General features: G+C 45.4%; 1 protein-coding gene across 1 annotated transcript; it reads left to right on the plus strand.

Annotated features, from left to right (window-relative positions):
• Window positions 1-2,800: 2,800 nt before the first annotated feature.
• Window positions 2,801-200,637, plus strand: LOC144752653 (uncharacterized). Its single transcript, XM_078640528.1, has 11 exons — window positions 2,801-3,002; window positions 14,909-15,034; window positions 16,714-16,757; window positions 45,501-45,600; window positions 74,000-74,107; window positions 91,047-91,158; window positions 110,361-110,498; window positions 150,503-150,618; window positions 186,781-186,948; window positions 188,888-189,428; window positions 199,848-200,637. The coding sequence occupies exons 1-11, from the start codon at window positions 2,801-2,803 to the stop codon at window positions 200,344-200,346; spliced, it is 2,154 nt and encodes a 717-aa protein (XP_078496654.1). The 3' UTR covers window positions 200,347-200,637.
• Window positions 200,638-288,358: the final 87,721 nt, after the last annotated feature.

The raw sequence follows: 288,358 nt of genomic DNA on the forward strand, positions 1-288,358 counted from the left end.
TGTTGGCTGGGGTACTGAGGGGCCTGCAGATTCTCATTGCACCGGCATATGAAAACCCCAACCCGGATATGCTACGTGAGTGGGCAGAGAAAAGTGCAGAGTCGTCTAGACCAGTGTTTCCCAAACTGTGGTCCGGGGACCCCCAGGGGTCCATGACACATTCCCAGGGGGTCCGCAGACAGCAGTTTTAGAAGCACTTGAAAGTATCTTGTATAATTAGCAGTTTTAAAACAACAATAAAAGTGTCAAGATAATACCAGTGATTAATGCTCCTGCTGGGGAGAGATGAGAGTTTTGTCCAGTGGCAGCTTTGAATGATCTAATATAGCACAGAGGGTTAACATGCCTACTGCAAAGAACATGTATAATGTATATTAAAAAACTGAGATTTTTTTGGTACTGTGCAGTGACAATCGTAATCTAGCACAGTGACATATAAACTGTCATCAAAGAGCTCCTTGCAAACTGCAGGGTACAAGTTAGTGACATGTTTTTCTCAGTCTTTCATTATCCTGATACCGCTAAGAAGGTTTATTTGGGTGGAAATACATGTTTATTGTTAAAGTCAATGCTGACCACTGTGTTATGTTCTGAATTCTGAGTTTGTGCTTTTTCAGACCAATCACTATTTAAAAATGCCTACCAGTATGAATGACGTGAATTCTACACCTTGTAGTCCCCTTTGCCTTATGTGACATTTTCTATACACTGATTTACATGTATAATTCACTGTCTCTATATGTGTGTGATGTAAAGTGCTCTCTCATACAATGATATGAGAGATGCTATAAATGTAATACATGTGACAGAGGGGCTATGGAGTGATGAGAGATACTGTTGGAGGCTGATAGTGGGGGAATCATTTAAGAACCCCAAAAAAGATTGTCGTATTCTAGTGCATAGTAAGGACATACCCCCAGATTCATCAAGAACACATTCCTTAATAGCGAAAAATACCGATTTGCTATTAAGGAATAGCAAAATGCTATGCATCAAGAAATCACTAAAAAAATAGCGATTTCTAATAATTCCTTAATTGCGACTCGCAAATTGCGAGTCGCAAGTAAGCAATATCTCCCCATTCATTTCTACGGGCCTAGAGGCCCATAGGAATGAATGGGGAGACAATCTCAATTTGCTAATCGCAATTAGCGAATCGCAAATTGAGATTGCGATTACAAGGGTGCAGAGGTGTCCAAAGGACACCCTGTTGCACCCCTGAAATTGATGTGTGCACATATGTTGCGCACACACATGCCCTTAGGGCATGTGTGTGCGCAACATGAAACTTTGAAAAATGCACTTTAGTGAATTTTTCAAAGTTTTTGCAAATTACCATGAAGTTGTACTTCATGGTAATTTGCGTGCCCTAATAGCGAATTCGCAATTTTTTTCACTTTCATGCATTGCATTTAAGTAACCTCAATTTGAGATTCCTTAAATGCAAAGAATCGCAATTTAGCGAATTCTTCTTTTGCGACCGGTATTTTTGCATTTGGGATGATACATCCCAAATGCAAAAATACCGGTCGCAAAGGGGCAGATTCTGAGAATCTGCCCCTTTGCGAACGGATTTAAGCTTGATGAATCTAGCTCTTAATTCACTACTCTTTAAAAGCTAATACAATTCAATAAGTATTGATAACTGTGTTGTAGACTGCACCATTGTTTCCTAAATATTTTTTGGGGGGAGCATCCCAAAGCTCTCTTTGTAGTGGTCAGGCTCACTCACTGCACTTGGTGTGCACCCTATGGGGACTGGTCTGAAAACATTTGCCAGGGCTGCTTTGGGTTTCCAGTCTGGCCCTGGCAGGAGCAGGAGCCCCGTACAGCAAAATAAAAACCAATCATTTAAAAGAGATGCAGCACCAACCTTCCCGTTAATTTCCTTATTTTTTTCCAAATTCTTTCAATATAAAATACAACAGAAGTGGCAGAGAGAGTTGTTAGCCTCTTTGGCTTAACAACACTCTCCGCCACTTCAGAAACGCAGGACTGCACCTATATTTACAAGAATATGATACAGCCCTGTGTTTCCCCTATGCTCACGCTAAACTTAACTTTGTGGCGCCAACGAAAGGCACCCTTGTACCATAGTGCAAGGGTGTCTGCATGCAGGGGAAGATTGTGTATGCACAGTAAGGTCGCCCTTCCTGCACATAAACAATTTTGAAATGCAGTTTTTCCACTTCTATATGTGCTGCTTAAAAGATTGTTTATTTGCAGGAAGGGTCATCTTCCTGAACATAAACAATAGAAGGCGTTTCGCAAAAACAAGGAGAATTAAAACATTTCTCCTTGTTTCGCCAAGTTGAGACCAGGTTTTCCCTGGACTTAATTTTGGCGTTGCCTCCCATTTACGCTGCCCTTTGTTAATAGGGGCAAGTGTCAAAATCAATGGGTGTTGCGGTGGAACGCCCACCGCAACACCCACTGCCCACCCCTTTCACGCTAAGCATTGGGTGAAAGGGGGTGTAATTTACAAGCCAGTGTTAAGCCATGTTAAGTGGCTTAACACTGCCTTGTAAGTACAGCGAAGCCCCTATCGCCATGGGAACGTCACAAAAAGTGACATTCTCATGGTGATAGTGGCTTGTAAATATGCCCCTAAAATAATTACTAATGCGAATATTTGTTTTGTGTGCACATATGTGTTTATTTTTTTCGAATTACTGTTTTAATGTTTGAATTTTAAATCCTACAAATTGCGTGGAGGTCCCCAGTTTCCAGTGGTGACTCAATGGGGGTCCGCAGGAGTCAAAAGTTTGGGAACCACTGGTCTAGACGTATGCTGGCCATAATGATCAAATATGCCGACATCGATCGTCAAGCTCCTTTGAAAGAGATTGAGGTTTTGAAAGAACAACTAAGCAAGCTGTCAGAACAGGAGTTGATCAACAAATTTGAACTTGAGATGCAGGGGTGCTTAACTAAATATGAACAAACCATTAAAGATCGAAAAGCAACAAAGTTCAGAAGAGAAAAGCTAGATTGTCAAAGGGGTAATCTTCACTTTCTCCAGATGTATTGATAATTTACGGTGCCAATAATTACTGCAAAGTGTTCAGAGTAGTGGTTAGAAAAAGAAAGAGGAAACAAACTTAGAATTAGGCTAAAAAATATAAACTAATAATGAGGACAATCGACAAAGTGTGCCAATACCATCTGTGGAGGACGAGTTGCTTTTTTTACGCTGGGACCACAATCTCAACCTCAGACCTCTGCCAAGCCATGACAGAAATTTTCACGGAGGCAGCAAAGGAAAAGGAAGAAAAGGAGATATGCGTGAAAGAAGCAGCAAGAAAAGCACTGTCCAGAAGGAGAAATGAGTGATAGCAGTACAATCAATGTCATCAATTGGAAGAAAGTAAACTCTTATCTCTGGGACTCTCATATTGTGCCCCAATAAATCTGAACTATGTCCAAACAAGAATTGATTGTTTTAAATTCATGAGAAAACTGAGATTATGCAAACAAAATTAACAACAGAAGGGCAGATCTGCCAGATGACTCTCGGGATAAGGTGGATTTAGGTATCTTGCCATTTCAGATTTAAACTTACTGAGAGATATGGATAGCTTATCCAGAGGAGAAGCAAGTGAGGTCACTGATGACAGGCTTATTCAGGAGCAGGGGCTTAACCCCTTCGATGCTCATGACGGAGCGGTTCCGTCATGAGCGTCGGTTGAGCTGTGCTCATGACGGAACCGTTCCGTCATGAGCCCATAGGCTCATTAGAACGTTCAGCACAGCGCAGGAATCTGCGCCGCGCTGAAGGTGTTAATGTTTTTGAGAGTCCAACCACTCCATTCAAACCAAAGTCCATCTTTTCACCCATGGTTCTACGTGATTCCATAGACATGTTTTGCAGATTTGTTTCAAACTCAATACAATCGCCTAGTACGTAGATTACGCCAAATAACCAATATAGTAGTGAGAGAAGCCGATAAGTGTGGCAATATTGTATTATGGCCACTATCCATGTACCTAGAAAAAGCCATGGGGCAGTGGGGGGGGGGGGGGGGGATGGCCAGTGCTACTGTAAAATTGACAAGAAGGAGGCTCTTAATATTAAGGTTGCATATCATTCTGAATTATCTAAGTAGAGGTCATCAGGGCTTATTACCCAGGGAGAATTTCTATTTCTTAAAGAAGAATCACTGATTTTACCCATCCTCTACCTTATTCCAAAGGTGCATAAGAATTTGATCACATCACCAGGCTGTCCAATTATTTCTGCAATTTTCGGTCTTTTTGAAAATGCGTGCATTTATATTGATTACTTTCTCCAGCAACCTGTCGGTAATTTATTGTCCTATTTACAAGACAACAAGGATATTTTGAAAAAAGTGTATGATGTTAAATGGGAAGATGAGTACATTTTGATGACTTTGGACGTGTCTTCCTTGTATACCAGAATTTCCCATGATGATGGGATTAGATCAGTGGATATTTCCTCAGCTCTAGACCATTGAAACTTTACAGACATGCTGAGATGTTGCTCAATAATGAACACTGGTGCCTACACAAAAACATCTATCTGTTTGGATCAGATCTATATCGGCAGATAAAAGAGGGAAGCCATGGGCACCTGCTTCACCGCCAGTTATGGCACCTTTCATATGGGTTGGTGGGAGGAGCAGGTGCTGGCCCAAGATTATGCCCAATAGATGACATTTAATGTGATTTTATGGTCGTGTTATATAGATGATTTATTTATCATATGGCACAGTACTGAGGGCACGGCAAAGAAATTTGTGAAGAGAATCAATACCAATGAGCTGAATTTACTTTTCACTTTCCATATCAGTGCACAGGGTGTCCAGTTTTTAGATCTTACTGTGTACATAGATCAAGATAAGCTGCACACAAAAACGTCTTAGTAAGACCACTGCGGGCAATACAGTTTTATATGCTAGTAGTTTTCATCCTAAAAAGCTAGACTACAGCATCCCATAGATGGAGAATCTCCACATGTGGAAGAACTGCAGCAGTACTGTACAACTTGATTTAGCCCAGCAAGAACTCAGTGACAGGTTTGCTGTCCAGGGTTATAATGATAATGTACTTGAGAGTGCTAAAATTAGAGCCAATTCTAAAACAAGAGAATTGTTGTTCTCAGATAAAAATACAAGTTTAGAGAGCCAGAAAGCCATACAACTGATTACAGGCTTTAGCATCCAGCACTAGAATGTGCAGCATATCCTACAACAACACTGGCATCTGCTTCGTAATGATCCTTCCATTGGTCCAATGGTACACAGTAGGCCACTAATTGCAATCCACAGAGCAAGATCAATGAGAGATGATTTTGTAGTTGTAGTCCAGAAATGCAACAATGAAGCACGTGGCTAATGGGGAGTTGTGGCTTTGAAAAGTGCCACAAATTTAAGCCTGCAAGCATGGGGTCAATATCTCACAATTGACCTTAGCTTTCTCTAATGGAGTTTGGAGAAGTAAGAAAACATTACACTGCAAGAGCAAGTTTTCTGTCTCTGTGCTGAAGTGTTCTTGTTTCACGTTATACATAGACAGCACAATTCTGAAGGTCCATCAACGAATTTTGCAACATGTCAGAGCTACTAAACATAAAGATGAGTCATAACCTGTAGCTGTACGCTTTGAAACAGTGCACAAGGGTAGAGTACAGGATTTTAGTTATTTTGGGCAACTGAACTGGAGTCTAGAAATATCCTCAGGATCAAAACAGAAGTCCCAGCAAGTTTGAATATTGAAGACGATCTATATATCCATCTATAGATAAGTGAGTACTGATTTAGAATTAATTGATACATTTGAGCCAATTCGAGTAAGATATTCAATGTACATATTTTTGTCCATGAGTTTTGTGTTTTTTTATGCACAGGGCACTTTATTTAATTTTTAATTGACTGTGTTAGAATATGGAGTCATTACAACAGATTTTATTAGTACGTGTGGATTAGGACTGGAGCAGAACAATATCATAGCATGAAACATATTCTTCGAATGACATAAGGTTCTTCTTGCGGATTTGTATATTTTCTGTGTAGAAGGTTTACATAACATTGACATTTTGCACATAAATGCCAGTTTGCACAAATGCACTTTGCACTTTTGGGAAAAGGGCACTGGCCCACATTTGTCTTTGTTTTTGAGTTGATTGGTTGCTCTCTGATGGAATGAAGTCTCCTTTGCATTGGATAAGAAATGTGGCATTAAGAAGGGAAGAATTGTACACCTTCTTGCACAACATTCTTTTTTATTTTTTTATTTTATTGAGTTTCATGACAGCAAGCGGACATCATAAAAAAGAAAACTGATTCTTACAGAGCAGCAGGCTTTCGAGCAGCATCGTTTAGCGACATTTGTAGCTTAATACAGTAGATCTGCAGTAAACCAGAGCAGGTCTTCTTTCCAAATCAGTACGAATTGCATAAAATATGAAATATAAAATTAAGTAAGCCCCAGCAATAACATAATGTACCCATCTTCATTAAGAGCCTATCCAATTAGTTATTGGAGACCATAACTTATACCCAAAGGTTTTCTTCCTCCTGCCCTTAATTTTGTATAATGCATACTCCAGATGATAAATGGATAGTAATTTTGTTTGCCACTTAATAAAATCTGGTGGTTCCACATCTAGCCATTGAGACATAATACATGAGCGATACACAGACATACATATAAAGATGAAATCTTCCTCTGCAGCTGGGGCCCGATAATCCATACTCTCTTCACACCCAAAAATAACCATAGGTGCCGTTAACTTTACATGAATGCCCAAACTGTTCATTAAAAAAAACTCTACGTCTAAGATAAGCTGAGACAGCTTAGGGCAGAGAAAAAACATGTGAGCTGCATCAGCTGCGTACAAACCACATCGGTTACAAGTAGTCCCCCGCCCTGAGTTCCATTTGACCAGTTTACCAGGTGTATAATACAAGTCAAAGACCGACATAAAGTGTTGACTTAACAATGAACCATTCAGTAAAACATTAGTGGCTATTTTGATGCTTCTCGCCAGATCAACATGCTCAATGTTCAATTTATTTTGCCATTTGGTCTCACAGACCTCTAAATCATCATCAGCCTTCTCCAAAAGTAGTTGGTAAAGGGGCTCCATTTTTTTGCCTATCCTCAATCGCTTCAATTATTGCAATTTTCCCGACTTTAATCACATTTTTTGATAGCTTCTGATCACAAAAACTGCGTAATTGAAGATATTTAAAGAAGTCTGTGCATTACAACTTATAGCTCTCCCTTAAATGATCAAAGGAGGCAAAGTCATTTTCCTGAAACAAATCACCAATCTTACAAACCCCCAGATTATACCATTTTAACATCACCTTGTCATAAAATATATCTGGAAGAAGAGAACAGTTTAAGAGAGGAGTATATATATTAATGTTCAGACTTATACCTAATCTCTTTTTAACTGTCCTCCATGTGACATTAGCAGAATAAAGGGTCTTAAATTTAGTTTTTTTATAGTAACTTGGCTCGATAATCCAGTTTAAGCATTGCTTTGCCTCGGCCCCCAAAAGCATTTCATATATAGAAGGAGCAGAGAACTCCTCAGTCAGATCTACTGGTAATAAGAGAACACCCATATGCTGTAATATCGCTACCCAATGATACATCTGAAAGTTCGGAATCCCCCATCCTCCTCTCTCTCTGGGCAGCATTCATTTTTTAAATGCTCTCCGAGCCCTATGATACCCCCATAAAAAACGTGAGCATATTCTCTCCATTCGAGAAAAATAAGCGGTAGGTATAACAAATGGAATAGCCCGGAATAAGTACAGAAACTTAGGGAAGATAAGCATTTTTAACACATTGCTGCGCCCCAGGAGTGAGAACTTTAAATTGTTTATTCTATCTAATATTTTGTTAATGGACACAATGATGGGATTCATATTTATCGGAATAATATCTTCATTGTTAGCAGTAATCTTTATACCTAAGTATGTAGCCTCCTTTTCGACCTTAATATTCTCTGGACGGCCAGCCTCCGAATGAATGAGCTGTGTCTTTTCAACGTTTAATTTGTAGCCGGAGAGTTGGCCGAAGACCTCAGCTTCACTTATAATATTGGGTAATGCCATGTTTATATCTGATGTCAATACAGCGATATTGTCTGCATATGCACAAACTTTAAAGTCGTAATTGTTTAAATGCACGGGTCTAATTGCAGTGTTCCTCTCCAAGGTAACAATAAACGGGTCAATATATAGTGCAAACAGCAGGGGGGAGCAGGGACATCCCTGTCTCATCCCCCTTGCAATGGATATCTTCCCTGATGTTTTCCCTGAAATCCTGACAACGGCCGATGGATGGGCATACAGTGTCTGGATTGCCCTGACAAATTCCCCTGGAACCCCTTTTTTGACAAGAACTGACCACATAAATCTCCAAGAGACCCTGTCGAACGCTTTTTCAGGGTCCAACAGGGCCACACCAACAGGGGAACTAGTACACTGCGACCAATCCAGAAGGGATATGATCCGTCTCATGTGGTCTGTGGAGCCTGTATGTTGTATGAATCCATGTTGTCTTAACAAGACCAAGTCTGGCATCATATCATTTAACCTAGAGTAGATTTTACTCTCTGAGTTTAATAAAGATATGGGCCTATAAGACCCGATTTCCGTATCTTTTTTCCCTTTCTTTTTAAACACCACAATTGTGGCGTTGGACCATGATTGAGGAGCCTTTCCTAAGAAGGCCTGCTGACAAACCTCAACCAACTCTCTTTTCATCACATTCTTAAAAATCCTATACAATTCCAAGGGGATATTATCCGGACCCATGGCCTTACCCGAAGATAGGCCTTGTATCGATAATTCAATTTCCTCCCACTCTGGCGGTGCCATCAAGATCGTTCTTTGCACTTCCGATAGTATTACAGGAGTCACATCCTCAAAATATTCACCTGCTTCCACCCACCGAATCTCATCGCTATATAGTGCCTGGTAAAACTCTTGGAAAGAGGTCAGCACTCCTTCCTTCGTCTCTTGCAGAACCCCCTTAAGATCTTTAATTCTTGAAATATCGTTATAAACCGCTTTCTCTCTTGTTTTTTTTGCCAGCACTCTACCCACTTTTTCCCCAATCTCATATAAACTTTTTTATGCTGTACAAATTTTTCAGCAATTTGATCCGCAATGCTGGCGTGCGCACTAGCCCTTTTTATGGTGATGTCCCTTTGAGCTGCCGATATTACATCTAATTCTGCCCCTGATCTTATTACCTCTGCCAGATTTTTCTAGACATTAAAGACCTGCTCAAAGTCCTGCCGGTGTTTAAGCCAAACCCTTTTGCGTTTAAATGAGGAGAAACTAAGAGTTTCCCCGCGTACCACTGATTTAAACGTGTCCCACACTATCTCCTGTGCAGCCGACCCATTATTAATTGCAAAAAATTCCTGGATTATATTAGCCATAAACTGACAATATTCCTCATCCAAAAGTAGTTTTCTATCAAAAGACCACTGTGGAATCTCCATTTTTACATCCGAGTCTAAAACCAGTTCTAATATAAGCGGATTATGGTCCGATACTAGCTTAGGATGAATCTCAATTTTAGCGTTAACCAGGAAAGCCAGCATTAAAAAAAAAAAATCTAATCGAACAAATTTTGAGTGAGGAGGAGAAAAAAATGTGAAACCCGGCTCCCCAGAATGTTTTAGATTCCACACATCGTAGAGACCGTGATCCAAAATGAAGCCCGCAAGGCTTTAAAAAACAATTTTTTCCTTCCTGTATATAGATGATTAGAGCGGATATTTATTCCTGCTTCGATATTAATATTAAGGTCACTCACCACACATTAAAACTGGTGATGGCCACGGTGCTAGCTCTAAGTTCAAAAAGTTAAACAATTCCGCATCATCCAAGTTTGGTCCATAGATATTACGCAGAGTAAATTTACTTTGACCAACCTTGCACTCAGAGATAGCCCAGCGGCCCCATTTGTCGGCCTCTGACTCGAAACACTCACCTAACCCCCTTTTTTTTTTAGTATAGCTACCCCTCTTTTCACACCTGTTTGTTTGGAACAGACAACCATATCCATTCCCAAATCTTTTAGAAACCGTCTATTAGCCCATGCAACATGAGTTTCCTGCAGACAGAGTATATCGACGTGTAATAGTTGGACGATTTTAGCTAGCACTTGTTGTTTCTTGGCATCATTAAGGCCACACATATTTAATGTACAAATCCTTATTTTCCTATCCATGAGCAATATGAAAAAAATCCAATTCAACCTTGAGACTACACATTTTCTTAGCTACAAAAATCTTACACCGTAATCTATAATTGTTCTCTTCTACAATTTCCACTCTTGAATTATTTGCCTGCTTGCTCCCATTCCTGTCCGCTGCTGTCTTTTTTCCCCCCTTCCACCATAACCCCGTGCCCCACCCATTCCCCCCAGCCATCCCTCCCACCTTCACCCTCCCCACCCTTCCTACACTCCTTATGAGGCCCAAGGACCATTAGTCCCTGCAATATATGGAGTGTGTGCCCCACCCCCGTGGCTCCTGACAACCCTGGAGAAGAAAAACGATTATGACCATTTCAGGGAGAGGTTCAAGGAGGAGATCCCATATTTAAAAAAAAACAAGAAAAACAAAAAAGAGAACAAAGAGAGAGACAAAAACAAAACAAAGAAGGGGCTTCTCAATCGCCCAAAAAAACCTCCGAGATATAATTCTATACATCACCGTCCCTACTTTACCCAACTTCGCCCCTCTTCTTCCCCCCCTTTACCATATTATATCATATAGCTCCATCTCCCTATAAAGTGTCCAGATACTCTTTAGCCTAAATTTCCGACCAGAAAAATTTTGTTTGACCTTTAGCCGCCCCCTTAGGTTTAGCCGGATTCTGTAAGTAAACCCCAGCCCCCTTTTTCTGAAAGTCTGATATCAGTTGACGTAGATGCCACCGTTTTGAGACTGTGGCCTGACAAAAGTCCGGTCTCACAAAAAAAAGACAGTCCTTGGCGCGACAGTCTTATCTGGACGCGCCAGAGCATAGATATCTTCCCCAGCTAAAAAATTATTAAAACAAAACAAAATTGCTCTAGGAAGGGACTCTTCTCGTTGACGGGGTTTCCTTATCTTGAACGGGAAGCGATGTGCCCTTTGAATTTCTTTAGACCAATCCCAAGCGGTCAGTTTGGGAAAGGCTTCCTTCAACAGTTCTGCGATGAATTTACGTGTGTCCCAGCCCTCCTTCTCCTCCGGAATTCCCAGAAAATGCAGATTATTTCTACGGGCCTGATTTTGAAGCTCCGAAAGTTTATAGCTCAAATCATCTCGATGAGCCTTTACAGCTTCTAGCTCCGCCTTTTGTGTAGCAGTGTGATGCTCAAGAGCAGAGATTCGAGCCTCTGCTTCCGTGACTCTCGCTGCTGTTTCAACCCCTGTTTTTATAGCCCGCCGCACCGCATTTTTAACCTTGCTACATGTAGCTTGCATTATAGTATTCTCTGCCTTACATTCAGCTCTATGTTCCATCATTGTTTCATAGATAGTTGCCAAAGTAATCTCCTGCAGGGGCAGTTCCCTTGGCTGGTTTTCCCCATTTTCTCGGTCAGTTATATTTGGCCTTTTAGCTCCTTCTATATATTCACTAGGTGTCACAGTGCTTTCTGACGATGGTTGTTGTGATTGTCTCCTAACTATAGTGACGTTTGACTTTGGGGAGTTGCGCTCAGTCTTAGATCCTCTTCAAAACTGCTGCCTTCACTATAGACCATCCAGTCCTTGCTTGCATTCAAACCCTCATCAGAGGATGCCTCAGGTAATGAATACAAATTGTCAACAGATTCAGCTGCTCCTATCCCCCCTTGTGCCCCCTCACTTGCAGCGATTAGGTCTATTTCTGTCATAAGACAGTCCCAGTTACCACTAGTTAATCTTTCAGCATTTCCAAAGACTCTATCCCCCACAGTGGAGCTAGGGGCCCCAGTCTGTTCAATTTGTCGCTGACCCAGATTTAAGTCTCCTTCAAGGGGTGCTTCCACTTGATTTAATGTTTGTTGTAGGGGCAACTGACCACTATTACCATCCAGAGAATTGGCAGCGCAGTCTACTTCTATCTGTCCAAGGGTAGATTCCAGGTTACGTGCATTCTGCTTCTCAAACATATCAGGAAGAGTCTGTGTTCCTTGCTTGAGTGCGCGAAAACCCGACTTTCACCTCCTTTTTTAAAAAAGCGCTTTAATAATAGTGGGGGTGCTAGGAGTACAAGGGATATCAGGCAAACTCTCACCTTCTGAGCCGCCGGTTGCTGTCCCACCAGTCCTGCTCCTTGGTTTTCTCGCTGTGGGTAGTAACCTTTGCAGTTTCCTTTATGTTTGTAGGGGCTTTCGGTGGCATCCTTTTTTTTCGAGTGGCTCCACCTCGACCACGGACAGCGCCCAAACGATACCCCAACAGGCAAAGAGGAAATCGCCAACAGGGGGGTCTACGCCTAACAAGCAACCAATTGCACAACATCTGCAACAGTCCCGTCTTTCCCAGGCAGCCTCTGCAACTACTGCCCCTAGCAGCTATTTTATTTTAATTTGTTGCTCAGTTGCTCCTCTGTTCAGGCTCTATTCAAAATGTGCTCACCACATCACCCCACCACGGCCTCTCATCAGGGGTTTGCTTATCTGAATTGGCTACACGGGTATTTGCTCACCACGACACACCGAAACTGCCACAGCCGGCGTCCAAGCCTCTCCTGCTCAGGGGACCGACCGAAGGTGAGAAGAGCGAAGCAGGTTTGTTAGATCAGAGCCTCTGCACCGCCTTCAGCGTTTAGACTGCCGTCCGTTCACTTGCACAACATTCTGCAGCAGTTTTGATTTTTTTGGATACCATGCCAATTTGTACAATGCATATTGCACTGTAGAGAGAATGGACACTTGCCCATGATGTCTTTGTGCTGATCCAATGTTTCTGATTTAAAGAGGCAATCTGTCAGATTTTGATTTTAAGTGGGATCTGTTATCCAATGGTACAAGGCTTGCTTGTGTTATTGGTTCTCTGTGGCCCGGATCCTGTAATATTTGCAATGGACTCTCCACGAGTAGAAGTCATATTTTATGTTGTATATTGTTTCATTACACCTGTATCGTCACTTTTAACGTGATGCATTGGCACACGAATGGTACAGCTTCATATGGTGTATTTTGTTAATGTGCATGACATGGTTCTTTTAGAGCACTGTCACTTTCAGTCAAACCAAGGTTAAGCCCATGGGTGGATATATAAAAATATCAAAATGGTGACGTGCAGTTATTGTCAGAAAGACCACGTTGACGGCCGAAACGTGTCACCAGAGGCATAAATAGAGCCTGCTTGAATGAGAACCCAAGAATGTTGCAGCCTGTTGGCGGAGTGGGAACGATCGTGACGGTCGAGCGGCATAAAGCTGATTTGGATTTGTGCATTTCTCTGGTTGGAGAGAAGCCGTGATTGCCCCTGTCGAGGCTGAATATACTCTTAAAGCAGTGGTGGGAGTGAATCATGAGTCGAAGGACCCCTGTTGCAAAGCAAGGCCAGCAGTGAGTTTGGGCAATAGACAGGTGGAGAGGTGTGCTTTTTTTGCTAACGTGAGATAGTGAGACACACACGCTGGACATTTAAAAGAAATTTCTGACAGTTCACTAATATGTGCGAGTACACGCTGCGGGAGAGGGAAGCAGCAGACGGTGTGCTTTTTGGAAACCTACCTGACATCACTGACAATGGCTGACAGTCTGGGTCCTCAATTGTTGCTGCTGGCAATGATGTGCGATCACTTCTAAGGGTCCTGGATAAAAATCTGAAAAATGGATTAACTAAATGGTGGGAAAGGAATTCGCTCCAGAAATATCAAGAAGTTGGTCGAGTACCACACAGATAACGCATTATGCTAGCACCGAGTTTTGACAATCCCAAACCCTCAATGCTTAAGGAATGGGCAGAGAGAAACCTAGATGCCACTATGAGGTTGATCCAAATCCTGATAAAATATGCCGAAATAGATCGGGAAATAATTCTCAAAGAAATTGAATGAATTAACATAGAATTTGATAAGTCTGAACAAAAGGAATTGATATAAAAAAAATCGGAGTGAAATCATGGAGAGACTAAAAAAGCATGAGGAATGATTAAAGCAAGAAAAGTGTTTAAACTTGCGATAAATAAAACAGATTATTAAATAGGTCAAGTTTTCACTTTCTCAAGAAAATTTGATTCAATTAAAAGGCAATGTTTGACCAATTCTAACATGTCGATTCAGAATTACAACATCAATTATCAAGGAGTGGTGGCCACATCAGCGTCAGATCTCAGCCCAGTAGTAAGTGAAACAGAGTTGGATGATGGAAGTGTATCCTTCAACAGAAGAGGGGGGATTTGGGAAACTCGACACTTGCTGGAGAATTGGATTATTTTACAGTGGGATCACAGACAAACACTTTGACCGCGCAATCAAAAATATATACAAGGAAAAGAAGAAACCAAAGGAGACGGGAAAGGAGGAAAGGCAACCAATATAAAGAGCAAAAAGCAACAGGGCAACAAATGGAGACTGGGGTGAAAGAGATTGATAACACGGTTTTTAACATGTCTGATATTCAGGTAAACATAGCAGAGATGCAACTATTGTCACTCGGTCTTATGTTTTGCCCTGAGAGTAATTTCAACTACAGTCCGACACGGATTGATGTCTTTAAATTCATTTGGAAATTAAAACTTGCTAAATATTATAAAATCTAACAAGCCTCGAATCAGACCACTTGGGAAATGAAGTCTGTAAGAACTGCCTCACATAGTTTGCAAGTATCGGATACACCTACATTATGAACATTACAAGAGTTACACAAGGAAGAAAGTAGCAATGATATGAGAGTATTAACTTAAGGTGTATTGTGTGAGCAGGGCATCAATCCCTCAGGAACATCTGTGAATCTGTTCAAGACTGCATCAACCTTCATGCCCATGATGCCAAGAGATGCGTGGACGTTTTCAGTGAGCGAGTGCTGGAGGAAATTAAGGTGCTCAAAGGCAAGACCAAGAAAACTTTTAGGAAGTATAAATAGCAAGAGAGACAATACCACAATTTAATGTGCAAATTACTAAAAGACTCTGAAGTAATAATCAACAAATTTGATAAAGGAGGAAATGTGGTACGTTAACCAAGGACTGAATACCTCCAGGAGGCATATAAACACCTCAATGACCCTATATGTTACAAAAGAACGAGCATGCAACAAGTGAGAAAAATCAAAGGTGAACTCAAAGAAGATCTAAATAGGTGGAAGCATGAGAGTTTGTTTTCTAAGGATGAATATCAATTTCTTAATAATGAATTTCCAGTAATGCCAATGCTTTAATTTTTAAGCGAAAACCCATAAAGGCATATCTCCAGTACCCAGACGACCAATTATTTCTGCGAGGATTGGTCTATTTGAAAAGATGACACAATATGTAGACTATTTTCTCCAATAATTTGTTGTTCAGTTACCATCATATATTAAAGACACTGGCGACTTTTGATGAGACTATATGATATACCTTGGTCTGATGATTACATACTAATGACTATGGACCTATCCTCCCTTTACACTAGTATTGAACACAGGGATGGTATAAGGGCAGTTGAATATTATCTTAAAAAAAGACCTATTCAATTTTATAACCATAACATTATGTAAATGATCGATTAGTGTTTAAAGAATAATTTCTTCTTATTTGGCAATGAGGTATTCCAACAATTAAGGGGGGTTGCTATGGGTGCCTGCTTCTCTCCCAGCTATGCGTTTTTACATGTGGGCTGGTGGGAGGAGTGGGTGATCATGGAGGATTTCCGTATGGATTGGGATGAACATGTGATAAGCTGGATGCAATTCATTGATGACATGTTTGTAATCTGGAAAGGGGGTAAGGAAACTGCTGGTAAATTTGTGGAATGCATTAATAACAACGTATTGAATTTGGACTTTACCTCCCACATTGATGCATGATCCATAGAATTTTTCGATGTACAAATATATGTCCAGGGCACTAAATTGAATCTAGATTGCATCGTAAAGAGACGGCAGACAACTCCACTCTACAAGCATCCAGCTTTCACCCCAAACATCTGATTAACAGCATCCCATACAGAGAAATGCTGAGATTATGTAAAATCTGCAGCTCAGAAGGGGATTTGACTATATGTCAACAGGAGGCAAAAAAATCAATTCCTTGAGAGAGGTTATGCTGTGCATGTGATCAATCGAGCAATGTTAAAGGCCAATGAAAAATCTAGTCACTCTATTTTGTTTCCTACATCTAATGCTTCAGACTCAACAACATATTCTTGCCCTACTGATCAGGATGAAATTATTAACATCAGGCTTATCACTACATATAGTCGGCAAGAAAGGTCTATCAGATCTAACATCAATTGCTAGTGGCCAATAGTGGTTACTGATTCCACTTTGGGTAATTTCATCCAAACAAACCGAACTTAACATTTCAGCGGGCTCCATCAATGAGACAGGCATTTGTTAGAAGTAGTCCAGAAATAACCAGTAAAACCTATTGACTATCCTCTAAAAAAGGCTTTTTTAAATGCAGTTCCTGCAGGGCATGCAGCTTTGGTGTTAAATCTTCAAACTATATGTCGGTATATAGTTCAAAACTTGTTGATTTGGAAGGTTTGTACAATTGTATGACAGATTTTGTGGTATATGTTCTAGTATTCACCTGCGGGCTCCAAAATGTGGGTAGCACTAAGCTGCAGGTACATTTGAGGAGTTTGCCGCATTTAAGGGCTATTGTGAACTCGGACCCCACATACCCAGTGACATGCCACTTTAAACAAATAAATGCTAATAATTTGAACTGTTTAAAATATTTTGTTCTAAGCGCAGTTCCAGTATTGAAGAGAGGATGGAATTGAGAAAAGATGTTATGCCAGTTGGGGACTCGATTCATTTTAGAGTTAGATTCCAAAGTACCAAATGGGCTTAAGTGAAGAGCTGCACAATTTTCTGTGAATTCTTTCATGAGGGAAATAATCATAAAAATAACAATTCTTTCATCATGTTTTTATTAATCTTTTATGAATACAGTCTTGATTTTATGAATTTTTCATGAATTTAAAAACATTTTTACCTTTTACAACAAAGCCATCCTTACTTGAAATGTTGTTGACTAGTCAAGGACAATGTAATTTACATGACTACATGATAATATTAAGGCTGCCTCAGATCTTCCCTCTATTAAGACTTTTTTGCACTTTGCACTTTATTCAGTCAGCACTTTTCAATTTTAAGCACTTTAGTGAGCACTTGAGATTAGTGGCAACCATAATGCTAAGGGGCGAACTGTGCTGGGAAATCAGCAGTGTGTTCCCACCCTTTTCTGTTTCAAAAGGCTCCCTTGAGCCATGTAGCTTACGGGCTAGTGGAGATGCACTAGTGCGCCTGTGAGAGGTACTGAGACCTGTAAGAATTGTGGCAGCCTGCTCAGCAAACCCCAGAAGAAAATCGTGTTTGATCTCTACTGATGAAGGATAAAATCCAGAAACACATGTGTCTAGAGATGACAGCACTAATCTGCACCAACTTTGGTGGAACACTCCAGCAAAATACCAAGTAAGCGCGCACTGCAAACTACATTTACCATAATGCTAAGGGGCGAACTGTGCTTAGAGGTTAGCAGTGTGCTCCCACCCTTTCCTGTTTCAAAAGGCTCCCTTGAGCCATGTAGCTGACGAGCTAGTGGAGATGCACCTGTGCGCCTGTGAGAGGTACTGAGACCTGTAAGAATTGTGGGAGCCTGCTCAGCAAACCCCAGAAGAAAATCGTTTTTGATCTCTACTGATGTAGGATAACCTTTCCCATACATTAAATAGGCCGGGTTCTCCACACAGTAAAATCATTTAAAGAAATGTTTCATAGATATTCGTGCTAGACCGCTTTAGCTCTGTTTAAACAACACCCAACCTATGGGTACAGCCAGCAACTAAGAATTACCAAAAACACCGACAAGGATCTCCTTGTACATCCCCACCCAGATTTTAAGAGATTTAATCCGATATTGGGGACCAAATTTTGGCGCCCATTATTCTTTTCCTTCTCCCTTTACTTTTATACATAGATAATACAAAATTATACATGCCTAAAAGTCTAGATCGCCAGTTCAAGAAAGTGGGAGGATCAGAGCTTATCCACAGCATTGTTGACCGCCATCATGATAAATAGAAGAGCGGTTGAAGCTTCTGATCTTAAATTAACCATCCTATCACAACCAACACCAGTGATCACTAAATCTCCCGTAATTATTGTGTGGGATCCAAATATCAAGGGCCAGATGTAGGTAGCCAAAAACCGGTCGGTAATGGCCGAAAATCGGTATGTTCGGCCGTTACCGACCGGTATTTGAATATTGAGATGTAGGGGCCAAAAAAACGACTGAATCGGTAAATTTACCGAATCGGTAAATTTACAGAATCAGTAACTTTACCGAATCGGTAAATTTACCAAATCGGAAAAATTTCCGAATCGGTAAATTTACCGAATCGGTAAATATACCGAATCGGTACATTTACCGATTCGGTAAATAAGAAATGGAAAAAAAAGACTTTTGAGATGTAGGTGACCTCTAAAATACCGAATTTGCCTGAAATTCGGTATTTAAGAGTCGGTATTTACCATGGATTGAAAGCAGGTGGTAACCATGTGCAGGCTATAAAAAAGGGCCCAAAATGCAACAGTGTGACCAGAATGGAGGCATTCTACGTGATAGCAAGGCGGCTACGGCTACAGGCAGCAGGAGAGAGGGTCTGGAGAAGGGAGGAGCAGGTCTACAGGCAGAGGATCACACTATTCCAAATAACTGAGGCTGAAATCCTGCAAAGGTACAGGCTACACCCCCACACCATCCTGGACTTGATCAGGGACCTGCACCCACTTTGGAGCACCCAACCCCAAGGGTGCACGCCATCCCACCCCATGTGCAGGTGCTGTGTAGCCTACACCTGCTTGCCTCTGGGAGCTACCAGAATGTAATTGCTGCGATAGGTGGGTGTCCCAGAACTGCCTGTCCCGTTTCTTCAGGAAGTTCCTAGAGGCCATGATGCAGAGAATGCATCATTACATCAGCTTCCTTGAAACTCATGCGGAACTGCTCAAGACCAAGACTGACTTTTACCAAATTGCACATTTCCCACACGTCATCGGCTGTATTGATGGCACCCACATCCCAATATGCCCACCTGCTGCCACAGAGTACATTTACAGAAACAGGAAGTCAACCCACACAATAAATGTACAGGTAATCTGTGATGTCAAGTACATTATCATGGACATAGTGGCCAAGTTCCCAGGAAGTACCCACGACTCCTACATTTTTCAAAACAGTGGGATCTACACACGCCTGACAGCGGGGGAATTTGGCAAAGGATACCTGCTAGGTAAATTACTGTGTGACACTCCCTTGATAGATAATGCAGATGTATATGTATGTGTGCCTGTGAGTAATGGCTTTCTCATTTTCTAATAGGGGATAGTGCATATGCCGTCCGTTCTTTCATCCTGACACCCTACCTCAACCCTTCAACCCCCAGCCAGAGATGATACAATGTGGCATATAAATCAACCAGGAACATTGTAGACCGCACCTTTGGCCTGTTAAAGAGCAGGGTCCACTGCCTGCACAAAAGTGGAGGGGCACGGCAGTACTCACCAATCATCTGCTGTAAGATTATTGCAACTTGTGCAATGTTGCACAACCTTGCTACTAAGAAGGGCACCGAGGTGGAATTGAGCGACTATGAAGACCATGATGAAGAACATGCACTGCCTGAACCCAACACAGTAGGAGTTACAACACCAACAGATGGCAGACACAGACGGGCAGAAATCACACACAACTACTTTTAAGTAAGTAAAGAGACACAGCAAGGGGTTCAATCTTAAAGACGTAGTTTAATGGGCACTACAGTAAATTTCAAAAGACACATCTGTCAGGTCCGAAGTGTGCCTAACCTAACTGGGTGGACACGGGTTACCTCACCCTCACATGTCCACTGGAATGTTGGCAGCAGTACTGTCGGCGCCCACGTACAACACTGCGGGATGCCTGTGGTTGGGTTTGAACATTGTCTGTTGAGCCAGGGCCTGTACTTTGGCATCTGCTGCTCCTCCTAATGTCCGGTATAGGGGTGCTGCTCCTGCTAGTGGTGTCATCCGTGTCCCCTACACCTTCATCTCCTGCGTTGGCTGACTGGTTTGTCAGCAGCACTTCCATCACTGTTGTAACTCTCCCCATCCCCCTGGTAAGATCTGTGCAGCAGTGCACCAGCCCCTCCTGCATTGCAACAGAACGGCGACATAACAGTGAAGTTGCTGTTTCATGGCCTTTGTCTGCTGTTGCATGCACTGCCTCTCCCTGCGCGTCTGTGTGCGGTCTTCCTGCAGTTCGTCACAAAGTGACATCACGCACTGAGACATGTCCCTCACCCCATCTGCCATATCCCTCATGCTATCCGCCATTGAGGTGATCCCCCGGTTCATGTTCTCCATGTTGCTATTCAGGTGGCGCATTTGTTTTTGTACTGAAGTAATCGATTTTGCCTGCACGCGCTGCACCTTCACCATCGTGGTTTTCAGCCCACAGAAGACACCGTCACCATGGCCACTTGTGCTTCCCTCCCGGACCCTACGGCGTTTTGTGCCTCTGTGCATAGAAACAGGAGTGGACGGAAGACCAGCTATGTTTGCCTCCACTGGCTCATTTTGCATCTCACCCTCCCTTTCCACATCAGAGGATGTTTAAAATATTTGTAGCGTGGGAACATCATGCCTCCTGGGCCTGAAGATTTCCGACACCTCTGAGGGTGCTGTGGAGAGTCATGGAGCAAAGGCGATGATGGCTGTTGCATGGTGCCTGCCTCTGGTGTGGCAGCTGCATGTGTACTGGGTGCTGGAGGTCTTGCAGTGCTGGGCCCTGCATTCCTGGATCCTTCCTCACTGCTCTCCCTTTGGGTTGCCCTCTTCTCCCTCTCCTGCATAGTCTTGCGCGAAGTCTCTCCTGTGGACAGATATGGACAGTGGCTTAGTGGTGCTTTCACAGTGCATTTCTATATTAAATCACAATTCAGTCACACTATTTCATGGTCCTCAACTGCCTCTAATTGTAGTGTGTGGCATGCCTGACATTCTTTCATGATGACTGCACTGATGTAAGTTGAAATGACTACCACATCCATAATACATTGCTGGTGGATACTAAAGCCTGTACTGGAGTTTTGAAACACACAGCCACATTGGGGGATGGAGACAGGCAAGGGGGGAGGAATTATGGACTTGTCCCTTACCGTTCTTTGATGCAGCTCGGGCTTAGCTGTCAGCATCACCTATCTCAAATATGCTCTCTGGCTCCAGGGTGGACTCCACAAGCTGTTCCAGATCCGTAAGAGCAGGTGCCCTGTTCTTTCCTCCACCTGTAGCATTGGCCTCTTTGGAAAGCCAATTTCGTTTTAGTGATGATCCTGAGATCATACCATATTTTCTTTAAATCGTCCATTTCTCTGGCTGTCACCCCTATGGCGATAACCTTAGCCTGGATCCCCAGCCAGGTATTCCTCTTCGCAGCCTCTGCTACCAGCAGAGACTGTCTTCCAAACAGCTGGGTGTGGTGTTTTGCCACCTCCTCCACCAGCACCTGCAGTTCACCTGTGCTGAACTTTAGTTTTCTTTTCTTGTCAGCACCTTCCCTCCGGGAGTCTTGTGAATCCATCCTGCACTTCTGCACAGCTCAGTTCAGTACAGCCAGTCAGTGTATCACAGCTCTCCTGCATGTTCAGTTGGTCTGCACCTGCATGGGTGTGGCCACTTCCTGATTGTGGGTTGGGGTGGATACACAGGATTGGTTGGTTCCTCTGTTGCTTGGTTGTGGGGTGGGCTGGAGGCACAGGATTGGTTGGTTCCTCTGTTGCTTGGTTGAGGGGTGGGGTGGGGTGGAGGCACGTGATTGGTTCTTACTTAAATTGCTTGATTTTCGTATTACGGTAAATACCGATCCGGTAATTCCCATTCATCCCTATGGACCTGTATGCCCATAGGGATGAATGGGAATTACGGAATCGGTATTTACCGAATCGGTATTTACCGATTCGGTAAATACCGATTCAGAGATACCGAATTTTACCGATTCTGTATTTTTTACAGATTTTTTACCTACATACCATTTTCGATTTCTAAAATACAGAATCAGTAAAATTCGGTATTTTAGAGTCTGTAAAAATAATTTACCTACATCTGGCCCTAAGTGTTTAAGTATTTCTCAATTTCTGCAAAAAATTCCCCCAGTCTAGGACAAGAAAAATACATATGGGATGAATCGGCCCCAAATAACCGGCAACGATTACATTTGTCCCCTGCTGTTGCACCCCAACGAGCCACCATACTAGGAGAGTAATATAGATCATAGAGGGCCATATAATGCTGACTACATAATCTTCCCGTCATTAAAAGTCGATTAGCAAGCTCCAGCGATTTACTTATATTAATCTCCTCCACACCCAATTTGTTTTCCGATTTCATTTTACGTTCATCCAAATCATCCGGAAAGACTTCAACTAGCTGTTGATAATATTGACCTATTGATGTTTTCTTCGTCATTTTTTCAATTCGCGAGATTGTCACGAATTGTTGTCCTATATCTACGCCCGGCTTAGCAAGAAAGCTTCGCATTTGAAGATATTTAAAAAAATATTGCTTACCTAATCCATACTTCTCCTGTAGGTCTGAAAATGCTAGCAAGTGACCTTGATCAAACAGATCCCCTAAGCAACATATTCCTTTTAGACCCTATCTGATTGTTACTGAATCCAGAAAAAGAATGTAGAGCTCAATTTGTGATTTGTGATTTTATTTCTGTTGATGATTAGTTTTCTTTTCAATGCAAAGTACTGTAGTCTTTTTTCAGTTGCCGCTATCTATCTATTTGTTTGTGATAATCACGTGTACGGAATTATAAAATGGCTTAAAAAATGTTGCAGCGCATGTGTGATCAACGCCTCTTGTAGTGGGCGAAACAGGTCATGGACATAGTTAGTTGGACATTTGACTCACACAAAACCATTGAAATTCCCCCGTTATAGTTAGTTCAGCTAACTATAACTCCTGCGCACGCAATGCACTGCTGATGACGTCACATATTACGTCACTCATGACATGGTCAGTGACATCACTCATGACATCACTGATGACATCTCAAATGACATCACTGATGACATCATCAAGTGAATGTGTTTTTTTCTGAAAATTAAATATGTTTTTTATATGTATATCTCAAGGTCGATGGAAGAATAAATGGGTATATAAGTGTCTAAATGGATGATTTTTTTTGTAAAATTGATTGTATAACTGACTGATTAAGTGTATCTTAGTGAATACATGGGTTAGTGAGTAATGTTTAAATATGTAAATATGTGTATCAGTGTCTATATGGGTTATTAGTTGTTTTTTTGAGTATTAGTATGAGTGTCTGAGTGTCTGTATGGTTCGGTGGGGGGTATTACTTAGTGGATAGATGCATGAATGAGTGACTCACTGTTTGTATATGTCATAGACAGCATGTATGTAGGACTGTGTAGGGGGATGAGAGTGTGTATGGGTGTGTTAGTTAGTGAATGACTGTCTCAATAGTGTCTTTATGAGTAACTACATATGTTTTAAACTAGTGTATGTGAGTATTCTTGCATATAAGTGAGTATATGCGAGAGGGAGAGAGTAGAAGAGTTCCTGTAAAAATAAGTATGTGTTTCTATAAGTGATTCTCGTGCCTGAGGTCTTACTCTGTTGGGGCTACCTGCGTGTTGGAATAGAGACGGCTGTTACCCAGCCGTGGTGTGAGACCCACTGTCACCACGGGTCCGAGCTGACTTCTACGAAGCTGGCCTTTTTGGAAGACACGCAAGTGTTTGGCGCCTTGTGCAGGATGGTGCAACCTTGAAGTTTCACATTGGCGTCTGAAAGCGGTGCAGGCAACCTACTAGACGTGACATCAACCCACTGGGGAATCAATAATGTTTATTTTAATTCTGTGAACGAAAGCATGCCCACGGAGGAAATTCGAACTACACACTACAACTACCAAGATGCCGTGAGAGGGACACGCCCACTGGGGCAGGTACTTGAAATAATACGGGTGTGTGGTGAACTTTGCGTTCATTTATGGAATACACGCCATTGAGGAAGGGAGCAAGGACTCTCAAAACGCGTCTGGCGTCATGTATTTGGATGCCTCTTCTGTGTATGCAGCCTGCGTGCAACTCGCCAATGAATCAGTGAATAATCTACGTGCCTGAGGTCTTACTCTGTTGGGGCTACCTGCGTGCTGGCCAGCCGTGGTGTGAGACCCACTGTCACCACGGGTCCGAGCTGACTTCTACGAAGCTGGCCTTTTCGGAAGACACGCAAGTGTTTGGCGCCGTGTGCAGGATGGTGCCGCCTTGAAGTTTCACATTGGCGTCTGAAAGCGGTGCAGGCAACCTACCAGACGTGACATCAACCCACTGGGGAATCAATTATGCTTATTTCAATTCTGTGAACGAAAGCATGCCCACATAGGAAATTCAAACTACACACTACAACTACCAAGATGCCGTGAGAGGGACATGCCCACTGGGGCAGGTACTTGAAATAATACAGGTGTGTGGTGAACTTTGCTTTCATTTATGGATTACACGCCATTGAGGGAGGGAGCAAGGACTCTAGAAACGCGTCTGGCGTCATGTATTTGGATGCCTCTACGGTGTAATGCAGCCTGCGTGTAACTCGCCAATAAATCAGTGAATAATCTACGTGCCTGAGGTCTTACTCTGTTGGGGCTACCTGCGTGTTGGAATATATATATATAGTTGGACACTGAGGAATCAGTAATTTTCTTGACCGTCAAGAACGACAGGACATCGTGTGTGGACAGAGGTATTCTACTTTGAGGGGGCACACAGTCTCCCATTTGACCGCCCTCACACACGAACTCATCTGAAGGGACGGGCTGCTGCGGTTAAGGGGATTCAGGGAGGTTCCCGCTGTTTCATGGATCTACGTTCGACCCGCCTCACCTGGAGCTGGCTTTGACCTACAGTTATCCCACTTCCCCACGCCACCAGCCTCGCAGCGCCAGGACAGTGCCTGCTGGGACTTGGAGTCCATTGAATTTGACATGTGCTCCTATTGGTGTGATGACATCATTAGGGGGAGGGGACACAGCACCAGCAAGTATTTCACACAGGATGAGCGTCACAGGGTTGTACACATAACAGCACAGGGCACTGAAGAAGGCGAGTGTGCTGAAATGCATCTGCCGTTGCTGGGGTGTATGAAATAAAGGGTTCCTGCACTGCTTTCCCCTGTGGCCTCTGATCTTTTCTTCGTGAAGGGATGTTTCCAGACATATATATATATATATATATATATATATATATATATATATATATATATATATATATATATATATATATATATATATATATATATATATACATATATATATATATAAATATATATTTATATATATATATATAAATATGTATATGTTTATATATATATATTCACTGAAAAAACTATAGGTTTTAGGGAAAGTTATAGTTAGTTGGACATTTCACTCACACAAAACCATTGAAATTCCCCCGTTATAGTTAGTTCAGCTAACTATAACTAATGCGCACGCAATGCACTGCTGATGACGTCACATATTACATCACTCATGACATGGTCAGTGACATCACTCATGACATCACTGATGACATCTCAAATGACATCACTACATATGTTTTAAACTAGTATATGTGAGTATTGGTGCATATAGGTGAGTATATGTGAGAGGGAGAGAGTGGAAGAGTTCCTGTAGAAATAAGTAGGTGTTTCTATAAGTGATTGTTCAAGAGAGTAAGTATGTGTAAGTTTCTGTAGAAGTAAGTGTGGTAGTGTGTGTATAACTCTATATGCAAGTAAATGGATGTTTGATACTTTGCTTGCATGTGTGAGTATGTGTGTGAGTAGCTATATAGATGAGTGGTGGTGTGTAACAGGATGTATAGGTGTATGAGTACATATGATGAGTGAATACATGTATGAGTGACTGTATAGGACTGTTGGTGAATGAGTGGATGTGTCTCTAGATCTTGGAATTACTGAATAGGTGTGATGCAAGTGGTATTGGTATGTGCATTGTTTTGAAAATGCTAGTTTTTATTTTTGAGTGTGGGTATCAAAGGTTATATTAGGTGGAGAGGAGGTCTGCCACTCTATCACAAGGGTGACGTCATCAGTGATGTCATCAGTGATGTCATTTGAGATGTCATCAATGATGTCATGACTGATGTCACTGACCATGTCATGAGTGAAGTAATATGTGACGTCATCAGAAGTGTATTGAGAGTGTGCGAGTTATAGTTGGCTGAACTTACTATAATGGGGTGTTAGACCTGACATCATTGGCATGAGTCTCTCCTCCATTTTTTCTGTTTGCCTCCTCTGTTTACGATGTTTTTTGCTGGTATATTGCTTTGGGCACTGTGCCACTGCTGATCAGTGCCACAGTGCAAGTGCTCCCTATGTGAAATTACTGTATTGATTGAATTCCATGTTTGGCTTATTTGGTTTACTGTCAGTCCCTAGTAGAGTGCACCAGGAGTGCCAGGGCTTGTAAATACAAATGCTGCTATTGGGCTTGCAGCACGTGTTGTGCCACCCACAAGAGCGGCCTAGTAAAAGTATGTCTGAAGGTCTACCATTGCTAGACCACGTGCAGTCTGACTGTCACGAGGACTGCGCCAATACACCTACTTGCCAGTCCCTAAACCTTCCCTTAACTTCATGTTAGTCACCCCTTTGGTAGGCCCAAGGGCAGGGTGCATTGTAAGCATAAGGTAGGACAAGCCTGACAAGGTTGGCATGTCCTAATAGTGAATTACAGCCATATTCGTTTTTCACTATTGTAAGGTTACCTGCTCTCCATCAGTTAGAATGGGCTGCCAGGATTATTAATGCTATAATCCTAGCGGGCTCGGGGAGCATGGTGCAATGTCGAGTTTGGTATCCCTGAACTCAGGGTTTAATAACGCATCCGTTTGGGTGGATGGTTTTTGGACTCTGTGTTTGAAAATAGCCCTTTTAGAAAGTAGCTATTTTCTTGTCTAACTGTCTACCGGTCTCTGCTGGTTCTGGTGTGCGTGTGACAGGAGCTGGGTGGCTCCAGAGGTCTGAATGAGTCAGTGTGGGGTGAGTGGGGCATTTGCATTGAGAGTAGGGGAAGAGTAGCTCCTGATAGCCTGCCCTGCCTGATACAATGCTGGCTCCGCCCCCCTGCCAGGCGACTGATGACTCTGTGCCTGCCAGGGACTTTCCTGGCCCCACCTCCTGCCGGGCAACTGATGGCCCTGCCCCTGCCAGTGACAATGCTGGCTCCACTCCTGCTGGGCGGCTGAAGACTCTGCCCTGCACCGTGAATAGGCCAGGTGCCTAGGCCTGGCAACACCCACAACAAACCCGAGATGGGGGGAAATTCCCCTGCATGGACAAAGGGATCAAAGCCAAAAAGGGGTATAAGAGAAGGACCCCTGAACCAAGAATTTAGATCACTTCTGACAAGGAAACCTGAACCAAGGACAAGAAGCCTGCTGATCCAAGGACTGCTTACCCCTTCTGCCAGAGTGCTGTTTGTTGGGGGAATCCTGCAGTTGCTTCTTTATTTTTGCCAAGGAACCAGGAGAGAGGAACTGTGTGTGTACTCTCAAACTTTGCTAAGAAAATCTCCAACGGTTGAAAGAGTGCCAGCCTCCTGTTGAAGTCACAGGGCCAAAGGACTTCATTTGTTTGCTGAAAGTGCTTGTTGCTGGAACCTGAAATCCAGCACCTCTGAAGAATCCAGCAATCTCGACGCGACGGACGCCGCCGAATCCAGCTCGACATCGTGAGTAACGGCTCCAGTGTCCCGCACCTTCGACGCCGGCCGCCGGGCCCGATCGACGCCAGTAGTGACGCCAGTGAGTAGCGAGTTCGGCTCCAGCTCCAAGTGACCCTGTGTCGCCGCCGCCTCTGATCGCATCGACCTCGAGCCCTCTCAACACCGTGAGCGCTGCTCATTCTTGCAACATCAACATCGACGACGACGCCGCATCCTGCTTCATCTCGTGAGCGCTGCTCCTGCCTGACTTCGGTCGACGCCGCTGCAGATCGCCCCGACTCCGAGGCCCGATCGACGCCGAAGACGCGACGCTGGACATCTCGACGCCGCTGATCATCGAGTGCTTCACTTTTCCAAGGTACTGTGTTGTTGGGGTCTGTGCGACTCCGGGCTCGACGTAGCGCTCCTCACGGTCGACGCCGAACCTTTGGATTAACTTTGCCTCGACGTCGTGTGACTCCCGTGTGGGTTACATTGTTGCCAAGAACTGTGTTTTAAAGAAGAAGAGTTGCTTTTGTTACTAAAGACTTTGTGCTAAGAAGAAACCTTGCTTGAACTATTATTTTTCCTTCCAAGAGTATTTATTAAGATTGTGGTATATTTTTTCGTTATTTGGTCTTGTGCTAAGCCTTATATAAAAATCCTTATTTTTATAATACTACTGTGTCGTGTCCATTTGTAGTGTATTCACTTTATTACTGTATGTGGTCATAAATGCTTAACGCACTGCCTCTGAGATAAGCCTGTCTGCTTTGCCAAGCTACCAAGGGGGTGAGCAGGGGTTATCTAAGTGTGTGATCCCCTTGCCCTGACTAGAAAAGGTGTGTCCCTATTTGTCGGAAGTGTATACCTCTGCCAACTAGAGACAGCCGCTTCTAACATTGGTGGGTCAGCGGTGAGGATTTGAACTTTGCATTTATGACCCATGTGCAGTGATTAGTGTGCGCTACATAGTGAAAGCAGACCATAGCGCAGCCACAATCTGTTTTGGTTGGAAATCCTATTTTTGTTCTCCAAATTTCCTGAAGCTTGATTTTTGAAACTGCCAGTTTTGACCATGAGTGATGCCGGAGTCACTGCCCCTGTTGTTGTTGTGGAGGAATTTGATAGGAGTAAGATCAACGACTATCAGTTAAAGGATCTGAAATCCTTTTGCAAGCAATTTAAAGTTCCTACCACAGGCTGCAAAAACAAACCAGAATATCTCAAAGCATTGCAGGCCTGGGTAGAGGCCAGAGATTCCTCTGATCCGGTGGTGGTACCGACAGGGGAAGGGGAAGAGGAGGTGCCAGTGAATGGGCCCCCCTCCCCTCCTGGCAGCAGTGTTTCCTCCAAAGGTCTCTCTCCTGAAGAGAGAGAAGAAAGGGCGAAGGAGCGAGCATACAACATGGAAATGGCAAAACTTAATATAAATGGGCAGTTGGAGATAGAGAATGCAAGAGGCAGGAGAGAAGCTGATCTGGAGATCAAAAGGTTGGAATTTGAAAGAGAGAAGTTAGCTTTGGAGCGTGATAACAGGTTGAGGGAGTTGGAGCTCAAAGCTAAAGAATTAGAATTGAATCCCTCTGGTGGCAGCATCCCATCTGTGCCTGCAGAAAGTAGGTTTTATTTTCCCAAAGATGTGATCAAAGATTTTCAGAAGAATAAAGATATTGGTCAATGGTTTAAAGCATATGAGTTAGCATTGTTGGCCCACCGGGTCCCTGAGAAGGATTGGGGAGCGGGGTTGTGGGGTCGCTTTGTGAATGAGGGAAGAGATACCCTGTTAGACATGCCTGTTGAGGATAGGATGTCTTATACTCATATAAAAAGATGCTTTAATGTTAAGGTATGGCCTAACCCCAGAAAAGTACAGACAGGCCTTTAGAGAATGTAAGAAGTTGCCTGGTACTACGTGGGTGGAATATGTGTCATATTTTTGCAGAGCCATGGATGGTTGGGTAAAGGGCAGCAAAGTGGAAAGTTATGATGCTCTTTATGATTTGTTTGCTTGGGAGCACTTGTCTAATAACTGTTTTCCAGAGCTGCGCCAGCACCTTATTGATAGCAAGATATCTAACCCTAGAAAACTTGCTGAGGAGGCGGACCGCTGGGTCAGTACCAGGGTCCACAAGGGTCCAGTGGGAGACTCAGCCAAAGGTGGGCAGGGTCCCCAGCAGAAGAGTGGGGGGGACAAGGGTAAACAGAGGGAGTTCCAGAAAGGGCCCCAAAGTAATCCCCAAGGGAACCAAGGGAAGGGTTCCCAGCCTCCCCCTGTGAAGAAATCAGAGGCCCCGCCAGGTAAACCTGGTCATAGGGGCCCAATGACCTGCTTCGCTTGTAAGCAGGTGGGACACCGTTTTTATGATCCTCAGTGTCCCTTGAAGAACTTTAGTGCACCACCCAGTGCACCACCCCGTCAGTTGGCGAGCGTAGCCCTGGGAGGGGAGGAGATGGTTGCCCATGGTGGGGAGGGTCCCGCAGAGATGTCCCTGGTCTCTCTAGGAGACATGGAATTGGTCCCTCCACCCCCTCTGCCTAGTAACACTAAGAAATATAGGCAGTGGGTGACCATTAATGGCCATAGAGTGGAAGCTCTCAGAGACACCGGAGCGAGTGTGACAGCTGTCAAGTGTCACTTGGTGTCCAGAGAGCAGGTTGTTCCCCACGCATTCTACCCTGTGATAGCTGCTGACAACTCCCAGAGAGAGTGTAAGGTAGCTCAGGTTCCCTTTGAACGGGGGGGAGTTTCAGGTACTCTTCAAGTTGCTGTAAGGCCCGCCATGCCTGTTGATTGTCTCCTGGGCAATGATTTGGAAGACTCCCCTTGGGCTAAGGTGGAGAGGGAGACACATTTGAAAATGTTGGGTGTGCCAGAGTGGGTGTGTGCAACCACTCGATTCATGACAGCAAGTAAGGGTGTTGATGGGGTTCTGGAGCCTGAAAGTATGGCCCAGGACCCAGCTGTGAAGAGAAGAGGCAGGGGGCGCGGGAAACCGTCCCCCGTAGTTCCCGTGGTCCAGGAGGAGGCAGACCTTGAGGGGTATGCCCTGGAACCCACAGGTGAACAAGTTGCTGAACTGGGAGACCTGCCCGAGCTGACCCACTGGCAGCAGGATGGTGGTCCCTCCAGGGAAGAATTTTGTGCAGAACAGAAAGTGTGCCCTTCTCTTGTGGGTATGAGGCAGCAGGCCTCAACCCAGACAACAGGTGATCAGTCAGGGTCACATTTGGTCTACTGGGAGAACGATCTCCTGTATAGCGAGCCTAAGGCTGCTGAGCCTGGGTCAGCCCGTGTGCTGGTGGTACCCCAGCGCTTCAGAGCCTTCCTACTGGGTTTGGCTCATGACGTTCCGTTAGCTGGACATCTGGGGCAGGACAAGACCTATGACAGGCTTGTCACCCATTTTTATTGGCCTCAGATGAGAAGGGATACAGATATCCATTGCAAGACCTGTCAAACTTGCCAGGCAAGTGGGAAAAGCGGGCGGAAGCAGAAGGCTCCCCTCCAACCTTTTCCCGTGGTCAGTACCCCCTTTGACCGGGTGGGGATTGACATTGTTGGGCCCCTGGACCCCTGGACCCCAAGACAGCCATGGGCAACGGGTTCATCCTGGTCTTGGTGGATCATGCCACACGGTACCCGGAAGCCATCCCTCTCAGAATAGTGACGGCCCCTGTGGTGGGACGGGCACTGATGGGTGTTTTTTCCCGAATGGGGTTCCCCAGAGAGGTGGTGTCAGACCGGTGCACCAACTTCATTTCCAACTATATGAAGTCTCTGTGGAAGGAGTGTGGGGTAACCTACAAGTTCACCACTCCTTACCACCCTCAAGGTAATGGGTTGGTTGAGAGATTCAACCGTACCCTTAAAGGCATGATTATGGGTCTTGAAGAACCAATGAGGCGTAAATGGGACGTCCTCTTGCCATTCCTGTTGTTTGCTTACCGTGAGGTGCCACAGAAGTCTCTAGGGTTCAGCCCCTTTGAGCTTTTGTATGGACACCCGGTAAGAGGACCTTTGAGTCTGGTCAAAGAAGGCTGGGAGCAATCTCCCAGGAAACCTCCCCAGGATGTATACAGTTACATGCTGGCCTTTAGGAACCAGACTAGGCGCTTCAGAGATCTTGCTCAGGCAAATCTGAAGCCAGCCAGGAAGAGATGAAGCGGTGGTACGACCAGAAGGCCACTCTGGTAGAGCTTCAGCCTGGACAGAAAGTTTGGGTCATGTCCCCTGTGGAACCTTGTGCGCTCAAGGACAGGTGGACTGGACCATTTGAGGTTGTGGAGAAAAAGAGCGATGTCACCTACATGGTGGACTTAAAGTCTCCCAGGAACTCCTTGCGGGTCCTGCATGTCAACCGTTTGAAGCCCCACTTAGAAAGGTCCGAAGTGGGCATGCTCCTAGCTACAGATGCTGGAATGGAGGAGGAGAGTGAGCCTCTTCCTGACCTCCTGTATGCAAAAGAGCAAGATGGGTCAGTGGATGGTGTTGTCCTCTCTGACACACTGACCCCTGAACAGCAGCAGGATTGTCGCCAATTGTTGGGACAATTCCCTGATCTGTTTTCCTTGATTCCTGGTGTCACTCAGTGGTGTGTCCATGATGTGGACACCGGGGACAGCACTCCTGTGAAGCACAAGGCTTACAGAGTGACTGACAAGGTCAGAGCATACATCAAGGAGGAGGTCTCCAAAATGATTGCCTTAGGGGTGGTTGAGTCCTCTAGCAGTCCTTGGGCCAGCCCAGTGGTCTTGGTCCCAAAGGCTGCAGCGCATGGTGCCGCACCGGAACTTCGGTTCTGTGTGGATTACCGAGGACTCAATTCAGTCACCAAGACTGACGCGCACCCCATCCCCAGAGCTGATGAGCTCATAGATCGGTTAGGGGCTGCCCGGTACCTTAGTACGTTTGATCTAACGTCTGGGTACTGGCAGATCGCCTTGACTGATGGGGCAAAAGAGAGGTCAGCATTCTCCACACCAGATGGGCACTACCAGTTCCGGGTTATGCCCTTTGGGATGAAGAATGCCCCTGCCACCTTCCAGAGGTTGGTCAACCAGGTCTTGGCTGGACTGGAGGATTTCAGTGCCGCCTACCTGGACGACATCGCAGTGTTCAGCGCCAGCTGGGAGGAACACTTGCGCCACCTCCAGGAAGTGTTGTTGGCCCTGCGCAGAGCAGGCCTCACAATCAAAGCCAGTAAGTGCCAGATTGGGCAGGGTTCAGTGGTGTACTTGGGGCACCAAGTAGGGAGTGGCAAGGTGGCCCCCCTGCAACCCAAGATTGATACCATCCTGGCATGGGCACCGCCCAAAACCCAGACTCAGGTGAGAGCCTTCTTGGGTCTCACGGGCTATTACAGGAGGTTTGTCAAGGATTATGGTACCATTGTGCACCCCTTGACTTCGCTGACTTCCAGGAAGCAGCCAAGACTTGTGATCTGGACTGACGCCTGTCAGACGGCCTTTGACACCCTGAAAACTGCAATGTGCACAGCACCCATACTCCAGGCACCCGACTTTTCTAAAGAATTTGTTGTCCAGACGGACGCTTCAGAGCATGGCGTGGGGGCTGTTCTAGCTCAGGTGAATGAAGAGGGCCGAGACTTACCTGTAGCCTTCATCAGCAGGAGGTTACTTCCCAGGGAACAGAGGTGGAGTGCGATAGAGAGAGAAGCATTTGCTGTGGTCTGGGCACTGAAGAAGCTAAGACCCTACCGGTTTGGGACTCACTTCCGGGTTCAGACAGACCACAGGCCCCTCAGATGGTTGATGCAAATGAGGGGTGAGAATCCAAAGCTGTTGAGGTGGTCCATTTCCCTACAGGGGATGGACTTCACGGTGGAACACCGCCCTGGCACAGATCACGCCAATGCTGATGGTCTGTCCAGATTCTTCCGACCTTAGTGATGAGGACTCCCTAGGGTAAGGGTAGTTCTCCCCACATTTCAGCTGGAGGGGACACGTGTTAGACCTGACATCATTGGCATGAGTCTCTCCTCCATTTTTTCTGTTTGCCTCCTCTGTTTACGATGTTTTTTGCTGGTATATTGCTTTGGGCACTGTGCCACTGCTGATCAGTGCCACAGTGCAAGTGCTCCCTATGTGAAATTACTGTATTGATTGAATTCCATGTTTGGCTTATTTGGTTTACTGTCAGTCCCTAGTAGAGTGCACCAGGAGTGCCAGGGCTTGTAAATACAAATGCTGCTATTGGGCTTGCAGCACCTGTTGTGCCACCCACAAGAGCGGCCTAGTAAAAGTATGTCTGAAGGTCTACCATTGCTAGACCACGTGCAGTCTGACTGTCACGAGGACTGCGCCAGTACACCTACTTGCCAGTCCCTAAACCTTCCCTTAACTTCATGTTAGTCACCCCTATGGTAGGCCCAAGGGCAGGGTGCATTGTGAGCATAAGGTAGGACAAGCCTGACAAGGTTGGCATGTCCTAATAGTGAATTACAGCCATATTCGTTTTTCACTATTGTAAGGTTACCTGCTCTCCATCAGTTAGAATGGGCTGCCAGGATTATTAATGCTATAATCCTAGCAGGCTCGGGGAGCATGGTGCAATGTCGAGTTTGGTATCCCTGAACTCAGGGTTTAATAACGCATCCGTTTGGGTGGATGGTTTTTGGACTCTGTGTTTGAAAATAGCCCTTTTAGAAAGTAGCTATTTTCTTGTCTAACTGTCTACCGGTCTCTGCTGGTTCTGGTGTGCGTGTGACAGGAGCTGGGTGGCTCCAGAGGTCTGAATGAGTCAGTGTGGGGTGAGTGGGGCATTTGCATTGGGAGTAGGGGAAGAGTAGCTCCTGATAGCCTGCCCTGCCTGATACAATGCTGGCTCCGCCCCCCTGCCAGGCGACTGATGACTCTGTGCCTGCCAGGGACTTTCCTGGCCCCACCTCCTGCCGGGCAACTGATGGCCCTGCCCCTGCCAGTGACAATGCTGGCTCTGCTCCTGCTGGGCGGCTGAAGACTCTGCCCTGCACCGTGAATAGGCCAGGTGCCTAGGCCTGGCAACACCCACAACAAACCCGAGATGGGGGAAATTCCCCTGCATGGACAAAAGGATCAAAGCCAAAAAGGGGTATAAGAGAAGGACCCCTGAACCAAGAATTTAGATCACTTCTGACAAGGAAACCTGAACCAAGGACAAGAAGCCTGCTGATCCAAGGACTGCTTACCCCTTCTGCCAGAATTCTGTTTGTTGGGGGAATCCTGCAGTTGCTTCTTTATTTTTGCCAAGGAACCAGGAGAGAGGAACTGTGTGTGTACTCTCAAACTTTGCTAAGAAAATCTCCAAGGGTTGGAAGAGTGCCAGCCTCCTGTTGAAGTCACAGGGCCAAAGGACTTCATTTGTTTGCTGAAAGTGCTTGTTGCTGGAACCTGAAATCCAGCACCTCTGAAGAATCCAGCAATCTCGACGCCGACGGACGCCGCCGAATCCAGTTCGACATCGTGAGTAACGGCTCCAGTGTCCCGCACCTTTGACGCCGGCCGCCGGGCCCGATCGACGCCAGTAGCGACGCCAGTGAGTAGCGAGTTCGGCTCCAGCTCCAAGTGACCCTGTGTCGACGCCGCCTCTGATCGCATCGACCTCGAGCCCTCTCGACGCCGTGAGCGCTGCTCATTCTTGCAACATCAACATCGACGACGACGCCGCATCCTGCTTCATCTCGTGAGCGCTGCTCCTGTCTGACTTCGGTCGACGCCGCTGCAGATCGCCCCGACTCCGAGGCCCGATCGACACCGAAGACGCGACGCTGGACATCTCGACGCCGCTGATCATCGAGTGCTTCACTTTTCCAAGGTACTGTGTTGTTGGGGTCTGTGCGACTCCGGGCTTGACGTAGCGCTCCTCGCGGTCGACGCCGAACCTTTGGATTAACTTTGCCTCGACGTCGTGTGACTCCCGTGTGGGTTACATTGTTGCCAAGAACTGTGTTTTAAAGAAGAAGAGTTGCTTTTGTTACTAAAGACTTTGTGCTAAGAAGAAACCTTGCTTGAACTATTATTTTTCCTTCCAAGAGTATTTATTAAGATTGTGGTATATTTTTTCGTTATTTGGTCTTGTGCTAAGCCTTATATAAAAATCCTTATTTTTATAATACTACTGTGTCGTGTCCATTTGTAGTGTATTCACTTTATTACTGTATGTGGTCATAAATGCTTAACGCACTGCCTCTGAGATAAGCCTGTCTGCTTTGCCAAGCTACCAAGGGGGTGAGCAGGGGTTATCTAAGTGTGTGATCCCCTTGCCCTGACTAGAAAAGGTGTGTCCCTATTTGTCAGAAGTGTATACCTCTGCCAACTAGAGACAGCCGCTTCTAACATGGGGGAATTTCAATGGTTTTGTATGAGTGAAATGTCCAACTAACTATAACTGTCCCTAAAACCTATGGTTTTTTCAGTGAATTTCTAAGGTTTTTTAAATGCTAATTCCTAACTATAAAGTGCCTGAAACCTATGTTTTTTCAGTGAATTTCTAAGGTTTTTTAAATGCTAGTTTCTACCAATGCCTACAGAGATAGGACATGTGAAGAAAGGAGAAAAAAAGCACAGAAAGAAGCAAAAGAAATGCAGAAAATGCAATAGAAGTCATCAAAGATGAAGAAAAGTGCAGGAAGAAGCAAGACGTGCAAAAAGAACAAACAGAGGAGCATAAAGAAGCCTTGTTGCAAAATCATCCTGTACCCTCCACTTTTTCAGTCGGGTACTGAGGGGAACTGAGTCTGACTAACCAGTCTTAGAGCCAGTGCTATGTTAAAAGACCCTTAGAATACATTGAAAACACCTACATACACTAGGGGCCCCCCTGTGATTAGCATGACCTCCTCTGTAAGCCCCTAGTATATAATAGCGCAGGGGGAATAAAACTACCTCTTAAAATGCGCCACGGGTGCGTTTGCACACTGGCAAAGGGATGGGGAGAGCCTGAGGTGACATGTGTGCAAACACGCCCTGTGGGCCTTTTAGGTTGGGGGATAAAGTCCCCTTGAATCCTGAGGTCCCTGGTGTCCCACTAGCCCACTAGGTACCTCCAGTAAGCACCACAGAGCTGCGTTCCAGAGAGGTGTAAAAAGGGGCTCGGCCTAGGCCACCTCTCTGCAACGCAGCAAAGTGGCGCTTCCTGGAAGTACCTGGTGGGCTAGTTGACCCCCGGAGCCCTTAGGAACGAGCCACAGGACGTGTCTGCACACGTCACCACATGCCCAGTCCCCTCCCTTCACCACTGCGCAAACACGCTCTGTGGCCGTTTGAAGTTGGGAGATTAAGTCCCCTTGAATCCTGAGGGTCCCTAGGGTCCAACTAGCCCACTAGGTACCTCCAGTAAGCGCCACAGAGCTCCGTTGTAACCCCGGGGGTGGCAGTCCCCGGGGCTGAGGGGGCTGAGAGCCCCCCCACATATTCAAGAAAAGCCTCGGGGTGGCTGCCCCCAGGGCTGGGGGGACAGCTTCGGGTCCCCCATTACATTAAATATATTGCCCCAGGACTTGGCCCCCCAGGGGCTAAATACTAACGAAGGGCAGGAGTCGGCGCTTAGTTTAAAAAAAAAAAAAAATCGCAGCAGGATCCACTCACCCTGTGCTGATTTTGGTGATTTAAAAAAAAAATTGGGCCCTGGGGGTCCTTGTGGGACTCCCTAAGCAGGCCTAGGGGGTCAGGGTGTTTCTACCCTGCCCCCTTTTTGCGTTTTTCACCTTAGTTTTACTGATTTTTTGTGCCTTGGTTCTACCGAGGCACAAGATGGCTGCCAACACTTCCTGGTTTGGAGTGTTGACAGCCAATTAGCATGCAGTTCGTGATCAGGAGGGGGTACGGAGGGTGCGCGGATCCTCCGCGGCCATAGATATCACTATCTTTAATCCTTAATTTCTCAAAAACTACTGAATGGATTTACACCATTTTTAAGAAGGTCGCTTTCTGAGAAAAGCAGTACCTTTTTTTGCCAAATTTGGTGTAATTCCGTTCAGCAGTTTTTGCTATATCAGTGTCTAAAGTTTCCTATGGGAAAATGATTTTTTCACCACTTTTTTTTTAATTTCTCAGGAACTACTGAACGGATTTACACCATTTTAAAAAAAGGTTGCTTTCTGAACCAAGGGCTACCTTTTTGCAAAATGTAGTTTAATTCCGTTTGGGCTGTAGCCGTGTCGAAAATTTCCTATGGGAAATACCATGGGGAAAACACGTTTTGGGACCCCCCTTTTTTCTCTGCCCCCGCTTGATGAATCACCCCCAAACTTTCAGGATAGGAGTGGACCGGAGCGCCCCACAAGTTTTGAAAATTTCACGAAGATTCGGCAGTCGGCGCCAAAGATTTCAGGAATAGAATGTTGCAGATTTCCTATAGAAAATAGGTCCTAACTATAACTATCTACTGGCGACCGCCAGTAGGTAATGTATGTATATATCACTGAAAACTTGGTTAAAAACTAAGTTAAGGAGTTGTCCAGTGGTCGAAGATGCTGGGGCGTAAGTTGGAGGGAGTGATTGGCGTCATTTAGGTGTCTTTGCTCGTGACAACAGGGCAGACATGGGTGTTGGTGGTTGGCCAAGACTTGAACCTAGCCTGCTGTTGGACAGCATGGGGGAAAAGTACCTCTAGGAATATTTGGGACCTCATCAGGAGTCTAAAGCGAATGAAGATCCACCATTCCTTATCTTGGTAAGTTTCCTGTGTAAGGCAGAAGGTGGGGTAATGGCAGAAACTCGTCTGGCACCTGTGCTCTGCCTTCCCATGACCCCCAGTAATAGTCTGTTAGGGAATTATTTTCAAATCTTAGGTTAACCACAAAAGCCCCTTACACCAGACTGAATCTGTTGTTGCTTATTAAGTCCCCAAAACGACCAAAGCTAAACGCCAAACAAAATTAAAATGGCAAAAAAGGCCCAACCATACCTGCTCGTCCCTTATGTCACCTTCTTGACTACAGCCTATACCATATGTGGTAATATTAGTGAGGGGACTACCCTTGTTTCTCTAGGAAATCCCTTACAGACAAAATTGCTCAATAATTACCAGTAGAGGAGAAGCACTGAGGTTGCTGTACCATCTATATCATTCTATGGGTGACGTGGCCAGCAGCGATGTGTTCTTAATACTTCCCTTCAGGCACTGCCACTCAAATGAGCACTTGTGGGCATAACTCACCTAGTCTTTGAGAGCCCTTGTCAATTGGCAGCCATGGTCGAACTGGCAATCAAACAGTGCCCAGTGGGTTGAGCTGATAGGTCAGACTGTGTGGGCTATTTTTGGCTGTTTGTGGGCCTGTTTCATTGTCTAGTGGGCCAGTTTTTACTGTTAATTTCCTTGATAATAAAACATACATTGCCACCAGCAAGCTCAAATCCATGCAGTTTGCCATTCCCTATGAAACACTGGCATATTTTCCAATATATCATGTAGTGCAGCACAGCAAGTCAGAGAAAGGGCAGGGATGTGCTGTATTTAACATAATACGGCACATTCCTGCCTTTTCCCAACGCTGGTGCACAATGTGCTGCCTAGCTCCAATGAAGGCACTCTTGCACCATTCTGTAAGGGTGCCTGCGTTGTAAGCAGGATTGTTTTTGTAGATGAAGGGGCTCCTTCTTGCACAAAAGCAATCCCCTGAGGCCTTTTCCTCTTTCTATTTGTGCTTCAAAATGCAGCACACATAGAAAAAGAGGAAAAAGTAAGGTGAAACAAACATATTTCTCCTTTTTACTCCTCAGTTTTGGCAAATTCCCAGTTCTACCACGTGGTAAACCTGGGACTGTATTGAATTCCATTATTGTTGCATGGGACCACCGATGCAACACCCATGGAACACCTTCTTGGGGCAAAGAAACGAAACACAGCGATTTGCACCGTGTTTTCATTATTCTGTAATTATCAACTCACGCAAGGTGGCTTTGCGGGTCTTGATAAATCAGATTTACAGGTTGCGTCGATCATGCACCCCGATGCGTGGTACAAAAGCGATACAACCCTTTCATAAATATGGCCCTGTGTCTTTACAAGTTCAAAAATGCCCCAATTTGCATACATGGGTCAATTTCTTAGCTATCTAATTCTCTAATGAGAGCCACTTTTATTTCGGTGCCCAGGCCTATTTCATTTTCCAGTCCGACCCTGGACTGTCTGGCACTGTAAATTTACACGATCCTTCCGGGCTGCCTGTGCTAGAACTCAGCCTTTTCCCAGCACTAACACAATAAAGTCATGCATGCTCCCTAAGTAGCTCTTTAAGTAACATTTTTTGTAGAATAACTTAGACTTTGGTCAAAAACCAAAAAAACATGCAACCAACAATCATACCATGCAACACAATGCAATATATATCATCAAAATACATTTCTAATTCGTCATATACACATTTAAAACGGCACAATCCTGCCACAGACTTTTGCAATGAGTCTGCCGGGCAGGTCTCGGGGACCCCATCAGCTGAGAAGGTAAGGTAGCTCAATAGGTTAATGCATCTTCCAAACGTGTGGCAGTTACTCGGAGGGTTGCCGCTGGTTCTTAATCTCGTTTGAATAAGGGAGATCGGGTTGAATAGTAATAACATCTGGAATTAGCCCTAAGAGACAAGCGTTGGTTGTGCAAAGAGACGGGGTAGTCATCATGACCTTGTCCCATTATGTTTTATATTTCTCGGCTACCAGAGGTGATTAGGTGTCTGTCACGAACTTAGGCACCAAACTAGTCAGCCTCTAGGCAAATAGTGTAGACATATAATTGTTGTGACACTGGATCCGGTCAATCCATCATTCTGTCTCTGCACCGATGTCCACACCCTGTTCCCAAGAAGAGACACGAGATTAGAATCAAAGTGCCAAAACGGGAATTTCTGCATTTTGCCGCTTCAGCGTTCTCCATAAATAGGGCGCTGCAGCCGCTGATGCTGAGCTGAGAGCTGGTGCCCCTGCGTCCCTGAGTGCAGGTGCGGCTAGACTCTGCTCCATCCCCCATCACTGCACCTCAGCAGAGACAGCCGCACGTGGAGAGGTTCTACCAGATCTCCAGTGACAGGCGTGAGTATCCAGCAGAGGGATGTGCACTGGAGAGGGGACACTACCAGAGGGTTATGCTAAGGGTGATGGCCCAGTGGAGTCCAGGGAGGGCACACCAGGGGGACATTTTATGGGTGATGGTTGAGTGCAGACCAGAGAGGGCACACCAGGGGTACATTTTATGGGTGATGGTGAGTGCAGACCAGAGAGGGCACACCAGGGAGACATTGTACGGTCGAGTGTCTAGTGCAGACCAGAAAGAACATGCCCCTGGGGCATTCTATGGGTGTTGGTCCCATCAAGACTAGACAGGGTACACCAGCGAGGCATCATATGGGTGATGGTCCAGTGAAGACGAGATATGGCAACCTCGAGGGGCATGCATTCTAGGGGTGGTGATCGATAGTAGAGCATAGAAGACACACAGACGTGGCAATACTAGAAGGGATGCGCCAGTGCAGACCAGCACAGGCATTCCATAGGGACATTCAGTTGGTAATGGACCTGTGAGTTCCAACCAGGGCACGAAACGGACCTTCTAGGGGTGATAGTCCAGAGAGGGCGAGAGAGTACAGCAGAGGAGTATTCTGTGGGTGACTGTTGCATGCAGAAGAGAGAGGGTCACCTGAGGGGCAGACTTAATAATGGGTATTCTGGGATGATGTCTGAGGCTTACCACAGAGGACACACCAGGGCGACATTCTACGGGTGATGGGTAAGTGGGTATTCTAGGGGGATGATTGAGTGCAGAAAAGAGAAGGTAGCCCAAAGTGGCACTGTATGGGTGCGAGTCCAGTGCAGGTAAGAGATGGATATTAAAGGACCATTCTTGGAGAGATGACATTGGGCAGACCGGAGGGGCGCAGCACAGGAACATTCTATGGTTGATTTCCACTGCATACCAGAGAGGGAATACCAAAGGGTATTTGGTGAGTTGTGTTCCAGTGTATGATGAAGGGGATATACATTTACCAGATGGCAACTGTTAGAATAATGGACAACGCAGTCTTCATCCTCTTCCAATTCATGTTGGAGTGTGTTTTGAAAGTCTTAGAATTATTTGCAGTAAGCTGAAAATATTTCAGAGGGTTCTGATGTAAGAGTACCTGTTTTTAAGATACTTATTACCAAAACTGTGTGGCCAGTAATTTGATATTCAATCAGGTAAACTTGGACAGTCTGCAATAGACACACCTTCACAACTGTGCAGTAAGTCTCTTACAGCTAATGGTGACCGGTGATTCGTTTTGACGAAGTCTGTATTTCACTGTTTATCTCACCACTTAATTTCTAAAATTGGCATATCCTTGGTGGTGTTGTGGACATCTCGCTAATCACCACACATTCTTATTTAGCTTGTTAAATAGCCAATCACGGAAGCACATTAAAATACCTGGTTTGTGAATGTTAAGGAATCAAGACTCCCAGATTGTATTGCCTCTCCTCATCAGTTCCTTTAACTGCCACTTCTATGGACAGGCCATGTAGCTCTCAAGCGTGGATGTCATGTTGACCTACATATAAGCTAAAATCCACGTTGTGTTGCTTGTAACCACTGACCTACATCTGCTGTATTCACTCTCCCAGCACAAACTAGCTCTGGTCCCACCCAATCAAAGGTAAACAAAATGACCTGATGTTGTAAAATACAGCCCCACACAGTTTCCCCAATCAGTAATGATAAATTGTGCTTTACATCTTGAGCGCTTCCCCTTATAGCCCGGCCCTTAAAAGCAAGTAAACTCCGGATGCTGCTATTCCTCCTTAGCGCCCTCATTCTGTGCACCACTTCATGAATACCCATTCATAAACAAAAAAAGCTCTCCCAGGCCGGGCAGCCCAAAGAAAAAATCCCTGCTATCCTGTCATCCTTTCAATCAGATTTGAAAGAAAGTTATTGGCTGCAACATACTACTGCGGCATCTCCCTCATGCTGCCCCCACCCTAGCACAGATACAACGCTGGGTTGCTTTAATGCTCTTCTTTGCTTTTCATTGTGTCACATAAACATTTTCCCTGTGAATTTGTCAGCAGTGTTGGATTTATCACGTAAACAGATGTGTGCCAAAGTTAATACTGCTGTTATGTGATACAAAATGCCTGTAGACATTAAAAGTAATACTTAGGGCCAAATTACGAGTTTGGTGGTCCGATGGCCCAACTGCCGCGGCTGCAGTCTCTGGAAGACCACAGCACCGGCTGTCTCCCATCCGCCGTATTAAGAGGTCAACGGTAGTGTTCCTGGCAGCGGTCTATGGGCCTTATTTACGAAGGCCTTGCGCCGCCGGTGCGTCACTTTTTCCCATGTTAAAAATGACGCACCGGCGGCGCAAGGCCTTCATAAATCTGCCCCTATGTATTTCCATATTGATCGATGCATATGTGTACATTACAACTACTCGTCTCGAATGTACACATATGCACGATACATGTGTAACAATACCACCTACCCATTGCCGAAGTCTGGCCATACGTGGCCAGTCCAGTCAATGGGTATATGGTACAAACAGACTTACCTGTTTGTCGGGGCAAACAGGGTCGTGATATTTGGGATGAAGGTGCTGCTGTGAAGGGGGGACCTGGAGGAAGGGCCCACATTGGAGTCTGATGGGAAGAACAGGAATGGAGTGACTATACACCGCAAATCCTTCAGTTCTGCTGATTCAAAGCAGGCGGTCCGACCGCCATGGTCAGCCCTTCGAAAAGCCAACTTTTAATATGGATGGCTGCGTGGTCCTCTGTAGCACCCTATGACTGTTGCTTTCCTCCCACCGCTGCCGTGTCAGCTGTTTGCCTGCAGTCTTTCCGACAGCAATCTGAAAATCTCGTAATACGGCAGTCAGACCGCCGGGGTCGGGCGGTTGGACAACTACTTCAGCTACGATGGCCTCGCCAAACTTGTAATCAGGCCCTTAGCCAAGCTTGATCATTTTAATGGGTTTGGCTCCTATAAAAATGAAAGTACTTCTCCATTGCTTGGCAAGTGAGTGTGTGTCTGTATTCATGGGAATATATCTGAGTGAGAGAGCTTGAAAATGAATCAATGTGTATGTCAACTGCACCCAAACTGCACCCTGCAGTAGTACAGGAAAGTCCTGCAAGGTGTTAGTCCAAAGTGAGATGGATGAATTAGTAACTGAATAGGGCGAATAAATGGGTGAGTTTAGTACAAGCATTTTCTCACCCTCCAGCATGAAAACTGTGACAACATTTCCCCCTTTGCTCCCTTGCTAAAGACCTTTTCTCTCCCACAGATTAGTATGGGACATAAAAATATGTGGTGCCTGTCTCAGTCTGTCTTTACTTTCCAGAAGATTGGATAAGATGCAAACTGACAACGTCACACGCACTTTTCTGCTTTTTAGCCAGGGAGCTCTTTTAATCAGAGTTCCAAGGGACTGCTGAATGGAGCTCAATGGGCAGCTGTCTGGGTCTGCTAGATTATAGAGAGTTATTTTCTTTTATCGGCTTGATGCTAGGGGTCCTTAGGCTGTTGGGGAAGACGCCTGAAGTTAGGGAGTACGCCTGGAAAAATCATTTCTGTCATAGTTTTCCAGAAAGTGCCCGAAATGTATGGGTAATCCTATGGGAGCAAATGGCTAACTTTTCCCTCTTTGCCATTGTGACTGGGGACCTGAATCTTCCTTTGTCTTCCTCTCTGCCCCCCTAGTTCACTCTTTCTCTTTATGCCCGTCTGGAGCATTAACCGGCAATGAAATATCCTCGCATCTTTTACTTTTAAGCTAAATTGAAAATGTATCCTCCCAGAGCTAATATTAAAGGCCTCGTTTGGCTTGTGACTGTCAACGACAATGAATTAGTTAGGCCATTCCGTCCACTTTGAGGTGGTTGTTTCGTTAATTAGCTTTAGACAGATGCGCAAACTCTTTCACTCTGGGATTGGATTTATCCCTCTTGTCATTATTAAGAGGGACGGGTCCTGGCGGCCGAATAACTAGCCAGCGCAGAGGAAACTCTGCTTAATAGTGACGGGCCTGCAATAAAGGAGTAAAGGCAGAGCTAAAGAAGTACTTATCTCATCAAAAGGGCTAAGTTCACTTCACTTATATGTCTCTAAATCAAAAACAGGAAAGACCCCATGTGCATCAAGTGATATTGGTGTGAATTGCACAATCATTCAGAGTGTTTTTCTGAATATGTATATAAGATCTTGGTGAAGCAGCTTGTATTGGTTCTACTGTATAAAAACAAATAATCCCTTCCTTCAATACAACCCTTTTTCACACCTCTGCTTTTCCTTACCTCAGATATTCATTGCTTTTCGTCAATTCTGCCCTCCATACATTACCCCCTTTGTCGTCATGCTTTCATTCATATCCTCTCTCTTCCTGTTTTCTTCCACTCACCCTTCTCCACCCACACTTGCTTTACACCCTCCCCCCTTCCCCCTTCCTTCCTGTTCCCTAGGCCCTCATTTGCCCTGCTTCTCTTCACTCCTCAATCCTGGTCATTCCACGCCGAGCTGTCATTCTTTGATTTCATGAATCAGATACACTTTTCAGTTCCTTTTGTTCTTTAAAACTCCCCTTTAAATCCATTCCTTCTTTTCTAGACACATCTTCAGAGTAACCCGTTGGCCAGGATGGGGGGCTCCTCTGTGCTGCCACTGATGTTCCTCGGCATCCTTTGCATTCACTCAGCATCCAGCGCAGGTAAGATGTATGTATGTATGTGGTGTATATATAGCACAAACCGAACCTAAATACATCGGAGGGCTGTACAGGGTCAAAGGCAAACTTACTGTGAACAAGTGACAGTAAGTAGAGGCAGCTGGAGCCAGCAAGCAATTTTGCTGCACCGAGCTGCATCATTTAAGCCCTCCCACGCTGGTGGCAGAACCGCTCCGTCACGCCCCTTGGGTGGGTTGTGCTGGTGACGGAGCGGTTCCGTCATGGCCCGCTCGCCACACCTGCGCGCCGCGTTCTATTGAGCGGGCGGGGCTGTGTCGGAACCGCTCCGTCACAAGCACAGCCCGCCTGAGGGGCGTGACGGAGCGGTTCCGTCAGCAGCGTCGGAGCGCCGCGCGGCCCCCCCGCCCCTTAGCGCTGCGGCGGCATTGCCGCTGCAGCGAAAGGGTTAAAAAGAGCAGGGATGTGCTGTATTTACAAGAATACGGCTGCACCCCTGCGCTCTCCCTAGGGCTGGTGCTTAAACAGCAGCAGTGCACCAACTCAGACACTCATGCGCCATGGTGGTGTTTTGCTCCTTCTATTTGTGCCTCAGAATTCACCACACACAGGGGCTGTGTCGGAACCGCTCCGTCACAAGCACAGCCCGCCTGAGGGGCGTGACGGAGCGGTTTCGTCAGCAGCGTCGGAGCGCCGCGCGGCCCCCCCGCCCCTTAGCGCTGCGGCGGAATTGCCGCTGCAGCGAAAGGGTTAAAAAGAGCAGGGATGTGCTGTATTTACAAGAATACGGCTGCACCCCTGCGCTCTCCCTAGGGCTGGTGCTTAAACCGCAGCAGTGCACCAACTCAGACACTCATGCGCCATGGTGGTGTTTTGCTCCTTCTATTTGTGCCTCAGAATTCACCACACACAGACCGAGCAATAAACTCGGAGAAATAAAATTATTTCTCCTTGATGAACCACATTAATGCCTCCTTTTGAAAGGCGCTAAGCTTTTATCAAAAGCTTTATTTCGACAATGTTGTCATAAAAGCAAGTACAGCACGAAGTACAAATTTCATCAAAAGAGTTAATCTATCAAATTACTATATTCGGAAGGACATACAAAATTCTCATTTCATTAAAGTTTAAAAATCTAAAACCTTATCAATGATGGCACCAGTAAATCACATCGAATACACTATATACAATAATAACATCGTTTGCAATTTTTAGAAAGCCACAACTCAGAGGGTGGAAAACCTCGAGATACATAATTATCCATATTATTGCTGCAGGGGATCACATAAAATAAGTAAAATCAGGCATACAGTAAAAAACTGGTCGTTGGTAAAAAGTTAGAAAGTTAAAAAGTTGATAAAACATGTTTTAAAATGCAAACAGACAGGAACTCTATATAGTAGGATTTAAATAGCACCCAATAAAAAGATCAGATCGATGTTTCATTGGAGGAGAAACCAGCTTGCAAAGGAGCAAAATTGTTTTACATTTTTACAGATTTTGATCTGATGCACCACATCCACTTTAAGAATTTGGCTAGAGGAATAGCATAGCAAGGCAAGGGGTTCGGTCTTCAAGATTCTTAGATCTTCACTGCCTTGCCTGGTACCCAGGTTCTTACACATTGGCACTAACCAGGTGGAGAAGTGTGGGCTCAATGGTTAGAGCGGCAGACCCTGATGCAGAGGTCTAGCCCGGGACTAGGGTTCAATTCCCCGCCTCGGCGGATCTTGAGCTAAAAAATTCCACGGACCTGATAATTCTCGCCTCGGTGCCTATTCCAATCATGGAGTCCCACTTTGCAACTCTGGGCAATAGCTTGCTTAATCTCCACAATGGCCCCCACAACGCTAAGGATGCCTGGACTCCACCTTGGGGGTGCCCAGGAGTGGACACCTCACAGGGAAAGCCAGGATGGGTTCTGTTAAAATAAAGGTTTTGGGTCGGGGACAATCGATATTTGCCCGGCGGTATTGCCTCTGTGACCCTCGAATTATTTAATAAATGAAGAGGCAGGCGCTGGAGACTGGAAAGCAGTAAACAAGGTTTTTTTATTCTCTCCGGAGGAGAACACAGCAAAACGGACAGCAGGTATCGTTCTGAGGTGCTCTAACTTATGTTTGAGGCCTGGCCCCTTATATACAGTGTTTGCGGTTTTTATTACAGTTTACACACTCATGATAAAGCTTTGATGTACGGAAAGACATTCCCGGAAACCCCCCTCCGGGCCCGTTCCCACACATATTTACAGTAGAGGTCCCCATCCTGGTCACAACAGGTGATGAGTATCGCGCAGCTGGATATTCCGTCAATTCATGGAATGCGGGGTTCGATCGGATCTCATGGGGTGGGGGCTTTGATCAACCAGGGGATCCCTTGATGGGGGAAGCTTTCTATTGTACGGGGAGGGGCAAGGAACAGTATCGGCAGAGCTGGGTGTCGGCCTGGGAACGAGGAAGACAAACGGGCACACGGGGAAAAAGGGGGTTTGCATCTAAGGGCCGGGGATCATGAAAGGGAAGAAGGGAGGTGTCGCGCTGGGAACAGGATGAGGGCCTGGGGCAGAGCAGCGCTGAAGAGGGGTTTATGATTCAAGGCAGGTGCAAGCAGGGGGGTTGGTCAGCGTGCGGGCTTGGTGAGGGTGAAGGGCTATGTCAGGGGCCAGCGGCATGCAAGAGGGTTCGTTCTGATCAGGGCATCTTAAAATGGCGGGTGCGCACGACAAAAAGTGTGGCATCAGGGGAAGAGGCAAGATGGCGCAGATAATGTTCACCAAACCGTACTAGTTTTCAACAGTCCTCCCTTTAACATATTCAAGACATCTTGCTGGTTCATTTTCTACTCGGTTCTATTGTGGTGGGCATGAGAAAGAAAACGGTAGGAACCCTGGATGAAAGAGTTGTAAACAATACATTTTGAGATTTCTAGTTTTTAGGAGGCGGACCTATTTGATAAACTTTGATAATCTTGTTTAGCAGGAAAGTCATAGTAATGCAATGCAGAGCAGTGAGTACATTTCATAAGGCGAACTGATGGATTGTTACCTAATCAATACAATGTTGGCTGGGAGAGAAACGAGACGTGGCAGAAATGATCGGGAATGTTCGAGGTTTAGTAAGCTTTCAGCAATTCTTCGTCTTCCGTTGGCACTGTGGAGCACTGGCGGTGGAGCTACGAGTCCAGCTCTATTCTAAGTTCCGTGTTGCAGGGCACGACCCTTTCCTCGCGTTTCTGGTCAGAAAAAGGGTCTTTCTCGCCCGGTGTCCTTTGGGATCAATAGTCAAAAGTTCAGGTGGAAGAAGAGTGTACAACATAGTCCATAGGGTAGGTCGGAGAAAAAGGGGGATGGAGCAAGGCCAAATCAGGAACAAACTAGGGGAACGAGAGACTTCAGATAGGCGGGCTCATGACCGAGTCTAGAGAGCGGGGACCTTCCGGCACACATTCGAACATAGAGCGGGGGCATCAGGTTAGCCCTTTCTTCTCACTTTGTTGGAGGTAGTGCCTCGTCCTGTAGCTCTGTTCTGTCGCGGTCTCGCCTTGGCCCATGTCACAGACGTTCCACAGTCCGTAGTCAGGCCACGTGCTCCCACATCCGGTCCTTCTTTCCTCCAACAGCCGTACCCTTGAAGGAGTTTGAAAAGACAGTTTTTAGAGATTTGGTAGAGGAAAGTAACCACATAAGTCTATTTCTCTCCCAGCTCAAGGCAAATGAAGATAGGAACGTTCGCTATACATATAAATGATCGATGGTGGACCTGCTGGGTTTACTATGGCTTTCCTTCACAACTGTTTAATATAGTCACGACAGGTCATCTGATGGGGGCCCACCTCTGTAATGTAAGCCGGGCAATGCTAATAAAAAGTGGTGTGAGCTAACCGCATGGTACTAATAGGCTTCTCGCTGAGGGACGAACATAGGCTAAACCTTCAATGCCTTCTGCCCTTTAACTAAACATTTTCACTTTCGACAAGGCTCAGTGTAATGGTTTTCTTTGCTCCGGTCTAATCTTTAACTTTGCAAAACATCATTCTGGTCCCTATGCAGCCTCTCGCGGCCAGATTACTAAATTAGAGAAGACAGGGGTCTCATCGGAAGACACCTAGGTACATAGAAAACGTTGATGGGGGGGGGCAACTGAACGCAATACTGGGAGCGTCCTGAGAAGATGGGGGGTTTCGGTTACCTTTATGGTTTTGGGTATCGCGACAATTTGGGACGGGGAGGGGCGCGTTATCTGAGGCACTTTTATTCCATAGTAGTAGCCGTTGACATGTAGTTCCCTCATTTCGGGTCAGATTTAGGGAACCTCAGTCAGCTTACCTGTCCTTTCCTTTATGACCAATTCTCGATTTCATCAAAACATTTCCGGAAAGGAGAGGTGGTGACACAGTATTAGGGTGATTTTATTAAAGACAAGTTTTGAGCAAATACCGGCGGTATTTGAAGCCAATTGGGTGGTGTGCTAGGGGTGGCAGTCTGTCAATTTCGGGGCTAATCGCTCGGAAGAGTGGGAGTGTGAAAGAGAGAGAGAGAGAGAGAGAGAGTGAGAGAGAGAGAGAGAGAGAGAGAGAGAGAGAGAGAGAGAGAGAGAGAGAGAGAGAGAGAGAGTGCAACGGCAGGCTAAATAGTACACGTGCGACAGAGAGAGTGGCAGTGTATTTAAGGAAGGCTATTTAGTGCATTACACAGTAAAGGACATTCACGGGTCTGCGTTAGAATCTTGAAATCATGCAGTTTGAGCATTAGACAGGGTAGAGGGGACATGCTTCGAGAAAAAGGAAAAAAGAAAAGGGAAGTACCATTGTGTCGCACTTTCTTGCATTCTCGGTCCTTCGACCCGTTGAGTCAATGCTTCAGTCACACATGCACATTCTCTCATAGTTTTGATTCATCTGTGACATAGGTTCATTCGCGCAGCCTGGGTTAAGAGTGATCACTTTTCATCAGATCATACTAGTTCTACAGGTTTGTTTGCTACGTGAGTAGTTTGCAGGCGTGCTTAGGTGCCACCTTGCAGCGCTGGTCTGTTTCGTGTATTAGACATGGCAAGGCTTCAGATCTTCGCCATACCTTGGTTGCGGCCCCTGATGTACCCTGTAGAGGGAGGGAAAAAGAGGGGAGGGGAGGGGGACAACATTCGCGCACATCCAATACATGGATTCGAAAGTCCTTTACTTACCTCATACTCGTCTTTCCTCCTCGGGGTAGAATCCCCGGGGGTATCGTTTCTGGAGTCGGGGGGGGGGGGGGCAGTGTGTCCTTATAGGTCGTGTGCGGGGAAACGTGAAAAGGGAACCAGAGGTGTCTAGTGCGAGGTATCTAGTCGAAAGATGTATCTCACTATCGGGATCCTTAAACCTCCTTCAGCGCTGTGACGTTCTAAGGTTCTTCGGTTCTTGGGTCAGCTCTGTTCCCTAATACCTTTGAACGTCGTACTTTATAACATTTACATCGTTTTATTTTACCCTTCTTTTACATTCCCTCATTTATACCGTTCGTTTTACCCATCCTTGGAAGTCGAGGTCTTCCTCCATGCGAGAGTTCATGAGTCAGTCGCGTACTTTGAAGGCAGAGCGTCGTGTTGTCGATCCGATCCGTCCTCCAGGGCTGGGCAGCCATCTTCTTAATAACCTTAAAGAGAGAGCATAGTAGGGTGCACAGAAAAGAACTCTCCCGCCCATCCCACATTTTAAATAAAGCAAGCAATACCCGTTCATCATTTTGAAAAAAAGGACCTTTATTTTTGCGAGATCATAGTATGTGGATTCATAAGGGTGCAGTCGTATTTGGCCGGGCACGGCAATGGCTAAAGTGCGTACAGTGGGGGGTGTTGTTTGGCAGCAATAAAAACATCTGAAAGTTTTAGCAATTCATTTGTAGCAAACCAGAACGTCTATCAGTTGGCCGGGGGGTTCGGGGGCGTTTATTTCATAATTTAGAAGCATAGTCATACTAGTTGCAATCAGATTTCCTATATGCATACCGTGCGCGTGCATCATAAGCGAGGATATACATCGGCTATAAAAATATAATACATTGTACATTTATAATCATCATTTTTAACGCGATCCTTTTACATGTTCCTCGAGTGAGCTCTCCGTTCTTCTCGTCAAGTGTACAAAGGGTCATATATGTATCAGAACATTAAGTTTGTATAGTGAAAAGGGACACCACGAGGTGTTCGTAAGTTCCTATTGATACCGGCGCCATTTTGGGCAGGGCCGGGTTAGTCCGGAAGTAGCATCAGGGAAAAATGTTTCCTACAACCGGCAGTTGGACCAGAGTCCTTTTCGGCAGTTCTAGAATTCATGCTAACAGAAGGAGTGGCAATGTCATGTTTATTTCGTTGGCGATCAAGGCAGTTGCCCCTTACCGGAGGCCTGCAGTGGCCGAGGGCTCCTTCGGGGACCTTTGTAGAATCTTCAAGGCTGTGGAGATGTTGTCGGAGGTGGGGGCTCGTGCTCCGGTGGGCGAGCCACCGAGTTATATTGCTGGTCAAAGTTACTCTAGCGGCCGAGGCCCGCCTTCCAGTGGACCCAGACGCCATTTTGGGGCCCTACAGGGGCCACTTTCGTCGAGTTTGCAAGAGTGGAAGAGATCCTTCGGAGTGAAAGGAAGATGGCTCTGTTTTGTGAAAGCGGGACGTTCGGCTGGGGTGCAGCTGTGATGCCCCCGCCTGGGGGGCGAGGGAGACTCGTTCGCGCCGTCTCCTTCTTCCGGTGCACCCCATGCTGCTCTTTTTCATCGGCCCGCACGAAGGTCTCTCCCCATCCGGTGCTCCCCAAGTCGTGTGCTCAGTGCTGTGGGAGTATGGCCACCTGTGGCGCGCATTCGGCGCGGCACGAGTATCGGTGCAGTCATTGCAGGTTCGGTGTTCCGAAAATATGGGCACCATTGCACGTTCGGTGCTGCGCAAGTATTGGGGCACCATCGCCTGGTTGGGGGTGTTCGGCGTTGGGCCGGGGGCTGGGAGACCTCCTATCCGTGGAGGTGGGAGAGGCTCGTCCGCGTCGCCTCTCCCTCCCAGCCCAACTTGGACAAATTGTTGCGGAGGTACGTGCAGGACATCCCGCCGTCCAGAGCTGCTGCGGCTGTTACGGAAGGGAAAATAAAGAGGTGTCTCGTTCTTCTCGGGACATGTGGCGGGACTACCTGAGACTATCCAGGCCCGTTGCGGCTGGCCGAGGAGACATGTGGCGGGACTACCTGTAACTGCCCAGGCCGCTGGCCCCTTCCTCTCCTCCGGCTCCCCAATACGTTAAGATTTCCTGACCAAGAGTTGGCAGCAAGGCCCGCCTTATATGGGTTGCCGCCGGTTGGGCGTAGCCGTAACCCTACCCTGCTTTGGAAGGTTCCAGAAGGTGGGGGGGGACGAATGTTCTGTTGATTTTCAAGTTCTACAGTTTACCGTTCTTGTTTTTCTAGCGTTATTGTGTTTTTCTTTGCCTGTTATGTCAAAATAAAAGTTCGTGTTTATCAGTGGCTTACTGATTTTGTTTCCCATTTCTTTCTTTCCAGGTTGTTTTATGCTAAAATTTCTATTAACATAGTTTATGTAACATGGAAGCACGTGCAGGGGGATGACGCAGATTTACGTACACATAAACTCAGACGGGCGGGGGTAATAGAAAAGTATGACACACAAGATCCAAAGACAAACATAAAACAGTGATTATTTGGCCAAAATTATCTTTTTCCGTCTGTTAATTTAGAGCTAGGCTGGGTTCCCGTTTTTATATTGTCCGACCTAGGAAAACTCGAACATGTCGCTGAAATCGTTCTGGCGGAACCTGTGCCATCGGGCATAATCAAACGCGGTGGTTCTGTCTGGTCTGTCCGTGCAAGTCGGATTTTTCTTTGTCTCGCGCTTTTTCTCATTCTGCTGGCCTGTCATTCCTGTCGGCCCTTTGCCCTTACTCACGCTCAGTAGAGTCGGGCATTGGGCTTTCCAGTGTCCGACATATCTACAAAAAGCGCATTGGTCTTGCCCTAAGTCTGGCCGTCTTTTGCGTTGTGTCGGGGGATAACTTTTGGGTCGTGGTGTCCCGGGGTTGTCCTGTCGGTATATTTCTCTACCTGGTTTGTCCTCATCTTTTCTCTGTCGTTGCATAGCCTCTCTGCGCCACATACCGAGACTGTCGAGCATAATAGGCGTTGTCTTATTATTGCGAAGGGCTATTTCCAACGTTTCTATTTTATCAAGGTCAAAGGATCCTGCCAGTGGCCACTGTTTGTCTTGACTTTCTTTGGTATACCTGTGCCACAATTTATTATAGGCTATGGTAACTAATCCATAGTTTATGAACATGTCCTTATTAGGGGTGCCTTCTAATGGAGCTATATGGTCCACCTCTAATACACGGTCCGGGCTGAACCAATTATCAATCAGTGGGGAGAAGACAGACATGACGGCTCGTAACGAGGGACTAAAAAGTCAGCACTGCCTATCTTATCACTAGGTGCAAAGACTAGACAGAATATTCCTATTCTACGTTGTTTGCAGGCAGTGAATACCTCATGAACAAAAAGTAACAAATAACGAGGAACAATCAAACAATCAATAAATAAATAAGATAGAGTAAGATCAATGGGGAGAGTAAGTAGGGCGCAAAAGTCTGCGTCCTCTACCCTTTCACTATCCGCAAAGAGGAATCTGTTGTTTCCGGTTTGCAGACAGAGAATCTCCAGAAGACAATCTGCGAACAGTAGTTCGGGGTCAAAGAACCCAGTTAATCAGTGAGGGAGAGGGAGTCTCCCAAAAACCGTTAAGAAATAATAGAGTCAGTGGGGGGAAAAAAATAGGCGCGACGGTTACGTTACCTATCCTTCACTGTTTGCAAAAGAGAAGGAGCCTACTGTTTCTCCGTGTGCAGACAGTGAATCTCCAAATAGGTCAAACAAAGAGTAATACTAGTATATTTTTTTTTTTAAACAATCAAGCAATCAATTATTTTCGCAATCCGTCGTGTTTACACGACCTTACCCGGACCGTATGGACAGTTTCTTGTCTTCCGAATCCAGCGCCCGTTCGTCCTCTTTTTCTCGTATTTCTCACGGCACTCCTAATGGTCCCCAGTCAGGACCGTAGATCACTCGAGAGAGGTCTGTTCGGAACTAGTGAAGTTCGGATGATCGGCTGCCAGACGAGGGTCTATTGGGCAAGAGCTCTCCCGATCGTTGCAGTCATTCACTCTGTCGTCGGGACCTCTCCCACTGGATCCACGAGTCGCTGATGGGCCCCACGCTTGGGACGCCAATTGTTAAAATAAAGGTTTTGGGTCGGGGACAATCGATATTTGCCCGGCGGTATTGCCTCTGTGACCCTCGAATTATTTAATAAATGAAGAGGCAGGCGCTGGAGACTGGAAAGCAGGAAACAAGGTTTTTTTATTCTCTCCGGAGGAGAACACAGCAAAACGGACAGCAGGTATCGTTCTGAGGTGCTCTAACTTATGTTTGAGGCCTGGCCCCTTATATACAGTGTTTGCGGTTTTTATTACAGTTTACACACTCATGATAAAGCTTTGATGTACGGAAAGACATTCCCGGAAACCCCCCTCCGGGCCCGTTCCCACACATATTTACAGTAGAGGTCCCCATCCTGGTCACAACAGGTGATGAGTATCGCGCAGCTGGATATTCCGTCAATTCATGGAATGCGGGGTTCGATCGGATCTCATGGGGTGGGGGCTTTGATCAACCAGGGGATCCCTTGATGGGGGAAGCTTTCTATTGTACGGGGAGGGGCAAGGAACAGTATCGGCAGAGCTGGGTGTCGGCCTGGGAACGAGGAAGACAAACGGGCACACGGGGAAAAAGGGGGTTTGCATCTAAGGGCCGGGGATCATGAAAGGGAAGAAGGGAGGTGTCGCGCTGGGAACAGGATGAGGGCCTGGGGCAGAGCAGCGCTGAAGAGGGGTTTATGATTCAAGGCAGGTGCAAGCAGGGGGGTTGGTCAGCGTGCGGGCTTGGTGAGGGTGAAGGGCTATGTCAGGGGCCAGCGGCATGCAAGAGGGTTCGTTCTGATCAGGGCATCTTAAAATGGCGGGTGCGCACGACAAAAAGTGTGGCATCAGGGGAAGAGGCAAGATGGCGCAGATAATGTTCACCAAACCGTACTAGTTTTCAACAGGTTCCACAGCGGTATTCGTACAAGCGCCTTGAGACCCTTGCGGGTGAGTAGTGCGCTATACAAGTATCAGTATCTTTCGAGGAGTAACATAAGCAGGACACACAAAGAACATATGGGGGTATGTTTCTGCTTGTTCAGCACAGTGTAGGCACTTATTGTCTCCAAATGATGACCATTTTGCAGTGAAATATTTTAGGGGCAGGGTACCAGCTCTAAATTGGAAATAGAATTTGCAGTCAAGGGGTTTTGATATTATGTCCTAATAAGATACAAGATGGGGTCGAGGTTTAACCTGACAAAACTTCCCAGTCAACATGCTACCATTGCTCGTTCTATAGCTGTTTAGCCCTACCATTTCCCAATATCTTTTCTTCAATGCAACTTTAGGTAGAGACAGAAATTCAGATGCCTTTGGTTTCCTGACGACAACCAAAGGCGGCAGCCATTCTGCGCTCTCAATGGGCTCTATCACTCCATTGTCTTCCAAGTGTTGTAGCACTTGCTGCACTGCATCTCTACAATTGAAGGGAATGTTCCGTACTTCATGGCTCACCAGTTTGGCCCCCTCCTTGAGGCATATTTTGTGAGTAAACTTCGTCAATTTGCCGATGGTGCCTCCGAATACCGTCGGGAAGTCTGATTTCCATGCATTGCCGTCATAACCTGCCAAGCTCGTCTTCACGACTTGTGTGGTGCCCCCAGGGTTCAGTTGAATTCCTAATTCACCTTGATCCACCCATCCCAACACTGAGGGTCCTTTCTCAGCAACATGCAGCTTCCCTTCTGCTCTGTGGCCTTTGAATTCAAATAGCAGCGGACGGAATCCCACCATGGGAATGGGTTCCCCTGTGAAGGTGACTGGATGAATGTACGGGGGACGAAGGTGCATGCTTCTGATCTGCGCAAAGTCTCAGTCCCAAACACTACATTGTATGATGGTATTTGGGGAATCTGAGTCGGCCACCATGGAGACTTGAATCCCTCCAATGGATAGGTCACATAACAGTTTCCGTGATCGGGAGCAGTTTATACCTAAGACCTGGTCGTCAATGCACAACAGGCTGTCGTCTTCTTCTTCGCCTCCTCCTTCTTCTGTTTCCGAGTCCTGCGTCACGTACTTCACTGATGTTTTCCGGGGCTTGCGTCTACAAACTTTTTTAAAGTGTCCCATGATCCCGCAGTAAATGCACTTGGCTCTGAAGGCTGGGCATCGTTTGCATTGGCTGCGTGTGTCCTGCTGCCACACCTGTAACAACTGTTTTTGTCCTCCCCATGGGGTCTCAAATTTGCGGCCATTTTGGGGGCGTATTTCTTGGGCTGTCTATTATTCCCTGCGAACGACGGCTTCTGCTCCTGGGGGGTGGCATCTGTAATCTTACTCACTGTCGCTTTACTTGCATTTTTGGCAGCTTCTGCACATCGCTTTGAAAGTTCCGCCTTTTCGACCATGGCCACTATCTCTTTGAGTGGAGCATCGCCACTGACCCACAGCTTCTCTTGTATGGACGTGTTCACCGTGTGCATGATGATCTGGTCTCGTAGGAGGTCATCATGCAGTGCTCCGAATTTGCAGGTGACTGCCAGTCTCTTCAGTGCTGCCTCGTAATCGTGTACTGAGTCCCCTGTGATCTGTTTCCATTAAAAGAAGTTGAATTGATCTATTGCCGTGCATACCACAGGTTGATAATGGCTGTCCAGGTCCTTAATGGTGTGTTGTAATACGTTGTCTTCTTCTTCTTGTCTTTGTTTTTTTTTTACCAAGTTCATGTATACTCTGAGGCCTTCCGGGCCTAAGTTGTGCAGCAGGATCTTCTTTTTCCTTTTACTTGGAAAGACATGGTCCCCTTCATCCTCCAGCGCCGACAGATAGTTCAGGAAGTACTCCTTCTAATCTTCCAATTTCATGGCCGGTTCCCCTGGTTTGGGCAGGAAGGAGACCGGGTTCGTGAGGGAAAAGGTTTGGGCGCACATGGCTGCTTGCCTTCTAGGATGCGCTTCGTCCGTCATGGGTGGAGGGCTCCCCGGTGCACCCTGTTCGTGCTGGCTTGCAGTCTCCGCTTGAGACGTGAAGTCTTCGCCCTCGCAGTGTCGTTGTTGGTGCGCCAGGGTCAGATGTCCAGCAACTGCTTGGCTTGTTTGGGTTGCTGAAGCGAAGAGCACCTGATGCAATCACTACTAAAGGTTGGGTGACTCCGGCGTGCTGCCTGAGCACCTGTGAGGCTGGGACAATGTTGGGCACTAGTGCGGCCACCTAGTGCTCAGTCGTGGGTTATGGCAGGCCTAGGACGTGGCTGGTCATGGCAGTGGTCAACAGTGCCTCCTATGTGCGCACAAGGGATGTGGCCAGGTCCCCTCACTGAGCTGTTGCTCCCTTTGGGCGCTGGCCCTGGACTGCAAGGCTCCTTGTGTTGGCCTTCAGTATGTGGGTATGTGTGCACACACCGATGTTCATTCCCTATTGTCCAATTCCACAGTCTTGGGCAGTATCCCCCTCAGCCTTTGCAGCACTCTTCCGGCCTGTCCCTGTGCATGCAATGAGCCAGCAGTCTTGGGCCGTATTCTTCCAAGCCCCCACAACACTCTCCAGGCGTGTGTGTGCAGCTGCCTGATTAGCTCGTAATATTGCTCCCCCCCCCGGCGGGGTTTGCCGCCTCCGTGCTGATGCTGCTGGTCACAAGCAGGCCGGTGCACTGGGGGGGGTGGGGATGGGCAGTCGTGCAGCGTCGCTGTATCTCACCGCTTTTGCAGAGTTGCTCGGGGCTCCTGCGTTTCAAAGCCGCCAGGCCGCAGCTCTGCTGCCGCGCTCTCCCTCCTGATCCCAATGCCACTGACGCCGGTGAACAGCATGGCGCGTGACCGATGGTCGAGTGTCTGCCTCCCCAGCCTTGTCACCAATTTGTGGTGAGGCTTCTGGGGTTACAAAGAGGAGGACACTGTGGGCGGTTTGAAAACACTTTATTCTAAGGGAGAGCGCTGGGAAACATCCAGCCTGTAAAACGGCCGGCTACCAATTCGACGAAATGGCTGCCAGCGCTCCCAGCGTTCCCTGTTGTCATGTAATGACAGGAACACTAGAGCGCTACTCTACACTGGGTGCATTTGTACAGCTTTGTTATGTAAAAAATTCCTCTTTTTTATGTATATTGTACACTATTATGGTGGTATCGTTTTCCCAGTCTATCGAGCACACTTGACGATGAATTGTTTTACATACCCTGTTTTTCTTGGGAAGTGCGGAATATTTCTACACCACTGCTACTAATTTTCTCTGACAACATGCTCCCTGGTTTCTGGGAGCAGCAGTCTACTGTTAATGCTTTGAGGTGTGGTATTCTTTAAACATTGATGCACTCAGACTTGACATACCCAATAGTACCTTTCTAAACCTAAACTAACTAAAGTAAACTTTTGTGTTCACGCTGTAATGTGAGATGGCATTCTATTCTTTAAACAACTTATGTCACATTATTATTAAGAGTAGCAAATAGGGCACGATTTACTAAATGTAAAATATAAGGCATAAATGCCATCATGCAGACATGCTTCTTTCAGACATCACAGTGTACATTCACTACATCAATAGAACATTGGAAATGTACCCATTCACCAAGAAAACACAATACAGCTATCTGGCACATAGTTGGAGGCGGCTAGGTAAAGAGGGAATAAAGATGGAATAACAGAACATGTACACGAGACACTAAGCAAGCATTGGCAAAGCCAAAATGTCTTGCCTAGATCTATTGGCAATGTGTTTTAGCCATGATGTATACCAGTGTGACTGGTGGTCATACTGGCTAAAAGTTAGTGGGGTGGGGTAGATAGGAGTGTGGTAAGTTGGGGGAATGGATTAGAGTACATTGGGCTTGGGAGATGGGGACAGATTGTGGTGGGGTAGGTTAGAGTAGATTTGTGTGGGTAAAACTCGTGTGGAGTAGATTAGGGCAGGGTAGAGTTGAAGTAGGCAGACTGGGGTAGGGTATATTGGGGCAGACTGGGATAGATTGGGGCAGGGTTCATTGAGGTAGGGCAGATTTGGGGTCGATTGGAATGTGGTAGATTGGGATTGTATGGGTGGGGTAAATTGGGATGGATTGGAGTGCGGTAGAGTGGGGTGGGGTAGGTTGAGGTAGATTGGAGTGAGGTAAATTGGAGTGGGGTAGATTTGGGCAGGTAGAAGTAGATTGGAGTGGGGTAGGTTCGGCTAGGTAGGAGTAGATTGGAGTGGGGTAGATTGGGGTAGTTGAGTGGGGTAGATTGGGTGGGGTATATGGGATAGTTTTAGTAGATTGGGGTAGAATGAATGGGGGAGACAGATTTTGGTTATTGCTAGAGACATGGAAAACTATCTGATCCAGTTGTTTATCAGTCCGGTATTTTTTGACATGTCATAGAGCAGACCAATGGAGGTTGCTACTTGATTGAACCCCTCATAATAGACCAAGCCTAGTTAGAATAGAGCTGTTACTCTGGGTAGGACTAGATGACATGGTTGTGTCAGAGCCAGTTTGCCAACATTTCATGGAAGAACGAATTAGGATTAAGTCCTACTGAGTTTAATCAAGACCCATTTCATACTATTTGAGCAATGTTTGAAAGAAGCTGCACTTCTAGCCGAGACCTGGAAAGGGTATGAAAAGAAGTGTGTAGAAGAATAGAAGACAGGAAGCATAAATGAGGTGCCCAAGTGCCCAGAGCCCAGTGCGTGGGGCACAGAGCCCAACATGGCCACATATGTATTTATCCCAAAGACCAGCTCTATTCAGAAGAGAGGACCCCAGATTCATTCAAATATTAGGAGAATGTTATTTAGCTTAGGGATCAACCTTTAAAGAGATACCATCAACATCTATTAATGCAACCAGACAAAGGCGCTGATTACGATGGAGGATTTTCCGCATCCTCCGGGCCTGCGGAAGCCACCGCGGGCCCGGAGGATGCGGAAAATCCTCAGCGGACCCACCAAAGACCCACCGCCACATTAGGATGGCTGGTGGGTCCTGGTTTCAGTCCGCCGCTTTTCCGCTGCGGTTGGCTTAAAACCGCGGAGGAAAAGGCCTAACATGGTGGCGGTGTCTCTCAGACACCGCCAGACATATTAGGATGGTGTGGAATGTATGCTTTTCCGCGGTGGCTTTTCCGCCGTGGAAAAGCATACGGACCTTCACTTAGGGGACCCGTTGCGGGCCCCCTGGGTGAAGAAGGGGTGGGGGTGCACATGGGGGTTACCTATGGTACCCCCCTGCATTTGCGTGAACAAAGCAGCAGGCACCGCGCGGTGCCTGCCGCTTTGTGCGCGCAAATGCGGTGCATGCATCTTTAACATTGCGGCGGGTGCAGCTTGAAGCTGCACCCGCCGCAATGTTAAAGATAGAAGATGTGACCGCCACCCTGGCGGTCACATCCTAATCTGCACGCTGGGAACACCTACTTGAGTCCGTCCGCGATCCTAATGACCCCCATAATGTGTAGACAAAACAGCTGACTTCCACCTACAGATTTGACAGATTTTTGTTATTGCTAGAGACATGGAAAACTATCTGCTCCAGTTGTTCACCAGTCCGGTATTTTTTGACATGTCATAGAGCAGACCAATGGAGGTTGCGACTTGATTGAACCCCTCATAATAGACCAAACCTAGGGGCCTATTAGGATGGCGGACGGACATGCGTCCGTCCGCCACCCCCAAGGTGGAGGGACCGTCCACAGGGGCAGCGGCGGTCCCTCCAGTGCAATTAGGATGCTTGAAGCAGCACCCGCAGCAAGGTTAAAAATGCATGTTTAACATTTACATGCACAAAGCGGCAGGCACCGCGCGGTGCCTGCCGCTTTGTGCATGTAAATGCTGGGGGGTACCATAGGTACCCCCCATGTGCACCCCCACCCCCGAAACCCTGGGGGCCCGCAACGGGCCCCCAAACGCCAAAGACCACATGCTTTTCGACTGCGGAAAACCCGCCGTGGTAAAGCATGTTTCCCCATGCGTCCTAATATGGCTGGCGGTGTCTGATAGACACCGCCACCATATTAGAGCATTTCCGCGGCGGAAAAGCGGCGGTCGGTCTCCCTGTCCGCAGATGACCCCCCTGCCATCTTAATCTGGCGGGGGGTCTTTTCTCTCATCGCAGCGGTGAATCCGCATCCTCCGGGCCGGCCTTGGCTTCCGCCGGCCCGGAGGATGCGGATTCACCACAATCCTAGATTAAGGTATAAAATGATTCAGAAAGTCTCTCTTGTCAACAGGAGTGCAGCATGTCCTCTCTGGGTTTGAAGAATATTTTATTCATCAGGGTACTGCAGAGGAATTTGAGAGCCCCTTATGCTGGCCTCATAAGTTCAATTCAGCAAGAATTGGCGATACCGGTAGACCAAAACGAGACATACCAAGGTGGGTTCCTCAAGCAGTTTAAAGCTGAAGGTATCTCCATTGTTGTGAGCATGTGCAAACAGAATGGACTTTATTAAGTCTGAAGGGACCACAAAGCGGAAAGTCCTGGAGATGGTTAATGCCCTCAGCAATCTATAGCACCCAATGAAATTGGCAGCTGTCAATACTTTGCTCTAAAATTCTCCCATATGGAAGCCCCCAAATGGGGTATGACCTTCAAAATCCATGCCTCGTGGATGGCAGGTTAAAAACCATCTTCTTTGGCAAGACAACAAATGGCTTATTATTTGGGTTGGCTGGAACTTTGTGGAGTTTCACTCTGCGGAATTCTGCAGAGTTACATAAAAAAACAGTGCAAACGGAACCAGGTGTTGCACACAAGTGCTGCCATTCGAGTTGATTTTAGTGCCAATCGAGTAGAAAATTGACTCAAACTGCAGCAAATCTACATGAATGGCAACTCTCTGTCTGCAACCACTCACGACTACCCGCAACTGCCCACCACTGCCCGCATTAGAGAATCATGCTAGGGAAAGCCAAATCTGTCTTGAGTTCACTAGTTCGCATTTTCTGTAGCCTCTCAGGAAAAAAAAATGGAGCATGCAATGATTGGCAGAATTTGGCCAGAACTCTGCATTAAAGAGTAATGCCGAGTGACCAAAATTCCACTAATTACGGGGGCAGAACCAAACATCCCGTCCACCACTACTTATTATAGTCTTATCATATATGAGCACAATTGCTTGTGAAAGGGGAGATGATCTATGTGACTGGGAAAAATTCATAGTCAAGAGTCCTCATAAAGGCATTGGTATGACCTAAAAATTAAAGGGCCACATGTGTGAAACTCATAATTTGCAATTACCTATTATCAATTTCTACTGAATCGCAAATAGGTAATCGCTAAATGTGATGTAACAAAACATACTGGAAATAGCGATTCCCTAATAGCGATTTCTTAAAAATCGCAATTGCAAATCAGGAATTACTATTTGTAATTGCCACTCCATTCGGTCCTTTGTGCCTCAAGGTCCATATGTGCGAATGGTCTTGCATTACGTAAATTGCGATTACCTATTTGGTAAATCACAAATTAGGGAATGCAAAGGAAAGAGTGCACGGTGGCTTAAGCCCCCCCTGAAGTGCCCCCCGAATAAGGGTGCACATGTAAGGTACACACATGCCCTGTGGGCATGTGTGTCACACATGACATTTTGGAAAAGGCTTTTATTGCATTTTCCAAAATCCCACTTTTACCATTCAATAAAAGTGATGGTAATATTGATTCCTAAATGTACAGTTTACATTTAGGAAAGGCTTCTTACATGCGGTTTAAGGATTCACAAATTGCGATTCACTATTTGCATTCACAATTTAGGTAATCTCTAAAAATTGTGACTACCTAAACTGCAAATCCCAAAGCTTTTCATACATTCAGAAAGAGCATTTTGCATTCCATACGGGCACATTTAGTGATTCGCACTGTTTGGGAATGCAAACTACTTTGACACATATGGCCGGAAATCATTTGGTCTTCCTGAACACAAAGGGGCACAAGGCGCTCAAATTGTTCAGTGTGAATATTATTTAATTTTTAAAAAGCACACGAGGCCAAATGTACTAAGCATTTTAATGGCAACAAATGACCCAATTCGACATTTATGGCTGTTAGAATGCTTTTTGTATGTACTGATCCCATTTTAGGTATTGGAAAGATTTTCTGGAAAGGATCCTAATTCCGTATCTGGATGAGTGTTGTAAGCATCACTTCCAAATATGGAATTATTATCCTATCTTTCAATATTTTGAGAAAATCACTGACAGAATATCGACGACAAGAATATCGACAACAAAAATATCGGACCCGAAATCGATGTCCAGAATATCGAAGTCCTATCTACAGATAGGTAAGTACAAAAATATTGAGAAAAAAAATACTGCTAACAAATATATTGTTGTTAAAAAATCGTTTTTTAATGTTCAAAAAATAATGTAAAATTAAGTAAATAATACATATAATTAGAATAAACATAGTTAAAATGTATTTAAAATGTTTAAAATTATAACTATAAGTTTAACTATATAACAGTAGAGAAACTATTGGATAGCGGAGGGGATAAAATTACTATTCCTACTCCAGAGAGTGCAAGAGTAGTGAAAGTGTTGGATAACGTTGAGGTAAAAATGACTATTCCCACTCCAGTGAGTGCAACAGTAGGAGTGTTGGATAGCGCAGGGGTAAAAATTACTATTTCCAATCTAGTGCAACAGTAGGAAAAGTGTTGGATAGCGTTGGGGTAAAAATTACCATGTTCACTCAAGAGAGTGCAATAGTAGGGAAAATGTTGGATAGCGAAGGGGTATAATTTACTATTCCCACTCCAGAGAGTGCAATAGTAGGGAAAGTGTCGGATAGCATAGGGGTAAAAATTACTATTCCCACTCCAGAGAGTGCAACAGTAGGGAAAGTGTTGGATAGCAGAGGGTTAAAATTAGCATACTTATCAATTAAATAACTATTTAAATAAAAAAAATATATTAATTAATAATACATTCTTTATAAATAAAAACAAATAAAAACGAATTACTTAATTATCATTAAATTACTGCCCACAGTATTCCCCTATAAACCCACAATGCACTCCTAAAAAAATAACACAATTAATATAATTATCAATTAATCAATTTATAAAAAAATATTACCAATTTATTAACAATAATTTAATTTTCAATACCAATAAAAACAAATTCTAATTACTTTATTAACATTAAATTAATTCCCACCCTATTCCCCATAAACCCACATCCTGCTCCTAAAAAACACACAAATAATATAATTATCAATTATTCAATTAATGAAAATTAATTAGCAATTAATAACTAATTAACAGTACATTAATTATCAATACGAATAAATAAAAATGAAGGATTACTTTATTATTATTATGAAATTTGTTAAGCGCGCGGCTACCCCCACCGGGGTTGTCCCGGCGCTATGGACAGCAGCGGTAGTGACCATGGAGGTTAGTAGCTGGAGAACAGCCATGTTTTCAATTTGGACCTAAACTGAGATTCTGATTTGATCAGTCTGAGGTTTAGCGGGAGGGAATTCCATAGCTTAACAGTGACCACTGCAAAAGCTCTGCCTCCCCTTCTCAATCAATGGAAACGGGGGGGAGCAAGAGACGGAGGTGGTTAGATCTGAGGGCACGAGATGAATGGACCTGCTTCAATCTGTTTCTGAGATAGCCTGGTCCCTTCCCATTCAGTGCCCTGAAAGTCAGAACCAGGGCTTTGAACTGGATACGGTGGGATATCTGAAGCCAGTGAAGATTCTTTAAGTATGGGGAGATAGAATGGCGATAGGGGACGTGGCATATCAATCTTGCCGCCGCGTTTTCGACAATCTGCAATCAATGGCGTAGGTATGCAGGAGCCCCCACATAGAGGCTATTAGAATAGTCCAGGTGGGATGTGATGAGGGCGTGCACGACAGTCCTCATCGAATCCCTGGACAGATAGGGGGAGATCTTTTTAATCATGTGTAATTTGCCAAAGCAGGCAGACGTAACTTTTTGGATTTGGGTTTTGCATGACGGTTCGTTGTCGATTTGAAAGCCTAGATTCCGAGCAGATTTGACGGGGAACGGGGGTGGGTTCAACTCGGGCGGCCACCACGTGGAAGGCAACAGTGGGGATTTCTGATTGAAGAATAACACCTCAGTTTTATCGGTGTTTACTTTTAGTGTATTCGACGTCATCCATGAAACAATGTCAGTGAGGCAAGATTTGAAATTGGCGAGTCCATTGTCAGAGTGGTCTCTAAATGAGAATATCAGCTGAGTGTCGTCAGCATATGCGACCACTCTGACTCAATAGGCCTCAACAACCCTCGCCAGAGGTGACAGGTAAACATTAAAAAAGAGAGGGCTGAGAGCCGACCCCTGAGGGACTCCACATCCAAGGGGTTTCTTGTCTTTGGACAGGTAGGGTCGACACCACACCTGTTGCGTTCTTTCAGATAGGAATGATTTTATCCATGCCAATGGAGTGTCTCGTATCCCCATATCATGGAGTCTATCCAGTAATATGGACTGAGAGACGGTGACGAAGGCCGCGGACAGATCGAGGAGCACTAACATGGCAACCTCGTCTCTGTCCACGCTCTCCCTTATAGTCTCTGTTACTTCCAAAAGAGCTCTCTCCGTACTATATCCGGATCTATATCCGGACTGTGTATCATGCAGGAGATTATTGGATTCCAGGATTCGAAATTTATCAAAATTAAATTACTTCCCACCCTATTCCCCTATGAACGCACAACACGCTCTTAAAAAAATAACACAATTAATCTCATTATCAATTAACCAATTAATAAAAATTAATTACAATTACTAATTAATTACCAATAAATTATCAAAACCAATAAATAAAAATTTATAATTACTTTATTATATTTAAATTACTTCCCACCCTATTCTCTTACAAACCCAATACCCGTAAAAAAACAACAATTTAGATATTTACCAATAAATAATTAATAAATAACAAACAATTAATAACGCATTAATAATAAATTACTTAATACAATTAACAATATCAAATATTAAATACATAAATATGAATCAATAAAATATATGAATTAATTAATTATAATTAATTTACTTCCCACCCTATTCCCCTACAAACCCACAACCCGCTACGGAACTAAAACGCAAAATTTACTTAAAAAATAATTAATAACTTCTAAAAATGTAATACATATATCAAAAAATAAATACAATACTTAAACAAAAATATTGAACACATACATTTAAAATACATACAAAAATAAGTAACACTAATATAAACATCAATATTATTAACAACGATATTTTTACAAACGATATTACTGTCTTCGATATTAAACAACTCAATATTTTTTACCTTACTGTCGATATTCTGGTCCTTGATATTATTCCTTTCAATATTTTTGTACCTCGATATTAAAAACTCGATATTACTATAGGATGGAAAAAAAAACTTGATATTATGTCTGTTTATCATTTTGAGACATAAAACCGGGCCCAAAACATTGACATTTTACAGACATCTCAAAGGAGGTGGTGATGCATTTGCAGAAGGAAAGAGGTCCCCCAAACAATATAAAAATGATCTCCAGTCATAGTGTCACAATTTGTGACCTACCTCAGTAATATTTATCAGGTATTATTATAATAATTAAAAACAATTATTTACTGGTCAGAAAAATACTGGTAGCAAATTGCAACCAGTGTTTTGCGACCAGTAACTAGTACATACTCTTTTGGTCTAATGTAACACAGGGAGCTGGGCAGGAGACTGCTGATAACACAAGGTACTACCATAGAGCATGCCCTGCTATTGAGCAGTTCAACAATGAGGTGGTCTTGTGAGGATCAAAAAGTGTGGTCCATTCTTCTTTTATGCTTGTGGGCTTTTAGCTAAGTATGCATGCTTGCCAACAATCGTCTCACATGGAGTCAAAACTTAGGACACGAATACCCTGCATGTGGAAGGACCAGTGTCCTTTCAACAATTAACTGTGCTTTCTAGTGCGGTAAGTCAGGCGCTGCTGGGTTGTGAGCCGTGGAAAAGCCAAACGGCTGCATTTTTTAGTTACTGGGTGCGAATATGGTGTACTTGATGAAGGACATATGGATGCACGTGAGCATTCATCTCACCGAAGAATCTAGCTCAGTGACACCAATGTGTTCTCTGGGAAAAGGCAAGAGACGGAAGAATCTGCTTGAGGGACTTAAGATGATTCTATCAGTCCTCACAGAAAACTGATATGTAAGGAATTAAAGTCAGTTTGATGTGATAGAAAACTCTTAATGTCTTTTGTATTACAGCTAGACCCCGAATAGTTCCAAGAGTGAAGGCCAGAAATTCTTATTCCAGAATTAACAATGAGAACAAAGGTTTTTGTTTTCGGTTTATCTTTAAGAAACTGTAACTGATCTGTCTGTAGTGTCCTCAATCAAGCCTTTGAAAGCACAGGTCGTTCAGAGATCTCATCTATAAATATTACAAAGGTTTAGGTATCAACAGCATAGTTGTAGAATTCTGATAATCACTGCAGGGTGTAGAATATGCAGAGCGAAAGAAACAGAATATCTTGATGCCACTGAATTACAGGTCCAGAGCATCATGGTTCTCTGAGGGTGGCTTTACTGGACACATTAAATTTGTTTTTTGAATAAGTAACTAGATATTTAAATGAAAGGACTGTGATTTGTGTGGTTGCCGAAGATGTGGGTGATGTGAGAGTTGCCACTAGACAGATTTACTATGGATTTACTAAGGAGGGCCGTTATGTTTATGTTGTAGTTGATGAAATGATATGGTTGTCAGAAAGCGTTACCTGCAGAACCAATAGTCTTCCTAAAATACATGTGCTTGAGGAGCCTATCTGCTGACTTCCACACCTCCCGCACATTCAAGTCATGAACTGATCTCCTGGCAGAGATCTTGAGTTTGAACGCAAAGCCATCTGACATTTATTTCATTTATTTATTTATTTATTTTGAAAGTTTTATAGAGCGCGAACAAGATCCTGGAGGATATCAGAGCGCTATACAGTCAGTGAATGTTACTTATGCAGCAAATAGGAGTGAATCAAAACACTTGTACAAAACATATTGTAAAAACAACATAGTAAGATGCAACATAAAGTCAACCTCGTAGCGTGAAACAGAAGGACGATATAATGACTAGGTTGCTTAGATGGTCCTTTATCAAAGTCAGGTTGGGAGCGCGTGTGCATGTCGTCTCGACATTTCTTTAGTCCATACTCATGTGAATTTGGCCATGAGAATGGCTTTGACTTCCTTTTTAAAAGAAGCAGTGGAGGGGTTACGTCTGGTTTCTGGGGGTAAGACATTCCAAATTCTAGGCGCCATCCCAGAGAAGGATCGGTTATAAGTTTTCTTCTTATTGAATTTTTGTGGTTTCAATAGTAGTTTTTCTGCATTTCTTGAGGGTCTGATCCCACCCGAGATCGTCAGTTTCTGTGCCAAGTAGCTGGGTGCATTGTGATGCATGGCTTTGTGAGTCATGCATGCTATTTTCGGATGAATTCTGGCTTCCAGAGGTAGCCAGTTCAAGGATTGTAGGTCCGGGGAGATGTGGGAACTTCGTTTAGAGCCAGTTATGAGTCTTGCTGCTGCATTGATTGAGGCTCTTAACGGTGCTGTTGATGCTTTGGGTAGGCCACTGAGAGAGAGACACATCTGTATTCCACTCTAGGTATAACTAGAGCTTGTACTGCTTGCTTGAAGTCATTGTGTGGTAGGAATGGTTTCAGTTTCCTCTGTGTGTTTATCTGGACGTTTGCTCCCTTTGTAGCACTGCTGATATGTTTTTGTATGTTGAGGTTACTGTCCAGTTATTCTTAGTGACTTCGCTGAGTCCACGATGGTAGGTTGAACATTGAATGCCGTAATATGTTTGATCCATTCTTGCATTTTGGGAATTTGGGGGGGTGGAGCTATTAGAAGGAATTCAGTTTTTGGAGCATTTAGTTTGAGATGATTTTCTGCCAGCCAGGTTTGGGTATTACTAAGCGTTGTATTAAGCGATTTGATATTGTCTAGGGTGTGGATCTTATGGTATAGTTGTGTGTCGTCTGCATACATGTGATATTGCACATTAGAAGCATGTAGAATTTCGGTGAGTGGTTCCATGAAAAGATTAATCAATGTCAGGGATAGTGAGGACCCTTGCAGGGCTCCCAAAGTTACTGGGGCGGGCTTGGTCAGGGAATTATTGACTTTGAATTGTTGTGACCGGTTTTGGAGAAATGAAGTAAACCAACTTAGCACTCTTCATGCACGTCATCATTTATGTGTGTCATGGCTGATTCAGTGCTATGGCCTGCACGGAAGCCTGATTGGTGTTTGTGAAGGAGGTCAAAGTGATCAATATGCTTTATTAGTTGTAGATAAACACATTTTTCCAGAAGCTTGGCCGAGGTAGTAATATTGGAAATAGGGCGATAGTTGTTTAGGTCCGTAGGGTCAGCCGTGGGCTTCTTCAGAATGGGTGATACCTGACCTACTTTGAGGGTATCTGGGATGCAATCTTGTTGAAGTGAACTGTTTATGATCTTGGACCAGAGAGGCAAAAGCAGTGGGGTTAGGTCTTAGACTGAATTTGCGGGAGCGGGTCAGTGAAGTGATTGGCAGGGTTCAGGGCACTGAGTATTTTGCCTATGGTTTCTTTATAGTAGGTGGTAGATGATGACCAGGCTGCATCGTTTTTTAAGTTTGGCTTTGATGGGAGTTGGCATGGCGCAATTGGGAGTGCTGGGGAGGGCTGCGAATGCTGTCTCGCGTGTAAGGTTAGATCATTTAAAAGGTCCTTCTTGATGGTGTCGGTCTTCAGAGTGAAGAAGGTGGAGAATTCTTCACAGTTTGTCTGCGGGCACGCTATGTCTTGTGGACTTTGAGGTGCCTCCTTAGATTGGGTTTTGATTAATTCAAAAGGTTTTTGGGGACGATTTCTTGCCTGGTCAAGTTGGAGGCTGAAAAAGTCAGCTTTGGTGCACTTGATCTTTCTGTAATATGCATTTCTCTTTGTCCTGAGAATCTTGAGGTGATTGGCGTATGGCACCGATCTCCAAGCACGTTCAGAAGTTCTGAGTTAACGTCTGTCCTCATTGAGTATACTGTTGTACCAAGGTTTAGAATCTTTTATAGATGCTCTTTTTAGTTGAAGAGGTGCAATCTCATTTATTATCAAGGTCATGGAAGAGAGGTAATGATTGGAGAGATCATGTACTTCAGAAGACCCTGCAGGGGGGGCAGAAGTAGGTTGTAACAGGAGGATGGCAAAGTGTTGGGGTTGATTTTTTTCAGGTCTCTTTTCCACACTTTTAGTCTTGTGGATTGAGCTGAGTTCAGTTTCACAATTTCCGTAATGGAGAAGGTAATAATGTGATGGTCTGACCAGTCGCAAGGTTGGATCGACTCTAGCTGAATGGAGTCTCTTTTAGAGGTTATTAAGTCCAGGATCGAACCTTTATCCTGTGTGGGGATGTTGCAGAATTGGGTTAGGTCTAGGTCATCTAGGACGTTCTTGAGACTGTTGACCACTGTATCATTGTGATCATCCCAATGGAGATTGAAGTCTCCAAGGAATATTTGGGTATTTTGTCGCCCAGTGTTCGTTGATACAATATCCATCAAGTGTTCGGTGAAGGCGAGGTTCTCGCCTGGTGGGTGATAGATAATGTGAAGAGAGCAAACAGGTTTGCCGTTACTGGTTATGTCAAGGCATAGGTATTCGCAAGACGGGAATGCTGGTGATATGTCTCTGTTTACTGAAATATTGCTACAGTGTAGGCAGGCGATACATCCACCCGACTTATCAGTTCTGTCTAGTCTGATGATGTTGTAGTTAGGTGGTACTAAAATGTCAATGATTGGTGTGGAAGATTCCTTTAACCAGGTTTCAGTTAGCATTCTCAGGTGTGGTTTTTGTGTGAGGATGAGGTCAGCTATGTCAGCTGCATGTCTAGAGGCGGATCTGCAGTTTAGGAGTATACATTTAAGTTTGGGCGTGATGATGGCTGAAGAAGGTTCCTGAGTGATTGAGACTCTTCTATGGTTGTTGTCTATGACGCCTCTAGTGTTTAGTTTAGTGGTCCTATGAGGGTTGGGGGAGATAGTAGGGATCATCGATGAGGCAGGAGTGAGTGGCTTCATGGGAGCCTGATCATACGAGTGCACCAGAGAGAGTAAATCACTCTCCGAGAGCAGGTTGGTGCTTCTGATTGGTCAGGATAAATTATTACATGAGGGGACTGAAGACCAGCTGGGACAATAGAGATTTGAGCTGTTTGTTATTTGGTTTCTAGGTCAGCTAGATTTGAGGTATCTTGTAGCTCTTGTTCCCCCGGTTGTCTCGAAATCCGATCATTGAGTGCTTGGAGTTCTTCTTTGATCTGATTTAAAAAGATCATGATCTCATCAAGTCTGGGGTTTTGTGCGGGTACGAGTGGGGTATGGGGCTGTGTTATGGGTGTAGATGCATGCAGTGAGATCTGGCCTCGTGTGTGGTTTGCGGCAGGTGTGAATGGGGTTGGGAGGGGTGCTGCGGGTGTGAGTGTGTGTGTTGGGTGGGCTGTGGGGGAAGGGGTGGATGGCTGCTTTGTGGACTTCAAGAAATTACAACTGCATCAACTGAAACCTCCGCAACTTGGAGTGCTCATAAAAAGACCTCTATCCCCCATTTTCAGTATTAATCTCACAGTTCTTCTGCATTATGTCATGCTTATGCATAGCTACCCCATTAGCACACAGTGATTAGAGCATGTCTCTAGTCTTCAAACATTTTATTCAGACCATCCAGGAGTTACCACACACATCAGAGTATATCACCCCACTCATAATGAGGGCCTACGTCTTTCCTCAATCTAACCCTGAACCTAAATGTATCTATAACCATTTCCCTCAGCCTTTAATCAAGTGGTAGCCTCGTAGCCTTTACCCTCATCCTACCATTCTTGCTTCTACCCTTCCACTAACCCTTCCTCCAAGGCTAACATTAAACCAAAAGCTGTCTCTTACCTTCAGCTCTTCTATGGCCTGTTCTCAGGAATGATTGTGCAGATCACTATGTTCGCAGCTCATATAAGTCAAGTAGAGCAGCTGCCAGCAACATTCGGCCCTATGTCCTGTCTTTTCTAAATACAATATAAAAAGTAAAAGGGCGGGCCCCCACTCTACAGGCATCTGACTTTGAGTAAATACAAATCTTGCAAAAGGTGATGAACCTATGGGTTAAAAACAATTTGCAATGCTCCAAACAAAAAGGCAGATTTCTAAACCCTTTGTTAGAGCACAAAATAGTAAAATGTTCACCTTTGCATTTTCATTTATCAACTTTCCAGTGACCATGCTCCATTGTTCGAACCTATCTGACAGAATAGCTAATTATCATTGTGAAGTCACAGCCTTTAGAAAAGTCCCTTTTGGCAATGTAGGAGGATGCTACTTGATAATGGTGATCATCCTGTGACCTTTTATTATAGTCACAGCAAAGGGGTAATTTTCACATCAGTTCCTAGCTTGGTGGACCACCACCGCATCATGAAACAGGTCAGTGATCTGTAATTGTGTTCTCATACAGTACATGAGGGAGGCATGGATCAATTCCGCCATACTATTCACTACTGAATTGCCCCTGGACGAGGTGGATGGTTACCTCTGTCCACAAGCTGGATCTGGAGAAACAAAATACACAAATGTTGAACCCTGCTGGGAAGGTTGGTTTACATTGTCATTGGATTCTCTCTTTCTCATTTCCTGACTGTGTCCACTGAATGTGACGGACAACCACTCCGGACAGCAGAATTTGAAACATTGCAGTCTTTTGTTAACACTGTTATGTTATGTTATGTTATGTTAATTATATTTTTATAGCGCACTGATGCCCCAGCAAAGGGGCGTCCAGGCGCTCAGACAGGTACTATAACATAACATGCAGAATAAAAGTACAGCTATTCAGAAGCAGAAAACAGGAACGTTTTAATAATACGCCTGAAGATAGACAAATCATTCAAAGCTCGGATGTGCACTGGAAGCGAGTTCCATAGTCCCGCGGCAAGCACCCGAAAAGAGCGACCACCCATTCTGCTGAGTTTAAACCGAGGGCAAGTCGCCAGATGCAGAGCCTCTGATCTTAAAGATCTCAGAGGTATATATGGAGTGAGTAGATTAACAAGAGCCGGCGGTGAGGAAAGTTTCAAGATTTTAAAAGCCAGACAGAGTGCTTTAAACTGTCTTGAACTCTTTAGGGAATGTGTGGATTGGTGGATGGAATCTATTTATTGAATCTCTTTCTGATAGATTCCTTTTTTGTCTTTATGATGCAGATAAACTGATCTATGCCTACACCACCCAATTTGAGGCGATCTGGAATGACAAAGATAGTGGTGCAAAGGATGACGTGTCCATTTGGAGACCAGTGCCCTTTCAAGCAGGTAAGAAAGATCCAGCTTAACAAGAGATATTTATACTTACTAGGTACAGCCGAGACTCAAGTGGGCAGAAAACTGTTTACATGGAAACTTTGATATCCCCTCCAAAGTGAATAAACGCTGGCATCGGCTGGCAAATTGTCTTCTTTCCAAGGTAAAAACTCAAATTTCTCTAGCCCAATCATCCAAAGCGCTTATTCCCCCAAATTTCCCCCCAGTTGTACATGAAGTGCATCAATTACTCCCTTTTAATTAGAGATCAACGAAACTGGCAACATCAGATAAAATCTAATTGGTGCATTTGGGTAAAATCTTATTGGAAATGTGTCACCCATTTAACTGCTAGCTATGTGCAAGGCCAGATTAACGGACAAAAACAGTTATTTAAATGACAGGGTAAGTGGCATAAATAAAACTAGCACAACTCTGAACTTAAATTTGATAAATTCTTCGAAAAAATACATTTTAGGTATGAAAATAGACTGAGGGCCTGGTTTAGAGTTTAGCAGATGAGTTACTTATCTATATAATATCATGGAATGGTACTAGGGTGGACGGGCTATCCGTCATGTTTGTGTCGAAGTAATACCGCCCCAAACTCTAAATAAGGGCAGAAGCTACCCTATAAAAGCTATGTATTGAGAAGTCCATAGACAATTTGTTCGGGTTCAGATTTGTAATACTGTTGGGACATTAGCAGACATATACATCAAAGTAAATACCAGTCGCAAATGGGCAGATTCCCAGAATCTGCCACTTTGCGACCGGTATTTTTGCATTTGGGATGCATCATCCCAAATGCAAAAATCGCAATTTAAGGAATCTCTAAATTGAGATTCCTTAAATTGCGATTGCATTTAAGGAATTCCAAATTGAGATTCCTTAAATGCAATGCATGAAAGTCAAAAAAAATAGCGAATTCGCTAATAGGAGTAGCCAATTACCATGAAGTTGAACTTCATGGTAATTTGCTAAAACTTTGAAAAAAGCACTTTTGTGCACTTTTCAAAGTTTCATGTTGCGCACACACACATGCCCTTAGGGCCTGTGTGTGTGCAACATATGTGCAGAGATCAATTTCAGGGGTGCAACAGGGAGTCATTTTGACACCCTTGCACCCTTGAAATTGGATGAGCAATTTGCGAGTACCTACTGGTACTCGCAAATTGCTCATGCAATCTCCAATTCATTCTTATGAGCCTGTAGGCATATAGGAATGAATGGCACAGCATTCCTTAATTGCACTAGCAATTTGCGAGCAGCAAATAAGGAATGTTTAGGAATCGCTATTTTAATAGTGTTTCCTACATGCATAGGCTTTTGCTATTCCTAAATAGTGTACCTTAAAAATCGCTATTTAGGAATAGCAAAAGGCTACGTTGATGCATCTGCCAGTAAATTTCTTCTTAGTATGGTATTTCTTATTGACATTGCAGAACAATGTTTTAATTGCATTTTTTTAGGGCATTCCCATCCATAGCCACCTAATGCTTAGCTTTTCCCAATGATGCATTGCGAATATGTATTCATAGGGATTTGCAATTTATATTAAGCATAGGGCCACATGGTTAAAAAAAAAAAGTTGCAAACGGGCCAATTTGGAAAATCGGCGCCTTTGCAACCAGTATTTTGCCATTTGGGATGCATCAACCCAAAAGCAATTTGCAAAATAGGTAATCGCTAGTTTTGTGATTACTTATTTTGCGAATGCAGTTAGGAAATCGCAAATAGCAATTCCCTAAATGTGATGAATTATGCATTCGCAAATTGCGTTTTCGCAATTTGGAATCGCAAATTACCATCAATTTCAAGTTGATGGTAATTTGAAAAATGCAAAAAAAAGCATTTTTCAAAGTGCATTCTGGTGCATACACATGCCCTTAGGGCATGTGTGTGCACTACATGTGCATACTACCTTTTTTGAGGGTGCATTAGGGTGGCCTTTTGGCCTCCTTGCACCCTTGAAATTACATGTGCAATTTGTGAGTACCTACTTCAGTCCTCTCCAAATAAACGTTCCTAGCTGCAGAGCTTGTGTGTGATGCCTGCCTACCAGGAGAATCCTGCAGTCAGGCATTGTACACATACATATCTTGTGGTGAAGATGCTTTGAAGTGCTCTATCAGTGGTCCAGGCGATGTATTTATCTTAAAGAGGCTTGCATTAGGAGATTGTACTACTAAATAAACCCCCAGAATATTGTGGTAGGAGAATATCTAGGACAGAACATGAAAGGAAAAAAATCAGAAGGTTAGTACATAGAGGGAAGTACAGATTTACCATTGCCAACTCCACATGTATGTACAGTAAAGATATACGTACAGTGTAGGTATATATATGTGGAGGTAAATATAGAAAACCTAGATTTACCAGTCAATATTTATTTTTATATTTTGTCCTCAACTTTGTGTCCCATCTGTATTCTTAGGTCAATATTGAAGGTGCACACCCTTTACTCTAAATACATTGCCCAGCTTCTCACAGTGCTTCAAAAAGCAACTGAGCCTTTTGTTCCACCCATAGAGCAGTGGATCAGCTCCAATCCTGCTCCATGGACAGAAAATGAACGGGTGAAATATCCAATGTTCCGTTCGCGGAATTTGCGGATTTTCTGCAATTTCGCGGTCCGCGAATCTTGCGAAATTGCAGAAAAATCTGCGAAATCGCGTTCGGGGCGGATTTTCAAAAACTGAAGTACATGAAGCACTTACAGGGTTACATCAGGTGCTCAAGTTGAAGCTAATTTCTTTGTAACCATTTACCAAATGGTTACAAAGAAATTAACTTTAACTTGGGCACCTGCTGTAACCCTGTAAGTGCTTCCTGAGCTGCGCCTCCAGAGTTGTTGCCTACTTGCAACTATTCTCTGACCCTGCTCTGACCCTCGAAGCAGGGTCAGAGAATAGTTACAAGTATGGCACAAGGTTCTAGGCTGTCACACAACTTAAACCACAACAGGAAGCACTTACAGATAAGGAAGCAGGTGCCGGACCTGAAGCTCAAATTCAGTAACACATTAACCAGCCCCCGGTTGAGGCTGGGCAGGTGTGCATTCTCCCCATAATCTACAGTGGTTAACCAGAGGGTGCTGTGATGAACCAGAAGGTGCAGTTGTGAACCAGAGGGTGCTGCGATGAACCAGAGGGTGGCAGTGGTGAACCAGAGGGTGGCAGTGGTGAACCAGAGGGTGGCAGTGGTGAACCAGAGGGGGTGGCAGTGATGAACCAGAGGGTGGCAGTGGTGAACCAGAGGGAGGCAGTGGTGAACCAGAGGGTGGCAGTGGTGAACCAGAGGGTGGCAGTGATGAACCAGAGGGGGGCAGTGATGAACCAGAGGGTGGCAGTGATGAACCAGAGGGTGGCAGTGGTGAACCAGAGGGTGGCAGTGATGAACCAGAGGGTGGCAGTGGTGAATCAGAGGCTGGCAGTGATGAACCAGAGGGTGGCAGTGGTGAACCAGAGGGTGACAGTGGTAAACCAGAGGGTGCTTTGATTAACCAGATGGTGGCAGAGCTGAACCAGAGGGTGTCAGTGGTGAACCAGACGGTGGCAGTGGTGAACTAGAGGGTGCTGTGATGTACCAGAGGGTGGCAGTGATGAACGAGAGGGTGGCAGTGGTGAACCGAGGGTGCTGTGATGAACCAGAGGGTGGCAGTGATGAACCAGAGGGTGGCAGTGATGAACCAGAGGGTGACAGTGATGAACCAGAGGGTGGCAGTGGTGAACCAGAGGGTGGCAGTGATGAACCAGAGGGTGACAGTGATGAACCAGAAGGTGGCAGTGGTGAAACAGAGGGTGGCAGTGATGAACCAGAGGGTGGCAGTGGTGAACCAGAGGGTGGCAGTGGTGAACCAGAGGGTGGCAGTGGTGAACCAGAGGGTGGCAGTGACGAACCAGAGGGTGGCAGTGGTGAACCAGAGGGTGGAAGTGATGAACCAGAGGGTGACAGCAAAGAACCAGAGGGTGGTAGTGGTGAACCAGAGGGTGGCAATGATGAACCAGAGGGTGGCAGTGATGAACCAGAGGGTGGCAGTGATGAACCAGAGGGTGGCAGTGGTGAACCAGAGGGTGGCAGTGATGAACCAGAGGGTGACAGTGGTGAACCAGAGGGTGGTAGTGGTGAACCAGAGGGTGGCAGTGATGAACCAGAGGGTGGCAGTGATGAACCAGAGGGTGACAGTGGTGAACCAGAGGGTGACAGTGGTGAACCAGAGGGTGGCAGTGGTGAACCAGAGGGTGGCAGTGACGAACCAGAGGGTGGCAGTGGTAAACCAGAGGGTGGCAGTGATGAACTAGACGGTGGCAGTGATGAACCAGAGGGTGGTGCTGCTAAACTGCCCAGGAGCCCTGTGGGTGTGAGCCCCTGTACTGCTGAGCTGCCCAGGGGTTGTGAGCCCACGCGCTACTGAACTGCCCAGGGCCCCAGTGAGTGTGAGCCCCCGTGCTGCTGAACTGCCCCGGAGCCCTCTCATTGTGAAAATCATTTGTGCTCAATTGCCTGAGAGCCCTCTGGGTGTGAGCACACATTGTGCTAAGTGTCCCCCTGCCCCCAGTACATATATACCCGTACCGCACAGCACCATTATGCTCTTGCACCATGAAATCTGGTGCCTGGATGCTCCTGATTCGTGTAGGTGGTACCACCGTCTGGTGCAGTCAAAATGTAAAGTCATAACTTGCTACACAGCACCAATAAACACGTGTCCCCCCTGGCACCGGTATGCGCATGCACCAGGCATGGAGCACCAGCATGCCACTGCACCCTACTGCCCAGCGCCAGCATATGCTTGTACGGGCAGTTTAGTATGAGATGGGACATTGTCCAGCAGCAGCAGCTGCATGCGCCTGAACCCACTGAGCAGGATCAGAATGGCTTTGTACCAACATGCGCAGCAGAGCTATCTTGGACATCTAAAGGATTCTGGGGTCCTGTGCCAAACGTATTTTTGCATCCATGAGTTTCCCGAGCACCATCCCCGTGTAGCTCCTGTGACCAGGAGGCTGCTTTCTCCTCATCTGCTGCTCTGCTCGGTCGCTGACCCTTTATAAACAAGATGCATGTGAACTTGCATAGAAGCCCCGCTCGTTTGGCCCCTTCCACCACACACTAGCGGTATGAAACGTCTTCCCGCCCGTCCCCACTATAATGGCCAGCTCACTCAAGGGACCTTGGCGTCTTTTGGCGCGCTGGCAAAGTTACAGGCACACGTGGTCACATATTTTTGCAAATGGCACAAAAATCTGCGAGTTCGCGGGAAAATTCGCGAACTCGCGGACTGTTTTTGCAATTTCGCAAGAATTCGCGGACCACGAATTCGCAAATTTCGCCCATACTTAGGCCGCACCTTGTTGTTTTCGTCTCCTGAATGAGTCACAGCGGTTAACAGTGTTGCGGCTGTGAGACTTAGGACCAGATGTAGGTAGCCCTTTACCAGTCGGAATCTGCCGAAAATACCGATTTTTGGCCGTTTCCGACCGGTAAAGGGCTATGGAGATGTAGGGGCACAAAAAACGGACATGTTCGGTAATTTTACCGAATCGGTAATTTTACCGAATCGTTAAAATTACAGAATTGATAAATTTACCGATTCGGTAAAATTACCATTCGGTAAAATTACCGAATATGTATTTCGAGATGTAGGTAGCACTTCTAACAGTGCTACAGGGCCTTAAGAATTCGGTATTTACCATGCAATACAATTGCATGGTAAATTACGAATTCTTGTGTACATGCACATCTGTGCATGTACACCTGTGCCATGTGACACACAGACATGCCCTAAGGGCATGTCTGTGTGCCACATGGAGCAAAAGCCAGTTACAGGGGTGCAACAGGGTGTCAAAGTGACACCCTGTCCCCCTTAGCAATTCGGTATTTTTACCGATTCGGTAAATACTGAATCGGTAAATACCGAATCTTACCGATTCCGTAAAAAATACTGAATTTTTACCTACATCTCATTTACAGATCCATAAATACCGAATCTGTAAAATTCGGTATTTATGAATCGGTAAATGAGATTTACCTACATCTGGCCCCTAGTCCCTTTGCCTGCCCTGAGCCCAAGAAGAGATCCATATAAATTAATAAATATAATATGTTGAAGGTAGGTTAGTTCAGTCAATGTTGCCACTTGCCGATGGGCAGGCCGCGGGACACACTGATTTGGGCTGTATTTTGGTTCTGCGGGGGTACGGGATGTGCAACTGCGTGCGCAGTGCAATTTTGGATAAATAGGCTTCCTAGGCCGAGGAATCAATCCCTATTTTAGTACTGTATAGGACCGAGAAAGTCTAAGAACGCATTACGAATCTCCGTCGTGGAGGTGAGTGTCTAAGTAGTGGAAGCGCGCAGCTCTGTGTTGTATGCTCTGCCATAAGAGGGCCATATCATCTGCACCGGTACCCTGCCGGGCCACTCACCCTCCCAATACCGCCGGGCAGACTGATTTTTGCCCAGATATAGTACCTCGCAGTCTGCAGCCTCGCGAAATTCAACAAGAAGGGCCAAACGTTTTCCCTCCGTATCCGAGTCTGACGTGTGGAGTGTTGTGGAGTCTAGGTCCGCGAGCTCCCGTTCTAGACTCGCTAGTGTGTTGCGAAGGTCTTTAAATACTCCGGCATGTTTGGAAATGCATACGGCCCTGATAACTGCCTTAAAGCCCTCCCCTAGAACTACCCACGTGTCCACTGAGCCGGTGTTAATGGAGAAATAGTCCTCAGTAGCTTCTTGGACCTCAGCGTTAAAGAGAGTATCATGGAGGGCGCAGCTTGGGAATCTCCACTGTCACTCATATCCCTCTGGACAAGGTACTCCAAGGTGCAGTCGTACCGGGGAATGGTCAGAATAGGTCCTTGGCAGCTTCACCAGCGACCGGAACCAGCCCGCGACACCGGGGGATACTAACCAAAAATCTATCCTGCTCCACAAGTTGTGTTGACCAGAATAATGAGTGTACTCCATATGTGCAGGATTACGTTGTCGCCAAATATCTAGCAGAGTGAGCTGCTTGCACAGATCAAGTCAAGCGTGTTGTGCTCTAGGTTTGGTGCCTGGAGAAGTGGCTGTGCTGTCCAGGCTAGGGTTAAGAAGTAGATTGAAGTCCCCCCCAATCAAGAGAAAGCAAGGTTCTAAACTCGTCGAGTGGGCAGATAGTGAATGAAAAAAACAAGGGGAGTCTGTGTTCGGCCATATACTCACACCAGCGCCGTGCAATGCCCCATGAGCATACCTGTGACAATGATGTATCTGCCCTCATCATCCTCAACCACAGAGCTGAGGCAAACAGGGATCCTCTTATCTATAAGGATGGCTGCGCCCCTTGCATAGCTGCAATAGTTGGCAAAATACCTATGTGTCCCCCAACAAGCAGCAAAGTGGGCCATGTCTGATTTGGGTAAGTGTGTTTCCTGCAAATATGCAATGTTAACGTTGTGTCTTAATAGATAGTGGACCACCTGTCTTAGTTTGCGGGTGTCATTTAAACCTCGAACATTCCAGGACATTAAGGACAGGCCAGAGGGACCTTCAACATTTCCTAGCTGGGTCATCTAGTGTACGTGTCGAACATAGTGTAGACAAGTAAGAGTGAATAACAGGGAACTGTGACAGTGACCCTGACTGATAAACCTCTTGAAACATTCAACGAATAGGAAATGACCCTCCCCCATGCCCCACCCAACCTCTCTAGACCCAAAGCAAGACAAAACCATAATGAAAATCAGAACATGAAGTACCAATTAACTTTACATTGAGATGAAACCCCAGAGAAGGGTACATCCTAGAAAACAAATACAAATTCCAGGTATACACCATGAGGGGTGCAACGCCACATCTGTTGACCACCTACCTGAAGCATAACAGTAGTATCAAGTACATTATCCCCGTTCATTTGCATATAAGTTATGTATGACCATCACTGCAAAGTTATCCAGTAGCAGAACTAGAGAAAAGTTTGACACTTGCATCTGAACCGCTGTGCGGCGGAGAAGGCACCCCCCAGCTCCGACCGATTATTATTTTGTTTATACATATGACAGAATTATTGGGCCTCAGTAGGAGTGTCAAATATGCGGGCTCTGTCCCCCACATCTACCTTCAACCTAGCAGGGTATAACATGCCATATTTCGAACCCGGGTTCCTGAGGGCTGCCTTCACCCCATTGTACTTCCAGCGGGCCACCTGCACCATTAGAGTGAAGGCTGCATAAAGAGATAGTTTAGAACCCTGCCACGTGTTGTCCCACGTTCCGTGGTGAGGCGCAATGCTGTGTCACAGTCTCTGAAGTTCATAACACAGGCAATGATGGGTCTGTGAGGGCATCCTGGATTGGGCCTGGCACCCAGGGACCGGTGCGCCCTTTCTATCACAAACCCCTGGGTGAAAGACTCACTTCCAAACAGGTCTGACAGCAGAGTCTCGACAAAAACATCCAGTCGGCCAGTGGTTGCGGACTCAGGGACTAACAAAATGCAAATGTTATTGCGCCTTCTGAACACCTCTAGGTCTTCCTTCTTCACTGCCACCTCTTTTAAAATGCGTTCCATGTGCTCCAGGCGCTTCGAGGACTGAGCGGTGCTATCTTCGATATCCGAGATGCACGCCTCCGCCACATCAAGGCGCCAGTCGTGGACTTGGATTTTGGTCCCCAAGTCTGCCAGACGCCTGTCCAATGCGTTGAACCGCCCATCTAGGGCCTTGAACAATCCCTCATCTCCTGAAGCATTGCCGCAGATAGTGCCAGGATTTCTTCTGTAGTCTCCGTACCCCGTGTCCCCTCCGCCATTCCAGAGCCTTTGTCAGAGGCCCTGTCTGCGATTTTCTCAAAAGACAGGGTCTTCTGTTTAGGATCCTTTTGGCCCATTCCGCGGGGCAGCAGAGCAGGCGAACCGTGGAGCAGTCCAGTACCGCTAGGCACTATGCATTTGTCGAATTGGGCTCTGGGAGAAATACCAGCAAGGAGCGCGGAAGCGCCGTAACCGAAGCCGCTCTCAGCGTGGTTGGTGGCAGCTCCCAAGCAGTGTGTGCAGGAGGGTGCAGGCCCCTCATTGTAGCCTGGGCGTCTCCCCAGATCACAGTGTCGTCGCCTGAGGTCAAGCAGTGGGAAGCCAGTAATCAGGAGGGCCCAGATCCCAAGTTTATGTTTCTGCCCTTGCAAATGGTAGGCCCACTTCCAGGGGCCAGGAGGCACTCTAATCTGGTGCTAGAGTAGGGAGGATGTGTGCCCTTGCAGGAGATGCGCAGGAGCCTAGCATCAGTAGGTGGGGCAGGTGCAGCCAGAGGGTAGGGCCCCAGTGGATGTATGCAACGTCACTGGTGCCAGAGTAGAAGGCGCGGGCGACTGCAGGCCCCGAACTACTCAGGGAGCCGGGGCGTCTCTGTGCCTGCTAGTTTGCAAGTGTCCTGGCTGTTAGGGGAAGAGGCTGTGTCGCATGGAGGTCGGTCGCGGCACTCGGTGGGCAGCTAGCAGTTAGGCGCCCCCCATCTCTCACGCTGTGCTGCCGCTGGATGGGTGTCTCGCAGGTTCACCGCGGGCCCTGTCCCCGCGAGGTCTCAGAGAGTGATGGGCGTTCACCTGTAGGCCTGCCGCGATGAGGCACGACCACACTCCGTTCAAATATCGTGCCGTAGCGGGCAGGGGAAATCTCCACTGCCGCTCTGCTATCCGCCTCCCCACCGCAGCAGCGGGCCTCAGCTCACCCCCGGCTCCTGATGTTCGGTTCCTCGTCCTGCGGCACTAATCAGCCTGAAGCGCTCAGGGTCCTGCATGCTTCCTCTCCGCTCCTCAGTTCGCCAGCGTCATATCTCTGCGGTGGATGCACTCCTCGGCCCCAGAGTCAGCACGCTGTGTTCCGATCAGCTTCAGCTCTCCGGCGCTGTCGAGTATGGGGCATTTGATGTATGCAGCTACGGGGATAAGGTCTACAAGCTGGTCCGGCAGACGGAGCTTCAGCAACAAGCAGCCATCTTGGTCGCTTGCGTGGCCACGCCTGACATTGATATGAATTAATAAATATAATATGTTGAAGGTGGCCGCGGCCCTTAGTTCAGTCAGTGTTGCCACTTGCCAGCAGGCGGGCCAGGGGACACACTGATTTGGGTTGGATTTTGGTTCTGCGGTGGTAGGGGCTGTGCGCAGATTTTTTTCAGATTGCCACGCCCCAGCATAACCACGAGTCTTCGTCTTTCAAGTCAGCCCAACCCGACGACGACGTGGAGGGCAGGCATCGATCAGCCATTACTGTGGTAGCAAGCAGCACCAGCCCTTATCAGGAATTAAGGGCAGTCTGCAGCCATAGGGGTCAGGACCCAGCCCTGTGGACAAGAGTGTTGCGAGAGAGCCCTGAATCAGGCTGGCTGTGGCCGTTTGAGTCTCCCCGGGACAAGAAGGGTTGAAGGAGAGCTGCGCAAGAGCTGTAGAGAGATTTAATCTACAAGAAGGCTGGGCAGAGCCCTCGAAACAAGAGGAGTACACCCGGAGCAGCTGCAGTTCTAGGCGAGAGCCCCCGGGGGACTGAGCGAGAGACCCTTGAAGCAGGAAGAGACCCTCAACCCAGGGGCTGGGAGAGAGGCAAGGACCTGGGCAGAGGGAGCCCAGGGACAAAAGAAGTGGACGCAACCGCGGGAGGGCTGAGCCCTAAAACCCTAAGGCTAGGATACCCTGACATCCCGCGGGCTCTTGATGCCCTGCTAACTAAGCATCCATAGACTTTTGGTTGAAGTGCGTGTCCCTACTGCACCACCAGGGCTGCAGGGACATGGCTACACCAGCCCCCATGCAATCAGACAACTTATTCATGTGGGCAGGGTATGATGATGCAGAGATGACCCTGCACGTGTTGCATGGCAAACAGCAGCTCCAACGGGGTTTTTACAGCAAACTCCTACAGGTAGCCTTTAAGCTGCCCCAAACATGCAATGTTGGATTCTAGGTACATATCCCACCACTCTTGACAATTTATGGAATAGTTAAACAATTCGCCTTCACCACAGAAGTGACTGGCGTGCCATTTCTCTTGATACCCACTCCTAGTTCTTTCTATAAGTGCACCCAAACATCTCCCTTTCCCACCTGATTTTTTTTTCTGAAGGTCATGCACAACTGCCGAAGTACCTCTTTGTAGCCTTCAGCATCTTCATTCCAGAACTGTTTCCATACACATTTCTACCAATCACCGATAACAGCACTCCTTCCTACTAGCGCACTGGATCTACACTCAGCTCGGGTAACAGAATACCTCAGACAGTCATGTTTACAGTGACCCTCTTCCCCACCCTACCCCCTCTAACTCAGTACTGGGTACACACACGGTGCTCGCAGACTCCTTTCACCGTTAAATTGCCACTGACGACCAAGCATTGCGCTCCAATGCACCTCAGTCTTTGCCCCAAAGCACTCTTTTCTAATCTGGAAGCTACACACAGACCTGCCGGTGCCCCCCACTTCTTGTCTGCTCTGCCTCATCATCTTAGTGTCCAAGCTTAGACCCACCAATTACCCAGAGACCCTGAGTGTATTCCATTACTAGATTCCACATACAGTGCTCTGCCTATTCGCCTTAACCGTGAATTCCTGGTGCCTTGCTCTGGATATTCCCGTCTTGAGTCCAAATGATAGCTCTGCCGATGCACCTCATTAACGCATTAGTAAGCTACTCATTTGTCTGGGTGGGGGAGGGACGGGTCTGATGTGAAACTTGGGATGGGGAAGTTATGGTTACTGTACTCTCGAGACAGTCTGCTTAATGTTCCGGTACGTTTCATTAGTGCTGTTGGTCCACAGTTGTTAGCATGTCCTTATTTCCTGTTTGTTGCACTTCACCCGATGCCTCTTAAGTTCAAGTTCAAGTTCAGGCATTTATAAAGCGCACTACTCACCCAGAGGGTCTCAAGGCGCTGGAGAGAGGGGTTCATTGTTTATCGAATAGCCAAGTTTTCAATTCTTTTCTGAAGGAGATGTGATTCTGAGTAAGGCGGAGGTGGGTGGGGAGTGAGTTCCAGGTCTTGGCAGCCAAGAAGGAGAAGGATCTGCCGCCATGGTGGTTTTTCGGATGCGCGGGACTGCGGCGAGGGCTTGAATGGATGATCTTAGTTGGCGGGTGGGATAGTAGAAGGACAGTCGGGAGTTGAGGCATTCTGGTCCTAGATTATAAAGGGCCTTGTGTGCGTGGGTAAGAAGGCGGAAAGTGATTCTTTTGTTGACGGGAAGCCAGTGGAGGTTTTTTAAGTGACCGGTGATGTGCTCTTGGCGCGGGATGTCTAATATGAGTCTCGCTGATGCGTTTTGGATGCGCTGGAGCTTTTTCTGCAATTTTGTTGTAATTCCGGCGTAGAGAGTGTTGCCATAGTCCAGTCGACTCGTGATCAGTGCATGGGTGACAGTCTTTCTTGTTTCGAGGGGGATCCAGCGGAAGATCTTTTTGAGAATGCGAAGGACGTTGAAGCAGGAGGACGATACGGCGTTGACTTGTCTGGACATTGAGAGAGAGGAGTCTAGAATGAAGCCAAGGTTACGTGCATGGTCAGTGGGTGTGGGCGCTGATCCCAAAGCGGAAGGCCACCACGAGTCGTCCCACGCTGAGGGGGAGGATCCCAGGATGAGCACCTCAGTTTTGTCTGAGTTGAGTTTTAGGCGGCTCTGTTTCATCCATTCGGCTACTTCTTTCATACCTTCGTGAAGGTTGTCCTTGGCGGTGTTGGGGTCTTTGGTGAGGGAAAGTATCAGCTGGGTGTCGTCGGCGTAGGAGATGATGTTGAGGTTGTGTCGCCGTGCGATGGGGGCGAGGGGACTCATGTAGACGTTGAAGAGGGTTGGACTGAGTGAGGAGCCTTGGGGTACGCCGCAGATGACTTTGGTGGGCTCTGAGTGGAAAGGGGGAAGTCGGACTCTCTGTGTTCTCCCGGCTAGGAACGAGATGATCCAGTCCAAGGCTTTTCCTTGTATGCCGATGTTGTTGAGGCGTTGTATGAGGGTGCTGTGACAGACAGTGTCGAAGGCGGCGGAGAGGTCGAGTAGAATGAGGGCCACTGTTTCACCGTTGTCCAGGAGTGCTCGGATGTCGTCGGTCGCCGCAATGAGGGCGGTCTCGGTGCTGTGTTTGGCTCGAAAGCCGTTCTGTGAGGGATCCAGGGAGTTGTTGGATTCAAGGAAGGCTGTGAGTTGGCTGTTGACGGCTTTCTCGATGACTTTGGCCGGGAAAGGGAGGAGGGAGATGGGTCGGTAGTTTTTCAGTTCTGAGGGGTCTGCTGTTGGTTTTTTCAGAAGGGCGCTGAGTTTGGCGTGTTTCCATATTTCTGGAAAGGTGGCTGAGTTGAAGGAGCAGTTGATGACATCGCGGAGTTGGGGAGCGATGATGGAGTCAGCTTTGTTGAAGATGTAGTGGGGACAGGGGTCAGAAGGTGAGCCAGAGTGGATTGAGTTCATGAGGCGAGTGGTATCTTCAATGGTGATTGGGTTCCAGGAACTGAGGTAGTTAGTTGGATGGGTGGGATCGGAGGGGGGTGGGGTGAGTTGGTCATTGGGAGTGTTCTTGAAGCTGTTGTGGATGTTGGCAATTTTGTTGTAGAAGAAGGAGGATAGCGCATTGCAGAGGTCTTGGGAGTTAGTGATGTCGTTGGATGCTGCGGGAGGGTTGGTGAATTCTTTGACGATATTGAAGAGTTCCTTGCTGTTATGAGAGTTGTTGTCGAGACGGTCCTTAAATGCTGATTTCTTGGCGGATCGAATCAGTTGGTGGTGTTTGCGGGTGGCTGTCTTGAGGGAGGTCATGTTGTCTGAGGTTGGTTCTTTTCTCCAATTCTTCTCCAGGGTGCGGCAAGTCTTCTTGGATTTTTTGAGGTCGTCATTGAACCAGAGAGCCTTTTTGCTGAATGATTTCAACTGGTGTTTTTTCAGGGGTGCTAGTTCGTCCGCACTGTGGGTAATCCATTGCCTGAGGTTTGTGGCCGCTTGGTCTGGGTCCGTTGTTAGGGTAGGAGTGTTTTGGCTGAGGGATGCGAGGAGTTGGTCGGTGGTGATTTTGTTCCAATTTCTTCGGGGAATGGGTTGTGGATGGTTGTGGGTCAGGGTTGTTTTGTAGCTGAAGTGAACACAACTGTGATCCGTCCAGTGGAGAGCTGTAGTGTGATCGAAGGAGATGTGCTTGCTGGAGGTGAAGATAGGGTCGAGCGTGTGTCCGGCTGTGTTAGTGGGGGTGTTAACAAGTTGTTTGAGTCCGAGATTGGACATGTTGTCCAGGAGGGTGGTGGTGTTGTTGTCGAGAATGTTGTCAAGGTGGTAGTTGAGGTCTCCTAGAAGAATGTAGTTCTCGGAGGCGAGGGCGTGCGGGCTGACGAAGTCAGTGATGTCGTCGCTGAATTGAGATCGGGTGCCTGGGGGCCTGTAGATGAGGGTTCCTCTGAGGGTGGTCCTGGGGTCGGTGTGGATCTGAAAGTGGAGGTGTTCGGCCGTTGCAAGATTGTCGTCAGAGCTGGTTGTAATTTTGATGGTGTTTCTATGGACGATGGCGATGCCTCCTCCAGTTTTTTTAATGGTGCGGTCTTTTCGAATGATCTTGTAAGTGTCCGGTATGGCTATGGCGATGTCAGGGGCAGAAGATGCGTTCATCCAAGTTTCGGTGAGGAAGGCGATGTCAGGTGACACAGTGTCGATTAGGTCCCAGAGTTCTGTTGCGTGTCTGTGGACCGAGCGGGTGTTCAGTAGGATGCATTTCAAGTCGTTGGGTTCGGAGCTGAGTGTGGAGGAAGTGTGTTTGGTGAGGGTCCTGAAGCAGTTGAACTTACAGGAGAGGCAGGAGAATGGGCCGTGGGTACGTCCTGGGGTAGCTGCGCAGCATAGTGGGGTGCGTCCTGCGTTGAGGGCGAGGAGAGTAGCGGCATCATAAGTTACTCTGGGGGGTTGGGAGCGGCATAGGGCAGGGGGACGGGCGCTGGGCGAGGGCCAGGCGCAGACGGGCGCAGACGGGCTTACCTTTGGTGCACCTTCGGCGCGACTGGGGCGCGATCGCTGCGCGTGAACGCTGCGCGCATTTGCATCTGTCATATATGGATGTCAGAAGGGGAGGGGCGAGGGAGGGTCAGCAGGGAGGCGGGGTGGTGATCAGGGGGGGATAGGAGCACAACAAACAAAATGGCAGCAAGCAGTCGATCTGCAACCAACACTGGGGCACAAACAAGGCGAACGCGATGTTAAGCAAGTACTGACAATAATAACTGTCGCAGGTACAATTACAGGCAGAGATGTACACAAATACAGTTTTAACAAGCGCACTGGAGTCGTCAAGCGTAACGATTCAGATGGACACTGTAAATATAAACAATGCTGCGCGGCGGGCGGGGCAATGTAGCGCTACGCTCTAGCTACAAAAAAGATGCAATGTGCAGGTTCTTAGGGGTAACGATACCGCTTCTAGAAGGCTGGGAGCAGCGTGTGGAGCGGCCACTTCTGCTGAGAGCAGGACGGTCACAGCGCGATCGAGGAGAGGCAGGTCAGTATCAGTGGGAGGGAGGGTCAGCAGGGAGGCGGGGTGGTGATCAGGGGGGGATAGAAGCACAACAAACAAAATGGCAGCAAGCAGTCGATCTGCAACCAACACTGGGGCACAAACAAGGCGAACGCGATGTTAAGCAAGTACAGACAATAATAACTGGCGCAGGTACAATTACAGGCAGAGATGTACACAAATACAGTTTTAACAAGCGCACTGAAGTCGTCAAGCGTAACGATTCAGATGGACTCTGTAAATATAAACAATGCTGCGCGGCGGGCGGGGCAATGTAGCGCTACGCTCTAGCTACAAAAAAGATGCAATGTGCAGGTTCTTAGGGGTAACGATACCGCTTCTAGAAGGCTGGGAGCAGCGTGTGGAGCGGCCGCTTCTGCTGAGAGCAGGACGGTCACTCTTAGTGTAATATTATATATTACTGCAGCAGCCCCTGCCCCTCTACTTAATGCATGTATATGCCTCGGCATCACACTCACTCCAGTGCACACAGGTTGTTTTTTTTTACGCTGTCATCGTTGCAATAGTCATGTTACTGTTTCCACCCTTTCCCTGAAATATTACTAAAAGGTGTTTTTTCCTCGTATTACATCTGACTTTTAGCGGTACCAGTTGAGGATGTGGGTAGAGCTAATAGAGTAAGTGGGTAGAGCCAGTGGAGGAAATGGGTGGAGCCGGAGAAAAGTAGGTGTGGCCTCCCCAAAAAATTTGAACACCTGCACTTTATATTTTACAAACTGGCACTGCATATCAGGCCAGTGACTCACTTGCCCTAGGGAAATTACAGCATCTTACTAATAAACGCTTATCTATGTGTTGTAGAACCCACACCCCCTTTGGCTTTACTTAAAGCTTACTTTATTACAGTCGTCCTCTCTTCACAGCCCTCCTCAACAGCATGCTCCTGCCTCAGAGAAAGACTCTCCAAATAGTCCCAGCCAATTGCTAGGATCACAGGGTGGATGGAAGATGAAAGGTTATTTTATCTGAATCTGTGGAAACTCGATTATGTGCAACGATTTATATGTGTATCCATCGATTTGTGTGGCTCCAGTGCTGCCCAATATGCATGTCACAGCTCACGTGGACCAAATGTCCCAGATATAGGTTTGAGCAAAGGAATAAAAACTGTAAATATAAATGCTCACAATATAAATAGTCAGATACAACCAAGAGGTGAGATACAAAACAGGTCTCGAGATTCAATAAATGCTGTAACATTTCCTAAAGAGAAGCATCCTCGTGTTTTTTGAAGATCTGTGATGCCCTTCTTTACTCAGTCAGAGAATGGCCTTCACAAGCTCTCGAATCCAGGGTATTCCTTATTTTACAAGCACAATGCTAATATAATAATTTTACCATACCTCGTTCTGAGCTTAAACTCAGCCTAGTATTTTTTGCTTCCGCTAACCATATCCCTCCTGTTTTTACCACGTTCTAGGTTTCTATCCAGTCGGTGACACTGCTGTGGACAACCATTCACCTCCTCCGAATGCTGCCGTCATAGTGAAGGATGTTGGGAATGGGATGGTCCAACCACCTTCCAGTTTCAGGTATTACCCCTTTTTTCCTTCAGAACAGCAAAAATTAGACTTTACATGCGGTGAGCTTTGGTCCCTAAAAAGCAAAGATGTTATCAAGTGTGCCCCCGCACTTAAGTTGTGAAACCAGAAATAATTGAGGTTCCAAAGCGCCATCAGCAGATGTTGCTTTACGAAAGCCAAGGTTGCTGAATACCAAGGCTGCTTGTCTTGAACCTGCCCCATGGCTCTTTCTTCCAGCGCCATTCACTTAATGCCTCTAATCCCACATTTTCACCCCTTTTTTCTCCAATTGCCAGTTTTCTTATCTTTCTCTTTCTCCTCATTCTTTACTCTCCTTCCCCTCTCAAGCTCTTGCTCAAATTCTGATGATGAACATGAAGCCCCGGTTTGAAAAAGTGTTCCAGTGTCCAATATCTGCAACCACCTGCATAAAGAGACAATGGCAAGCACGAAGAATGGTGACGTTTGTCTCTGCAGATCATTTACTTCATGGAAACATGCCATACTCCATCTTTCAACAAGTGGTGTTAGAAATTGGGGTGTAAGCCCTAACCAAGCAACAAACACAGTCCTAATCAGGGTACATGGCAGCCAAACCCTAAATTAACCTGTGCTCCTCCTCTGGTAGCTTGGCACAGAGCAGCCAAGCTTAACTTAGAGGCTGTGTGTAAAGTATTTGTGCAACACTTTAAACATTAAAACAGTAAAAACACCAGACAAAATAATTCCACACCAGGTTAGAAAAAAAGCTCAGATTTTATTTTATTAAACACAGTGGTGTCACTAGGGTTGGTGTCACCCGGTGCGGGTAACTCATGGTGTCACCCCCTCACGACTTACCGCATAGACCTCCTCCGCTCCGAGTCCGCCAGTGGACACAGATGGCAAATTCCCAGAGTACTGACATGACCACCACAGCATTTTCATGAAAAGTTACGGCTGGCCAATCAGAACGTCAATCACGGCAGTACCATACCAGGTTTTGCAGTACCCCATTGACTGACTGGAAAAAATGCTCCCTCAGCAAGTAATTTTTTATTTTTAGTGCATAACGGTCCAGATACCACTACCTTTTCTGAAAAATTTACCCCTTCATAAGCACACCAAGGACTTATTTCAACATATATTTTTTAAACCTGCTAAACAGATTTACCATAAGTAATAGCATTCCTTCTGAGTAAAATCCTAACTTCATCCAAGTTGTTTTTTTCAGTATCAGAGAACAGTTTCCAATGGGAATTAAAATGGAAAATCATTGTTTTTAGACTTCCCTTTTTTCTTGTACCAGTACCACATTTAACAGATCAGTGGGAAACCTTCTAAGAAAGAGCCAAAGCAAGAGAGCTTGTTTTTTTGGAACATTTCGTGCAGTCACACATAAATAATGTAGCGAACACCAGCTCTGAAATAAATCATGATTAGAGAGCGCTCCTTGACACGTCTCTTTAAAGCTGAAGCTCTCCTTTTTAATAGCACTGTGTGTGTGACTGTCTGTCTCTTCTTGGGCGGACCTTGGGGACTGTCTGGGGGGAAACAGCCATTACAACGCGGGCTTTACACCGCGTTACCATTACGACGCAGCTTTCACAGCGCAAGTCGTTACAACGACTTGCGCTGGATGGCGCTATATTCTAAGGAATAGATTGATTTACTGTCCCAACACCTTCCCTACTGTTACGTGGGCTGGAGTTGGAATAGTAAATCATACTATTCCTAAATCCAGCGCCTCCAGCGCAAGTCGTTGTAACGACTTGCGTTGTGAAAGCTGCGTCGTAATGGTAGCGCGGTGTAAAGCCCACATTGTAATGACATACATCCCTGTCTGGGAGTAATGTGATTGCCGCGATCTGAATCTGATTGTGTGCCTATCCGGACCCGGCGTGAAGGGTAGGCGCTGCAGGCTATGGCACAGGCATTTTGAACCCAAAGACTTTGGCTTCATGCCCGATGCCAGATCCGTTGGGTACTGTTGACACCCCTTAATCCTAACCTCGAGGTAGGAACAGTGTCAGACAGGTAGTACAACAAATGTGTCTTGAGTAAACTGATACTTGTGATTAAATCATGTTTTAGTAGATTGTAGATTTCTTTATATATAGGTCCTGAAGAATCGCAGTTAATAAACTAGATGCGAGAAACATGTTGACCACAAGTTTTGCACCTTTAGCCCTGGTTCATATTGGGAAACTTTTGTTCCCATGATTACCGGCTATCCCTATTTTTACTAGTGGCAGGGGACCACCAGAATAAAATTGTTTCCGGTACCCCGAGCCACTTTTTACTCTCACCCACACATTCTACTTATTTCTGGCCCCTCACCCGCACTTCACCATAGGGCAGTTGGATAAAAGATCTCCGATAAAGAGCCCCTCCTAGAGGTGAGCCCGTTGGGCATTGCACCGCCTGCCCGACGAGGAGCAACGCCGATGATGAAGCATGACACTCGCAAGGGTGTGTGAGGCCATTACATCCAACAAATTGGATACCCAGGGGTGTCTGTCCACCTGAGCACAAGCCTCCCACCCCCTCGTGACCGTCACGACCTTCCCCTCTCCCCTTCCCCCCCCCTTGATATTTTCTTTTCTTAATTCCTCTAGGAACAACCCAGTCACCTTCTTGTTGTCTCTACATTTAGGGCTGAGACTGCGGCTGGACCTTCCATTCCTTTCTTTGTGAATGGTAATTTCAGCCCAATTGGATCGCAACTGGTCCCATCTCCTCCCCTACTTGTTGCTACACTGTGTGCCTGCACTGCCACATTTATAACCAGGGCCGGCTTTAGCACTGGTGGCGCCCTGTGCGACAATGTTTGTTTGCGCCCCCCCAATGACCACCTTTACCACAGATTCCCTCACTTCCACCATTTGATAGTGCCCCTCAAGTCTCCATAACCACTATCTCTTAGATTCATTTCGTTTTATAGCACCACTCATGCCAGTTTAAGATGTCAACATTTTTTACATCACACATGCATTGCACAGGGACAATCATCGCTGTGAAAATCAGTATATAGGACATGTTACATAAGACAGAGACCTACAATGGGTAGGAGTCACATGTCATCTATACTGGTAGGCAGTATAGTTTAAGAGTCCTTGGACTGGAAAAGCACAAATTCAGAATTTATAATTTAACACCATTGTTAGGGGTTTTCATTAATAAAAAGTAGTGATTTTTACCCAAATGACACCCTTTTGCAATATTAGGACAACGAAAGTCTGGGCAAAAATGATATTGCTTTAATATTTTCCTTGCAGTTTGCATGCAGCTTGTGATGGCAGTTAATAGCTCACTGCTCTATAATAAGATTTTAACTTATAAACTGAAAGTAAGAAAAGGATCTCAGACCAAACTGGTAACCCATTGACCTATTTTTTTATTATATGCACTTTGTGATGTTAATGGGATACGCACTTTGCAGCAGCCATGTTAAACCTCTGCCCTACGATCTGTCAATACTTTCAGTAGAAAAGGCTCCAGACTCTCTCCAGGAAGAACATTAATCACTGGAGTTGTCATTTTTATTGCAGGGACAAAGTATGCGGCATCTGGTGCTTTTAAAGCGTTGAACATGGTGCCCCCACCCCAAGTCAGCGCCCGAGCCAGCCAGCATAACTAACCAGATTGGTGTCACCCCATGATGGGGTGACACGCGGTTCGGTCCGCAACCCCGCACCCTCCTTGTGACGCCACTGATTAAACAAAACAAGACCAAAATGCCAATAATCCAATTAGTAGAACCGATTTATGCTGATTTTTTACATTTATGGGTAAAAATAGCACCAAAAAGCACAAAGTGCTATTTGGGATATCTGGTTGCATCGGACTAGGACAAAGTCATATGTTCAGGCTGACTGCAATGCAGTGTGGGCTGGCCACAGAGACCCAGTAAGGCCAGCTGAACATAGTATCTTAAATTCTGGTTGCGGAGCTTGGCATGAGTCTGCGTCGAAGATGCGTCGTGCAACTGAGGCGATGCGTTGGTTCTGAAACGCAACAAGGCTGCAGTGCGAAGTCCGGCTGCCTTGATGGCAAGGATCATGTTGAGAGAGCTTGCAATGCAAAGTACGGTGTTGAGAATGCGAGAAGCAGCAGAGGTCATGCGTCGGTTCCAATGAGCGGTGAAGCTGCGATGCACGTTTTCAGCGTCATCGTCAAGGCTGCCATCAATGAGAGATGCAAGGAGCTTGCAGTGATGAAAGTGTTGCGCAGCAGTAGTTTCAAAGGCAATGTGTCGGTCCCAAGATGCAGGTGGTGGTAGCGATGCAAAGTCTTTTGCGAAGAGTCAATCCATGCAGCATCAGCGATGTATCGGTTCTGTTCAGGGATGTGACACTCAGCTGAGGAGATGCATCAGTTCTGCTCGGAGATGCGCAACTCAGCAGAGAAGATCCACCAGTTCCACTGGCAAGCACCTTAAGTGCACTTCCAAGGGTCCAGGACTTCTGGGGAGACACCACCTGGCAGGGTAGACTCACATCTGGCAGAGTCCGGTTTCAGATATTTGAAGCCTGTTGTGTCCCTGAGGCTTCTGATAAGGAGGCCAGCCAACTAGCCTTTGGAGCCCTTCTGGGTTCTTGGATCAAAAGATGCAGGTCCAGTACTTCCCACCCGGGCAAGAGGGTAGCAGGCACCAGATCAGTACAGCAAAGCAGGAGTCCAGCAGAGTACACTCCAGCAGAGTTGCAGTCTTTCCGCAATACAACAACTCTTCTTCCTGGCAGAGTTTCCACAGGTCCAGACGTGTTCTGAAGTGGTGGTGTCTGAGGTCCAGTACTTATAACAAGTGGTGCCCTTGAAATGGGGGAGGCTTTAAATACATACCTTTGAAGTGCACAGAGGTCCTCCCTTCCAGTCCTGGCTTACGACAGGGGGTATGCAACCCTTTGTGCGTGGACAGAACACAGCCTATTCCAGTGTAAGTGAGGCTGTGCCCAGATCCTACATCCCATCATGCCTGAGGTGGCCCATTGTGACACACATAAGCTCCAAATGTGTGTGGCTGTCTAGGAGGAATACACAAAGCCCAACTGCCAATTGCACTCAGTCATGTGAGCAGAGGCAGGCTACAGGCATCAAATGGCTAAATCGAGAAAATGCCAACTTTCTAGAAGGTATATAAACAAGCGTTAGGCCCTTCACTCGGCTAGAATGGACCGGTAACTACTAAACATACAAAGGTTTCTAGCCGGCTATTTCGAACGCTGCCACTAATTTAAGCAGACTCTGACCAAGCTATCTAATAAGATGGTCAACATCATTTATTAATGATTATTCTTAATTTTTTCATATTTTCATAAATATTTGAATGACAAAAAGCAACACACTTCACAAATAACATGACATCAAAGCAAATTATAAAGCCATAATCAATTTGCAATTAGTTATGCAGATTGTACCAGTCAATAGCAACAGACAGAAATAGAAAAGTTAGGATAAATGATGTTGACCATCTTATTAGTTAGCTTGGTCAGAGTCTGCTTAACCCCTTCGACGCTGATGACGAGCTGGGCTCGTCATGAGGTAGCCTCCTGGCACGCTGATGACGAGCCCAGCTCGTCACGTAACATGCGATTTGAAAAAACTCAGCGTACGGGCGGAATTCCGCCCGCACGCATGCGGTTAAATTAGTGGCAGCGTTCATAATAGCCGGCTAGAAATGTTCTAGAAGTGGTCTTTTCAGAATTATACTTTAAATTTGACTTCACCGTAAGTTTCGATTTTGGATTGTGATTTCAGGGACACCAGATGTGAATGATCTATCTTTTCCCAATTGGAAATAAAACTTGTAAAATGTGATCATGTTATCCTAATGTTATCATTTGAGAGATAGGCCTTACAGTTATGGTAAATGAATTTGAGGGTTTTCACCTACCAGGATATGTAAAACGTAAAAGTACATAGCCTGCCTTTTAAATACAGTGCACCCTGCCCTATCAGTTGTGCATGGCCTACTTTAGGGGTGACTTATATGTATAAGAAGGGAAGGTTTGGGCCTAGTCAAAGGTTTACTGTGCCTGGTAGAAGTGGAACTGGATAATGCACACACAGGCTCAGCAATGGCAGGCCCGAGACATGGTTCAAGTGTTATTTAAGTGGAGGGCATAAGCAGTGCTGCAGGCCCACATGTAGCATTTACTTTATAGTTCCTTGGCACATGTAGTGCACTTTACTAGGGATTTATAAGCATGGCTTAATTTGAGCAGGTGGTTTCCAGTGTTTGCCACCAGTGCTTTTAACTGTCTGCCACAAGGCGGCCCTTTTTGGCTAATTAAGAGATAACCACAACAACAGCGAATTATTAATTCAATATACATTAAAAATTACAATTACCTGCCATCAAAGCCATTCCTATAGCTTTGGGGTCTGAACTGTTACACTTGTAGGAGTGTGATGGTTAGCAGTTGTGTTGCTACTATCATTGGCAGCATGGCAGGGGCAGTATGTGGCACAAGCTGCAGGGTCCTCCTGGCTAGAGCCCTGGCACTTATGTTTTTTACAAATCAAGCACTGTTTCTAAGTATATTAAATATGCCAATTTGGTATGGGCCAATAATACCATGTTTAGGTGAGAAAGCACAAGCACTTGAGCACTGTTTATGAGTAGTAAAGTGCACAGAGTCTTAATACCAGCAAAACCAAAGTCAGAAAAGTGGAGGGGGAAAGCAAAAGGTTTGGGGGAAGACCATCCTAAGGCTTTCGGGTCTAACGCGGGGCTAGCAAGGTCAATATGTTGCTAGGTAGACCTCTGTGAAACAAACAGCTTGGAACTTTCAGTTTGCAAGCCAATGTTGTCTACTACCAAGTAGTTTAAAAACAGAACAAATCAGCTTTATACCACTGGCATCAGTGGGTAAGCAAATATTTTAGTATGTGGTTCTTGCCTTATTTTTAACATTATCTTCTTAATAATGGATTTCTTGCTCTATTTTATCAGTTACCACGATGCACACATGACTCTGAGATCTGTCTGAATTGTTTAGTTTGCATAAAAATGCTGAAATGCCACATTAATTTACTATGTCAAACTCAATATTGTTAGTTGCATTGTGAATTTACTCCTATACATCTAGAGGCCAATCTTTTATACTGGAATGCATGGCACATCACTATATGTCAGTTCTTCTATTGATCCTACCAATAGAATCTTGATGAGGTCACTCGGTCACGGGGATAACATACATATCCATGTGTCTGCTAGGGTCAATTTGCTCAGAAGTGCAATGGTTCCTTCAGATTTCTTCTTGTGCAAGTGTTTGATAATTCGTATGTTTGTGAAACATTAGTGTCCAGGCTCAGCTACAAAGGAAGCTAATCTGAAGTGTTATATGTCAATGTAGCGTGCAAAGGAAACACACTAGATATGTTACATGACAGTACGGTTGGACCAAAATCAACGTGTTCAGTTTATATACAATCTAGGATATTTTTTTACAGGGGGTAACATGCTACAGCAGAATGTGTACGGCAAGTGCGTTGCTCTCCAGCATAATGCCAACCACTAAATATATACTCAATATGAGAACAACATGAAAGTAACCCTGTTTGTGCTTTAGCAGTAAAAATAAATGTGTCCCAATTACACACTATTTGGAGCTACTGTACTAATAAATACACGTTCATACTTTTATTTGCAAAGTTCAAATTTGAGTTTATTACTACAGTACAGCAACATTGACATATTGGCAGGAGAAATCACTTTTTACCGCCTCACAGACTGCATGTAACAATTACTTTTCTTTCCTGAGTGCTTACACTCTGGAATGGTGATAAATAGATTACAGTCTGCGAATGTGCATGTATCCTGTATATTACAATCGTTTGGCTGTTATTTATTGAGGAAAACCTGCACCAGTTTCAGTAGATTGTATAGTCGACCACTGGATAGCACATTGCAAAATGCCAAACGTAAAAACACATGGTTAGAGTGAATACTTGGATTCTTCTTTAGTATAGGGGACGCGGTAATCATCATGCATCACCAGTGGTTTTGAACATTGATATGTTCATGTTGAAATGAACTCCAAAGAACTCCATGATATGAAGTTGGTAAGAAGATGTATTATCATAAACAGGTGTTACCAACAACTCAACTACACAGTATCAACTCCTCACAAGACTCACAACATTCTAACCTGCGCTCCCTTAGGTTCTAGAAGTTCCATGGGGCAGGGAACTGTGATACAAAGGTGGGGGGGGGGGAACAGCTGGTAAATATCAACTGCCAATTTACTGAAAAAAGCTAAATAAAGTAGTAATATATATATATATATATATATATATATATATATATATATATATATATATATATATATATATATATATATATTCACTGAAAAAACCATAGGTTATAGACCATATATAGTTAGGAATTAGCATTTAGAAAACCTTATTTTACTCACACAAAACCATTGAAATTCCATATATAGTTAGTTGCACTAACTATATATCGCGCATCCGCAATCCACTGCTGATGATGTCACATATTACATCATTCATGACATGGTCAGTGACATCACTGATGACATCACTGATGACATCTCAAATGACATCACTGATGACATCTCATTTGACATCAATGACCACATCACTGATGATATCATTCATGTGACAATACAATGCATCTCCTCACATTTTAATATAACCTCTGTTACAACCAGTGTTAAATACAGAGTATAATTTTTGAAACCATTGACACACCAATACTAGTTACTACATACGCACTCACTGATTCCTACGTCTACACACACATTCACTCATTCATCCATACAATCATTCATACATACAATCACTCATCTTTACAACACTATCATATGCACTCATACACCTATACAGACATTTACACTCTGTTGCTCATCCATGGAGTTACTCACACACCTAGTCAGTCATGCAAAGAATCAATCACACCTCCATTTTCTAATCTATACAGTTAAACATAGAGCACCTTACATTTTCAAACATATACTAACACATACTTACTCTCTTATACAATCACTGATACAAGTACACATTGATCTGCACAGAGTCACACACCTCCCAACCAGTCACACACACACTCAGTCTCCCATACAAATACTTGGCCAACCAATCAATAACCCATATAGCCACTCATATAGCTACTGATCAACACATGCAGCAGCTTGCACAACAACAGACATACTGATGCAAAGTTTCACACAGTTTAGTCACTAACCTATGCATTCAGTAGGACGCATTTAATCACTCACTCATACAGTCAACCACGCACCTACTAAAACCTTCATTCAGACACTTATACATCTACTCATTCTTCAATATGTAAAACATATTTTAACTTTACAGAAACATACAGTCACTGGATGTTGTCATCAGTGATGTCATTTGAGATGTCATCAGTGATGTCATCAGTGATGTCACTGACCATGTCATGAATGATGTAATATGTGACATCATCAGCAGTGGATTGCGGATGCGCGATATATAGTTAGTGCAACTAACTATATATGGAATTTCAATGGTTTTGTGTGAGTAAAATAAGGTTTTCTAAATGCTAATTCCTAACTATATATGGTCTATAACCTATGGTTTTTTCAGTGAATTTTCAAGGTTTTGTAAATGCTAATTCCTAACTATATATGGTCTATAACCTATGGTTTTTTCTGTGAATTTCATTGGTTTTTTAACAGCTAATATCTGTAGCTGTAAAATGTATTCTTCTTTAAATCCAAAAATATATTTTATATGTTTATGAATAATTTTTTTTTTTAATATTTTTTTTTCTTCGTTCCCGCTTCGCAAATCGGGAAGCTTCCCGTTAGCTGACCTTGATGCCGCGAAATAGACCGCGAGCCGGTAAACGTTTCTTTACCGCAAGTGCCGCGTTACAAAACAACATCGTGACGCCTCCCGTCCGCATGACGTTTCACGTTGTCGCGTGATACGTCATATGACGTACTACGTTAGCGAACTGGTACGCGAAGCGAGTCGCAAAGCGCAGGTTTCTGGAAGCAAACCGGGAGGCCCTGCAAAGCGCTTAACGTAAACACAGCAAGTCATGTGACTTGGTAATAACACTTTTCATTGGTTCATTTCACTTTTGGTTTCCTAATGATGTAAGACTAGGTCATATAATCTAAAATGAACACTTTTGATTGGTTGAGAACTCTTGTTTTTCCCAAATGATGAAAATCCCTCCTTCTTTCCTCACTCTGACTTTCATCATTGTGAGAGAAAGACCCTTTGTGATCACTGAGCAATGGCTTCTTTAGTAGCTTCAGCTGGTGCTTCCCCACCACCTCCACCACATCCAAGGAAGAGTGGACCACCTGCTCAAGTTATAATTCAACAAGAAGAAGAAGAAGAGGAACAGGAGGACGAGCACGAAGAGAGGCAGTTTTTGCCTGAGCAGCCCAGGACGTCTCACCGGAAAGAAAACTTCATTTGGCAATTTTTTAAAATTCCCAAAGGTCAGAAAAAAGTAAATGCAAGATACGTAACTTGCCTTATATGTCAAGATAGACTGTCCAGAGGGACCGACAAAAAATACAGTTTCGGAAACTACACAATGCATCGCCATATGACTAGGTGGCATCCTAACAACTACAGTGCTGCACAGTTTCGGAACGACCTAGATAATCTCCCTATTATGGCCAGAAGATCTGTTGTACCGGAAGTAACGGGACCAGAGGGCAGGGAGATGGTGCCAAATATACAAATGAGATTTGGTGATGTAAAACACATCTGCGCATTTTGCGATGGATTCATTTCCTACGGAGAAAAAAGCATCACTCTGATCAACAGAGCTATTGACTATCATATGCAAGTTTGTCCGAAACGCCCAAAATAATAAATACTTCTTTTTTTTGTTTTGTTGCTCCTGTTGAGCCCTTTACAATGAATCGTTTTCATTGCCCCCTCCAAGAAAAACCCAAAAAAATATAAAACTGTTCCGAAAAATTCAAAAACAGTAAAAAAATGTTCAGAAAAATAAAAAAAAAAGTTCTTTTCAGAACTACCTCCCCGTTATTAAAAAATTGGTACAATATTTGGAACTGTGCCAACCTCTATTTCTCTTAGTTCGCTCCCCGGTACGCGAACCGGAAGCGAACCAAAAACAGTAAGTATAAGGGAAGGAAACAGACACTTATGTTAAAAGAAAGACAGCTATAGGGGAGTAAACTAGAGATACTATTACCCGTAATCCACTGCTGATGATGTCACATATTACATCATTCATGACATGCTCAGTGACATCATCAGCAGAGGATTGCGGGTTTTTTGGCAACATGCCTTATCCACGGTTTAATAACGCTGCCTTTTGCTTTATATAAGTTTTCAAATTGTATGAAATATATACCAATAGGTCGTTATGAACCTTTAGGTAGTGCTTTTCTTCATGAGGTCTGGTCGCTTCCATACACATACAGATGTTTCAAAGATGATCAAGAAGTTTATCTGAATGGAGAGGAATGCATTGAGACGCCAGATCATTCACTAATGTGTAGGCACATACAGTTACACGGTTCATGCAACAAACACCGACCAAATATGGCTTGCGTGTTGCAAGGCACGCCAGTTCCTGCTATCATCCCCACGTTCAAGTTGTTGGAAAATGGTAGTTATTTGATGCTCAATAATGAAGATTGTTCTGAGTTAATTAAAAGTATTCCTTTTATCGTAACAGTAAGTGAACGGGTTATTTGCTGCAGAAATGTTCTATTTCCTCCCACACATGAACATAGGGAGTTTTCAATCTGGCCACAAATACCAACCTTGGGACACGTTTCAACGGCATGGCAAGAATAAGAGCTCTTTTGTCTCAGAGAGAGGTGGCCTTGAGTTCGGCCCGTGAAACTTTCGTACTTCACATAGCGAACAGCCGTACAGAGGTGCACACCCTTTTCAATTAAGATTTGCCTTTCAATTTCAGCAACATGTTTCCGACTATCTTTAACGCATCCTCCACAAAGTCCCTGGCGCACTTTTTTAAAGTTGTTACCAGTGGTCTTGTGACTTCATTTGAGAAAATCTTTGGAGTCATCCCTGCTTCCTTTCATTCTATTTTCTGCACTCTGGTTCGTGGATTGGCATTTTTACTTGCATTACCAGCGGACGCTCTTGTGCTTTTTTACATTTTTAAATATGGATGTCCCTCCTATGCAACCTCCCACCCTGCAGCTGCTGACACTGTTCCGCAATCGCATGCTAGAATATTATGGCACAATGCCGTTGGCGATATTAAGCACGGCATATGGATTATCTTTTCGATTCTCCTACTTCACCTGTGTCCAGCCTGTATTTCACTGCCTGACCTGTGATTTCGATTGGGCCATTGATTTGTGTCTCTGCGGACCGGTTTCTCCTGACGTCGACTTTAATCAGCTGATGACTCCTATCATTACTCACGAGTTGGTTTGTCCTGGCGAAAGGATTATGGCTGTGGCATTGATGCATGGACTACTTGGTCCCTGGAATTTACTGACGGCAGCACAGTCTTTCTTGGAACAGAGCTTTCTTGAAAACCCACCGAGCTGTCCTCTGATGGTGATAGAGGATCCGGTGCTGGGAGAGCACGTATGTTCTTTTCCGCTTTTAAATTGGATGGCTGAACTGTTTTCGGATGAAGACGGTGACTTCCTATTGGAGGCTGTTGCAGCTTATTTTGCATACACAGTTATGTCATAGACCTTTTTCATGTTTGATATGCTGAGTACTAGCATTTCATTGACAATTCATTGACTTATTTGTCAAGTTTTTATTATTTACCTTGCCTATTGGCTTAAGACTCGATAAAGTACTTGGCTGTTTTATTTTTCTTTAGCATTAAATTTTCCTAGTTTTTAATGCTTTACCTTGCGGACCGTCCACATATAAACTTGCAATCTGCTCTCATGAGATGGCACTTCTATTATCTTATTCAGTTCGTTTCCGGATCATGAGGAGGTGTCATCTAGGTCCTGGATATCTTTACACCGTGTTAAGTTAGCATGGGCTCATTACCGGTTTAAACGCCATTTTTCCTTTTTTGCAACTTCTGCACACGACACTTAGTTGTTGCTTTAGCTTTCCACCTAGTAGTTCATCGTGGTTTACATGAGAATAATATGTTATTGCTCTACTATCTGCTTTGCTTGTTAAACTATATCTGTACAGCGAGTGCTAAAGTTTCAAGAACAACACGATACAGAATTGTTATGAGGTCTGATCTCCACGACTTCATACTCATAACATAAGTGCAACTTCTGCCAATTCTGGGCATGAGGCGGGTTTTATATTGCTTTGCCGAACACACATACACAACAGTTGATGCGGTTCACATGAAGAGAGAGCTGGTGTATGCTGATGTGATTCCTTCAAATCTAAGACACTAAAGTATGGGCACGCCCTAAACCAACACAAAGAGACCTTCTTAGCAAATAATATAATATGTGTATTAGGGAGGGTGAGATATAAGCAGCCGCGGGCCGTGGAGGGAGTTACGATGGGGCAGGGAGGCGGGGAGGGGGAGAAGCAGGGTGGAGCCCTCTCTACCTTGCCCCTCCCCCTCCCCGCCTCCCTGCCCCACCGTAACTCCCTCCACGGCCCGCGGCTGCTTATAAGTGTTGCTAACTCTTATTCATTTACAGCATGTTAACATACTGTCACCATTCGCTTTTTATGTACTAGTAACTATGCTGGTAATTTTGCTACTGATAATATGTGTACTTGTATTCTCCACCCTGCTTCTCCCCCTCCCCGCCTCCCTGCCTCACCGTAACTCCCTCCACGGCCCGCGGCTGCTTATAAGTGTTGCTAACTCTTATTCATTTACAGCATGTTAACATACTGTCACCATTCGCTTTTTATGTACTAGTAACTATGCTGGTAATTTTGCTACTGATAATATGTGTACTTGTATTCTCCACCCTGCTTCTCCCCCTCCCCGCCTCCCTGCCTCACCGTAACTCCCTCCACGGCCCGCGGCTGCTTATAAGTGTTGCTAACTCTTATTCATTTACAGCATGTTAACATACTATCACCATTCACTTTTTATGTACTAGTAACTATGCTGGTAATTTTGCTACTGATAATATGTGTACTTTTATTATCTAAGGTACTACGCCTGAGAAGACGGCATTAGTAAATAAACATTTCAAATACACATCTGTTCTTCTTAACTCCATGTTCTGGTTTCTAAGAAATCTATAACGACCGACTGTTCATGAGTTCCACGTATCCTGAGGTACTATAAGTTCATATTCTGGATTGTCTAAACATTGAGAGTTTGTTATATCCAATGTGACACTGTACCTAGCTTGCTAAGGAGTTTTTGATTACTAACGTGAGTTTTGGGACACCCTAATTCGCCGAGGTTCCAATCCTCTGTCCACAGTTCTGTGTGAGAACAGAAACCCTGCGACAGGGGCACCCCCGACCCTTGCTGGAGCTTCATCACACTTGCGATACAACTCCAGCAATGCATTCGCCGAGGTTCCAATCCTCTGTCCACAGTTCTGTGTGAGAACAGAAACCCTGCGACAGGGGCACCCCCGACCCTTGCTGGAGCTTCATCACACTTGCGATACAACTCCAGCAATGCGCCACCTTTACGGCACAGATACATCACGCATCTGTGCTGTTTTTGCCCCATGATGCGCCGCATTGTAAATGCAGCACACCATAGGTGACGGAACAGCGGCACAGAATGACTAACACATCCCTGGTGATGCGCCAGTCATCATAAATGTATCCCTATGCTTCTTATCTTGTTAGAGATGAACCGCCATATGTATCATCAAAGTTTTTTGCATTTCCTAAATAGCGAACTTTAAGGAATAAATAGCGATTCTTTACCATTCCTAGTTTGCGATGAGCTATTTGCTAATTAGCCGAATGTAGCCCAATGAAGCCCAATGTAGCCCAATGTAGCCCAAAGATGGCCGCCAGACACACAAAAAAACAAATGTAGCCCAAATATCAGCCAGATGTAGCCCAACTATAGCCCAGTGACAGAATGACCAATCAGCTTCGCAAACCTCCGTTACGCGAAGCGGAGCGCTGTTACAGATATATATCTTTTTTTGAACGTTAATTTCTCAAAATCCACTGGAGCACATATATTGAGACCTAGCAAAGGCACATCGGGCTACCAGTCCCTAATATTTTGCCAAGTTTCGTGCAAATCCATTCAGCCGTTCGATTATTATTATTATTATTATTTTTTGCCCCGCGGGGCCCTTTTAAAACCTCCACATCAAACCTAGGGGGTCAGAGAGGATCTACTATGCCCCCTTATAGTTATTTCCCCCTTTGTTTTGACCTCCTCTTGTCTCTCGATCCTACCGAGAGACAAGATGGCGGCCGCTACGGACTGTTTGGAATGTTGACAGACGCCGGAGAACCAATCAGCTTCGCTTCACAAAGCTCCGTTGCGCGAAAAGTCCGCGAACCAGAGCGCTGCCCGGTCCGCTGTTACAGATATATATCTTTTTTTAAACGTTAATTTCTCAAAATCCACTGGAGCACATATATTGAGACCTACAAAAGGCACATCGGGCTACCAGTCCCTACAATTTTGCCAAGTTTCGTGCAAATCCATTCAGCCGTTCGGGCTAAAAGTGAGGCCAACCGCCCTATGGAAATTAACATGGGAAAAACGCGTTTTGGGACCCCCCTTTTTTCTCGGCCCCCCCTTGACGAACCCCCCCCAAATTTTCAGGGGCTGCTCAGAAACAAAGTGTGCCATATTCCTGAAAATTTCAGCCAATTCCGTCCACAAACGCCAAAGTTATTAGACATAGAATTTTCAAAAAACCCATAGAGAAAAAATCCTAACTATATATACCTACTGGCGACCGCCAGTAGGTAATATATATATATATATATATATATATATATATATATATAAATACAGAAATTACACAAGACTTTAGTCTGCCCCTTCTCCACCGTCATTCTCCCTCTACACCCACTGGCACCAAGTAGACCTGTTTCTTTCCGCAGCCTTCCCTCCTGACATGACTGTGCTTCTTGCATTGTCCTCAGTGACCAGAGTGTGCTTCCTGCATCCTCCAGACTGACAGAATCATTCTTCTGGGACATTTCCCAGAGCTGATGTGCTGAGTGGTGTTTTCTGAACTCTCTGTATGGGCAGGTCTTGGCCTGATGCACTTTTTTCGAATGCAGACCTGCACTTACTACATCCCCCATAAATGGATGATGCACCCTGATCTCGATGGAGATGTATTTTGCACCCCAAGGCAAAAGATATAACTCATGTCAACGAGTATTTATGTGCTGCATTTCTTTCCACACTCAGTGTGAGCTGTTCACACGCTGCAATGCACACATTGTGTAAAATCAGTGTATGCCGAGAGTGATGCTTTTAAATCCGAGCTCTTTTTTTCCAGTTTTGCAGATTTTTTTTATTTTTTTTTTGCACATGCTCGGTTGTGTAACCTTCCCTTGACACAAAGTATGGTTTGTTGTAAAGCACCTGACCATCAACTGGTGCACATTCAGTCCCCCTCAACCCTGATGCTTAGGAACAACTCACATGATACGCTGCACAAGAATCAAGCTGCTTGGAAAAATATATTGATAAGCACATCTAGGAAAATAAAATACTCTTAGGAAACAGGACTGGATATTCCATCTAACATGAAGTCAACGAGTAAAATGTAAATGCAACTGTATGGCTGACTTTTATTACTTTTAGAATTCTTGTACATACTGTTGAAAAAGAGTTTTTACTTCCAACATTAAGGAGATAAATATACTTGGTAGGCGCTTTACTGTTTTTAACTGGTACTACTGTCCCACATAAACCTTTGGCCTCAGCCGTTACACCCCCATGGACTGCTTGAAACCCAAGAAGCAATTAACGTTTGTAGCACCTAGGGCACAGGTGCAACAGAACTGCTTATTCCACCTCGTCTCCTACCCCCACACCTCCTCAAACATAGAATCGCTCCAAGCATCTCTAGAGGATGCACAACCAGGACGGTCCATTGTCGTTCTGTGCATAAGAGTGGCCAGTGCAGGCTGACAGCTTTCTAATGCTATGGCAGCTTTGGTTTTTATGAGGTGTTCTTGGCAGGTGGTTTTACAGACGAGGCACTGAGGGTAAAAACACTCCGACTAACTGCTGGGCCTCATCTACTGGCCCAATGCCCGACCCCCCAATCCGACCTTGTTTCCAAGGCCCATAAATCCCCGATATGTGCTACTGAACAATACAGAATATGTTGCCCCCGCTCTGCCACTCACAGACATCCCATTGCACTACTTAGGTGCACTGTTGCTTCTCACCTGTGCCACCATAACGTGTCCTCCTGCAGTGCCAGGCTGGTCCAGAGAGAGTCTTTAGCCAGGTTGTTGGGAAGTGGGTCACTCAAACTGCAGGTAGTAGTGCTGTTGACTGGCTGTGTCTGTGCTGCTGAGAGAGTTGGCTTGCCTCGTTGATGCACTGACACTCACTGCCACCACGCTAAGCTGCTCTCTCTGATTGTGTCCTTTTGATGGCCTTGGTCTGCTCGGACCTCATTCAGGAGTAATGGTGTACTGCTATGGGCAGGAGGCTGGAGTTTTCACCACGTGCCGATCTCTGGGGCCGCATTGGTAGAGGGCTGCTTTTACAATTCTGACTCAGCCGGACCGGGGTTGTTAAATACTTGCAGCGCCGAGAAATCCATAGGGGCGAGTCACACGCTATAATATTAAATTTAATTTACATTAATTAACATCACAGCGAGGGCAGGCTGGGCCCGGTACCAATTTCTGGTGGCCACGGCCACCTGGGGGCAGAGGGTGTTAGGGAAGCCTGCAGGGCTCGAGACACTGCAGGCAGAGTCTGGCCTGCCTAAAGCCCTGGAACAATAACATCCTGTAGCCTACGACCCGGTGGAACTCCTCACAGTGAGCGTGGATTATCCACATAACTACCAAGGTTTCAGATTGCTTTGTGTGACATCTTCATAACTTCAGTGTAATTATGAGTGACATTTCAACGACTATGAGTGACACGTTCTCGCATGCAAAATCAAGCAATGAAGACAAGGGAAACATAGAAATATCAAGAATTACACCCTCACGCTCATCTAAAGTAAATTAAATTAGTAACACAACTTTACAGACTGCAGACAGACTCGTGACTGCAGATCTTAGATAGCATGCCTCAGGTCTCTTCTCTCAGACTCTGCCTCCATGAGGATGGATGTTTGTGTGTAGCAAGCTTCAGTCTGCATACAGTGCGCCCAGGCCTCAAACTCTTCTAGCACACCTCAGATTTGGCATAATTAACCCCATGGCTCAGACTCTGCATGCGCAAGACTAACCCAGGGTGGAGTACGTATAGTGGCACTCCGCGTAGTTCCACGGAGTTAAAAAAAAAACTCAGTGGAACTTTCCTCCGCCCTCCCAATAAAAAATAGAAAATGCTCAGATAAATATTCTCTATTTTCCTAAACTTGTGTGAAGTCTTTTTGTGGTGTTTTCATTGTGTTACTGTGTGTGTGTTGGCAAATTCATTACACATTGCCTCTTAAGTTAAGCCTGCCTGCTCTGTGCCAAGCTACCAGAGGGTGAGCACAGGATAAGTTAAAGTGTGTATCTGACTTACCCTGAGTAGAGTGGTGGACCCTACTTGTAAAGCGTGAATAGCTCTGCACACTAGAGACCCCATATCTAACATTGCATATTGGAGAATAAGTCTGATGACTGGCTAACGTAGGCTGGAAGCCTTTTCGACTGGTTGTGCTTTTGGCAATAGGGATTGTCATGGGTTACTAGAAAGTGTGGTGTGTTATGGAGCTTGTCTTAGTGTATTTAATACCAGGGTCTGGATATCAAATGCTGTGATCTGTCACACTGACATTGAGGCTTAAATGTGAATGGCTGTAACGGGTGAGTACTGCTGACATGTGTCGTTGTGGCTCCCTGTACAGTACTGTTAATCCTTTTTTGCTGCCCTGGCTATGTCCTCACGGTTAGCTGTTGCCTGAGGCTTGCTTGCTTGTTTCCTTGTGTTAATGTAACAAAATGCAATAAAGATATTTACAACAAAATCATGAAGCCCCTGCCACTGAGCAGTCTCTATTTGGATTGTGTAAAATTTCCTTTAACCAAATTGATAAAATCTTGGAACTGAAATTCTATATCACAAACTCGTGTCTTATCTGTAAGTTCCACTTCTAAGCACGTCACTAAAAAAAGTTTGCAATTAATTTTCACGTTATTGCTTTTGCTTTTTTCAGAGCTATATGGAAAGATACAGGGAGTGGAGCAGCAAAAGATGTCACCATTTATCAGATGATACCACCCTCTGGATACGCCTGCTTGGGGAATGTAGCCGTTGGCAACTACAACCAACTGCCTAATGCCAATGCCTACAGGTAAGTCGATGTGAAGGGTGAAACCAATGTGCTGGCCTCCAGTATTCAGGCTTGATGTGGGACAAGAGCACAATGGATCATGGAAACCAAGCAATTCAGGTAAATAGCTCATCTTGTAAAATGGTGGAACTGAGATTCAAATTAGAGTTTGCGAGAGGATGGTTTACGAGAGTAAGGGGTGCCCCCACAAATGGACAAAGATCTGGGGGAGATGGAACGAGAGTAGGGGGATGCTCTGTCTGCCGGTAAGGAATACCTGCCTATCCGAAGATAAATGAGAGAGAACATACTAATACTATGTTGAGTCCTTGCGATTGTGGGAGGGGTTTGTTAAAGTAAGAAGTTACTTTGGTTTGTATATCACAAGTCGAAAAGTGAATGTCCTAAAATGTATACAACATGTCTTTTATAAGCTTATGCCGATGGTTGTCACTGTCTTTGGTTGCGTATTGTTTAAAAAAAAAATAGTTTTACATAAAAAAGAAGAAAATTAGAGAGTGTGTCCCTTGAATATCGATGCAAAGTGTCGATGGGACACAATATTGAGGAGAGAATATCGAAAGTAACATATTGACAGGTAAGTAAACCTAGATTTTCTATATCTAAATCAACATGTATATATCTTTGGTGCACTTGTTATTTCAAGGTACGTAGATGTGGAATTTGGAATGGTGAATCTATACTTGTCAACTATGCATTTACCTTTAATATTCTTGTACCACAATATTGTTGGTGTCAGTATTCAGTAGTACAACCGAAACTGGGTGGAATTGAGTTTGTAATTAAAGCTGTTGTTAGGGCTGTAATTCATTTTCCTGAGCTGAGAGTATGGGGGTTTGGCCACAAAGTAAATCTTTTGTTTAATTTGAGGGTAAGGGATCATGTCCTTGCCTTTCTTTTGGACATGTCACTCTTGTTCCTTACAGGATGACCTTCTGTATCTTGCTAAAAACCTAGAGGTGAGTACATAGGTCTCTTCTATGCTTTAAATCCTTTTTTGAAATCAAAATTAGACACATAAAACACTAAAGTACTCTTCTCTGTGAAGGGAAGGTGAAGCTGTGCAACAGGAGGTAAAATAAGACATGTAGCAGAAAGGTTAACAACTGCCTGTATTGCACGTTAGCCTATCATTATGCCTTTTGAAAAAAACATAGACCTCTTATTGGGATACCACAGTAGCTCATGTATGCTTACTAAGTCATCTTGCACTTGTGAAAGTAAGGGTTCCCTGACATTGCAGGCTAAATGGGTTTTACCACAGAGGAACAGTATACAGTTTCCCTACAAAGTCTACAACCCAAAACCATAACCTCCAGCCTTCAAGTAAAGATTTTGTCAGGGCCTGTGGGTTTTAACTTTATGCTGTTGGAAGGAGGTTAACATTGTGTAGAGCTTCAATATCCAGCAGTTGAGGGGTCTACTGGAGACAAAAATGTATAATCACTGAAGAGCATTGTCGTGTAGTTCCTATAAAAACTATATAAGATCTGCGCGTTTAGACAACAAACACAGTAGGATTGGTGCAAAACTGATTATAAGCACCCCTAACGGGTATGTTAGCCCGTATGCCACCTAGCTTACAGTGCCACTAGAAACTCCTCTTACCAAGGAGAGAATAGTTCTTAGCAACTATCAAGCATGACAAACCTGATCTCTCAAGACCATGGAAACAGTACAGAACTTTTCGCTCAGTCACTCGCGCTTACTCAGTTTTAGAGAGATACACAGAATAAACGATATGGGCGTTTTCAATAAACATTTATTGAACATTCGTCATTCTAGTGTAAAAAATAGGTGTGCTGAAACAACCATTAGACAGTAACAGATGTAAATGATTAGAAGCAATAGGAAAGCAAAAGGATGGTAGATTTCTACCATTAAGCTAAAATCATGAATACAGGCAGGTATATAAAATACATGTCAATAAAATGCGTACCCCTACGATGCAATCCTAACTAGTTGTACCTAAGTGTACCTGGCATGTGTGTAGGTGTTAAGCCAAGAATCCCTCTAGGACACAGTCAACCCCATCACCTGAAGTGAGAGACTGTGGGACCCCGTCTTGGTCTTGAATTCGACACCCGCAAGGGATTTTAGACCACAGCAAGCTGGAGTATCTGCATGCAGGAGCCTCAGTGTCTTACGTCAGTGTGTCAGCATTGAAGTCTTTGTTTCCCCTCTCCTTCTCTCAGCAAGATGTGAATTTTATATACCTGAAGGTCTACCCAGGGGTTCTACCTTGCTGTGCCAATTTTCAGACTTAGGATGACATCGGGAATGAACTTTATACATAGTTATTATGCAGCAGATGGTAGTCCTGCCGAGTTTCCAAGAATCCTCATCATAATGCACAGGCTTTACATGGAAAATCCTGCGTTCTGTGTGCAGTGTTGTATCTAAGCAAAAGTTCAGTCCCCAAGAACCGTTATGTGTGCAATGTAGGGGTGAGCATAGGTGAAAGGTTATGATGTTACCTGAGCCTATATTCGGGTACCTATATGGAATATAACAGCATTTCGAATGGAACTTATGCTACTAGTCACATGAGCAGGAAAAAATGCCAGATTAGACAGAAATGGAGAAATCACAAGAAGGGTAGGACAGGTATACTGTGCAATGAACCTTTAACCTCCTCAATCCCCTAATGTAACGCATTGACAAGGAATATGTGCAACTAAAAGACATCATTTTAATCAAGAGCAGATTAGACTTCAATGGAGTTGAAGGGTTTCAGTGATTGGATGCTGAACAGGGAAGTCTTCAGGATGATCAGCAACAGGTGTGGTCAGTTTATGGTAGACTTGTTTACCAACAGTGTGAATGCTCAAATACACAGAATCTATAGTTGGCGGCCGGATCCGAAGGCAGAAGCGGTGGATGAGTTAAGTTAATTTGCATGGTGTTAGACCTGGCATCTTCGGCGTGATTTCCCCTGCTTTTTTTGCTTTTGACCTTCTGTTTTTGACTGTGTGCTGCGTTTAGTTTTCACTGGTTTTATAACTCTGGGCACTTTACTACTGGTGATCAGTGCTAACTGCAAGTGCTCCCTGCGTATATTGTGATTGTGATTGGTTATCCATGATTGGTAGGTTTCATTTTATGGCAAGGCACAGAGGCCAAGGTTATGTATATCCTCTTATTGCCAACTCACGGGAAGCAACCTTTACAATGCAGTCATTACATCACACTACACTTACAATGCAGTCATAACATCGCAACATTCTTTACAATGCATGTCACTACAACGCAGGCATTATAACACATAACATTACAACGCATGACACTACATTGCATGTCACTACAACGCATGCATTACAATGCATAGTACCCCTACACTATCCAACACTTATCCTACTGTTGCACCCCCTGGAGATAGAATATTAATTGTATCCCACCACTATCCAACACTTACCGTGGGGTTGCACCCCTGGAGTTCGAATAGTAATTTTAACCCCTACACAATCCAACACTTACCCTACTGTTGCACACCCTGGAGTTAGAATAGTAATTTATACCCCTATACTATCCAATACTTACCTTAAATGGCATTCTTCATAATGGTATGCTTTGTAAAGGTAGTATGCGATGTAATGGAATGCATTGAAAAGGTAGTTTTTTAATATGCAATGTAGTGTCATGCGATGTAATAGAATGCGTTGTAGTGGATGTTGCGATATAAAAACTGTGTTGTAAGTGCATGCATTGTAAATGTATGCGTTGTAACTTTATACATTCCAACACACATCAGCAATTACAACAAACATTTAGAACTTAGAATAGGAATCCTCGAACATTCTATCCTTTAAATAACCCCCCTGGCAGACATCTTCCTTCTTTGTTGCTGCTCACAGCTAAGATAAGTACATGCTTTTTGAACTCTTCATTGATAATACGTTAAATGTGTGAGCAGAATGAGTTTTAATTGGATGATATGGTAGCAGAAAGTTTGGTTAGTATATCTTTGTACATCTTTAGAGTAGGAGAGTATTTATAAAAAATTTCATTTATTGAGGAAATTTAAATGTTAGCCTTTTGTGGTTTGATCGGCAAGTGGATTCCGTTTGGGAAAGTATTAAGGGTTTTTCGTTAACTAAATGCGGCTGTTGAGGCTGAGGTGGTTGTGGACACAAGACGAGAGAGCTTGCAGGCGCACAACTGGAAGAGCCCGGAGTGTGCATGCTGTGCTGCTCGCTGCACGCTTTTACAGGCTTGTTTATTCAGCATGGTCTAGAGGGAATGTATAGAAAAATGCTAATGTTTCATTTTGGGGGATTTATCTGGTATCTTGCGTTGTGGTTGTCCCTCGCGTGCTGGCTGCCCTTTAGTTCTTTGATTGTGCCAGGCAGGCTTATTGGACTCTATTGGCTGCCGTGAAAGCGACAAAGGATGCAGGCACCCATTTTGAGTTGGGTTCAGTACATTATCAGCGAAGTCAGTTGTGGCAGCTATATTTTGGGGTCATAATTATCCTTTTTTCCCAGTAAGATTTGACACCAGTAAGGTAATCAGAGGAATGCTGGTACTTGAGGTCCAGAGTTGTTGTAGTGAGCCCCTAACTTTCTCAAGTGTCACTTAGGTTATTTTCAGGGATATTGGAGGTTCTGGTCAGTTCTGATTGTCATAATGGTAAACAATGGTGTCACAAAAAGAAGTGTTGAAGACAAGGTCCAGGATTGTGTAAGTAAGGCTATGTCTGTCAGGGCGACACAATTAAGAAAGAAAATTGATGATTGCATGGAAACTTTGGAAACAGAATGGAGAATGAGCAGTATTGGTCTGTTGATGAGGTCGTAGGGAAGCCGACAGCAGGAAAGAGTAGTTGTATAGCGACTCAGAAAAGAAAACGTATTCAAAGAGAGAAGGGCTTGAAGGCAAATGGACAATACATTCCAAAAGACAGTCAGAGGGCAATTCGGCTGGAGCTGAGTGAGAAGACTATAAAGGCCAGTACAAGAGAAAACAGAGCAGTGGCCTGTGATGAATACTCCAGCAGTGGGGATATTGTGATTCCCTGTTCATCTGATATAGATGACACAGAGGTGGAGGAATTGGAGAAGAAAAGAGTTAAGAAGGAAAAAGGTAAAAGAGTAGAGGTGAAACAGCTTAAGGATCCCCTGAGGAATCATGTTTGACCCGCATACTATACAACATCCATATCTCCTCAGTGGGTCCAGGCAAGGCATGTGGCTAAATATATTGAGATGCCTGAAGAAGTCAGACCTCATTCTGAATGCCCAAGACCTTATTTAGCCAATAAGGTGGCATTTTCACCTGAGCTAGATTCAAAGATGCTAGCTTTTTTCAACAAATCAGGGAGAGATCCCAGAACTGGTCTGGAGAAGGGATTAAAGGGTGTCAAGACTGCCTTCTTGATGTGTTTGGGCCCTTAACAAAGATGTTTAACATGTGTGAGGAGGCATATTTGCAGGAGACAGCAGTAGATGGGTGCAGCGAGTGGTGTGTTTACTCTGTAACATAAATGCAGCTGTGTGCGCAGAGAGTATGAAGAGCCTTCTGATGAAAATAAATCTGAATTTATCGGAATTAGCATGCAAATAATCAGGGTCAAAAGGCTAAGGGCCTACAATTTGGAGATGAATTTGTTAAGGAGATGGCAAAATATGCTGGGGAGTTATATTCCTGTCAAAAGGTGCAGAGGTATAATAGGAAGGTTTTCGGTGAGCTGGGAGAATGTGGTGTTGATTCCCCAGCCGTGTTTTTGGAATCACACAAACTTCCATTTCAGGTGGCAGTAGACCCAGTGGAAATCAGTCATCAGGATACCAGACACCACGATTCTATGCCCAATGGCAGAGAGGAAGAGGAAGAGTTAGAGGAGACAAAAAGGCAAGGCACCAAGGTATGTTTGAAAAAAAGATCATTTGTGTATGCGCCAATTTTTGAGACAGGTGAAAAGAAGTAACAGCAGATCCATGAGTGTTGCAACTGGTGAGTGATTCTTGGATATATTTTGTTGAAAATCTGGTGCCAGAAATACTACCAAGGGCGCTAAGTTTTTCGAAGAGAGAATGGTAGATCAGGGCGTAAAGGTGTTGACAAGAAAGGGGGCCATAGATAGAGCAGGAGCCTTAACACCTGGTTTTCTAAGGAATCTGCTTCTAGTAGAGAAAAAGGAGAAGGGCATGAGACCTGTCATAAACTTGAAGGAGTTGTAAGACTATGTCCAATACAGTCTCTTCAAGATGGAAGGGATTCATATGTTGAGAGATCTCTTAAGGAAAGGTAACTAGTTAATGTGTCTAGATTTGAAACCTGCATATTTGACAGTTCCAGTTTCCCCAGATCAGAGAGATTTCATGAAGTTTCATTGGTAAGGGATAATGTGGAAATCTTCCATTTGGTTTGAAGATGGGTCCTTGGTGCTTCATAAAAGTGATAAGAACCAATGGTCATCTGCTTGTGGATAAGAGGAGTCCAATTAATAGTGTATTTAGATGACATCTTGATTATGTCACAAAGCAATGAGTTAGCACAGTAGCATAGAGTGTTTACAGTATGAGTGCTGCAGGAACTAGGTTTTGTGGTGAACAAGGGTACATCCTGTCTAGAACCAGCACAGGAGATGGTGTTGTAGGGAATTCAGATTTGGATGTTAGAACGTATATTGAGGACAAGGTGAAGAAGATTCACAAGGAGATACAGAGAATGCTGATGTGGAAATGGATAACTTTAGGGCAGATAGACAGGATGCAAGGCCTGTTGTCTGCGTCTATTTAGGCATTTTCTCCAGCCCCATTGCACTATCAAGCACTATAGAAGTTGAAGGCAAGGGTTCTGCACAGAGGGGTGAGGTATTCTCAAAAGGTACAGGTAGATCCAGAAACGAGAGGGGAGTTTCAATGGTGGTTGGAAGATTTGGAGGTAAGGCCATTTTTGGAGGTATATCAGAAGGGTTTATACCATTGGATGCCAGTCTGCAAGGCTGTGGAGCAAGTTGTGGCTCAATGACAATGGAGGAAAAAGGACAGTTCAGGAAAAGGAGTTGCACATCAATTATCTAGAGTTGTTGACAGGTTCCTTTGCAATCAAGAGTTTTGCCAGGACCCATGTGAAATGTTGTGTTCTATTAAAGATAGACAATATCTCTGCTGTATGTTATGCCATCAAGTTGGGGGTACTTCGGTCTACGGCTTTAGCGTAGTGAGCGAGGGACTTTTGGCATTTTTGTCTGAGCAAGGATATTATAATAAAAGCACAGTACATACCAGGAATAAGCAAGACAAGAGGAGATTAGAATTCAATGGAGTTGAAGGATTTCAGTGATTGGATGCTGAACAGGGAAGTCTTCAGGATGATCAGCAACAGGTGTGGTCAGTTTATGGTAGACTTGTTTACCAACAGGGTGAATTCTCAAATACACAGAATCTATAGTTGGAGGCCAGAACCGGAGGCAGAAGCGGTGGATGCGTTTCGCAAATATTGGGGAAATATTTGCGGCTATGTTTTTCCATTCTTTTGCTTTAATACAGAGATTATTGTTAAAAGTAAGAAGGCAGAATAAGTGTTGATAGCTCCATTTGGCTGTCCTAGGTAGTGTAGGTGGATGTCACGGAGATGTTGGTAGACAATCCAGTTCTTCTGCTAAATTTAGCAGACCTATTATTGAGTGCAGTGGGGGAGAGATATGAGTTAGAGTTGAAAGGTCAATTTAGGTTCATGGCATCGTTGATTTCGGGAGAGCCTCGCAGGTGTCAGGGTTATCATTGGAAGCTTCAAGACTCATCAAGGAGTCCTGGGCTCAAATACATCAAAGGCATACAGGTTGGCATTGAAAAGATGGGTTTGTTAGTGTGTTTCACAGAATTTGGATCCCATATCAGCACCTGTGGTAGAGGTGGTTCATTTCTTGACAGAGGTTTTCTTAAAGGTGTGATCATACAGTTCTGTGAATATTAGTAGAGCTGCCATTTCGGCAGGTCATGAATTGACGCATAGTTTACCAATGGGACAGCATTATGTATTTAAAAGGCTGTTGAGGAGTGTGCAGTTAAGGGTATCGCGGGTCAGATGTATTCTTCTTTGTGGGATGTGAATCTTGTTTTGAGAGAATTGGCAAACTGGATGGTAAATGCATTTTTGGATCGAAAAAGGCTGTCTTTTGAATTGGTCATGCTACTTTATCTGATCTCATTTATGAGGGTGGCAGTTGTTAAGGCGTTAGAAATAACAACACAAAGATACTTACCATTAGGGGTATGCTTTAATGTCAGAAGAACTATAACTATGTCTCAGGTCATTTTTTATCCAAATTTGGATTAAAATAGAACATTGGGTGTGGTGAGATGTTTGCATGAGTATGAAAGAAGAAGAGAACATTTGAGAAGTAGGGTTGAGACGCAATTAATAATTTCTTTTAGACATCCTTTTAAAGCTGTGTCAACACCCACTTTAGAAACTTGGGTTAAGGAAGTTTTGAATAAAGCAGGAATAGATCTTGCTGGATTTGGGGCACAATTAGTGAGGGATGCTATGGCATCCAACGCTTTCTTGACAGAAAGTGGTTTAACAAGTATTTTCGCTGCAGCAGAGCAGTCAACAGAGTTGGTGTTTATATTTTTCAGTACTTAAACAAGTGGATTGTGCTGTAAAGAAAATTATGGCAAGGCTTTAAACATGCATAACATTGACCTCCGTGCCTTGTCGTAAAATTAAGATTTTCCACAGTAGGGGTTGGGTAGAAAATCATGATTTTATTGAAGATACAGAGGCTAATATTATCCCGCCCTGTTTTGTAACCACCCTATAATTTGTTTTTATGTGATTTCAGGTTGAGGCGCTTATAGGAAATAAGTAACATAGTGGTAGAAGAACTGGAAGAATGCTGTTGCAGATTGGTGTGTTGTTCATATGTGAGATGTTCATGCATTAGATGGACTGAGGATCTTATGTTTGCAGCAAAAAGAAGCAAGAAGGCTGCCAGACAAGGGATTATATAAGGAATAGAATGATCAATGATTCCTATTCTAAGTTCTAAATGTTTCATGTATTTGCTGCTGTGAGTTGGCATAGTGAGGATATGCATAATATCATCTCAGTGTCTTTAATAAAATCATGATTTTTTTTATCCATCCCTGCTGTGGAAAATCTGAATTTACTGCTAAGTCCCTAGTAAAGTGCACTTTGTGTGCCCAGGGCCCGTAATTCAAATTCTACCAGTCTTTACCAGGTAGGGTATATCCTTCCTATTCTAATGTTTGCACCTTGCATTGGAGGTAATATTGTAATACTATGATTCACCTGTTTCAAACTTAAAAACTCAGAGTGTAGTATTTCCTTGCACAATTTTTGCCAGGTGTAATATGGCAATGTTTGTATGAATGAATGAATGTTTCATAAAGCGCATGTATGCTGAGGCGTCTTAGCACTAGGGCTGTATTTGTGATCAAGCAGTGGGACAAGCACAGGCTTAAGACTTAGGTACAAACAACCATGTTTTAAAGATTTTCTTAACAACTGTCTGTTGGTTTGGCTCCTCAGTATAAGAGGCAAAGTGTTCCAGAGTTTACAGGCCAGATGGAAAAAGCTTCTTCCCCCCATTTTACTGTCTTTACCCTAGGGATGACTAACAGGCAAGCGGTGGATGATGTAAGGTTGCGTTGTGAAACATACCAACTGAGGAATTTGCTGAAATAGGCAGGGCCGGTGCCATAGAGGGCCCTATGAACAATACACAGGGAGTTATATTGGACCCTCACCTGGACCAGCAGCCAATGCAAATACCAAGTACTTTGGGACACCAGACTACATTTAAGCAGTTAATGTGCTGCTGCATTTTGAAGTGACTGTAGCTTGTGTAGGGTCCTCTTTTTTGCTCCCAAGTAGAGGGCTTTATAATAATCTATCGTCGACAGTACCAGGGCTATGACCACTGTTTTCCATAAATCCATCGGGATAAAAGGTAAGACTTTTTTTATGATCTTCATAGTGTAGAAGCAGGATGATGTGATAGAATTGACCTGGTCAGATTAAGATAGCTGGTCGTCTAGAGTACCTCCCAGATTTTTTAACTTCCTTGCTGGGGATGGACCAGGTCCGGAAACCTCGGGCCACCAGGACTTGTTCCATAATGTAGTATTTTCACCAAATAGTAGCACCTCGGTTTTATCAGTATTTAGCTTTAAACAATTGTCCTGCATCCATCTGATGCTTTGGACCATACAGTTATTAAAATTCATTGCCACATCATCAGGCTTTGATAATAATGACACCCCTATTTGTGTGTCATCCATGTAGCAGATAGTGATAAGTCCTTGAGAGCAGATACATTTAGCCAGTGGGGTAACATAAACATTGAACAGAGTTGGGGATAACGAGGATCCCTGTGGCAACCCACATGGCAGAGCATAGGGATGGGATTTATGTCCTCTAATCATTACAGTTGGCTATCTATTTGCTAGGAATGATCTACTAGTGTTCGATGACCCACCTGTGATCCCCATTTCGGATATGTGCCAAATGAGTACTTAATGGTTTACCGTATCGAACATGGCTGAGAGGTCTAGCAAAATAAGTATTGCCTTTCCTCCCCCGTCTATCTGGATACGAATTTTCTCAGTGGCTGCAATTAGTCCTGACTCTGTGCAGTATAGAGGCCGAAATCCGTGTTGTGATAAGTCCATTTTGTCATTTGATTCGAGGAAGTGTACCAGAGCTTCGTTTAAGGCTTTTTCTAGGACTTTAGATGGAAATGAAAGACAGGAGATTGGTCGATCATTTTTAACCTCTGTAAGGTCTTGCAAGGTTTTTTTTAAAGATAGGGCGTACTAATGATTTTTTCCAGTTGCTTGGGAAAGACCCTGAGTCAAGAATATTATTTTGGATGGGTGCAAGATGGCATGCAATGGTTCTAGGAACCATGTGAAGGACCAACCCCGGAAAAGGGTCCAGTGGGGATCCAGGTTTGGTTGATAGTATAAGTCTCTCTACTCTTTCAGGCGTTAACTGATCAAACTTTTCTAAGCAAGCCTGTTTAGTATCATCATTATGATCCAGGCGAACCAGCTCATCTGGACTACAGACAATTCGGTAGCTTGAGAAATCGTTGTGTAAATTTTTTACTTTATTGTGAAAGAAATCTGACAGCTTTACCTCAGAAATCTGTATCAGGGGCTTTCAATTTCAAGTTATGCACAGATGTCCAAATTCAGCATGGAGATGTTTTCTAGACCTGGGCAGAGCTTGCAGAGTTTCCCATCTGCATAATTCTGCTGAGTTACCAGAAAACTCTGCCAAATTCCGCAGAGTTCTACGAGTTAGCGGAGTTACCGCCTCACGTTCTGGGATGGCCTCGCACCTGCATCTCTCAAGCTACCACCTTCCAGCTGAGAAACGGTTCACATTAAAGACATTTCAATAAACAATGGGTGTTGCGGATGCATGAATCGTGTCATGCAGAGAGCAATTTCTAAACACCCAGTGAAGGCACAGTGATTAGCAACAGGCAATCAGTGTCATGGTAGGACTGGAAATGCAGGGGCATGAGCACAATTCCTTTATGACGTTGGTGAAGCCTTGTACTTAAGGCTATAAGGGAGGTCACCAGAGGCTATCACTGCTATGGAAACTTGTTAGTAGAGCACACAAGGCACTGTACAGACTACTGAGTGTAGGAACGTGGCTTGTAAATGACTGCTGTCTGATAATCATGACATTCCTTAGTGGACACAAATCAATTCTGGAACCCCACCAGTTTACACCACAGCATGCTTAAAAAAAAATCAAAACTTAGCACCAGAAATAAGTGAATTAAAAGCAACAGGTCAAGAAGAAACTACAGACTGTGATGGTCCAGAGAACTGTGCCCTGAGTCCGTTTCCTTCCTTAAATGCCACCGTCTTTGAAATGGAAGCCGAGACGCCAGTGGAGCAAGACTGTGCCTACTGCTGGGATTAGTTTCCTCGCGTCCCCGACCCAGTGAAGTTGCTGGCAGACATTGACCCCGGCATGTTGAAAGCTTAGAAGTTGATAATATCTCCGACTTTGAGGAGATTTAGCATTGGGGCTGCTGGGATTTGTACTAGTATGCAAAAGACCATCTCTGTTTGCGCGTGAAAATATTATATTTAACCCTGTCCTGAAGAAGCCAAAGAAGATCTGGCTGAAACGTGGTCACGTCAACACATCATTCGAAGAATCTTGGAATAGCAGCAATTTTTTGTGATCTGTGATATGTTACACTTGAGTCAAGCGAATTGATTTACAGCCATTGAGTGTGACACCATGAAGATTTCCTCTAAGTGGTTCTCCTATAATTAGAGGGAGACAAGAGTGTATATATTTTTGTGGGGTTATCATTTGGATGTTTCATTCCTGTATTATTTTTCATGGTCTCAGGTCATATTGTTGAATATTGTATTGTAAAATATTAGGTAATTTTTGCTTTATGTTGCGCTTTGAATAGGCGTCTCTGCCCTGTATGTGCGAGAGATTGATTAGTTCTGAACAAATGAGTTTGTATTGAGGGGGTAATTAATAGTACTCTTCTCAAAAAGTGTTGAGTATTGTTTCCTTTGATATCAATTTTGAATGTATTATATTACGTCCCATACCCAGGTATTGAAGGGTTAATTGGGTATACCCTTGTTATTTATGCATGCATACAAGTGATCCATGCACGTTACATGTGCTGAAGTAAGACCCCCAACCGCATATCATAAATGCCAATATAAGCGCTCCATGAGCTGGGACTCACAGTGATGAGATGAAGGGTTTTTGCAGATATGCGCTACAAATGCGTTTACCAAGGTAGTTAGGAAAAAATTTGTGTGCAGCTCTGTAAATGCCGCCGAAGAGCGACCTTGCCAAGCAGAGCAGGTGCTCTCCACAAGGGGGCTGTACAGAAAATTCCTTTGTTTCCCCCAAAGGACGAAATAGCAGCTTTCTGGAATCGTGCTGACAGACAAAGAAGTGTCGGGTCAACGGACGTGGGTTTAAATACACGTACTGCCCAGAAGTCCAACCAGACCTGCTGCTACCTGGCAGTTGTGGCGAGGGATTGAGCGTGTGCTCCTCCTTAAATAATGCAAGTAATTAACAAATGTTTTGACACTCCCTTAGAGGTTCTGAGGTACTGAAGAAAACAGTTGGCTTGAGTTGTGTTTAGTAAGAATTGTATTAATTACATCCTGGTTGTTCCTGATTATTGTAATATTGTAGTTGGAATGAACAGCCGACGTGTTTCGCCCTGAAGTGGTCAATCGGACCAGGCCTTTCTCAAGGTTGTGAAAAACGCAATATAGTGGTTTAGGTCAAACTGGAATTAAGGGACCTAAAGGAAAACCACCAGTGGGTGCAAGGTGTGAAACATTCAAAGAGTGGCAGTGACTCACTTCCTATTTGGAGTGGTAAAGGCTGCATGGTTTTAAAAGGTAAGGTAGGAAGGTGGAGGTGGGGGAGTTCATAGCACACGACAGAAGTAAAGGTGTGGTGAACGAAAGAAAAGATAGTAAGGTAGTAAGACACTGATTTTATATAGTTGTAGTGTTATGTTAGAATTATTTTTTTATTTTAATTTAAGGTGCTGACAGGCAAAGAGGCTTGGTTAGGGCGTTACTATATGTTAGTCTGTGAACAAACATGCAATGCAATAACTAATACTTCACTAGGCCTTGGATACCCTTTCTGCCACAGCTCTTCCCTCTCCTTGCCAAGAGTACACGTAATATAAACTGGCACCTAATCCGTTTTTCAGTATTAATTCCAGAATTGCAAGTGGATGCTAATTGTCCTAGAGCAGTAACGTCCTCTTCTACTGATCCATCAGATCATTGGGATCGCACACCAAAGTATATCTCTCAAGTGAAACTTTAGGTAAAAAATGTTTATCAAGTTTCTTTATATATATGTCATAATCATTCAAGATAGACAACTGCATCTCCCTCTTTCTCATCCTATAAATCTGGGAGATGCTCAAAAAAGTCTTGTCCTTCTGATCCTAGACAATGAAGTAACAAGTTTCTGCCCACAACTTCTATCCACATACTTTAAATTCATTATTAAAAACCTTTTTCCATTTAGGCCATTTTAATAATGTCTCACCTGGTGCCAGCAAAAAGAAAGGGGGAGGAGAAATATTCTGCATGATTGTGCCTAATTGAGCAACACTGATAATGATAAAGCGAGTAACACTACACTTCATACTAACAAATGATAAAGAACAGATGACTACGCCAGTATCTGATACAATACTTTAGTTTGTATCTGGAAAACAAATTATTAAACAAAACCCTAAAATGGATGAAGATGAATAGTCATTAGGAAGAAAAGACCAGCAGGTAGCAATCTAACACTAGTAAAGTAACAGGCTGTCCTTTGATAACATGGAAAAGACGACCACAAGTTAATCATCAGCTCCCACACTTTCCGAAGAAAAGGAGAAGTCTTGTTACTTGCGGAGAGATTATCCTATGAAGAAGGAAAATGCATGCTGGCAACTAGGAAGAGTGGTAGGAGTTCGCAGTGCTATATCAATAACTAATAAAACAGTCTTAATGTGACAGACAATATTACATCAGCAAGTCTGGTTACATCATCTACATGGTTGAGCAATATCTTTGGTGGGTGGGTGCATGTATTGAAGGTGAGTGGTAAAAGAGGGCACTTCAGTGAAAGGAATACTGCATGAGCATCTACTTGCATCTCTGCAAAAGATGTTAAGTTCTCAGTAGCATGTCCCTTCCAGTCTGAGCCGGAAGTAAGTGGTTTCAAAGCACTCTACCCTTACAATTTTTTCCCCAATTTGCTATTACTAACCATAGTAGATTTGTATTTCTGGGTTAAGAGGAATATGTATTTTACGTTACATTAATTGCTCGAAGTATGTCCATCCATACTGTATCCCTATTCGACTCTTGAGGGTGTCAGTATAAGATAAGAAATACACTATCAGAAAATGAAAGCCCGAAGTGGTTTTATTTACCCTAAATAACGCAGAGGAGTAGAATTTGTGGGAACTTACCATCAACGAGGCCCAGCCATGGTTACCATTTCTAGACTACTCTGGGTATGAAGACCGTCCGGAGGTTTCTTCAACACTACTGCTGTCCAGTGTCTGAACCACAATTTTGTAGTACGCCAGGGCAGAGTTTGCGAAGTGACATAAAAACATTTGATATGCTACGTGGAGTTCCTCAAGCGTCGGAGTGCGTTACCTGAGTTCATACTGATTTTTAGCAACGGGTGTTTAACCCATGCTGTAAAATTAGCGTTAACAGCATCACACGCAGCGCAAGAGGGTGCTGCTTCTTTCTGCCACTCCAGTAGAAGTTCTACTCAGGCACCAGTTTCCTCAACACGAATGGAAGGTTTCTCAACGTGAGTGGTAGTGACCATATGCGACCATCCACATTGCAAAATCTCACTGGGAAGTAATCTAGTGTGGATTTTCCCTGCTCACTCTCGCCAACTTAACATTGGTAAGTGGGAGCGAGGAAAAATCCTGGAGTACAAAGTGCAAAAACTCCACAAACTCCATGAACGGAGCTGAGTTCACTGCCCAAACCTATTTTGTAGCCCCCCACAATGCCTCTGGAGATGAATTCAGATATGTTCTTGATTTGTTTTCATTTGGGGCCAGTCCTGAGGCTGCACAATACTTTGTCACATAGCTTTTTCTGTGACGACTCACCACTTCCAAGCACTGTCACTCTAAGCTTTAGGATAAATTACCTGGGCAAGTATGCAAAGGAATTTGACTAAGAACACACAGCATGTCTGTTCAGAAAAATGTGGCTTCTTGTTGCAATGGGAAAACATTTCCTAGCACTACTTTCCCTTTTTTCATGTTGTTGGTTGCCATTTTGTGATGCGATTGTAGTAACTTGTAAGTTGCAGATAAGTACTCTAGAAACAACAGGCATTTTACCTGTTGAACTTCACACCTCATCATCAAACAGATCGCTTACTAGCTAATACTTCTTCAGTCTTTAAGCATTTCTCCCAGCAGCTGTTTCTGCCAACTAGCAGCAGAGGAGGAGTGAATCAGGGCTGACTGGATGCCCCAAAGTACGCATGTCACTTTGGCTGGCGGTCTTGCACTCACTAACCAGCTATCTTAACAGCTTGCTGAAGACCAAGCAGAGGCCTAAAGGGCTTGAAGGAGCATTCAGCCATTATGCTCTATCCAATCCTGGCGCTGTTCTCATGTTGGTGAGAGTAGCACCATGATTGGTTAGCAGAATTTTCCTTGAGGCTGGAGCCCACGGAGCTTACAATCAATCAATCAATCAAATCATTTGTATAGCGCACTACTCACCCGGAGGGTCTCAAGGCGCTGGGGGGAGGGGGTCCGCTACTGCTCAAACAGCCAGGTCTTGAGCTGCTTCCTGAAGGCGAGGTGGTCTTGGGTCAGGCGGAGGTGGGTCGGAAGGGAGTTCCAAGTCTTGGCGGCCAGGTAGGAGAAGGACCTTCCTCCTGTGGTGGCTCTTCGGATGCGGGGGACGGCGGCGAGGGCGTGGCTGGTCGATCGAAGCTGGCGTTTGGGAGCGTAGAAGTTGAGGCGGCTGTTGAGGTATCCTGGGCCTTGGTTGTGTAGGGCTTTGTGTGTGTGGGTGAGGAGCCGGAAGGTGATTCTCTTGTTGACCGGGAGCCAGTGCAGGTCTCTCAGGTGTCCGGAGATGTGGCTGCGGCGGGGGATGTCCAGGATGAGTCGTGCTGAGGTGTTCTGGATCCGCTGGAGTCTCTTCTGGAGTTTGGCGGTGGTTCCGGCGTAGAGGGAGTTGCCATAGTCCAGACGGCTGGTGACGAGGGCTTGGGTGACCGTCTTCCTGGTCTCGGTGGGGATCCATCGGAAGATCTTACGTAGCATGCGCAGGATGTTGAAGCACGACGAGGAGACGGCGTTGACTTGTCTGGTCATGGAGAGGGAGGAGTCCAGGATGAAACCCAGGTTGGGTGCGTGGTCTGTGGGTTTGGGTGCGCTGCCCAGGGCGGGGGCCACCAGGAGTCGTCCCAGGCGGAGGGTGATGATCCCAGGATGAGGACTTCCATCTTGTCCGAGTTCAGTTTCAGGCGGCTGCTCGACATCCATTTGGCTAAGTCTGTCATCCCTTCGTGCAGGTTGGCTCTGGCGGTGGCGGGGTTGTTGGTGAGGGAGCGGATCAGCTGGGTGTCGTCGGTGTAGGAGATGATGTTGAGGTTGTGCTGGCTTGCGATGGCTGCGAGGGGGCTCATGTAGACGTAGAGTGTTGGGCTGAGCGAGGAGCCTTGAGGAACGCCGCAGATGACTTCGGTGGTCTCCGATCTGAACGGGGGGAGGCGGACTCTCTGTGTCCTTCCGGCGAGTAAGGAGATGATCCACTCCAGTGCCTTCTCCTGGATTCCGACGTTGCTGAGGCGCTGTACTAGGGTACGGTGGCAGACAGTGTCGAAGGCCGCGGAGAGGTCCAGGAGGATGAGGGCCGCTGTTTCTCCGTTGTCGAGCAGGGCTTGGATGTCATCGGTAGCTGCGATCAGGGCGGTCTCGGTGCTGTGGCTGGCCCGGAAGCCAGACTGCGAGAGGTCGAGGGAGCCGTTCGTCTCGAGGAAGGTGGCCAGTTGCTTGTTGACGGTCTTCTCGATGACTTTTGCCGGAAACGGGAGCAGCGAGATGGGGCGGTAGTTCTTGAGGTCGGTGGGGTCCGCTGATGGTTTCCTAAGTAGAGCGCTGAGTTCGGCGTGCTTCCAGCTCTCCGGGAAAGTGGCGGTGTCGAAGGAGGTGTTGATGATGTCCTGCAGGTGGGGTGCGATGACAGCGTCGGCCTTGTTGAAGACATGGTGAGGGCAGGGGTCTGTCGGAGATCCGGAGTGGATGGAGTTCATCGTGTGGACGGTGTCTTCGGTGCTGATCGGGGTCCAGGCGCGGAGGGTGGTTGTGGGGGGCGGCGGTTCAGTCGTGGCGTGCGTCTGTTGAGTGTTGAAGCTGTTGTGTATGTCCGCGATCTTGTTGTGGAAGTAGGAGGTGAGGGAGTTGCAGAGGTCTTGCGAAGGGGTGATGTCGTTGTTCCCGGTGTTGGGGTTGGAGAGCTCTTTCACGATGTTGAAGAGGGACCAAGGAGGAATTCGGACGTGCAGCAGGCAAGGTAAATTACTTTATTTTGTATTATTTGCCACTTGCTTTGCCTACATGCATGCATCCTCCCACTACCTATTTGCCCACCCCACTGATGCATAAACTTGCCAGCCGCCCTTGATTACTCTACCCTAAAGTTGCCCTCGAGATTCATTGAACTAGCCATTAGCCTCAGTAAATTTCCTCTCTGAGGTACATTTTGAGGTGGTGTGCGTGGTGTCTGTAAACTAAATAAAAACACAAATTCACTTACCTTGCTTGTGAGTTGCTGCATGACACGTATGATGTCCGCAGGCTTGTTTATTCAGCATGGTCTAGAGGGAATGTATAGAAAAATGCTAATGTTTCATTTTGGGGGATTTATCTGGTATCTTGCGTTGTGGTTGTCCCTCGCGTGCTGGCTGCCCTTTAGTTCTTTGATTGTGCCAGGCAGGCTTATTGGACTCTATTGGCTGCCGTGAAAGCGACAAAGGATGCAGGCACCCATTTTGAGTTGGGTTCAGTACATTATCAGCGAAGTCAGTTGTGGCAGCTATATTTTGGGGTCATAATTATCCTTTTTTCCCAGTAAGATTTGACACCAGTAAGGTAATCAGAGGAATGCTGGTACTTGAGGTCCAGAGTTGTTGTAGTGAGCCCCCAACTTTCTCAAGTGTCACTTAGGTTATTTTCAGGGATATTGGAGGTTCTGGTCAGTTCTGATTGTCATAATGGTAAACAATGGTGTCACAAAAAGAAGTGTTGAAGACAAGGTCCAGGATTGTGTAAGTAAGGCTATGTCTGTCAGGGCGACACAATTAAGAAAGAAAATTGATGATTGCATGGAAACTTTGGAAACAGAATGGAGAATGAGCAGTATTGGTCTGTTGATGAGGTCGTAGGGAAGCCGACAGCAGGAAAGAGTAGTTGTATAGCGACTCAGAAAAGAAAACGTATTCAAAGAGAGAAGGGCTTGAAGGCAAATGGACAATACATTCCAAAAGACAGTCAGAGGGCAATTCGGCTGGAGCTGAGTGAGAAGACTATAAAGGCCAGTACAAGAGAAAACAGAGCAGTGGCCTGTGATGAATACTCCAGCAGTGGGGATATTGTGATTCCCTGTTCATCTGATATAGATGACACAGAGGTGGAGGAATTGGAGAAGAAAAGAGTTAAGAAGGAAAAAGGTAAAAGAGTAGAGGTGAAACAGCTTAAGCATCCCCTGAGGAATCATGTTTGACCCGCATACTATACAACATCCATATCTCCTCAGTGGGTCCAGGCAAGGCATGTGGCTAAATATATTGAGATGCCTGAAGAAGTCAGACCTCATTCTGAATGCCCAAGACCTTATTTAGCCAATAAGGTGGCATTTTCACCTGAGCTAGATTCAAAGATGCTAGCTTTTTTCAACAAATCAGGGAGAGATCCCAGAACTGGTCTGGAGAAGGGATTAAAGGGTGTCAAGACTGCCTTCTTGATGTGTTTGGGCCCTTAACAAAGATGTTTAACATGTGTGAGGAGGCACATTTGCAGGAGACAGCAGTAGATGGGTGCAGCGAGTGGTGTGTTTACTCTGTAACATAAATGCAGCTGTGTGCGCAGAGAGTATGAAGAGCCTTCTGATGAAAAAAAATCTGAATTTATCGGAATTAGCATGAAAATAATCAGGGTCAAAAGGCTAAGGGCCTACAATTTGGAGATGAATTTGTTAAGGAGATGGCAAAATATGCTGGGGAGTTATATTCCTGTCAAAAGGTGCAGAGGTATAATAGGAAGGTTTTCGGTGAGCTGGGAGAATGTGGTGTTGATTCCCCAGCCGTGTTTTTGGAATCACACAAACTTCCATTTCAGGTGGCAGTAGACCCAGTGGAAATCAGTCATCAGGATACCAGACACCACGATTCTATGCCCAATGGCAGAGAGGAAGAGGAAGAGTTAGAGGAGACAAAAAGGCAAGGCACCAAGGTATGTTTGAAAAAAAGATCATTTGTGTATGCGCCAATTTTTGAGACAGGTGAAAAGAAGTAACAGCAGATCCATGAGTGTTGCAACTGGTGAGTGATTCTTGGATATATTTTGTTGAAAATCTGGTGCCAGAAATACTACCAAGGGCGCTAAGTTTTTCGAAGAGAGAATGGTAGATCAGGGCGTAAAGGTGTTGACAAGAAAGGGGGCCATAGATAGAGCAGGAGCCTTAACACCTGGTTTTCTAAGGAATCTGCTTCTAGTAGAGAAAAAGGAGAAGGGCATGAGACCTGTCATAAACTTGAAGGAGTTGTAAGACTATGTCCAATACAGTCTCTTCAAGATGGAAGGGATTCATATGTTGAGAGATCTCTTAAGGAAAGGTAACTAGTTAATGTGTCTAGATTTGAAACCTGCATATTTGACAGTTCCAGTTTCCCCAGATCAGAGAGATTTCATGAAGTTTCATTGGTAAGGGATAATGTGGAAATCTTCCATTTGGTTTGAAGATGGGTCCTTGGTGCTTCATAAAAGTGATAAGAACCAATGGTCATCTGCTTGTGGATAAGAGGAGTCCAATTAATAGTGTATTTAGATGACATCTTGATTATGTCACAAAGCAATGAGTTAGCACAGTAGCATAGAGTGTTTACAGTATGAGTGCTGCAGGAACTAGGTTTTGTGGTGAACAAGGGTACATCCTGTCTAGAACCAGCACAGGAGATGGTGTTGTAGGGAATTCAGATTTGGATGTTAGAACGTATATTGAGGACAAGGTGAAGAAGATTCACAAGGAGATACAGAGAATGCTGATGTGGAAATGGATAACTTTAGGGCAGATAGACAGGATGCAAGGCCTGTTGTCTGCGTCTATTTAGGCATTTTCTCCAGCCCCATTGCACTATCAAGCACTATAGAAGTTGAAGGCAAGGGTTCTGCACAGAGGGGTGAGGTATTCTCAAAAGGTACAGGTAGATCCAGAAACGAGAGGGGAGTTTCAATGGTGGTTGGAAGATTTGGAGGTAAGGCCATTTTTGGAGGTATATCAGAAGGGTTTATACCATTGGATGCCAGTCTGCAAGGCTGTGGAGCAAGTTGTGGCTCAATGACAATGGAGGAAAAAGGACAGTTCAGGAAAAGGAGTTGTACATCAATTATCTAGAGTTGTTGACAGGTTCCTTTGCAATCAAGAGTTTTGCCAGGACCCATGTGAAATGTTGTGTTCTATTAAAGATAGACAATATCTCTGCTGTATGTTATGCCATCAAGTTGGGGGTACTTCGGTCTACGGCTTTAGCGTAGTGAGCGAGGGACTTTTGGCATTTTTGTCTGAGCAAGGATATTATAATAAAAGCACAGTACATACCAGGAATAAGCAAGACAAGAGGAGATTAGAATTCAATGGAGTTGAAGGATTTCAGTGATTGGATGCTGAACAGGGAAGTCTTCAGGATGATCAGCAACAGGTGTGGTCAGTTTATGGTAGACTTGTTTACCAACAGGGTGAATTCTCAAATACACAGAATCTATAGTTGGAGGCCAGAACCGGAGGCAGAAGCGGTGGATGCGTTTCGCAAATATTGGGGAAATATTTGCGGCTATGTTTTTCCATTCTTTTGCTTTAATACAGAGATTATTGTTAAAAGTAAGAAGGCAGAATAAGTGTTGATAGCTCCATTTGGCTGTCCTAGGTAGTGTAGGTGGATGTCACGGAGATGTTGGTAGACAATCCAGTTCTTCTGCTAAATTTAGCAGACCTAATATTGAGTGCAGTGGGGGAGAGATATGAGTTAGAGTTGAAAGGTCAATTTAGGTTCATGGCATCGTTGATTTCGGGAGAGCCTCGCAGGTGTCAGGGTTATCATTGGAAGCTTCAAGACTCATCAAGGAGTCCTGGGCTCAAATACATCAAAGGCATACAGGTTGGCATTGAAAAGATGGGTTTGTTAGTGTGTTTCACAGAATTTGGATCCCATATCAGCACCTGTGGTAGAGGTGGTTCATTTCTTGACAGAGGTTTTCTTAAAGGTGTGATCATACAGTTCTGTGAATATTAGTAGAGCTGCCATTTCGGCAGGTCATGAATTGACGCATAGTTTACCAATGGGACAGCATTATGTATTTAAAAGGCTGTTGAGGAGTGTGCAGTTAAGGGTATCGCGGGTCAGATGTATTCTTCTTTGTGGGATGTGAATCTTGTTTTGAGAGAATTGGCAAACTGGATGGTAAATGCATTTTTGGATCGAAAAAGGCTGTCTTTTGAATTGGTCATGCTACTTTATCTGATCTCATTTATGAGGGTGGCAGTTGTTAAGGCGTTAGAAATAACAACACAAAGATACTTACCATTAGGGGTATGCTTTAATGTCAGAAGAACTATAACTATGTCTCAGGTCATTTTTTATCCAAATTTGGATTAAAATAGAACATTGGGTGTGGTGAGATGTTTGCATGAGTATGAAAGAAGAAGAGAACATTTGAGAAGTAGGGTTGAGACGCAATTAATAATTTCTTTTAGACATCCTTTTAAAGCTGTGTCAACACCCACTTTAGAAACTTGGGTTAAGGAAGTTTTGAATAAAGCAGGAATAGATCTTGCTGGATTTGGGGCACAATTAGTGAGGGATGCTATGGCATCCAACGCTTTCTTGACAGAAAGTGGTTTAACAAGTATTTTCGCTGCAGCAGAGCAGTCAACAGAGTTGGTGTTTATATTTTTCAGTACTTAAACAAGTGGATTGTGCTGTAAAGAAAATTATGGCAAGGCTTTAAACATGCATAACATTGGCCTCCGTGCCTTGTCGTAAAATTAAGATTTTCCACAGTAGGGGTTGGGTAGAAAATCATGATTTTATTGAAGATACAGAGGCTAATATTATCCCGCCCTGTTTTGTAACCACCCTATAATTTGTTTTTATGTGATTTCAGGTTGAGGCGCTTATAGGAAATAAGTAACATAGTGGTAGAAGAACTGGAAGAATGCTGTTGCAGATTGGTGTGTTGTTCATATGTGAGATGTTCATGCATTAGATGGACTGAGGATCTTATGTTTGCAGCAAAAAGAAGCAAGAAGGCTGCCAGACAAGGGATTATATAAGGAATAGAATGATCAATGATTCCTATTCTAAGTTCTAAATGTTTCATGTATTTGCTGCTGTGAGTTGGCATAGTGAGGATATGCATAATATCATCTCAGTGTCTTTAATAAAATCATGATTTTTTTTATCCATCCCTGCTGTGGAAAATCTGAATTTACTGCTAAGTCCCTAGTAAAGTGCACTTTGTGTGCCCAGGGCCCGTAATTCAAATTCTACCAGTCTTTACCAGGTAGGGTATATCCTTCCTATTCTAATGTTTGCACCTTGCATTGGAGGTAATATTGTAATACTATGATTCACCTGTTTCAAACTTAAAAACTCAGAGTGTAGTATTTCCGTGCACAATTTTTGCCAGGTGTAATATGGCAATGTTTGTATGAATGAATGAATGTTTCATAAAGCGCATGTATGCTGAGGCGTCTTAGCACTAGGGCTGTATTTGTGATCAAGCAGTGGGACAAGCACAGGCTTAAGACTTAGGTACAAACAACCATGTTTTAAAGATTTTCTTAACAACTGTCTGTTGGTTTGGCTCCTCAGTGTAAGAGGCAAAGTGTTCCAGAGTTTACAGGCCAGATGGAAAAAGCTTCTTCCCCCCATTTTACTGTCTTTACCCTAGGGATGACTAACAGGCAAGCGGTGGATGATGTAAGGTTGCGTTGTGAAACCTACCAACTGAGGAATTTGCTGAAATAGGCAGGGCCGGTGCCATAGAGGGCCCTATGAACAATACACAGGGAGTTATATTGGACCCTCACCTGGACCAGCAGCCAATGCAAATACCAAGTACTTTGGGACACCAGACTACATTTAAGCAGTTAATGTGCTGCTGCATTTTGAAGTGACTGTAGCTTGTGTAGGGTCCTCTTTTTTGCTCCCAAGTAGAGGGCTTTATAATAATCTATCGTCGACAGTACCAGGGCTATGACCACTGTTTTCCATAAATCCATCGGGATAAAAGGTAAGACTTTTTTTATGATCTTCATAGTGTAGAAGCAGGATGATGTGATAGAATTGACCTGGTCAGATTAAGATAGCTGGTCGTCTAGAGTACCTCCCAGATTTTTTAACTTCCTTGCTGGGGATGGACCAGGTCCGGAAACCTCGGGCCACCAGGACTTGTTCCATAATGTAGTATTTTCACCAAATAGTAGCACCTCGGTTTTATCAGTATTTAGCTTTAAACAATTGTCCTGCATCCATCTGATGCTTTGGACCATACAGTTATTAAAATTCATTGCCACATCATCAGGCTTTGATAATAATGACACCCCTATTTGTGTGTCATCCATGTAGCAGATAGCGATAAGTCCTTGAGAGCAGATACATTTAGCCAGTGGGGTAACATAAACATTGAACAGAGTTGGGGATAACGAGGATCCCTGTGGCAACCCACATGGCAGAGCATAGGGATGGGATTTATGTCCTCTAATCATTACAGTTGGCTATCTATTTGCTAGGAATGATCTACTAGTGTTCGATGACCCACCTGTGATCCCCATTTCGGATATGTGCCAAATGAGTACTTAATGGTTTACCGTATCGAACATGGCTGAGAGGTCTAGCAAAATAAGTATTGCCTTTCCTCCCCCGTCTATCTGGATACGAATTTTCTCAGTGGCTGCAATTAGTCCTGACTCTGTGCAGTATAGAGGCCGAAATCCGTGTTGTGATAAGTCCATTTTGTCATTTGATTCGAGGAAGTGTACCAGAGCTTCGTTTAAGGCTTTTTCTAGGACTTTAGATGGAAATGAAAGACAGGAGATTGGTCGATCATTTTTAACCTCTGTAAGGTCTTGCAAGGTTTTTTTTAAAGATAGGGCGTACTAATGATTTTTTCCAGTTGCTTGGGAAAGACCCTGAGTCAAGAATATTATTTTGGATGGGTGCAAGATGGCATGCAATGGTTCTAGGAACCATGTGAAGGACCAACCCCGGAAAAGGGTCCAGTGGGGATCCAGGTTTGGTTGATAGTATAAGTCTCTCTACTCTTTCAGGCGTTAACTGATCAAACTTTTCTAAGCAAGCCTGTTTAGTATCATCATTATGATCCAGGCGAACCAGCTCATCTGGACTACAGACAATTCGGTAGCTTGAGAAATCGTTGTGTAAATTTTTTACTTTATTGTGAAAGAAATCTGACAGCTTTACCTCAGAAATCTGTATCAGGGGCTTTCAATTTCAAGTTATGCACAGATGTCCAAATTCAACATGGAGATGTTTTCTAGACCTGGGCAGAGCTTGCAGAGTTTCCCATCTGCATAATTCTGCTGAGTTACCAGAAAACTCTGCCAAATTCCGCAGAGTTCTACGAGTTAGCGGAGTTACCGCCTCACGTTCTGGGATGGCCTCGCACCTGCATCTCTCAAGCTACCACCTTCCAGCTGAGAAACGGTTCACATTAAAGACATTTCAATAAACAATGGGTGTTGCGGATGCATGAATCGTGTCATGCAGAGAGCAATTTCTAAACACCCAGTGAAGGCACAGTGATTAGCAACAGGCAATCAGTGTCATGGTAGGACTGGAAATGCAGGGGCATGAGCACAATTCCTTTATGACGTTGGTGAAGCCTTGTACTTAAGGCTATAAGGGAGGTCACCAGAGGCTATCACTGCTATGGAAACTTGTTAGTAGAGCACACAAGGCACTGTACAGACTACTGAGTGTAGGAACGTGGCTTGTAAATGACTGCTGTCTGATAATCATGACATTCCTTAGTGGACACAAATCAATTCTGGAACCCCACCAGTTTACACCACAGCATGCTTAAAAAAAAATCAAAACTTAGCACCAGAAATAAGTGAATTAAAAGCAACAGGTCAAGAAGAAACTACAGACTGTGATGGTCCAGAGAACTGTGCCCTGAGTCCGTTTCCTTCCTTAAATGCCACCGTCTTTGAAATGGAAGCCGAGACGCCAGTGGAGCAAGACTGTGCCTACTGCTGGGATTAGTTTCCTCGCGTCCCCGACCCAGTGAAGTTGCTGGCAGACATTGACCCCGGCATGTTGAAAGCTTAGAAGTTGATAATATCTCCGACTTTGAGGAGATTTAGCATTGGGGCTGCTGGGATTTGTACTAGTATGCAAAAGACCATCTCTGTTTGCGCGTGAAAATATTATATTTAACCCTGTCCTGAAGAAGCCAAAGAAGATCTGGCTGAAACGTGGTCACGTCAACACATCATTCGAAGAATCTTGGAATAGCAGCAATTTTTTGTGATCTGTGATATGTTACACTTGAGTCAAGCGAATTGATTTACAGCCATTGAGTGTGACACCATGAAGATTTCCTCTAAGTGGTTCTCCTATAATTAGAGGGAGACAAGAGTGTATATATTTTTGTGGGGTTATCATTTGGATGTTTCATTCCTGTATTATTTTTCATGGTCTCAGGTCATATTGTTGAATATTGTATTGTAAAATATTAGGTAATTTTTGCTTTATGTTGCGCTTTGAATAGGCGTCTCTGCCCTGTATGTGCGAGAGATTGATTAGTTCTGAACAAATGAGTTTGTATTGAGGGGGTAATTAATAGTACTCTTCTCAAAAAGTGTTGAGTATTGTTTCCTTTGATATCAATTTTGAATGTATTATATTACGTCCCATACCCAGGTATTGAAGGGTTAATTGGGTATACCCTTGTTATTTATGCATGCATACAAGTGATCCATGCACGTTACATGTGCTGAAGTAAGACCCCCAACCGCATATCATAAATGCCAATATAAGCGCTCCATGAGCTGGGACTCACAGTGATGAGATGAAGGGTTTTTGCAGATATGCGCTACAAATGCGTTTACCAAGGTAGTTAGGAAAAAATTTGTGTGCAGCTCTGTAAATGCCGCCGAAGAGCGACCTTGCCAAGCAGAGCAGGTGCTCTCCACAAGGGGGCTGTACAGAAAATTCCTTTGTTTCCCCCAAAGGACGAAATAGCAGCTTTCTGGAATCGTGCTGACAGACAAAGAAGTGTCGGGTCAACGGACGTGGGTTTAAATACACGTACTGCCCAGAAGTCCAACCAGACCTGCTGCTACCTGGCAGTTGTGGCGAGGGATTGAGCGTGTGCTCCTCCTTAAATAATGCAAGTAATTAACAAATGTTTTGACACTCCCTTAGAGGTTCTGAGGTACTGAAGAAAACAGTTGGCTTGAGTTGTGTTTAGTAAGAATTGTATTAATTACATCCTGGTTGTTCCTGATTATTGTAATATTGTAGTTGGAATGAACAGCCGACGTGTTTCGCCCTGAAGTGGTCAATCGGACCAGGCCTTTCTCAAGGTTGTGAAAAACGCAATATAGTGGTTTAGGTCAAACTGGAATTAAGGGACCTAAAGGAAAACCACCAGTGGGTGCAAGGTGTGAAACATTCAAAGAGTGGCAGTGACTCACTTCCTATTTGGAGTGGTAAAGGCTGCATGGTTTTAAAAGGTAAGGTAGGAAGGTGGAGGTGGGGGAGTTCATAGCACACGACAGAAGTAAAGGTGTGGTGAACGAAAGAAAAGATAGTAAGGTAGTAAGACACTGATTTTATATAGTTGTAGTGTTATGTTAGAATTATTTTTTTATTTTAATTTAAGGTGCTGACAGGCAAAGAGGCTTGGTTAGGGCGTTACTATATGTTAGTCTGTGAACAAACATGCAATGCAATAACTAATACTTCACTAGGCCTTGGATACCCTTTCTGCCACAGCTCTTCCCTCTCCTTGCCAAGAGTACACGTAATATAAACTGGCACCTAATCCGTTTTTCAGTATTAATTCCAGAATTGCAAGTGGATGCTAATTGTCCTAGAGCAGTAACGTCCTCTTCTACTGATCCATCAGATCATTGGGATCGCACACCAAAGTATATCTCTCAAGTGAAACTTTAGGTAAAAAATGTTTATCAAGTTTCTTTATATATATGTCATAATCATTCAAGATAGACAACTGCATCTCCCTCTTTCTCATCCTATAAATCTGGGAGATGCTCAAAAAAGTCTTGTCCTTCTGATCCTAGACAATGAAGTAACAAGTTTCTGCCCACAACTTCTATCCACATACTTTAAATTCATTATTAAAAACCTTTTTCCATTTAGGCCATTTTAATAATGTCTCACCTGGTGCCAGCAAAAAGAAAGGGGGAGGAGAAATATTCTGCATGATTGTGCCTAATTGAGCAACACTGATAATGATAAAGCGAGTAACACTACACTTCATACTAACAAATGATAAAGAACAGATGACTACGCCAGTATCTGATACAATACTTTAGTTTGTATCTGGAAAACAAATTATTAAACAAAACCCTAAAATGGATGAAGATGAATAGTCATTAGGAAGAAAAGACCAGCAGGTAGCAATCTAACACTAGTAAAGTAACAGGCTGTCCTTTGATAACATGGAAAAGACGACCACAAGTTAATCATCAGCTCCCACACTTTCCGAAGAAAAGGAGAAGTCTTGTTACTTGCGGAGAGATTATCCTATGAAGAAGGAAAATGCATGCTGGCAACTAGGAAGAGTGGTAGGAGTTCGCAGTGCTATATCAATAACTAATAAAACAGTCTTAATGTGACAGACAATATTACATCAGCAAGTCTGGTTACATCATCTACATGGTTGAGCAATATCTTTGGTGGGTGGGTGCATGTATTGAAGGTGAGTGGTAAAAGAGGGCACTTCAGTGAAAGGAATACTGCATGAGCATCTACTTGCATCTCTGCAAAAGATGTTAAGTTCTCAGTAGCATGTCCCTTCCAGTCTGAGCCGGAAGTAAGTGGTTTCAAAGCACTCTACCCTTACAATTTTTTCCCCAATTTGCTATTACTAACCATAGTAGATTTGTATTTCTGGGTTAAGAGGAATATGTATTTTACGTTACATTAATTGCTCGAAGTATGTCCATCCATACTGTATCCCTATTCGACTCTTGAGGGTGTCAGTATAAGATAAGAAATACACTATCAGAAAATGAAAGCCCGAAGTGGTTTTATTTACCCTAAATAACGCAGAGGAGTAGAATTTGTGGGAACTTACCATCAACGAGGCCCAGCCATGGTTACCATTTCTAGACTACTCTGGGTATGAAGACCGTCCGGAGGTTTCTTCAACACTACTGCTGTCCAGTGTCTGAACCACAATTTTGTAGTACGCCAGGGCAGAGTTTGCGAAGTGACATAAAAACATTTGATATGCTACGTGGAGTTCCTCAAGCGTCGGAGTGCGTTACCTGAGTTCATACTGATTTTTAGCAACGGGTGTTTAACCCATGCTGTAAAATTAGCGTTAACAGCATCACACGCAGCGCAAGAGGGTGCTGCTTCTTTCTGCCACTCCAGTAGAAGTTCTACTCAGGCACCAGTTTCCTCAACACGAATGGAAGGTTTCTCAACGTGAGTGGTAGTGACCATATGCGACCATCCACATTGCAAAATCTCACTGGGAAGTAATCTAGTGTGGATTTTCCCTGCTCACTCTCGCCAACTTAACATTGGTAAGTGGGAGCGAGGAAAAATCCTGGAGTACAAAGTGCAAAAACTCCACAAACTCCATGAACGGAGCTGAGTTCACTGCCCAAACCTATTTTGTAGCCCCCCACAATGCCTCTGGAGATGAATTCAGATATGTTCTTGATTTGTTTTCATTTGGGGCCAGTCCTGAGGCTGCACAATACTTTGTCACATAGCTTTTTCTGTGACGACTCACCACTTCCAAGCACTGTCACTCTAAGCTTTAGGATAAATTACCTGGGCAAGTATGCAAAGGAATTTGACTAAGAACACACAGCATGTCTGTTCAGAAAAATGTGGCTTCTTGTTGCAATGGGAAAACATTTCCTAGCACTACTTTCCCTTTTTTCATGTTGTTGGTTGCCATTTTGTGATGCGATTGTAGTAACTTGTAAGTTGCAGATAAGTACTCTAGAAACAACAGGCATTTTACCTGTTGAACTTCACACCTCATCATCAAACAGATCGCTTACTAGCTAATACTTCTTCAGTCTTTAAGCATTTCTCCCAGCAGCTGTTTCTGCCAACTAGCAGCAGAGGAGGAGTGAATCAGGGCTGACTGGATGCCCCAAAGTACGCATGTCACTTTGGCTGGCGGTCTTGCACTCACTAACCAGCTATCTTAACAGCTTGCTGAAGACCAAGCAGAGGCCTAAAGGGCTTGAAGGAGCATTCAGCCATTATGCTCTATCCAATCCTGGCGCTGTTCTCATGTTGGTGAGAGTAGCACCATGATTGGTTAGCAGAATTTTCCTTGAGGCTGGAGCCCACGGAGCTTACAATCAATCAATCAATCAAATCATTTGTATAGCGCACTACTCACCCGGAGGGTCTCAAGGCGCTGGGGGGAGGGGGTCCGCTACTGCTCAAACAGCCAGGTCTTGAGCTGCTTCCTGAAGGCGAGGTGGTCTTGGGTCAGGCGGAGGTGGGTCGGAAGGGAGTTCCAAGTCTTGGCGGCCAGGTAGGAGAAGGACCTTCCTCCTGTGGTGGCTCTTCGGATGCGGGGGACGGCGGCGAGGGCGTGGCTGGTCGATCGAAGCTGGCGTTTGGGAGCGTAGAAGTTGAGGCGGCTGTTGAGGTATCCTGGGCCTTGGTTGTGTAGGGCTTTGTGTGTGTGGGTGAGGAGCCGGAAGGTGATTCTCTTGTTGACCGGGAGCCAGTGCAGGTCTCTCAGGTGTCCGGAGATGTGGCTGCGGCGGGGGATGTCCAGGATGAGTCGTGCTGAGGTGTTCTGGATCCGCTGGAGTCTCTTCTGGAGTTTGGCGGTGGTTCCGGCGTAGAGGGAGTTGCCATAGTCCAGACGGCTGGTGACGAGGGCTTGGGTGACCGTCTTCCTGGTCTCGGTGGGGATCCATCGGAAGATCTTACGTAGCATGCGCAGGATGTTGAAGCACGACGAGGAGACGGCGTTGACTTGTCTGGTCATGGAGAGGGAGGAGTCCAGGATGAAACCCAGGTTGGGTGCGTGGTCTGTGGGTTTGGGTGCGCTGCCCAGGGCGGGGGCCACCAGGAGTCGTCCCAGGCGGAGGGTGATGATCCCAGGATGAGGACTTCCATCTTGTCCGAGTTCAGTTTCAGGCGGCTGCTCGACATCCATTTGGCTAAGTCTGTCATCCCTTCGTGCAGGTTGGCTCTGGCGGTGGCGGGGTTGTTGGTGAGGGAGCGGATCAGCTGGGTGTCGTCGGTGTAGGAGATGATGTTGAGGTTGTGCTGGCTTGCGATGGCTGCGAGGGGGCTCATGTAGACGTAGAGTGTTGGGCTGAGCGAGGAGCCTTGAGGAACGCCGCAGATGACTTCGGTGGTCTCCGATCTGAACGGGGGGAGGCGGACTCTCTGTGTCCTTCCGGCGAGTAAGGAGATGATCCACTCCAGTGCCTTCTCCTGGATTCCGACGTTGCTGAGGCGCTGTACTAGGGTACGGTGGCAGACAGTGTCGAAGGCCGCGGAGAGGTCCAGGAGGATGAGGGCCGCTGTTTCTCCGTTGTCGAGCAGGGCTTGGATGTCATCGGTAGCTGCGATCAGGGCGGTCTCGGTGCTGTGGCTGGCCCGGAAGCCAGACTGCGAGAGGTCGAGGGAGCCGTTCGTCTCGAGGAAGGTGGCCAGTTGCTTGTTGACGGTCTTCTCGATGACTTTTGCCGGAAACGGGAGCAGCGAGATGGGGCGGTAGTTCTTGAGGTCGGTGGGGTCCGCTGATGGTTTCCTAAGTAGAGCGCTGAGTTCGGCGTGCTTCCAGCTCTCCGGGAAAGTGGCGGTGTCGAAGGAGGTGTTGATGATGTCCTGCAGGTGGGGTGCGATGACAGCGTCGGCCTTGTTGAAGACATGGTGAGGGCAGGGGTCTGTCGGAGATCCGGAGTGGATGGAGTTCATCGTGTGGACGGTGTCTTCGGTGCTGATCGGGGTCCAGGCGCGGAGGGTGGTTGTGGGGGGCGGCGGTTCAATCGTGGCGTGCGTCTGTTGAGTGTTGAAGCTGTTGTGTATGTCCGCGATCTTGTTGTGGAAGTAGGAGGTGAGGGAGTTGCAGAGGTCTTGCGAAGGGGTGATGTCGTTGTTCCCGGTGTTGGGGTTGGAGAGCTCTTTCACGATGTTGAAGAGGGACCAAGGAGGAATTCGGACGTGCAGCAGGCAAGGTAAATTACTTTATTTTGTATTATTTGCCACTTGCTTTGCCTACATGCATGCATCCTCCCACTACCTATTTGCCCACCCCACTGATGCATAAACTTGCCAGCCGCCCTTGATTACTCTACCCTAAAGTTGCCCTCGAGATTCATTGAACTAGCCATTAGCCTCAGTAAATTTCCTCTCTGAGGTACATTTTGAGGTGGTGTGCGTGGTGTCTGTAAACTAAATAAAAACACAAATTCACTTACCTTGCTTGTGAGTTGCTGCATGACACGTATGATGTCCGCCTCGCTCCCACCTGTGTTCTTCTTCTCTTCTCCAGCGCGAGCTCCAGACAACTCCCCTAACCAATCCTGGTGCTGCTGTCATGCTGGTAATCAGCATGAACCAAGCGTCAGGTTTGGAGGGAGCGGCCTCTCTCCGCGCTTTCAATTGCAGTGGAGGCCTGTGCTTTCTCTAACCCAGCTGTCTATGACAACTGGTCTACAAAGGTTTAAAATGCACATGTCTGGTTGGCCATCACAAGACAGCTGGCCAGAGAGACAAGCGCACTTTAAACCTAAGTGCACAGCCCACTACTCCTCCCTGCTGCGGTAATGGCCACCCACGACCAGACACTCAGTTTGGACTCGGATCGGTGAAAAATAAAATGGTAATAAATTAATATTATTACCATGTTATTTCTCATCTCTTGGGTTTTTTGGGGAGCATTTTTGGTAGTGGGGCTACACTTCTCCAGTCTAATGTAGGAGCCACTCCTGACAAAACCCTGGTGGAGAGCCAAAAAATCCAGCGTTCCACATGTTAACCAAAATGCAGACAAGAAGAGAGTGTGTTTACCCGTTATCATTAGAAGACGCTGGGAGCAGAGCATCCGAATGAAGAAACCCAAGCCTGAGAGCACAAGACATATGAACTTGGGTGCATCAGAGGCAGTGCGTGTAGTTATACTCAAAAGGAAGATGGTCTTGGCAAGGTAGGCGAGCACCGAAGCATGAGTGGAGCTCATGAAGCAGATAAGTTTGGATGCACATGATTGCCATCACCAGTGTACAACTGTAAACTTTTTCCTTTTTGCTATTTTTTTTTAAATCCCCCAAAAATATAATCCATGGGAAGGAAGAAGAATATCAGAGTCAACCTATAATTACTCCTCTTTGTGATGAGAGTAAATCTTAGGCAAGCAAAAAAAATTCACTCGACCCCACAGAGTATATTCCAAAATAATAGGAAATACAAGGAAAAATAAATCACTTCACAATAGAGAATATTGTGATGGAAGGCACAGCATACCTTTCTTCTAGAAGTTAATCATATAGTCCAACAATTAGTATGAAAAATAGAAACTGCTGGAGTTAGAGTCCAAAAGAACTAAAGAGTTCTCCCTTCATCGCCAATTTGTGGTGTGTTATTCCGGGAATAAGGGATCAAGTCTTCCTTGAAGTTGTGAGAGAAAGTGGATTTTATTCAAATGAATGGAATTCAGCCTCCAACAACCAATCTTTTCCTCGTCAGCTTCAGCCGTCAATACCATAAAACATGGAACCCAGAACATGAGCACAGTCATAGAACCTGGAGCATGAGCCATAGCCAGATACCACAAGATATGTGTAGGTATCACTGATATATCCTCCCAAAGACCACATCGGTCACATAGATACCATGACACACACACAAGATGTACCAGATTCACTTATATAATAAGAGAGGGTAAAAAGTAAAAGGAGTCTTTTCCCCGAACTAATGCTCTATACTGGAGGTCCTTCCTCAGCAAGAAAGGTGGTCCTCACCCATCAAAGTTGCATGTTTTACCCTAAGGCCCTGCCTCACTGTAGTTTCAAAGAGGTCACCAAGGAGAGGTCTCTCAGAGTTCTTCAGGGGGGTTCTAGAGAGTAAATGTTATTGCTATTGGTGTACTAATTGAGATCTATGCAGATTAAAAATGTGTGAGGGAGCCCTTTATTCATTAGCCTCCCTAAAGCATACATGAAAACAGTATACTGAAGTGCCTGTACAATACAAACCTTGGGGTCTATTACTAAGATGGTATGCTGTGTCTATGCAAAATCATTTTGAGCTATTTACCTTCCAGGGCTAAACGTGTTTAGTGCTGGAAAATCACTTGAAAGTAACACAAAGCAGTGCATGGTGCTGCTTCACATCACATAGAGCCAAGGGGGCGTACCATGGGTGGTGCATAGGCATTCACAAAAAAGTAGACAGGGTTTAGCATCAGAAAATAGCACAAATTTATTTTAGGGACTAAGAAAGAGAAATACTTTATTTCTCCTCTGTATAGGTGCTGCACTGTACAGCACACATATAAAGTGGGGAAAAGTTTAAAGTTAGTCTGAGCATAGTATTTTGAACTGGAAGGCTATCCTTCCAGTACAAAACCTATGCTAGACTCACGCAGACACCCTTGCACTATGGTGCAAAGGTGTGTGTGTGGCAAGCGGCAGCTAATTTCAGCACCGTCACTCTGGAGAGGGGAGGAGCGTGCCATATTTCTGTAAATATGGCACTCTCCTGCCCTCTTCTTCTCACGTAGCGTAGCACAGCTTATTTGCCTGCTGCACTACATGCATGGCAATTTGGTAAATAGACCTCCTTTTTGTCTATAGAAGATATGTTTCTGCCCTTTTGCTCCTTGCCTTATCTAGGCTCACAGCTTTCATCAGGATTGGTCCTACCCTCTGTCTAGCCTAACCTTACTCAATGATGTGTTGTTTCTCTAATTTAGTATGTGGTTGAGGAAGGGAAAGAAAAGAACTACATAAACAACTGTACCTGAAGTAAAATGCTTCAGCATCTGGTTTTGTGTCAGATCATAGATGCTTGAATCGCCTCCAAGCATAAACTCGCGTTCTAGTGTGCTGTTCGTCAGGCTTGTACCACCCTTATGGCACCAGTCTTCCACATTTTAAGAGAACAAATGGGATTTATATCGGTATTTTACAAGTGCACGCAGATACTACAGTATCTGTGTATTGCCTAAACTTACATTTCAGTGAAAATCATCTTGAATGAACTGATGAAGACCTTTCTACATATGCTGAAAGATTAATACACATATATAGCAAGAATAAGTCTTGATATATTAATGCTAATTTAATCCGAAATTCTAGGTGCGACATATGAACCACTTAAAATGAAAATGAAAAAATTCACCCTTTGAAACAACACTATTGAAGGATGTATGACGTTACAACGCATACTTTTACCACGCATACCTTTACAACGCGGTTTTTACATCGCAAACCTTTACAACGCATAGCGCTTAGAGGTGCTGGATAGTGGTAAGTATAATTTTCTATTCCAACTCCAGTCCCCGTGGACACTAGGGAAGGTGTTGGATAGAAAATTAAACTTATTCCCTATCCTAGAGCGCCCCCCAGCGCAATGCGTTGTAATGGTTTGCGTTGTAATGCCTGCGTTGTAATGGTAGTGCGTGGTAAAAGTTTTGTTGTAAACGTTGTTTACCTAAAACTATATATGTATATACAGATTGCACTCACTTGCGGTGAAAATAATGCAGTTCAAACATAGAATATTTTGGAAAAGCACAGGTTCTATTTCTGAGACTTCAACAAACTATACTGTTAATTTTCCTTGGCATCACATATCTGAGTTTTAAATAACTCAGTGTTAAGAATACACGTTTTCAGAAGGAGGATGGTTGTTCACCAGCTGAAACAATTAAGTTTTGCATACTTTTAAATATTATTTTGTAATCTTCAAAGTTTGACCTGAGACAAACGTTTTCAATGTTTCTTAGATTTAGGACCCGATTTAAATGTTGGCAGAGAGGGAACTCTGTAATAACAGCAAGGAAGTTCACCCTCCCTAACCATTAACGTCCTCCTGCCCAATTTAGAATTGGTAAGAATATAGATTTGTTGAACACACGGAATACCTCTGCCATAGTCAAACTCCTCTGATGGCCCGACGGAGTAAGGGCCATCGGAGGTTTGGCTGTATGATTGCACAAAAAGCTGTAAAAAGGGCACTACAAAATGCTCAATGTCCCCTTCACCTTGGGAGAAAACTCCCATGGCGAGGTGGGCATTGTTTTTAATTTTCAAAGAGAAAATCCCTTTGGTTTAGGCAAAAAAAACATTGTATTTTTCCCATACGGATGTGTAATGTTGAAGGAGAAGTCCCTCAAATTAACAATGCATTATAGCAACTGCCATGACAGTGGTTTCTGCCAATGCTAGAAATGTCCACTGGGCCAGCTGACATTTGTAAATGTGGTGGGAGGCATCTCAGTCAAGGCGATGGAGTAATTTACTCTATCGCCCTGGTGGAAAAACTGGCCAAATGCCAAGCATTACATTGGATCCTATGTATCACGGATTTATGATTAAAGAGTGCCTCAAGTTTGCCGGGAAGTAACTGCACTTTCACTTGACATCTAGCCAGTGATGGAACTTCATTATTCTAGGACACATTTCTAGGGCGAATGATGCTTAATACTGAGATATACCAAGAGTAAGGGAGCGTAGTTCATGGCGTTTTTAGCTTTTCATTTTTTTGGGCTTGAAGAACCGGGCTTTCAAGTACCCAGCGGCGTCAGGGACACGCCCGAAGTCCTCTAGGTTCCCTTGCCTTGGTATACAGAGACACGGAAACTTCTATGTGGCGTCAGAGATCAAATTTATTAGTTGCAGCCAGTAGCAGAAATCCCAGTAATACAACACGGTGTACAACTCAAGAAACTGCTCAATTTTACTAAGGCGAGACATCCCTATTTATACACAAAAAGGTACATTTAAAATGCACGCCCCTGCACCAAAATTCAACCAATACAAAATACATGACATCACACAGCATCACACAGTAAAGCTCATTTTACAGTGTCCCAACCGACAAGTTAATATTTAGGCATATCTAAATAATAATCTGGAAGGCCCGCACAAACCCTTAATTGAAAGCGTAACCCATGAAATGAAGTAACAGTCAAGAAAAGTAGTTTCAGATAATGTGCAAGATAACAGATACGTAAAGAAACTTAAAAGTTAACAAATGTCTTGGATGATGATTGGAAAAGTAAATAACGATCTTACAGGGAAATTGGCTTGGCAGGGTCAATTCCTAGGTGAAAGGCCAGCTTCTGAAATTAACTCCAATGCACGAAGGAATCCTTGGTTAATGTATATATATATATATGATTCACAATAGGTCAGACGACTTTGCTCACAGACTAACTTCTGAGGCCTACATAAAAAGTAACACCAGATGGCAGTCACGACACATGGCAAAAACCCATGTTTCAGAAAAGAAAGTTTTAAGGAAAGAAACCATTCAGATATTGTTTAAGATAAGATATGCGCAAGGAAATTAAAGGTTAACGAGGTCCTGAACAGTGATTGAAAAACTCAGACAACGATCAGCTAGTGAAACTGGTTTTGCAAAAGGTCAGTTTCAGGTGAAAAAGGTTACCCTCTCTGCAGTTCATTCAGAGTCAGAGAAACCCAAATTAATATATGCACAAACTCAGAAGGCAAGGCCACTTGTTTGTTGGGCCTACTTCACTGGCCTACGTGAGGGCAAAACTAAAATGCAGTCAGGTTTGAGAATTACAGAACCACAGGCTAAGGTTGACTTTGGCTTTCTCTGTTTACTCCTTTGCGGGCTTTGGATTTTTACACCTTTGAACTTCCAGGAATGCATCTTTTTCCTGCCTAATATCCCGGAGATTCTGATTCAAAATGGGCCGGAGTGTTGGCTTGGACCATGCAAAGAGGAGGCAGCTACTAAAAGGAGCATGTCTAATTGCTATCACTGCCATATACAATAGGTACCTATAGCCCCCGAATCTCCTCCTCAGGCTCCGCAAGTATAAGGTTAACATGGCAGTCAAATTGAGATCTGTCAGCCCGCCTCATCCAAAACGAACTTAGCTATCAATGAAGAAGGCAATGGTCTGGTGAGGTGTGCTTGATGCAGCTCTTCTCCGGAAATAATTTAAAATACCATGTCACCTTTCCCCGAAGTACAATCTCAAACATCTACTCATCAGTGGGGCCCATAACACTGCGAGTCGCTCATAAAACATTGCCACCCTACTTCATGGATCGGTGAAATTCAGAGGAAAAGCTGCTGTATCATAGTGGAGTATCTAAACTAAAACTGAATATTTATACTATTTACACCTGCAGTCTAGATAAGTTTACCATGGTTTTAATTTAATCGCAACATTTTATTTAGACACACCACCACTGAGATCAATGGATCTGCTAGTAAAAAAATTAGGCATAGGAAAACTCAAGACCAGCTTAATTCTTCATTTATCTAATTTTTATTAAGAGCAAATTCAGCATGTCCAAAGTTTATTCACTTTATTTCTTTATTTCAAAAACAACATTTTTTAGAATAAGGATTTTAATTCAAAACAGTAAAAATTATTTTATTTTAAGAAAAATCAGAAATAGATATTTTCATTTTATTTTATAATGCAAGTATTAGCAAAAGACAGATAGTTCCCAAATAATAATTTATTCTCCTAACTTCCCTAACTAAACCCTCAACTAAAGTGCATCTCCCTGTCAAAGGAAATAGAAAAATTATTCAGAGTCTTACATCTCAGGAAATCAGCATTCCGGCAGCATCTCTTGTAGAAATCGAAAAGAAGTTTTTTTCTTCAGTAAAATCTGCACTTTTTATACCTTTTTCACTAGCTCTATCTATCTAAAAGTGTAACTTTCAGCCTAAATTCGAGTTCTGATTTGACAATTTTGGGGTGGATGAGCATCATCTCGTCATCATAATATTATTTTTCCTTCCGTCTGCAAGTTTCTAATGGGTCCATTGTTTTGGCCCAAGTCCGGCCTAGTCCTCTTCTCCACTCGCAACTTTGCTGAATATTCTCACGCTCTGAACCATTGTGCTCATCATTTTGGAAGCCATCTATACTTCCAGGCCACCTTGTCCTTGAACCTCAGTCACTCCAGGCACAAGCAGCTCGCATTCGGACTCGGATTTTGCTTGTGTATGCGTACTTCTTTTGGCCACAATAATCGAGTGACTCCATTTTCTTTTAGGCCTCACGATTCAAAAATGGGAACTATCATAGAAACAAACACAAATGAACGTTAATTTAAGAATTTTAACCCTTCTGTTTACCTCCCCCTTACTAAGGTTTTCCCTATTAGTAATTACCTAGCAAACAGCCACACTTAAGCATAATATACTCACTTATCCTCGCGTTTTCCCACAAAATACGTAGACAAAAATCACATTTATGCTGCATTCCGTTATCTTAAACCTGCTCATTAGTTTAGGACATGACAAAATCACAAGAATAGTTTATTATGATTGCAACATAAGCATAATTAGTTTCCCACGTGTGTCTGTGTAGGTGCAACTTTTATTCTAAATTGGTTAATTTCATACGTCACTCAGTTAGTTCAAATTATGATTATGGAAGTATGATTTCACAAGGGTACACAAAATGGTGTTTCTCCACCTTGCTCCATCATGCTTATATTGTATTATTGAATTATAAGCTTGCAGAAATGAATGCTTTGATGTTGCACCTGATTTGTGAAATGGTTGCTGGTTGGGATGCATAGTTCTGTCGGTAAAACATTCCTTTACTGGGTTGAATTACCCTGTTTGCCACTATTGTATGTGAATTTAGCTTATTATTTATTCTCTCTTTTTTCTGGATATGTTTATTGGTTGGAATTATTTTTTGGGTCCTATGAATGTGAAACATTCCTTTAGAAAAACCATGTAGAATTGTAACTCCAACTTTCAATGTTTCATAGGTGTATCCGGTCAGATCTGGTTCAAACTGGTTTCTTTTTTCCTATCTGGAACAACAGAGGATCAGGCGCTGCTGCTAGTCTTTGGAGAATAGAGAATGATCCTGTCCAGCCTGGAGGTATTCATTTTTGTTTAAAAAGAAATTAAATAATCTAAAATTTTGTATAGCACATGATTTTTGTTGTCACAGGCCTCCATTGCGAGATACCAAGAGTTTGCACAAGGAGATATTGGGGCCGAAATTACCCATTCTGTCCAGTATCTTTCTCCAAACTCTGGACATAATGACTTGTTCGGCCTGAAAGGTGGAACAACATGTGGTCCCAGTATAACTGGTTCAATATCCACAGACATATCCCTTTTTCTGGCCAATAAAAGGCTCTTTTACATTTCCATTTCCCACTTACTTTAAGCAGATGGCAAATGGGAAGCGGGGGCCATGGTGGATCACAATGTGGCGATGTTGTCAGATGGCAGTGATTGCTCCTGCGAAGCTCGAGGAACGTTTCAAATTTAGTTTACCCCTTAGTATTGGTTGTGGGCCTGTGAAGAAGCAGGTGGGCACCAAAATGTGTTTTTCGAATCTGGTTTATTTAGTAAGATGCACAAACCCACATCCGTATAACCCTCATCCCGTGACTTCCAGCACCAGCTACCTGACAGAAGCCTTTGGAATCACAGTGTGAATGGATGACCGTGGGCCAAGAGATTAAGCATAAACAATTCAATACATGTTAAGTAATAACAGTTCTATTGCCTGCTTGTAAGTTGACAATTACGACAGGAAATGAACGTAGGACTAATATACATACGTACCCATAATTACATTTACTCCCGCTTAATAAAGAACAAAAACTAGGTACACATCAACATACCTAGTGAAGAACAAAGTCTTTATATTTAACAGGCATTGACACTTTGAGAGAACTTCTGGTTTTAGAGTTTATCTCATTTTGCATTGCATGTTCAAGAACTGGTACACATTCCACAAAAATCCCTTGTGACTCATTAGAATGTATCGTTTTCAAAGCTGTGTGGGAGTTAGAGGTACAAGAAAATGAGGACTCTTCACTAAGCATACCTGATCTAGCACTCCTCTATTTTATTTATTTATTTTATTTTTTGCACTTGTAATGCGCACAGATACCCACAAAGGGTTTCCCGGCGCCAGGGCTCTCAACAAGAGGAGGCCTTGATACATCACTGGTTGAGTTTGCTATAAAGTAATATGAGTTATAAAGTAATTCATTATCTTGTGCATTTTTGTATTGCATAATTCTTTGGGAAGAAGTTCCTTTTTTTTTAACTTTAACTGGGCTTTGGATCATTACCTAGTCTTCAATATTAAAGTCCTGGGGGCAAGGTGATATTGCCGCGTTAGCGGGACTTTTTCCCGCTAAAGCGGCGATATTTTTATCGCCCTATTAGCAAGCTGTCGCTAACAGCAGTTAGCGACAGCTTAAAGGCGATAGCTACAGGTTTGGGGCCTGCTGTGTATGTCAGCGATATTTATCGCTAATGACATGCAAAGTGGGCATACCCAACCTGTTAGCGACTGAAAGCAGTCCCTAACACGCCTATTAGCAAGGCAGGCGAAGCGCTTACAAAATTTGTGCTAAACGCGAATATCGACAGAACCATGACTTAACCTGTATATCCAATGGGAGGTGGATATTCAGGTTAGGTCCCCATTAGCGATAACGCCTGAATATCGCTGGATTTCCAGCGATATTCATGCATTGAGCCGCTATCGCCGGATATTTAGAGATAAACATTGCTAATAGGACATTATCTCTGCGATAAAAATAATAATAGGCGGCGATAAAAAAAAATGCGCGAAGCGCATTTTGCGATAATTATCGCAATTTGTTGCTAATATGCCCCCTGATAACTAACATCATGTGTGTTATCAAAATACCTCTTCTATAGAGACTGTTAATGTAATGTAGTGGCTACCAGTCTCGTTTTATCTTCACAGGCCCAACAATCAGTCCTAGAAATATATTGGACCTGGGGTCTTTTTTTCATAACAGGGTAAATAGAGAAATTCCTCTGGTTCTATAAGGTGGGATAAGGTATGAGCACAGTTTTAGTTTCAAAAACACTTCTACTGGAGTTTTTGTAGACAAGGCCGTCTGAATCCCTTCTTTCAAGAACTTGTTTATCCTTTCTACAAGAGCATTGGAAAATGTCATGAAAAATTGCTATTCTTAGATGTTTTCTGTGATGAGACAAAATCAAATCTTTCATTTGTGCAGACATGAAGTGTGTGCCATTGTTTGGTTTTACCCTCAAATTAAAAATGTTACTTAACATTTTTATGACCACCGTTGTAGAGGGTGCCGAAGTAAACTTAAAATTAACATATTTAGAATAGTAATCACCTAGTACAATGAGTTATTTTCAGTCAACCGGTGAGAATTCAAAAGATCCTACGAAATCTAAAGTCACCTTACACCAAGCATCAACTGGTATTTGTCCAACATGCAAAGGAGTCTGACTTGTCTTCCTATGTTTGTCGGAGGAAAGACAAGTGCTGCAGTTGTTCATCTATTTAGATACCTGACTGTCTATTAAAAGCCACAAAAACGTTATTTTAATTTTTCATAAGTTCCAGCCACTCCTAAATGACCTTCAGGAGAAGCTTTGATAAGCTTGTTGCGAAGAGATACTGGGGTATGAAAACATCAGCACGCATCACAATGCCTTCAACAAAGGACAGCTCATTGGCCACCAGGGCATATGATTAGAGAGGCATGGGTAAAGATCTATCCTTGGGCCAACCCTTTCTTACTAAATCCATGGCTGCCAGCAACACCTCATCTTTCTCCATGGCAGCTAACCATTCTCTATATTGCACAACACCAAATAATTGCATCATATCTTCCGCCATGGTTACCACACACTCCACATCATCAAATGCTTCATCCTGAGATTGTGTTTAAATAGGCAACCTTGATAGGCAATACGCTCTGATATTCCGTCCTCTTGAAATGCACTTAATGGTAATGTTAAATTCCTGCAATCTGGATAAAGGACTCACTAGCCTTTCTGAGGCCTTGCCAGTTTAATTGCTATTGAGTAGATGTAAAAGAGGTTTATGATTGGTAAAGCCCTCAAAATTGATCCCCCATAGGAAGGTCTCACATTTTTCTACAACCGAGGAACAGGAAGGGCTTCCCTTTCTATCATGCTGTAGTCATTTTATTTCATTTATAATCTTTATTTCGGCACAAAAGAGCCATAAAAGATGCATAAAAACAATCATTACATAGTACGGAGTCTGCATAGAAGAATACATGATTTTAGAGATAGCATGGATACAGTTAGGAAATCAGTACAATAAAATCTTTATAAATTAGTAAAAAAGGCCTCAATTTTATAAAAAGTACATAGAAACATTGCTTAAGTTATTCTCACCAGTTTCAAAATTGCTAATAGCTTTAGAATTTGTGAATATATATAGGCAGGTTAATGAGCACAAAATAGCAGCAGCATTAAGTTCAACTACAAAAAAGAGTTGACATCACAGTTCCATTTATAGGTTCAGGCCCAACTTATTGCGTACAAAGCTTATTGCAAATAAAAATCTACTAACACCAAAAATAATCAACTGCCTAGTGTCAGTCTTAATAATCCTGTTCGCTTCCTTGTATGAGCGCACTCCTAGGGTAAGGCAGAGAGGCTGGATCCATCTTTTTCTAGCCGCCTCATAAGCTGGGCAAAAAAAGAGGATGTGCGACTCATCTTCTTTTGTATTACTTTGGCACAAAGTACATAGCTCACTAGTCTTTGTTTTACAAGTGCTTGTCCACCTGGCTATGGTCGTTTTAGTTTTCAACATTCCATACCTGTATTTCATATATAAGGTTTTGGCCAGGGGTGGTTGAACCTCGTCTAAAAATTGTTCAAAACAAGGAATATCCTTAAAAACAAGAAAATTGCATATCAAGGTTCCACCTACTTGGTCATTTGACAAGCTATGAACCATATATACCCAAAAGGTCGTTTTCAGCAGTTTTTTCGAGTTTTGCGTCACGCTGAAAGGATCTTCCCAAAACTGTGGCGACCCAATTCTATTTGACCATGTGCGCACCTGTTTTAACCAGAAATTTAAATTATTCGAATCTAGTCTTATTATTTCTTGGAGTCCATTTCTGTAATCTACTAGCTCTGATGTACACCAGAGTCTCACCCATAGTGATAATGGTCTCAAGATGGCATAGTGATCTGTGCGCTTCATGTTTAAATCTAGCATTAAGGGTATTAATGGTGTACTTTTTGGCAACTTCAAGAGAGTCCTATAAAATTTGTTTTCACTATTCATGAAAACATTCCTACACATTGGCCCCCATATTTCTGCCCCACATAACGCTGCTGACTGGGCCTTGAACTTAAAAACTTCAAGTGCCGGGGAAACTGCCTTGCTAAGGCTCGCCCCGTGTTTTTTTACAATAGGCAGAGTATTCTGTTTAAGTACCATTTTACTTTTTTCTACTTGGGTTTTGCACGAAAGTTTTGAGTCTAATGAAACTCCCAAGTGAGTAAAATTCTGCACAGATTCTAGTTTTTGGTCATTTAGAAACAGATTCCCCCTAACAGTTTTGTGGGGGTTTATGGCCATATATTTAGTCTTATTAGTGTTAATCTCTAGGCCTTTCCAGTTGCAATATGTTTGAAATGAGTTTAAAAGGGATTATAGACCTCTGGATGTTTGAGAAATCAATATAGTATCTTCTGCGAATAAAAGGGCTGATACCCTTTCTCCATTCAATTTTGGTGAATCATTATTGCAGCCCTCTGAGTAAGATGGGATGTCATTGACAAACATTGAAAATAATGTGTGAGCCAGCACACATCCTTGGCGGACTCCTCACTTAATTGGAATGGCTTTTGTTAGTTCGCCATTCGGCCCCCATCTTACTCTAGCATAACTAATTTCATGCAACCTTATGATGTGTTGGAGAAGAAAGACCGGAAGCCCTTGAGAATATAAAGACTCCCATAAAAGATCATGTGAGACGAGGTCAAAGGCAGCCCTGAGGTCTACAAATGCAACATAAAGATGCCCTTTCCTTATGTGAACATATTTCCAACACAAACAACAAAATCTGAAAACTTGATCAATAGTACTCATTCTGGGCCTAAAGCCAGATTGGAACTTAGTAAGTACAGAACTTTCCTCCATCCATATATTCACATGTGTTAAAATATGCCTTGCATACATTTTTTGTAAAATGTCCATTAAAAAAATTGGGGCGATAGTTAGCTGTCTCATTCCTATCGCCCTTTTTAAAAATTAGAACGATTTCCGCACCCCTCCAGCTATCGGGAAAATCTGCACCTGCTGAAAAAGCATTGCACAAGGAAGTGATATAAGGCACCCAGACGGTTATTTCATGCTTGTATAAATCGCCCGGGATTTTATCCAATCCTGGTGCCTTTCCATTTTTAACTGCATTATTTGCTAGCACTGTTTCCTCCATTTCAAACTCTAATTTAGTTACACTGGTGCGGGACCATAATGTATCCTTTTGCAATACCCCAATGTGTTCAGGAGCCCTGTGTAACTGTGAGAAATGTTCGACCCTAGTCATTTCATCAAGAAACACGTCCTTAACCACTCTTCCTGTGTGATTCCCATTTGCCACCAATCTCCAAAACCCCACTTGGTCCTTAATCATGGCTGGCGTAAGTAAATCGGACCAACTTTTCTCATCCCAATTTGTTCTTGCCTTCTCTTGTATCTTCTTGTATTCTTTTCTGGCCTCCTTGATCTCCTCAGGAGACTTAATTTTTATTGCTTCTAGGAGTTTAGCCTTGCCATTACGGCAATCCTTGTCGTACCAGGGTTTCCTACTTCATATAATATTTATATTTTGATTTTTTTTGGGGGGCATTTTAGTTACCTATGATATTAATGATTTCAAAAACCCAATATGTAGGTCGACAAAAGTACTACCCTCTGGTGGTATACTTAAATATCTAGCAAACGTGTCAGCTAGTAATCTATAGATTTCTGCTAACACTTCTCCATGCTTCAATATATGGGCCCATTTTAGTGAACGACGATTATTACTAACGAGTATAACATCATTGGTTACATTTACTAAATTGGGTACTTCATTTTTTGTGGTTACACTGAGCAACAGACTGGGGGAAAATAGCAATTGGAGTGGACGATGGTCACTCTCAATCCTGGGCATGATCTCTGGATCAATTACATAAGGCCAAATATCAAGGGAAACCATGACATAATCAATTTTACTTTGGGAATTATTCCTTATAAAGGTTGGGGCCTTTAATGTGTCTGATGGAAGTCGGCCATTACACGCTCTCAATCCATATGCAGCTGTCAGCCTCATAATTTGGACTGCTAATACAGTACATTGGGCCGAATCAATATTATGTAATAAAGGAATATTTTTAGCCCTATCTCCTCATCAAAAATATCACCAAGACCTATAATTGGCTCGTAATTGCTGTTCAAATCACCACCTAATATTATGCTTGATTTCTCCTCCATACAGTTTAAGAAGGAGTCCAACTTTTCCAGTATCACTGACTCTTTGGATAAACGGCATGGTCTAGTATAAACATTAAATAAATGTAACACACTACCTTCTTTCGTGATTAATCTTAATCCAAGAATATCCATTGAGTTAATGTTTAATATTGTTATTCGGATCTCAATCGTTACTTTTACCCATATTAAAAGCCCCCCCGAGGGCCTGCCTCTAGCAGAGGGAACTGCATCAACGTTGTATGTTCTATATCCCACTCTATGCGGGGTATTTAGCGCCCAAGTTTCCTGCAGGAGACAGGTGTCACTTGTTTCAATGTAGCTACACCACTCTGGGTCGCTAACATTTTTCCTCATATATTCCATGAAATTAATTTTAAACTTGGGGAATTGCAGTCACTTCTAGCTAAAAGAGGACCATCTAACATAGTATCACTTGTGCATATATTTGCTCCAGGAAGACCTGCTTCTCCACCCGAGATCAGTGAGATTTTTGTTTCGCCGGGACCCCTTCGACCATATCTTCCTTTTCCGGCACCAAGACATATATCCATGGTACAGTGACTAATGGGACATTTGTGTCTTTTGTCTCTATTTCTATTGGTGCAACCACTATTCCTTTTCCTTTGGCTGTTACTGAATACAGTCAATCAACCGCTTCCAAGGGATATAAGTCTTGGAATCTAGTAAAAGTATGAAGAGGGAAAAAATTGTCAGAGTTCCTATGTATTTCGTCCCCATTCGGTCTATAAAAAATACCCCAAAGGGAGAGCGTAGATGTTAGTATTCTCTTTCGGGTCTCCTCACATGCTGTAGTCAACTCCAGCGTGTTTCAAACTTACTGATGCAAAAGCAATGAGATTTTCTTTACGAGATATCTATTTAGATAAAACCACATCCAAGCCGTACTGGCTAGCATCCAACGTGATAGGACACTTCTGAAGAGATGAAAAATGTGAAAGAGCAGGTGAATTAACAGTCAACTGCTTGACTTTTTTTGTGAAAGCTTTATTGGTGATGGTATCTCATTGAAATGTCATTCAATTTTTTTTAAAAATCGATGGTGGTTTAACTACTTAGGCATAACCAGAGATACATCTAAAGCAATACTCACTCATATCTAGAAATGATCTTAAGGCATCCTTGTCTTTAGGTGGTGTGACCTCAGAAATGGATTCTATAAGAAAAAATTTGTGTTTAATGCCCCAAGGTGGGACATTGACGCAAGTAATCAAGATTACTAGATAGGAGTTGACATGTATCATGTTTCATCATGTTTCTAACCTCTTTAAAAATATCCGAAACCTTCTTTAAGATTGTTTTGTGTCCAATCACTGATTTAGAAAATATCCAAATATCATCCTGGTAGACTTAAACACCACTAATTACTGCCAGCCTTGTGTTCATAAGTTTCTGGAATACGCTTGCCAAACCAACCGGTGATCTCAGAAATGTATGTGCCCCAAACGCTGTTGTGTAACTGGGGAGGGTGGGAAGGGGGGTTGCATTCCGCCCTGAGTGGCAATCTTTTTTGGGTCCATGGAGATGACCAAGTCCAACTCCCCCGCCAGAACAAATTTTGTCATCCGACCTCCCCCCATTACAAGTCACTTGTTGACCGGCAAATCCCCCCTACATTCCCCGAGAGCAAGTCATTTGCTGAACGTCCATACACGGCCCCGCTCTTACCTGCTCCCGGGTGGGAAAGTCATGGACCGTCCCGGGAATATGACTAGCTACGCCACTGCTCAAACTGTGTCACAAAGGTGGTGGGATCATCTGGGGCCAAAGGAATTTGGTGATAGGCTGAACTTAAGTCTAAAAGACTGACAATTTCTGCAGCTTCGATATTGGCTAGGAGGTCTTGTATTTTGGGGAGTGAATGGCAGTCAAAGAATATATTTCATCCCATAGGCAAATATCTTCCACTTTTTTCCAGAATATTACAATGGGGCTAATCCACTTTGAAAAATCTGTAGAGACAATTACCCCTTCTTCCGCTAATTTGTTCAGCAAATTCTTATGGTCATCTCTCACACTAAGTAGGATATGTCTAACTTTGTGTTCCACTGGGATGGCGGATTATTTGAGCTTAATTAAATGTTTGAACTTGTTAATATTTCCACTTTTGTGTTGAAAATCTCAGGATAACATTCTAAAATTGTGTCTAAACCATCATTATGTTCATCATTAATAAGAGCTAAATATGTCATTCAGCTGTACCAGATTGTCTGACCCAGGAACCAGTTATAAGCCTATCTTTGCAAGATCTTGCCATACTACTATATGTTTACGTTTCACAGCTTAGTTCTTACATGCCTATCAAAACAGATCACCTTCAAAAAAGGAATCCAGCATGACAATTTCTTGGTCCCCATATGCTTTGGGAGGAATATCAGTGGGTATAGAGGTGTTTCATTTGACCAATGCTGTGTATATAAGACATCCTAAATAATGATAACATGTGTACCAGAATCTGCCATCATGATCAGTGTTAAATTGCCAATCCTGACTTCACTAAATGGGCCTTTAACTTTTTTAGTAGTATAAGAATCTACTTCCACAGAAAGTATCATATTGTTGACCTCAGATATACAATCATGCACACAATCCTCATCTTCATGAACATTACTCACTTGTATCACATTCTTTCCACTACACACACTTTTAAAATGTCCTAATTTGCAACATTTAATACACCTTTTCCCAATTGCATGGCTTGTAGGACTATTGCTCAGGTGTGATCGGGAGCCGCACATGAGACATGCAGTGCTATTCTTGCTCTGAAAAGGCTTGGTAGACCTTTCTTTAACCCCTCCTCTGCTCATGACAAGGTCAGCTCGTCATGAGCCACGGTGCTTGTGTGCTCATGGCGAGCTGAGCTCGTCATGACCCTTGGAACGCTCGCACGCTGGTCTAATTCCCCTGCTGTGCGAGCGTTCTACACAAACGGGTGTGGTCTTGATGAGGTCATGAGCACAAGAGCACTGTGGCTCATGACGAGCTGACCTAGTCATGAGCATTGGGTTGCTGTGCGCGCCTCTCCCCCACCCCGAGCACAGTGGGGGAAACAGCCCAGCAGCCAAGGGGTTAAAAGAGACTGCATTGATGGACGCAGTATCCTGTAACAAATTAACTGAGGTGAGATTAAGTGTTTCACTAGCAAATCATTTGTTTGAAACAATAGCACGTTCAATGCCTTTTGCTATGTCCACTACTTTACTCCAAGATAGTTCTCTGCAGCTAAGAAACAGCTCTTGTATCTTTTTAGATGAGCAACTTTGGACAAATTGGTCTCTTGTGTCAATATCTGGGGCAAACCAAAATTGCAATTTGAAGACAAATTTACCAATGCCAAAATATACTCTTCCATAGTTTCCTCTTGGTTTTGTTTGCATCTGAAGAAATTGTACCTTTCCAGTAAATCACTGGTTTGCTCCATAACATTTTTACTCAACCTCTGGACAACATTCACAGATCAACTCCTGGTAAAACTGGACCTGATGTTTCCACAGCAAATGAATGCTCAACCTCTTGTAAAGCTGGTGCCCCACAGCGACCAGACTCCAGCTACCAATTTGGTCCTCAATCCTCCACCATAAAGGAAATAACCAGCACAAAAATGTATTTCATTGAAAGAATTTTAACTTGTCATGACACTTTGGTCTAGTGACTCAGGACCAAGTACACACACACTTTTCTTTCTCCTTAAATTCCATGACAGTTTCAATAGAGCGAGCAGAGTAATACAAAGGAATGTGAAAACTCTGCTAAATTCAGGCTTAAAAAATATAAAGGAAAGATTCTGGTTCCGATTCACAAAAGTAATCTGAGACAAAAGTCGAACTTTACAACTTTTGGTATTCACAGAGATTATTTGTGAGTCATATCTTTATGATCACAGTCAGGCCAGAAGCTCCGCACCTGGCCGTCCTCTCTGCACCCGGGCCGTATTCTTCGCACCCAGGCCGTACTCTCTGCACCGGGCCATTCTCTCCGGCTTGGGCCGTACTCTGTGGCTCAGGCCATACTCTCTGGCTCGGGCCAGATGAAGTGTAATCAATGGGCCAGAATGCAACTTTAACAAAAGGGAACATTAGGAATGTGTGATAAATAGTAGAGGAGGTCACGAAAATCAGTTTGGGCAAGGAAAATGGTGTGACCAGACGCTACAATATATCCCAGAAAGGTTTGCTCCTTTGTATCATGGTACATGTAGTGCACAATGTGCCTTCCTCCCAGTGATGCCTGTAGTGTCAAGCAGCAGGCGGGAGCTAAGTCCTTTACTGAAGACAACAGGTCTTGCAGACAGAGCATGAGCGCTGCCTAGGCTTGATCTAAAAAATACCAGGAGAGAAAGGGGGGCGTTATGGAGTCCCTTAGTCAGAAAGACATATTTGGCAGATGGAAAAGACACAAAGCTCATTTGGAAGGATGGAAGATGTGAGGCCAGAAAGATGTTAATGGCCTAGGAGATCAAATAGCTGGAGACTAGAGTAGAGTAGGAAATGGAATGTGATTTTGGTGGGAAATTGATTGGAAGCTTGGGGAGAACTGTGGTTCCTGGAGAGAGACCCATGACAGAGTGAGTGCAAATAGGGGTAATGCTGGCAGAGTAAGTAGAAGTCAGTGGGGTTTTACAGGGATGCAGAGAGTATGGTGCTTTTTGGCACAGAAACAAAGGATCACATAGCGTTGTGTGCAGATGAAGGGAAGCAGCCATGGGTCTGAGTTTCAAGCAGGGGTGAATGGAATGATGCAACTTTGAGGGACGGAGAGGCAAATATAAGTACATGGGAAGTGGGCTTCCTGGCCTCCAAAGAGTAACAGAGCAATCGTTGACAGCTTCGGAAAGACAAGCAAAGTAGGTACAGAAATAGGTGAAGCATGAAGGAGTGCAGGAGTTCCATACTTGGTGGTGCGGACACATTAGGAAGGCATCTTTTATTGAGCACCAAAGAAAATATTTGGGTAAATGAATACATTAACATATTCAAACTATTGCACAGAGAGACTGAGTGAAAGGAGGGTTCCAAAGTGAGAGTACAGGCCAAATGACCCAAGGTATCAGTGAATATTGATACTAGGACCGCGACCTTCACGATATGTGCCAGTATTGTCTATGAGGAATTTCCAGAGCGTGGCATAATGCTATGGAAATACATGGATGTGTTAAGGCCAGCCAGCATTATTTTTTATGTGTTTGCGTGGCTTCAAGGTGACAAGGAAAATCGCTCAAGGAAGTTTGCAACCCCTACAAAGTCTTTGTGGGACTTAGACAATGAACTGTGGCTACTCTCTATGACCCTGACTAGGCCTCTGTTGTCAGTATACATGCTGAGTGGTTTGCCCTTGCCATACTTGCCATTTCAAGGGTGTCCCTCCCTTGGGGTGATGGTGAGGTGGGAGATGCATCCAGTATTGGTTCAACGGGAGCCTGCTGGAATTTTAACAATGGGGCCTGTCACCAATTTCCATGCCGATTCCAGCATGATTGCGGGGGAATCAAGGAGAGCAGAATTTTGGCTGGGGCAAGAACAGGCGTGTGGTGGTAAAAATCAATTACACCGGTGACGCATGGGGCCATGAGGCCACGGCTGCTACTGTACCCTGACAGGGACGCAGGATGGTTTCTGTGGAAAGGGTTTACCCAGGCTTTCAGGATTCTTTACGAATGACCTAGGATGGGGACGAGGTCAGACTATTTAAAATCTTGTAAAGAAAAAAATCAAGTGGTTGCTGACAAAATGTTAAAGGAGGTGGTTAGTGGCAGTATGGCATGCCCATTTCTGGAGCCTTCAAAGGTGGATTTCGTTGTTTTGCCTCTTAGTGCTGAAGAAAGAGGCAGGCAGGTTCTGTGTGATTGTATTGCTACTGATTTGAAAACATTAAGACACAATTAAACTCAGCACTCTCAAGATGAGGCAAATGTACTGTTGAACCTTTCAATGACACACGTAGAAATGGAACTCAGCACTCTCAAGATGAGGCGAGGAAAAAGATTTAGGTGTATTTAAAATTAAACACTTACATTTATTAACTCAAGAAATATGTACCTAAAGTAAATAAAGAGAACACGTCACCAAGCGAGATGCACTCATCATTCTGGCCAGCTCAAAGGAGAAGCCCTTGACAGTCAGCCAGAAGTCTTGATCGGGAACTACCTCAGATGCCCTGTGACGATGCATTCACCCATGGGGAAGCTTCTGATTTAGTGCCCAAAATCGCCGTCTTTAATACCTTTTACTCAACCTGAGGAGAAGTTTCTAAAAACCTCTTGCCCTTTCTTCTGTTACAAAAACCATGCTGACGGTACCACTCTGTGTGAGGGTCAAGACAGAAGCTGGCAAGGCCCCTGTATTTTGACTCCGACACACTATTTACACAACATCTTCATGGCGGGCAGAACAGTTGCATGGGGTGATTGTGGAAGGTTAATGGAAACAGTGGAATGGGTGGCTGGCCAGTTTGGCATACTATTGCCTGTGGAGAAGAGCTAGGGCCCATGACCTTTTTGACATTGTTAGGGATTGAACCAGATTCAGTTGTAATGGTGTGAAGAATACCCGATGGCAAGTTGAGGCTATTGAGTAGGATGTTGCAGGAGGTGATTGGGAAAGACAAGTGTGAGCTGCTGAAAATGCAGCAGCTGCTCAGACATCTGAGTTTTTTGTGCAGAAGTGATAGCCCCTGGCAGAGTATTCTACAGACAGCTAGCCTTTGCCATGAAGGGTGAAACAAAAACACATCACAGTGTAAGAGTGACAGGAAGGGTAAGGCAACGTTTACAGAAGTGGTTAAGGTTCTTGGAACAGTCCCACAGCCTCACACTGCGGCTCCAGACTGACCCGGTGACTTGGACGAAGGAAATATTCATAATGCATAGTGTAGGAGGTATGATATGTATTGGAAGTGACAGTGGTGCGATTATCAAGCAAAGTGTCCATGGGAGGTGTACCTTGCACCTTGGTGAGAAGGATTTGGTTCAGTCTACACGGATGGAATTGATTAAAATGATGAAGACGGTTTGCTGTTTTCCAAACTAGAGGTGGATTGGTACAGAATATTGCTGGACACAGCTGTGATCTCAAAGTGTAGAGAGAGGCAAGGTAACATCTGCAATAGACAAAGCTATCAGAAGATTAACAGAGAAATGTCAGAGTTTTTAAAGGCGAAAGGGTTATCTGACATTGTGAGATTGTTTCCCGTTTTTGTTTCTCATGATGGAGTACATTTGTCACTGCTCAGCAGCTGCAGATTGAACCTTAAAAACTGATGGAGAAGACAGGGGAATGGATGGCAGGAAAGGAGTAGGTGTGGGAGAGACACAAAGAACACCTCTGGAGAGGGATTGTCTGGTTGTAGAGATGGCTCAAAGAATGGAGAGATTGCGAAGCAAGAAAAAGGGGAAGGAGGAAAAGAGGGAGGAAGAAACGAAAACAAAAGCGAAGGTCTAGTCCAAGAGATTGCAGGCTAGGCTATTGATAAATTAGCAGGCAATAGAAAGGAGAGCGCATGAGAAAGTTAAATCAAAAGGGGTGTTACAAGTGGGGGGCATGGCCAGCCAGCTGCCATGGCGGACGCGACTCTTTAGAGCCCTGGCCGACACCCCTAATTATCCGCCCTACTGATCCTGACACGGTGCCATCAACGCCCAAAATCAGCTGGACCGGAGCACAGTTCATGAAAGGCAGCTGATACAACCAGCAAAGCGCCAACTCACCAGGTAGAAGTGCGGCTGGTGTCCAGAGACGAAGTGCGGCCCACGACGGGCACGGGACCAGGCAGGAGCTGTGCAGAGGAGGCCACTGCAGGGCTGATACCGGGGAGCGGCCGGACTCGCTACGCCCTGCGGTCGCAGCTGGCGGTGAGTCCCTGCGGGGTTGAGGACTGCCTGCGGAGGTGCCGACGGGCCCCCGGGGGACGTAGGTGACACACTGACGCCCCGGGGCTGAATGAAGATGCCTGGGAGCTGGCTGGAGTGCAGAGCGTCGTTCGGTCCTGCCTGTCACGTAGCGGGGTGAGGAGCTCAACTGGTGAGAGCTGCGGCCCTGTGGCGGCCCCACGCCAAAATATGCGGTTACTGGTGTAATGCCCCACTGCTAGCAGAGAGGTGCTCATCCCGCCGAGACCCCGCTGCGGGAGGCAACCTCGGCGTGGCAGCCTGTGCATACGCTTGGAGAACTCTATATTGCGAAAATTCCGAGTGAGCGGGAGGCCCCTTAAGAAGAAGCGCGGCATCCCAGGTTCTGCACCGCGGGTTGAGCTAGAGGTGGCAGCTGAGGCCCGAGCAGCGTGGGAGCCTGACAGTGGAGGTCGTACCGAACTGGATGCCATTTTACAATCGGCGCCATTTCATGCAGGCTGCGGTCTGGCAATAGTGAGGTGCAGTGAGGAGCAGGCAGTGTGACCCTGTTGGGACCGGTGATCAGAAGCGTGGCCCTACGGCGATCATGTAGAGAGTGGGCACACAGTATAATGACAGAGTAAAGGCCCTCGGGACAGAGAAAAACCCCACCAACTTACAGTGAAAGCCGAGCGGCTAGGTGCTGTGGTGAGCGCAGAGCCCTTGTGGAGGAGACGGCTCCCCAATCAGGGATGTTAGGTGTTTGTTGGGTGATGTCAGTGAGGCACGACGGGGCCCCTAGGATGCAGCACAAGGCATTCCATGCCTGACACATTTGAGGAGGCGAAGGAAGCATGCCGGAACTGGCCAGTCACAGAGGCGCAGAAAGTTGTGCAGGCCTATGGGTGGAGAGTCGTGCTTTCTGGGATGAGAGGCCCGACGGAGACATTCTGCGACATGTGCACAGCCCCTACGGCTGAGGCCTGGGGAGCGCGGGGGTGATGCACTAACGAGGAAGGTGCCTAGCACAGAATGAGCAGTATTCGCGTCACCCTATCCGGTGTTGCTACGGACGGAGACACGGGCTGAGGCCCATACGTGGACGCATAGAACAGCATAGGCGGCGCTGACGTGCACGACCCACTGACCCTAGCACGGCGGTGACGGGGTATTTGCGAGGAAAGACCCAGCAAAGGCACCTGGTCACTGACAGGAGTTGCGAGCTGCTGCCCTGCTGCAAGCCCTGACGCCTGGCTCTATGAGGCAAACCCAGACACATACAGACTTGCGAACCCGCCACCCAAGAGAACAGTTGACCGTTGATAGCACGACTGGCGCTGGAAGACATACGTTACAAGTCCCCTGTGAATGCCCACGGTGCACAAATTAGTGATGGGCCAAATGCGCGCCAAACTGCAGCAAGGATCTCAACGTGCAAGTAGCCTGGACCCTGTGCACACAGTAGAGGATGAGATGGAGCCCGCGACCACAACCCTGGCAGCCAAGATGGACTCAGTGCTCTCTGTGGTGAAGTAAATAGGCGCGACATTGGAGCACACCAGAACCTCTCAGGAGACCCGAATAGATAAAGTCACCACAGACTTCACACTGCTGCATGCGGACCACCGTAAACTGGCTGAGAAGGTCACGGAACACGGCCACATGTTCAGAGATCTACAGCCCATCACTCGAAATCACACAGCTGTCCTGGAAGACATGATAAACCGCATACATGCCCTGGGAGATCGAGCAGAGGATGCGGAAGGGAACTCCCCCTGCAACAACATCCGCGTGGTGGGGCTGCCAGAGGGTGAGGAAGGCGGGAACCCAGAACAATACACGGAGCATTGGCTTCGCAACCTACTGCCCCAAGGCACACTGTCACCGCAGTTCATGGTGGAGAGAGCACACCGTGTGCCGGCACAGAAACCCCAGCCAGGGGCCAGGCAGCGCCCGTTCATCTTCAAGATACTCAACTATAGAGATGGGGACAAGGTGCTACGAGAAACACGCAAAATGAATGATCTCAGAGCGAGTGGCTGCCAAGTTATGCTTTTTTCAGACTACACCGCCCTGGTGCAACACCGCAGAAGTAACTATACGGCAGTGAAGCGCCAGCAGAGGTCTGGGTCTGGCCGGAAGAGACTGGGCGTTGAACGGGAGCGAGACCCGCGGACCGGGACAGCAGTAACCCAAATGGCAGGAGGAACAGACGCCAAGGTCCACAACATAACGTGAATTCGGAAAAGGCAACCCCGAGCCCGGAAGACAATGGGAGGGAGCGAAGAGACATCCTGGCAGCGGTCGCTACCATTGGATCTTCTCGTGCCAAGGAGCAATTAGACATGTGTACGAGAGACACCCCGGTGGTCAGTGGCTCCTCCTCACCGTCAACTGAGATATCCGACGACCCAGATCTACCAGTGGTGACGCCGCAAACTGCCAATGTAATCATAGGATAATGAACTAACAGGCTGAACCCTGCTGCTGGACGCTTATGCAAGTAGACTCATAACTGAATAGTGGTGTGTCCTACCGTGGGTTGCAGAGATGGGAGAGCCAGCAGTATCGCTGATGACACCTGCCCCCCTGGGTGACAGTGCGGTTGTTGTTACACACATACCCGGCCAAAATCTGTGTGTTGTTGTAAGGGGAGGGCATGCATGGGAGGTCACCACAACTTGGGCTGCCCGAACTCGCACACTTCTCTGAGCATTTACCTAGATGGCTCGTAAAATACGAGGACATGGAGGGATATACTCTCAGAAACACACTAACTGTGCATGTGACCCCTAAGGCAACGTGCTGACTTAGCCTGTATTTTATAGTTGTAGCAGAATTTTGGACGACCGCTCCGCAGTGTTAGCCGTAATTGTTATTTGGTTCCCTGTTAAATCACTGTTTTGGTTGCAGCAATCCGGATCATTAGTGCATGTCCTTAGCCCCCGTACACCACAGAGCACTCCACCCATGACGACCGACCCTAGAGATCAAATGCAACAGCAATGACATGGGCTAATGTAGTTACATGGAACATCCCCGGCATGCACACACCAGCGCAGCGTTACTCTATATTTGCTTACCTCCAGAGGCACTCTGCTGGAATCGCCTTACTACAGGAAACGCACACAACACAACAGGAACTTGACAGACTGCGCAGGCGTTGGAGGGGACAGGTGTATGGCACGGTGCACTCCGCGCATGCGCGAGGCACGATTGTTTGGGTGATTGCGGGCCTTCCATTTGTCTGTGAGGACGTGATGACAGACCCCGATGGCAGATACACTCTGGTAAAGGGGACCCTTAACAGCCAGGCAATATTACTAGGGTCAATATATGCCCCAAACTTCGAACAGCCATCATTGCCAGTTGTCCTTGGTGTTGACACCTCACGCGGGACTCCCCTGGATGCTGGGTGGAGACTTTAACTCGGTACTCGACATCCATATTCACAGATCCTTCCCCCCGTTCGAAGGACACCAGCTGTGTCAAACGCGCAGACGCTCATGGACTGGCTATCACACTGGGCACTGATAGATATCTGGTGCACTCTCCACCCCACGAACGTATCTACTCCTACTACTCTGCCGTGCATGAATTGCATGTATGCTTGGACAGGGTAGTGGGCTCACATTCTCTATTGCACCTGGTAGAAATGTCGGAATATCTAGGCCGGGCGCACTCCGACCATAACCCCTTGCGCATTCAGCTCACCTGGGAAGCTGGTCGTTCCCCCTTCCCCACATAGCGCCTACAGCCTGCCGCACTAGAGGATCAAGAATTCCGTGCATCTCTCAGAACGGTTGTCCTCACACACTTTGAACTTAATGAAGGTACAGCGAGCAATGCTCTGGTGGAATGGGATGCCCATAAAATAGCGACTAGAGGTCACTGTCTGGGGACCACTTGGAACATCCGCAGGCATCTGTCTCTGTCACTCACCCGCCTAGAATCGCAGCTACTCCAATACGAGCGTGAGGGCGAGGAAGGGGGCAAACACTCAGACCACCTGGAATACCTACAGGCCCAGCACGCGGAGCTTATGGAGCAGTTGCGCTGTCTCAACTACGCCGCTCACACTGCTTGAACGCAGGCTACAGCAGATAGAGTGGGCCGCCTCTTAGCTTGGTTGCTGAAGCAGGAAGGTCGACACGCCCCAATTGGAGCCATTTGTACGCCAGGAGGGAATCTGGTGTACACACAATGCGAGATTCATGGTGTGATGGTGGAGCACTATGTACAATTATACCGCTCGAGGAGACCAAGCCCAGAGCTGGAAAGATTCCTGGAGCCTGTCAGGCTGCCCATAGAATCAGCAGCACACCAGGAGTCGCTCAACAGTCCTTTTACCTTAGACGAGCTCGGAGAGGCAATTCAGTCTATGGTGATAGGGACCCCACAGCCCTGGGATCCTATAGACCTCTGGTGTTACTCAACACAGACTATAAGATATTCGCCAAGGTGTTTGTCAGTCCGGCTGGCGTTGGTGGTCCCCGAGCTGGTTCACAGTGACCAAAACGGGTTTGTACCAAAACGCAGCACATCGCTGTAGGAAGGTAGATCCCTGACTATGGTTGCCCCCAACTTTTTGCCTGGTGTTTTGCTGGTTTTCTGACTTAGTTGACCTGGGGCCCTGCTAATCAGGACCCCAGGCCCACTGCTCTCTCTGTTAAAATGGATTCCATGTACCCTAGGTACATATCCAATTGGCACTGGGCCCTCTCGAAGTCCCTGTACCCAGGGCTGAGGTGCACCCAGAAGTCTCCCAGGGGCTGCAGCATGTATTATGCCACCCCTGGGCTGACTAACTAAATCTGACACAACTGGCTGCACGACAGCTGGGGCAAGGTGGTGTAATCACCCTTTGCTATAGATATAGTATTCCTATATCTAAACCTAAATGGGCACACAGATCTCCTATCAGTCACTCCTATGGCAGGCCTTAACAATCCTGAAGGCAGAGTGCTTGGAATCGTGTGAGATGGTGCTCTGGCATGAGCTGAGCCTGTCTGCGGCTTTCGGGATCCATCCCTTAGCCGTTTCCATGATATCGCATACCATATACTCTTAAGTGCATTATAATCCTCGCGGTTATATGCCAACTCTGGTATCGCTTTATCAAAACATGTCGAGTAAGGTGTCATACGAATTGGAATACTAACCCCTCGCCAATTCTGGCGACGGGGTTAGCATTCCACCCTTCTAGAGGGACAGGACATGATGGTAACCTGTAACCCCGGTTAAAGTCAAGCAGAGCCTTAGCTCCACAAAATGGATGCTGCCACCGAGAAACAAGTCTGCCCTCCTGCTGCTGGGAGTCCTCCCAGAGCAGGAGGCAAAGACAAAGGGTTTCCTGCCAGGGGCGGTGCCAGCACCGTCCCAGACAGGGTTTTGTGTATTCTAGGTAGGCAGGGCTTCAGAGGAAGGTGACTGCAAGTGGCACCCCAGTGCTCACTGTGCATAGGCCGGCTGAAACCAGTTCCAGGGGCACTCCAGCCCCTGGCCTGGGGAAAGCCCGCCAAAGGAGAGGGGTGTAACCACCCCCCTCCTAGTCCCACCCATAGGGCAGGACTTAGTCGCGTGCCAGCCCCCTTTTCCAAGATAAAGGTAGGAGCAGGCCCCCTTCCAAATTAGATCATCTTTGGAATCAAGACACGACTTTCTACGAAAGGACTTCAAGATTTCTTCTTCAAGATTCTCCCTTGTGACTAAGGAGTAGTCACCCTGCATCCGCAGGCACCATCTTAAGAACACTGCGGTCTGCTGCAAGTCCTTCCTCCGGAATCCGACTGCCCAGCTCGACGAGAACCAGCTTCCCTGGCACCTCTGACCTCTACCCACCTCTACAGCTAAGCTGAGAACCGTGGGTGCGACGAGACCTCGAGGGACCGGCCATCTTCAAGACTGCACGACTTCTTTCCAGCACGACCGCCGAGGAATCCCCTGGTGAGTGCTTTGGGGTCCGAGAAGCCCCGACCCTGAGCAGCTCCAGCACCGAAGTTCAGCCTCCCAGCATCTCCACGATCTGCGTGGGGCCCTTCTGCTTTTTGCTGCTCACCGCGTTGTTTGGCTACTAGCCCGCTGGCTTGTGGCCTTCTTAACGACGCCCGACTACATCACTGCTGCTGGTCTGGTTGCTCCAGACTGGCCCTTGCTTCCCTCCATCGGAGAAGTACCCTGGACCCTCCTGGTCCACTCAAGACGCCATTTTAGGTCCACCGCGTGGGCCTTGCATTTGCCAAGACTTGTTGCCCCAATCCTGGGTCCAGCGACGTCGACAGCAAGAACCTCCGTGGGACAGTTCGCACCTCCATCCTGGTCGCCGACAACGCCTCCTGGTCCGAGAGACTGCAGAGCCCAGCAGCGCCCACTCACCTGACTGCGGTGACTTCGCCCAGTGCCATCCTGGTGCCCACTTAATCACTGGCTAGTGATTCAAGAACTTGGTCCCCTCTGCTTTCAGGTTTTCTTCTTCCCTGATCCAGGCTTGGATCTCTTCGAACTTTTCTTCACTGGCCGCCTGCCAGCAACTTCTTCTTCAGGCTCCTGGTTCGTCAACGAGGAATCCCGACGTCTTTTCAGACCTATGCAGCCGCAGCCCCTGGGCTAGGTAACTTCGGCATTTCGGTGCCCCAGCATAGCCTCACTATCCAAGGGTCCAGATCCACTGTCGTTTTCGACCTACCTAGTCGAGTTCGCCCGAGAACAGTAACTTTGTGAATTCTAGCTTCCATAGGCTTTTTCCCGCCTTACGCGTGAGAGTTCCCACTCTGCACGTGGCTCCCCTAGGCCTCCTGCTCCTAACCTGAGTGTTCAGTATTGTAGGCCTAGCGTTTCTAAAGCCTCTGAGAATCGTTACTTACCTGCTAGTAATTCGCATTCCACTTTTAGAGTATATGGTTTTTCGTGCCCCTCGGGCATTTGTGTAAATTGTGCGACTTAAAGTATTTTCGTAAGAGTTTTGTTGTGTGCTTAGCTCCCTGTCTCATAAAGAGCCAGGGTAGACTTGTTATAAATAAATACACTGTTTATTTTCATAACAACTTGTGTGGTGTCCTTTCACTGGGTGTTCAAGGGGTAATGTGATGGTAAAACAGCTGGCTTAACACGCCCTCTAGAGTCTTAGCCTTAGACTGCTCGTATCCATGCTACTAGGATAGCTGGTCTATAAGGTTGACTTACAACCAATCATCAATAAGGGTTGTCTGGACTGATATATAGTGATCACTAGAATAGTGAGCACTGCACATCAGGCCAACTTCTCACAATCGCTAAATCTGCGAAGGTTTTTTAGGGTAGCATTGGATAGTGTAGGGACGTGGCCCAGAGCGGGGTGCCTTGTGCTGGACCTAGAAAAGGCCTTTGATTGTCTTGAATGGAGCTACCTAGCTGCAGTACTAGCAAGATATGAGTTGGGTCCCGGATTCCTACAGATGGTTGGCCTCCTGTACAAGAATCCAACTTTCAGAGTTCAGTTGGGGCCCTACATCTCAGATGCCATTCCAATACGCAGGGGCACCAGACAGGGGTGTCCGCTATCGCCCCTACTGTTCGCCCTGGCAATTGAGCCCTTAGCAGCAGTGCTACGTTGTGACGCTGGGGGATGGAATACCCCTGGATGACGTGGTGCACCAAGTGTCTCTATATGCGGATGATCTTTTGATCTACGTAAAAGACATAGAGAATATACCGGTACAGCTGGCGGATACCCTGCAGGAGTTTGAGGCTATTTCGGGACTCCGAGTGAATGCTGGCAAGTTGTGCATCTTCGCCTTTGGGGAGGGAAGCGGAGACCCGGGGTACACGTTATATGGCATGAGGGTGGAGTGGAGAGAGGGCACCTTCCGCTACCTGGGCATCCAGATATACCGTCAACCAACAGAGCTATTTGACTTGAATCTGGGACAGGCCTTCAAGGCAAACAAAGCGCAGGTACTCTTCTGGAATACGCTCCCGTTGTCGGTCGCTGGTAGAGTGGCACTATCCAAGATGGTGATCTTACCTCGCCTCCTGTATTATTTTGCTAATCTCCCTCTATATATCCCAGCATCTTTTTTCACCACACTTGCTGGGTTGCTCAGGGATTTCCTTTGTGGGAACGCCAGACATAGACTAGCATTGGCAGAATTGTGCCTGCCGACGGGCCAGGGGGGTCTTGCTGCGCCCTGCTTTGTGCACTACTACTTGGCCGCACAATTACAGCGGGTCTCCCGCTGGCTTGCATTCAGGGACAGAGACGACACAGCGACTACACTCACTCCCTACTTGCTGGAGCAAATCACTAGGCTTTTCCACCCAGCCACTAAGGTCACTGGGCTGAGGCCACTCCTTCTAGCGGTCACATATAAATGCTACCGCCGCAGCCTCTACCTCACCAGAACGCACACCCCCTATGCGCGAGCAATACCTATAGAGGGAGTACTAACACACGCGTAGCTCCGGGACTGGCACGGAGCGGGCTTGCAGACATTGGGAGATCTATATCAGGACGGAGAAATCCTACCATTTGAATCCCTCACTGAGAACACAGGGCTGCCACTGGGGCACTTCTTGAGACATAGATCGCTGATCGCAACGCTAACTGCCAAATGGGGGGACATGACTATGGAACCGAGCCAGCACCTTCGTTATGGGACAAGGCCGGCATTTAATTCGCTGGTTTGCGGCGCCACTCCGAACACGCGCAGCGATCAGCCTCGACCCACTCCGCCGCAAGTGAGAGACAGATCTGGGGCGCCTGCTGGGAGACAGGGAATGGGAAAAAATGTTGAAGAGCCCAGTCCGCATACCCAGAAATGTGCGTTTTAGACAGATACAGCTGTTTATAGTCCACAGATCATATCTTACCCCTGAGCTGATTAACAGATACTTCCACCGCGATGATGCGGTATGTCCGCGTTGCTTGGAGCGGGATTGATACATATGCTCTGGGACTGTTCCGAGCTGCACACCTACCAGCCGCGGGCCGTGGAGGGAGTTACGGTGGGGCAGGGAGGCGGGGAGGGGGAGGGGCAGGGTGGAGGGACCTAAAAACTGGCATATGGATAATTGCAGGTAAGTACACAATTTAATTAATAAAACGAAATTCGTTGAGCGCACAGCATCGCATTTTGCGATGCAGTGCGTGCTACGAAATTTGTTTTAATAATTAAATTGTGTACTTACCTGCAATTATCCATATGCCAGTTTTTAGGTCCCTCCACCCTGCCCCTCCCCCTCCTCGCCTCCCTGCCCCACCGTAACTCCCTCCACGGCCCGCGGCTGACACCTACTGGGGGGCAGTCAGTGAGTGGTTGCATACATGCACAGGGCGCAACATCCCCTTTGAATGGCCTACTTACCTCTTACATCAGTTCAATAGGACTCCTTCCACAAAAGTTACATCTAGGTTCCTTGACCTGGGACTGGTGGTTGCCAAGTGCCTACTTACGAAGCAGTGGAAAGCACGGGATCCGCCACACATACACACATGGTGATACTCACTTTTTGCTTGGGCCACAGCGGAGGAACTAACTATAGTGAGGGAAGAAACGATGGGACTGAGAAAAGAGCCCATAGCATCCAGTGTGGGGACTACTCCAGACCCTGCAACAGACCGGGGGGATAGTCTGGGGGGGGGCAGCTGGAGGACAGCTGATGAGACTGTGCACTGGAGACTTAGCATCCCACCAGTAGTTGGTAGTGCCATTAGATACTTGTACGCACTCCACGTAATGCCCGGGGTGGGCATAGCCACAGCTAATAGAGGGGAAACTCGTATAAAGCTGATGTCAGGAGATGGGACACAGGGGATGGTGGGGGGCACGGGACGGGATGATTACACTGATGCGGTTAACCCCTTCGAGTCATGAGGTATACCTCTAGGGTGATCATGACGAGCTGAGCTCGTCATGACCACACCCATTATCATTATGGCCCAGCACAGGAGGAAAATAACTCAAGCAGCCAAGGTGTTACTGCTGCCATGGTTTGTTTATTTTTGTTAGTTCTAACCATAACAACTGTTCAATTGAATCTGAGGCAAGAATGGAAGAGACTCTGTAACACATGCTGATGAGACGATGCACTTACTGTACTGTAACCCTCATTCTACGTGACATAGTCGGCTCTGGAGGACTTGTCCGGGTCCAGTATTTGTGGGGGTATAGCCATGAATATCCTGTTTAGCGCTCAAATTGAAGGACATGCCAGTATCAGGGCTGGACGGAGTAAGGTATCGATGGCTCTCGAAGTGATGCGTTGCCTTTTCAGAATTTGTAATGCAAAGCAAAAAAAATTAATATAAACAGATTTGAAAAAAAAAAAAAAGGGATGTTACAAGTCAGAATTGTTCGGGGGAAACAGGTGATCGGTATGTCGGGGTGGAAAACTGTTACGTGAGAGGGAAGGGTCAGGAGTAAAATGTTTGAGTTTATTAAAGAACAAAAAAGTGAAACAAACAGTCAAGATGATAAAGCCATACAAATTATACAATGAAAAAAGAAATTATAAGAAACACAAAGCATATGAGACTAAATGAGAAATATAATCAAATTATGCATATAGAAAGAACATCGTAAGCATAACAATATCTGAAAAATGAAGAAAATATACAATATAACAAATAAAAAGTAAATGATAATCAATTAGAGAAATAATAAAAGGCATTGGGGGAATCAAGGTGGTTACCGTACTTCATTTGATTTGGTATAAGAGGTGGTGATTGAGGGGGCAATTAAGGATAAGTAATTTACCAAAGGTAGCCAAAGGAGATCTCTTTTGATTGCCAGGGAGATGGGAGAAAAATAATTAGTGTCAAGACGGTGATGAAAGCAAACCAAATTCCACCAAGAGCGAAATGTAACATTATTAGCCTGTTTCCAACTGGAAGTGATGAGATTAAAGGCAATAGCTATCAAAAGGTCAATGAGTATGTAATGTTGTGAAGGTTGAGGATAAATAGGAGAAAGAGAACCTAGAAAGATGTGAGTAATGGAGAAAGGGATTCAAAATTTAAAAATCTTATGAATTTGAGACCAAACAAGTTTCCAAAACAGTATAGGGGGACAATCACATAGCATATGCTTTAAATCTGCAATAGGACATGAGCAAGACCAACAAGTAGAGGGAGTGTCTGGTGAAAATGTCGATAAAATCAATGGAGTAAATAAAATTAGGAGTAAAATGTTAGGATGATGTTTAGGACATGTTAGCTTGTGCAGCTAAGTCGCTGGTTCTGTGGGTTAGCTTCGTTTACTCCCAATAAAGTGGCCTTTTGCACAATTTGAATGTTGTGTTGTAGTGTTTCCACCACAAAATCGGCTTTGTTACCAGTGAGATTCTTAAACAGGTTTCTACACTTCCCAGCTACATTTCGTGGTAAATAAATCTTCACTGCAGACCTAGGGTGCAAAATGGAAACTTTGTGGCGCTATATTGTGTTTTGGACTTTCAACTATACGTATATAAATTTGGCAGAAACGTTTTAGAAATATTATGTTAAATATAAATAATAGCTAAACCCTATAGTCGCTGTTCAAGACTAATAACTGATCAAAGCTGGGCAAAAAGCCAACGCCGGCAAAGCAGCTGTAGAGAGAATGTCTAAAACCCATATACTGAAACTGCAAGCAGTAGATAACATTTGTAATTAGTCAACTGGAATTTAAACGTGTCAGGATCCCATTTTGAAGTGCTTTCTTCATTTGAACAGTGTGGTGCAGATTCAACATTTGAAAAGGACAAAAATGGATATATTCCTGCAGGAAAAGCGAAAACAGTATTTGTAGATTATATATTGATGTATACTAGTCTGAGGCATATGGTAGAAGCGAGAAAGTACCACCTGGCCAGACATGATCCAATGATTGAGCTCATCTGCTACGTCTTTAGTTTCCAGCACAATGCTGGTCACATACCATAACCCGCAGTGATTTTTGGGTAGGTGGCCTAAGTGGATGTAGAAATGGGCACACTATCAAGGCGAACTTTGGAACTTTGTTACTGCATTTGGGAACAAATCTGATAGAGTTTGTTGATAGATCTCAGCAGACCTACTATATCATTTTTCTTCTGTTGCAAGTTTTAGCACAGAGCTCTAAAGTGCTGACATTCTATAAGGATAACTGAATTAAAATGAAGCAGTTGATGGCACCATGCTAGTGGAGTAGAAGCATTCACTGCTCTTCTAATATAGAAGGCTACTTCTGTAAATCGGAAAATAGTGTTTTATATGTGTTGTGGTTTGGTAATGCATAAATGAAACCAAGACATGTTGAAAAGACAAGGGAAGTGTGTGTTTAAGTCAAATCTGGCATGCTGTGTTTTGTATAAAGTTAGAAATCATGCAGAGACTGGACCTTATACGACCAAGCCAGCCTTTCTAGAGCTGTATCCTTTGAGAGTACATTTTTTTAGGTGCCTTATGTTTCAGAGATTTTACAACCTGTCTTTAGGAACATTTAAATAGATAAAAAAGGAACAAGAGTATCATATTTGAACCTACCGGTATTATGTTTTTCTGAAGGGGTCTGCTTAAGAAAACTACTCACGGCACTGATAATAAAGCTCATCGATGAGCTCAGTGCTGGAACAGACTTAATATGTACACCCATTCTCAAAAACTCTGGAGAAAAATTTGTATAGTGCAAGGCCAGATTAGGGCTTTGCAATTTGATTGGATAGAGTGGCAAATCCTTTAGCCCAAGTTAATATTAGGATTGTATGGGGACAATAAATTTGGCAAACTTTTTGCTAACCTCCTCAAATTGCACCAGGCCCAAAACCTAATCTCCAGTGTTAAATCCATGAGTATCTACCCATGATGCTGAAAAGGCTAGATGCTTTCACGAGTATTACTTGCAACTTTCCTTGACAGAGCTTACTGATCCGCAGAGCTGAGCCACTCATCCAGCAGGAGTCACGCCATCTAAACTGAAAGCAGGCAAATAGGGAAAGCCTGAAAAAACCTATCTCAAAGTAGAAGTTCCGCCTAGCAATATGCAAATTTCACCCTTCAAGGGTTCCAAGTCCGGATGGCTTAACAGATACCTTCTGCAGATGCTTTACGCCTTCACTTCTCCCTCTGCCACACTAGGCCTAACAAGAAACGATCAGAGAGGGCCAGTTGACCCCCTCTATGGCGGAGTCTACCATCTCTTTGATCCTTAAGCCAGATAAAGAATCTAAGGAATTGGGATCAAAGTTTTTCACAGCGATGCATTTGCAGGAGCTGTTGAGGAAACTGGTTCATCATGACAAGTCGACCTTTATTCTCGACTGACAGGTGGGGGACAATACCTAAAAGGCCTTACACTTTCTGGATATTCGGTCAACTGGGACTAGGTTGTCACTCTTGGTCACCCTGGACTCGGAACAAGCATCAACAGGGTAGACTGGGAGCTTATGGCTGGCACATTGAGAATGATGGGTCTGCTGTAAGGCTTCACCAAATGATGTCTGCTAGAGTACCGGGAGCCCATGGCCAGGATACATGTTAAAGGGCTCCATCCACAGTCAGTGATAATTGTTCAAGGTATGAGGCAGGGGTGCCCACTGTTTCCACTCCTATTTGCTCTGACACTGGAACCTAGTGCATAGGAGCCAAACCCAACATTACAGACATTACATTTGGCACCCAGGAAATTAAACTGGCTATGTTTGTAGATGACATCCTCTTTTCCATCATACACCCCCAGGGCTCTCTCCCTGCTGTCATGGAGAACTTAGATACTCTAAGTATCTCAACGCCCAAAGCGGTAGTCAAGCAACTACAGCACTACATTCACATGGGCAGTTGGCCACATTAACTGGTCACAACACGAACCCACTAAGCAGGACACACACTCGACTACCCCATCTTCTCCGCAATTAACATTTCTGTCAGCCACACCTACGAGCCACACTGGACCTACCACTACTGCGTCCACTTCTCCGTCACCAAACCCACCACAATCCTTGCAGAAGCTGGAACAAGGTCACTGAAGACCAGCTCACCACTCCCCTCAGCAAAACCGCAACACAGATATCCACGGAAGCTAACACCTCAGCACGCAACATCCACCCGTGTATATCTTGACTGCACTAACACTCTGGCCCAACTCAAGAAACCCTCAGGCAAGCAGACCTCCAATAAAGCCAACTGGTTCTCTTTCGCCATCCAATAGTCCAGGCGCCCCTGCAAAAGACTCGAGAAAAGATGGAGGAGCAGCAAGATCATGGCAGACCACGCAACTTTCAAATTCTCTCTTCACCGCATACCACAGCCTCATCAAAACAACAAGAAAGCAGACATTGAGAAATGCATCAACACCAATGAACACAACAGCAAAGAACTCTTCACCGTGGTCAAAGAATTGCTAAGCCCAGCTCAGAGACAGCAGACATACCCCCGGATCAAGACCTATGGGACAACCTCACCACCTTCTCCCACTGCAAGATCAAGGAGATCTACGGCAGCTTCACAATCCAAGACTCCCCAACCCAGATGCTTCGCACCCAATGGCTCCAGACCCAAGCAGACCTTGACCAACTGGACTACCCTCACCTCTGACGACACCCTCCGAATCATAAAGAGCATCCACTCCGGATCCCCCTCGGATCCCTGCCCTCACCACATCTTCAATAAAACCGGCATCTCCATTGCACCTGAACTCTGCCACACCATCAACTGTTTCATCAAGTCCACAATCTTCCCGGATGACTGGAAGCCTGCAGAGATCAACCCCCTGCTGAAGAAACTTTCTGTAGAACCAACAGACCTCAAGATCTACAGACCCATCTCCCTGCTCCCTTTCCCAGCTCCACGTCATCGAACTCTCCGAATTTGGCTTCAGAAGCAACAACAGCACCGAGACCGCACTCCTCGCTGCTACAGAGGACATCCATGCCCTCCTTGACCAAGGCGAGACTGCTTCACTCATCCTCCTGAACCTCTCAGCTGCCTTCTACACTGTCTCCCACCACACCCTCTGCGCAAGACTCCACAACTCCAGCATCCAGGACAAAGCCCTGGAAGGGATACACCCCTTCCTCACCGGCAGCAAGGAGAGAGTTAGATTTCAACAGTTCAACTCAGAACCCACAGAGATATGCTGCAGAGTCCCACCCTTTTCAACATTTACATGGCCCCACATGCTGCCATCTTCAGAAGCCACAGAATCAACATCATCTCCTACGCCAACGACACCCAGATGATTCTCTCCCTCACAGACAAACCCACAGGCGCAAAGAGCAACTTCGACAACGAGATGAAGGAAGTCGCCGCCTGGATGAAGGACAGCTGCCTCAAGCTTAACTCAGACAAGACTGAAGTCCTCCTCCTGTGCCCCTCCCCCTCCACATGGGAAAACGCTTAGTGGCCCGCAGCGTTCAAATGCCCCCCACACTCACGGACCACACATGAACTCATGGACTCCTCGCACTTAATAACCTGCCAAATCAGTGCTGTTTTGTCCTCCTCCTTCCACACACTCCAGTGATTTTAGACAACATATGGCATAGTATCTATCCCAAATTTATAAAACCATGTTGATAAAACTAAAAAACACAGTAGTTTTAAATAGTGAATGCCATAATACCTATGTTAAAACTAAGGATTTCATCATGGAGGTTAAAGTTCATTTAGACTTTTTCAATTAAATTTTTTTCCAGCTTGTTCGAAAATACGCGATAATCACCGGTTTGTGTGCGTTGAGTCAGTTCGCTCTGGATTTAGTGCTAAAGTGAATATGATCTGTACTCTAAACATGGCAACATTGGTTTATCCACAATTGCTGTATTTAATTTACTTATACATCCCTAGTAAAGTGCACTATATGTGCCCAGGGCCTGCAAATTAAATGCTACTAGTGAGTCTGCAGCACTGATTGTGCCACCAACTCAAAGCCCTTGAAACATGGCTCGGGCTTGCCATTGCAGAACCAGTGTGTGTAGTTTTAAACTGCAACTTCAACCTGGCTAACTAACCTACTTGCCAGGCCCAAACCATCCCTTTTATTACATTTACGTCACCTGTAAGGTAGGCCCTAGGCAGCCCCATGGGCAGGGTGCAGTGTATTTAAAAGATAGGACATGCATATTTAACGTTTACATGTCCTGGTAGTGAAAGACTGCTGAGTTCCTTTTTCACTACTGCAAGGCCTATCTCTCCCCTAGGTTAACATTGGGATTGCCTTAAACATCTTTTATGGATCATTTCCAATTGGCAGGAGATAGAAATTTGGGGTTTGGTGTCTCTGGACTCACAATTTGAGATCACAACTGATGGTGAAGTTGGATTTCAGATTGTAAGTCTGAAAATGACACTTTTCAAAAGTTGACATTTTCCTATGTGAACCATACTGTGCCTCTGCCTTACTCTGAATAAGCATTTGGGCTAGTGTTACAGCTGGGTTTTGTGAAGACCTTCCAGACAGTCACACAAAGGGAGCTGGGGGTGACATTTGCATCCTGATGACCCATCACGAGGCTGAAGGGCCTTCCTGAGGTAGAGTGGGATAGAAGAGTGGACACTTGCACCTGAAAAGGGCTGTTCCTGTCCCCACACAAAGAGCTGCATAACCCCCTGTAGTGTGTCTGGAACCAGGGCAGGAAAGGTAGGGTCCTTGTAATCTTCAAATGCCTCTTTGATTTCTCCCCTACTTTACAGGTACATTTGGGTATAAGTACTGGCCCCCTGCCACCACCAAATCAGAACTCTACTGGACCCAATGACATTCTGCTTGGAAGAAGAGCTGCTCTGATGTAGGAGGGAATGCCACTTAGCTACTTGCTCTGCTGTGTTGACATGCTGCCTGCTATGCTACAGGAGGAACTGACACTTTGCATCTTGCACTGCTGTGTTTGCCTGCTGCGTGCTGCCTCTTGCCTGGGTGTGAGAAGGACTGGAACCTGTTCTCTACATCCTTGAACCCAAGATTCTCCAAGGACATGCTGGCTTGACCCATATTTTCAGAAGTCTCAGGGACACAAGAGACTTCTTGACACTCAGCTGGTGCTGCTGGACACAGCCATCTGTTAGTCCTACCCTTGCCTGATGTGTCCCCCTCCAGTCTTAGGCCTCAGAAATGGGCTCTGCAGCTGTTTTGCTTCAAAACTGGTGCATCAGCCTAATTGTGGGAGAAAACCAACTTTGACGAAGTGCCAACTTGATGACCATTATTGGCTTTTAAGAACTGTTTTTGCCTTTAATCTTTAAAAATTAATATCTCGACTTCTACTTATTGGATTTTTTTGCTTTGGTTTTGTTTTAATGAGATTATTATTCTCTATTTTGTTAAACTTATATGGAGTCTATGTGTGGTGTTTTCACTGCGTTACTGAAATTAAAGTGTGCACAAATACTTCTTTACACATTGCCTCTTAAGTTAAGCCTCGCTGCTTTGTGCGAAGCTTCCGGAGGGTAAGCGCAAGTTAATATAGGATGTGTATCTGATTTACCCTCACTTGAGTGGTGGTCCCTACTTGGACAGGGTGCAAACCTCTGCCAACTAGAGACCCCATTTCTAACATGATTCTTAAGCAGGGAAAGATACATTCCCATCCCAGCGCTCTTGGGAAAAGGCACAGTGTATAACATTAGACCAGAAGCAATGAGGGGAAATATTGGAACAAGCTAACAATTTTGCCTCTGAAGCAGGGGGCAGGGAAACCCTACTGAACATACTATATGCATCACATTATACTCCGATGTGACTGGCGAAAATGGGAAGTGGGAAGAGTCCGGCATTCTGGAGGGGATGTGGGGAAGAGGGATCACTAACTGATGTGCTCTAGTCTTGTCCCAGATTGACAAACTTTTGTGCTCTGGTATTGACAAATGTGGTGGCTTTCATTGGATCTGCTCTAGCCAAATGCCCCGAAGTGATATCACTGAGACATATCTAGCACATCCAGCATCAGAATTCTAACTGAGGTCGCCTTATCTCCTATCTCTTATTTATAATTTCTTTTTAAAACATTTTCATTGATTTTACTGTGTAACACAATTTACAGCAATAATTAAACAACAGGGCGCTTAAGGGGTCCAATGTAACCCAGAAGGTGTCAGCATGTCTGAGTAAGTGCCTCCCAACTAATATATGCAGAATTAGTTCAATATCAGGGAAGGGAGGGTAATCCCCCATAGGGATATGGACACAGCACTGAAACGACAGCACTTGCACGGTCTCATATGTGTCTATCAGCATCACCCTTAGTTCTAAGATTTCCCATGTGAACCTTATTGATGCCAGTGGACTAGTAGAGTTTACCCCATCCCCATGATTTCTCAGATACTTGTACTCGAAACTGTTTGAGTAGGACATTCCAATCAAAAGAGATTAGTGCTTCACCTTCGACTGTGCCCCACCGCCAGCACCTCCTCCCCCAAGGCCCTATTCTAGGAGCCCATGGAGATTCCTATTGCTGCATAATGAATCATTTGGCCAGGAGCAGTGAAAGGCTGACAAAGCGCTGCATCACTTTAGTCTTTTTGAGTAAGGTGGACAGACCCAGTATACACAAGTCTACCAATGTCCAGCCCTGCACTCCCATCAGCCGCGAGAGCACAGCTGCCAAACAGTCGATCCTGGTTTTCTGGGGGCCACAACAACTACCTTTGGAGAATAAATGTCTGGAGTAACTATGGTTGAACCTGGGCATGGAGTAGCTCTCCACAGCAACAATGGGAATGGAAAGAGACTTTTCCAAACAATAGGGATGCTTGCTAGACTTCTTTAGTAATGACTGTAAAAAACTCACTTGCCTCAAGAGCCTAAAAGCCCTGAACATTTTGGATGGCTCCAAATTAGATAGTTATTATTCTATGATTTAACAACATAGGGCTGTGCAGTCATGAACTCAAAAGACTTGCTGCTTGGACAGGAGGCACATCATAAGGTGAGGGGGTTCATAAGAGGAAGCAATGTTTGAGTGTAGGGGGAAGGGATAGTTTCTTTTTTTGTTTCCAAGGTTTTCAAAAAAATTCTTACCACACAGAAGTCTGTACTAGTTGTGCGGGTGAAAATAAGTGCTAATAAAAATGTATATGAACTTAAAATTACCAGTACCTTAGGTGCAATTAAGCTATTTCATTTTTTAACATAGAGGCCTTCTTTCATGGAACTACATTTGATGCAATCTTATATTTTTTTAAAGAAATAAATAAGAGCTCCCTTGGCACTTTGGGCAGAGAGAGTGCTCCTTCTTGTGCCCATGCAGTTTCCCACTTACATGCTCCATGTCAAATGGAGGAGAGGAAACATATTGTTGTCATGCTCAGAAATTCCTTAAAGGAATATTCATAGTTTACTGTTTTTTCCTTTGGAGTTGATCACTTAGTTTCTCTCTAGAATTGTTGCAAAATGCTCTTTTAACATTGTGTTAAAAAATGTGTGTTTTAACATGCATTGATCAGCTGCACATTTTCAAAACTTTCTTTGAAGTTGGAGGTTTGTATGTCAGAATATCGACCACTATGAAAATAAGAATAAATGGGTATATAAATACTTGCTTATCTTTACTTCACATCTACATACCTTAGATATATTCATATTGTCAATGTATCTTATGTAATGGTATACAGTTGTGCAAAGCACACTATTACCTGGTAAGGCATCCTGGTGCGGAACATATATGAGGCAAAATTATGGCTAGTGGGGCTCCTTAAAAAAACAGATCTTCAACTATTTGTGGATTTCAAGAACTGAGGAGGCTCATGTGTGTAGCACTCATGCAGGCATTGGACTTGATCTGGGTACTGGGTGTCTTGTCTGGGAGGGAGAGAATGAGTTGTGAGTCATTGGTCTAGACGGGGACTTAATGTTGTGAGAGTGGATGATGCTGACTAGAGGGATCATGTATGTGTTGAAGAGGGTCTGGATTATGTAGGATCCTTGCGGAACCTCATAGAAGAGGTCGCTAGTGTCTGAGGTGTACGGTGCCAGGCTGATTGACTGGCTCTTTCCAGTCAGGAAGGAGCAAATCCATCAGAGTGCGTGTTCTTCGATTACGATGCCGTGTAGGCGTTGGATGAGGATGGGGTGGGAGACAGTGAGGTCCAGAAAGAGGAGGGCTTCTATGTCTCCTCTATCCAGAGTCATGTGGATGTTACTCTGGCAGTGATGAGGGCAATGTTTATTCTGTGTTAAGGTCTGAAAACAGACTGAGTGGTATTGAGGTGTTAGTGGCCACTGAGATATTTGGTGATGTGTCTGTTGAAGATTTTCTCTAAGATCTTGGCCAGAAATAGTTGCAGTAAGAGCAGTCTATTGTTGGTGTACGTTGAAGGTTCCTCTGAGGGTCTTTTCAACAATCGGAGTACAGCTGCAAATTTCCAAGCACTTGGGAAGGTTGCAGAAGCGGTGAAGGCATTCAGAATGACCGTTATCCTGGTGCCAATGGGTTTCAGTTCTCTGTATTAGGTGAGGTGAGGGTAGCAGTCTGACTGGGCCCCTGTGTTGCTGGACTTCATGGTGACAGCAGTTTCTTCTGGGGTGATAATGGGCAATGTGGTTAGCACAGGTTTTCTGCCTAAGATCTGCAGGCATTTAGCAAGGTGTGTTGTGTCCAGTTGTGGGTTGAAGTTGCAGTAAATGGCAGTAATTTTGTTGCTTAAGAATTGAGGAATATTGTGGCAGAGGTCCTTCAAGAATGTCATCGAGATGGAAGAGGCCACTGGTGAGGTGAAATTCTTCACCATGGCAAAGATATTATTGCTTCTGTTGGTGTTGGCATTGATGCGATATACTAGAGCTTTGTGGTCCTTATCATTTGTTAGTAGCTTCTCATGGCACATCAGAACATGCTCCTGTCTACATTATCCTGGCTCAATATCCATTTGTGCTTCAGTTGTATGTTGTGGATATTCATCAGTCTGAGTTCCTTACTCCGTGTAACAACTAGCCTGGGATCGGGATCTAGATCGTGTTGTATTGCTGGGTTGGGGTTGGGGCAGGGAGTCAACACAGGACGTAATCCAATTATTGAAACTCTTGATGGCTTTTGGATACTGTGTTGTGTTCGGGTCAGTGGGTTTTGAGAGCACTGCTCCTGTCCTTGTCAGTGATACAGCTCCAATTTTAGAGAATTAGACTTGGACGGGGATGGGGAAGATACATATATGTGGAGTAAAATATACCAAATCTAAAAAGACCCGGAGGTAATGTTATCAATATTGGGGTAGCTTCCTGGATTTGTACTTTGGGAGCCATGGTCTTTGGACAGTGAACCGGGCGATCGGACAGCCGACAAGGCCTAATGAAAATGTGTCTTCTATGTAAAGGGGAACAGTAGTGGAGAATGGGACTAGTAATGGCCATGATTATTGACAGTACATGTAAACTCCTGACAGAGTAATGTTAACCTTGATTGTGTACCTTATGTTGCTTGCTTTGAAATGAAAAAACTCTAATAGTTTGTCATTTTTTTTACAGAATAGTCAACCTATATTTAGCTCATTTTACTAACTTTCTGGATATTCCTTTTTCTGATATTCTTGCTATGCCATTTCTGTAGAATGGTACTTAGAAATCTATATTCGTTTGCTTGCTTTGTGCAGTCTAGTATGATTTCATCATATTTACCAGAGTTGCTTTTTGGTTCCCAGTCCAGCCCTGTTAAGCAGACATCTCCCCAATCCACAGCGCTTCTGCAAAGTAAAAGTAGTCATATATTCCTGCCAGTCGAGACCAGGTTTTATTCACCAACATTGACAGTTCTAGTCAGCCCACCAGCCATTCAGAACTGGTATAGCACTTACAAAGTTTGTGGGTGATAAAGTAGTATTCTTCCCATAATTACTTCAGTGTCTTTCCTTTGCTTCAAAGTTGGCCCACACAATAACATCTTGCCTATTCTAGGCAAATGAGGAATGTTCTATAACTGTCAGCATTTTGGGGACAAAGTTGAACGATTAGAAATTAACCTGCATCGTCTATGTTTTCCATTTAAAGGTTTAACTTCTGAGTCCTTCTTATCCGTAAGCAACTATAACAGACCGTCGGATACTCCGTACATCCTGAAATCTGATAAAATAACAATCCCTTCACAAGGCGACTCTGCAGACATTGCTCTGGTTCTTTATCAGACACAAGACATGGTCAACATCTGGGATGATAGAGGTAAGATGCAGGTGTTTAAGGTCACTATAAATCCTTGGTCATTGCACAGATTAAATACAGCAGATGAGGGCTTGCATATAGGGACGTTGGGAATTTTCTGACGTTCTGCTGACCCCGATTGCCTCCTATGGTTAGTGAAGAGCCAGTCACGTGTTAGAAAATTTTGACACATGAATAATGTGTTCCCAGTCCTTTCAGAGGCATCAGTTTGGCCAGAGGTTTTGCCCTTTGATTCGTTTGGTGGGCCTATTATTCACTTAAAACTGCACTCTGTAACTAGCATCTAGTCAAGCAGTCTATCCTACATGAATAAGTATAGGTATCAGCGTGTTGTGTGTGTTTTAAGATTTTGATGCAGTATTTGTCTCACAGCAGACATTGATGAAGCTGATGGTCTCTTCTTTTGTGACCATTGAAGCTCTTTTATACAGTGTGCTGATATTTTATCTGTGATGAAGGGGGCTGTTCTTTCCTGCTCGCCGCTTCATCAAAGTGTCTAACACAGATAAGTAGAAGTGCCAAAGATAGACAGTTTTTCAGAAGAGTGTTTACTGATGTTAAATATCTTTATGAGTGCATACCGTCCCACTTCCCCAAGGTTCCAAGTTAGTCCACTCCACATACTCAATATGCATATCTGCTAACTCTCTAGCATGTCTCCATAAAGCAAATCTTCCAAGATAAGTTGCTCTTGTGAATTTCAGTGGGATCTGCCATCTTGTAACTAACACCTTCAGAGGAGGGCACAACCTCCCACTACTTTCATTTTATTTATACTGTTGTGGTTCAGTACTTTAGACTATTTTCATTTCATCAGTCGCTTAGATGAAGGGATAACTAAGTCAAATTCTAATGCAAGTTTATGGATCTGCTTTAGCCCACACAAGCCTCCTGGAGTTGGTGCTACCATTATCTTCATTTGACAATGCTTGCTCCCTAGGCCACTTCTAGCTGCACTGCGAGACAGTCTATGTTTAAAAATGGCTGCCATCTGGGGCATGAATTGTGCGTTGGGCTGTAGAGCAGGAAAGGCACATCAGAGCAAATCATAAAATTCTCACTAACCCAAGGATGAATGATTGTAAACACATATTTCAAAGAGCCTTTTCATCCCAAGAAGAGAGCCCGTCTTAAAAGATTAAAGAGAATACAAAACAAAGAGGTTGAAGGCAAGTAAACAAATTAAGAATTGTGCAAACATTAGATGGAAAAGAAAGAATTCTAACACGTCAGTAAAATAGTCTGATGAGAATAGTATTGCATATTTTTATGTCCTGGGACGAGAATGCATGCTCCCTTTAGAGGAGTTATGGAGGGGTGCACAGACAAGTTGGGCAAGGTTCTCAGGTATTAGGCCTGAATGAGAGTTGTTTATGCATTACTTTATTCTAAATATGTGAAATTTAAATTAGAAGATATGCTGCGGGCCTCTAGGTCATCTGCAAGTGTGTTTCCACCAAGAGAGGATAATTCACTGTTTAGACAAAGGGAAAACAAAAAACAACACAGGTCCAAAGGTGAAATGAAGATCAATGTGTCAAGTGTGGGTTTTACAAACTTGTGGTTTGACACAAATAATGAGCAACTGTATTTGACAGTTATGGTCTACTAGGTATGCACACTCTGAGCGTTTCTTACCTCTTGACCCTTATTTACCATTTCATAAAAAAAAAAAATTAAAGAACATCTCCTAAATTTGAGGTTCACAAGTCGTACCCCTATTGTGAGTTCCTATTGCTTACAATCCTTGTTGCCATACTGGCAAAATTACACAATGAAGGAGGAATTATGTGATCTTTAACGGTAATTAAAAGGTTTGGAAGCCTTAAAATATGGAAGAGAAGCTTCTTAAAACAGCCAGGACTTACATAAAGGACGTTTGCAGTATGAGTATGGATGTATGAGCTTTGGACTCAAGTGTATTTGTCTTGTATTTTAGGGAGTGGAGCAGATCGAGATGTCTCCTTCTGGAAAGTTGACCACTGCTGCAGCCTGGGCCACATCGCCGTTGATAATTACAATAAGCCATCTGGAGTATTTGCAAAGGAGATTAAGGCAGGGACTCTGGTGAAGCCTACCTCCTTTGTCCAGATTTGGACAAATAGGGGTTCGGGAGCTAATAGGGCTGGTGCCATTTGGCGTCCTGTGTGTCCATCCGGTTATGTAGCCCTTGGCTATGCAGCTACAGGGAACTATGCAGCTCCTTCTTCTGATGACTTCCGCTGTGTTAAAGCAGAGTATGTAACTCCGGCACAGTGGACCTGGGTTTGGAATGATGGTGGAAGTGGGGCAAGGGATGATGTCAGCATCTGGAAAGCATCTCCAATAAATCCAGAAGGTCAAACCCTCAATGCTATGTCTGGTATTAAAAGGCACGGGGACATGGATATCCCAGCATACGTGCTGAAGAGCAAGTACGTTTTAGTCCATAATAGTAAGCCCACCAAAAAAGTAGTCCTTTATGATATTAAATATAACTTCAATTGTGGAAAAATACAAACTGGGGGGCACTACCAACCAGAATATAAGATCCTTAATTATTGCCCGGCGATGTCGCCTCTTGAACCCACACAGAAGTTAAACTATTGAAGAGGCAGGCGCTGGAGACTGGAAGGCGGGAAACAAGGGTTTTTATTCTCTCCGGAGGAGAACACAACGAAACGGACAGAAGGTATCGTTCTGAGGTGCTCTAACTGCATCCCGGAGGCCTGGCCTCTTATACATGAGTTTATCTCTTTATTACATGTAACACATTCTCGTTGATACTTTGATGTACGGAAAGACATCCTCAGAATCCCCCCTTCCCAGCCTGTTCCCATGCAAGGCTATAGTGGAAGTCCCCGCCCCGTTCACAACAGGTGGTGATCATTGCGCAGCTGGGTATTCCGCCGATTCACGGAGTGTGCGGGTTTCGATCGGATCTCGTGGGGTGGGGGGGGGCTTTGATCACCTCGGGGATCCTTTGAGGAGGGAAGCTTCCTATTGTATGGGGAGGGGCAAGAGGTTGGTATCGGCAGAGCTAGGTGTCGGTCTGGGAACGGGGAAGACAAACGGGCACACGGGGAAAAGGGGTTTGCATCAAAAGGGCCGGAGATCATGACGGGGAAACAGGGAGGTGTCGCGCTGGGAACAGGATGAGGGCCTGGGGCAGAGCAGCGCCGAAGAGGGGTTTATGACCCAAGGCAGGTGCAAGCAGGGGGTTGCTAGCGAAGTTTGGAGGGAGAGAGAGAGAGACGCGCTGGCTCTCGGCGAGAGCCGGGAAGCCATGGTGTCCAAAAATGGCGGCTGTTTTACGCGCACAAAAGGTTTAAGGAGAGCAAGAGGGCGCCGATAATGTTGACGGTTTTCAGCCTAACTTTTAACAGTCCTCCCTTTTCAACATATCTAGCCAACTTGCTTATTCAATGTCGATTTTCATCAAATTCCTAACTTCGGTATCATATAATGCCCTCATATGTTCGCTTCCAATGTCCACAGTTTTGGGAAAAATACAACTCGCACATAAAGAACACATAGGTGGCAAACATTGAATTCCTAAGCATAGGCCACATATTATAACTACGGGAATCAGGATAATGGTGAGCAGTCTCCAGCCCCAGCTTTTGACGGTGTCCCAGAACCAACCACCAAGCGACCATTCTTCTTGCTCTTGGTGGACTTCCGAAGAGAGTCTGTGAAGATGTTCGATGGCTTTGTACACTGAGGGTGAGTTGTCCGGTATGTATGTACAACAGCTGGCCCCAATAATGCGGCATGCTCCTCCACGGTCCGCCAGAACTACATCTAAAACGAGGCGGTTCTGAAGGGCCACCAAACGGACCGCTTGGAGCTCGGCAGTGTTGTTGGCAAAGATGCCCGCTGTGATGTTTATGGTTGTCTCGACTGCCTGAGTCAAATGTCGGATGGCACGGCTGTTTGCCATCGGGCCCCAGAGGGGGACGAGTCCTTTCATAGCATCGAGGAACTGTGCTCCTGTTGAGTCGGCTTGCTCAACGTCTTTTGCTCGTTTTTGCCTGTGGTGATTCGCTGGGGCCACATAAGTTGGAGGAAGGACGAAGGAGATGTAGCAAGTGCCCCCCCAGCCTTTGGGGAGCCAGGTGTAGGCCTTCGTGCCACAGATGAAATACATGTTTGGGGAGGACACAAAGGAAGGTGGATCCGTGGAGTCCAAAGTTCTGGTAAAGCGGCAAGCGCTGTGACCCACCAGCTGTGTCCCAAGTCCTTCTACACACATGTGGCCTGTGACGTTGATGACCGTCAGGGCTACAGTCAGAGTGGCAGCCGTTCGTTTCCGCAGATAGGAGAAGGTGGGTCTGGTTGGATTGTTGAATACCTGCATTTTGATTCGTTCTTTGGCCGGAATGTCCATTTGGATTGAGTCGCTGGGGTTCAGCGGGCAGAAGTGTGTCTTTGTCTTGTTTCGCCCGGCCCCATGAGAAGAATGTGCTGCAGCTCTGCTGGAGGTGGCATTTTCCGTATAGCTCTCTTGCAGGAGGATCAGCCAGGCAAGGCAGGAGCCGTGGACGGAGAAGGGTGAAGGGATGAATGGTATTGAATGTCCAGTGGCATGGGGTAGCAACCCACAGATCCAGCAGTTGGTGGCGTTGGTGGCAAGATTGTGCTGGTGAAGTAGCTGTACGAAGGAGTTGTTCCAGAACTCCTTTCGCCTCTCTCTTAGTTGAGGAGAGAGCGAAATTAGATAATGTTCCTTCATGGTGGTAGGCTGAGCAGTGGTTAGGAATGTTTCGTGAGCAGGTGTGTGTTCTTCCATAATCCAGAGCGTAGTCATGAGGAGAAAACAGAGGAGGATTACGATGAAGAGTGCAATTGTCTTTGAGCTATGGAGTCTGTCTGTTCTCGGATTTCTGTAGTGGGTATTTCCTGTTGTCTCAGTCGGCTTCTTGTTTGGCGCTTCCATCATCTTCTTATCTGGCGCTTCCATCATCTTCGTCTTCAAGGTGCTCGGTAGTGGGCAGGACCACAGACTCAGTTTTAGCTTCTCTCCAGGTAACCCTTGGTAGTTTGGGTCACCGTTCTGAGATTTTCTAACCTAGTCCGTGGCCTACTTAGCCGAAGCTCCCTCCTTTCGACGCAGGAAATACCCTTCTCGAGATGGCACAGTGGGGTCAGGATGTTTTGAAAGTTCAAGTGTCTCTGTATCAGGGTAGCAGTTCAACGATGGTCGGTCCCGGTTCAGGAGCTCTTCTTGGGTGTTGACGGTGTCTGTCGTGGCCAGGGCTGGAGAGACCCTTTTGCAGTGATGGGCGTGCAGCCAGTGTTTCTTCCCCTCCACTCGAAGTGCGGTCCGAGTGGTGATCAGCACTTGCCAGGGGCCCGTCCACCGGGGTTCCAAACTCTTTGATCGCTGAAAGTTTCGGATCAGCACGAAGTCCCCCGGCTGGATGGCGTGACCCGGACCCCTGGAAGCATCGGGGATGGCCTGCCGCACCTGCTGATGAAGGACAGACAAAGTTTCAGTCAATTTGTACAGATAATCAGACATTAGGACATCCGGAACGTCATGAATGGACGTTGGTTTCGGGGCAGACCAGACGCTCATGGGTCGGCCGAAGACAACTTCATAAGGGGTTAAGTGATGTCGGGTGGGGGTAGAGCGCATCGATAGCAATGCCAATGGGAGGGCGTCTGGCCATTTCAGGCCCGTCGTAGCCACTATTTTGGCCAGTTTAAGCTTTAGTGTGGCGTTGTGTCGTTCGACCAGCCCAGCAGATTGAGGGTGGAAGACTGCGTGGAATTTCTGTTTGATACCCAGCCCATTTAGGATGAGCTGGATAACGTTGGCTACAAAGTGGGGGCCATTATCACTCCATAAAACACGACAGAGGCCATAACGGGGGAAAAACTCTTTTAACAGGACCTTTGCAGTGGCCATAGCGGTGTTGTCACGGGTCGGATATGCTTCCACCCATTTGCTAAATGCGCACACCACAACAAGTACATATTTCAGGCCTTGGCATCTGTCTAGCTGGATGTAGTCCATCTGCAGGACTTCAAATGGGTGGTTTGGGACCCCAAATCCCCCCCGGGGTACTACAGTTCCCTTCCCGGGGTTGTGTTGCAGGCATATTAAGCATTGTTGGACCAGGCGTTTGGCGGAATCTGGGATCTTGTCATTGTGCCAAACCCTGGAGACAAGTTCGATCATGGGGGCTGATCCTATGTGGGCTGGGGAGTGTGCCATGGATAATATGGGAATCAAGTATGAATCAAGTAGTAACCACCTGTTCGTGTCTTCTGTCCGCCAGCAGCCTTCATCGTCTTTCAATCCCACCCGTGCCCATTCAGTCAATTCGTGTTGTGTGCTAGCCATTTGTATGTCTCTAATTGTGTCAGTCCAGTTTTCTGCTTGTGACCTGGTCACGTACATACGTGTTGTCGTTCTATTTTCTGCTGTCGTTCGGGCGGTGATGTCGGCTAGTGCATTTCCCTGTCCAATAATGTCTGTCACCTTCTTGTGTGCCTGGCATTTGATAACGGCAAGTTTGTTGGGGAGGAGGACAGCTTCGATTAAGGCGGAGACTAAATCCCCGTGCAGGATGGGTGTGCCGTGTGAGGTCAAGTATCCTCTCTCCCTCCAGAGGAGCCCAAAATGGTGAACCACCCCGAAGGCATACTGGCTGTCGGTGTAAATGTTCGCCGTGGTTCCTGTTGCCAGGATGCAGGCTCTCGTCAAAGCAATCAGTTCCGCTGCCTGGGCAGATCGCTGGGTGATGCGGGCTGTTTCTACTACAGTTCGAGCTGTGGTGACTGCATAGGCAGCGGAAGTGGTACCATCGGAGAGCTTGATGCAAGAACCGTCCACCCACAACTCCCCGTCGGGGTCAGGGAAAGCTGTGTCTCTGAGATCGACCCTACTCCTGGTCTGTTCGTCCGTAAGAGTCACGCAGTCATGTACGGGGTGCACATTGGGGTCGTTCTCTGGCAGGGGTAACAGAGTTGCTGGGTTCAGTGTGGTGCATCTTTTCAGGGTGATATGGGGGGCAAGCAAGGTTAGTTCGTATCCAGTCAGTCGTGCACTCGTCAGATGTTGCGTCTTGGTTTGGTTCAGGAGGGTGTCGACTGCATGGGGTACCAGTACCGTGAGGGAATTCGAGAGTACAATCCCCTCACTCTGTCGGATAGAGACTGCAGCAGCAGCTACAGCTCGAAGGCAGGCAGGCAAGGCTCTGGCGACAGGGTCAAGAGTGGCAGAGAAGTAAGCGCACGGTCGTTGCTTAGGACCGATGGCCTGGGTCAGGACAGATAAAGCGCACCCCTCCCTTTCGTGAGTGTAAAGGGAGAAGGGCTTTCTGTAATCAGGGGTACCCAGGACAGGGGCTGAGCAAAGGGCATCTCGTAGTTCTGTGAAGGAGGTTTGACACTCAGGAGTCCAAGGGAGTGGGAAGGGGACGTCTTTGTTCAAGAGAGAGAGCAGTGGTTTTACAACGAGGCTGAAGTTTGGCAACCATTGTCGGCAGAAGGAGGTGAGGCCTAATAGGGAGCGAACCTGCTTCTGGGTTTTAGGGACAGGGGTGTCTAGAATGGTCTGGATTCGATCAGGGGTGAGTTTCCTTCCATCTTTGGACAGAAGGTGGCCTAGGTAAGTGACCTGGGGTAGGCAGAATTGCAACTTCTTCTTGGAGACCTTGTGGCCATTTTCCGCAAGGAAGTGCAAGAGTTGAATGGTGGCGGTAACCGCTAGAGGGGTGGTGTCGGCTGCCAAAAGGATGTCATCGACATATTGTACCAACACCACCCCGTCGGGTAACCGGACTTGGTCTAGTTGCCTTTTGAGGGCCTGGCTGTAGATGCTAGGGCTCTCCGTGTAGCCTTGAGGGGCTTGGCAAAATCTATATGAGCGGGATTTTAGGGTAAAGCCGAAGAGATATCGGCTGTCGGGGTGGATGGGGATGGAGAAGAATGCGTTCTTGAGGTCGATGACGGAAAAGGTGGTTGCAGTGGATGGAATCAAGGTCAGGATGGTGGTGATGTCTGAGACCACAGGGTACTGGGGTACTACCACTTTGTTGATCTCTCGGAGGTCGATGATGAAACGGTATGCTTTCTCATCTCCCTCTCCCTGCTTCTTGATAATGGGCAAGATAGGGCTGTTGCAAACGTTGCTAACCACTTCCTCTACCACTCCTGCGTCTATCAGTGACTGGATAATCATTACCAATGCCTTCTCGCCCTCTGGCGATATCCGATATTGTGGGAGTTTTGGGAGTGTTGCATCTGGTCGGACAGTAATGTGCACTGGGTCAATTAACATACGCCCTACGTCCGAATCCGCTTTGGCCCACAGATACGGAGGCAGGGTGTCAAGTAGGGACGCGTCGACGTCGGTGATGGAAAACATGTGTCGGGGGGAACAATGTTTAAGCAGAACGGGGTTGTCGTAAAGAAACACTCGAACTCCATCTTGAGAACACCTAATCGTCGCTCGGAAGTGTTTCAGTAAGTCAAGTCCCATAATGGCGTCAGGGCTATTGGAGGAGAGCAAGAACGTGGTGTCGGTGGTGTTGTTTTCTACGTCAAAGAGAATCGGGGCAGACAAAGGGTTGGTGGAGGGCGTTCCATCGAAACCTGTCGATGTTATGAGTGAGCCAGACAAGGGTGCCCTTGGAATCAGTCGTTTAGATAACGCACTACGTGTTGCGCCAGTGTCTACCAGAAATGGAGACTTGGTACCCAGGACCTTAGCAGTGACATAAGGGCCCTGCTGGTCAACATAGAGCTCGACTGGATCCCTCCCTCGCCCTTGGCTGTCCTATGCAAAGGTGTGAGTGTCGTCATAGTCAGATTGTTGATATTGGTTCTGTCTGGGTCGATCGAACGTATTCGGTCTGCTTGATCTGTCATTAGTCGCGTCATTTGGGGGCCCTCGTTGTGTTCCCCTAGGTCTCGGTCCGTTTGCTACCTCCCTGGGGTCTCTGTTCCTGATCATTTCCAGGAGAACTGGGCACTGGGATTTCCAATGGCCAGTCCCTTTGCAGAAAGCGCACTGGTCATCTCTAAGGTCTGTGCGTCCACTGTAGGGAGTCAGAGTGCGGTCCTGGGGTAATGCAGTCTTAGGGACGTTTGTCTGGTAGTTTCCCCGGTATTGGTCTCGTCCTATAGTCACCCCTTGCAGTTTGGCAATCATCACCCTCTCCTTTAAGTCTTTCTTCTTTTTCTCTGTCGCCCTATCGTTTTCATTTTTCTGATGCTCATAATATTGGGCCATCTGAAGAATCGCTGTAGGTTTGGAGGCTGCCCAACTACTCTCGCTGGCCTGTAGTTTCTGGGAGATGTCCAATGATAGGCCCTTAACATAATTCTGGACAAACAGATGGTGTCCGGTTGCAGTGGTCATGTCCTGGCCGCTGTAATCAGAGAACACCGTTTCAAACCGGGAGAAGTATTCCGATACATCCTCCTGGGGTTTTTGGCGACAGGCTGTTACTATCGACCAGTCCACTTTCTTTTCTGGGATTAGGGTTTTTAATTTCTCTACAATTTTATCTGGGAGGTCTAGAATGGATTTCAACGGCTTTTGTCCTGGTCCCCGTTGTTTGTCCAAGTCATCGAGTTGTGGCCAGGTATGTCCGAACAGCTCAAGGTGGTCGACTTTCCGGATTTGCTTCCACACATCAGCTGGTAGACATAACCCGAAGAACAAGTCGATGTCAGCCAGGGTCATGATAGTCGAACCCAGGGCTGTACCTAATTCAGTATAGAAGGCAGTGGGGTTTTTTCGTAGGTCGGGTAGAGATTTCCGGAATGTCAGTATCTCTTGCCGGTCCCATGGCTGGTAGACCCAGTTGTATACTACCCTTCCCTTCGCATCTTGGTTGTTTGCATCATCGTGAGTCCCCGTACCCCGTGGAGGAACCCAGTAAGGGGCAGCCTCACGTATCGGCATCATGGTGTTAGATTGCTCGGTTGGCGGTTCGGTCACTACGGGGGCCGTGGATTTAGCTCCCGGCTTTCGTTCAGTGAGGTGGCGGAAAACCTCAAGCGTACGCGTAAAGAGGTCCGACACATCACACTCGCCCTCATCCCCGATATCGACCTTCCGGTACAGGGTCCTTAGGCTCTCGGGACCTTTGTCTCGATATCGGTCCTCGTATGCATTCAAGACATGATAACACAGTCGTACGGTAAAATGTCGTCTGTGACTCCCTGTATACGAGCTGAACATATCTGTGATGTACTCTTCATCATCCTTCCTTTCTACCAGTGTCCTTGCTATTTTGTCGATCCCCGCTCGCTCATCTTTGTCTAGCCTGTTTGTTCTTGCAAGGCCAGCCCCTCGAGTCTCATGCTCGTCTAACGTTGTCGTTGATGTGGGTTTTAATACAAGGGGTTCGGCTGGCACAGAGGCCATTGGGGCCGACGCTGCGGCGGTACCTTCGTTTGTACCTGGGGGTGGCGCGTGCTGCGCCAGGGGCCGAGAAGGGGCATATGGAGGGGGCATGTAGATGATAGGGGGACCTAACAGCAGGTCCTCATTGGCTTGTCGTTTTGAGGGTAAATCAGGGTAGAGCATGGAGGGGGTTCTAACCGGACACTGGCTTGGCGTTTCCCTTTCTAGTTTCTGTTTAGCTTTCTCTCTTTCCTCTATCTCCTTTTTTAGCTTCTGAGCAGCTAGGTGGGCTGCTTTTTGCAGCTCTTTTTCCAACCTACTCTCAGTTTTCTTTTTACGCTGTTCAGTTTCTTTTCGCCACATGCCGAAGCTATCAAGCATAGTGGGTGTTGTCTTGTTTTTACCTAGGGCAGTTTCTAGCATTTTTATTTTATCATCATCGAAGGATCCTGTCAGGGGCCATTGACTTTCTTGACCCTGTTTTGTATATTTATGCCATAGTTTACTATAGGCAATAGCGGTCAATCCATGCTTCATGAACATGTCCTTATTAGGGGTGCCTTCCAGTGGGGCTGGATGGTCCATCTCTAATAAGCGGTCCGGGCTAAACAGGCTACCAATCAGTGGGGAGAAGACAGACATGACGGCTCGTAACGAGGGACTAAAAAGTCAGCACTGCCTATCTTATCACTAGGTGCAAAGACTGGACAGAATATTTCTATTCTACGTTGTTTGCAGGCAGTGAATACCTCATGGATCACAATAACCAAAGACCAACAAATAACAATGGGGAGAATGAGTAGGTCCGCAAAGATCTGCGTTACCTACCTTTTTCGCTATCTGCAAAAAGGGTGGTCTCTTCCCTGTTTGCAGACAGGGAATCTCCAGGAAACAATAATTTTGCGAACAACAGTTCAGTTTCAAGCAATTATAGGGTGAGGGAGAAAAAAATAAGCACGGCTGCTACCCTACCTATCCTCCACTGCTTGCAAAGAGAGAGACCTTTGTTTCTCCGTTTGCAGACAGTGAATCCCTCGTGGATCAAGATAACAAAAGACCGACAAATAACAATGGGGAGAGTGAGTAGGTCCGCAAAGATTTGCGTTACCTACCTTTTTCACTATCTGCAAAAAGGGTGGTCTCTTCCCTGTTTGCAGACAGGGAATCTCCAGGAAACAATAGTTTGCGAACAACAGCTCAGTTTCAGGTGACTATTGAGTGGGGGAGAAAAATAAGCACGGTTGTCTGCCCTACCTATCCTCCACTGCTCGCAAAGGGAGAGCCTGTTGTCTCTCCGTTTGCAGACAGTGAATCTCCAATTAAACAAAAAGAGCAATACTAGTATTTTAACAATCAAGCAAATTTTCCGCAATTTGTCGTGGTAACACGACCTTACCCGGACCGCATGGACAGTTTCCTGACTTCCGAATCCAGCGCCCGATCGTCCTCTCTTCTTCGTTATCCTCGCGGCACTCCTGATGGTTCCCAGTCAGGACCGTAGATCACTCGAGAGAGGTCTGTTCGGAACCAGTGAAGTTCGGATGATCGGCTGTCAGACGAGGGTCTATCGGACAGACGCGTTCCCGATCGTTGCAGTCGTTCACTTTGTCGTCAGGACCTCTCCCACTGGATCCATGGGTCGCTGATGGGCCCCACGCTTGGGACGCCAATTGTGGAAAAATACAAACTGGGGGGCACTACCAACCAGAATATAAGATCCTTAATTATTGCCCGGCGATGTCGCCTCTTGAACCCACACAGAAGTTAAACTATTGAAGAGGCAGGCGCTGGAGACTGGAAGGCGGGAAACAAGGGTTTTTATTCTCTCCGGAGGAGAACACAACGAAACGGACAGAAGGTATCGTTCTGAGGTGCTCTAACTGCATCCCGGAGGCCTGGCCTCTTATACATGAGTTTATCTCTTTATTACATGTAACACATTCTCGTTGATACTTTGATGTACGGAAAGACATCCTCAGAATCCCCCCTTCCCAGCCTGTTCCCATGCAAGGCTATAGTGGAAGTCCCCGCCCCGTTCACAACAGGTGGTGATCATTGCGCAGCTGGGTATTCCGCCGATTCACGGAGTGTGCGGGTTTCGATCGGATCTCGTGGGGTGGGGGGGGGCTTTGATCACCTCGGGGATCCTTTGAGGAGGGAAGCTTCCTATTGTATGGGGAGGGGCAAGAGGTTGGTATCGGCAGAGCTAGGTGTCGGTCTGGGAACGGGGAAGACAAACGGGCACACGGGGAAAAGGGGTTTGCATCAAAAGGGCCGGAGATCATGACGGGGAAACAGGGAGGTGTCGCGCTGGGAACAGGATGAGGGCCTGGGGCAGAGCAGCGCCGAAGAGGGGTTTATGACCCAAGGCAGGTGCAAGCAGGGGGTTGCTAGCGAAGTTTGGAGGGAGAGAGAGAGAGACGCGCTGGCTCTCGGCGAGAGCCGGGAAGCCATGGTGTCCAAAAATGGCGGCTGTTTTACGCGCACAAAAGGTTTAAGGAGAGCAAGAGGGCGCCGATAATGTTGACGGTTTTCAGCCTAACTTTTAACACAATGATAAGAAAATATTGAGAACGGAGCCCTTAGAATTGAGTGCCAGAACTAAAGTGCAGAACTGTGCTGCTCCCAAAGATAGCCCACCTGTTTATGCTGAAAGGCAGTTGTCCTTTACTATTGAAACAGAATCTAGCTGGAGCTTTGAATCTTCCATTGAGATAGGAGTTTCCGTTGAGGTAAGTGCAGGCATCCCAGGTCTTGGAGACATGTCTGTTTCCACTTCTGTCACCACCACTTTCACTGTGGGTACCGCAGGTAGGCGGATGGAATCAAGGACTGACAGTATTAATGCCAAACTTGAAGCTAGGCCTAAGTACTCTGTGGAATACTTTGTCATAGGAACGCGGTACACTGCTGACATACCCTGGACAGGAAAAATGAGAACTATCTTTGAAGATGACACCATCAATGTTCAAGATGTAAAGGGGGAATATATTGGGGTGCAAGTGGCCGAGATTATTGTGAGCGCTGATGCACCAATCCGCTGTGGCTAAAGCAGAACGTCACATCCTTGCAGCTTTAAATCATTTGGGGGTCGTCTGGCCAGTCTCTAGTCATGTGCATAGACCCCTACATTTACTTATGAGTAATTTAGTGATGTTTTTTATGTTGTATACATGATCCACTCCATATCACCCAGCAATGAATGTATTCATATCTTCATCTTCATGCACTGACAACCAGTGAAGTGCACAACCTCTGTGCAGCCTTCACCGTTTGTATTTTACCTTTTATATAAAAATGCAATGTGCAGTGCCAATAAAATGCCAGGTGACGTTTAAAAATCATGTATATGTGTGTATCTTTCTAGGTAGATTAACTTCTATTACCTAGTATGCGTTTGCAAACAGACTGCAGTTTGTTGCAGTTTATATAGGGAGCACCTTAGATGTAAAAGGCTCATTATTAGTGTCTCCTCTGTAGACTCTAGGTGAAACTATCAATAGTGGTGCTCAAGAATGTGTGTTCCGACCAAAACTGATGCCTATGCACTAGATGATGACCTAAGTCTATGCAATGAAAGTATTGGGAATAATCAATAGTGAGGCCTCGAATAACGAGATTGCCTGGAGTTATTTCCTTAATGGTTTCATTGATAGTTTAGTAGGACTTGAAGTCCACAAGATAATGCTTAAAATGTATGCCCACCCAAGCAGCCATTTAGTGCTTGGAGTGCTTGAGGAATGAGGTGAAGGAGAATTTATGCAAGGAGGACATAACAGAAAAGATAAAAAGTTCAAAATGTATAGAGCCGGTGGTTCGACCAAATAAATCCAAATGAACACTCTGGATGTGTGATGACCTCCATGACCTTAGTATCAAGATTTGATGCTAAACATACCAGGGATGTTTTGTTACTTTAGGAAACAGGGATGAATCCCACCCTAGCTATGGTATTTGCATACCACAAAAGTGTCTTGCATAAAGATTAGTATCACCTGATATATTTTATCGCTCTGAAAGGATCCTACTGTTGCAGAAGAATACCATTTTATCTAACCTAGGTTTGACCACGGTCAAACAAATGACAGATACCCTATTTACGTGAGGATAGAGAGTCACGTTTTCAACATGATGTATTAGTGTATGTCAAAAACAGAATGTTTCAAGATGAGAGATTGGAGAGTTTTTTGATGATCTTGAAAGCAAAATGAATGACTCTGAAGGGTAAAAGTACGAGTGGTAGATTGTCCAAGTCACCCTTTTCCCTAAGAAGCAATACAACCCAACAAGATTTAGGTGAAGGACATAGGAGAGGCTCCCAATGCACAGAAACATTAAGTTATTTTCTGGGAATAGCTGAAAGTCATACCAAATTTGTTCCACAGTTACTTCGTAGTACCCTTTCTTTGGGGAACTTATGCAAAAGAATGCAAGATTTGCGTGGAGTGAAGAGTGTTAGCGCAAGTGTTTTGATGGCAATAGTTATGCAGATCAGCAAATGGAAAGCAGAAGTACGTGCACATAGAGCTTTGAGGGGCACAAAGGTCCCAAACTCTATTAATGAGTGATGCTTTAGCATGCTAGTCAGGTGTGCATCTTTTAGGTCTACTCTGTGGGGAATGGCAGACCACTGGCTATTAATCGCAGTGATTACTGGCAGAGTTGCTGCTAAAGTGACAAACCCAGGTAGCTACATGTCAGTTCAAAGTTCTACGAGCTGTGCACATTATCTGTTGCAATTACTGTTGATTTAATATGTCAAGGGTTTGTATGAGGAGATGGGGGAAGGTAAAGAGTATGTGAGGAGTCCAGTGACTCCTTTGTTCGGAAAATGGATGATAATCAGATTTACCGCAAGATGAAGTCTTCCGCAAAGTTATGACGAGTATTAGGAGTGTTGAAATCAAGTTTAGGAGGGTGGTGAGCAAGAAGGAAGGAACGTGTTTGCATGCGGCATAGGGATTTTTCATTGAGGTGGACACGTTCACAAGGCATGCTCTATTGGTAGTTCCAATGGCTTTGAGAATAGAATTTTAGGGGCATATTATCTACAACAAGCGATATTTATTTCTAAATAAGCTTAGCAACATATTTTTTATCGCCGCGCATCGCCGGATTTTATCGCAGAGATAATGTGCTATTAGCAACGTTTATCTCTAAAGCGATCAAATTTCCGGCGATAGCGGCGAAATGCATGAATATCGCTGGTAATCCAGCGATATTCAGGCATTATCGCTAACAGGGTCTTAGCCTGATTATCCACCTCCCATTGGATATACAGGCTAAGAACTGGTCTGAGCAGGCATTAGGTTTTGGAGATATTCGCGCTTAGCGTGAATATTTCCATTGTTACGCCTGCGTTGATAATAGGCGATAGCGATGTTAGCGATTGCTTTCAGTCGCTAACAGGTTGGGTACGCCCACTTTGCATGTCATTAGCGATAAATATCGCTGACATGCAAAGTGGGCCCCAAACGCTCGCTATCGCCTACAAGCTGTCGCTAACTGCTGTTAGCGACAGCTTGCTAATAGGGAGATAAAATTATCACACAACTTATGACAACTGGTAATATCATAAACCAATAACAGACTACTTACGTATATTCGTGGGGTAGCTAGGGGCGGTCCGTCCCAGGCGTCGCTTTTTGTGGGGCGGCAGATGAGGTGAGCTATTTCGGCGAGCGCAAAGTACGTTTTTTCTTTTTTTTTTTTATTTGTATTTCCCCTCGTTATGGTCTATCGACTCCCTCCCCTGCTCTTACCTGCACTGGCTGTCACTGGGCGGCAAACTCAGGGACTGCCCTGGGCGGTAAAAGCTCTAGCTACGCCACTGTATATACCCAAAATAATTGCTCCCATGTTACAGACAATCTTTTGGGCCCTTTTTTCTTTTTACCCTTAAAATGACAGATTCAGTTTCGTAGTTCCTGGCACATAAGGGCCCACCAATTGCTCATCCAAGGTGGAAATGGACTTATTCACTCTCTGGCTTTGACAATATCAATAAAAACGATGCGTGTATATCAGTGAGGCACACTCAGTTTAGTACTCAACATAATGTTGTAGACATTGGGCTCAACAGCGGTATTAAACCTTTGATATAAACAAACAGCACTTTCCAACCAATATTCATACAGCACTGGGCAGCTAGCAAACTTACTTATGATGTATGCATTCTCCGTCCTGCACCGCGGGCGTTTGGATAGCTTATCGGGCATATAATGTAACACACAAACAGTTTTACATTTTTAAATTTAAGTCTAGCCGATATTAGCTGTCAGCAAGCCCTTGTAAATGTTTGTTCAATTTCATATGAATTAATAGTTGTCCTGAGCTTTGCTGACCATCTTGCCGCTAAACATACTAAATCATACTCCCTTGAGGTGGACAGTACACCATAAATTCTAAAACAATAATTTTAATATTATCTAAATATACACGCACTAACAGATCAGGCCTATCTAGACATATATATTTCAATTTTCATTCCTTCTGAAATAGTCCCAGATCTGCACCTATTTGAAGATGTTGCAGCAAATCAAACTCTTTTCTAAATTCGGAAATGTTTGAAATACATGGTTTGCAAAGAGCTGAGCGGCACTCATCATTCCTCTTATAAACCATTTATAGCATGTGCATTCATACAAAATGGTAGGAAATGGAGGAGGGCTCTAAAATGTTGTATATTGATTAATTTTAGTATTTTTATATCTTTTACACCAATCGCCCCATATTTTCCTAGAGAGACAGTTTCCACACATAAATTGAACCTCAATGCATGTTGCATAGAACTGATGTTTCTTCAGCAGTATTTACATGAGTTATATTGTATTATTCCAAATGGGGGGCACTGCTGCTGGAAACAACTGATAACATTGTACTCGATTTCTTTGCTGTATCAGAAGCCATGAAATGTAAACTCCAACCACAAATACTGCAACACCCTCCCATAGTTAATAATAGAGACAGGGACTCTACAGTAATTAATGTTAAAATAAATACATTTATTTCGACTTAAAAAAAACATATATACACATATATATATGATCAAGAAGTTCAAAACCGTAGGTCAGGTCCGCAATCCCCGGAACGCCAACACAGCAAAGAACACGAGACCCAGGAATCAGGAGAGCTTGTTATTTTAATAGCACCTTCGCCAGCATAACGTTTCGGCCTGCAGAGAGGCCTTGGTCACATGACGCAATGGAGAGCGTGGGCAAAATTTAAAGTGCAAGTGCTTGAATTTTAAAACATTTGATTGGTCAGCAGCGTGAATAGGAAAACACCATAGAAGACAGACTTGTCAAGGCACATATTGGGATAATCCCAAGAACTAGACACATCATTCCATCATTCCAATTTAGATGACACATGCATAGTTAGTTAAATCCGTTTTGATTCATATCATTAACAATTTAAGACATAAAAAATTGCAGTTTGGAAACTGATAATATTTTCAAGGTAAATGCAAATAACATAATTTACGGATAGGCCCATGTACCATAAATGAACAATCAGCTGCCACCAGCTAATCCACCCCTTCTGGCACATGGTCAGCATGCTATCCTCAGATGTGCATCCCCACCATTCAATAACTGTATAAATACAAACAATACATCTGCTTTTCTCCTTAATGTGCCTGAGTTTTCAGAAAAATCTAATAAACACACTTACTATATCCAATTTCATGCGTGATAAGTGAATGAATGAAAAATACAAAAAGTTAAAAAACATACAAATGATTTGTGGTGTTATTTTAGGCTGCTCCCAACCTACACATTTGATGTTGGTGATCTGATATAATACCAGGAACCAGATTACAATTGGACTATATATATAATTTACAGTTAAAATAGGTAAATATAAATACTGAACATATAGTTTATGGTACAATATTTGATTACCTTCAATATATTTAAAACTAAATGTAACTTTAATGTTTTAGAAACGAATTTAATTTATTTATATTAATTCAATAAATACAATTTTGTCATTTTTGATACAGAACAAATAAATATAAACTTTCATTGAGGTCAGAATTTTTAAATTGATTCTTAAAAAATAATTGTAATTTAATGATAGCTTTTTAAATTCAATCAATCAATCAGGGGTTTGTTAAGTGCGACTACTCAGCCGTAAGGGTCTCAAGGCACTGGGGGTAGGGTGGGGGGCAGGATCTATTCCATCAAGGAGGGGGTCTGTTGAAGAGCCAGGTTTTGAGGTTTCTTGCGAAGATGGGGAGCGATGTTGTCTGACTGAGGCCGAGCAGCAGGGCGTTCCAGGCTTTGGCCGCGGGGAAGGAGAAGGAGCGACCTCCCGATCTGGTCTTGCTGGTGCAGGGACCACAACGTAGGATAGCTAGGCTGATCGTAGGGTCCTTTGGGTGCGTGGAATTTGAGTCGGCTGTTCAGGTATGCTGGTCCGGTGCCATGGAGGACCTTGTGTGTGTGGGTGAGCATCTTGAAGGTGATTCTCGCCTTGACGGGGAGCCAGTGGAGTGTGCGTAGGTGCTGGAAGATGTGGCAGTGTTTTGGCAGGTTGAGGACCAGTCTTGCGGAGGCGTTCTGGATGTTCTGTAGCTTGCGGTCAGATTTTTGTTTATTCCGGCGTAGAGTGCGTTGCCGTAGTCGAGTCTGCTGGTGACCAGGGCGTGAGTGAAGATCTTTCTGTGTTCGAGGGGGATCCATTTGAAGGTCTTACAAAGGAGGAGGAGGGTGTGGAAGCAGGAAGATGAGACAGAGTTGGTCTGGTGGTCCATTTTGAGCTCGGATTCCAGGATGATTCTCAGGTTGCGTGCATGGTCCATAGGGGTTGGCGGGTGTCCGAGGGCAGGGGGCCACCAGGTGTCGCTCGAGGCGTCGAGGCTTGGGCCCATGATGAGCAATTCTGTTTTGTTGGTGTTTAGTTGTAGGCAGCTGTTTTTCATCCTTTTGGCGATGGCTTCCATGCCTTCTCGAAATTTGTGTCTGGCGTTGTTAGGTTTGTTGGATAGAGAGAGGATGAGTTGGGTATCGTCTGCGTATGACACAATGTTGAGTCCGTAGGTTCTGACGATGGTTGCGAGTGGAGCCATGTAGACGATGGAGAGCGTCGGACTGAGGGAGGAGCCCTGGGGGACTCCGCAGGTGGTAGGTGGAGGGTCCAAGAAGAAAGTGGGGAGTCTGACCCGCTGCGTTCTGCCAGAGAGGAAGGAGCGGATCCATTCGAGGGCCTTGTCCTGGATCACTGCGTTGAGGAGTCTGCGTATTAGGGTGTGGTGAGAGACTGTGTCGAACGCCGCTGAGAGGTCGAGGAGGATGAGGGCTACTGTTTCTCCTTTATCTGCCAGGGTGCGGATGTCATTTGTTGCGGCAAGGAGGGCGGTTTCCGTACTGTGGTTTTTCTGAAGCCGGATTGGGAGGAGTCGAGGATGTTGTGCTCTTCGATGAATTTGGCGAGTTGGCTGTTGATGGCTTTCTCGATGACTTTCGCTGGAAACGGGAGCAGGAAGATGAGTCTGTAGTTCTTGAGGCCGGGGGGGTCTGCTGAGGGTTCCTTCAGGAGGGGTTGACCTCGGTGTGTTTCCAGTCATCAGGGAACAAGGCGGTCGCCAGAGAGCTGTTGATGGTGTGGCAGGGCATGGGTGTGATGGTGTTGGTGGCTCTGTTGAAGATGTGGTGGGGGCAGGGGTCTGTGAGGGCCCCTGAGTGGATTGACTTCATTGTTTTCAGCGTGTCTTTGGTGGTGAGGGCTGTCCAGTTTCAATGTCTGGTTTCCGGATGTCGGGGTGGTTGATGAGGGTTCAGTGTGTTGGTTGTCTTCATCGATGTTGTAGATGCTCTTGATTTTGTGGTGGAATAAGGTGCTGAGTTTGTCGCAGAGGTCTTGTGACCCTCGCTAGTGGGTTGGGTGAACTCCTTGATGATGTTGAAGAGTTCTTTGCTGTTGTGTGCGTGGGTGGAGATTATGTCTTCAATCGCTTTTTTCTTCATTTCTCCGAAGAGTTGGTGGTGAGCGTTGGTGGCGGCTATGAAGTTGTCGTGGGCTTCTGTGGATTTGGTGTTCCTCCGGGCCTTTTCGAGGTGGCAGCAAGTGTGTCTGGACTCTCGAAGTTCGGGGGTGAACCATCTGGCTTTCTTGGCACGGGTATTGTTGTTTTTCTTGAGGGGGGCTATGGTTTTGGCGCTGTCCGAGATCCATGTATGGAGTGTTTGAGCTGTGGTGTTGGGGTTGTCATTTTCCATGATGGTTGGGGTGGAGTTGCTGAGTAAGGAGGTGAGCTGGTCATCGGTGATTTTGGTCCAGTTTCTTCATGGGAGCAGGTGCTAGTGTCTGTGGATGGTGGGTTTTCTGAAGGTGAAGTGGACGCAACGATGGGCCGTCCAGGGGAGTTTAGTGGTGTGGCTGAAGGTGATGGAGTTTCCTGTGGTGAAGACTGGGTCGAGGGTGTGTCCTGCTGAGTGTGTGGGCTCGGTCACGATCTGGCGAAGTCCAGTGTGGTGGAGGTTGTTCAGAAGGGATGCGGTGTTGGGGTCCAGTTGGTTGTCGAGGTGGAAGTTGAGGTCCCCCAGCAGGTGTAGTTGGTGGATGTGATGTCCTGCGGGGATATGATGTCCATGATTGAGTTGGCGAAGGGTCCGCGGGGTCCAGGGGTCGGTAAATGAGGGTTCCTCGAAGGGTGGCAGTGGGGCTGGCCAGTATCTTGAAGTGAAGGTGTTCCATCAGGTCTGTGTGCTCGTCGGGGAGTGTGTTCAGGCGGGGGTTGGATTTGTGGACAATGGCAATTCCTCCTCCCGGGCAAGTGGGGCAGTCCTTCCTGGAGTTCTTGTATCTTTGGGGGATGGAGATATCCGGTCCCGAGGTGGTGTTGGTCCAAGTTTCGGTGAAGAACGCTAGGTCTGGGGTGGTGCTGTCGAGGCGGTCCCAGATTTCGGTGGCATGTTGTGGAGGGATCGGATGTTGAGGAGGATGCATTGCAGGGTCTTCGGTTCGGTTGTGTTCTTGTGGACGGGTTGTGCTGGATCCGTGCTCTTGGCTGCATTGCAGGTGTGCTTGGAGCGGTGACAGCTGAAGGGTCCATGGGTGTCGGCTGGTGATGCCAGCTTGCAGTTGTTATTGCGGCCTGGGTTGAGTGCATGGAGTGCTGCTGGTCGAAGCGTTGGCGGGCAGAGGTTCAGGGCTCCTGGCGCTGGTCGCAGTCAGGTCGCGGACGGGTGCAGACAGGCTTGCCTTTGGCGTGCTAGCGCGCACCCTCTGTGCATGCCCGCTGAGCGACTGCGCAGCGGCCGCCATTCAGTAGTGGACGGGGGGCTGACGGCTGGGAGAGGAACTGGATCGGGCTGGTCGCACTGGGGGAAGGGCCGCGGGGGCAGCAGCAGTTGGAAAAACTGGTGAAAAGGAGGCCAAAAGAGCAAGAAAAAGAAAGCAAAAGTGAAATACAGAGAAAAAAGGAATAAAGAGTGAAACGGAGCAGAAGGCAGAGAAAAAGAGGAGAAAAGGGTGAAGGGTCAAGAGGCTGAAGGGTGAAAATGGAGCAGGAAGCAGAGAAAAAGTGAAAGAAGAGCCGGAAGGGTGAAGAAGCTAGAGGGTGACACGAAGCAGAAGGAGAGGCTGAAGGGGGCAGAAGGCAGACAAGGAGGGCGTCGAACACCAGCTCTACGGGAGTGCAGGGGCTCACAGAGGGCCTCTCTTAATGGTGGAGCTGCGAGGGTGGGAGAGCAGTTCTACTGACAGTGAGTCAGTGGTCTTGCTTCAAAATTCCGTATTTAATTTAAATTAGGTCAATAGTGCTGTAGTATGTGCTATGTTTCGTTCTACATTTAAAGAAGCATATACAATTAATTTACATTAAAAGTTAACATAAAAATGTTTTTACAATTTTTTTTAATAACGTTTATTAAAATTTTTACATGATTCCTATACTTTGCCATAGTTAGATTTCCGCCCCAGTGGCGAGGGCCACAGAGGCACAAAGAGGTCTGAAATTGCAGCACCTGGCTGTCATAAGTCCAACTAAAGGGTAATCAGTGATATACACAAAGCCAGCCGCACCCAATTGCTTCCTCATCTTTCGCAACAGAGGGCCTCATTTACAAAATGTGATGCATCGCTGCGTGAAAACAACGATGCGTCACTTTTCATTGCGCCCTCCTTGCGACACCAATGATGCGTCATATTTATAGTATGATGCATCATTGCGCAAGGAGTTACAGATACGTCAGTATTTCTGATGTATCTGTATGGCGCAAAAGTGACGCATTGCTGGAGTGTGTCACAAAAGTGACACAACTCCAGCAATGTGTCCTTTCACATGGGGCAAGCCCCATGTGAAAGGACCTGCGTCAATCTTACGCCTGCTGTGAGGCGGGCAAAAGAAATTGACGCATTTGCGTCCTAGAAGTGGCGCAGTGAAATCTTATAGCTAGATGCGTCACTCTGTAAATATGGTGCAACAAAGCACATTTTTTACGCAGCTGGTGCGTCACAAAAAGTGACGCACCGGCGGCATAAAAGTGACGCCAGGCCTCATAAATGAGGCCCAGAGAATTTAGACCCACCTCTCTCCTCTACCCATACATGTCCTGAAAGACTAATCAGCAAAAATTGCTAACCAAAATGCCTCATAGAATATCTAAAGGAGCCCAGTCCCCATTCCCCTCACTTCAGTGTTGAGATCTCCTCCCTCCAGCTACAGGAAGGTGAGCAATACTTTCCATTGTCTGTGAGCACAGTTTTATGCAAGGGCAGGCCAGGGACTTTAAAAATAGTATCAATACTCTGGTTCACTCACATACACGATACATGTACTACACATATCAACACACCTAACGTGTGCTCTGGATGCTAGCGCAAAGCACTCAGAAAATGCATAAAAAGCAGAGTTTTACACCATTGGGACTGTATTCAGATACAAAAATACTGGTCACGCTAAAGGTAACATGACATGCTGCCCCCACCGCTACATTCTAAACCCAATGACAGTGGTCTCTGTTTAGAATGGGGTCATGCTTGGTATGACCACAGGGCAAGTGCAGGATCTCTCATAGTCAGGGACTGGGTAAGGCCTATGTGCTCACACTAGAGCAGCATGACATCTGGTCCAAATATCAAAATCTGGATACTCGCAGTCATACACTCAGGGCAGGCTAACACATGGAACTACTGGCCGTTGGCAATTCACATCCTAACATTAGGCCATACACCAAAATCGAAAAGTGCCAGACTCATCTCCAATCTATTTGTTGAGCCATAGAAAATCAAGACCATAATGGAATGGCTAGTTCCCACCACTATGAAGCCAGTGCACAGTTTTATATGCTTCGCTAACTGCTACAGATGTTTTATTCCATGTCTTTCTGGCACATTGGCTCTATTGAAACTGCTCCAGATTTAATCCATTAATCTCTTGTGCAACATTTTATTGGGGAAGTTGATGTCTTTAATGAAGCAATTGGAACGGATACTTATGCCCTCATGACATATATGAATTACATTCCATTGTGTTCTATTTTTTTTCCATCTTTCTCCAAGTGAACTCAGTTATAAAATTACTGAACAAGCGGCCTTCACAGAATGGTGCCACTATGTCTAAGAGGCTCAATTTAAGATTACAATTATAACTGACCACTGATATCTATTACCTTTACAAACTGGTAAATATGTGAGTGCTTGTCAAGCATGTTTGCAATGTCTTTTTTTATCTCCTATGATTTTGTGGTAACCATTCATCCAGTAATACAAAACGGCAAGGCAAATGCCACCCAAACCATTGACCAGGATCAAACTCACAAGGATGAAACAGTGCTGTCTGTGCAGAACCTGACTTTGTCACTTTGACTTTCCCAGCAAGACAACCCCAGAGAAAAATCCCAGGAGATAAGCATATTTGAGGGATTTCCTAAAAACATAACTATGGGTATTTTACACTGTCTATACTTCTGTATTTGTGACAAAGTGTATCACTCAATTTTTGGTGAAATTACCATTGGTCTCCAAATTTAGGGCCAGATGTACATAGGTTTAGCTTTTCGACAATCTCAATCTAACTGGTTAGCGACAAAATAGCTTTTTCGTATGTATGAAAGGCTATTTGGTTGCTAATTGGTGTTTAGTTTAGTTTAGTTTATTTGCATTTGTATAGCGCATAAATCACCCAAAGGTCTCAGAGCGCTTGCGGAAAGAAAAAGCTCCCAGCTGGAGACCCACATAGCAGATAGGCAGGGCTAAAAAAGCCAGGTTTTTAGTTGTCTACGAAACCTAAGGTAATCGGACTCTGTCCTTATCTGGAGGGGAAGAGAGTTCCAGGTTTCAGGGGCTGTCTTGCTAAATGCCCTGTCGCCATTTCTGGCTGTGCGTACCCTCGGATGGTGAGAAAAGATTTGCCAGAAGATCAAAGCGTTCTTGCTGGTTTGTGGGCCTTTAGCTTGCGTTCTAAGTATGCTGGACCGTGTCCATTGATGGATTTATGGATAAGGCAGCATAGTTTGAACTTAATACGCTTTTGTATTGGAAGCCAGTGCAAGGTCTTTAAACAAGGCATTGATGGGGTGCGGGACGGCATGTCCAGCACCAGCCTTGCAGCGGTGTTCTGAAGGACCCGTAGGCGAGCCAGGAGAGTGATATTTATTGAGGACAGAAGTGCGTTTCCATAATCAATCCTGCTGATAATGAGTCCTTGTACTAGGGGCATGCGAGCTGAGAGGGGTATTCATTTAAAGATTTTCCTCAGATTACGCGTAAGGCCAAAACCAGTTCGCACTACTTTACTTATATGGTCAGACATGGATAGCTTATTATGGATTATTACCCCAAGGTTCCTGACGGAGGGTTTAGGTGAGGGGCATGGACCAAGGGAGGCTGGCCACCAGTCTTCTGACCATATTTTATCGGCTTTTTCAAATAGCAAGACCTCCGTCTTACCCGCATTCATCATTAAAAAGTTCCGGGTCATAGTGTGATACCAAAATACAGAATTGCTCATTTTGAGACTGTTGCTTAAATATGAAATACACTGAAAATCAACAAGAGGCATATGGCAAAACAGGAACAGTTCATTTAATTAAACAGTGCCGCTGGTAGAACCGTTACAGGCATGGGTCTGAGGACTGCCTCAACTTGCAATCAATCTGACATGGGTCTTTATACAATTCAGTGAACGCCATAGACAGTTCCAGCAATCTTTTTTTGGTAAGGAATGTAAACTTCTGTCTTTGGAGCCATAAATTAATGTATTTGATGAGGAATCCAGGTGGGCCTCGACCATACATAGACACAATATGGCCAGTGGGTAACCAGGGAAGGCGCTAGGCTCATGGCGGCCCTGGGCAGGGAGCGTAGGTAGGGGGCCCCGGAAGAGGAGGCCATGGAAGAGGTGCGGAGGCCAGTGAAGAGGGGGGTCAGGGTGTTTGGAAGTGGAACAGAGCCGGAGGCCACCAAATCCCTGCCACTTGGGCCGCCATGCAAATATGTATCCATCCTCAGAGGATTGTTATATTAAGGATATTTATTGGCGTGGCGGCCCCTGGGGTTTGGCGGCCCTGTGTAGGTGCACAGCTTGCACATGCCTAACGCCGGCCCCCGGGGTAACCTGTCCAGATGTCCGGCAGTGGAAGCATGTGATCATGGTGTGTACTGTGTGTGCTGTGCCTTGATTGGCTCTGTGATCCTAATTCATGTAGCATCTGACTTTATGGTGTTTTGGGACACGCGTACCTCTCTCCGGCCATGTGTACTTTATGGGACCAGTCTCCCTGGACCACTGTGGAGTTGATGCGCCTATCTGTGGGATTGACCTGGGGTTTCCTTGTTGCTCGTTTGCTGCCGGCTACGTGCCACCCCACCTGTGACCGGTCTATCAGTGACCTAGGGCCTGGGTCTCAGAGCTTGCCTGACTACGTATTTCAGAGTCAGGTTGACGTGGAGGTCATAACGGGTGACTTTGTCAATAAAGATCTGATTTTGTTTTTATACATGAATGTATCAGTATTCATATTGACATCGACTTTCTCAATTTTAACATTCCCCCCTCTAGTCTAATTTTCAACTACACTATCTAACCCATACTTCATGACAGTTAGATTATTGGGAGACTGTTGTTCTTTAAGCTTGCTATTGACAATCACTACTTTCCTAGTTACTTGCATTCTACTCAATTTGCGGACTTTGTTTTCACAGCATGAAATCCCCTACTGCACAGAAACACCACAAAAACAATAACACAATGAAAACTAGCAACAACGACATGCACAATCTGGAAACCTACCGGGGAGCCAGGAGAACCAATTCGAGAACCACACCTGCTCAGGGGCACCTCCTTCTTCACACATGTCTCTTTGTAAACTGTGCAGTCCATGGATGGCAAAAGTCAATGTCCCATTATCCATGTTGTTTCGAGGATAAACGTGCAGCAAGATACACCAATCTAGGCATACAGCCCTCTCTCCATCGCTGTCATTACGTCTAACACATACCGATGATAAATCGCCAAGGGGCGGATTGCTCTCAGTTCTTCCTTGATCGAATTAAGGCCAAGCTCAGTGCTGTTCATAATTTGAAGCATTTCTCATCTGGTTATTTGGGGCCAGCGGGCATTACCTTTCGTCTGCATGGTGAAGAATATTATGGACTCTACTGGTGATACTTGTGTGTCTGAGAACAGTCTGAATTCGTCTGGAAAGTTCTTGTGCTGAGCCCAGCCAAAATAATCCTCAGTTCTTTTTTTCATGAGCCTGATGCAGCAAGGCTGTCTTCTTCCTTAGTGGGTGGTGGTACAGATCAGTTAGTTCTTTCCAGGAATGACAAGGGTTGGGGTGTATATGGTTACGAAGGAACAAAGTCTGCACCATCTGGGGACGAGCTGAGTGTAGGCAAACTCTCTGCACTGCCAGTACATATCCATCAGCCCCATTGCATATCCAGAATGGCACGAGCATGCCACAGTTTTCATTCATGCCTAGTGGAAACATTCCTTTAACTCTGAAACACAAGGAATACTGTATACGTTTCCGTAAACTAGGCATTGCCCTTTCCCTTCTCGCCAAGTGTATCCACCCACCTTAGTATCCCAGATTTCCTGACTTTGGATGTTTATGGTTTTGTTCAACAATCTCTTATGAGACTCCGGATGGCAATACACAGGAACTCTGTGTCTCGGGTCCACTTGTCGTTAAGGAAGCCTGCCCCAGATATGCTAAGGGTCACCCTTGGACCACAAATGGATGCATGAGCATTGAGTTGGGGGTTTTGCTATAAATCTCTTTTGTGTGAAGTCTTGGGCCAAACAGTATCCTCCCCTATGGTGTCTGTCTGTGCCTACTGCATACGGTATCGATTAACAGACATAACACGATCTGGCTGATGTCTTAGAGCCCATGGCGGTCATGTGCCGAAACCACGTGTTGTGTAAAAGAGCGCTCTGTAGTGCATGTGGAATGCTAGTCTTTGGGTAGGTGTAATTGTAAGTGACATGGAAGTGATCCGTGCACAAATGCTGTGACAGTTTTTGGATAGACTCCATTTGTTAGGGCTGTTCTTTACCAGTGAATAGGTGCCGCAGCACCCAAAATAGAGAGAGGGTTCATAAAAGTGCAATAATACATAACTTGTTATTGAACATTGTAGATCTTGGATATGAATCATGGGGAGGTGTCTATGACCCTCTAATGATTAGGTTTTCTCATTTACCAGTTCAATCAAAAAGTTAATGATGCAGTTCCTTTGGGCTCCTTTTGCTGGTTTCTGGCCGCTTCCCTAGATCTCGGATGTTCTGCTATCTCACTTATCATGAGGCAAAGGGGGTCAGAAAGTTGTTTCATGGCCACAATATACCCCTGATCATTCCATCTTGTGGTGTTCCAGGTCAGAGGTTGCTGCTTTCTCAGAATGGTGTATGTGAGGCCTGGTAGAATGGTTAATTTCTAGGCCTGATAAGGGGGTAAGCGCATTTTGCAGTCTACTCTCATCTGGCGCTGTGATGGAATTTCGATACTCCCCTCTCCCAGGCACCCCCTCTCCCTTGGATCACATCTTACACTGAATTTGGATCTGCTGTTCATGCCTTGAGGCTCTGGACTTCTAACTTGCAGCCATGCGCTAGTCGTTATTTTGGAGGGGCATTGCACGGTGACCAGACTTTGGAGATTTGAAAAACCAGAAGGAAAGAAAAGAAAGCACCACTGGAATCATAGGAAGATGGGGAGCCCAGGGCCAAAGCCCAGAACCCTGGTCAAACCGGGTCTGCCTCGCGATTCTGGGATGTCTGGCTAACCCGGCAAACTTCCTGTCTGATTTGACACAATACAGGCACCTTGCAACTTATTGGTTCTTGTGAGTGTGCTGTGGACGTTGTGGAGCCTTCACTATCCCAACCGCGCAGGAATCCAGGCTCCCATCACTTGAGGACAGAGTCATTTTAGAACTGAAAGGGGGCCTCCATTGGGTTGGAGCCTTCTAGTTTTTGGGAACGGTGTTGGGACTCCAAGACATGAAGGAATTTAGGTCCCAGGCTGGATGCCCAAGAATGGGGGCCTTTCGATTTGGTTATTGGAACCCTTTTTGATTTGATCTTGGATGCGGGGACCAGGGTGCCTGTTTTTAAGTACTTTGTCATGGAGCCACCCCACACCCTCGTCAGGCTGCCCTCCACCTGGGGTGTGACCAGCCAACTCCACCCTGGGGTATCAGCAGTACAGTGTGGCCTTGGTTCCGGAAGGTGCCCTTAATGGTGATATTTAGTAAGAATACCTGATTGAAAGAACACATTCAGCAGACCTACTCCCCAGATGCAAGTAAAAGTTTGTATTTCCAGCGTTGTCTTATTGGTCCTTCTTTTTGTTTTTATGCAGTTAATTTTATGGGAATGTGGGTGAATGTGTGGTATTTACTCTGGGGGTTTATCTTATTGCACATTTGGGCTCTGAGTTTGTGTGAGGGCATTACCTCCCCAGTGTCTCTTTCCCCCCTCTGGGGCTGTGACCCTGGTCCCTGTTGGACCAAGTTCCCTGTCTGAGGTTGCAGTTGCCACGTCATTGTCCAACTACCTCATCCCTGTTGCGGTGGTGGGGCGGCTGCCTTATCTCTTTGCATCTGGATGTAAGGTGCATTCAGGTTTCCCTGGGCTTGGTTTGGTGGATGAGGATTTTATGGTGGCTGGCCCTGGCCCATCGATCTCTGTTGCTGGGATGCTAGCTTGGGTGAATACCATGTTAGTCTGCTCTCCGATAAGACTACTTAGAAGAATTTTGATATCGCCTACTGCTAGGTTGATTTCCACTGTGTTCTTTTCAAAACATGAGATCCATTTTCCCGCTTTATCCATTAATGGGGGTAACTTTGTCCTTAGCACTTCTTTATCCATCTAAGCCCATGGCACATAGATGGTCCCTGAAGTGCCATTCTGTAGTAGTGGGTACATTCTCACTTTCTGTAGCTCTACTGGTTTCTCCCTAACATGACGTTCCCATCTTCTTTAGGCATTTCTGCATGTAGCAGAAGTTCAACTTGAGATCTTCTGCTCCATTTCAGATGCAATCTTCCACTATGGCCATCTCGTATGGTTGCAAGGATCCCTCCTGTGGCCAAGGTCTATCATTATGCTCTTTTCCCTCGGTCCAGCAGGCTAGCAGGTGGCAGAATGCCCGTGAAAAGATCTCGCCTGCCTTGGTGGCCACTACCTCCCTTGCCGTCAGTCTATCTATCCCGTGCATTTGGGTGAAGCAGTGTACGTCTTCGTCGCTGCTCCCCATGTGTGCGCACAAAGGTGCCTTCTTTTTTTTCCTACGTCTTGGTTCGGTCAGCAACAGGCTATCTTGGTCTCTTATTTCCTGGTCAGCCCTCTCTTATATTGAAAATGTGTTGAGGTGCAAATCCCAGCCAGAAGGCTCTCATCTACTTCTACCTCTCATCCTTCCCCGATCAGTGCCCTGCACTAATCCCGCTCTCCTCAGGTGTGGGGCGCACTGCTCTGTTTTCTCACTGTCCTTCCTGGGTGCAAGCTCTTTTTTCCCTTCCTCCTTAACTCATGTCTTTCTTCCACATCCTGTCTAGATTAACGCCTTTGCTCTGAGCTATGCGCTGTTCTTTTTAGGTGGATTTTGCACTCAAATCCACTCTCTGTTGTTTCCACGGCTATGTGAGCAAATTCTGTAGCCCTACCGTCACCGTTAGATCCCGAGGGACTGAGGCCCTCTTCCTCACTCTTGCTAGCTGTAGCACTGTCTAGAACCACCACAAATTTCCCTGTCACTCATGTGTGTTTGTATGAACCAGTGGAATTGCGTGTTCTACGTGCCGCTGGGGTTCTATGTGTCGGATGCGACAGACGGAGGGTTTAACATCTGGGAGTCCTCGCACTGGACTGTGGTTGCGCTGGGATTGTCTGGGCCTGTTGGTCTGTTAGTCTCTCATGCCTGGGCCTCACTGTTTGTTGGTGAGTATGGGACCCACCGGTTTCTGCAACTGGTGGATTTGAATATCCCAATTTGGTCAGAGCCGGCAAGAGCACCTTCTATTTGCATATGGTATGGAAGGATCTGATGCCTTGCTTGTTATCTATAGGGTAGGACTGTCGGTCTGGGCTTCCTTGAAGAGGGCCTATAGGTCTAAGAATGCCTCTCTCCTGTATTTCTTTTGACCACTGTATTTGGTTTGAATGTGGATTCTCATGTGTTTATTTGCATTAGTCTCAAAGGTTCCCTCCTTTGGCCAGGGAAATTAATGTGAGTGTCATTCTTAGAAAAACATATTACATGTTTTAGCCTGTGTGGGAAACCTGGTTTGCATGTGTTTTAATGGTGACTCCATGATAGCTTTGGTAATTTCAGTGGACAAAGTACCTCAGCTTCTTTGTTTTAGGGAATCTTTGGTTTTGATCTAATCATGGGGCAAATATACACAAGGCTACTGCTTAGAATTAAGTTACTATGAGCTCAGCACTATCTACACATGTATCAACAATTCAACGTGAAAATTTCATCAACACAAATTATGCATAAGAAGGATTGCAATATAGAAAAAGTGCAATTGTCAGTAAAAACAGTATCTGAATGATAGTGACTCTTGGCATCAAATACAGTTTGTTAGAAATGGCAGCACCCTCATATGAAGCATTGGATCATCGACAAAAACACAGTCCTTAAGACAAAACAACGTTTTCAGTAATTAACAGCACCACATCATCACAAGAATAGCCAAGCGTACCTTTTGTATCATGCCCAGCGGTCCAAGCGGCCAACCTTTCAGATACCAATGGTGTTAAGAAACCGGTGGCACTGAGAAACCCTTTTAGAAAAAAATGATAGAGGGAAAATTATGACTTTGTCAAAAATCCCTTATCCTGCTCCTAGCACATGCTATCGAGTGACCAGGGGAAGCTCTGCGAGGTACATGGGACTAGGGGTACATAGGACTAAGTGAGCCTTATAGTCTGTCAACATTGGCTCCGGAACAAAGATAATAACAATAGTTTGCGGACAAAAGTGAATACCTCAAGAACCACAGCCCTCCCTTGGCCAGGCACAAGTTACACCTGATCTCCCAGGTCCAAATCTTTTCCCCTAATTGTCCAAAAAGCACCCAAATAGCGACTCAGTTTATGATCTCCTACTGACCATCAAGTCAGGCTCCTGGGATAATCCATGCCTGCCAACATCATCCATGGTATCTCAAACCAAATCAGCTTGCTACTCGCCCCCCTCTTAAACATTATTATGAGGTCAGGAGTCTTCCCGTTAGCCTAAATGAAAGCTTGCATTAGACCTTTTCTAAAGTAACCCTCCCTCGACCCATGTGGCGTATTAAGTTACTAACCTATTCCATGCCTGCCTCTGGTTGCTAAGATTCTTGAGAAAGCTATAAACTCAGAACTTAGCGATTACCTGGACTCTAATAATCTGCCTGACAGCACTCAACATGGCTTTCTCTCTGGCCATTTCACTGAGTCTGCATTAGTCATGGCCATGGAGGAAATCCGATGGCAAATTGACAGGGGCGGCAGAGCTAGCTGTTCTTATCCTACTTGACCTAATAGCTGTGTTTGACCCGGTGGGACTCATTATTTCAGGTTTCCAGGAAGATACCATTGGTTATCCTGGCCCACTCCAAGACAGAGGAAATAATATTTTCCTAGGTCTGTGTTGAGGCAACTGGTACCTCCATATCACCAAGATGTATGAGTACCAGGGGCTCAGTTTTGGCAATGATACAGCAACAGAGATTCTTAGAACTCCATCATTGCTGCGGACTGATGGCAGTTCAGCTTCTGGCAACCAGTCTGATGAATGAACTTCCCTCTCAACCATGAAACACGAGTGGCTCAAAATAGCTCTACATGGTGACATGATGACCGAGTATCTACGGGCTAATATAGCCCTGAATGGCTTAATGGGTAATAATTTCCCACGTCTGTTTTTAGAGGATGCTATTTTTAGGAAAGAATGGTCCCTAGTAGCATGGAAATGCACTAGTGACTGGCTCATCCTCATCATTAATACTGCTAAAAGGATTGCAGATGCCTTGCTGATAAGAATTCAGACAGCAGAAGGGGCAATTAAAGTGACTGTCCAAACGACTGCGTTCAAGACCAAACTAGCATAAATAAATGCCGAGATTGCAGGTAATAGGGAGTACCTGATGTAACAGAAAATCTCCAAACTCTAGAAAGACATACAAAAGTTCGACAAGGAGAAGGTTTATCCCTATTTGAAGGCGGACTATACCGCACAAGGTGCGAGCTACTCATCTGATGAGAGCTCTAACCCATCAAGAAGAGGTTCCTCATCTAATAGCAACTCCAAAAAAGGGAGCTGGAACAGCAAAAACTTGAGATATAACACACGCCCAATGTATCCCACTTATAACATGCCATCATACCAGGGACTCCAAATTTCGCAATACCAGATATACCATCAGGGCCCTCCACCCTTCTTCCAACAAGGTAACAAACCCCCTTTTTTAGACAGAGGTTGAGGCAGAGGAAAAGGGCGCAGAAGAGGTCATCAAGAGAAAATACAGTGGCAGGAACAAATGACACACTGAGTGGAGACGAGGAGCCAGACAAGAGGCAAGAGAAATTGATCCTCAATCTCTCCTCTAGGATTTTGACACCCATAGAAGAGATTGTATTACAGAAGGGGCTGGGATTTGTACCCACCCCAAGACTGACAAATTTTGCGGCACCTGTGAGATCCAAGGCTTCTGCCGCAAAATAGATCTAAAGCCTTTTTTCAACAAAAAACGACTATACCAGAGGGAGACTCTGGACTACACAAACCTTCCACTTTTACACCCAATAGTGGGATGGTACCACATGAGGTTCTGACCTTTGAGCAGGCTGTGCTAAAAGATCTTAACAGTAAGACCACATGTCAAGCTATCCACGTCGTCCCTTACCTTGTCTTGGTAGAAGCCCTCTTGGATGACGCAGATGATTTCGCAGAGACGCAAGGGACCAACTTCCCAAATCACTAACTAAAACTTACTGGTTCTAAAAGTTAACAGTAAGGTTTAAACTAGGAATTAGGGAGGGAGGCCGGTACTGGACGTTGAAGTGTAGAGTTTTGTTCTTGCTGTCGACCTGCGAAGCAACAAGCACAAAAAGACTTTACAAATCTAACCTAAAAGTTTTCTCCTAACTATTCTGAGACCTTTTAGCTATTCTAATCTAATGTATTAGGAACCTAAAATCAGTCTGGATGTTCTGATGTTCCCCTACCTGCGATCAGTAAGATGTTGGCGTTCGTCCAGTATTTCTTTCTAGGTTGTGGTGATGAAGTCGTCAGACGTCCTCTAGGATTAGTGGTCAGCTTGTAGGTGGTCAGCTTGTATGATCAAGTTGTACTATGCTAAAAATAAAAGGTAGGATTACTTTACATTCTTTAAAAGTCTTTTCGCAAACTTTCCTAACTATTCCCATCACTTACTTGAAATTAACTTCTTGCTTTTTTGTCTTGGGGTTCTTGTATTTTCCTCTAGTTTCACGAAAAATAAGCACAGACCAAAAGGCACACAATATCCTATATGTCTTTCTTCAATCACCTTACATTAGGCACAAAAACTAAATTCACAATCTAAAGTATTTCACTGAGTATTTCACACATGTAACTTGTAAACAAATGTTTCCTCAAAATCTGAGATGCTAAAATAAACTTGAATCAGAAATGTCCAAAGTCTCTTCCTTGCATTGTCTTCTGCTAGTTTAGAGTTCCAAAAATTACTGTTGACCTTTCTTGCGAAGGGCGCCTTTAAAAAATGAAAGTACTTAGCTTTCTAACACCTTGTCTTTCAGGATTCTCATTCCGGTTGCCAAAGAAGTTCCGCTTTGAAGAGGAGCTGAGTTGAAGTGCTGCCGGAATCGAAATGCCTTCAGGTAAGTTCCTTCTCCAGACGCGACCTTCTCCGGAGAAAATCAGAAGGCAAAGCGCCTTCTAGAAGGCTGGGTGCGGTTTAAGTGCTGGACCGCACCCAGCCACTCCCTGTTACGCACTAGAACGTGCATGAAGACAAAGTCTTCAAATCCCTTCCAGACGCGCACCAAAAGGCGCGTGTGAGGGATGCGGGGAGAGAGCAACAAGACCTTCGCAGGGCAAAGGCTCAGTTTTATCCAGCGCTAAGTCCAAAACCCCTGAAATAAAACAAAATCAGACCACAAAAACCAGCGCAAGGCACAGTGAAAGCATGATTGATGTAAATACAATAAGTTATAAGGCATGAAATACCAAGTTTTACATACACCCAATCACACTGACTTTGAAGCGTGCGGGGCGCACGGGACAGGGGCGGGTTTCAATAAGGGGAATGCTACATGTGCCTAAAGGGCATGTGTACTACATGATGGGGTACGTGGAATCATGACAGTACTCCCTCCTCAAGATCCCCCCAAGAACAGTGGAAATTGGTTTTGGTTTATCTGGGTGTCTTAAATGAAAGATTCAGACCAATCTAGGAGCATTCTTAAGAGGTTCTAAAGGTTCCCATGATCTTTCCTCAGGGCCATAACCTTTCCAGTCTATGAGATAAAAAAGCCTTCCTCTAACTCTTTTATAATCTAAAATTGATTTCACTTCAAACTCAGGGTTACCTTCAATTGTGATAGAAGGCGGAGATTTAGAAATACGAGTTTGGGAATGGAAAGGTTTAATTAGAGAGACATGGAAAACAGGATGTATCAAATACTTGCGAGGAAGAAACAATCTTACACAAACCGGGTTAATTACTTTTTCAATAGAAAAGGGGCCTATAAACTTTGGATTAAATTTCCTGTTTCCTTTTAATTTCAAATTTCTTGTACTCAACCATACTTTATCCCCAACTTCATACTGAGGTTGCTCAGATCGATGTTTATCCTTGGCTTCTTTTTGGGATTCTTTTGCTTTGGCCAAGTTGAATTTAGCTTCTTCCTGAATGGTGAATACCTTGGATACATAGTCAGAAACTGCAGGTACGGAATCATCGTTGTTGTTGTTAAAATTTTCGGGAATACTTTTCGGATGAAATCCGAAATTACAAAATAATGGGGACATTTCGATGGAAGAATGTTCGGAGTTATTGTAGGCGAACTCCAAAGGACTTAAAAGATCGGACCATTCTTCAGAAACATTAGGCAACATACAACGAAGATATTGTTCTATAGTTTGATTAGTTCTTTCAGTTAAACCATCAGTCTGGGGATGATAACTAGAAGATAAACGAACTTCCATATGTAACAAAGAACTCAGCTTTTGCCAAACTTTAGAAACAAATTGGGAACCCCTGTCCGAAATTACCACCGAAGGAATTCCGTGTAGTCTTATCACATGGGTCATGATTAAATGAGCAAATTCCAATGCAGTAGGAAGCTTCTTTAAAGGAATAAAATGGGCCATTCGGGTGAACTGATCTACAACTGTCAAAATAGTATTGAATCCCTTCTTGGTTTCAGGTAGTTCGACTATAAAATCCAATGATATAGTATGCCAGGGTTGAGGTGGAATAGGTAAGGGCATTAACAACCCACTAGGAGCTTGATGAGAAGATTTGTGTTGAATACAAATGCTACAAGTTTCTACAAATTGCTGAATGTCCTTGGACATAAAAGGCCACCAGAAGTTCCTTTTAATAAGTTCCATAGTTTTCAAGATACTTGGGTGAGCTGACAAAACTGTATCATGGTAAAGATGAATAATGGATTTTCGAATCTTCTCATTAGGAACGAAAATTAAATCATGGACCATCATCAAACTATCTTTCTCATATAGAAAAGGATGATCTCTTTTCAATAACTCAATATCTTTTTCTTTCAGAGCTTCTTTGATGTCATCAATGATGTCACTAACAGATATACTTCCCTGAAAACAAGAAGTAGGGATTACAGGATGAATAATTTCAGGTTGATCTGGACCCTTATCTCCAAGTCTAGACAAAGCATCCGCCTTTAAGTTTTCTTTCCCTGGACGATATGTAATTACAAAATTGTAGTCATTGAAGAACATAGACCAACGTAATTGTCTAGCAGATAGAGCTTTTACAGATCTTAAAGCCTGGAGATTTCTGTGGTCAGTATAAATAGTTACAGGATGACGAGCCCCTAACAGGTAGTGACGCCATTCTTCAAACACAGCTTTTATTGCCAATAGCTCCTTATCAGCAATCACATAATTTTGTTCAGCTTCTGATAACTTTCTTGAAAAGTAAGCTATAGGGTGCATTTGGCCAGTATCAGAATTTCGTTGTGAAAGAATTCCGCCCAATGCAAATTGAGATGCATCTGCTTCCACAATAAAGGGTTGACTGGGGTCTGGATGACATAGAATTGGAGCCATAGTAAACCTCTTCTTTAGGTTCTGGAAGGCTTCATCAGCAGCTGGGGACCATACAAATTTTACTCCTTTTCTCAATAACTTGGTAATGGGTGTTATAATTTGAGAAAAGTCCTGAATAAATCTGCGGTAAAAATTTGCAAACCCTAGAAAACTTTGGATTTGTTTCACAGAAGTGGGGCTCGGCCAAGTTGTTACAGCTTCTACTTTTTTAGGGTCCATTTCTATTCCCTCTGGACTAATAATATAGCCCAGAAAGTCCACTTTAGAGACATGAAACAGACTTTTTTCCAATTTTACAAAGAGTGAGTTTGAAAGTAGTTTTTGAAGAATGGCGTGAACCTGTTGTACATGTTCTTCCTCGGAATCTGAATAGATGAGAATATCATCTATGTAGACTACACAACAGATGTCAATGAACTCATGTAAAACCTCATTTATAAAAAACTGGAAGGCGGCAGGAGCGTTACATAGACCAAATGGCATAACTTGGTATTCGAAGAGACCAAATTTTGTGCGGAAGACTGTCTTCCATTCGTCTCCTTTTCTTACCCTAACTAAATGGTAAGCTCCTCGTAAGTCCAGTTTAGTATAAATCTTAGCCTTCTTTATTTGGTCCAAAAGTGTAGGAATCAAAGGTAGGGGGTACCTGTTCTTAATGGTTACATTGTTTAAAGCTCTATAATCTATGCACGTGCGCAATTCCCCTCCCTTCTTTGGAATGAAAAAAAGAGCTGATGAAACTGGAGATTTAGAGTGTCTAATGAATCCGTTAGCAAGGTACTCATCAAGGTATTCTCTCAGATGGACATTTTCTGCCTCTGTAAGAGCATAAATTCGACTGCAGGGCAAGGTTGCTCCAGGCATTAAATCAATCCTACAGTCAAAATCTCTATGTGGTGGAAGGGTGTTGGCTTTCTTTTTGTCAAATACGTCAGATAAATCGTTATATACCGATGGAACCCCATCCAAAATCAATATATTGGGCGATTCAATTCCAAAGTCAAAACCTTGAATCACATCCTTAGATCTCTTAATAAGGAAGCAATGATCTGTACAAGTAGAAGATTTAAAAGTAATTGTCTTGGTTACCCAATCTATGAACGGGTTATGTTTTACCAACCAAGGTATACCTGGAATCATTTTAAATTGAGGAGCATCAAAATGTCAAATTGTATCCTTTCTCTATGTATAGGAGAACAATCCATTTCCAATAATTCTGTCTGTCTATTTACTGGACCCGAAGTCAATTCTTTGCCATCCACAGCTCTGACAGTTTCAGGATGGTCCTTTAACAAAGACTTAAAACCTAACTGGAGGAAGAAATGAGAGTCTATAAAATTTCCTGTAGCTCCAGAATCTATAATGGCTTCAACTTTTCTAGTGTAAGATTCTGGAAGCAGACCTCGAAGTTCTACTAGAATAGAAAAGTGTCTACAACCGATGGGAGGAAGAGTTGAGGCCAAATTAGAGAACAAACCCGATAAACTGACCTCTCCCTTTACCGAGTTTTCTAGTTTTCCGACTTTTCTTGTGTGATAGCTAAGTCAGATGATTTGGTTTTAAATTTATTGGGTCATGTGGGACATTCCTTTACAAAGTGTCCTGTCTTTCCACAATAAAGGCACTGATTTAATCGTCGTCTCCTTTCCTTCTCCTCCTTTGATAAAGGTCCACGGATAGAACCTATCTGCATAGGTTCTACAGCATCTGATTTAGAACTAGTTTCACGGTTAGGTGCTGGTCTTTCTTTAAAGAAAACTAACTTATGTTCAGACTTCCCTCTTTCACCTTTTCTCTCTGAAATACGGTGATTCAATTTAACCACAAAGTCTATGAAAGCACTTATATCTTCTGGATGCTCTAAAATTTGGGTTATCATATCCTTTAATTCGTCCCTCAATCTTCTGTAGAAGATAGAGACTCTTTTGTCGTAAGGCCAATCTGCTTCTAAAACCAAACGGTTAAAGGTAGATATGTAATGTAATAAATCAGATGATCCTTGCTTTAATCCTAAAAGCTCATTATCTGCTGACTGAACAAAAAGATGTTTTGCAAACATCTTCTTTAAAGCCCTCTCAAAATCTTTAAAGTTATACAAAATCCGATCATCGTTTTCCACTAAGGGGACTGACCAAAGGGCTGCGTCACCACCCATGTAGGATAACATAAATGCTACTCTGGAGGAATCATCAGGAAAGGCTGAAGTCTTTGCTATAAAGTGCAAATGACATTGTTGTAAGAACACTGAGAATTTGTTACAATCCCCATAAAATCTCTCTGGTGGGGCTAAAGGGGTAGGAACCGGAGTTACAACTTGGATTTGCGTTTGAGAACCAGAAGTGGATGAGCCCTGGAAAGTGGCAGGTTTCAAGTCAGGCTTCTGTTGCACAGAGTCTTGAAGAGAGGACAAGTCTCTACGTAAAGCAGCGTTATCCTGTCTAATTGCGTCTAAAACTGTGGCCAAATCCTGCAGGGTGATTTGATCCATTGCGTCTGGGCGAAATTATCAACGTGGGCTTTGCCTTCTGTCAAGCTATCCACGTCGTCCCTTACCTTGTCTTGGTAGAAGCCCTCTTGGATGACGCAGATGATTTCGCAGAGACGCAAGGGACCAACTTCCCAAATCACTAACTAAAACTTACTGGTTCTAAAAGTTAACGGTAAGGTTTAAACTAGGAATTAGGGAGGGAGGCCGGTACTGGACATTGAAGTGTAGAGTTTTGTTCTTGCTGTCGACCTGCGAAGCAACAAGCACAAAAAGACTTTACAAATCTAACCTAAAAGTTTTCTCCTAACTATTCTGAGACCTTTTAGCTATTCTAATCTAATGTATTAGGAACCTAAAATCAGTCTGGATGTTCTGATGTTCCCCTACCTGCGATCAGTAAGATGTTGGCATTCGTCCAGTATTTCTTTCTAGGTTGTGGTGATGAAGTCGTCAGACGTCCTCTAGGATTAGTGGTCAGCTTGTAGGTGGTCAGCTTGTATGATCAAGTTGTACTATGCTAAAAATAAAAGGTAGGATTACTTTACATTCTTTAAAAGTCTTTTCGCAAACTTTCCTAACTATTCCTATCACTTACTTGAAATTAACTTCTAGCTTCTTTGTCTTGGGGTTCTTGTATTTTCCTCTAGTTTCATGAAAAATAAGCACAGACCAAAAGGCACACAATATCCTATATGTCTTTCTTCAATCACCTTACATTAGGCACAAAAACTAAATTCACAATCTAAAGTATTTCACTGAGTATTTCACACATGTAACTTGTAAACAAATGTTTCCTCAAAATCTGAGATGCTAAAATAAACTTAAATCAGAAATGTCCAAAGTCTCTTCCTTGCATTGTCTTCTGCTAGTTTAGAGTTCCAAAAATTACTGTTGACCTTTCTTGCGAAGGGCGCCTTTAAAAAATGAAAGTACTTAGCTTTCTAACACCTTGTCTTTCAGGATTCTCATTCCGGTTGCCAAAGAAGTTCCGCTTTGAAGAGGAGCTGAGTTGAAGTGCTGCCGGAATCGAAATGCCTTTAGGTAAGTTCCTTCTCCAGACGCGACCTTCTCCGGAGAAAATCAGAAGGCAAAGCGCCTTCTAGAAGGCTGGGTGCGGTTTAAGTACTGGACGGCACCCAGCCACTCCCTGTTACGCACTAGAACGTGCGTGAAGACGAAGTCTTCAAATCCCTTCCAGACGCGCACCAAAAGGCGCGTGTGAGGGATGCGGGGAGAGAGCAACAAGACCTTCGCAGGGCAAAGGCTCAGTTTTATCCAGCGCTAAGTCCAAAACCCCTGAAATAAAACAAAATCAGACCACAAAAACCAGCGCAAGGCACAGTGAAAGCATGATTGATGTAAATACAATAAGTTATAAGGCATGAAATACCAAGTTTTACATACACCCAATCACACTGACTTTGAAGCGTGCGGGGCGCACGGGACAGGGGCGGGTTTCAATAAGGGGAATGCTACATGTGCCTAAAGGGCATGTGTACTACATGAAGGGGTACGTGGAATCATGACACCACACCTGCATCTTTCCACAATCTATTCCCAAACAAACTGTCAGCCTTCAGGGCTCTGGCGGATGACCCAACAATCACCATTTAGCAGGCTGATAAGGGTAAGGTGACAGTCATTATGTCTACTGTTGACTATGATGCGGAGTGCCTACGACACTTGAACAATCGGAGTGTTTGAAATGGGATCTCTGGTTGGCTAAGGCTTGCGCCAAAGCCAGGCAGAGACCACCACTCTAGTCAGGCCAAGAGAGTTACACCCCAAAGTTCACCCCTGCTCCCCCCCTTGGTAGCTTGGCAAGAGCAGTCAGGCTTATCCCGGAGGCCATGTGTAAAGCATTTGCACACGCACACAGCAACGACATCCCAGGCACCCTACAAAAGGAACTCCACACAAGGTTATATACAAAATAGCCTTTGTATTCTCATAACACATTAGAATTGTAAACACATAATATACATGGGGCAACCTGGAACTTGGTCATATTTACAAGGGATTATATACACCTGACAGAGCCCACTGGACCACTGTCAGAACCATCACAAAGTGAATTTAGTCAAAGTAAAACATATCATAAACGTACAACCAGTAATCACTGGTAATCACTGTACTTAGAATCATCCTGTAACATAAACTACATTATGCACAGTATCACATTAGGCGCAAATTACATTCTGCACCAACCTCACCAGCATAAACACATTATGCAATCCTCTCATAAGTCTAAAGGCATTAGACCCTAACCTCCTAAGCATAACTCACATTAGGGGCATACATCTCACAGTAGAACATAATCTCACTAGCATAAACCATAATATGCAAAACAACCTCATAATCATAAAAAACACATTTAGAGGTATAAAGCAGGATGCATAAATCATACTCCATGAATCACATTTCCTAGCACCACATACATCACATTTAGCGCATAGTATACTAATAAAAACCATAGTAGAGGCAGTAATCACATTAATTGCCTGGTGCCCGATTTACCTCCCAGTCCCCCTGGCCAACTGCCCATCTCAAAGGGGCTCAAATGCCCGGTGTCCTGAATGTCAGGGCTGCTGCCTATGCAGCGAAATCCAATTATGCCATTGCACAAACCTAAACGGTGCAGCTGGCACTAAGTGCTGCGCAGCTGAAGGAATCGTAGACCTGGGCATTCTCTGTGCCCTCTGTCCATAAAGTCAGGGCTAAAGCTGCCACTGCAGCAGAGCAACAGTGTGCAAAGTGCTGGGGCAGGACAGGAGTGTACCTCACTCCTTTCTCTTTTCATTATAGTCCACAAATACCCCCCAAACGTTGCAGTTGCCTGCGCTCTCGCAGGGCAGCTGGGACAGATGGCTAGCAAAAACAAGCACTTGCACTATACGTGCATCTCAAGTCCCACTGGGGCTCTAAAAACCATATGACCCCTACACTGCTCCAGACACCGACAATATGCATCGGGGATCTCTTCTGGTGCCACCACCAGTCCCCCAAGCGTTGGATCACCAGGGCTATCCTTAACCAAATATGCCCCGATAAGAATTGCAGCTGCCCTCTAGCTAAACGGGGCAGCTGTAGCAAAATGGCCAGAAATGCCCTCGAACAATAAAAGCATGGGCCCCTCTGGGCCCTGATAGGCACTTAGGCCAACAGTGGTGGAGCAGCCCGCTCTCCTGGAGGGACCGCTCAGACTCCCGTACAAGCCCCTAATACTCACCGTAGCTTCCTTTGGGGTCTCGCAGGTCTTCGGGTCAGGTCAGGAACTGGTGGGGCTCTCTCTGCTCATGAGAACCCTGCCTTCAGTATTCTTTGGTGGTGGTTGCCTCACGCAGGGGGTCACAGACCGGCGGGGTGGGCTCCCGCTCCGGTCTTCATAATAAAAGTAAGTGGGGTGGGCACCCGCCAGCAAATAATAAACAAGGCGGCAATGAGGGTTGGTTTCCTCTCAAGGTAAAAACAGAAAGCGGGGAAGGCACCCGCTAGGGAACAATTAAATGCAGCGATGTAAGGGAATCCCTACGCCGTGGATTCCCTCCAGGATGACGCAGCTCCAGGCTGCCAGCTCAAAAGGAACAATCGCAGCTTGGCGCTGCCAGTCTAAAAATAGAAGCGCTCTGGGGAAAGAGAAAAAGGGCTCACCAAGTAACAGGAGTAGGCAAAAAGCCCTGCAGTAAAGGTCCTGGAGGTCTCCTGAGGAAAAGTCCATGAGAGGTCTCCAGGGCAGAGCTGGGCCCAGGGGCCAGCTCACAGGGCCCTCCGGCAGGGAGGCAGCTCCCATGGCGGTCCCTCCTGGGCCCCAGCAGCAGCTAGCCCCCTCCGTCAGGAACAGAACAGGAACACTGAACATTTTCATGGGTTCACAGCCCCTCTATTTATACTAGTAAATCTCTTTGTGTCACAGCACAGGTCTTGGGGATACTAGTCAGAACTGGGTTAGGGGGGCTTTGGAGCACTTTGTTTTGCTCGGCTCCTCTCTCCTTTGTCAGGTGGGGGCTCAGGGATTAGACGCACTACAGGGGGTGGAGCCAGCATTGTGGAGGGAAGGCACAGCCCTATTCAGTTCGAAGGTGCAACTCCTCCCTCCCATCTACATGCAGATCTCTCTGTTCACCACTGGGCTGGCTCCCCCTGTCTCCTGTAGCCACCCACACCTCTCAGATCCTGTCAATCACAAGCCAGACATGCAATTCACATCAGTCAGGCAGACACACAGTACACAGAAATGCCAACTTCTAAAAGTGGCATTTCTCCACCAGTCACCATAAATCTGCGCACACCATTGCGCAGCATTAATTCTCATGAGTTCATACATACTAAACTCGCCCCTGCACTCCTCTCATACCAGGAATTACCATGGACACACATATCCCCTATGCGTTCCTATAGGAGGGCAGGCCAATCTCACTACACGCACTCAAAGCGTGCACGCACTTTACACTGGGCCAGAGTGCTAAAGTGCCCAGAGGCCTAAAATCACTACCACCATGTCAGAACTTAAGGCAAAATGTTCAGGGGTGAACTTGCCAAAAGGGCCAAGTCCAACACGGAGGTATTACACACCCATAGGGGATGACCCTACTCCGTGACTCACCACCATTATTTCCACCATGGTTGTTTCTGCTGAGACTGAAGGTTGGATCACCAAAAAGGAAGCAGATTTCCTCATTACGAAAGATCCTAAGACCCCATACTTTTACACCTTGCCTAAAATGCATAACGAGGTCCCCTTGGTCCCCGGTAGACCTATTGTTTAATGGATCGGGTCTATCCTCAAACCACTGTCAAGGTTGTTTGCGAGTGGCCCAGTGGCAGTGGGCTGGCTTCGCTAACGCTCAGAGAGCAATCTTAGGCATCACCTGCTTTGTGCCCCGCTGATTGCGAGCGGGTCGCGCTTTTACGCTAAGATCATTTTAAATTTGTTTTAAACATAACCCTTTTGTTATGCAGGCAACTAACCCCTGAAATCTCTCTTTCTGAAGGTTGAGCTGTTGGCTGGGGGCTGCCTGGAACCACCGGTTCCCAGCGCTCGCGGGCGCCATTTTGGATTGGGCTTGTTCCTTTGGAGTGGAGCCCTGACACTCCACCCTCGTTCCGCCCCTATTTAGGAGCGCGTTTTGATTGTTGCTCCGTGTTTGCGAGTGGCCCAGTGGCAGTGGGCTGGCTTCGCTAACGCTCAGAGAGCAATCTTAGGCATCACCTGCTTTGTGCCCCGCTGATTGCGAGCGGGTCGCGCTTTTACGCTAAGATCATTTTAAATTTGTTTTAAACATAACCCTTTTGTTATGCAGGCAACTAACCCCTGAAATCTCTCTTTCTGAAGGTTGAGCTGTTGGCTGGGTGCTGCCTGGAACCACCGGTTCCCAGCGCTCGCGGGCGCCATTTTGGATTGGGCTTGTTCCTTTGGAGTGGAGCCCTGACACTCCACCCTCGTTCCGCCCCTATTTAAACGGCCCTCATGTGTCAGCGCAGCGGACGAGCGCAGCGGGCGCGACGTAGGCGCGCCGGAGTTGCGCCTGAGTTAAGCCCGTCTGCGCCCGTCCGCGGCCGGATGGGACCAGGGGCTAGGGACGCTGTTTCTTCTATATCTTACTCGTCCCCTGCCCTTAAGTGCCTACATGCCTCGGCCAGCCCTCTCCCCCCCGACACCTGGGCTCGCATCACATCACTCGGCATTGCAGGCATTTCTACCCCTATTCTTGCGCCGACTCCATCACTTCCCGCTCTGGCTCCTATCGAGTCGTTAATTCGGGTTCTATACCTAAACACTCGTTCAATGGTCAAGCACCAAGTTGACATCCTGTACTTACTCATGTCTGAAAGTCCCGATGTCCTATTGTTATCAGAGACTTGGCTTACCGACGACTCTCTCCCAGACATCTTGGCCGCGCTACCCCCCGATTATTTCCTGCTGAACTCCAATCGATTAGGGGGTCGCATCGGGGGAGGGGTGGCGGCGGTAATACGCAAGGATCTTAAGATCATTGCCTCTGCGGCCATGACCCTACCGGAAGTAGATACCCTGGTCCTCAGCCTGGGGACTAAGGTAGGTGCAGTCACTCTTGTGCTACTATACCGCCCCCCCCACTCTATGCCGTCTTTCCCCTCTTCCTTTATCGATCAGCTGACCAACATTGCTACCAGCTCCCCCCGTATTGTCATCATCGGTGACTTTAATTACTGGTTTCAGCACGAGGACGCTGGCCCTCATGCCTCCGAATTGTTCGAGGGTCTTACGAGCCTGAATTTTATCCAACTTGTCAGGTCCGCCACCCATAAGGGTGGCCACATCCTCGATCATATTTGGACCCATGGAGTCACGTCCTCTCGCCCATTAATAACACCCTGTGTGTGGTCAGACCACTATCTGATCGACACCACATTTTCGGCGGTTGGCCAGATCAAGGTCCCCCCACGGGAGGGCGGCTCGGCTCGCAAGTGGAAGGCTGTCGATTCCTCCAAACTATTGGCTCATCTGTCCCAAACTTATCCCCTGTTACCCAATGACACTGGCACCGACGAGCTCCATGGGCTTGTGGCAGACTGGCTTACCACAGCCAGTGACATCTTTGCCCCCCTCACTAAGTTCCCCCAATCCCGGCACAGCAATTCCCATAAATGGTTTACCCCCCACCTAAAAGCTCTCCACTTGGAACTCCGCCAGCTTGAGCGCAAGTGGAGGAGGGACTACTGCCCTTCTAGCAGAGACGCCTATGTGGCTGCCCGCAATAGGTATAAACTTGCCATCTTGGCTGCCAAAAAAACGTATGCCTCAGGTAAAATCCTATCTGCCCCCTGCCAGGAAATTTTTAAGGTTCTTAATGAATTTACCTCCGACTCCAGGACGCTCCCTACCCAGGCCCCCACACAGGAAGCATGTAACACCCTTAGTACCTTTTTCATCGAAAAAATCGTATTGATTAAGGACACCATCCCTGTCATGTCTTCGCCCCCTTCTCTTTTCTTTGAGGCAGTGGGACGTTACCGTATTTAATTACGCGGACGACCTGCAACTCATCTTTTCTCTCAACTCCCCCTCTGCTATCCCCAACTTTCAGGCAGTCATGTCCCACATTCTCCAGTGGATGGGCCACAACCAGTTAAAGTTGAACCCCGGTAAGACGGAGCTCCTCCTTCCCGGTAGGAGCGCCACCTTCTGGGGGCCTCAATTCTGGCCGGCGGAACTGGGCCCCTCTCCCACCCCGGTAGCTTCGGTGAAGAGTCTGGGGGTCACCATTGATTCCGCCTTATGCCTAGGGCCGCAGGTGGGGACCGTGGTCTCGTCCTGTATCTACCAACTGCGCAGGATCAGGAAAGTGGCATACCTCCTTACACCTGATGCCCTCCTGCAGGTTATCATGGCCCTCGTCCTCTCCCGCCTAGATTTTTCTAATGCGATCTACCATGGTCTGCCTAAAACATCGATGGCTAGACTGCAAGTGGTCCAAAATCAGGCGGCGAGATTGGCCTTAGGGATTCCGAAGTGGCAATCCGCCAGGCCCCTCCTTGTCAAACTCCACTGGCTCCCTGTCACCTCTAGGGCAGCCTTCAAGATCGGCTGCCTTACCTTTAAGTCATTAGCTGGCCCCTGCCCTGCCTTTGTGAAATCCCTCATCAGACCCTACTGTCCATCCCGCAACTTGAGATCCTCTCACCTCCACTTCTTGACTGTCCCCTCTTATAAGCTCTGCAGATCTGGAGGCCGGAGATTTGCCTACCTGGCCCCCAAGCTCTGGAACTCTTTCCCTCTTTCTCTTAAAACTTCTAATTCTTTGACTCTTTTTCGTAAATCTCTAAAAACTTGGCTTTTCCCCCAATCTGGTTAGTCTCTCTGTCCCCCTTCACTTCTGACCAGCGCCAGGAAACCCATGGTGTCAGTGCGCTTTATACGCACCCCTTACGATACGATACGATACGAAGGTTTTGCGACCATTTTCTTCAACCTTTGGTGAGGGCCACCCCATCATTTGTGAAATACACTACTGATGTCCTCAAGTTACTCGAGGGGGTTCAACATCCAGAGGAAGTTAATCTTCTAGTAACCCTGGATGTTGAGGCCCTCTACACCAACATCCCACAGAGAGCGACTTTAGAGGTAATTGAGGCTGGATAGAGTGGGACTCACCCACTCCAGTAGCTTTCATACTCAAGTGTGCCACCTTGGCGTTGACAGAGAAGTTTTTTGGGTATAATAAACAACTCTACCATCAAACACAGGGCACCTCTATGGGCAGCACCTTTGCGCCCAGCGTGGCATGTATGTACATGTCAGTGTTTGAGGAAAGGGAGATTCAGTATCCTAATAACCCCTAGCTGGTGAATGTGCTTCTTTGGAAACGATTAATCGATGACATCTTGATTCTAAGGAAAGGGAATGGTGTAAGGTGTAAGGAGTTCGGTGAGTGGATTAACACCTTGAACCCCTGTTTGAAATTCACGAGTACCATATCAGAAACCAACATACCTTTCCTAGACCTATTGGTGAGGTTAGAGAGAGGACACATCACCACTACTCTGTATCGAAAATCGACTGATAGGTACAGCCTGTTGTTATTTAGCAGCCACCACCCAAGAGTCTTGAAACAAAACGTACCTTTCGGACAGTTCACCCGTATTAGAAGGAACTGCAGCTCGTGGTGGATTTCCAAAAGGAGTCCAATACCCTAGCAGCAGATTTACGTAGAAGAGAATACCCCAAACGCGACATCTCGCTCTCTCTGAAAAGGACTAGGACTAACAACCGAGAAACCCTTCTGGAGAATAGACAAAAATATCCCTGTGACTCGCTCACATGTGTAACCACCTTTACCCCTGACTCTAATTGGGTGAAAAGTGTCATCAAGAAAAACTGGGGCATTCTAAATACTAGTACTCTTAATCTCCCTGCGCCCAGATTTGCTTTCAAATGTACAAGCAATCTCAAGGACTTGCTCATACATACCAGACCTAGATTTCAGCACACTAATGTACAGAGATCCTTGTGGGACCTACCACCAGTTGTGGGACACCACTCTTGTTGATCCTGCTCAGTCTGCCCACTCACAAAGGTCACAAAAGAGATAACATTTATTAATAGGTTCAAATGGAAATTCCAGAGACATACTAATTGCCACACTACAAACTGTATCTATGTGTTGACCTGTCCGTGTGGACTCCTGTATGTAGGGATGACCACTAGACCAGTGACAACGCGGAACACCGTAGGAACTTTAGGTGCCACAAAACAAACACAAAGATGACAACACATTTTGAGCACCACAACCATTCTCCTGACTCCCTACGCTGGGTCGTTCTAGAAGTGCACCCTGGCATGAACAAAAAGAAACTGTTCTGTATTGAACAAAGATGGGTGTTGAGGCTAGCCTCAGATAAGGAAGGATTGAATGAGGACATTCCTTGGGGTTTATTAACTATATGAACAACAATGCCTTGACCCCAGTATAAGTCTACCTAGTATACTCATCACTGTGGCTGATGTCATAACCAGGTTGGCAACCAACTAGTGGTTGGGCTCAATTTTGATTTGTTTTGATTGTCCTGACATGTCTATTAAAACGATTTTGCCACCGGAACGCCATAGCTAAAATCATCACTATATTGATAACAAACCAGTGTGTGGGCTTCAATATGAATTATTATGGCATACTTGACCTGTCAAATATGGCGCCCATAACCACACATTTGCAGCTGAACACTGGAGGGGATTCTTACATCACATATCAGCGCTCAGCGTCTGTACCCGAGTTTTCAGTGACAGACATGGTGGATTTAGAGCCCAACATCTCAGGCAGCACATTGATCTTCTTATAAATACGAGCGTTACATTGTGCTCGCTAGGTCTAACATGGCGCCCGGTATAGTATTAGGTTAGCGCACCAGCGTTCTCTTCAAATGGAGCTGGTGGAACCCGCCCCTTCCTGACAATCACCGGAACTATAACTATGCCGCATCCAGGCTGGCTAGTACCTGCCGGGACCGGCAGAGTAGGTAGGTCTATCGCCTCCAAAATAGTGAAGACACATGAGTACAAGACACAGGATCCATGACCGACCGTGGCGATGGGATCCTAACTAAACTCCAGCTTGTGAATGCATGGGGTGCGGGTTTGTGAACTGGGTGCCCAAGCATGACACATTGGCATTCGGTGGGATACGCTTTTCTTGAGCTGGCCCCCACGACCAACGTGTCCTAGGCAATCACTGTAGTGCGATGCACGATGGCTATCGGGTAGGGACAGCTGTAGACCTGCTTGGACCAATAAGTACCTGAACACCCATTAGCGACGCTCGCATGCTGTATGACTGATGCGCATGGAGTAATTGATGGCAACCAGGAGAGATCTGCAGCGCCCCTCTGTGGCCTGATTAGACATCCTGCCTTTGGATCAAGACATCAGGTCAGGGGACGACTGCATGAAACCTACATGGACCAACTAGGCGAGAGCGCACTGTCATCACGCCTATCTATACTCTATTTTGCCGCTTGTTGTTGTTGTTTTTAAAGGAACTGTACCGCCCGGTCCCTAGCTACTGGAAACTTACTGCCTAATAAGTGTTGATTTCCAGTGTACAAACATTTACACATTTCCATTTTCTAGGACACTGCACTGTTCAGTGCCAAACACCTGCCGGAGCACGTTGCCGCAAAGTTTGACGCAAATGGGGTGAGATCACACATGTGTGCAGTACACAATGATCTCTCGGTTACTGTTGTTGTGTATTCAATCACCAGATGCATGGTCGCAGACACTCTTGTGTGATGCATGCCACTTTTGAAGTATTGTACAGTCAATGATTTTAGTATGAGATGCTGTTTTACAATGACACAGTAAACTCTATGATCCTTTCTTTTTACAGGTTGATGTTCTAGAACTGCAGGTACCACTTTTTAGGAAACATGTTGGCCTGACTTCACAGCGCGGTACCCTGTAACCTTATAGCAGGGGTGCGCACAATTTTTGTTTTAATCAGGAATGGGCCACATTCATTAAATTGTTCTGAGGGGACCTCTACTTCTTGTTTTAACTTCACGCGTTTTTTACATCTACACTCACTAGGGCCCTGACACACACTGCACCCAACGGCCAGGAAAAAAGATCTCTGCTAAAAGGCCCCATCATGGGCGCCGATCGGGTATTGCAGTTCCGACCCGATTAGGAGCAGACCCAATGATGAAGCAAGACACCTTGCTGACTGAATGTGTGAGGGCCTTTTTCCTAAAGGAGGACATTTTCTCCTGCGGTAGTGAGCACAGTATTTCTCCATATACAGATCTACCTGTACCGTCCAGTAAGAGCAGCATACCACTTTATTTCATAGTAAAAATTACACAAGATTGTGCACAAAGTCCTGTAGCACATAAACACATAACAGTAGACCAGCTGTTTGTAGCACAAGTCACCAGCTGTTACCGCTGGCATTATTGTAAGGATCAGTTTCCGTATACACAACATCCAAAAATCATACACCATTGATAGAATTAAAGCACATAGGTGCCAGTGCTGCCCCCCATCCCCAGCATTATGTTACATTTACCAGACCGTTGCAACCAGGGATCTGCAGAAGGCCAGTAAGTGCAAGATTCTACTGATAAGTTGGATATATTATTGCAAGCTGTAGAGTCCTCACGGACGTCATTTGACCCCCCTTCAAGAAGATCAATGAAAGTTAGCTTGTAGGTTCACAGCAACTGAACGTAATATCTCAGGCATAGTGCCGGGGCTAGCAGACCAAGTTAAGATCACTCATGACCTGCAGGATAGAATACAACCACTGGAGTATCGGGCGGAGGATGCTGAAGGAAGAGACTGCAAAAACAACATCAGAGTAGTGGGCATGCCGTCGTGTTCAGAAGGATCTCGTAATATGATTGATTTTCTGGAAGAATGGGTGAAGACTTTTACTCAAGCACTGACACTTTCACCTCGGTTTTCTACTGAAAGCGCACACAGAGTACCTGCACTCAGGCCCCGACTAGGGGCACCTCCACGTCCAATACTCACTAAAATGCTTTACTATAAAGACAGGGATGCAATATTACAAGTGGCTAGACATGCTGCTCCCATCAAGTATGAGAACAGTTGTGTCTATTTTCCCTGATTATACACTGTTAACCCAGCAGCAGCGCTCTTCTTATGTCCCAGTGAAATTATGTCTTCAAGACCTAAATGTTTCCTTTAAGGCTCCTGGCGAATTCGCGAATTATATTTATACAATGTATTCACTTCTTTTGGACCCAGAGTCAGCTTAATATTGAATGGAGGCTCACTTCAGGGGGAGCTGCTGCCCGCCTAGGATTAGCATTCAAACACCGTGTTGTGGTTGATGTGGAAATGGTACTCGCAATAAGCCCAGGGATACTACATATTTACCCTTCTCAAATGAGTGGCAACAGAGCCAAATATCTGCTTTGAAGCTGCTTATGCCTTGCTTTGTGCCTCGCCCTCATACAGCTTAGACTCAGGTTCAGCTACAAGTGATGACGACATAACTTCTGCCGGAACGGAACAATGGGGTCTTCTGATTGGCCCAATTGTTGCACCGCAAACGGCAGAAGACTAGCTATAATACTCAATTTCCTAAGTTTCATGGGCCTACATAACATATCCTGTTGGGTATACTGTATTAATGCATACACATGTGCATGTAATAGGATTTAGTTTGCAGATCTGCAGGTCGCCACTCTCCCTCTGAGTTTCATCACTACACAGTGAACACAGTGAATTGTCAGTTCCTCAATTTTGAGAGCAGGCTTTTAGTAAACATGTTTGGGCATGCAGCTATTAACTCCAGGCTCTGGTTTGTGTTAGATTGCTGTTGGTTAAATCCCACAGTTATTCCCTATAAGACACAACCAAAACAGAATCACACTCATGAACAAACACAAGGGGGTGGATGGGACGAAAGGTGTGGAGGGGGGTTGTTTACCCTACAGGTAATGGCATCATTGCTCGTCTGCATAGTACTAGGTTTTTGGCCCCAAATATGTCGGTACTGCACTCGGCACACCATTAATATTCCATATATCCATATATTAAACGGCATCAGGTGCATATTTGTTTTTCGCAAGAGACTCATCTCATTGACGTGAACTTCAGTGGCTCAGTAAACACTAGGGGGGCCAGGTTTATGGTACAGTATACTCCTCTTATACAAGGGGCGCCTTAATATAGATCCATCCTGAAACACCCTATTGGTGTCTCCGAATGGAGCTTGACAGGGAAAGTTGATTTGTGTTTGCAGAAGGCCATCTAGATGGCCAACCAGCTCTTTTGGGATGTATAGATGCACCAAACTCAGAGCAACGAGGCTTTTAGACTACATATTCCAGAGTCCTTGCGCAATGGGTGGATATTGGGGGTTGGGGGTGGACTTTAATAACGTCTTAGATTTTTTCCTGGATCACTCGCACCGTCCCCGTCACTGTACCCCAGTCCGTCAGTATTCACAACAGTTCACTCAATGGACCCAGCAGTGGTCCCTTTTAGATGCATTGAGATCTAATAATTCAGGCTTGTATCTCTGTTCAAATTACTTGGCCCCACATGACCTATATGTTAGACTAGACAGTTTCCTGTGTTCTCCAGAATTTATCCCCAGATTGTGCACTCTGGTTTTCTAGGGTGGTTGATCCCTGATCACGCTCTCCACTTTGTAAACATTAAATGTGGCACGCCACATCCCTCTTTTCCTTCCTGGCGATTCTCACAAGGTACAAGGTTTTCGAGAGGCAAAGTGCATACATATTATCAACTACTTTGCAGAGAATCACGCCACTGCAACAAACAAATGCCATAGAATGGGATTCCTTCAAGGAGGTAATCAGGGGTTTTTGTATGCAGAATATAGATGGAGTTTGCAAGGAATTGAATCAGGACTTGAAAGCTGCAGAAGAGGAGGTCACGAATGAGGACAATCGCTACTCATCAGATGGTACAACCTGCCACTCATTGTCTGATGCAAAAGAACATTGCTGGCACTGCGAAGGAGTGACACAGGCAAGCCTGTCTGGGCCCATCAGCTTCCCGGAAGCATTCAGTGCCAGCCACTATGCCCAATTGAGCACAACTGGTAAGCATTGTCATCATTATAGCGCATCACAACTCCATGCTCTTAATATTACCCCTAGTTGTACATTGCTGAACTTGGACACTCAAGGTCCATCTGGAGACTCATGTACCTCCTGTAAATTTACTTTTAAGGTTAATAAACTTGCCCCCGATGTCACTTTGAGCAGCTCTCTCCATTTAAAGTGGCATTGATTAATGCACGCTCCCACACAAAGCATGCGATTGATGTATATGACCTTCTAGAGGAGGAAGACTTTGATGCTCTGTTCTTAACTGAGACCTGGCTCACGGACTCCTCCATTATTTTTAAAAAGACTGCTACACCCTGACCCAGGTGCCCCAGGTGAATATGGAGGCCGCAGAGATACTGGGGTTTACCCTTTCTCTATCTCCTAAAGAATCACTTCCGGTGCCTTTTATACAGACCCCCGGGCATGTCTGCAGGATTTGTATCCGTTCTTTGTGAGGCGGTATCCCTGCTGACACTTAGGTACAGTCATTGTATCCTGTTGGGTGATTTTAATTTACACATGGACTGTGAACAGCTAAAGGACAGCCTTACACTCATGGGGAGCTGTACAGCCATGGGCCTTATGCCTACCATTATGGCCCGTCATTTTTGGCCTGGCATACACTAGACGAAATATTCATGTTGATTTCCCTTGATGCCGACCCGTCCTCTCCTTTGGTCTGGTCCGACCATCTTATGCCAAGGTTCAGATGGCCAAAACACAGTAACGTCCCTTTCAAGGAGAGCAACTTTCCCCGCACGATTAGGGCCCTCAGTAAAAATCAAATCGGACTCACTGAGCATCAAGCCTAATGACACTAGACCCTCACTAACTGGCATGATTAACGAGGATGTGGACCTGGTTGAGGGCTGGATTGAGTGTGCCTGCCTAGCTCTGGCTCCAAAAAGTAGTACTAAACAGCAGGGGTCAAAAGTGCCTAGCCCGTTGTTCACTTTGTCTCTAAAAGAATCTAAATTAGTATGTAAACATAAAGAGAGATTATGGAGGATAAACTACTGTCCAGCAGCCAAAGCAGACTATAAATTAGTGCTCGGAAGCTACTATAAAGAATAAAGTTAGAAAAAAAAGTCAATTTTTAGGCCAAAATCCTAAGGGCAGGCAATCATTCGAGAGACATTTTTAAAATTGTGAAGTCCTTCTCCGTGTCCAAAGCTGGTTCCAATGAGAAACCGCCCTCTGAGAAAGGTGTGAGACACTCTCTTCATTCTTCCAGGAAAAATAGCCTAGCTAGCCTCCCTCCACCATGATGGGAGGTGTTACATCAGGCCCTGCCTTAGAGGTGGGCAATGATCAGGAAACACTTAATCACTGCTCACCGCCCTTAACAGTAATTTGTTCTATGAACTTTTTTGACCCTATTTCCCTGGAAGATTCTCTGGGAGCCATAAAAGGCCTTAAATCTGGTTCTCCAGTGGACCCTGCCCCCGCCTCTATTCTGGTCCTGGGAGCAGAGGCCATAAATTCATCTACGAACCAGTTATTAAACTCCTCTCTATCGTCTGCTATGGTTGCTATTAAATGGATATAGGCAAAAGTTATTCATTTGGTAAAAAAGACCCACGCCAATCCCTCTGACTCTGCCAACGATAGGCCTATTTACCTTCTCCCAGCCTTCTCAAACCTCCTGGAGAAACAGGGAATCAGCAGCTATCTTCCTTTCTTGAAATGAACTGCCTACTTTAACTGAGCCAGTCAGGCTTTCACCGAACCATTGTACGGAAACTGCCCTTTTCGAAGTGATCGATTCAATTCAGCTGAGCCTGGAGATAGGTGAGAGAGCGTTGCTGGTTTAGTTAGACCTATCGGCCGATTTTGTTTCGGTCTCGCACCAGATGCTCCTGTCTCAGCTGCACTCAATTGGCATCAGGGGTCAGGCCTGAAAATGGCTGGCATCCTTTCTCGAGGGGGTGGGAGGCAGGAGGTCTGGTGCCATCCCTACTCTGCCGACTTGCGTCAGCTGAAGGATGGGGTCCCGCAGTGTTCGGCCTTGAGTCCGACCCTGTTTAACATCTTCCTCACACCCCCAGCTGCATTGTCGGAATCACTGGGGGCCAAAATTGTGTCTTATGCAGATGACACTCAGCTGTTGTTTACATGGAAGACCAACGAGCCCTGTCCTGGTTTGTCAATCAGTGCCTGCCTTTCAGTGTTTTTCAGGTGGCTGGCTGTGAATCAGCTGAAATGTAATGCAGGGAAGACAGAGTTACTCTTCTTCTTCAAGGGCACTGAGACACCGCTGCAGGTCTTCTGTCCAGCAGATGTGCCGGCCCCACAGCTAATAACAACTTGGTAGTGAAAAATCTGGGGTTAATAGTGGACAACCAGTTGCTATTCCGCGCCAAGTCAACGCTGTGGTAGGCACCTGCTTTACCCTGTTAAGCCTCTTGCGTACATTTAATTTTTTTCTGTCGAGAGCTGCCAGTCAACAGGTGATTCAAGCCCTGTTTATATCCCAGCTGGATAACGGGAATGGCCTCTATCTGGGCATGCCTAGTTATTTGCCGACAGGCTTCAGCTTGTCCATAATGCAGCAGCCCGTACCATCTTCTTGCTTCCCCTGGAATGCGCATGTGTCCCACCATCTAAGGCGTCTTCATTGGCTCCCAGTAAGGAAAAGAGTAATCTTTAAGACCCTGCTCTTTACCCAGAAAGCCCTTTCGGGGACAGGACCAGAGTACCTCAAACGCAAGATCTCATTTCATGCCCTACGAAGAACTCTCCGTTCTTCCAACCTGCTGCTAGCTAACACCCCCCGAGTTAGAAAGTTGAGGACAGGGGGCAAGACTCTCTCCTACCTTGGACCTGCCCTCTGGAACCAAATGCCCTTCCATCTAAGAAACATTGAATCAACACCTCTATTCCGGAAGAAACTGAAAACCTGGATCTACTCATGCCCATAACATTTCCTTCCCTGCTGCTACCCTTTCAGCTCTGAGCTTGTTGGAGTAAAAGCGCGCTCTATAAATACCCCCACATATACATATTGTACGAGAGGAGCCTGATGACTTGATCACTGTGGAAGAATTGAAGAGTGCAATACAAAATGTGGTCAGAAATAAGATCCCGGGCTTGGATGGATTACTGTTAGAATACAATGATCAATTTTCCTCCCTCCAGGCCCCCAAATTAGTACAAATTTATAATGAGGTTCTCAGCACAGGCTCACTTCCAACTTCTCTTCGAGAGACCCTTCTAGTTCCCCTGCTAAAACCAGATAAAGATCTCACTCAACTTACTTCGTATAGGCCAGTAGGTAAATTGGGAGCAGATATTAAAATCAGCTGGAAGGTACTAGTAGAGCATTATGTGCAATTGCTGCCTATGCTGACCCATTCACATCAGAATGGATTCGTCCCAGGGTTAATACATCAAACAATATTAGATGATTTTTCTATATAGTGTAATCTATACAAAGCTATTGCATACATACCCTACTTCACGACTGTGTGTTGAGAAGCTATTCTCAAACTTATATTCTATATGTCGTAAGACACAGCAGGGGTGCCCTCTTTCACCTATCCCATTTACTCTAGCGATGGAGCCTTTAGGGCAAAGACTACAATTAGCTGGACAATGCTGCGGCATCCCACTGAATGAAGAGGTCACGTAGTGTCCCTATATGCAGACGATGTGCTGCTATATCGCTGTAATACAACAAGCGATGTGGCCCCCATCTCAGTGGCATTCAGAGAGATTGAGCAAGGAGCGGGGTTACGGTAAATGGTGGAAATCATGCTTTTTCCCACTTAGTCATGATGCTACATCACAGGTAATAAGAAAGGTGGGGAAGCACTAACTTGTTCTCCAGTAGTGGTTATATAGCTCGGGGTCCGGGTTTATTATATTCAGCAAGACACATTTGAGGGCAACCTGCAACAGGCTGCAATGTGCCTCAAATCTCAGATGCAGCTTTGGCAGCTGTTACCACCAGCTCTGGCGGGGGGAGAGTCTCTTTCGAAAATAGTTATCCTTCTACATCTACTCAACTACTTTGTCAATGTTCTGGCATTTCCCAAATGTCGATTTTTCATTGACCTGGATCGGGCACCATGGGATTTGAGGTAGAGGTGGACAATGATGAAGGGTTGATGAAGTTTATGCAAGCTGTAGAATGCAGTGCCTCTCTCAATAGGGGCCAGATACCAACTGCTATGTTTGGAATGCTGTGATGACAACCTGCATTCAATGACATAGCTACATTCCATAATACACATCACCACACTTCTCCCCCTTTTCTAAAGCATTGCAATTACTACAACTAAAGTGTAAACAACACATTGATGGCTGACAATTTTCTAAAAAGGTCGGAACACCCATGTTCTTTATCAAAAAGGAAAACTATATACATAGGCATGGCACAAAAGAAGAATAAGGAAAAAGTTCAACATTATGTAATAGCATGGTTTACTTGCAGACAAAATCTTGTACTTTCTTGGGAGCACACATATAGCAGTCATTTCTTCTTACATTTCCATTTGTGTTTCCCCTAAGACTTCCCCCAGACAAATATTTAAATGCAAAACAATCTCTATGGTGGCTGGGATCTGGAGCAATGCAAGCAGTTCTCCCATCTGTCAATTTGACTTAATTTTTCCTCAATTCGAACACTAGCCTAGGCTCTTTAAAATTTTGAAAAACCTTTACTCACAAAATTAGGATTTTTGACACACACCCAATCTCCTACTTTCACCCTGCTTACTTTTTCTCTTCCAACATTCCTTTTGCCAATGTTTGTCAAATCAGACCTGTGTTGAGCAGACATCCAACCCTTACAAGCATCAAAATATGAGCAAAATAATTTGACCATCCAAAAGGGATACATTTCTGTTGCAGCTTTCCTTCCATGCATCAATTCAAAAGAACTTTTTTCAGTAACCCCATGTGGTGTTCTGCAGTAAGACCAAACTAATTCTTTAATAGCTGCATCCATATTCATGTTGCACCTATACATAGATTGAACATACCCAACAAAAGCTTGAAGAGGTCGACTTTTCCATTGCTTTGAAGATGATATTTTTTATTTTATTTGCAAACTTTTATATAGCGCTGGCTAGACCCGGGGGTATCAGAGCGCTTTACATGAAGATCAGCGAGTTACAGGGTACATAGTTATATCAGTTGGATCAGCGAGTTACCGGTTACATAGTTACAACAGTTTGAATCAAAGAAACAGAGGGAGGAGGAGGGGGAGAGAAGGAGACACGAACGGGGAGACGAGGAAGACAAAGCCAGATGACCGGCTGGGTAGGTGACGGCCAAGGGGCCAGACTCCTCTATAGCTGCATAGGACAGCTCCACCGGGCATCGGCCAAGGTTGCTCAGTCTCGGCAGTAGGTATCTACATCAGTTGAATCAGTGAGTTACATGATACACAGTTACATCAGTTAGAATCCAGAGAATCACAGAGAAGGGAGGAGGGGGAGGAGATCGAATGGGGAAACGAGTAAAACAATGTCAGATGTCAGGCTGGGTAGGTGACGGCCAAGGGGCCAGACTCCTCTACAGCTGCATAGGACAGCTCCACCGGGCAGCGGCAAAGGTTGCTCAGGCTCCGCAGTAGGTTTCTAGGTCAGTTGAATCAGTGAGTTACAGGATACATAGATACATCAGTTAGAATCCAGACAATCACACAGGAGGGAGGAGGGGGAGGGAAGGGGACCGAACGGGGAGACGAGGAAAACAATGTCAGATGTCCGGCTGGGTAGGTGATGGCTGAGGGGGAGAACCAGGGCCAAACTCCTCTTATACCTGTATAGGACAGCTCCACCGAGCATCAGACAAGATTGCTCAGGCTCCGATGTAGGTATCTACATCAGTTGAAACAGATAGTTACAGGAAACATAGTTACAGCAGTTAGCATCAAGAGAATCAGAGAGGAGGGGGAGGGAAGGAGACCAAACGGGGAGATGCGGAAAGAAACAGCGGCACACAACAGACTGGCCTTCTCACCACACAAGCTCTGCAATGTTGTAAAGTTCTGTAAACTACTAAACCCAGTAGATGGTAATGTGATTGCATCACGTGCCGCTAATACGAATGTTTTCATCTGAAAGGGATATGAATAATTAAATGTAGTGAGATACGATTGGATCAACAGCACAACATCGGAACATTCTCCTTCTCTACTTTGATACAAGTGTATAAAAGCGGCACTTTCAGAGGCACTGAACAACCTCTCTTGGAATCAGCAATGTGAAAGCCGTGCACTGCATCAATAGAAAAGACCTCCCTTTCACTTTAAAGCACATGAGGCACAGGGCTGATGTGAAGCCGCCCTTTGCTCACAGGAGGCACGCCTGATGGCAAGTTGTGTTAGAGAAGGGCTTGAAATTAGTGCTAAATTGCTAGAGCTTTTTGACAGGAGCAGGACAGAAAGCAACCTTTGGGGCCTGGTAGGAAACACTGTCAAGTATGACTAGAGCTGGGAAGGGAGCATGGAAAAAAGGAGAAAGATCTGTAAATGGTTAGGCAGAAGCAGTAAGATGTGACTGTAAACTGCAAGAGCTTCCTAAAAATGTCCCGCCGTTGTTTGTCTTCACAAGAGATCTCATCTTCAGCTTCAAAAGGGGTTCTATAATGTGCTTTTGCGATGCAGTGCTTAAGTGGTAATAACAGGCAAAAGACCCATTAGGCCTGTGTCCCGAACCCTCGACTCCCTAGAGCCCTATACTATATCTTACCCTTAACCACCCCTGAAACCTAAATACCCCTTACTACCCTGTAAACTTACCCGTCCCATAACCTTAAATACCCCTTACTCACGGCACACGTCCTAAAACAAGCATTTGCAATGCAATAGGTCTCACATTTGTGAGAGTTTGAACTATTGGCATTGCACATGGCCATGTCTTCTATTGATGCGTTCTGAAAACCTGCAAGCAGTGCGTGAGCAATGCTTGCAGGTTTTCAAAACATAAATAAAAGGCATTGCCATTTACAATACTTAGGGTGCTTATCCACGATTTTATTACATGCAGCAAGTATTGCCTTAGAAAGAAGAGGAAACATGATATCAGGGTGCATATTGGGTATAGTTAAAACTATTGAACAGAAAATGGGAGCATATAGGACTGGGACAAACTGAACCACCATGAATCATAGCATCAAAAATGCGAATTATCCTGGGCTATGCGAACGGAGGGAGAAGTTAAAAGGGAAGCCACAGGGAGTAGGAGCACAACATTTACCGATTCCAGAGCATATGGTTTCATCTTTTTAATTGAGACTCCAGCCATCACCGCAGTATAACAGACAGACAAGCATTACCCATTATAAACGTTCAGTTATGTTTAGCGCAGCTCCATGTTATTTTCTTCTTTTCTCTTTATGGCAGTTTTTCACGTTTGCCTCAGCATAAGCCTCGGTTAGTGTGGTAATTGGGGACCCCTTGACATACGCGCATAGATACAAGCACAAAAACAAATCAATAGTGAATATGAAAAGCTACAGACTTTTTATGCTTTGGTGGAGTGCTCCCTACGTAGTCCCCCAAACCTCTGATTGCTCACAGCTATCACCTATCACTTGAATAGGAAGTAATACTTTCACAGAACAAGCCTTCATGACTCGCACCCCATTTGAAAGTTTGGCTATGAGGAACGAAACGTTCCTGCTCAGTGCAGTGAAAGAAGAACCATCTCTAGAAAAAAAGCATTGGCATAGCTAATAGGTCTCACCTTTGGGACCTTAGAAGTATTTAGTTATGCAGCACAATATCCTTACTGCACCAACATTAATTATTGCATGCCTAAACACTAAAAAGGTCCCAAAGGCGAGACCTATTGGCTGTGCCAATGCTTGTTTTGTGTGTGTACAGGTTTCTGTAGCGCGAACTCCCACGGAATGTCTCAGAGCGCTTTACATGAGCACCAGTTGCATTACAGACAGACACATCCATTTTTAGGTCTCGCCTAGACGAAAGCAAAAGCGAAGCTTTTGCTGTCTAGGGCGAGACAACTTATGTTATCACTTTTGGGGGAATGTGGACAGCAGACTGTCACGCGCTTCTCCTGCCGGAGATTTGCCCTCGTGGGCGCGCTTTGGTGCCTTGGCTGCTTGGCGGTGCGCGCGCTACATCGTCAGTTTCGGTTCGTGGGCGCGCTTTGGCGCCTTGGCTGCGCACGCGCGCTACATCGTCAGTTTCGGTTCTTTTTCTTCTTATTAAAAGGGGCTGGCGTCAACGCGTCTTGAACGTGCGCCGTGTCTCTATATTCAGTCAATAACCAGGGTCCGGGTGGGACCGACTCCCCAACTAGGGCCCAGGAAACGGCGAAGCGCCAGCGCGGCTCTCCCCGAAGCAGTGGGAGAGCCGCTCATTTAATATGCGGCACAGCCCATAATGCCTTGCAGGCCAGGACCGGCCTGCAAGGGCAATACAGCGTTTTCTTGGGGGTCTCGTTGGAGCAGCCCTGCTGACCAGGTGGGGCTGCTCGGTGGCACTGTGGCAAGGTCCGGAGCTCTTCCCCCCTCCACCTGACAACACTCACCGGGCTCTGCTGGCGGGGGCTACACGAGAGCTCCCGCTCCTCGGGGCTCTTTCCGCAGCACTTCTCTTTGCTCCCGGTGTGACTCCTCGGCTCTGCAGCTCTTCTCCGGGGCCGCGGGACAAAAGGCTACTCCTCTGCGCAGGCGGCTCCGGGGCTCTCCACAGCTCACGGGAGCCCCGGGCCGCGGGAACACTTTTCCTCTCCTTTCTCGGGTGCTCGAGGAGGCGGGACTTCCGCCCGGGCCGCGATGCAATTGGCCGGGGCGGCCGGCTGGGCATTGTAGGCGGGGGTTGAACTGTGAACGCGCACATCTCTTTACACACTCTACCACACCTTCGTGAGCGAGTGCCCGAGCTGCAGATCATGCTGGTTTAACTGTCCGTTTGAGCTCAAAACTGGCGCGGATCCAAGTGGCCGACCCGACCCTCCCCTGCCGACCCGAACGTGCCCGGATTCAGCCGCATAATTCCCGTTTGCTTGTCATGTTTAGACCGCGGTTTTATACTCCGTTTCACTTTTCCCCACAGAGCACTTTAAAGGTGGACTTGTTGCTTTGCAGCTGTTCTGTTTACTCGAAGCGCATCTCTTGAACCGCGCAAAGGATCGTGGGAGCCGCAGCCAAGGAGATGTAAGGGAGGCAGGGCAGATGGGCTTACTTCCATGGAGGAAGCACGAGTGAGGCGTGTGCATTACAGGGTTATTCCCGTACAGGAAGCCGGGCAGGATGCGAGCAGGGGGTGCAGGCAGAGGCGGTCTGTGAAAGAAAGCTGGGTGGGGGTGCAGCCTACAGTTTCACTGTTGCTGAGTAAGCAGGGGCAGGGTGTGTTCAGCAGTGTTTACTTGTGTGCGGTAAGCAGGGGTGTGACATGTACATTGCAGCTTTCCTTTCAGAGAGGAGGCAAGGCCATGAGGAGTGCATTGCAGATTTGAAGCAGGGGTGCGTATATTGCATTTTACTTGGGTAAATTATGCATTTCAGTCTGGAGTTGTACTTTTATAAAGGAAGCAGGGCTCCGATGCGCGCCCAACAGCTTTACTTCTTAAAGTAGGCAGGCGGTATTAACACATTTACGTGTGAGGTCGGCAGGGATGTGATGTCCCCTGTACAGTTTCGTTTTTGTAAAGTAAGCAGGGCTCCGATGCGCGCCGAGCAGCTTCACTTTATAAAGGAAGCATGGATTGGATGCGCGCAGTACAGCCTTACTTTATAAAGTATGCAGGGGGTGTGTACTGTACCTGTGTGAGGTCGGTAGAGACGTGATGTCCTCTGTACGGTTTCATTTATTGTAAAGTGTGTAAATAACGTTTTTTCTTCAGAAATATAATCTATTTTTGTCCGTTGTACTTTTGTAAAATGAGCAGGGCGCTCTGATCATCGCTGTACTCTGTACAGAATGCAGGGAAATGAAGGGCACATATCAGTTTCACCTGCGTACTGTAAGCAGCAGGTGGTGTGTGTGTTACAGTCGTATTACTGCCTGCATTCGGGTGGTTACTTACCCTTCACTTCTATTACAAAGCATGGATGAAATGCGCACATTACAGTGTAACTTGTATTGAGTGTGTAGGCAGCTGTACTCCTATAATCGAAGGGGAGGGGGTGCATTTCAGGGTCACTAGTGTAAACAGGGCTGTGAGTGTAGGTTCTATTTCTGTTTATGTAAAGTACAATCGGATACATTGTCTAAAATGACAGTTTTACTTATGCACTGTAATTAGGGAAGAGGCGTGTACATAGTGCAGCTCCCGTAAAGGAAGCGGGAATTCGAAGTAGTAATGCCAATACTTTGATGTATATCAATGCTTACTTCTCTGAAGTGAGCAGACCTTGTGTGTGCATTAAAGTTCTATTTCTGTAAGCAGGGATGGGATTGGTTCGCTGCAGTGCCGCTTGGGTCAAGTCAGCAGCAGTGATGCACATTCCGTTTCATTGGTGGAAAGTCAGCAAAGGTAACCAGTTTACTCCTATAAAGGAAGAGGTATATGAAATAATACACAACAGAGGCTAGTGAGTGTTCCTTACAGCCTTACTCCTGTAGAGTCAGCAGGGGTCTCACATACGACATTACAGTAATGTAGCAATATCCAGATTTATTAGTTATGTAGGAAAGATGTGTTTATTGTCGTTTTACAGCTGTTGTGTAAAATAAACACATGTCGCCGTGTTAATTGTTCTTGAACGTATGTAATGCACAAGTGCGGAATACAGTACCGTCCATGTATTGTGTCGTCAGCACCGCACCGCTACTTTATATACTACTGAACGTATCACACAACTACCTGCTTTACGCCTGTTGTGATGTTGTATATACACAATTTAGCTGTTTTAAGTGCAAACTGTTAAACATAGTTCCACCAGTTCCTTACATGCGTTTCTGAATATATCTCGTTGCTTTGTATAAGTAACACTGGCCTGTGCGCATCACACCCGAACACCTGACCTCCTTTTTAAACAAGCATTTGCAATGCAATAGGTCTCGCAGTTGTTAGAGTTTGAGTTATTGGCATTGTAAATGGCAATGCCATTTATTTATGTGTTGGTGTCTAAAACATAAATAAAAGGCATTGTCATGTACAATGCCAATATGTTAAACTCCCGCAAATGCGAGACCTATTGCATTGCAAATGCTTGTTAGACAAGGGGAGGTTAAGCTATTTTCCAGAATCACAGGATGTATGAGCCTCCCACCAGACTCGAACCTGGTTCACCGCTTCAGAGTCAGCTGCCCTAGCCGTTAAACCACACTGCACCCTTGGGTGTCAAGTGCAGCTTTAAAGATAAGGAAGAAAGATTAGTAAAGGATAAAAACAGAAGTCTCTGAGAAGGGAACAGAAATTTTTTAAGATCATGCATTCACAAGTACCTTCAGCAAACAATTGTTTTACTCAATGCCAAATGGATATCCTGGCATTACAACTGTGCACCCCTGAACTGTGTAATAACAGCTGTTGTTTTGTGTGCTTTGAAAGGTCGCAATTTCCAGCAAATAAATATCTGTCTCTAATGTTGTGAAATGCCATGCAGTAGTGCTCTGTGTGCACAGGATTGTGGAGCTTACAATCAACAGAGCTTGTTTTGCTCTGGAGAACCAAAAAGGAGCCTTACACCTCCTGCGGTCATTCCTGGACTGTAGCATCATTCATCTATCATATGTACCTTCATTTAGTGTTAGGAGCTGGCTCCTTACCACAAATTTAAGTAAATAACACAAATTACCTATTTGGATGTACTCAGATTTGAAAGTTTCCACTGCTAACGAGGACTATAAATTGTAAGTTACACAGTGCTTCATGTATTAGTATAAGACTTGATGTTACCTCTGCTTACTATTGTTAGGATTAGAACCTATAAATATTACGACAACTTTAAAACAAAAATGTGTGACACTGTGTTATCGACAGACCTACATAACCATGCTTGGGCTTTTCAATACAAAAAAAATAATACTAATTTACCTGTGAAAATGAAATAAGACATCTTATAGCTGTGCAGTGGCTTTTGGTATGCAAACAAAAAAAAGATGGCTGTAACAGTCTCCCTCTAGTAACAGCAGATGGTACTGTGACTGCTGCTAGGTGGACACGTTCAAGCCTGACTCCACACCCACTTGCAGACTGTCACACACTTGTGAACAGCAAAGCCCAACAAAAAGACTATTTAAGATGGTATACAATATAAATCTGTAAATGTGGTTCTTGGTTGATGGCATGTCGAGGGAGATGACCTCCATGTTGCACTGGATCCCCAACACTCCCATGGCAAGCGGAAGATGCCTGATTTATCTGGTTGGACTCATTGATAGTTTCGTTTTTTTCCAAGTGCATTTTGCATCAATGCAAGTTGTCAGGGGACTGCATGTGTCCTGTCTATTGGACCCACTGGGTTTTATTGAGTGTTGACATTTGTACTTGAGCCATGGGTTCTTCCAGCACACATTTCTTTCAGTGCACACACATTTCCAGACAGGCCTGCTCTCTCCTTGAGCACAGGGAAGTAACCTTAGGGAGCCGTCAAACCTAGCCAGGGGGGAGCCGCACACCAAGCACTTTAATGCATTTAGGGCCAGATGTAGGTAATCCCCAATTACCGATTCTTAAATACCGAATCATACCGATTCGGTATTTAAGAACTGGCAATCGGGATGTAGGTATATTTACCGAATTAATTACCGAATCGGTATGATTCGGTAATTAATGAATCGGTATTTACCGAGTCTTTAACTGCCATTGTTTCCTATGGGCCTTGAGGCCCATAGGAATCAATGTCAATTACCGAATCGGTAAATACTGATTCGGTAATTGGGGGAAATATTGAAGGGTGGCAGGGTGTCACTTTGACACCCTGTTGCACCCCTCAATTGTTCATGGGTGCATATGTTGCTGACATACATGCCCTTAGGGCATGTATGTCTGCAACATGGCACTGTGTAGAAAGCAAAAAAAATGCTTTTTAAATGGTTTTCTTAATTTACCACCAACTACTAGTTGGTGGTAAATTAAGAATTTTTAAACCCTTGTAGCACTGAAAACAGTGCTACCTACATCTGAAATTACAGAATCGGTAATTTTACCAATTCGGTATTTTACCGAATCGGTAAAATTACAGATTCGGTAAAATTACCGATTCTGTAATTTTACATGCCCCTACATACCAATGTCCAAATACCGGTCGGAAACGGCCGAAAATCGGTATTTTCGGCCGTTTCCGACCGGTATTTGGACACCTACATCTGGCCCTTAATGTTGAAGGGTCTGTTGACTTCAGTCAAACTAATTAATTTGGGGAGAGGATGTAGCCTTACGGCTAGAGCAGTCGAGCTCGAAGCTGGGGAACCGGGTTCGAGTTTTGGCAGGGACGCTCAACATCCTGTGATTCTGGGCAACTCACTTAATCTCCCTGTGCTTACCCAAAAAATTGAATGTGTCCATCTGTATTGAAATTGGTGCTCATGTAAAGCGCTCTGATACCTGATTTCACGGGTCTAGTTCGCGCTATATAAAACTCTACAAAATAAATATATACATATAAATATCCCCCATGTCATCGGGAGATGCTACGCTGCTCTTTTATGGCATTTGGATATGAAGGGATGACGCACATTGGGCTACTGAGGCAAAAACAACAGGCGAGCTTGGACTGGACAGGAGCCTCTCATGTGGCATCATGTGACTGATAATTATTCTACCACGGAGACTGATAAATGCCCGCCAATCAGAGACAAAGAGAGCATGGTGGAATGAGAAAGACAGTGCTTGTTCCCACACAGCACCTCAGTGCTTATGAGACAGGGACAGCAATACTTCTATCTTAACTGAAGAGCCAATGTTGCATACGAAGAGATTTAGCTGACAGCCTCAGATTAAAACTAGATTTAAAGCCAGAGGCTTGTAATAAAGTGCGTTTGAGCAGTCCGATTAATCTGCTTGTGAATGGAAGATACACAGGGCTTTGGAAACGGAGTGAGGGAGGCGAAAAGCAGCCGAGCTCACAGCTTCAGCTATTCTGTGCCTTGTTTCCCACACAATTTAGCATTAGGGGCTTCTAAAGCGTTTTGTTGCCGTTGTATTTATCAGAGAGTGAACCTGAAGGTATACGAGCTCTTTGAAAAAGCATATCAAACAAAACAGTTATAGCACACCCTATGTAGTCACAATGAATTCAATCAGAACAATATCCCAAAATAAGAATATATCAAAGAAATAATATATAATGAAGTCTCCAATGTCCACAGGCGAATATATCCTATTTAAATCCACCGTTGTTTACAAAGGACCATCCACCAATCACAAGAGATGAAAAAAAGAAGTTCCTTTATTTGTGTGCGTCGAACTTCCAGCAATTCTTGAAGCCAATTCTTGAAGCCAACCGTGTTTCGTCTGTACAAATATGTATTCAGACTTTCTCCAGGTAGACTGAATAGCCGGACCAGTGTTTCAAGATGAGTCGGATGCTTCCAGATATCGATGGTCACAATTGAACTCAACTCGTAAAAGAACTCCCCAATGTGGTGTCCAAATATAGAATTAACCAGGCAGTAGCCCCTAAATTCATAAGTATCTATTCATGGGAGCCAGACCATGATACGTCGGTTCCCTTAAACAACGAAGCCAACAGCCAGCGCACCGTCCGTACGTGTGTTGAGTAAAGTTCAAGGATTGCTACTACCAAACTGTATTCTCTTTAAAAAAGCACCTGATAAAAGTACACAAGGATGCTTATTTTTTTGTACTGCAGTGTCTTCTGGGTATGCAAATTACAAACGAAAAAAGAGGCTGGTTGTTGTGTAACAGTTTCCCTCTAGTAGAAGCAGTTGGTACTGCGACTGCTGCTATGTAGACACGTTCAAGCCTGCCCCCACACCCCTTTGCAGACACACACTTGTGAACAGCAAAGCAGAATAAACAATGGCAAAGCCACTAGTTTGCAATTGTAGATGTCATAGCGCTTTGTAATTATTTGCTGCTTTTTGTGCACTGACTAAACCTGACAACATGTGCCCGGAGTGACAATACCCTTCTGAGGGGAAACGGAGGCTGCATGCAACCAGTAATATGTAATTAAGAAAAAAAACATAGGCAGCCGCTCTGCCTCGGACAGTCATGGCAGCTTCTCCACTTACTTAATTCATTACAGGCTGAGGAAAAAGAAACAAAGCTTTGTGAATTACTCACACAGAACTGCCCGATGAGAGCCCCGTGACTGATTGGTAGGGGCGGGAAGAGCAGAGGGAGTGTGGTGGACGAGGAGTGAGGAAAGTGACACCACAAGGAATTGAAGGAAAGCTAAACCAGTATGATTCTTGGGAAAGGTTGCCACGCTGATAGAAAGCCTGCCATAAGATAGATATATTACAAAGAACCTGTGGAAACCAGAGCCAGTCAATGGCTCGGGCAACTGTGAGGAACAGGGCAGGCACAGACAGCAGTGAGAAGGGCTGCAGCACAACCCTGCCTCTCCCTCCGCCTGGCTCTGCTGTGAGGCAGGCTGGAGGGGGACAGAGCCTTGAAATGCACAACAACAAAAGCGAAACCACTGAAGCACTGATAAAGTATGTTCACAATTCTTAACAAGCAAGGGAGGGGGAGGCATGGCAAGAGAGGAGAGGCAGCAGTAAAACAACTGTGGTGTCATGAGGGATGTGAGGAAGAATCTTACATTTGAATGTAAGCAGAGAGGGAACTGAAACTAAACACAGACAATCAATAACAGAGCAGAAACCAAGAAACAAATAGTCCCCCAGAGAACTGATAAAGAGCCATAGTAGAATGAGACAGTACTAAGTCCCTGCTCTGTGGGTGGAGCAGAAGAGAGAAAGAAGGGACAAAGAGTCAGGACTGACCATTAGCAAGCAAGGATTTTTAAAGGACACTGACATAGACAAATTAAAAGCAATAAGAACAAGCATTTGCAATGCAACAGGTCTCGCATGTACGAGACTTTGAACTATTAGCACTGTAAATGCTAATAGCATAAATTCTCGCGAATGCAAGCCATTTTGAATTGCAAATATTGTTTGTTTACAAGCGCTACATGCCGCACTTGCACGTAATAGAGGTCACGCCCCTTGTTTAGACAAGACAGAGCTAAAGAAAGGTGCGTGGCCTCTATTAAGTGCAAGTGAGGCATGAGGTGCGTCGAAACAACCTACAAAAAAATATTTGTAAAGCAGCAGGTGTCATATTTGCGAGAGTTTAAGCTATTGTAATTTACAATGCCAATAGCTCAAACTCCCCTAAATGAGAGACCTATGGCATTCCAAAGAAGCGGCCGCCATTGTCCCGGATGCTTGGAAAGCGAAAGTGCACTTGGCGCGCTGAGTGTTGCTGCAAAGCGCATTGTGTCTCCAGTAAGACAAAACTCACTAAAGAAATAGTGCTTGCAGACTAAATAACACAGAAGGTGTAACTACAGAAGTAACAAGCCATGAACATCAAAACTAATGAAGGTCTTTAAAACGAACACAGACAAAACTGGCAAAGCTGTTTACACAATCTGAAAGGCTCCATCAGCAGAGCATGTGAAATCACACGGAGAGTAAACATTGTACACTAATACCGTGAAACCCTGCACCTTCGTTTCACAAAACTTAAACTGTACCGGAAACTTAACAGTAATCAACGTAACAGAGTGATTTACCTGGTTCTGACTTCAGTGTTACTTGTGATTGACACATCTTTGACTGGTGAGGAGGAGATAAGACACCTGTTTCTGTGGTGCATACATGCAGAACGTTAGTAGGACTACACGAGCACAGGACACATATATATAGGGGAACTACATTTGTCAATTGGGGTTGTACTAACCCATACCCTAATCTGTCACTTCACTGTAGAATTTAAATGTCCCTATTAGTTATGTGAATATACACTGGCACTCTTTACGGCACTTGCGCAGAGCTCATCCTGGTATATCTACACATACCCATACCCAGTACAAATGCCAACCTGTACAGCAAACAGCAGCCTCTTAGAGTGTGTGTTACACTGGGCCACATTCTCAAACTTGTAATCTTGTTTTCTTGATAGAATTCAACTCGCCTACAAATACCAGAATGCACATGTACATTCTGAACTAAATGCGTCACGCACACATGAATATGGGACTCTTAAGAGCTCTATATTACTGGCAACCAAGTGACCAACCCCTAAGCCATATGGCGATGTGAGCTACCCTGAGCTGTTAGATTACCAATGTAAAATAATCTACTAACCTCCTGGCATTGGCTCTCTGCATGGCTTGTAATGTCTGTATGTCAATCAGGCCCTGTTTTCACACACTTTGCTGCTGCTCAAACAGTGCTGAAATCTCTGGACTGTGGGATATTCAGATTTGTGAGGCACACTGGAAACGTATTGCCAACCATGGTCTCCTCTGCTCCCACTCCATGCAAACCTCGAGGATGGCGGGTCACAGCAGGTCATCCAGGCACTGGTGAAGTCATTAATCAGTCCAGGCCTGGTATCCTGATGCCCAATGTTCGTTCCCCTTGCCCAGCTCAGCAATTGAAGTGTGCGGCAGCGGCTTAACGCTAAATTGATGGTGCCCGACTGCAGAATATGCGAAGAGACTCACCAGTTCTTCCATATGTTACAGATTGTTTAGGCCTAGATAAATGGGACGCCATACAAGGTGTGAGGCCAGCAGGCACAGCCCTAAGCAGAATGCTAATAGGAGGAGTTGGGGTGCTGTGAACCATGAACACCACATGTCTGGCAGTTGTAGGCAGCAAAGCGAAAGAAAAGTTTGCGTTTTTACTTTTTCCTCACATGCCTTTACGTTACATTTGCCTGTGGTCTCACAGCCTACCTTGCCTACGTTTAGCAATGATCCAGCCCTCATCTGAAATCATCCAATAGGAGGGCAAAGACAGGCTGCATCAAGCAAGGGCATGGATGATTGGATGCGCAAACCCTGCTCTGTTTATTAACTAATTGACGAGAGCCAAGACAATCACAGAATACAAATACACACTCATAATGCCGGAACAGTAACGCGGTGGTGGGCCAGTCAGTGAAAGCGGTGAGCCAGTCTGTGGAGACATATTAGGAATTCCCTCAGCCAGTTATATTCGCAGGTATGTTTATTTTATTTTAAACACTTATCCGAACCTTTGACCGCAAAAGAAGGAATTTATACTCCCGGCCCTCTGAATTAACTGCCAGCACCGGCACAAATTAAGCACTGAAAATGTGTTTCAAACTGGGCATTTCTTACGTAGTCATTGCTCCTTATTTTTTTTAATAGGCTACTAACATCACACCAGTCCATGCACACTCCTGCCCGGTACCGTATCCCAACCACACATACAGCGCACTCCACTCCTGCACCCCAGAAATCCTCAGCCAGGCCAGGACTGCAGGTGTAGTCTTAATATCAGCACTACATCAACCGTGCAAGGGCAACCAGTCAACATGTCACATGCACAACCAGCATACCACCAGCACAGCCGCCAGCTTCTAACAAGGACAGTCAACATGTCACACACACAGCTAGCATGTTACCGGTGCAGAGAAAGCAAGTCACAGGTGTAGACACAGCATGTCACGGGTGCAGACACAGCCCTCTTCTCACAAGTCAATTGAAAGCCGAGATTCAGGGGTGCAAGGACAACCAGCATCTCGCAGGTGCAGACCTAGAGAGCGCCTCACAAGTGCTGCAAAGCCTAGATCTCACAACTGTAGGCACAGGCAACATCTCAATTTCCAGCAAACCTTCACAAATGCAGAAGCAGAGAGCATCTCAAAGTGCAGAGACAGCTGGCACCTGACAGGCGCAGAGACAGCTAGCACCTGGCAGAGACAGCTAGCATCTACTAGCATCCTGCGCATTGATTTATATACTTGCATAATAACGCCCAAAACCTTTAAGAGAACATCAGGCCAACGAATGTTGTTCGCATCAGCACATGAACCCATCCGCCCAACACCGGACATTTTGCAACTTGCTTTTCTATGGTGTATACATAATTATACATTTGCCACACTTGCCCCATACCATCATCTCCTGAATATTTTTCCTTTTCTCGCAAAATTTAGCCAACCCTGCCACTTAGACTATAATAAAGTAAACAAACTTAACAGTTCACAGAAATTACCCCAGTAAGACAAGCGTCTTCAAATAGGTCGTGCCTCCAATTCTCGCAAAATTTAGCCAACCCTGCCACTTAGACTACAATAAAGAAAAACAAACTAAACAGTTCACAGAACTCACCCCAGTAAAACAAGCGTCTTCAAATAGGTCGTGCCTCCAATTCTCGCAAAATTTAGCCAACCCTGCCACTTAGACTATAATAAAGAAAAACAAAGTAAACAGTTCACAGAACTTACCCCAGTAAAACAAGCGTCTTCAAATAGGTCGTGCCTCCAATGAATGTAGCTGATTCGCCTTCTAAAATGTTCAGTGCTGCACGTTTAAATAGAGCATGCCGCCCTAATTATGCAGCCTTTATGACTAATGAAGGGTGGTGGTGGCGCCAGTAATATGCCTGCTCTATTATCACAGCATGCCGAGAGGCGCCCCACGCTGCTGGAGCACTCAACTGTGCATTAATTATAGTTGAGTGCTCCAGCAGCCTGAGGCGCCTGTTGACATGCTGTGATAAGTGGGTCTCATGCTGTGATAATTGTTGCAGCGCCTGAGGAAGTGAAGACTCCTGCTGGGATAATTGGTCTTGCTGGCTGAGATGGAGACTCCTGCTGGGATAATTGGTCTTGCGGGCGGAGGTGGAGACTCCTGCTGGGATAATTGGTCTTGCTGGCGGAGGTGGAGACTCCTGCTGGGATAATTGGTCTTGCGGCGCCTGAGGAAGTAGAGTTTCATGCTGGGATAATTGGTCTGGCAGCGCTTGCGGCGCCTGACGTCCAACAAACGTGCACAAGCTGCTCAACCTTGAAGCGCATTCACAGACCTGGGTCGGCTCGTGCCCAGGTCTGTATCGGGCTCGTTCACAGCTGTGACTCCCTTGTTAGGTCTCAAGGCGGCTATAAGTCTCGTTGGCGGCAGGGCTTCGCCCTGCAACGCCAGCGAGACCTAAAAAAGGGGATGGACTTGATGCACACAGACTGATTACAGCAGGCCTCGAAGAGACAGCTGTGCTGTCTTGCTTGATCTAAAAAGCAATATAATTATGCATTTTTTTAACAGTTGACATAAAAACCTAAAATGAGATGCAAACAAAGAAATCCTTTTTCTGTGATTGTCAGAAATTGATTATTGTTTGTGGTGGACAACTGCCCTTCTCAAGGAATAATCACAACTCTAGACAGGGTGAACATTCAAAGTCACTAATTAACCTGAGTTCCCCCACCTAATAGCAATGGTTCAGAGCAGACAGGCTTAACTTAGGCCAATGTGTGGAATACGTATCCACTGTCAGAGCAGTAATAAAGCCAAAACACCAAGCAATGAAAATCCCAAACTGAATGAGAAAAACAGAGTACAATTAAATACATAAAATAACACCAAAACCAGAATTATCCATTAAGGTGTACCAAAGATTTTAATTTTTAAACTTTAAAGTGATACTAGCACTGAAAACGATTAGGCCCAACGCTAGTCAAAGGTCACAATAGAGATGTCCTTTGGGTCTTAGTCTGTGAAATTAATGTTAATGTGTGTGTGTATGTGTATGTGTGTGTGTGTGTGTATATATATATATATATATATATATACATATATATATTTTTTTACAATAATGATTAATACACACTGTTAGACCTGGCATCATTGGCGTGGGTCCCCCTTCCCCTGTTACTTTTCCTGTCTTGTATGTTGGCTGGATGTAGATGTTCTGGGCGCCATGCCACTGCTAATCAGTGCCACAGCGCGAATGCTCCCTGTATATAAATGACTGTGTGAATAAGATGTCGCAAGCGGCTTGTAAATCTGCCCCTGGAGCTACAGGCACACTTCACCCCTACATACCATCAAATGTTAGTGTCCAGGAGGAGCAACCCCTTGATAAAAGGTCCTCTTAACATTTCCAAGGGTATCCCAGTCTCCATCCTCCTATGCATCATTGTATGGGTCTGCACCATCCAGCTTCAAGGATGCAGGAAATGCACTCAAGCAAATTCAAATTTGCACCCATATTTTCTGTGAACTCACCTTCCTTTATGCTGCTCCCTATAACCTGGATGTACAACTAAGTAGTTGCCATGAATAATTTCCCAGTTAGATTCATGTTCTATGCAAGTATTGGATACTGGTCTGCTGCTGAAATATGAGTGTAGGTTGAAGAGAGAAGAAGGGATAAGTGTCAAACTGGCACACATTACACAAATTTTTCCCTCTAATTTTCTTTCTATGTGTGCGGCAAAGTAGGATATCTGTGCACCACAGACAAAGTTGTGTGAACTGACATGCAACAAATCCCTAGGCAAACAAATGATTTCAGTAAGCCACCAAGTGCTTAATCTGCACTTTGATTTCCTCTCACTCACCATAGGGAGGCAAAGATCTTTAAATTCATTTGTAAGCTGATTTGTCACCTCTAGTGGTCTCTAAGCTTGAACAATGGAATATTCAAGATCCAACAGCGTGGGATTCATTGAAGAAAAGACCTATCTCCATTACTTGAAAATCCCAAGCTCTGGTTCACCTTCCAGAACTAACTGCTCTCTAACAAACGGTCCAGCAGGCACAGTTGGCCAGATGTAACATGAGGTATAAGCAACATGAGATTCTATTTCTCACTCACATTCACTTTTATGCATAAATGCTTCTAGAGACTAACTGCCGCTCAATTGGAGTGTACTTTCAGCCTCACTTTTGACACCAAACATACTACAGTCAGGTCAAAACAAACAAACACTCTGCCAGGTATCCCGATCTACTACAAAGTTACTTACTTGGACATGCAGAAAACTCTTAGAGGCTTTGTGATAATGCGATAATATATAATAAAATGCTTATGCCTCCTTTAATTCTATCAATTTAATGAGATCACTTGAAAAATTAAGAAGCATTTCTATGAAAGATATTAGGGAAAGGGAATTCAACATCCATGAGTATCTAGAATAAAAAGCTGTGTGCTACAGGCTGGGTACACCGATGGAGCATCTGTGCCTTCCAACTCAATCTTAAGTATATTAATTATTGTTAAACAGACACCCAGCAACAGTCCCTCTCAAATTGGGTGTAATGTGAAAACTAATTACCATATAATTGATATTTCTATCTCTGTATAATGCACAGTCAATATTGCAAGCAGGCATGCAGCTGGTGCACAGCTATTATTTAGACTACCAGTTCGCTTACACAGCCTGCATAAGAGGTTTGAACATAATAATGGATGGCCCCACAAGCAAAGGGGGATTTTGAATTTTGCAATGAAATTACATAGAACTACCTGCATTTAAAAGAGGAACCATGGTTGGATTGGCCGATAGGGCATTCAGGACGTGCCTGACATATTGACCTGACAGATCAATGTTTGAGCCAGTTTTTCTGCTGTTTTTGGGCCTGTTATATGTCTGGTGGGCCGGTTTTTACTATATTGATTTCCCTGATATTAAACAAACATTGCCTGCAGCAAGCTTACATCCATCCATACAGTCTATTATCACTTGCAAAACACTTATCAGCATGCCCCTAAAAGTTAAAAGAATGCCTCAATTTGCATACATGGGCCACATTTTTAGCTATCTCATTAAGTAATGGCAGCCACTTTTATTCTGGTGCCCGTTCCTATTTTCTATCCCAGTCCGACCCTGAGAGGAATCACCCTTGGTAACAGAAATAAAATTAGCTTTACTTTTAATCTAAAACCAATGCTGCTTTAAGGAAAAATAGAAATTTTATTTTACTATAACTGCCACAAAATCTCAGAAAACTCAATCCTTTTGCTCCCGTGCTGTTCTCATGTTTTCTACTGTTTTCGTAAATAAATACCTTTAGTTAACTCCATGTTGAGCCTCATTCAAGTAAAGAAATATTGTTTTTAAAATAAATTACGGTTCACTTTCCCTAAAGTGAACAAAATAAACACCTACGGTTAAAAAAAGGAGAAGGTACGATTGTAATGGCTACAAAGATGGTATACAAGTAAACCAGGTGGTCCGTGAATAATTTAGGGTGTCACCTGTTTCGAGTTAGCATCGCACCAGGTGATAAGAGGGCTCCCAGCCCTGCCTACTTTTTGTATTGGGTGCTGGGTACTGACCTCTTAGTCAAGGACAGGGCCACCCGGAATTACATGATTGTATGGCAGTGTTGTTTTTCCGCATAGGTATGTATTTGCCACATAATCCATCATCCACTGCATAATCTGCAGATTTTAACTTTAGAAAAAGTAATTTCGAATGGTTCTAAAGTTACTAAAGAAGCAGCAAGACTTGTTGTTGTGTAGTTGAAGGCCCTGTGCAAAAGGTTGACTACTCACCTTTCTGTTGCTTATTGCTTCATGTGAGTGTTAAACCGCTACTAATGAGGTGCAACCTGTGCCGAGACAAGTGTAAACATGATAAAATAATGAGGTAACACTATCACAAAATGTGCATCATGATGCTGCCTAATTTGCCTTTTCGTGCCGCATAATTTGGTCAACCTGCTGCATAATTCGACCTTCTCCTGCCCCATAATTTCAGTGGCCCTGGCCTGGGGATACATTAACCCCTTGAGCGCTGGCCACATTTAGCTTTGCTATCACTCCCAAGGCTAGACCCGAACATAGCTGTTGACGATCTCACCTCCCAATGCCCCACAGTTCTTGCAGCGGAAATTAATAACGTCGCTCCACTCAAAAGCAAAAGGATAAGGCCCACTCCCTCAGCACCTTGGTTCAACAAATCCCTTTATGAGGAAAGGAAGCAGCTGAGACTCCTGGAGAAGCAATGGAGGCATTTGCCCTCCACTGACAATTTAGCCATGCTTCGCACAGCAAGATCCAAGTACCACAAGCACATCTTCCTTGAGAAAGCGACGCACTTCAAAACCCTCCTTGACTCCGCCAAAAATAGACCCAAAAAACTATTCGATCTCATCAAGACTCCGAGCTGCTCTCCCCCAACCTCCAAGGTGGAGGATTCTACAAAGAGAGCAGCGGATTTCGCTATTTTCTTCGATGGAAAAGTGAAATCACTTGTGGATCAGGTTGCTCATCCTACACATCCAGAGGAGCGCAAATCCTTAGCCATTTGGCAGAGCTTTGACCCCATATCTGAAGATGCCCTTCTCAAGTGCATATGCGAAACAAAGCCCTCCAACCATTCTCTTGACCCTATCCCCAGTGCCATTGCCTTTGACTTCTATACCCATTCCCTTTCCTATTGGACCACTCTGATCAATCTCTCACTCTGGCAAGGCTCCCTTCCTGTCTCCTTCAAAACTGGGCAGGTCACCCCTCTGCTTAAAAAGCCCACTGCTGATGCGAATGACCTCAACAACTTCCGCCCCATCACTAACCTTCCCTTTCTTGCGAAGATCACAGAAAGATGTGTAGCAAAACAACTCTCTCGTCATATCAAGGACAATGATCTTCTTGACAATTGTCAGTCCGGCTTCATCCAAAACTGCAGCACTGAAACAGCCCTACTGCAAGTGGTTGATGATGCGCTGAGGATACTCGACTCAGGGGAGTCCTGTCTGCTAATTCTCCTTGACCTTTCCGCAGCCTTCGACACTGTTAATCACAACACCCTCCTCAATATTCTTCAACAGAGAATGGGCATGGAGGGCACTGTGCTTAAATGGTTTGCATCCTTCCTCTCTGACCGATCTCAAATGATCAAAATAGCGAACAGTCTTTCTTCTCCTGTGGCGGTGGGTCAAGGTGTTCCCCAAGGCTCTATACTTGCACCCACATTGTTCAATCTCTACTTAGAACCACTGGGAAACCTCGTAAGCAAATCAGGGATTCACTATCATCTCTATGCAGACGACACTCAACTCTACCTCAAGGTTGCCTCCACTCATGATCTCTCCATCCTAAGATCTACTCTTGACTCCATTCAAAACTGGATGTCAACTCATCAATTGATTCTAAATCCCTCCAAAACTGAATTCCTCCTCTTCTCTTCCTCACTCTCTCCTCCCCCGGTTCAATCATGGATGGATCAGATGAATCTACTAAACAATAAACCCATCATTGTCAACAGCGCAAAATCCCTTGGTGTCATTCTAGACAAAAAACTCAATCTAACTCCCCACATCAATTCTATTGCAAAATCTGCTTGTTACCAACTGCGCCTTCTTTGGGGAATCCGTCGCTTCTTCCTGGAGCAGGACCTTATAACCCTGGTGCAATCGCTGGTCCTCTCCAGACTAGACTACTGCAATTCTCTTCTTACTGGCCTCCCCAAATCTCACCTGTCCCCACTTAAGCCTGTCTTCCATTCAGCAGCTCGTTTCATTTATGGGGCCAAAAGTAGCGATCACATCACACCGATGTTATCCACCCTCCGCTGGCTTCCCTTCGAGGCTAGAGCTATCTACAAGACCGCTTGTATCACCCACAAAGCCTTGCACTCCTCCTCTCCCCGCTACCTGGCGAATAAACTGAAACTCTCTGGAGGCTCTAGACCTTCACGCAATGCGGAGAATCTACTGCTTGAACCTCCCACTTTCAAGAAGGAAAGAACAATGGCCCAATCCTTTTCAGGCAACGCAGTGAGAATCTGGAACTCCTTTCCGCCTCAGCTCCGGACCACCGCCTCCTCCCAGGCCTTTAAAAGGGACCTCAAAGTTCTCCTCCTCCAGAGACACCTCCAAAAGTAATTCACGTCCTCTTGCTATTTGGAGGAAGACTTCCCACTACTGATAATTTCTACTTTCCATGACCATGGAAGTGCCTTCCCAGTGGATTCGTGTGGTTGGAGTGTCTGCCCTTTTGCTGTATTTTCCATGTACTTGTGTTCGGTGCCCTTTTGTAACATGCACACACCACTTTGCCCTTGTAACACACGGTTGCTACCTCCCACATGTTTTACCTTTGATACTTGCACAAGTGCCACCTTTGCCTACGTAACGCTTGTTCTTGTGCCTGAGTGTCTAGCACTTATTGCAGTATTATACCTCAAATTATACGTTGTTTTCTCTTGTAACTGCACACTTGTCACTTTTCCTCTTGTGCACTTTTTACTACCTCATGTATTTTTGGTTGCTCACAATTTGTACTACCTCATGTATTTTGTTTGCTCAAAATTGTCACTATTACCTTTACTACCTCATGTATTTTTGGTTGCTCACAATTTTTACTACCTCATGTATTTTGTTTGCTCACAATTGTCACTATTACCTTATGTAACGTAACGTATGCTTTTGTAATCTGTTCTTTTGTAATGTTTCTCATTATGTTTCATTTCTGTTCCTATTGTGAAGCGCTCTGACGCCTTCGGGTAAAGTCAGCGCTATATAAAAATGCATAAATAAATAAATAAATTTTCGCGCGGTGCAGGCAAAATAAAGAGTGGGCAGGGCTCGGGCGGCCCTCGGCCGTCCTCCGCACACTCCCACCGTGACGCGTGATGGACCCCGCCGTCCGCAGCACGCAAGGGGTTAAAGCTGATATTTTTAGCCCACATCTGTCCAAATTCAAACAAGCAAATATACATAGCAAACACATTTAAGGGTCTTCTAGAGTGGAGTTAATGATCACTTACAAGTAATTAAGTTAAACAAAGGCAGAAAAGTAATGTTACAAGAGTACATTCGATTCTGTTTACAGTCCTGTTTGGCATCACGTCTGGGCCTTTGCAGACTCATAAACAAAACCAAATGGACTCTGTTTTTCTCCTGGAAAGGCATCAACCTTAACTGCAGCTATTTCTTGCCAACAGCCCTGTGAATAAATGCTGCCACTTAACAGCTCTGTTTCTTTTGATGTGTTCTAAAAACATGACATGTTGTGCCCCATGCCATGCAGATGATGGGCAGGAGGCAGACTTTGCAAAAGCACCCCCTGTGCAGCTTCCACCCCCAAGCTAATTGTATAATAGACAGTCGTTTTAGCCAAAATCGCCTGCTTGATCCCCTAGTATCCTCACTGAGTGCTCTGCATGCCCAGGCTATTGTGCAGCTTTCTCCCACCACAGGGGTCTGACACACCTGGCCCCCTTCCCAGCTGAGTCGCTTTATCTACATTGCAGAGCATTAAGACAGACACAACCTTTTACACTGATCATCATTTTAAAAGACCGGCAGCTAGCAAATGGCAGAATCTCTCCTAATGCCTTGAATGATCTGTGTGCTTTCAGATAAGCTCTGGGTGCTTGGTGATGGCTTTGTGCACTGCGCACCCGCGCAGGAGGGCAGCCAGGAGGGAACATAGATCACAAGTCAGGAAAACAATGTCTCACCAGCTCACTTCATATCGGCAACACCTCTTTCATTTCGAGTTCCTCCACATAGCCTCAAACATCAAAGAAAATAAGCTTTGGCATGCAGTTTTTTTTAAGTATTCTAAAAAAAATAATTCCAGGTATGTTATATATTTTGCATGTTTTATTTTCCTTTTGTGCTATATACTAATTTTCCCTTTATCATTTAGAGACATGATAAATTGAATGCAATATATTTTAAATTGAAATTCATTGGGGGACTGTTGCCCCTATGCACCCGCAGTTACTATGTGTACCCATGTCATGGAATTTACTTAGAAAAACACATTATTCTAGGGGTCGTATTATACAAAGATACCTGGGGGGCGCAATAGGCGTTTGTGACTGCTTTGCGAGCCCACTGGGCACATTGGTATTTCAGAAGGGGCCTCAGGCAATAGTGAGGCCTCTTCTGTAATACAGATAGCGCTGCCACACATATAGCACCAGTGCTATCATTAGAGGGCATTCCCTCATATGCATTTTTGTGGGCTTCCCCAAAAGGGCAGAAGGGTCCGAACTGGTGCTATTTTTCAAAACATGGTTGGTGCAAGCAGTGGCACCCATGAAACTATCAGCACAATATCTTGTGGAACACGCTCGCCGAATGCTTGTGTGGCGATCACCACCATCATCTGCTCTTAGACATGTGGTGGCCAGACTCATGAACTCCAGGGATAATGAGGCCATACTAAGAGCGGTTGTGGCTGCGGAGCCATTACTTTATTACAACATGTGTATATTCCTTTTCGCAGACAACACTCTGGTCGTACAGTTCCATAGGACCTCCTTCCTGGGAGTAAAGAAACGCTTGAGACAGGCAGGACTAACCTACTCGCAACTCTTCCAAGCAAAATGTAAGGTAATGGTGAACAACACCAGCTATTTCTTCAGAGTCAGCGGATGCCTGGGACTGGGTGGAGCAGTGCCGTTACAAGCCCTCCACTCCATCAAATCCACCAACTTGACCCCGATCTGATGAAGCACAACAGTGGGGTAAACACCAACACTGGAGGGATGGAGAACCTAGAGTCAGTGGTGACCCCACTCCAGTGCAAGAAAGAGAGGGGAAGATCCACGCACTGTCGACGGTGACTACCTTGTGTGCCGAGCGATGCTCTCCGCCAGCCCAACTTGAGAAGTCACTCTCTCAAAGTCTCGATGGGCTGCACCACAACAGTTGTCATGCCGGACATGACTCCTCAGACGGCACATACTTTAGTATGAGGTGACTGCAGGTAATACACACAGAGCCACACTAGCAAAATGTTCTGCATAGGCCGGCAGTTGCCTGCTGGCTGCTTGGAAGGGACACTGGAATAAACTGCCATTACCTCCTCGTCCTGTCTCCCCGTCCCATTCCTTATACGTGAGCAGCTAGTCTGCTCTACAGAACCCCTACCTAGCTGAGCTGTATGCACTTCCCCTATGGTGACGTCACCATCACGTGACTATAAATGGGGAAGTGCATCCACTAAACATCCTGTTCTTTTTTTTCTGCGATCTACGACCGCGTTTCCTGGCTGTGCTGTCCGGGGGCTGCCTGTGTATCTGGTGAGTTCCCTGCTGTATTTTCCTTTCTAGGTATGGCGGCGTGCTCTAGCGGCCGCCTTTGTTCTCGCGCTGCCTTTCCCCCGCGCTGTCTCCTTTTTGGAGGCTCTGGCTTGCACGCGGCTCGCGTTAGCAGCCGTCTCTGTTTGGGCTTCATTTCTTCACGCGGCTCGCGTTAGCGGCCGTTTTTGCTCTTCCCACTCGCCGCCACTCACCGGGCTCTGGTTGGCCTGCTCCAGCAGCCGTTCCTGGGTGGTCTCCGGTCCTTTTTCGCCCTGCTTTAGCGGGCAGGGTTTTTTGGTGGTGTTTGTGTTGTGCCTCTCAGATGGTTTGTGCAATTAGGGGGCGTGTTGGCTGCTGGCTGGGCCTTTTGTACCGGCCAGTTGATTATCCTGCCACAGGTGTTTGGGTCCTCGACCTGTATATATGGGGTCCTTCTTGGATGTTTTTTTGTCCTTGTTTTTGCCTGTTGGTGTGGTGTTTGTTCTTCTACTTCTGTGATGGATGCTGAGGCTTCATCTTCAGCGGCCCCTCTGGATGCCTTGCGCCTCCTTGTCAGCGAGGCTGTGTCTGCTGCTTTCCTGGCTAGGGATGCGGCTGCTCCTCCTCCCAAGAGACCTCGTGTTTCTGTGGATCCGCAGGCTGACCCTGAGGATGACTTGGGTCCTGAGGAGGATTAGGGTGTGCGTGGCCGTTTTGTTCAGGGTGCTGAGCTCACTGAACTATTCGCACATGTTCGGTCCAATTTGGGGTTCTCTCCTCCTGCCGCTGATGTTTTGGAGGATGACTTCTTCACGCAATATGTCCAGCCTGTTCCGGATTGTTTGCCTTTGCACAGTGCTATTCGCAAGGTGTTATCCCACGAATGGTGGGAGGTGGATAAGTCTGCTTTTACTCGTTTCCTGTCTCGGCGTTACCCTCTGGAGGGTTTTTCTGCTGAGTTCCCTCAGGCTGTGAAGGTGGATAATCTGATGGCTGGCCTCTCTTCTCAAGGTTTGGTCGTTTCTGAGGACGCCTTGCCTGCGGACGCTGTGGATAAGCGGATTGAGGGTGCTGTGAAGCGTTCTTATGCTGCTTCCAATTTTTCCGTCCGTGCGACTGCCTATTCCAACTATATGGTTCAGTCACTCCTTAAGGATTTCCAGTCCCTGTCGGTCTTGCTGCAGGACGGCGAGGATGCCACTCCTCTTTTGTCTTTGATGGAGCAACAGGTTAGGTACCTGTCGGATATTTCCTTTGACAACTTGGGGGGGCCGGCGGCTGCTTCTGGTGCTTCCATCGCTGCCCGTCGTCATATTTGGATGCGTTCCTGGAAGGCGGACTCTTCCCAGAAATCGGTTCTCCTTAAATTGCCTTTTGAGGGTTCAAAGGTGTTCGGTCCTCTGCTGGAGGGCATGGTCAAGCAGTCGGCGGAGAACCGCAAGCTGGTGGCCCCGGTCCGTCCTCCTTCTCGGGGGCGTGGATTTGGTTATCGTCGCGCTTTTAGGCCTCCTGCTCTTGGCGCTTCTCAGCCCCTTCGTGGCAGGGGTCGTGGCCGGGGGGCCCCTGGAAGTGCCAAGCCCCGGGCCGCTGCCGGTGTTGCCGCCCCTGCTTCCTCCTCTTCTCAATGACTGTCTGCCCTTGCCGGTTGGTGGTCGCCTCCAGTCCTTCCGCACCCCAGTGGTTGTCGGTTCCGGATGCCTGGGCGGTTCGGACTGTTTCGGACGGTTGCCGGATCGAGTTTTCCTCTCCTCCTCCGGGTTTTGTTCGGACTCCCCTGCCGCGTCTTCCTTTGCGCAGAGATGCTTTGTTGGCAGGTGTGCAGCTCCTGTTGGCGAAGCGGGCTATTGTGGAGGTTCCTCCGCTGGAGAGGGGCCAGGGTTGCTATTCGATTCTCTTTCTGGCCTCCAAGAAGGACACTTCGGATCTTCGTGCTGTTTTGGATCTGAAGCGGGTCATTCGCTTTGTTGTCCATCGTCCGTTCAAGATGGTGACGCTCCAGTCCATCCTGCCTCTGGTCCTGCCAGGGGGTTTCCTGGCGTCCCTGGATCTCATGGATGCCTATCTACACGTTCCTGTGCATCCGGACGACCAGCGTTTTCTCCGATTTGCTGTGGGGACCCTTCACTATCAGTTCCGGGTGCTCCCTTTCGGCCTTTCCTCGGCGCCCAGGGTGTTCACCATGCTCTTGGCCCCTCTGGTGGGTATCCTTCATTCCAGGGGTCTTCTGGTTTTTCCATACCTGGATGACTGGTTGATTGTCTCTCCTTCTTTTTCACAGGCTCTGTCGGATGTGGACCAGGTGTGTCTTCTGCTGGGGTCCTTTGGGCTCCTTTTCAACCACAGGAAGTCCTCCCTGGTGCCCTCCCAGTCCCTGAAGTTCCTGGGGGCTCTCTTCCGCATGGACTTGGACATGGTTTTTCTCTCGCAGGAGCGCCAGTTGACTTTGTTTCGTCACCTCTCCTGGCTTCTGTCCCAGTCCCGGGTGTCTGCCCGTCTCTGGCTGCGGAGTCAGGGGGAGATGGCTTCCACTCTGCATCTCCTTCCGTGGTCCAGGCTCCATCTGTACCCCCTGTTGCATCATGTCCTGTCGCACTGGGATCCTGCCTCCTTGGACTACGAGACTCTGATCCCTGTCACTCAGGGGATTCGGGCGGATCTCCAGTGGTGGTTGTCCCCTCTCTCTCTTTCCCGGGGGTTCGATCTCCTTCCTCCTCAGTCCGTGGTCGTTTTGTCCACGGATGCCAGTGCTCTGGGGTGGGGTGCCGTTCTGGGTGCCTCCAAGGCTCAGGGTCGGTGGTCCGGCTTCGAGTCCCTCCAGTCGTCGAACTGGAAGGAGTTGAGGGCGGTTTGGTTGGCTCTTCTTTGGTTCGCTCCTCTCCTTCGGGGTCGGGCGGTCTCTGTGCAGACCGACAATCAGGTGGTTCGTGCTAATGTGAATCACCAGGGGGGCATGTGTCGTGCCCTGTTTCTTCTTTCTCGGATGATCGGCCTGTGGGCCGAGTCGAATCTCTTGTCTTTGACCGCGGTCTATCTTCCGGGGACGGAGAATGGGCCTGCGGACTCTTTGAGCCGGGTGTTCCCGTCCTCGGTGTCCATCTGTCTGTCCCCGGATCTGTTCGATCTGATTGTCCTCCGGTTCGGCCTTCCTTGGCTGGATCTTTTTGCCTCGGAGGAGTCCGCCCTTCTTCCTCGGTTTTTCAGCATCGTTCCCTCTCCGTTGGCGTGGGCCACCGATGCTTTCTCGATTCCTTGGTCGAGGGGTCTGCTGTTTGCCTTCCCTCCGTTTGCCTTGATTCCGAAGGTCCTCCGGAAGATTCGTTGGGATCGGGCGGAGGTTCTCCTGGTTGTTCCGGAATGGTCTCGGCGGTCTTGGTACCCCCTTCTGCTGGCCTTTTCTGTTCGCCCTCATTGGAGGTTTCCCCTGTGTCCCTCCCCTCTGAGGGTTCCTCTTCTCGGCCTTGCCTCCCTGCGTCGCCTCCGGCTGGGGGTTTGGCACTTGAGAGGTTGAGTTTGCTGGATCTGGGTTGCTCGGTGGAGGTTGCCCATTGTCTTCAGCTTTCTCGGCGTCCTTCCACTTTGCAATCGTATGCCCGTCACTGGAAGAATTTCTCTTCTTGGTGCCTTGGGAAGGGTCTCTCTTCTGCCTCCTGTGAGGCTGTGCGGGTGTTGGACTTCCAACGGGATGGTTTCCTCCTGGGTCTTGCTGTTTTTTCCCTGAGGGCTCAGTGGGCTGCCATTCTTGCTTTTCGGGGTTTCTCCGTTGCCTCTGTCTCCCCGTTGGTGGCTCGCCTTATGCGGAGTTTCTTGCTTCAGCGTCCTGTCTCCCGTTCTCCTGTGCCTCCTTGGGATCTTCCCCTGGTTCTACGGGCTTTGACGGGTCCTCCTTTCGAGCCTTTGGACTCTGTGGCCCTGAAGTTCCTTTTTGCGATGGTTATTTTCCTGGTGGCCATTACTTCTGGCTGGCGCGTTGGTGAGATTGGGGCGCTGATGGCTTCCCCGCCCTTCTTGCGCTTTTGCGAGGATAAGGTGATTCTCCGCCCGAGTCAGTTCTTTCTCCCTAAGGTGGTGTCTTCCTTTCACTGTCAGGAGGATATTGTTCTCCCTGTGTTTTTTCCGGCTCCTGCCTCTCCTGAGGAGGTGCTCCTCCATTCTTTGGATGTGCTGAGGGCTCTCCGCATCTACTTGGATCGTACGGCTGCGTTCCAGAAGGTTGATTCCCTCTTCGTCACCTATGGCCTCTCGGGGATGGGGCTTCGTCCTTCCTTGTCCACCTTGTCTCGGTGGGTACGGGGTGCTGTGGTTACCTCTTACGACTCTGCCCGCTGTCCTCTGCCTTCCTCTGTTCAGGGTCGGTCGACTCGGGGCGTGTCGTCCTCCTGGGCCATGTTTAAAGGGGCCTCCTTACGGGACATTTGTAGTGCTGCCACTTGGGCTTCTCCCCATACTTTTGTTTCCCATTACCGGCTTCAGTTGGGGATGGCGGCCTCTGCTGCCTTTGGGGCTCTTGTCCTTTCTGCGGTGCATGATGTCTGAAATGTACTGTTTTCTGTGAATTAAATGGACCTGTTTACTTTCTCGTAACCTGTTTGGTCTGTTTTTTTCTGTCAATCACCGTGTGCTTGGGTATGGGCTCACGTATAAGGAATGGGACGGGGAGACAGGACGAGGAGGTAATGCCCGGTTACTCACCGGTAATATTCATTACTCCGAGTCCTGGTCTCCCTGTCCCATTCCTGAGCCCTTCCCTCCCTCCCTGATTTGGGTTTTCTTTGGGTGATTGTCTGTTTTTCGTTCTGGGTTTCTTTGGTATTCTCAGGATGTTTAGTGGATGCACTTCCCCCTTTATAGTCACGTGATGGTGACGTCATCATAGGGGAAGTGCAAACAGCTCAGCTAGGTAGGGGTTCTGTAGAGCAGACTAGCTGCTCACGTATAAGGAATGGGAGGGGGAGACCAGGACTCGGAGTAATGGATATTACCGGTGAGTAACCGGGCATTCCCTCCCCATGCCTCTTGGATTCCTATACACGCACCTGTCTCTGCAGGGTCAGCTACAGATTCTTATATTCCTGACGTTCACTAAGCCGCAATGGGTCACTGTACCCTCCTAAATGGGCGAGCTGACTTTCATATGCACTGCCTATCTGCTCCCAGACCCTCTTCTTACACTTACATTTGCATTCCAATATGCCACTCGGAGAATCCCACCAGTGGGACTGCTTATTGATTGTTTGGGCAGTTGGAGTTTTCTTGACCACCCTGGGTTGGGGTTCTAGTGTACTTGTTTGCAATGTTACACAATCTGCATTTGCCCGGACCTGAGTATTGTGTATCTCACTTGCTGCCACCCATTAGAAATATTACGAGGGGTCCCTCCCTCCTCTGGCCCCTGCCTGCCCTCCCTTGCAAATACATTGCACTATGGCTAGGCTGCGTCTCTTAACGTGAATTGTCCGAGGTATGGGAACAGCACACAAGTGTCACCCTGTACAACGCAGATAGACTTTTTTTAAGAAATCCACATAGAGGGAGGGGAAGACACGTGTCTCCATAAACATTGGCATTGTCAATGTTACAACACTACATATTCAGGCTTCGGTCAGAGACCCCTTTTATGGGTCAGGCCTGCAGTTCCCTTTTGATGCATGGCCACGGAAATAGGCCCCGCAGAGCGATATGTTCCAGTGGAGGGATAGTTAGATGGTAGTCCCCTTTTATTAAGCCGTATGTATGTTCCAAATATAGCACAGCAAGTTTTATTGGCCCATCTCACTGTCATTCTAACCAGATGGGTGCGTGTCCCTTGGATTATTGTGGGGGATTTTAAATGTGTCTTAAGCTCGTATTCAGATCACTCCACCCCTCCTTTGCCGACCCCTCTTGTAGTGGCGGACACGACCTGCCTCATCCAATAGCTTGCACAGTGGTTCTAGTCGGATAGCAGGCTTGCCTTACATCCAGGTGCACAAGAATACTCCTACTGCTCACCCCCACATGATCTTCACGTGCACCAGGACTAAATACTCTTGTCACCCGGCCACCCAATTACAGACCATTACTGCTGAGTACCCAGGGAAAACATACTCAGATCACAGCCTGCTTCAATTGCATCTTGAGTGGGGTGCATCGGGCACGCCATTTTCAACAAGCCGGTTCCAGTCGTCCATGTTGGAGGACCCCGCATTTTGCGATGTGACACATGAAGCAATCTACCATTACTTGACTTAGACGCCTGGTCAACCTTGTCTTGCTGCCACATTTGCTAATCCTGCCATTCCTGCCAGTGCTATCCCAGATTGCGGACTGCCACTGGACCACAATACCCAGGGGGCATAGTGATCTCGCGGCAGGAGCAGCGCACCATCTCCGCGCCAGCCGGTGCATAAAGCTCCCGCAGGGCTCCCGTGGCGGGTGATGCCCGGTCAACCTTGTCTTGTTTCCACATTTGCTAATCCTACCATTCCTGCCACTGCAATCCCAGATTGCGGACTGCCACTGGACCACAAGCCCCAGGGGGCATAGCGATCTCACGGCAGGAGCCGCGCACCATCTCTGTGCCAGTCAACGCATAAAGCTCCCGCAGGGCTCCCTCGGCGCAGGACGCGCGTGGGCCAAGGGCGGGCCCGTCCTTGCCCGTCATCGGCTGGAAGAGGCTGGGCTGGGCAACGGCTCTTGGCTCTCCGGATCATCATATCAGACTTCCTGATTGTGGTAAATTTACTGACTATTGACTGCTTTAACCGTTCTTTCATGTAAATGGGGCACGTACTAAAGTGGAGAGGTGAACAGTCTGTGAATTATCTTGTTTTGAGGCCCGTTCTCTTTGTTTGGGTTGGGGTTGATTTGCGGTTTACAATATGGGAAAGAGAAAGCTACATAATTCAATGCCCGGGCAACCAGCAAATAAGGCTAAAGACACCAATATGTCACTAATGAAATACCTGACGGGGGAGGTGGGCGCTCTCGAAAAACACATTTCTAATGTTGAGGGGGCACTGAATAAAGATTCACATGGCTCATCCCAAAACAGTAGGGTCAAAACTCCCCCTCATAGAGTGCACAGGGGGATACACGCCCTTGTCAAGGAACTCGCGTGGCATATAATCAAGAACTCTTACCAAATCATTATAACTTAAACCTTCCTCCCGCCACGGTTCCTTACACCCTGGTCTTGGCAAATGTCTCTCCTCCCTCCAAGAGTGGAAAAGAATCTTGGGTCACCCTGAGGAATAAAGCCATACACTACCTAGGTATTAAAACAGGCTTGACACAGGAGATGTTTCCCTCTTTTAAAATGGTGAGACGTGTCCCGTGGATGGGCAAACCTTTAAAGGGGATTGTGTTGTCCTCTCCTTGGGTTCCCCTGTTCTAGTTCATGAAATTCCTGTTTGAACTGGTGCTAATATTCCACGGAAGAGGGTATTAATGTTCTTCCTTTGGGTTATTTTTATCGGCCCAGAATGTTTGATAAGCATACTGCCTTTCACTCAAGTACACAGTCTAACAGTAACTTGACTTACAATCTAGAGGTAACAAACAGGTATGGGCCCCTACAATTTCTTGAGGAGGTGGACCGACTCTAGGCCACAAATGACTACAGGATTGTAGCAAGCTCGGCCCCCAAAGCATTAATGAGGGTATGTCCCTTGGAACCCTCTGGGTATCTGTATGTAGATGAGAGTGATGTTATGTGTGGGGCTGCTGCAGTAGTTGACTCGCCCCCTATAATCTATAATCATTATAACCATAAAGTTTTTATGGGTTCTCAAAACATGGGCTATACACCCTCAGCAGGAATTTTAAAAGCTGTTCAGAACGATTCACTAAGTCTTGGAGAACCTAAAGACGTAACATCCAGTGTAGTTACTGATTCCAGCTTGGTTGCAGAAATGCAGATGGGGGAAGGTCAAGCCAGGGCGCGAGTGGCCAGGCGATAAATATCCAAGTTGAATCGGCCCAAGGGATTGTCAGAGAAGCCTTCTGGAACATTGCTGGCTTCCAGTCCAAGGTGAATAATCCAGTATGGATAGATTTTATTAACAACTTTGATATCCTTTGTCTCCAGGAAATGTGGCTATATATTGATGATTTTAAGACACTTCATACTCCAGCATTGCGATCAGCACATGGGAGACACAAAGGGGGATTTGTGTTTATATCTCAAACATGATGAGGGTTCAGAATATCAAAATGACAAAGTCCACCTCCTACTATCAAATTGTCATTATTCATTTGCTTTGCAAGTTGAGGTAGTGGTTGCATATTTTTCCAGTAATGTAGACAAGGGTAAACTAGCCGATGTCTTAAAAAGTCTCACTGACGACCTAAGCAATTTAGTTGTACCTAAAGGGATGGACGGGATCATGATCTGGGGCAAGGATTTCAATACTAGTATATGTTCTCAGACTGATTGTGGGTCTGGGGACACAGAAACAGAAGACAAAGGCCATGCGGCCCATTTTGTTCACTCAGATAGGAGTGAAAGATATCACAAAGTTATGGCATCCTTCGACCTTGGTTTTGCCAACATGCTGTGTTCCCCACCAGTAGATTTTGGTCCCACGTTTATTGGTTGAGGTTTTAATTCTTTGATAGATTTTATCATTATCCCAAATCGTTACGCAAACTGGTTCGACACATTTATTACCCACCCCAATGGTCTGAGCGACCATCTTCCGATAAGTATTTATATTGTGCTTCCTTCTAAGAATACACTCTCTATTGTAGAAAGCCTGGCCTGGACCCAAGATATTGTTCTGGCCCGTAAGAATGGTTACTCCCTGCGCTGGGGTAAGAAAAATCCTGAGGTGCTGAACACAAAGATCATTTCCAAGGCCATAGACCCTATTATAAAGTGCCTGAAAGAAGGCACCCCTCACACGGACATGCTGAGTGTTTTCCCTAATTACGTTAGCCATACAAACATACTGAGTCTTCCCCCTAAGGGGTCATCTAAAAAGAATAATGGATAGTTTGACACTATGTGCACTAAAACCTATTCCTCTCTAAAGGTTGCACTCCATAGAACAGAGAGAGATTATGAGGAAATTAGAGTGTGTAGGAAGGTGTACAATTTCGCAAGGAATAAACGCAAGAAAGAAATTAAAGATCAAGCTTGGAATAATCTTTATGAGGCATCACTGTGCAGGGATTGTTCCTCTTTTTGGCAGGCAGTAAAGGCAATGTTTTTCGCTAACAATGAGGGAGCAAAGGTAGAAGTAGCGATTGATGGGAAATCGTGGACTGACTTTTTTTCCAAGGTCTATGGTAATAAGGGGAACGAGGACATTATCATAGACCCGGAATTACACCTATCTGGCGACTCCACTGTTTTTTTTGCCGATTGATATGTATTTCACACATGGTGAAGTATTGGCGGCTATTAATGCGAGCAAAGGAGGTAAGGCCCCAGGCCCCGATGGAATTCCGATAGATTTGTATAAATGCACGACAGAGCTTTGGTCCCCCTTGTTAACTTGAGTCCTAGAAGCTTGTTGTGCAAAGGGTTTCATTAAATCCTGGTCTGAGTCCGTTATAATACCCATCTTTAAAAAAGGGGCCCGGGAAAACCCTGCTTACTATCGACCCATATCCCTTTTAGACTCACTTATGAAAATCGCAGGAAGGGTCGTTCTGAACAAACTTCAATTGTGGGAAGAAGATAATAACATTTTGAGCCCGGTCCAATATGGTTTTAGGGAGGTGATGGGCACAATCGAGCAGGTTTTAAACTTTTCTATTTTACGGGGTAAGTATACCCAAGCATAGGCAGGGAAATTATTTGTGGTATTTGTAGATCTTACCGCCGCCTTTGCTTGCGTTGACCATAGCAGGTTATGGAAAATTTTAGAAGACCTAAAGGTTGAGCCCACACTGGTGCAATTTTTGAGGCAATTATATGCGGGGCCTCAGCAAAGGTGAGATATGGACTAAAGGGAGAGTGCACAAAGTCTTTCCGCGTGGAGAGGGACGTTAGGCAAGGCTGCGTACTGGCCCTGTTCCTTTTCTCATTATATACCAACGCATTGGAAGAGGAACTGGTGGCCAGGGCGAGAGATCCCTCGCAATTTAATAATAAGCAGATCGCCTCCCTTCTCTATGCGGACGACGCAGTGTTAATGGCTAGAACCCAGCACGGTTTACAGAGAGCCCTTGCCACTTACATTGATTTTATGGACGATCGGGCCTGAAACTCAATGTAAAGAAAACATTTGTGTTGTCATGTGGGAAGGGGAAGATTAAATGTAGAAGCTTAGCAGCTGGGAGTGGTAGAATTGAATCAACCAAAACGTTCTCTTATCTCTGCATTTTGTTCCAGGATACAGGCTCCTGGGGACCAGAGGCCAAGAGTAGGACCCTTTTGTTTAAGAGGTCGACCACGACAGTGATTAATTTTTTTAAATAAATTGGTAGAACGCCCCCGGGGATCCTCCTCAAAATGTATAAAGCGAAATGCATAAGTATTGCTACATACGGGGCGGGGGTCTGGGGCTTTTTTGATGTTTCCCCAATACAGGTGGAAGAAAATGCTTTTTTAAGGTTTATATTAGCTGTTCCTCAGAGTTCATCTGTTTTTAATTGCCATAGTGAATTGGGGATTTCCCACATCTCCGATGTAATTAAAATGCAACAAATGTTGCTCTGTCATAGAGTTTGGACCTCTCCAGTCTAGGGTTGAACCGTGAAATTATTAAGGATTCAATGGGAATGGATCAGGTTAAAAAAATCCCCTGGCTGAACTATGTAAGAACATTTTTACCGGATTTTTATATTAAGCCAGATTCCATGTGCTCTATATCCAGAAAAGAGCTTAACGCTGTATGCCAGAACCATCTTGAGTCTCTTAGAATTGCAGTGGAATTTAACATAAGTTCTGTGATCCAGCACCAACTGACCCTGGCCAGCAACTCCATTCAACCCTACCTAGTGTGGTGTACAGGGGGATAGGATAGATATATACTGACTAGGTTTAGGTTTGACAGCTTCCATCATTTGGTTACATTTCCAGCTGTAAATGACTGGTCCAGGGATCTTTGTCACTGCCCATGCGATAATCTATCATTACAAACAACAATGCATGTGATCTTTTTCTGTAAATTTTATTCTAAGGAACGTGCTAGATGGTTTCTGACTTTTTTGAAGCAGGAAGCGTGGCGGCAATGCCGTCCGGCTTTTCTATTTCTACAATTACTGGATAATGTGTACTGTTTTGGAATCATGACTGGACTTTTAAAAAGTATTTTGAGGAAAAGGAAAAGCATAACTTGTTAGTTTTTAAACTGTAAAATATGTTTATTTAAGGTACTTTTTAATGTTTATCTTGTATGAATTGTCTTTTTTATCTTCTGCTTTTATGATTTTATCAAGTGTCTAAAATCGAATAAAGCATTTTCTGATTCTGACTTAGAACTGAAGTACAGTTAACTCCAGGTCACTGAAATGGGAGGCACTGAAAGTGGTAATGCGAGGCCAATGCATCCATGCGAAGGTGGGCGTGAGGGCAGACCTTCATAGGGAACCTGGTACAGGCAGAGACATCTTTAGGAGCCCTGGAAGCTGCTGCACATGTAGATCCCTTGGAGCACCCAGCCACAGAACACCATGCAAACTGATAACACAGGTGCGATGTCTGGACTTTCTGACCTACCACGCAAAAGTGCACGCAGAAGGGGATAAGCCTGCCCACCTTCTGGCTTGGCTACTGCGAAGCACAATACCAATTAACCCTATTACCATGCTTAGAATGACTCCGACCCACCTGGCAACTAGTCAAGAGGCTATACATGCAATATTTTCCACTCATTACCAACACCTCTATAATCTCCCCTTGCAGACCACCAGGCCCATATCTGAGACTTCCTCGATAGGGTCACATTACTAGTTGTGGATATCGTGGCCCGGGAGGACCTTAATGCACCTATCATGTTACAAGAAATTAGAGGAGACATTAAGGAAACAGCCATGAGTAAGATTCCGGGACTAGATGGGCTACCAGTTGAGTTATATTAGACCTATGAGGACCTTATGGCTTCCATGCTGCTCAAGCTGTATCGGGATGCCCTCGCAGGGGGTAGTGTTCCCCTGACACTTTGAGAGTCCCTCCCAAAGCCCTACAGGGATCCACTAGAGGTGAAGTCATACCTCCCACTGTCCAATGCTAAGTAAGATCATAGCGGTGCAACTCCTCAAGTGTCTGCCTGGCCTGGTCCACCCGGAAATAGGATGGCTTTATTCCCAGCAGATCAACCACCATAAATATTCATAAGATTCATAGAGTGTTAGAACTGACCCTACGCAGCATGCATAGTTTTAGACTTGGAGAAGGCATTTGATGTTGTGAACTGGGGCTTTATGTTTGAGATGCTAATATCCATGGGTGTCAATGGCAGAATCCCGTGACTCATCTGTCTCTGTTATACAGAACCCACTGACCGGGTGAGATTAGGCAATGCATCTCAGACCCAATATTGGGGAGCAGAGAAACGCAACAGTGATAGCTCTTTTCCCCACTCCTCTTTGCCTTAACGATGGAACCCCTGGTTTAGCCGCTTGCATGATGTGCTAATTTACATCTTCAACATCTGTACAAAAATAGCAGATATCAAAGACATCCTAATGGAGTTTGAAGCTGCTTCAGTCCTGAGTGTGAATTGGGCTAAATTTTGATTGTTCCTACTTCGCTTGGACTGCCCGCTGCAGCACTTGCAGGTGGACTCTCATCTTCAGGCATTTGAGTATTCACATTTTTGATGCCAAGCAAGATCTCATTTATGGCAACCTCACCAGAACAATTGCCTCCCTCCGGGCCCAGATGGCGTTTTGGAGCACGTTTGCATGCACTGTTCAGGGTAGAGTGTCTTTGTCCGAAATGTCAATTCTCCCATGATTAAGAACAATTTCCCAGTGCACCATCCTCGTAGTACGTTATGTGCCTTACATGCTATGTTGGGGAGAATCCTCTGGAATAAAGGCAGACGCCGGGTTGAACTCCATAAGCTGTAGCTCCCAGTTGAGAAGGGGATCCTTGGTGCCCCCAATTACAAACATTATTATTTGGTGCCCCAGCTCCAGTGGCCGGCCCATTAGCTAGTGGGTAGGTTAGTTGAAAGTATTGAAGCTATGCACAATTGATTGTTTGCAGTGCATGGTGCAAGAGTCCTTCCTGCCGCAAGGGAGAATCCCCCACAAATCAAACAATCTGCTGCAGGTAGCACACAACAGCTTTCGTAGGAGCCTGCAGCTGATGATTCCACTCACACAATACTCTTCTGAGATTAGCATCACAGATATAGGGCCTTTCCGCGACCTAGGCATAGGAGGATGCGGGCATGGGTACCTTGGGCACTCTGTTCCAGAATGGTGGACTCATAATATTTGAGCAATTACAAATTTAATGGGACCTTTAGCAGGCCATTTTCTGGCATATGTCAGGCTGTTGGCTGAGATGAACTGACAATGGCAGATAGTCGATACGGAACTGGAGTAACACCCACTTGTGCATACACTTCACACCATTGGTGGAGGCTGCTGGCCCATTTCCTTTGCTCGAACATCCCATGACCCTTTGCTACTGGCAATAGAGAGCTGGGAACTGGACATAGGTCTGGTCTTGATCACAGAATGAATGGGACAAGATGCTGATATATCCACGTAAACTTTCTCATAATGCCAAGTTTCAATACATTGAGCACAACATTTTACATAGGGCTTGCCACACCCCAGCTAGGCTGCACAGGGTATTTGATTCTTACTCGAGCTGCCCTCAATGTAGAACACTGGGAGCAGACAAGGTGCATATGCTTTGGGACTACCCAGGATAGGTGGCATTGTGGAGGGAGGTCATGAGCGCACTGACCGACATTACTGGGTGCAGCGATCTCTACACTATGGTGGGTGTAATCCTGGGCCTGTTCAAGCACAAGAAATCAGGGAGTCCTGTAAACTGATTTATAAACCTGGCGATGCTTATGGTTTCCAAATGTATTTCCATGAACTGGAAGGCACCCACACTCCCTGGGATAAAACACTGGTGCCCTGCGATGCTCAAGTTGGGTAGGACTGAATCTGTTGCGTGAAGTTGAGAGGAGAATAGAGGGTTGTACAGGGTCCCTGTGGCTGCAGTCTGGGATGCACTGCTCTATCAGCGGCAAGAGTTTTAAAAAAGTCTCCCTGAATGAGGGAAGCAGAATCTGCTCATCGGGTGTTAATGCATGCTATAGGCCTGGTGATTTTCCCAGTTTTATCCCATTGACACTGTGCGTCACTTACAGTGTCATGGGGTAGAAACATCCAGTGTGTATACCGCTTACTCCTGGTGCAAAAGTGAAAGAATAAATGTGAGAGGATTTCTCAAAGGTAAGACAAATAGAGACCCTTGCATGCCTGCACCTATATCTGTAAAAGTTGTGACCTGCATATACTACTGTTCCTTGTTTATAATTTGGACAAATTACTCATATTGGACGTGAAATTAAGGTCAGGCATATCGCCTATTCATTATTGTACATGGCATTCATTCATGGTATGGCGGATGATAACTGCGAGTGTCTTATCAACAGGGGTACCTTAGAAGTTTGGGCGATTGGTCAGTTTTCAGGTATTACTGTGGATGATAACTGCAACTGTTTTATCAACAGGGGTACTTCAGAAGCTCGGGTGATTGGTCCATCCTCATTTATTACGGCTATCACATTTAAGAGGTACACGGCATTAGTAATTTTGCTGACAAATTGTCATTATTCATTTGCTTTGCAAGTTGAGGTAGTGGTTGCATATTTTTCCAGTAATGTAGACAAGAGTAAACTAGCCGATGTCTTAAAAAGTCTCAATGACGACCTAAGCAATTTAGTTGTACCTAAAGGGATGGACGGGATCATGATCTGGGGCAGGGATTTCAATACTAGTATATGTTCTCAGACTGATTGTGGGTCTGGGGACACAGAAACAGAAGACAAAGGCCATGCGGCCCATTTTGTTCACTCAGATAGGGGTGAAAGATATCACAAAGTTATGGCATCCTTCGACCTTGGTTTTGCCAACATGCTGTGTTCCCCACCAGTAGATTTTGGTCCCACGTTTATTGGTTGAGGTTTTAATTCTTTGATAGATTTTATCATTATCCCAAATCGTTACGCAAACTGGTTCGACACATTTATTACCCACCCCAATGGTCTGAGCGACCATCTTCGGATAAGTATTTATATTGTGCTTCCTTCTAAGAATACACTCTCTATTGTAGAAAGCCTGGCCTGGACCCAAGATATTGTTCTGGCCCGTAAGAATGGTTACTCCCTGCGCTGGGGTAAGAAAAATCCTGAGGTGCTGAACACAAAGATCATTTCCAAGGCCATAGACCCTATTATAAAGTGCCTGAAAGAAGGCACCCCTCACACGGACATGCTGAGTGTTTTCCCTAATTACGTTAGCCATACAAACATACTGAGTCTTCCCCCTAAGGGGTCATCTAAAAAGAATAATGGATAGTTTGACACTATGTGCACTAAAACCTATTCCTCTCTAAAGGTTGCACTCCATAGAACAGAGAGAGATTATGAGGAAATTAGAGTGTGTAGGAAGGTGTACAATTTCGCAAGGAATAAACGCAAGAAAGAAATTAAAGATCAAGCTTGGAATAATCTTTATGAGGCATCACTGTGCAGGGATTGTTCCTCTTTTTGGCAGGCAGTAAAGGCAATGTTTTTTGCTAACAATGAGGGAGCAAAGGTAGAAGTAGCGATTGATGGGAAATCGTGGACTGACTTTTTTTCCAAGGTCTATGGTAATAAGGGGAACGAGGACATTATCATAGATCCGGAATTACACCTATCTGGCGACTCCACTGTTTTTTTTGCCGATTGATATGTATTTCACACATGGTGAAGTATTGGCGACTATTAATGCGAGCAAAGGAGGTAAGGCCCCAGGCCCCGATGGAATTCCGATAGATTTGTATAAATGCACAACAGAGCTTTGGTAACTTGAGTCCTAGAAGCTTGTTGTGCAAAGGGTTTCATTAAATCCTGGTCTGAGTCCGTAATAATACCCATCTTTAAAAAAGGGGCCCGGGAAAACCCTGCTTACTATCGACCCATATCCCTTTTAGACTCACTTATGAAAATCGCAGGAAGGGTCGTTCTGAATAAACTTCAATTGTGGGAAGAAGATAATAACATTTTGAGCCCGGTCCAATATGGTTTTAGGGAGGTGATGGGCACAATCGAGCAGGTTTTAAACTTTTCTATTTTACGGGGTAAGTATACCCAAGCATAGGCAGGGAAATTATTTGTAGTATTTGTAGATCTTACCGCCGCCTTTGATTGCGTTGACCATAGCAGGTTATGGACAATTTTAGAAGACCTAAAGGTTGAGCCCACACTGGTGCAATTTTTGAGGCAATTATATGCGGGGCCTCAGCAAAGGTGAGATATGGACTAAAGGGAGAGTGCACAAAGTCTTTCCGCGTGGAGAGGGGCGTTAGGCAAGGCTGCGTACTGGCCCCGTTCCTTTTCTCATTATATACCAACGCATTGGAAGAGGAACTGGTGGCCAGGGCGAGAGATCCCTCGCAATTTAATAATAAGCAGATCGCCTCCCTTCTCTATGCGGACGACGCAGTTTTAATGGCTAGAACCCAGCTCGGTTTACAGAGAGCCCTTGCCACTTACGTTGATTTTATGGACGATCGGGCCTGAAACTCAATGTAAAGAAAACATTTGTGTTGTCATGTGGGAAGGGGAAGATTAAATGTAGAAGCTTAGCAGCTGGGAGTGGTAGAATTGAATCAACCAAAACGTTCTCTTATCTCTGCATTTTGTTCGAGGATACAGGCTCCTGGGGACCAGAGGCCAAGAGTAGGACCCTTTTGTTTAAGAGGTCGACCACGGCAGTGATTAAATTTTTTAAATAAATCGGTAGAACGCCCCCGGGGATCCTCCTCAAAATGTATCAAGCAAAATGCATAAGTATTGCTACATACGGGGCGGGGGTCTGTGGCTTTTATGATGTTTCCCCAATACAGGTGGAAGAAAATGCTTTTTTAAGGTTTATATTAGCTGTTCCTCAGAGTTCATCTGTTTTTAATTGCCATAGTGAATTGGGGTTTTCCCACATCTCCGATGTAATCAAAATGCAACAAATGTTGCTCTGTCATAGAGTTTGGACCTCTCCCAGTCTAGGGTTGAACCGTGAAATTATTAAGGATTCAATGGGAATGGATCAGGTTAATAAAATCCCCTGGCTGAACTATGTAAGAACATTTTTACCAGATTTTTCTATTAAGCCAGATTCCATGTGCTCTATATCCAGAAAAGAGCTTAACGCTGTATGCCAGAACCATCTTGAGTCTCTTAGAATTGCAGTGGAATTTAACATAAGTTCTGTGATCCAGCACCAACTGACCCTGGCCAGCAACTCCATTCAACCCTACCTAATGTGGTGTACAGGGGGATAGGATAGATATATACTGACTAGGTTTAGGTTTGACTGCTTCCATCATTTGGTTACATTTCCAGCTGTAAATGACTGGTCCAGGGATCTTTGTCACTGCCCATGAGATAATCTATCATTACAAACAACAATGCATGTGATCTTTTTCTGTAAATTTTATTCTAAGGAACGTGCTAGATGGTTTCTGACTTTTTTGAAGCAGGAAGCGTGGCGGCAATGTCGTCCGGCTTTCCTATTTCTACAATTACTGGATAATGTGTACTGTTTTGGAATCATGACTGGACTTTTAAAAAGTATTTTGAGGAAAAGGAAAAGCATAACTTGTTAGTTTTTAAACTGTAAAATATGTTTATTTAAGGTACTTTTTAATGTTTATCTTGTATGAATTGTCTTTTTTATCTTCTGCTTTTATGATTTTATCAAGTGTCTAAAATCGAATAAAGCATTTTCTGATTCTGACTTAGAACTGAAGTACAGTTAACTCCAGGTCACTGAAATGGGAGGCACTGAAAGTGGTAATTCGAGGCCAATGCATCCATGCGAAGGTGGGCGTGAGGGCAGACCTTCATAGGGAACCTGGTACAGGCAGAGACATCTTCAGGAGCCCTGGAAGCTGCTGCACATGTAGATCCCTTGGAGCACCCAGCCACAGAACACCATGCAAACTGATAACACAAGTGCGATGTCTGGACTTTCTGACCTACCACGCAAAAGTGCACGCAGAAGGGGATAAGCCTGCCCACCTTCTGGCTTGGCTACTGCGAAGCACAATACCAATTAACCCTATTACCATGCTTAGAATGACTCCGACCCACCTGGCAACTAGTCAAGAGGCTATACATGCAATATTTTCCACTCATTACCAACACCTCTATAATCTCCCCTTGCAGACCGCCAGGCCCATATCTGAGACTTCCTCGATAGGGTCACATGACTAGTTGTGGATATCGTGGCCCAGAAGGACCTTAATGCACCTATCATGTTACAAGAAATTAGAGGAGACATTAAGGAAGCAGCCATGAGTAAGATTCCTGGACTAGATGGGCTACCAGTTGAGTTATATTAGACCTATGAGGACCTTATGGCTTCCATGCTGCTCAAGCTGTATCGGGATGCCCTCGCAGGGGGTAGTGTTCCCCTGACACTTTGAGAGTCCCTCCCAAAGCCCTACAGGGATCCACTAGAGGTGAAGTCATACCTCCCACTGTCCAATGCTAAGTAAGATCATAGCGGTGCAACTCCTCAAGTGTCTGCCTGGCCTGGTCCACCCGGGAATAGGATGGCTTTATTCCCAGCAGATCAACCACCATAAATATTCATAAGATTCATAGAGTGTTAGAACTGACCCTACGCAGCATGCATAGTTTTAGACTTGGAGAAGGCATTTGATGTTGTGAACTGGGGCTTTATGTTT

The sequence above is a fragment of the Lissotriton helveticus genome, chromosome 5_1 (genome assembly GCF_964261635.1).
Source record: "Lissotriton helveticus chromosome 5_1, aLisHel1.1, whole genome shotgun sequence".
Taxonomy (NCBI): Eukaryota; Metazoa; Chordata; class Amphibia; order Caudata; family Salamandridae; genus Lissotriton; species Lissotriton helveticus.

Bases quoted from the DNA above. Each gene is read 5' to 3' on its own strand.
- LOC144752653 (XM_078640528.1), top strand. From the start codon at position 2,801: ATGATCAAATATGCCGACATCGATCGTCAAGCTCCTTTGAAAGAGATT. The intron at 74,108-91,046 runs GTAAGAAAGATC...ACCACGTTCTAG, and splicing joins ACCAGTGCCCTTTCAAGCAG to GTTTCTATCCAGTCGGTGAC. The intron at 91,159-110,360 runs GTATTACCCCTT...TGCTTTTTTCAG, and splicing joins CAACCACCTTCCAGTTTCAG to AGCTATATGGAAAGATACAG.